Below are 248624 nucleotides of genomic sequence, written 5' to 3' on the forward strand. Positions count from 1 at the left end.
CAGAGGGCCATTCCTTGAGGAGAGAGTCATTGACACGAAGGGTTTCCCTCGTGCCTGTTCTTACATATCAGCCACTTTCATGCAAGCAGGAGAGACATGTTTATCGGTAGGCAGGAAATGAGGCTCCAGACCCCCTCTTGAGACAGTCATTCTAGCCCATGCCTTTCTCACGATCTCTGACCCTTTGGGTCAGCCATTGTAGGAAGCAGCAGGACCTCAGGCTGGAAGTCAGGACCTGGAGGTCATCCTGTGAGCACCTGGGGGCACCACTTCCAACTCTGAGTCATCTCTCTGGTATTGGCCTTGGCTGGGTCACAGTCATGTGTCCTGCCCTGGATTGAAAGAGGGGATCTGACCTCCCTGTAGCAAGTGAAGAAGGGGGCAGGGCAGGAAATGGACTTCCATCCAAAAGGGGAGTCACTTTTCCTTGTATTAAAGGAAAGCTATTTTATCATGATCCTTGTGATTGATTCACCAAGATAGACTCTGCCTCATTTCATTCCTAGAAGACCACTTTTATCCCTGTTATTTTCTTTAGCTCACCTCACTCTCCCTACAAATGTGCTTTCCACTGAATGCCACGAGAGTCAGCCCTGTTTCTTCTCATGGGTCATGAACGAAATGGGGCTTGACTACAGAGCCCAGCAAAGAAAGAGTGGACCAAAGAAACAAAAGACAGCTGGTCTTTCTCGGATCTGTCCACGTGGATCTTCAGAATAAACTCTACCCATAAACTTCATATCCTTGATGATGCGAGCTACCCCAGGGAATCCAGCTCCCTGATTTCCTTTGTATATTTCCTGGCTTCTGAACGCCTTGCCTAGACAAAGGTACTTCTGTCTTTCTCTCCCTAGCACTAGTGCAATCTTGAGCACTTTCTGGGTCTTTGCCTTCCACAAAGCAATCCTTTCTTGGATTCAGATTTCCTCTAAGCCATTGCCATTTGTAGCAGTTCATTTCCAAGGGAAACCTAGCTACAGCCTTCCTCACCATCACATCCTCCCTGCCAGGACTAGCATACCCAAGGCTGTGTACAGGGAGCACCTGGGACAACATAAGTTAAGAGAAAGATGCCAGGTAAAGACTGAAAGCTGCCTCTTATCTGGTCAGTATCGTGGGGAACCAAAGGAGCAGAGATCATGTGGTGTGATGACCTAATGGTCAGGGAAACATTAGCCTTTTGTCAGGCTTTACACTTGCTGTGTGACCTTGGACCAGTCATTTAATCCAGTGGATCTCTGCTTCCTCAGCTTCTAAAAGAAACCTTGGCTCAATTAATCTCTAAAGATCTTCTCAGATTCCATGATTCTTAGCTGAACACCGAGAGCCAAGAACAGTATCTTACTTTTGTCCTTTGGAGATTATTTCCATAATCCAAGAGGATAAGCCCACCCCCTGCAACCATGCTACTCTTCTGTTGAATTTCTTTTCCTGGAGGATGCTACTGAAGGATGCTACAGATGTTCCTGGCATCAGATCCCACCCAATACCTCCCAGGCCAGGGCTGGTACTAGATAGCGACAAAATTATCCTACAGTTTGGGGACCATTTCTCAAAGAATCAAAAACCCAAGAGCCGAGAGACTGGAAGAGAGACACAGAGCAGAAGAGAGTAATTTCCTTTCGGTTCTCCAGGCAGGACCTGAATGAGACCTGAACAACTAGAACAGTCTGTCAAAACTGTTTCCAGAGCGCCAGAGGCAGGTGGGAAACTGGGGGACAAAAGGGGTGAATGAGTTTAGTGGCTCTTGACAATCCCTCCAGATGTCTGTTCTGAGAATCATGGTCTGGCCAGGCAGGCTTCCTCAGGCTACGATTGTGGCTTCTGGGTTCAGCATGAGTCGTAACCCTAAACCCACAAAAAAGGCTGAGGCTCTGCTTCTCAAGAAGGAACTGACCTCAGGCGCCATCTCTGTTACCAAACTAGAGTGGGTGAGAATCACTAGTTCCCACCAGGAAATGGGAATCACTTTCTCCTAGGTCATCCTGGATTTACATTACGACAGAGATATTTCCCAGCCAAACAGGCAATAAATAATTCCAATTAGCAAAGACCTCTAGCTTGAGTGAACTCTTAGCATGTTTATTTCAGAAATGGCTGCATTTTTAGGACTCGGCCTTACATACGTGTTTCTTTTCAGATGTAGGAATGTGACTAAGTCTGGCCTCCAAGGGCTTTGATGGTGATCTGAAGGTCCCTTGGTAACAGTCGGAGCTGACAGGGAACAACCCTGTCAGTCACAGCTCAAATAAGTACCTGAACGGATGCCACCAAGAAATGAGAAGGAACCAGCTCTAGGTGATCCTTAAGCCCAGAGCATCAAAAAGGAGAGGTCTTCAGAAACTAATGAAATGGACTCAAATCCTTCTGAGCAACCCTACTACTCCCAGACTTGCGTCCCAGGTTTCAGAACATGAAAGTCTCAGTCTTGACCCCAGACTGCTGTGTGTGTGTAGGGCGGAGGCGGGGAGAAAGCGGGTAGATGGGTGGGGGTTGTCTCGGCCTGGTTCAACGGGCATAGCCCTCACGCAACTTTCTGAGAGCTGAGGCCTGGCTGCGGGTATCCTGTCGAAAGGGAAGGAATGCCGCAGAAACGCAACAAGGCGACAGACATAAAGAACCGCGGACACGGATTTGATCCAAGTTCTATGAGGAGTGAACAACTACAACAACCAACAAACGAAACAACGAAACGAAAGATAAGAAAGAAAGGAAAAAGATAGCCCTTTGTGGTAAAGGGCATGCTGGGAAGGCGAGGGCCAGAGCCGCCTCCCCAGAGCATGCTGGGAGACGGGCACCCGCACATCTCCAAGGACCGCACTTCCCCCACCCCGACCCCGTCACCCACCCCCAACCCGGAGACGAGAGGAGAGTTTGTCCAACGATGGCTGCGGAGGAGGATGGCTGCGGCGGAGGGGTACGCTGTGGTGTTCTCTGCAGGTTCCCCCACACTGTGGGGGGTTGTTGAGTCAGCAGTTGGGGAAAACAGTCAAGATGAGGAGACGGAAAAACGGAGGCGGGAGAGAAACGGGATGGACAGAGGCGGCGGGGGGCCGGTGTGTTGGCGGAGGCCCAGGGGAGAGTGGGGCACAGCGCCCCGTGGCCGCTAGCCCGAGGCGTTGATGTACAGCTGGCTCTTGAGAATGTAGTCGATGACTGGCTGGGACAGGTAATCCACGACGTGGCCATCCCCGTGCTGCAGAGCCAGCCTGGTTGAGAAGAGATGCTAATCAGCGGGCATCCTTTCCCGAAAGCAAGGCCAGAGGACTGGCCAGCCCATTCCCTTTTGAGGAAAGGGTTTACCCAACACCCATTACCAGTCCTTGCCTAGGCTAAGTGCGTGGCGTTCCTATCAGAAAAAAACCCTTTTCCCCTCTAATTCCTCCTCCATCCTGACTGTGCCACTTCCTAACTGAAGAACCTCTGGCAAGTTGTTTAAACCCATCCATTCTTCCGTTTCCTCCTCTGTAACACAGGGGTAATACTGGGGCCTGGGGCTGAGCTCAGCTATCAGAATGATTAAATGTCATACAGGTAGCACTTAGAAAAGCTCAAGCACATAGTAGGCATTTCAAGGTGTTAGCTATTCTTACGTCATTTCTTTGTGTTTCTCTGCACCAAGGTCTCAGGAAAAGGAATATCATGATCGATTCCTTCTTTTCCTTCCTAAGGAAGCCCTGAGGGAGAAGAAGCAGCCCTCCTTCAGGAGGCTCTTCTCACAAGCCCTGGTGAGGGGAAGCACTACCATGAACAGAAGAACTCTCGTCATACACTTCACTTTCAGCACAGTTTTGTTCCAGTCTTGGCCTGGCTGCTTCCCATTCTCTATGCACATGGTGGTCTTGGGAATGTCAGGCCCCAAGGAGCCATTCGTAAGAATTCACGCACTCCTCTGGACACCTAGATTCTAAAATGCATCTGTGCCTTGCGCTGTGAGACCTCCCCAAAGGCTGCCTCAGGGCCTTTGCAATGCACACAGTGTCCTGACCGTCAGCAAACTAGATCCCCAAGTGCCTCCCCACACAGTTTACGGGGAGGCTTCTTGAAAAAGTGGTTTACATCTGTGGTTTCCAAATGCCAATCCCAATTTCACGAGAATCATCCAGAAAGCAGCTCCCCAGAGACCCAACCCCCTGAAATTCTGATTCAGTGGGAATGAATGGGACACTGAAATTTGTGTTGCCATTCAAGTTGTCACAGTAATTTTATTATGCAGCCATGGTTGGAGCCACACTCTTCCCCTCTTCCCTCGTTGCCCACTGCCACTTCTGCTCTCACCTCATAGTTGATGCTACTGTTTCAAGGGTCTGCATAATCCCCTTCCAGGGAAGAAGTCCAGTGGACCTTCTCAAACGCTGGGCTCACTTGATTTCTTTGAAACATATGACGCAGATGACGAATGACAGTGTTCTCTCTCTCTACCCTCTGCTGCTTTTGTTCCAGGGCCACCAATGCTAGTGGTTTCTGACTGCTTCTTAGTCTTCTATTTATTTTTTTATTACTTTTTAAATTGGAGTATAGCTGATTCACAGTGTTGCGTTAGCTTCAGGTGTACAGTAAAGTGATCCAGTCATACATATACAGCTATAATTCTTTTTCAGGTTCTTTTCCTTTGTAGACGCTTACAAAATATTGAGTAGAGTTCCCTGTGCTATACAGTAGGTCTTTGTTGGTTATCTATTTCATATATAGTAGTGTGTACATATTAATATATAGTAATGTGTGAAGTGAAGTCACTCAGTCGTGTCTGACTCTTTGCGACCCCATGGACTGTAGCCCACCAGGCTCCTTGGTCCATGGGATTTTCCAGGCATGAATACTGGAGTGGGTTGCCATTCCCTTCTCCAGGGGATCTTCCCAACCCAGGGATCGAACCCAGGTCTCCCGCATTGTAAGCAGATGCTTTACCGTTTGAGCTATTAGCTAGTTATATATTAATATATATACACACTACTGTATATAGTACTGTATATATATTAATCCCAAACTTCTAATTGACCCCTCAGCCTTCCTTTAAATAGATGTTAATATGTTTTAAATGTTCCCATAGCCTTCTTTGCTCTTACTGACTCTCCCTGTGAACTCAGCCATACCCTTAAACTTTAATTTACACTTAGGTGCTCATGGCTTTCAGTTTTATTATACTTCCAGACCTCTGCATTCCACATGTCTTATCCTTCCAGTGGATATTTCCACTTGGAGGTTATGGTGGAAACTGTTAACTGCCCCCTAGTATCCAGTCTCTCTTTCTTATCCTGAGTAATAGACCCTCCCAAGCTTTAGCTGGACATAGGGTTGCCAAGCCTCAAAGTCTACTCCCAGCCTGTCTGGAGGCTAGACATGGACACATGACTGATGCTGAGCCAGGGAGACGAAAGGGAAGTGATGGGTGAAACTTTGGGTCGTCTTCTAAAGGACAGAGCTCTTTGCCCCTCCCCACTGGCCGAAAAGAGAAGTCATTGCGGCAGCCATGGACTCAGAGAGGGAGGCTTCGTGTTGAACAGAGATTCAATCCCTTTTGACACTGAATAACAATGAATAGCATTTCTCATTTAAAATTCTAACTATTTAGGGTTTTTTGTTATGGCTGTTAACCTAAACCCTTACTAATTCTGTCGGTACCTCAGAGTGGAAATGGAAGTGTTAGTCGCTCAGTCATGTCTGACTCTGCGACCTCATGGGCTGTAGCCCATCAGGCTCCTCTGTCCATGGAACTCTCGAGGCAAGAGTACCGGAGTGGGTTGCCATTCCCTTCTCCAGGAGATCTTCCTCACCTCAAACTAGAGTCCAAACTAAAACTAACTTCTCACCCACCTGAAGTCACCTAAAACTAACAGCCTGTCCCCCTTTTAAAAATCAAGGACTAGCGACAAATAAATGAGGTCTAAAAAGAAGGCTACATATTGGGGTAGCCGGTGTCGACCAACCTAACAGTCAGCCTGGACTGAGGAGAGCTGTATGGGAACCTGTAAGCCGGTTTGACCAAGGTCTCTCTGGTCGTTTGTCAAACGTACCTGCTCTTGGTTGAGCTGACGACAGACATGGGATGGTTGATGTCATCCTTCACCACCATGATGTTGTTCTGCAGACAGAGCAGAGAGAGTAGGTTGCCAGTCCCTCACACTAAACTCTTGTGTCCTCATGCCTCCAGCCCCCAGGCTTCTCAGAGAAGGGCCACGTCACATGACTACACAGCAGGGAGCTGGAGGACTCACTTTGTATTTGCGGAGTATTGAGGAGTGGTTCATGATTCGGTCTGTGTCGGCTGCGTCCCGGGGGACCACCACGATCCCAAAGTCCCCAACGATCACCTCCATCTGAAGAAACCGAAGGAGGGGGGGAGAGAGAGAGAGAGGAAGTAGCCTTTGGTGAGACCTTGACTCCAAACCCCTACCAAGCAACTAGCTAGCAAGGTGGAGCTACCTCCTGTTGGAACCCTAAGCTTTAGTCCCAAACTTGCCTTCTCAGCCCCATCAGTCAGCTCCTTCAAGTAACAACCTGTAACTGTGTTCGTGGAATGAGTGGGAACTTCACCTGGCACACTTAATAAATACCTGTAGTCTGAATTAATAATGCGCTCCTGCATGTCTGGGCAAGATCTCTTCAATTCCTGAGTCTCCCGTTGAGCTCATAATGTTGAAGGGCAGCATAAAACATGGTCCTTACCTGGTAAGTATCCTCTTGGGTGACACAGATCCCGTTGCTCAGCAACCAGACCCAAGCCCCTGGTTGGTTTATTGAGAGGGGCTGGGAGGCTCTCTGAGCTCACCTATGTCAAAAATGCTGTGGGACTCAAGGTGGTGAAAAGAGGGGAAGGGCTTGGAAAGCCCAAGTGTGTGCACAAGCAGTGACAGGGGAGGATTACTATGGGGTCACTTCTGAAATTAGCCTCTGATAGAAGCCTGCTGCTATCATGAGAAATGACACCTTGTCATTTAAAAATTAACCCTCCCCCTCCATCCCAATTATAGATACAATAGAAGCTTGGGAAACTGAGAAAAAGAAAAAAAAAAAAAGAAATCAATCACAACCACACAGTCCAGTTAACCATTGTTAAATTAACATCTTAGTATTTCTGTCCAGGGTTTGCTTCTCTATGGGTGTATGTCCACAATTGGACTGAACTGCAAAATTAATCATTTTATTAAATACCTATATATATTTTTCATTTAGCATTATATTGTGAGCATTCTCTCATACAGTTAAAAATATTTGAAAGTGTGTTTTCTCCAGTCTGTGTATTTCATTGCCTGACTATACTGTGATATAGCATGACATAGTAAGCCAAATTTGTATTCTAGAAAATATAGAGCCACTTCTGATCTTTGCAGTTATAATAGCACTTTGTTGAAGATCTGTATACATAAATCTTTTACCACATCTCTTGATTATTTCCTTAGGATAGGAAGTAGAATAATTGGATGAAAGGATATGAACTGGACATATTTCAAGCTCTTGAGACATATTACCAAGCTGCTTTCTGGAAAGTCGTGCCAATTCTTATTTTCAAAGAGCCTACAAATTGTAGCATTTAATAGACTTGGATCTAGTCTGGGCATATTACTGTCTAGATCTTGCCAATTAAGGATCCCAGATGGAGGGAGAAGTGGGGAGAGGCAGGTTTCTTCTAAGCATGCAGTTTATTGGGCAAGACCTAATTTCTTTGGGGCAAAGAAATCAGGTTTTTCCTTGTAATTCTCCAGCCAAGTGCCACAAAAACAGACATTATAGAGCACTATGGCTACTTCTTCTCTATAGAGGATTTCTTTTTTAAAAACTTTATTTTTTAACTGAAGGATAATTGCTTTACAGAATTTTGTTGTTGAGGTTTTTTAGAGGATTTCTGTATCAGCAGAATTCCCCTTCTAAGCCTGATTCACTGGTTCTGCATGTGTGTGCCCGCACAGTGTGCACGTGTGTGCCCGTGGCTATTTGCAGCCACCTTCACCCTACTTCTCCCTTTGCTTACAGCTGGAGCTAGAGCTGCAATTAAAGATTGACTGAAGGCGCCCCAGGAGGGCGTCTGTGGATGTACCATGTCTGAGCCCCCACTGGATCATGCCATTTGGAAGATACAGAGCATTACACAACATGCTGCCTCTATTGGTGGTATTCAGATGAGGTACTAGCCCTAAGTCTTTGTCCTAGGAACCAGGAATGTTAGGGAGGGGCAGGGCAGGGAGTGGAGGTGGATCCAACGCCTCCTGCCATAGTATTTAGAATATTGTACCACTACTTAGAAGGTAATCGAAGACACTGGCTCATAAATTTGGCTGAACATCAGAATCACGTGAGGAGCTTAAAAAAAACCTCAAAGCCCAGCTCATACCCAAGATCAATTAAATCAGAATCTCTGGGAATGGAGCCCAAGCATTAGTATTTTTTTTTACTCCCTAGATTTTAATTTTAATATGTAACCAAGCTTAAGAACCAGTGATCTAAGTAGTGAATTAAAACTCCAGGGAGATTATTACCATAGAGAAAGAGAGAGAAAAGAGAAGGGATGGAAAGAGAATGGGATGGGAAGGAAAGGTTAGAGAAGAGAATCCATCCAGCTGGTATACGTGGAGATTCCTCAACTGCCTTGCTATGCAGGTGTTTTGAGATATTTGGTGAAAGAAATGATGCTAAAACTGAAACTCCAGTACTTTGGCCACCTCATGAGAAGAGTTGACTCATTGGAAAAAACTCTGATGCTGGGAGGGATTGGGGGCAGGAGAAGGGGACGACCGAGGATGAGATGGCTGCATCACGGACTCGATGGACATGAGTCTGAGTGAACTCCGGGAGATGGTGATGGACAGGGAGGCCTGGCGTGCTGCGATTCATGGGGTCGCAAAGAGTCGGACACGACTGAGCGACTGAACCGAACTCAACTGAATTATAGGATCTGAATTCAGTTTGATTCTGAGAATCTGATGGATGTTTCATGTGTGATGTATGAAATAGTGGGTCTATTTAAAGTGAGCATTCCAGGAATTTCCCTGGTGGTTGGTCCAGGGATGTGGTTAAGGATCTGCCTGCCAATGCAGAGGACACTGGTTCACTCCCCGGTGTGGGGAGATCCCACATGCTGAGGAGCAGCTAAGCCCAAGTGCCACAACTGCTGAAGCCTGCATGCCCTAGAGCCCGTGCTCTGCAATGAGAGAAGCCACCACAATGAGAAACCCACATACCACAACTAGAGAGTAGACCCCAGCGTGTCGCAACTAGAGAAGGGCCCACACACAACAATGAAGACTCGCCACAGCCTAAGATAAATAAATAAAAATGTTAAAAACCTAAAAAAAGGTAAGCCTTCTAGTTTAAAGCATGAAAACAATGTCTCAGAATGGCAGTCAGGCCTCACGGGGACGGCCCTCTGGGTGACATTAGTGCAGCTGCTGCTTTCTACTCAGAAATTGATGACCTGAGCACCTAATCAATAACCACACAGGCTGCTCAGTGGGTGGCAAGCAGATGGAGGCCTCACTGATTGAGATGGATTCCTTACTGATTGAGATGGATTCCTTTTCCAGAAACAGGTGACAGATGTGCCCCCTGGGAACAGATGTGGTGGAGGAGACGGGTCTACCAGACAGGACACAGCTTTACCACCTCCCAGCAGCATCTCTGCAGGCGTCTGGATCAGACTGCAGACCTGTTCTGCTCCTTTGGCCACACTGGAGGTCACAGGCTTGATTTTCATGCTGGAAGGTGTATGTGGGTGTCTGTTTTAGGGTAATAGGAGGTGCCGGGTGCTAGAGCTGGTGAGGTTGCCCTTATCCCATGGGTGCCCATCTCCCTCCAGAGGCTTAGCTGCCCTGCCCACCCCCACCCTCATCCCTACCCCCGTCTTCATGTGGCCTCCAGGATCCACCCTCTCCTGCGTCCTCCTACCTCACTGGTTGCTCTTTCGGAGTTTCTCCTTGTACTGTTTCTTCTTTTTTTTTTTTTTTTCTTCCAACTGCTCATCATGTGGGATCTTAGTTCCCCAACCAGGGATCAGATCCGCACGCTGTGCACTGGATACGTGGAGTCTTAACTGCTGGGCCACCAGGGAGGTCCCTGTGCTGTCCCTTCTTATCTCCCTGATCTTGAATGGCTGGAGTCCCCCAGGATCAGTCCTTGGACCTCTTTTCTATCTACACTTGCACTTTTAATGATTTCATTCCATTTCAAAGTTTTAAAGACATACAGAAGGCTCTCAAATTTATATCTCCAGCATAGACTTCTTTCCTGAACTTTAGACTTATATATCCAGTGGGCTCTCCAACAGGCCCACTTGGATGAGGTGTCTCAAGAGTAATATTCCATAAGCCCCTGAATTCTCTGACATCAGTCAGTCCCCTCCACTGCCATCCCACACACACCAAAATGCTATTCCTTTCTCATTTCAGTAAATGGAAACTCTTTCTACAACTGCTCAGGCCAAAACCTTGGTATTATCCTTGATTCCTCTCTTTCTCTCATATCCCACATTTAGTCCATAAAGCAACTCAGCTGACTTGGTCTTCAAAAGAAATCCAAGAACCTGCTCATTCCTCATCATTTCCATCACTTCTAGCTTCAAGCCTCTTCTCGTGGGTTAAATAACAGGCCCCCCAAACACCCAGGTCCTAATCTCTGGAATCTCTGAATGTTACAAGATGTGGTTAAACTAAGGGTCTTGAAATCGTCCTGGATGATCTAGGTGGGCCCTTATATAATAATGAGGGTCCTTACAAGAAGAAGGAGAGGGAGATTTAACTCAAGAGAGAGAAGATGATATGAAGATGGAGCAGAGAAGATGCTACACTGTTAGCCTTGAAGATGGAAGAAGAGGCCATGGCGTGCAACAAGTGCAGCTCAAGAAGTTGGAAAAGGAAAGTAAACAGATTCTCCCTGAGGGCCTGAGGAGGGACTACAGCTCTTGACCACGACTTAGCTTTGGCCCAGTGAAACCCATTTCAGGATTCTGGCTTCCAGAAATGAAAGAAAATAAATGTGTGTAGTTTTAAGCCACCAAGTTTGCAGCCACAGAAATTGTCCATCTCCATCAGCTCCCACTTGGATTGCTCTGGTCTGTTTTTCTCTTGCCTTTTTCCAGTCTATTCCCAACAGCCAGACCAATAAGGTGAAATATCAGTCAAATTATGTGGTTCCTTGGCTCAAAACCCTTCACTTAAATACCACCTTCTGACAGAGACTTCCACTTGCCACACTATTTCAACCTCCAACCCTTTGCATAGAGACCCTCACCCTCCCCACAACCCTCTCAGTCCCCACGTCCTAACTCTTCTTCATTTCCCCATTGCATATGTCTCTATCTGACACCTTGTATATTTTCTTGGTTTAACCTTACCTTTGCTCTTTCTCTCTCCCCTATGAAGGTAACCTTCATGAAGGTAGGGAATTTTGTGTTTCATTCATTGCCATGTTCCCGGGTGAAGAGGATCATACATGCTCAATATATACTGTTGAGGAAGAGGATTCCTGCAGAGTCCTCTCTAGGAGCTAGTTAGCTGATCTATTCTTCCACTTTAGGATGTGGAAGGCAGCCCCAGTGTACCTAATGGAAACTCTGAGAGACTCCAGGAAGTGACTCTAGAGAGACTTTCAAGTCTCCATGAAAAGCATGGGTAATTTTACTTCTGAAGGTTCCCAAACTTCATCTGATTGGTCAGTGGAATCACCTGGGGAAGATTTACAAACAATAACAGGCCCAGGGATTTTGATACAACGTGTCTATAATCGTCGCAAGCCTCTGTCTTTACAAAGCTCCCTAATCCTCCCAAGGTGCACCCACTTTGGGATTATTGTCACTTTTAACAATATAAACAGGGACTTCCCTGGTGGTGCAGGGGATGGAAGAGCTTCTCTGGTAGCTCAGCTGGTAAAGAATCCACATGCAATGCAGGAGACCCCAGTTCAATTCCCGGGTCAGAAAGATCCCCTGGAGAAGGGATAGGCGACTCACTTCAGTATTCTTGGGCTTCCCTGGTGGCTCAGATGGTAAAGAATCTGCCTGCAATGCAGGAGACCTGGGTTCGATTCCTGAGTCAGAAGAAGAAAATGGCATCCCACTCCAGTATTCTTGCCTGGGAAAGGCCATGGACAGAGCAGCTTGGCTACAGTTCATGGGGTCACAAAGAGTTGGACACAACTGAGTGACTCAGCACAGCACAGAGGATGGGAAGCCACCTACCAATATAGGGGACATGGGTTCGATCCCTGGTGCAGGAGGATTCCACCTGCCTCAGGGTGGCTAAGCCTGCGTACCACGACTACTGAAGCCCGCCTGCTGCAACCGCTGAAGCCCACTTGCCCTACAGCCAGTGCTCCCCAACAAGAGAAGCCACTGCAATGAGAAGCCCCATGCACCTCGACCAAGAGTAGCCCCCGCTCGCCACAACTAGAAAAAGCCGTTGTGCAGCAATGATGACCCAATGCAACCAAAAATAAATAAATGAACACAAATTTACAAAACAATATAGGCAACTGCCTAAGCTGCTAATACCCTGGCTTAGTGTAGGATGAGACTTCCCTGGTGGCTCAGACGGTAAAGCATCTGTCTACAATGCAGGAGACCCGGGTTCGAGCCCTGGGTTGGGAAAATCCCCTGGAGAAGGAAATGGCAACCTACTCCAGTACTATTGCCTGGAAAATCCCATGGACAGAGGAGCCTGGTAGGCTACCGTCTATGGGGTCGCAAAGAGTCGGACACGACTGAGGGAGCCTGAGAGTGTAGGATGAAGTCAAAATGAGATAGCTGTGGGATGGGCACTCTGGGAATTCCAGCAAAAATGAGGACATTCCCCTACCCCCACGCCCTAGAGAGATGAGGGCAGACATCTGACCCTAGGAAATGGAGAGTTTCTCAAGCTCTCCCTGCCCATGGAGCCCTGGGATGGCGCTTCTGTTCCAGCTCGAGTGGCCCAATGCCTCCTGTGTCTTCACGGAGACGTCTCTGCTGGTCTTGGTCTTGCCTGGGGGACGGGAGGTGGGTGGGCAGAGGCATTCTGATTGGCAAGTCCCTCTCCTGACGTGACTGCTGTGACCTCATTCTGCCACCCCGCGGTGAGCAGGATCGGGGTACAGTCTTCTCCTCCGCCTGCAGCAGATAGTGGTCTCTCAGGGCGGCTCTGGCCTGTCCTGTCTCAGAGGTGGGGGTCTGTGCCATTCATCCTGCTTCAACTTCCGGCTCACAGGCTCAGCTTTGATCACATCTTTTCGTCTTCCGGGGCAAAGGCTCCCTGGGGGCAGCAGGGGTAGGGCTGGGGAGAGGAAGTGGGAGGGGCAGACTCTCTGCTTCCCCTCCTCACGGGGAATCTGAGGAAAGGGTATGACACGTGTTGGGGCAGGAAGCAGCGTGGCCTTGGGAGGGAGAACACTCAGGGCAACTGGGCAGCAGATCTCTTAGAAGGAATGCGGAATTTACCGTCTTCCCTCAGGAGGCAGAATTTCCAGCCCTGCCCTACTGGGTTCCACGGATACCTGACCAGGAAGATGCCCTGTGGACTTACTTAGCTGGGAGCTTCCCAGCACCCCAGGGCTGAGCACGACAGATATGGCTTCACCTCTTGGCTCAAATCACTATCTAGTGGGAGACATTAAACAAATAATGAATGTTTTCAACTGTACTGCTCTAAAAGATAAGGTGGGTTACTATTAAGTGGTACTACTATTAAAATCTTGTAGTGGCTAATTATCTTCTGGGTAACTGACAAAAGTTTGGGCCACATCCCACTGTGGAGGCTAAACTCCTCCAACCAAGCTGTTTCCAGGTACTCTTACATTCTTTCATTCAAAAACTTCTATTGAGTGTATATGGTGAACTGGGCACCATCCCAGTGTTGCCCAATAAGACGGACAAGTTTAGTGTGTCCATAGAACTCACCTACAGTCAGGAGAGATTATAAACAAATAAATATGTGAATAAGAAACATCAGGTGGAGCTAAGTACAATGTTGAATATAAAACAAAATGACCTTGAAGCCCAAACCTAAATGGCAAGAAGGAGCCAGGCATAGGAATACCTGGGAAAAGAACATTCCCCGTGAGGCCACAGCTAGTGCAAAGGCCCTGAGGTGGGAAAAACTATTCAAACAAGGAAATCAAGTGTAACTGGAGCACAGAGAGGTAGGGGAAGTACAGAAGAATCAGATCATGATACAGATGGGATTTCATTCCAAATGCAAAGAGAAAGCATTAGAGCATTTTAAACCGAGGGCTTGACTTCCTTTAGCAGCAGAATCCAATTTACATTGACTTGCCCAGGCAAGTCTAACTGGTAAGACCCTCTGTGGAATCATTCTGAGATCAGAGTTCGAAATCCTGACCATCTCCCCAGACAGTTCTTTGTTCTCAAGGGAGAGGACCTGAGTCTCTTGGGCTCACTTGTACTTGTTCTCCAGATGAGAATATTCAGGGATGAACAGGGGACTACCAGCAGGAAGGGGAAGCAACATTTATCAGGGTACCTGTATGCACCAGGCATAGTACGGGGAGATTTATTTATTAATTCAATTAATCCTTACAACAACCATTTTCTGAGATTTGTGCTTCAGTTTCCACTTTATAGACAGGGAAACCAAGACTCAGTGAGATATAGTAGCTAGTCCAAGCTGCACAGCTAGTAAGTGAATTTGAATCCACTCTTGTCTGCTTTAAAGGCTCTTTTTTACCACATCATGCCTAATTTAGATCCATTAAAATAAGTTTTATGTTGTATTGGGGTATAGACAATTAACAATGTTGTGATAGTTTTCAGGTGAACCGCGAAGGGACTCAGCCATACATAAACATGGATCCCTTCCCCTCCAAGTTCCCGTACCATCCAGGCTGCCACATGACATTGGGCAGAGATCCATGTGTTCCAGTAGGTCCTTGTTGTTTATCTGTTTTAAATATAGCAGTGTGTACATGCCTATCCCAAACTCCCTAACTATCCCTTCTCTCCATCCTTCCACTCCTCCTTTCACCTCACTCTGGGCAACCATAAGCTCGTTCTCGAAGTCTGTGAGTCTGTTTCTGTTTTGTAAATAAATTCTAGATCCATTTTAAGACTTGCAGTTTAGGGACTTGAAATTTTTTGGTTTGAAAATATAATCTATCTTTATTTTTTTTCTCCAGGCTTATAGTGAGCTATATCCTCAGTTCATTACTCCACATCGCCCCCTAGGGTATGTAATTTTGTGTACTTCTGAGTAGGTTAAACCAGATGTGAGAGCATCCAGCAGAAGCCACGCAATAGGTGAGGGGCATCTGAAACATGCTCCTCCCATTTCAGGCAAGAATCCTCCACCCTTGTTCTGCACCCGGCTTCTCTCTGGAGGGAGGGCTGAGCAGAGGCTAGTGAGGGAATGCATTTTCAGGATGGCTTCCTTAGTGCAAATAAATGAATGACCCTTCCAGGGGATTTCCCAGAGGAACCCCACACCCATTTCCAATCTGCTTGGGGGTGTGGGAAGGCAAGGGATTCCAGCCTCAGTCAAAAGCCTGAAAACCAAAGCAACAGCGCCTTTCACACGAGAACCCTGTCTCCCAGGGTAGGGGGTAAGCTGCCTTTCCCTGGGCTGGAAACACGGCATCAGGCTTATCAGTGTGGGGGCCTAATCCCCGGGGTGGAAGTGTCCATCGGGCTTCCTGGCTGGGGCGGGACTGTCTGATAAAAACCATCTGAGCCTGAAAAGCCAAATGTTTGTCTTTGCTCCATTTGTCCTGGAGCCCTGGGATTTCTTCTGGAGTGGCCAGTGCCCCAGGCTCTTCCTCTGTTTATTTTCTTTGGTTGTTTTCCCATAGCTGGTGGCTGTAGGAAGCAGTTAGCCCATGCCTGGTTGGCTGGAAAAATGTAGAACACAGCCAATTAGAGCCAGCCTGTGGAATGCTGGGCTTTGAAAAGTGCAAAAAGAAAGAAAAAGAAAAAAATAAAATAAGAAACTTCCTCATTAGCCCATCTCTGGTGCCTGATGTTCCACCTCCAGGTGTTCATTCCTTTGAGCTAAATATTGACCCTTGCTCATTTAAAATGCAAATACCATTTTCAAGTGGCAAATACATGTAATCATTAAACTGAAATGATTTTGTCTGCTTGCTGAAAAGTCAGAAGCTTCCCAGGCAAAGACCAAGATAAACCTTCTGTTTTCAGCCAAGGAGAACCATCTCCCCAAAAGGTCTTATTCCTACCACCGGATCTTTGGCAGATTTCTCTCAACCCCTAAAGCCCTTCTCTTTGCACTCACTTAAATCCAGTCCTGCCCATCATTCAAACCCCAGCTCAAGCTGCTGAAAGAAAGTGAAAGTGAAGTCACTCAGTCATGTCCGACTCTTTGCGACCCCATGGACTACAGCCTACCAGGCTCCTCTGTCCATGGGATTTTCCAGGCAAGAGTACTGGAGTGGGTTGCCATGTCCTTCTCCAGAGGATCTTCCCAACCCAGGGATCAACCCAGGTCTCCCACATTTTGTAGGCAGACACTTTACTGTCTGAGCCATCAGGGAAGCTGGGCTGCTATGAACTACATGTCATTCTTCCCACTTGTCTGTCTTACCTGCATTGAACATGTGCAAAGTCGTGCTCTGCTGTTAATAGCTAACAGGTCTTGGACAAGTCTGGTTTCCCAGGTGGTGCAGTGGTAAGGAATCCGCCTGCCAATGCAGGAAATGAGGGTTCAATCCCTGGGGTCGGGAAGATCCCTTGGAGGAAGAAATGGCAACCAACTCCAGTATTCCTGCCTGGGAAAGCCCACGGACAGAGGAAGCTTGGCGGACTGCAGTCTATGGGGTCGCAAAGAGACGGATACCACTGAGCATGCACACGCGCGCGCACGCTCGGACAAGTCCAGTCCACGTGAACCCGGGTTTCCATATCTGTAAACGGACTCCACTTTCAGGAGGGCTCCGGGGGTTAACTGAGATAAGCCATGAGAAACAAGAAGAGTGTTTATTGTCTGTCTCCCCCATAGAAGGCAAAGCACGTGGTCGGAAACTTGATGCATTCTGTTTTCTTTGTTCTTTCAGCCCTAGAACAGTGTCTGGCACATGACAGGTACTCAATAAATATTTTAAAACCAATGAATAAATAACAGCCAACATTTATTGACTGCTTCCTAAGTTCAAGAACTCTTTGAAACTTTCTGTATGTTTCATTTCATGTACTATAATGAGCTAATAGAATAAAAACTGTAAGATATTTTTAGCACGTGCTGCCAGGACAAATAAAGTACTTACATTCATACTGGACACTCAGGATTAGCTGAAAGATTGATGGAAGGAAAGAACGCCTGAATCAGAATTAATTTGCCAGATTGCCTTCCATTATACTGTAATGGAAAAAGCAGCTGGCAGCATAAGATCACTAGACGATGGGCTTTGTTTGAGGCAGGGGAGGAGGATAAGCGTTTCCTGTCTCACAAATCTGTCATGACTTGACCCTTTAGGCTTTGGCCTTGCCTTCTCACAGATCCTGGTCCAGGCCTGGGTACCTGCTCCCCTGCTGGTGTCAGGATGTGTGTCTGCTGTGTGCTTAGTTGCTCAGCGACTCTTTGTGACTTTGTCGTCTGCAGCCCACCAGGCTCCTCTGTGCATGGGATTCTCCAGGCAAGAATACTGAAGTGGGTAGCCATTCCCTTCTCCAGGGGCTCTTCCTGACCAGGGATCGAACCTGGGTCTCCTGCATTGCAGGTGGATTCTTTACCACCTGACCCACCAGGGAAGCCCAGCCTCAGGATGCAACACAGCAAAGATCAGGTCTCCTGGGGGGACTATTCTGATAAGATCAGGTCTCCTGGGGGAGACTATTCTGATAAGATCAGGTCTCCTGGGGGAGACTATTCTGATTAAAAGCTTGGGAATGGGATGGGCTGGGGGGGACTGGGGTCCCCACCTCCAAAAGCGGGTCCAGGAAACTGGATCTTGCTTTCTCTGGGGAATCAAGAATGAAAATGCCAAGTGCCAGACCATGCAGAAGCAACTCTTCTGTGTTCCATGGAGAGAAATGTGATGAATATGTATGGCATTTTCTCTCCATGGAATGTAAGGGGAAGGGGTGTGTCACTGGTCAGAGAAGGTCAGAATTCACTATGGGGTAATGGATCTTTGTGTCTATTGGGAAATGCCCAAGGGATGTGCTTGGGTTGGGGTGCATGGTTGTGTAATTACATTTCTGGATGGAGAGCATAGGTTCAAGCATCCAAATCAAAAGAACGAGCAAGACTGACTCAATGGAGAGTCTGTGAGTCTGCCGAGAGAGGCCTTGGCAGCCCTGTTGTGGGAACAGACTGTTCCAGCTGCTTCGGACTGGATGGGGACACTGCTGCCCTGTGGCCTCTGGTGAGTGCTCTTTACAGAGGGCAGAGAGGCTCCTATGTTCCCCCCAGACCTGTTTGAATAGTGGCTTCTCCCCTGTTTTGTTTCTGAGGATTCTGGAGATGACATGGGAAGCTGGAATGTGGAGCAAGGACCTAGGACTTTTCCAAGAAACCTGGCTCTCTTCCCCACCTTTCTGCCCCATCATTGGCAGATTCAGAGCCTCAGGCTCATGGTCACTGAGCACAGGTCTGCAGCCATCAAGTATCACTCAGGATACCGGGTAATGAAAAGAAATGTGTTCTGATAAAGGGTGGACTAAATGAATGAAACTGGGAGCTGAAGTGGGTCTCACATACCTCACTCCAGGTAATCTCATAGTTAGGAACAGAGATCCCTAAAACAAGCTGCTTCCAGGCAAACTCTGGAGGGTAGAACAGAGGCAGCAGGTAGATGGAGCATGCCCCCACCCCACCACCACCCACCAGGGAAAGCAACTGGAATTCACTCCCCGTGGACAGAAACTCTGAAACATCAGTAGCAGTACAATCAAGAGAGGAGGCTGAGCGCTGCCTGGAGAAGAGATAAGAGACTACACATTTCTCATTCTCGAAGTCAAGGAAACCCTCCCAACTAGAAATCTCCTTAAGAGGTCAAAAGTGGAGTGACGCCAACTACCCACAGGCCTCTTGGGTGAAATCCATCTCGGCTGAGAGATGTGCATAGACATGGAAGGCTCCTGAGATATACCAAATACATAACCAGAACCAGACAGATCGAAATGATTGGCCAAAGGAAACCTGGAAGAAACATCTCATAAAAGTGAATCAAACTATCACAAGGGCGCAGCTCTCTGAGTCTGCCCATGTGTCTATCCACACGTACCGTGTTCTCCTCCTCCTAATAAACACTTCACTTGTTACACTCCTTGCTGTCTTTGTGGGAATTCTTTTCTGCAGAGTTGAAGAGCTAGGGTCTTGTCTCGGACCGCTGGTCTAGCGGCTAGGATTTGGTGCTCTCATCTCCGAGACCCAGTCTCAGTCTCTTGGCAGGAACCGAAACCCTGTTTCAAGCCACTGCAGGCTGAGGCCACCTGAGATCAGAGCTTCCTATTGGAATCACCAGGGCTCACCCTGGACCAGTCTTGAAAGAAAGACCTTTCATTCCTAGACTGTGAGCTCCAACCTTCCCCCAGTAGGGACAGTGGGATAAACCATTGAGCTGCTAGCTAGTTTCATGCTCCCCGTGTCCACCTTTGTCCAATCCCCACCCTATTTTATCAGAGAACCAGAGCCTTTACGAAAGGAATTTGCAGGGCAGAAAGCAGAACGTTTTGAAGTCACTGGCTTTAAACACACTGACGACATGTTCCTTGAGGTCCTGGAGGGAAGAGACAATAGGGGCGCTATCTTCCGAGGAGAAAGAAGAGGTTCCACTGCCCCCTGCTCCTTCCACACTAGAAAGAAGCTAGAGATCTGTGAAACCCAATCCCTGCCCTAAGGGCAAAGCCTCCGAAGAAGACAGGGGCAGGGTTATAGGTGGGTGGGGTCCAGCACGGGGCTTCCAGACTCAGTCAGGAGTCCCATTCCCCAGGTGGGCAGAGGGGAGGGCCACCCACCTCAAGGTCCTGAGAGGGAAGATGTGTGTGGCAACCCTGATGAAGAGATGCTCGTGTTCGGAGCCCACGAGAGCCTCTCAGGTTCTGCTGGTCAGCAATGACTGAGACCTATTTCCCATCATCCCTGGGGATAGTGATTTGGAGTTGAATTTTCATTAGGTATGAATAAATTACATGTGATATTTCTGGCACACCTCTGTTGTGGCCTGAGAGTCACACTCATTATGTAAGGAAACAGCTCCATGTTTTTTTCTGTTCAGATGGCATGATTCTAAGGATCCCACAGAGTTTCGTGGGTGCTTGAGGGTGGGGAGGTTAGCATTCCAGGCTCTAGAAAATCCTCTGGAGTGAGCCCTGAGGGTCTGCTTCATCCAATCGCCCTTCTGCTCGTGCTGCGGATGGGCATTCTCAGCCCCTTCAGCTGCACAGACGTGGGGTCCCCACTTGGTCTGGATCTGCTGCACCTCTGGGAGTAGCCAGGCTGGGTGCTCCGATCCCCAGGGTGCCGGTCAGGTGGGAAGATGACTGAATCAATGAGCGTCAAGTCCACCCCCACTGCCACAGCCCCAGTACATCAACAGCTTTCGGTTTCTCAATTTTTCTCTTTTAACCAACACATTCCCTTTCTGGTTGGTCCCACTTCAGTATCAGGGACCGACCGGAAGAGGAGTGACCTGGGGCTCTTTTCCCTGGCCTCTATAAGTCGGACCTGACAAGGTCAGGAGCAGCCATTTGGGAAAGAAGCTAGAGGCCCTGCAGTCAGAGGGGCTGGCTGTGCTTTAAGGGCCCCCAGTTGTGTCCGTTTCAGGCTCCAGAAAGCCTGTGTCTGCCCTTGAGAGGCACACATTACAAGTCACATGTAGCAAGGAGGCCCCTGAGACGTCCTGCTCACGTGCTGGCCCTTCAGGCTGCTGCCCTGTCACTTTATCCCTGTAAATCCCCTCCCTGGCTGCCAGGGCCTCCCCGTGGGAAGGGGCCTCAGGCTACTGCCCGGATTTGCCTGGATTCTTGAAAGAGCTTTGCTGAAATCTCGTACAGAACTTCGCCTGCATTACTTTTTCCTTTCAAAGCAGCTTGCAAAGTAGAGAGGAAAGTAAAAGTTAATTAAGCCACTTAATCCCGAATTGAAAAGAGGTTTAAAATTTCACCTGCAAGAAATTGTTCAGGCGTGGAGAGGAAAGGGCTTACACAGTATAACTCGTTTCCCCTGAAGCTCTCCCTCCTTGCTTGGTCATCCCACAGCGTGTTAGCATTTATGCCCTTCACCTTGAACGTCTCTGTGTTTATCGATGTGTCTATTTAGGTAGATTCACTTATTAACAGTTGTTGTATGTCAGTGTGTGTCAGCTGCTAGGCTGGGCACTTTACATGGACAATCTCATTTAATTCTTCCCAAACCCTATGAAAGGGTTACTATTACGATGGCCATTTTTGAGATGGAAAAGCTGATGCTTGTAATATATCTTGTCACGAGCTGTGCTGGAGCAGAACTAAGATCTTGAGTTTCACCCTGAAGGTTGTCTCTTTCTCTTCAGAGACATAAAGTGAAAGTGAAAGTGAAGTCGCTCAGTCGTGTCTGACTCTTTGCGACCCCATGGACTGTAGCTTATCAGTCTCCTCCATCCATGGGATTTTCCAGGCAAGAGTGCTGGAGTGGATTGCCATTTCCTCCTCCAGGGGATCTTCCCGACCCAGGAATCAAACCTGGGTCTCCTGCATTGCAGGCAGACGCTTTACCGTCTGAGCCACCAGGGAAGCCTCAGAGACATATATGTACATGAAAAAATTTCATAAGCTGACATCTCGCCACCTAATACTTCCGGGCAGAGACTGTATTGTATATTGCTTTTAAAATCGCAGAATGCTACAGATAACATTCTTTAGGTTTAAAAAAACAACCAAGGCTCAAAGGAGTTGAGTGATTTGCATGGGGTCACACAGTAAGTAATCAAAGAAAATGTACTAGGCCTACAATATCTGCCACGAGAAACCCACTTTCAAAGGGCCATAGGCTTGGGAGCGAGCATGAGGTCTGACTATCAGATGAATGAATTCGTGAAAGAACAAAGATGAATGTATGTCTAAAGGGTGAGGAACTTATGAATTAGCTAGTTTAAGACCATCTCAGCCAGGTCTGGTAACAACTTGTCCACTGAGCTTCTAAATGGTATAAGTTTCAATTCCCGGTTCCCTAAATCCCAAGTCAATTGCCAGAAGGATCCTACTGACCTTTTATCATTAACTTCTCCCCTCTTGACCCCTTTTCTCTTGTTAAGGAAATTCTAGGGTGGTATTTACCACCTCTTCAAAAAGAATCAAAGGAAAACAAAGCACATAATAATTTCAAAAGGGCGAAGGCTTTTTTTTTTTTTTTTAAAGAACTCTCTCCCCCACCTCTCCCCCCCACCTCTCCCCACCAGCACACATACTCTAAGTGCTGTTTGGCGAAGGTATTCTATGACTCAGATTGCTTTTTTCCCAGGGGCTTTCCAGGAGCAAGCATGAGGGGGAGTAAGTGTAAAAATACAGGAGGAGATAAAGCTTGAGGGTAGTGAGAAATTTTTTCCATCATGATGTGAACGGATTGCCCTCCTGGGAGCTCACGGGAGATGGGAGACTCAAGCTGGGGAGGGAGGCTGGGTGGGGAGGGAAGACCAGGGGTCAGAGTCGAGTGCTCTCCCCATCCTGCCCCACACCAGCTGTGCGCAGGCCATAACCCTGCTACTCACATCTGCCTCGTTCCACAGTCCTGGGATGCAGAAGGACTCCAGAAGGTCACTGCCACACAGCAGCAAGATCCGCAGCTCTAAGGAGGGGGGACAAAGTTAGCAAAAAGAGAGGGAAACGCTCAAATCTCAGCCTTCTTCCTCCGACCAGCACAGAAGCTCCAGAGCCCACTTCTAGCAGGCACCACGCTGCTGCTGCCCTGAAACCTCTGCTCACCCCTCCCCCAGGCTCATTTACAGACCACTCTCACTCCCTGCAGGAGGAACCTCTCTCCTACGGAATGGAGCAGAGAGTAACTGTCCTGGTTTGCTGGGACTGAAGGATTTCCAGGATGGGTTTCATGCTAAACCAGGATGGCTGGTCACCCACGGTCTAAGGCAGCTACACGCCTTGTGCGAGGTCTAAGAGGCTCTCTTTTTTGCTCTATATCAAACCAAAGTGCCCGTGGAGTTTGGCTTCTCTGCTGCTGGGCATCCTCTGGGGTTTGTCTTCCATCACAAGCGAGGCGTGATGGGGGCAGGGGACATGGCGTGCACCCTCAATTCACCAGCTGGCTCAGCTCATCACATGTCTTCCCTGTATGTGGCCACTGTCCTCAGCAAAGGGCTTGAGAAGTGAGGCTGCCCCCACCTTCCCAACTCCCAGGCACATTTCCAGCTTATCACTTGTTTTTCTTCCCTCATTAAACCCAGTCTGAATTTATCCCAACGAGGCCACTGTCGCTTAAAACAGGCAGCAAACTGACTCAGGCATGAAAACTGAGCAACGGGGGTGAAAAAGAATCCTGGGATTCTCAGAATCACGTGGGGAGAGACCTCCACCTGGATTGAGATTCAGGTGATGTGTTTGGTTCCCAGGTACTTTCCCCAGGCTCTTTCATCAGGTGCTGTGCTTAGCTGCTCAGTCGTGTCTGACTCTTTGCGACCCCATGGACTGTTGCCCACCAGGCTCCTCTGTCCATGGGATTCTCCAGGCAAGAATACTGGAGTGGGTTGCCATGCTCTCCTCCAGGGAATCTTTGCCAACCCAGGGATCAAACCCAGGTCTCCCTCATTGCAGGAGGATTCTTTACGGTCTGAGCCACCAAGCTCTATCATCAAGGCCTGTGACTGTGGGCATCCTGTCGGAACCAGTGATACAGCCCTAGTCTGAGCCTCCAGAGATCGCTGCCACCCTGGCCCCAGCTCTGCCCTCCTCAGACCCTGTAGCTAGCCCAGGGACCTGCCGAGGACTTTCAGGTGGTGAGCTCGCCCTGGGTGCAGGCTCAGTGGGAGACTGCTGGGCTGAAGAAAGACAGGGTCAACATCTCAGTCCCGGGTCGGCACAGCTCCTCCTCAGGAAGTCCCCTGCAGCACCGGGGTCTTAACACCTAAATATTCCTGCAGCCTCCCACCTCCCCCTCCCCTGTCACACTGTCATCTAATGTTCTGTTTACATCCAGGGACCTTAATAGATCTTTATATACCCAGGGCCTAGCAGAGTGACCTACGCACAGTAGGTGCTCAGGATGTGTTGAATGATCGAACGACAGAGAGGCTGGCCACAGAGGCCAAGCGGGCAGGCTGTCTCAGAGCCTTCTGGGTACCCCAGGATGGCAGGGCCAGATGGTGACTGTGGCCTCGGCTCTGGCAGCATGGAGGCCCTGGTCATGGTCCGCCTCCAGCCTCGGGATGGCTGAGAGGAGCCAGACCGGGCTGACTCTGGGGTTCCTGATGTTCCCTGTCCCCTGCTCGGAGCCACCCAAAGTTCCAGGTCAGCTCTGTTGAAAGGCTGCAGCTCTATAACCGTGGGCCTAAACCTCTGGTTTGGAGGCCACGTCCAGGAGACATGCTGGCCCTCAGCTTTTTCTACATCAGTGGTTCTCAACCGGGGGCAATTCTGCCTCCAGAGTTTGGCACGGTCAGGAGACGTTTTTTTGGTCGTCAAGGCTGGAGAGAGAGGTGTGCTACCGGCACCTAGTGCTGGGAAGGCAGGAACGCTGCTCAAAAGTCCACACGGCACACAGCCAGCCCCCACACCTCAGGGTTACGCCTGTTTCCTATGACAACGGTGGTGTGGTTGAGAAACCCGGCTCTGCGGCCAGGGAAATGAATTTCTTTTCAATTCCGGATCCAGAGACTCACTTTCTCACTCGAGTATAACGTAAGATTATTTTTAAAGCCAAAGCAGAGCAAGTTAAAGCGTGGGGGGCTGGGGGGGGGGGGTGGTGGGTGGGCGGTTCACCTTTGCTTGCAGCATCGGAACGGATGGATTTGTCACAGACCAGAGGCCCCGGCAGGGCTTGGGAATCCCATGTGTGGCCGCTGGAGGGCAGCAGTGGATTCCCCGGTTTACCCTAGCTCACGTTCTCAGCCTGCAAGTCTGGGGCAGGCCTGGTTAACAAAGTGGAAATGGCACCATGGATGCTAACTGAGCTAGGAGAAATGGCTTTTTCCTTCTCGTGAAGCGTGCAAGGGGATTTCAGAAAGAGGAGGTGTGAGCCAAAGGGCCTCACAGGACAGTGGTCTGGGGGCCAGGCTGCTCCTCTGGGTCCCACTTCCTTCCCCAATTCAGGATTCAGGGAGCCAGAGTCAGCCCTCCTCTGTCACACTCTCCTCCCAGGAATCCTGCTTCTGTGAAGTCCCAGGCCCCGAGGCCCTTTCCAGCTCCCATCACACCCCGAGGCAGCCGCTACCTCTACCACGCCAGGCCACGAATCCATCCACACAGCTGTGGCCACTCAGCTTTCCTTTCTCTGAGAGAGGGGGTCAGATGGGGCCAAGCTTCACAAGGAATGCTAGGAGCACGGCCACTGCGTTGCCTTTCTGTCCAAGGGGGGACTCCCCAGGCCGCAACCTGATACACGGACCCTGGGTGCTGGGGAGGTGAACGAGGTCCCAGGTGAAGCTGGCTCACAATACATTCTTCCCGGAACAAGGTATGGGAGGAAAATACACACTGGAATACAGTTGAAAGTTTGAAGACTGCTCTGAGCGCGGCTGGTCAAGAAGACTTTGTCCCGAGACGATAGTTCCTGGCCAGGTGTGGAGCTGCCAGGCAGGGGGAGAACAAGGCTTTTGGGTGTTTGTGGCTGTGGAACCTGGGGGTGAATGCTCCTGCTGGCTTTGGGGAGCCCCCAGAAGTACTCTTTCCTGTGGCCTTCAGACAGCCATGTGCTGGTAAATAAAAACTATTAAAACTTAAGGAATCGAGGAGTTTTTGAGTACTTATCACCTCTGTTTTTAATACAAGGTATTTAACTGCTATGCTTAGCCACTCAGTCATGTCTGACTCTTTGGGACCCCATGAACTGCAGCCAGCCAGGTTCCTCTGTCCATGGAGATTCTCCAGGTAAGAATACTGGAATGGGTTGCCATGCCCTCCACCAGGGGATCTTCTCAACCCAGGGATAGAACCCAGGTCTCCTGCATTGCAGGTAGATTCTTTACTGTCTGAGCCATCAGGGAAGCCCAAGAATACTGGAGTGGGTAGCCTATCTCTTCTCCAGGGGAACCACCTGATCTAGGAATTGAGGGGGTCTCCTGCATTGCAGGCGGTTTCTTTACCAGCTAAGCTACCCAGGAAGCCCATTTAACTGCTAAATAGTATAATTTAATTTTTTTGACTGAGTTTAACAACCAACTGGTAAAATTTCTGAAAATTTTCAAATGGTTCTAGCAGGTCAGTATGAGTCAACTCAGGTGCATCACTCCCGGGGATCAGAGAACAAGACCCAGAAAAGTTCGTAGAAATGATGTCACATCTGCTGGGCCTCCTGGGAGAACCCAGTGCCCAGGGTGCAGCCCTGCCCCTCCCTCCCTAGGAGGGGAGCCTGGAGTATCTTTGCAGCTGGAAGTTGAAGATTGAGCATGCCCGCTGGACACCCAGCTGCCCCCCATCCTAGCACCATGGAGATGACACCCTGGCCCCCTGCCTCCCTTCCTCCTCGACGATCCCATTGGTTCAAGGTTGGAAATTGGAAACCTGAGAAACGGCAGTGTGTGTGTTAGTCGCTCAGTCATGTCTGACTCTTCGCAACCCCGTGGATTGTAGCCCACCAGGCTCCTCTGTCCATGGGATTCTCCAGGCAAGAGTACCGGAGTGGTTTGCCATTTCCTTCTCCAAAATGGCAATAGTCGGCCCCAGAGTCAAAAGAACAAGGGCTAGGCCTTCAGCTCTCCTGCAGAGTTGAATTTGGGTTTGTAGGAGAGAGAGACCCAAAGATAGATATTCTCATCCATGCTGAGTCCTTTGGGGACTTCCAGCTGTCACTGACCCTCCTTGTCACCTGAGACCTGCAGCAGCTCGAGCTCCATTCTTGTCTGTCTGTGCTTTTCCGGCTTCAGACACTTCTGTCTCGAAGCTACTCTGGAACCTTGGGAAAATGTGCTTCCTGGCTTGTTTCCTAGGGCTGCTCAGCACTCATCTCATTTCTAGGGGAGTCACTGCCTTCCAATCCTGACAGCTCCGTGTAACCACCCTCCACCTGCTCTGGCCTGGGGCCTTTACTGCCTTCACACAGTCAGGGTCTTAGTGTCCACCCAAGGCTGTGGGGGAGATGGCAGACATGGCTCCTCCGCTGAGGGAGGTAGGGGATCTTCTGTGGGCACGGTGTTGCGGGCGAGAGAAGAATCTCTGGCTGGCAATGAACTGAACTTCCATGTCTTTTGAATGCGATGAAGACGCTCTAAAGGGGAAACTGCCCACGGACCCCATCCTACCTCCAGGGAACCTGCCGGAGTCCAGCTGGGAGATGGTACAGGTGAGATAACTAAGAACATGCTCTTAACTTGAAAGCAATTAATTACCCTTCCAAGAGCAGACCCTGCTGCAAACACCCCCCAGGGGTTGCAACCCTCCCCCTCCCCCACTGTACCCTTTGGAGGCAGGAGGCCCCGAACGTTCCCGCTTTTCCAGCCCCACTCACCGATCTCCTCGTACCGCATCACCGTGCCCAGGTTGGCATTCTCATCTAGGGAGGCAAAAGGGAATGCAGAAGCATCAGGGAAACAGCTTCCTGGTACCTGACTCTCAATCTGCCTGAGGGGCTTCTCAGAGGGAGAACACGGGCTCGGATGGGTGGGTGCAAGTAGGGACATCTGAGTAGCATAAATGGAGAGCACGGTCCAGCTTGAAACGGAGAGGGAACACTTCCTCAGGCTCCAGGGCAGGAGTCACTGTTCTGGGAATTCAGAACTAGACCGCCTGGCTGGGTAGCCAGTGATGGACACACACGCACTCACGCCGAGTGCCTTCTGTTTCCTTTTGTATTGGAGTGGGAGGAGGCTGGCCACAAGACCAGTATCCTCAAACCTAGGGAGGCAGTTGGCAGAGTCACAAGGAGGTGGCCCTCTCTTGTTCATGGTTACCTGGTTCAGAGAACAAGCAAAACTGAGTAGGCTGAGATTTTTCATATGGCAGAAAGCAAAGCCCCAGGAAGATGTCAAAGAGACAGAGGCTTTGCCATGGGCGCTGAAGGGGCGCCCCGCATGGGGCCCACGGTATGCACAGCACCACAGAGGTGACACCCTGGCCCCCTGCCTCCCTTCCTCCTCGACCATCTCTGTTGGTTCAAGGTTGCAAGTTGGAAACCTGAGAAACGGCAGTAGTTGGCCCCAGAGTCAAAAGAATGAGGGCTAGCTAGACCTTCAGCTCTCCTGCAGAGTCAAATTCGGGTTTGTAGGAGAAAGAGACCTAAAGGTGGGTATTCTCATCCATGCTGAGTCATCCACTTTTTTTTCTCCAAAAAAAATGGAGAAAATGAAGAAAAGGGCGTGTATGTTCTTAGCCTCTCAGCAGAAGTGCTGGGATGGGCAGAGCCGGGAGGGCCTGAGAGGGGCCACTGGGCCCCTGGAAACTCTCAGAGAGGTGGACACACTCCATGGACGAGGGACCAGCACTGCCCAGAGAAGGAAGGCGAATGCAGGAGATCTCCGGGAGCCTCAGGCCAGGACGGTCGCATCCCCTGGCTCCCGTCACAGATGGGCTCTGCAGGCCCAGTGACGTCTTCCATTCTCTCTCAATCATTGCGCTATAAGCGCTTCAGGCACAGCATGTGCTAGGGGTGTCTGCTGCATGAAAGAAGGAGGAGGAGAAAAAGAGGAGGGCTGCTCCCTTACCCACAAAGGTGAAACGCTCCACTGGCGGGCGGACACAGCAGATCCGGCTCAGGCTTTCTCCCACCTTTCCCAGGATCTTGGCTACAGGAGAGAGCAAGACAGACAGGGGCAGACAGGGAGGACCACTCATAACTCACAGTCTCATCAGCCCCGCCTTGGGGCCCTGGAAACTATGGGGCTGCGTGGAGGGGTGGGGATTGGGTCATGGGGGGCAGAAGGAGGGTGGAGAGAAAGAACAGAAAGGTGATGGCCCCATTCCTGCTTCTCATTTCCAGTCCAAGGAACAAGCAATCTGAGCCCTAGATCAGAATCTATTTTCTGGTGGTGTTTATGACAGTGTTGAAAAATTGGAAAATATAGAAGAATGAATATTAAAAGGAAAAGAAGTATCCATAATTCTACCGCTAGTGATAACTGCCACTGAAGTAGTCATATATTATTTATTTTCTTCCATTTTTATTATGCATACTACGCAGGTTTATCTTGTTGTTGTTTAGTCACTAAGTCATGTCCGGCTCTTGCAACTCCACGGACTGAAGCCCACCAGGCTCCTCTGTCCATGGGATTCTCCAGGCAAGAATACTGGCATGGGTGGCCATGCTCCACCCCAGGGGATCTTCCTGACCCAGGGATCGAACCTGAGTCTCCTGCAGCTCCGGCATTGTAGGTGGATTCTTTGCCGATGAGCCACGGGGGAAAGACCTTGGAGCTGTGTAACCTCTGGCAAATCACTTACCTTCTCTGGAACTGTTTTCTTTTTGCAAGTGGGAATGTAATATCTATATCACAGAATTAGTGCATTAAATGAGAATCTGTGTACTGCACGGAGCACTGTGCAAGCAGGCACTACTAAGTGCTGGGTAAGTGCTGGGGGCCCTTGAAGGGATGACTGAAGCTGGCTGGGGCCTGGGGGTAGGGGCTGGCAGCAGACTGCCTGGGTTTGACTTCTGTCCCTGCTACTTCCTACAGTGTGACCTTGGCAGGATGCGCAACCTCCTTAGAAAAGGCAGAGGAAAATGTTCCCTTTGGTACCTCTAATTCCCAGTTAAGGCAGTCATATTTATGTTAAAATACATACCATCAACCCCTGTCTCTCTGTCCCCGAATCTGTCTCTATCACTGTGACTATTTCTCTCTGATGCTGTTTCTTACGGGTTCTCAAAGCATGGTCCCTGGACCATCGACTTTTAAAAAATGCAAATTCTCTTCCTTCTCCCAGACCTACTGAATCAAGTTCTGGGACAGTGCTTAGTGATCTGAGTTTGAACAAGAACTCCAGGCGATTCTGAAGTTCGAGAGCCTCTGCTCTACACCAGCGTTTCCCTACCTGCGGTGGGCTTGCTGGGCGCGTTGTTGTTCTGGTAGATGGGTTGGGAGGTCTCATTTCGGGGCTGTCCGATCACAGGTGTCATGGAGGGTGTGTTGACGTTGGAGAGGATGCAGCCAGTCACCCGCTGCGGGGAGGAAGAAGGGCACAGTCAGTGAAGTCTTTTCCAGTTATCCCCAAACACTCATCTGCTTGGCCATCAGGGTGGGGTGTCCCAGAGCTGAGACAGTGGACTGGGGGAGGGCTCTCGACCCTAGCTGTGCCCTAGACTACACTAGGCTGGTAAGAGGAGAGATGACTCCCTGGGAAATGCCCTGGATGTGTTGTTGAACAGACTTGGGTTCAAGTTTGAGTTCTGTCCCCTTCTGGCTGCGTGACCTTGGATAGTTAACTTACCTGGTCTTGAACCTCAGCTCGAATGCCTCACTGACAGCGCAACAGGAGCCATCTCTCTGGGTTGTGGCGGGCTTACACGAGCGACCATACATGGAGCGCCTTTAGAACATCTGGCACATGGCAGAAACTGAGCATGTTGTGACTTTCCGTAGAATGCATGTGCCTTTCCCGCCTGCTTCATGGGACTCAAAATGAGGTCATGTCTGCAGAAGGGCTGTGCAAGCTCGGGAAAGGTCACACAAACACCAGGCGCTATCACCACCTGCTGCCTCTCCAGGCCAGAGATGCCAGTGACAGGGCCAGGCCGGGGAGCGGTGCCAGGCCAGAGATGCCAGCGACAGGGCCAGGCTAGGGAGCGGTGCTGGGCGGAGCAGGATGTCTGCACTGCAGGAAGGGGGAGGCGGGGCTCTGGGAACTCTGCGCCTGCTCAGAGTGTAAATACACATTCCAGAGCCAAACGGAAATGCTCTGTGTATTATCCATTGTGCTGTGTTATCTGGCCTGCTGCTTCCCTTAGTGCCACAGCAAACACAGAGCTGATAACACAGCATTCTTCACAGCTGACCCAGAAACAACCCCCCACCCGCCCCTAGCCTTGGCCCGTGGAGGGTGGAAGAGCAGCTTCTGGGCCACAGAAAAACAAAGGATGAATTTTCAATCTGCTGAGCTTCACAGGGCTGTTGCTTATTCAAAGTCCCTTCCCTGAGAGCCAGCTTCCCCTCATCCCTGGCCCACCACCCTTTCTGGATTACTGAGTCCCTCTGGCTCAAGGGTAAAGAATCCACCTGCCAAGAAGGAGATGCAGGTTTGACCCCTGGGTTGGGAAGATCCTCTGGAGGAGGAAATGGCAACCCACTCCAGCATTCTTGCCTGGGACATCCCATGGACAGAGGAGCCTGGCGGGCTGTTACAGTCCACGGGGTCGGAACGAGTCAGACATGACTGAGCACACAGGCTGCCAAGGGACCCCCAGGTCCCAGGGCTGGGGTGACCCTCCAAAGGCATCTTCCACATGCCACCCTGGAGGCAGAGCGGCACTTGAGTCTTTCTGAGCCCTGGAAGAGCAGGCGTTGATCTTGTGGGCTGACTTGTCACTTCTGCAATGGAAGACGGACACGACAGCATCCTGCTCCATCTGGGAGCCAGCCGAGGTTGGGGATCACGGGATCATCTCAGCCTGCTTTGTGGGATTCTCTGGCCGGCTGTGGCTGGTCGAGTGGAAGGGATAGCTTGCCTTCCTTTTATTATGATTTCACCTCCAGAAAAGAAAAATGCCACCTTCTCAGTCTGGGAGCCAAGGAATGTCTTGCTCTTGCGGCACGCATCATTAGTCCCATTCAACTTGTTCGGCGCTGGAGAAGAAATGTCCTGGCCACCTGCCCCACTCTGCCCTCCAGAGGCTCCCACATTCTCACAGCCTTGCCTTGCCTATTAAGCCCCGTGTCTATCTCTCTGACAGGCCCACTTTCCATGCCAGGAACCCTGGCCTGATGCTGGGACCGGGGAGACTGAGATTTACCAGCAGCTCCAAGCTCCCACTCCTGCTCCAAGGTGGGGGGCCATCAGAACTGACATTCTCTGCTGGCTTGTAACCATCACTCAACAGCTGTGGCTCCTGGCCAAGCATCTCAGGCCCAGACTGATGCCTCTGGGCATGAGTAACAGAGGAAGGGTTCGGGAAGCCCAGACTTTTAGACAGCAGAACAGCAGCCAGGGTTTCTGGCTGGGCAGAGCCAGGGCTCAGGAATGCCTGCAGGGTCCCTGATTCCTCAGCCTGAGGCTCCCGGTGACTGAAAGGAGTGCAGCCCCCCAGCAGTGCCCCCAGCTGACCCATAGTGTGAGAAATAAGCTTCTGTGAAGCCACTGAGATCTGAAGGATATTTGTGTATCTTAGCCTGCCCTGACGGATACATCCTTATACAGTAAGACAGGATGTCTTTTATTACTGCTGTTGTTGAGACCAGCCCAGAGGAGCAGGACCACCTTGTCCTGTCGAGGGGACTCAGGATGTCTTAGAAGGGTTCTCAAAGCAGAGAGAAGGGGGTTCGGTTTTCTTCAGCTTAATAGATGAAGCACCAGCCAGCCTGTCCTTTCTACTCCTCTCGCTCTTAACTCCCTGGATGGTCTGGAGTCCCAGGTCCACGTCTGTTCAAATAAAGTGGGTAGAGTCGGGGTAGGGGGATGGTTGAGGCCGCTGAGAGCTCCCCAAGGAGAAGATTCTGACAGGCCTCTGATCGTGAACACAGATGGAGCGGGGCGCTCCCTGTGTCAGGATGATCCACTCTGATCACAGTTTGGGGCGGGGGGAGGGCCCTGCATCAGGACCAGTGGAGGCGAGCAGGGAGCCCTGCGTCTTGTCTCCGTGGGCCGGGCTTCTTGCCATCAATGGCACTGCTTTTCACCCTGTCACGGTAGAGCTGATGGGTTGGCATCCATCTGTGAAGGGTACTTTCTGCACATGCCGACTGGTGCTGTTGGCTGGCGTGGAACCTGTGCTTACCTAGCAACCAGCTCTTCGGTCGCTGCACCCGGCCATAAGCCCTGGGCAGCTGTCAGGGTGGGCGAGGCAGTCACTGTGGGTCCTAAGATACCCTGGTTCACCTCTCTGCGCTTCCTGGTTGTTGTTGTTTGGGCACTAAGTCGTGTTCAACTCTTTGTGACCCTATGGACTGTCATCCCCCAGGATCCTCTGGTGGGTTCATGGGATTCCCCAGGCAAGCATATTGGACTGGTTTGCCATTTCCTCCTCCAGGGGATCTTCCCCACCCAGAGATCGAACCCCCGTCTCTTGCATTGGCAGGCAGATTCTTTAGCACTGAGCCAAGACGGAAGCCCATGCTTCCTTTTACCCACAAATAAATCAGAGGTGAGAACACACTGTCTGTGCGTGGACTCCTGTGAGAAGGAAAGAGTGTGCCTGATGTACAACGCCTGTAGGAATGCAGTACTGCAGCCCTGGCAAGCACGAGGCAAAGGGACTGCCGGGTCCTCTAGAGGTGCGGTGGGAGGACCTGGCCCCTTGTGCCCCTACCCAGCGCTCCTTTCTCCTCCTTCTCTTATCACTTTGTGAAGTTTCCCAGCTGCAGGGTTTCTGAATCCGGCCTTGAACTTGCTGCCGGGAGATGAAAGCTGCCCCCAGTCATATTCAGGAGGAGTTCAAGGCAGGGAGCAGGCTCTGGGGCTGTTCTGGGTTCCCAGTCTCACTGCCCTCCTGGATGCTGCTCAGAGCTGGTCTCCCCACGGCTGGCGGAGAAGCTGGGAACACCTGGGGCAGTCCGCCTTTCCCAGGCTGCCTGGCCTCTGCGGGCCCCCGGCCCAGAGCCCGGCCCAGCTCACCTTCATGAGGTCCCGATGGTGTTCGAGGACGCTGCAGGTCGTCTGCCAGGTGTCCTGGTAGCACTCCCACGGGTCCACCCTGACGATCGGAAAGACAAACTTCCCTTGGCTTCCATTCTCACACTCTTCGCTTACAGGTTCCTTCCAAAGGCAGAGCTCAAAAAGCTTACACAGAGTTGGTCATATCGTGTACTCAGATCGCAAATCAAATAAAACATGAGCTTGAAATACCTTCCTGAGCCTCAGTTTCCCCTCTGTAAAATGAGAGGAAAATGCTACAGGCTTACATGAACTGATGCTGGCACTGGTCTGGCCGGGTTTAATACCAGCACCAGACCCTCCCAACTGTGGGGCTTTGCGTAAGTTATGTGATTTTGGGTGCTCACTTTCCCCATTTGTAAAATGAGAATAACAATAATAACTCTCCTGTGGAGTAATTAAAAGGGGTCAGTGAGTTGTACATGCAGAGTGCTTAGAATAGCATCTTGCTCCCATTCTGGGGAATTCTCTTCTGGACCTTATAGGATTCTGATAAGAATGAAACTAGCCACGCCCTTATCAAGTGGTGACTGCAGGTACCTGAACTGGGGAAACTGCCCGTGTTGGCTCCTGCGTGTGGTGGGGTGGGTGATGGGCATGGAGGTGGGTGCGGCAGCCACAGTGGAAGGCACAGTCCCCAGACCGGCCACTCCTGCTTCACCCGGGACGTGAAGTGAGCCAGGACCCAGGCCCAGAGGGAGGCAGCGCTCGGGCTTCATTACCAACTTAACGAGCTGCTAAACTGGGACGTTTCTCAAACACGTTCTCAGCAGTTGAGCATTCCGTCACCTCCCACCAGGCAGCACAACTAGGGTTCCCAGAGACAGACCTCACGAACTGAAAATGCTCAGAGCACCTGGCTTGCCCTGAGCCTGACCCTCTCAGATCCCTGACCTGAGACAGGCCTCCTCTCTGAGCTGGGTAGACCCCGGACCTGGCTGAACAGGTTCCTCGGTGCCCAGGGGCTTTTCAGGCCCAGGCCCCATCTTCAGAGCTAGCTTCAACCTCTCTGGTGATCTCAATTCTCAAAATTCTGATGTTCCCAGCCCCTGGAGCCGTGCACTACGTGCTCAGTAAATATGTGTTGAAGGAAAGGGGGAATTATTTCAGAATCTTCTAATCACAGACAAGCGGGAACCATCTCCTGTCCCACTGGACACTTCTTTCCCCTGAGATCATGATGGGCAGAGCTAAGAGGCTTCACTTCTACCCAGACTTGACCACAGATGTGCTTCCTTCACAAGCTCCTTGACTTCTCCTAAGCCGTCTCCCGACCTCACCTCTATCTCAGGGCGGTGGTGGGTGGGTGGGGGGGGGGGATGAGAAAGTCTATAAAGGGCATGCGCTGCTCCCACAAATCACTGCACACAAATGGCACGGATCACCGTTTAATTATCATCTTTGCTTCCCTTCACTGCTCTCATTTCCGCCCACCCCATCTCTCCCCTGCTAACTCTCTGCAGCCCTCATTCTGAGGTCAGCGGCCCTTCATTTCCTTCCTTTCATGGAAACCTCTAGGTGCTGCTTATTCTTTCATGAGGGGGAATTACGGGACACATGGTGTGTCGTTATTTTTTTTAAATCATCATCTTCTCATGCAAATTATAACTGTAGGAGCTGTGGGGAGCGTAATTAGCATAATTAGTGGAAGCCTGCGTTAATTACACAGCCAGCTCAGCGGATAATGGTGTCTGCCATCTTAGCAAGGGGACCATCCAGGGACCCTCTGAGGGAAAGGCTGTGTGCACTCATACCCACCTCCCCACCAGCCCCCGACACACACCTCTGTCCCGCCCTCAGCACGGGGCCCTAGGGAGCCTGAACAGGAATGGAAAATAGCCAAGGCCGGGAACCTTCCCTGAGAGGTAGTGAAGAGCTCATGGAAGTGAGTGGGGATGGAAGCGGAGAGGCATTTTGAGTTTTCTGGCCCTGCTCCACCCCAATCCCCATGATATTTTTGGAAACTCTGAGCAGACTCTTAAGTCCACAGGTGCCAGAGCAGATGAAACACTGAAAGCTCCCTCTTTAGTTTCACGGGCTCCATGACTTGGTTAAAAAAATGAGTCACCAGTTAGGCCACCCCACAATGTTTACATGATTATCGCCTGCATGGGGCTAATATCTCCCCCATGCTCCCCACTCCTGTGGGTTCCAAGCTGCTGTGGGACCCTTCCTGTTTCCCACCCAGCCCCAGGGAGTCCCAGGGCCGCCCACTCTGGCATCCTCAGGCCCACCCTACCTGATCCAGTCGGAATTCTGGACGGCCAGCTGACACATGATGAGACGGTGCCGGCTCGACACAAGACCCTGGGAAGCAACAGAGCGACCGCTGAGAGGCCGGCCCTGCTCCCCACAGCCTCCCCAAGATGCCATCCCAAGCCAGCCCATTATAAAAGTGCACCATTTTTCAGGGCTGACAGAGAATGAGAGTGGGAGCCCTCCACATGTCTGGCTGCCACACACAGCCATGGAGCAGACGTGCCAAGCGGGGAGAAGAGAAAGGAGGGTGTGAGTGGTGCGCGCCCCTCCCCATCAGAGTCAGAGCCTCCGCCGACCAGGGCAGCCAGGGCGTGCCCAGCACAGGGATGAGACAACATGGCAAGTGCCACCTGGTCTCCCGGCTCCATCGGGCTGGGTGACTTCCCCGGAGCCCACCAGGTTGTATCTGGGGGAGGAGGTGAAGGACTTTGACAGCGTCCAGATTTCCTGAGATGTGTGGCAGGGAGGGAAGGAAAGGGAACATGAATTGTAAATCAGATTATAAGAGGCAGAGGCCTTTTCTCCTAAAATCCCAGGAAAGATTGCCCGGCCCATAACCAGCCACCAGTCTGGCATCCTTGGCCCTCAGCAGGGGGGCCAGCTCCGCTCCTAGCGCATTCTGACTGGGGCTGGGCATGGGCAGCTGTTTCTCCCAGCTGCTGCCCAACTCCCACTGGCTCAGGTCTGACTGTGGTCCAGAGACGGGAAGCAGGACACCTGCTACTGGGGGTTTTGCATCTCTAAGAATCGCAGCAGAGATGGCAGTGGGGCAGTTTTATGCCAGTGGCATCATCAGGTCAGGAACAGGGGTTAGGGAGGATGGAGACAAAGGAGAAACCCACCTGTTTTCCATAGGAGTCGTGGACAGGAGAGACGATCCCGCCAATGACAATAAACCTTCCAGTTTTGTGCAGATAATCCCTGGCTCTTTCTAATTAAGAGAAGAAAACCTCATATTATAAAGAAGAAAGGTGTAAGTTAAAGGGGATCGTTGAAATCAATACCTTCAGCTCTGTAAGGCTTATTCCCCATCTTTCTTGCCATTTAAATGGAAAGTGCCAACTTTCAAAGCAAACGTGGGTGATTCAAAAGGTGCTGGAACCAGATTTCAGTTCCCAAAGCAAAATGATTTAGAACTCAAGGGGATTAATCCAGGTTTAAAGGTCCAGTGTTGGAAGAGTTTAGAGAGATTTAAAACAAGCACCTGCCTCAAATCAACTGATTGGAATTTACCACTACGATCACTAGCAGAAATTATTCCAAAGCGGAGGAGTCATTTTTAAAAAAGAAAAAAGAAGAACCTTCTTATAATATGAAAGGTGGGCTGATTGCTTCATCTAGTTATTCAGAAGAGGAAATCCATCAAAACAAATTTCAAGGGCCTTCTACGTAATTAGGGAGAATTAACAATCAGACCAGAAAACTGTCATTACAGTTGGTTGAGAAAAGTTCAGCCAAAGAAAATCTCCCCCTTTTTTTTCTGCTGAAAATAATCTGTGATGTTGCTTTTTCAAATTTACCAGACAAGCCCAATTTCATTTTCATGAGCCAATACAGCTAATTAAGAAGGGGTGAAGGGCTTTGGTTCCATCTTTCTTCTAGGGCAGCTCATTGTGCAAATCCAATAGCACTGAGCATCTAGAGCTGAGGGAAGGTGGCATGGATTTACTGAATAGGCGAGGGAGTCTGTAAGGGACCAGGGCCTTGGGCAGCAGAACTGTCTGTGTCGTTTACAAGCAAGGTTCTGGGATTACCTTGCTGGCCCTCTTGTAACTTAAAAATAAGCTGTCTCATCAGCCCGCGTGCTGCAACGACTGAGCTGTGCACTCTAGAGACTACACTCTGCAACCAGAGAAGTCTACACACTGCAATGAAGAAGAGCCGGCACAGCCCCGCCCTCCTCAACCCCAAAAAACAAATTGTATCTTCTCTGTGGTTTCTTTAAAAAAAAAAAAAATAATAATAATAAATAAGTCTCATCACATTTGCCTTTTCCTTCTTTCAGTGTGAAATCCTGGAGTTTTTTTTTTTTTAAAGAGATCTTAAAAAAAATAATAGTAAACTTTATTTTTTGGCATAGTTTTAGATGTACAGAATAATTGGGCAGATAGTACACAGAGTTCTATGTATTCAATCCCCCATCTTTTGACCTCCCCCACACTCCATTTCCCCTATTATACCCCTATACAACCTTGCACTTGTGTGGTATAATTGTTACATTTGATGGGCCTGTGTTGACCCAGTATTATTAACTACAGGCCACAGTTTACGTTGAGATTCACTCTTTGTGTTGTAAGGTTCTATGGCTTTTGACAAATGCATAATGACACGTGTCCATATTACAGTTTCGTAGAGAATAGTTTCTCCCCTTGAAAATCCACTGTGCCGTGCCTATTCATCTCTCTCCCTCCCCACTGCTGCTGGTAACCACTGATCTTTTTACTCTCTCTGTATTTTTTCCTTTTCCAAAATGCCAAATAGCTGGAACCATACACCATGTAGCCTCTTTAGACAGACTTCTTTCACTTAGCGATTTGTATTTAAGGTTCCTTCCTCCAGGTCTTTCCCTGGTTTGAGAACTCATTTCTTTTTATTGCTGAATAATAATCCATTGTCTGGACAGACCAGTTTGTTTATTCATTTACTAACTGAAGATCTTCTTGGCTGCTTTCAGTTTTCACGGATTATGAACAAAGCTGATGTTACAATCACGTGTAGATTTTTGAGTGAACATACATTTCAACTCAGGTAAATATTTAGAAGCATGATTGTGGGAACATATGGTAAAAGTATGTCTAATTTTGTAAGAAACTGCCAAATTGTCTTCCAAAGCGGGTGTGCAATTTAGCATTCCCGCCAGCAATGAATGAGCGTTCCTGTTGCTCCACCAGCATTCAGTATTACCAGTTTTGTTTTCCTATTTGAACCATTCTAACAAGTGTGCCACTTTTGCCTTTTAAAAGATGACTGATACTATTTCACTAACTTCCAAATTTAACTTTGAGGTCAAGGATTAACTGAAGACCCTGTAACAAAAAGTTTTTGAAATCTGAATAAATTCTTTAGCCTCCCCTCTTCCCTTTGCCCTTTATACCCCAGGCTTCCTCAGGATCATTTTCATATGGCCTTTGGCTCTCACAGATCCCGTGCCGCAATAAGCCAGACCTTCCTTCCTCTCCCTGTCTTACAGAGAGCGTCCTCTCTTTATTCTCCACTTTCCCAAGTTCTGTGTTTGAAGCTCAGCTCTACCCCATGTCCGGCATGCCTGCCCTGGCAACATCTCCTTTTGCTAGACTTACTGACCTACTAGCTCCCTGATCACCCTGTTCAAGGGATCTGGTCCAGAAATTATTTCTGAAAGTGTATGTCTTTGCTCCTCTTCTGTACAGAATTCTTCAAAGCCAGGGGACTTTGCTGTAGAGAAGAGGTCCCAAACTCATAAGAAGATGTGCAATTAACATACACGTGAGAACAAGCTGAGAATAAGATGATTTACATTCAAACAACAACCTTGGCTTGTTCAATTGCCACTGTGCAGGCTTAAGAAAACATATCCATGTTCCAAAAGTCGCTCAGTTCGTCTCCCATGCCAAAGACTTCTTAGGCTCTTAAGCACTCGGTATAGTGACTTGTTCATTGAGCAATACATGTTCAACAAGTGCTCATACCTAGAAGACTCATGTAGCCACCTTCCCTTAGGGGTTCTTTCCACTGGGCTACGTTGATCCAGAGAGCCAAGCTCTGTTCCTCAGGCTACACACAGGGATTTCCAAAAGAAATAGGTTGCACCAAGCAACCTCACTGCCTTAGAAAACACTACCCTTTTCCTCTGGCCAATATGAGCAGTCACTTCCCCTGGCAACGCTCCACTGCTCACTGCCTCACAAAGAAGCAATTTCTGAAACGAACAGCCCCAACCCTAACCCTGAAAAAAGGATTCTTGATCTGAAGTAGTTAAACCCAGAAAAGTCACGATGGTGATCATGCAGGCAATTCAATTCATTTAACATTTACTGAGCACAAAATACCATGCTGGATGGCAAAGGGATAAGAGTGGCTTTATTTATTATTCTCCACAGGTTCACAATAATGGAGAAACAGAATGCTATACTGATGGCTCTAATGAGAGACAAATCGGGTGAGTGCTATAGCCACGGCTTTCAATGTTGTTCTCGGTGGTAGTGTTTTACTATAATCCACAGTAAGAAACACATTTTATATCCTGACGCAATACATACATATGTATGTTTATGCATAATTAATGGAAACAACTGTTAAAATATTGTCTAGTGTATTTTATTCTGGTAGTCATAAATTTAAGTAAAAAGCTGCTCACAACCTAGGCATGTGTGGCACCCTACTGCTTGAACAAGTCTATGAGACACTAGAGCAAAGGGGAGAAGGGACAGGAGAGATAATTTTGTCTTTCCAAGGAGAGCAAGAAGTCCAGCAAATACCCAGAAATTTCACAATGTAAAAAGAGCTCATCCACTAGTTTAGTCTTAGTCACGAGGGTTAGGCTGTCGGGGGCTGGTAGGGGTGGGGTGAGGGTAAGGGAGGGATACTGTTGGCTAGGCAAGTGGGCATCAGACTTGTGAGGGCCCTGAAAGCCAGGCCAAGGGGTGTGACCTCTGTGTCACTGGTCAACATGCATTTTGTGGACCACTTGGTCGGAATCACCAGGGAGAGACTATTAAAATGCAGGGTTTTAGGTCCTGCTCAAGTTCTGAGTCAAAATATCTGGGATTGAGACTTAGTCTAGGGTTTCCCTGACAGCTCAGTTGGTAAAGAATCCACCTGCAATGCAGGAGACCCCAGTTCGATTCCTGGGTCGGGAAGATCTGCTGGAGAAGGGATGGCCTAACCACTCCAGTATTCTTGGGCTTTCCTTGTGACTCAGCTGGTAAAGAATCCACCTGCAATGAAGGAGACCTGGGTTCGATCCCTGGGTTGGGAAGATCCCTTGGAGAAGGGAAGGGCTACCTACACCAGTATTCTGACCTGGAAAATTCCATGGACTGTATAGTCCATGGGGTTGCAAAGAGTCAGACATGACTGAGTGACTTTCACTTTCACTTTTACAATTAGTATCCCTAGGTGATGTTTCGGAGAAGGCAATGGCACCCCACTCCAGTACTCTTGCCTGGAAAATCCCAAGGATGGAGAAGCCTGGTAGGCTGCAGTCCATGGGGTCGCTGAGGGTCGGACACGACTGAGCGACTTCACTTTGACTTTTCACTTTCATGCATTGGAGAAGGAAATGGCAACCCACTCCAGTGTTCTTGCCTGGAGAATCCCAGGGGCGGGAGAGCTTGGTGCGCTGCCGTCTAGGGGGTCGCACAGAGTCGGACATGACTGAAGTGACTTAGCAGTAGCAGCAGGTGATGTTTCTGATCGCTGAAGTTTGAAAACAACAGACGTACACTGACAATAACCATAAGGTTGAGAAGTAGAGATAGTAAGGAATCACTGAAGGCTGTTTAACACGAGGAATGATATGCTCTGAACTAGAAGAGAAACTCACAGAACAGATAGTGAAGTGGTGAAAAATCCTACCTTAAAGGAGACAGTCATTCCTGGCAGGAACTTTTGGGCCAGGTGGTGAGGAATAAAGGCAGAAATGCGTGTGTGCCTGCTTAGTCGCTCAGTCCTGTCCGACTCTTTGTGACCCCATGGATTGCAGCCCACCAGGCTCTTCTGTCCATGGGATTCTCCAGGCAAGAATACTGGAGTGGGTTTCCATTTTCTTCTCCAGGGGATCTTCCTGACCCTGGGATCAAACCCAGGTTTCCTGCATTGCAGATGGATTCTTTACTGCCTGAACCACGAGGGAAACCCAAAGGAAGAAGACCCATCGAAAACTTCCCAGGGAACGTTGCGGGACCATGGATTTCCTCCTCTCTCTAGACGTCTTGTTTGCTTTGCCTCTGGGTCTCCTCAGTTGGATGTGTCAATGCCACGTAATCAGTCTTTCAGACCAGACATGTACTAATAGCACTAGGTTTTAAAGTCCGCAATTCACTTGTTGCCTTCAGTTCAGTTCAGTTCAGTTCAGTTCAGTCGCTCAGTCGTGTCCGACTCTTTGCGACCCTATGAATCGCAGCACGCCAGGCCTCCCTGTCCATCACCAACTCCCGGAGTTCACTTAGATTCATGTCCATCGAGTCAGTGATGCCATCCAGCCATCTCATCCTCTGTCATCCCCTTCTCCTCCTGCCCCCAATCCCTCCCAGCATCAGAGTCTTTTCCAGGGAGTCAACTCTTCGCATGAGGTGGCCAAAGTACTGGAGTTTCAGCTTTAGCATCATTCCCTCCAAAGAAATCCCAGGGCTGATCTCCTTCAGAATGGACTGGGTTGGATCTCCTTGCAGTCCAAGGGACTCTCAAGAGTCTTCTCCAACACCACAGTTCAAAAGCATCAATTCTTCGGCGCTCAGCCTTCTTCACAGTCCAACTCTCACATCCATACATGACTACTGGAAAAACCACGGCCTTGACTAGATGGACCTTAGTCAGCAAAGCAATGTCTCTGCTTTTGAATATGCTATCTAGGTTGGTCATAACTTTTATTATCCTTTAATTTTAATGGAATGTCAGGCAAGAAAAAAACTGGAACCCAGCTAAACAAAAATGGCCAGGAGCAGATACAATTACATTCATTTTTTTTTCCCCATAGAGATTTTATCGGAGAAGGTAATGGCAACCCACTCCAGTACTCTTGCCTGGAAAATCCCATGGACAGAAGAGCCTGGTAGACTGCAGTCCATGGGGTCACGAAGAGTCAGACATGACTGAGCGACTTCACTTTCAATTTTTACTTTTATGCATTGGAGAAGGAAATAGCAACCCACTCCAGTGTTCTTGCCTGGAGAATCCCAGGGATGGGGGTGGGTTGCCATCTATTTGGTTGCACAGAGTCAGACACGACTGAAGCAACTTAGTAGCACTAGCAGCAGAGATTTTATATGGGGGAAAAGTCTATGTAGTAGTATCCATTAGTAACTCGGAACTACAATACTGTAGAAACAACACTGAACTTGGGTTCATAAGATTTCTGGATCTTGGATAAGTCACTGAATTTCTCTGAGCCTTAAGTTTTCATATTTGTAAAATGCCTTTTTTGCAAGGTTGTTATGAAGATCAAGTCAAATTCTAAATATAAAAAATGCATAATGCCCATGTGGTTTCATTAGAGAAGTCCAGCAAACATTTAAAGAATTAAAACCAATGCTACTGGGACTTGCCTAGTGGCCCAGCGTTTAAGAATCTGCCTGCTAATGCAGTGGACACTGGTTCAATCCCTGACCCAGGGTTACAATTAGTTGTAACTACCTTAGTAGCAATCCACCTTACAATTAGAGTAAGCCTGTGCACAGCAACAAAGTCTGAGGGCAGCCAGAAAAACAAATGAACAAACCAAAAACCCTAATGCTACAGAAGGATCTAATGTAAAGCATGGCGATAACTGATTGATAAGTAAACTGATTCTAGGGCTTCCCTGGTAGCTCAGCTGATAAAGAATCCACCTCCAATGGGGGAGACCTGGCTTCAATCCCTGAGTTGGAAAGATTCCCCAGAGAAGGGAAAGGCTACCCACATCAGTATTCAACTCAATTCTGACACCATCAACCTGGAGATAGCATCAGATCCCACAGGTTAAGGGTTCAGTCTTACAAGACTGCCTCCTCCCTTTCAGATACCAAATTCCAAGTTCACATGTTACTATGCTTCTGACCAACCAAAGGGCTACAAACTGGAGTCACCCATGACATAGTTCTTGGACTTCACATGCCAGTCACAAGTCAAGGTTGTTAACTTGTATTTCTGACCAACTGGGTATAAATTAGAGGCTCCCATGATGGCCTCCTTTATTTGATTAACTTACTAGAGCAACTCATAGAACTCAGGAAATCTGTTTACTCTCTAGATTACCAATTTATTACAAAGGATATTAAAAGATACCAGTCAACAGCCATATGAAGAGATACATGTGGTGAGGTCCAGAACAAAGGAGCCTCTGTCCTCATGGAGTTTAGGGTCTCATGGAATTTGGGACATGGCACAGTGGTATGTGGAAGCATTGTTTCCCCAACCTAGAAGATCTGTGAACCCTTGGCTTCTTGGGTTTTTAACGGAGACTTCATTATTTAGGCATGATTGGTTAAATCATTGGCTACTGATGATTGATTCAGCCTCCAATCCCCATCTCTTCCCCAGAAATCAGAGGGTGGAACTGAAAGTCCCTGCCTTCTATTATCAGTTGCTTTACAAAAGTCACCTCATCAATAGCAGCCTAGTTGTGGCAGAAAGGAACTGAGGAAAGAGACCAAGTATTAAAATAAAATATGCTCCCGTTGCTTTTATCACTCAGGAAAGTCCAAGAGTTTGGGGAGCTGTAAGAAAGAGACTGTGCACAAAGAGCAAATATATATAAAAAATGTATATGTGGACATCTAATGACCACATATATTTTTCTTATAAATCACTGCACATTGCAATCACTGCATGGCAGTAACACTGTATTATATAATTTAAATTTGCTTAAGAGTGTAGAACTTAAATGTTCTCATCAAAAAATAAACATGTGAGGTGACTGACAGATATGTTAATTAACTAGATGAGAGGAATCTTTTGACAATGTGTACTTAAATCACCACAATGCACACTTTATCTAAAAATTATATATGTCAATTATACCTTAATAAAGCTGAAATTTTTTAAAAAAATCCTAGCATTTCTCTAGAAAATAGAAAAAGGAACTCTTTCCAACTGATTTTATGAAGCCAGTATTGCTCTGATATAAAAATCAGGCAAAGAGAGTATAAAATATGCAAAAATCACTAGCAAAGTATTAGCAAATAGAATCCAGTTGTATATAGAAAGAATTATATACCATGACTAAGTGTCATGTAATCCAGAGACAGAAGGCTGTTTCAATATTTGAAAAATCGTTCCGTGTAATTCATCACATTAACAGGCTAAAGAAGAAAAACCACATGATTATATCAACTGATGCAGAAAAAGCAGCTGACAAAACTCAACATTCGTTCTTGATAAAAACTCAGAGAAGTAGGAATAGAAGGAACTTCTTCATCATGATAAAGAACATCATCATACTTAGAGCAAACATCATACTTAAAGACGAAAGACTGAATGCTTTCTTCCTAAGATCAAGAACAAGGAAAAGATGGTTACTCTTACCACTGCTATTCAACATGGTGCTGGAAGTTCTAGCTGGCTCAGTAAAGAAAGAAAAAGAACTGAAAGACTACGAGATCAAAAAGGAAAATATCTGTCTCTGTTGCATATGGCATGAAAGTCTCACTTAGAAATCCTGAGAGAGCAATAAGAAAATTCTAAGAAGTAATTAGTGAGTTCTATAAGATGATAAGGTAAAAGATCAACATAAGAAGGCTTGGGAAAGAACATCAAGAAAAAAAGAAGAGATGGAGAAAAGCTTTTGTATACATACATATAAATAATATGTATAATATATACATTTTAGAAAACTTATGAACTTTTGCCTAGCTTAAAAATTTATGACATTTTGGACTCTACTTGTCTGACTTAGTATGAATAGAATTTGAGGCATTTCTAATTAAAAAAAAAAAATATATATATATGCAACAAGCAACAAAGGTTTACTGTATAGCAAGGGAACTACAGTCAATATCTTATAATAACTTACAATTGAAAATAATCTCAAAAATAATATATGTGTATATGTAAAACTGAATCACCTTGCTATACACCTGAAACACTGTAAGTCAACTATGCTTCAATCAAATACACATATTAAGAAAAAATCAATATAAGAAAATCAATTGCATTTCTATATGCTAGCAAAAAGTACATGGAAATTGAAATTTAAAGTACAAGATGGCTGGGACTTCCCTGGTGGTCCAGTGGTTAAGAATCCACCTTCCAATGCAGGGCATGCAGGTTCAATCCCCGGTTGGGAAACTGAGATCCCACATGCCTTGGGGCAACTAAGTCTGCGGGATACAACTGCTGAGCCCGGGTGCTCCAGAGCCCAGGTGCCACAACTAGAGAGAAGCCTGCTTGCTGCAACAAAGATCCCGTGAACCACAACCGAGACCCAACACAGCCAAATAAATAAATGAAAAAAAATACAAGATGACATAACCATTCAAAAATAAAATACTTAGGAATAATGTAATAAAACATATGTGGGATTCTGAAAGACACATGTACCCCAGTGTTCACTGCAGCAATATTTACGGTAGACAGGACATGGAAGCAACCTAGATGTCCATCGACAGATGAATGGGTAAAAAAGTTGTGGTACATTTATACAGTGGACTATTACTCAGCCATAAAAAGAATGAATTTGAGTCAATTGTAGGGAGGTGGATGAACCTAGAGCCTCTTATACAGAGTGAAGTAAGTCAGAAAGAGAAAGACAAGTATCATATATTAACAAATATATACGGAATCTAGAAAAATGGTACTGATGAACTTAGTAGAGAGCAGACTTGTGGACACAGTGGGAGACGGTGAGGATGGGATGAACGGAGAAAGTAGCACTAACACATGTACATATCATGAGTAAAACGATAGATAGTGGGAAGCTACTGAATAACACAGGGAGCCAGCCTGGTGCTCGGTGATGACCTAGAGGGGTCATACATATATAATTACCACTGATTCACATTGTTGTATGGTAGAAACCACTACAAAATTGGAGAGAAATTATCCACCAATTAAAAATTAAACAAAATTTAAAAACGACATAGAACTTGTATGCTAAAAACTACAAAATGCTGATGAAAGAATCCCAGAAGATTTAAATAAATGTTGAGTCATACAACAGAAAATGACAAACTACTCTGAAAAAATAGTTTATGGATTAAAAGACTCAACATAGCAAAGATATTAATTCCCAAAATTTACATATAAATTTGATGCATTTCCTATCAAAATCTCAGCAAGGATTTCTTTTTGCATAAATGAAGAGAAAATAATTCTAAAATGTATATGGAAAGGTAAAGGAGCTAAATAGTTAATACCTTAAAAAAAAAGAATAATGAAGTGGGAAAAATCAATCTGTCCAAATTTTAAATACTATTATATAACTATGGAAATCAAGTGGGAGGTATTGGCAGAGAGTTAGACACAAAGGTCAATGAAATAGAACAGAGAATCTAAAAATAGCCCCATACAAGGAAGGCCAAGTGAATTCTGAAAAAGCGCAAAAACAATTCAATGGAGATAGGACTATCTTTTCAATAAATGGTGCTGAAGCAACAGGACTACTGCCGGGGTCCAGCCCCGGTGGATCCAGGGTGATTCGAAGGTGGGGGGACGGAGTCGGCGTCTTTGGAAAAATACATATTTAATCACAGATATAGAGAGATTAGAAATGGATAGTGTAGTAGGAATATTAGTGGAGAAAAAGAGGCTGAATAACTTGGATTACGTGGAATAGCATCCATGCTCCAGAAGGGAATTCAGCCAGAAAAAACGGGAGCAAGAAAGAAGCGACATGGGGGAATCAGTCTTTCCGGAAACTGATCCGATTTCTTTATTTTTGGGTTTGCTTATATACCTTTTGTTACACATAGGGATGAATACAGAGTCACGCGGGGGTCAGCAGTCCTGACCTTTATCATAATCAGGTGCTTCACATAAATGTATAAAAAAAGGTACATCATCTTCTGGCCATGAGTGAGACCTGCTGACATTTTATGATCCTTTCTTTCTGATAACCAAAAAACTTATTTTTTCCAAGTGTTTTTTCTTAAACCAGGCACCACCCTCCAAATAAAGTTGCATTCCTATAGGGTGAGGGTGTAGTGAGTTACAATCAAGAAAGGAATTTATTTAACCCAAGGTTAACATGATTAGTCTTAAAGGTTAATACTTATTTCTTCTTATATGCTTAAAGGTTAATACTTATTTCTTCCTATATGCTAGTTATATTCATTATAAGGGTAGGGAACATGAAGATTTAGCAGCAAACATCAGCCCAACAAATGAAAATCCTTTCACCAATGCTCCTCTTAAGATCTGTTTAGTCTTAAGATATGATAAAGTTACATTCTTACATAGCAAGGACACAGTGATTTATAACAAAGTACAGTGATCTATTACAAAAGAGAAAATCCATTAACTCAAAAAGTCTAGTACTGCTAACATCAAAAACTACTATATTTCCTTTGCTATATTCCAAATACATTGATTAATATATTCCCAGGTGCCTAAGGATATAGAGGCCTGGCGGCAATCATTGACTCAACAAGAAGAAAAAGCCCTATGCTAATTAAGACTCTCAAAATACTCCAAAACTCTCTGTGCTGTTTACGGTTGAGAGGTAGTAAACAATCATGTGCCTAGTGGCAGCAGTATGGATAATCCTGTCACACAAGCTAGTCTGTCAGCAGAGAGGTTTGACCTGAGACATCCTTGTCCCACCCAGAGCAGGGAATTAGCAGCAATTATTGACACAACAAATGAAGAACCCTTCACCAATATAATTCCTAACCAACCCATTATACTAATAATTTCTAACTCCCCAAAATAATTTGCCTTTAGTAAGTCTAAAACATCTCGTGCCTCTCAGATTGGGAGGCTGTAAATCACATGCGGCCGGACTAACCTATACAGGTGGGCTAGATAACCTTCAGAGGAGTCCGTAAACTGAAACACTTTTGTCACACCCAGGAATTTTTATTGCCTTGGAGCTGCATCTCCGAGAGAAACGGTTATGGGGGAGAGCCCCCCGTAAAGTCAGAGGTGTAGGTGAGAGCATAAAACAGACTCTGGTTTTGGGGTTAGATGCTCGGGAACAGGGGGTTTCCTGAGGCTTGATCACGCCTTTGCGTATGCCAAGCCTCCTTCCTCATGACCTTTGCCATGGGTGGAGTTCCTCACGCTGGCCCCCGGCAGACAACCACAGACCAAAAGCAAAATAAAAACAAACTGAACTTGACCTAAATCTCATATACAAAAGTTAATTCAGAATGGATTATACAATATTGTAATTAGCCTCGAATTAAAATAAATAAATTAAGTTTTTTAAAAAACAAAATGGATCACAGATTTAAATCATGTGAAATGAAAAACTATAAAACTTCTAGATGAACATGTGGGAGAAAATCTTTGGGTCCAGGGCTTGGTGAAGACTCAACAAGACACCTAAAACAGGATGCATAAAAGGAAAATAACCCACAGTAAACTGGACTTTAATAAAATAAACTTTTTTTCTATGAAAGACCTTATTAAGAGGATGAAAATACAAGGTATAGGCTGGGAGAAAACGTTTGCATCCACATGTCTTAAGAGTCCTATTTAGAACATAGAAAGGACTCAAAACTTAGCAGTGGAAAAACAATCCAACTAGAAAACGGGTAACGGACAAGAAAAGACATTCCACTGACTAGGACAAGTGGATGGTGAAGAAACACAGGAAATGGTGTTTAATATCCCTAAGCATTAAGAAACGTAAATTAAGACCAGGAGGAGATACCCCTATTCACGAATAGAACGGCTAAAAGAAGAAAGAATGACAAGGCCAAATGCTGGCAAGGATGTGGAGAAACTGGGTTCCTGATACATTGCTGGTGGAAATGTAAAATGGCAAACTACTCTAAAAAATAGTTTGGCAGTTTCTTAAAGAACTAAATATCCACTTACCATATGACTCAGCAATTGCACACCTGGGTATTCACCCCAAAGAAATGAAAACATGTCTACACAAAAACCTATATACGATTGCTCACATCAGCTTTACTTATAATAACCAAATGCAGTAAACAAGTAAAATAAACACTTTAGGTAAACAGTTAGACTGTGGTACATCCATACCATGCAATAGCACATAGCAACACAAAGGAACAAATTGATCTGAAACAAACAAAAAAAATTGTAAATGCCACAATTGAAATAGCTCAACAGCTTATCACATTGAGTGAAAAAAAAAAAGGCCTATCTCAAAAGGTTCCATACTGTATGATTCCATTTATATAATATTCTCAGAAATTATATAGATTAGTGGTTGCTAATGGTTAGGCGTGAGGGTACAGAAAAGGGAGGTGGGAGTGACTATGAAGCTATAGCTCCAGGCCAGGGAGATGTTTGTGGGGATGGATGAGTTCTGTATTTTAACTGTGTTGGTTACATGAATCTACACATGTGATAAAATCACAAATAACTTTATAATACATACACTTTATACCAATGTCAATTTCCTCTTCACAAAATGCAAGCATTTCAGGAAACTGGGCAGAGGGCACCTCTCCATACTATCTTTGCAACTTCCTATGAATCTATAATTGTTTCAAAATAAAATGTCTTTAAAGAGGTCAGGCTAAACCACAAACCACTGTATAATTTTAAGGTGGCAGTGTGCAAATCCAGGCGAATGGCAAGCAAACTCAGGGGTTAGATGCTTCTGGAAATTTATCTCCTCATCTCTTTCCAGTTTTGTTACTATCTGGATTCTAAGATTTGGGGTTGTTGTGGCCAGGCAGATGTTGAAAGCAGTGCTTCTCAAGCTAATGTCCACGTGAAGCCTCTGGGGATCTTGTTAGAAAGCAGATTCTGATTCCAAGGGTTGGGATGGGACCTGAGATCAGGGCCAGAATTAGGGAGAGGTGAGAGGGGGAGGATCATTCAAGTGTGAGGTCAGATCCTGTCTTCATTTCAAATTATGATATTATCCCTCATCATGGATTTTTGCATTAATTTTTATTTTTAAAAAACATTATTCATTTTGATTACTCTGTTTGGGGGTGGCCCCTTAAATTTTGCACTGGAGGGGGCCATCCTCCTCGGTCTCATCCTATTCCAGGCCCTGCCTGAGATGCAGTGTTTCTAATAAGCTTCCAAATGAGACCAATGCTGCTGATCTGTGGACTATATTTTGAATAGCAAGGGACCTGGTGCAGGAGTAAAGAATCCACTTGCCAATGCAGAAGACACAAGGGGTCACAAAGAGTCAGACATGAATGAACATCTGAGCATGCACACACACACACACACACACACACACACACACACACAGATAGAGCAGTCCTTCAGTGGTAGGACCCACTATAATCCTTCCTCCTTCTTCTACTCCACCGCTATATCCACTTTGCATGACAAGGGCATTTCTGGACATTGGCAGGTAGCCTACTGGCAAAGCTGTAGCTAGGGCCCTGGAATTTAATTTCATGCCAAACTACCCAAGATGTGGTCTATTTTTGTCCATCAGCTCCGTCCCAGGGACAAAGCCAAATCACTCTCAGATTTTACACTCAGGTCTGACCCGCCCTCCATTTGATCCACCTTTCTTGCCCCTATCCTCCCAGAGGAGGAGCCGAGGCTGCCAGTAGGATTGTCGTGTCCTGTCCTTGGTACCCAAGGATCAACTGTCTCCCCACTCATTCCAGGCCACTCGGGACCAGGTAAATCTCCCCTCCTGACAGGTTGTGCTGGACCCACGAGACGAGGACAGACACAACACGGATGATTTGCCCATTAATAATAATTCATGAGACAGACATGTCTCACCTGCCTCCTGGCTGCTCAGCGAGCCTGGATGGTGTGTAATCTACTCTCCTCTTGTGGGAAGTTAACAGAGGAAACACTGCGGTCAGGATATCTACGCTAACCTGATTTTTCCTTTTCCGCTGCAAGCAGAAATGACCCCTTCTGAGCTGTATTCACAGTTGAAGCTGCGGGCATTTGCCTTGTTTGTGAATTTCACAGAGGCAGTCTGGGTTTGTAAACATTCTAAATCTTAGAAAGCTTTGGCTAATAAAGGAAGAAACCAAAAGAGTGAATCCCTTTAGGCAGAGTTATTCCTGATCAGAGGTTAAAAAAATGTAATTTTTAAAGGAACCATCCTTGTGGCCTAGCAAACTGAACCTTAGGCATTCCCTAACAAAAATGTAATGAAGTGTTTATTACGTTCAAGGCTCTGTACCAGGTGCTGTACAGGACATAGAGAAGTAAAAGACACAATCCCCACCTCCGGGGAGCTTAGGTTTCCAATACACACAACATCCTTTGCTTAATCAATACCAAAATGAACAGCAGAGACCTTAAGTGTTATAGGACTTCGGGGCAGGGGAGAATCCCTATTGGGACCTCGGACCCTTCCCTGCAGCGTTGCAATGCTTGCACCTGGCTCAGACGGTAAAGGATCCACCTGCAATGCAGGAGACCTGGGTTCAGTCCCTGGGTTGGGAAGATCCCCTGGAGAAGGGAATGGCTACCTACTCCAGTATTCTTGCCTGGAGAATTCTGTGGACAGAGGAGCCTGGAGACCTACAGTCCCATGCGGTCGCAAGGAGTTGGACATGACTGAGCGACTAACACTACTACTATTAGACTTCTCACGGAGCAAAAAAAAAAAAAAAACAAGGAAATTATATGGGACTAAAAATAACTGCCTGCAAGCTTCTGGATGCAAAAGATATAAAGTGATCAAAAAACCCAACTGGCACTTTTGAAGAGCCTGGAGCAAAAACATGGTGTTGAGAGCAAAAGCCGGGTACTATGCATGCCCTCTACACATAACACCATCTAATGAGTGGGCACACCACCAAAGTCACCCCTTGGTCTTTCTCCTCACACCCCCCTATATGGGATACCATATAAGTTCACCCCCCACCTTGGAGAGACAGCAGCAAGGGAAACTGTTGTTTGTTCTTGCTCCCTGCAGCTGCGGCAGAGGCCCCAGAAAAGCCATGGCTGAATTTCTTGTCTGGCCTCTGATCAATTTCTATTGATTGGGGAAGGCCAAGAATCCTGGTTAGTTAACAGCCTGGGAACTTTCCTAGAACAGATGAGACTTGAGCTGGGTGCTGACAGCAGAGAAGAGGATTATTCATTGTTTATTTTCTGTTTTCTGATGCTTTAACATCTGTGGCCTTGCTGACCTTGGAAGGGCCACCCTTCAAGAGTTCATTAATTCTTAGAGATAATAAACAACTTATCCTAGAGATAGAAAACTCTAGATTGCGCCCATCCTCTACCCACTCCTCCATCTGGTTCTTACACTCAGGGGCACTATTCCCTTCCCCTAATCACCCCAAGGGCTTCCGAGGGGGATCAATGGTAAAGAATCTGCCTGCAATGTAGGAGATGTGGGTTTGATCTCTGGGTCAGGAAGATCCCCTGCAGAAGGACATGGCAACCTACTTCAGTATTCTTGCCTGCGAAATCCCATGGACAGAGGAGCCTGGTGGGCTACAGTCTACGAGGTCGCAAAGAGTCAGACACGACTGAGTGACTATCACACACACACAGTCAATCCTAAGCCTGCTTACCCAGCTCCCCGCCCCCACCATTTCTTCCTACAGAAACCACAGTAAAGGCTCTTACCGGTGTTCCCCCATCTCTCTGCCTCCTGACTGGCCCTGGTGTTTCCCTGAGTGGCCCCCACCCCTCAGCATGTCATGTTCACTCCTCTTGGGATCTTTTCAATGGTTGCTGCTGCTGCTAAGTCGCTTTAGTCGTGTCCGACTCTGTGTGACCCCGTAGATGGCAGCCCACCAGACTCCCCCGTCCCTGGGATTCTCCAGGCAAGAATACTGGAGTGGGTTGCCATTTCCTTCTCCAATGCGTGAAAGTGAAAAGTGAAAGTGAAGTCTCTCAGTCATGTCCAACTCTTCACAACCCCATGGATTGCAGCCTACCAGGCTCCTCCACCCATGGTTTTCTCCAGGCAGGAGTACTGGAGTGGGGTGCCATTGCCTTCTCCACTTTTCAATGGCAATCATCTCCTAATCTGTAGGTCTTGCCACATCTAAATAGTAGTGAAGCCTACATTTTGAAACAGAAGGAAGGCACTCATTCCAGGGGCACAAGGCAATGTGAGCAGGTGAACTGAGCCAGGAATGGAGTCTCCAGGCTCTATGGCTTGGCTTCTTTGAAAAGACACGATACCCCTTTCATTCACACTAAGTGTGTCTGATCATCCCTCAGCCTGGGCATCTTTCTGGATCTTCCTCTAGTCCCAAATCCTCCAGTCTCAATCCATCTGGGAAGCACGGGCTGGGTGATCACATTCCCCAGGCTGAGTGAGACAGTCAATCATACCAGCTCCTCTCTGAGCCGTGAGACAGCTGTCAAGTGAGATTCCTACTTGAGTCTGAAATGAGTATGAAAGGGTGGCATTGTCTCTGACGCTGACCCATGGGTGGGACCATGGGAGCCCACTGTGCCATCCCTTGGACATCATTAGTTGAATGGGTTGAGAGCCCCCTATAATAATTGCAGACTAGTTATAGACTGACCTCCTGCAGGGAGCAATTAGCTTCAGTTCAGTTCAGTTCAGTCAGTCAGTCATGTCTGACTCTTCACGACCCCATGAATCGCAGCACACCAGGCCTCCCTGTCTATCACCAGCTCCCGGAGTTCACTCAGACTCATGTCCATCGAGTCAGTGATGCCATCCAGCCATCTCATCCTCTGTCTCTTCTTAAATCAGCCCTGCCCTCGTCGCCATCTACAAATGCTTGCCATCACGCCTCAGCAGAACCAGGGGAGAGGATGTGGATTTCCCAGGACAGGGGTCTCTCCCTTCCTTCATGCCCTTTACCTGCAACTCTAGAAGCAATGAAATATGAAGGTCCTGAGGTCATGAGAGCATAGATTTTTCCTCACAGTGAAAGACAGTGTCTTCATCCTGCCACTCTGACTCAGGAAGGCACGTGATGGAAACTGACTCGATGGACATGAGTCTGAGTGAACTCTGGGAGTTGGTGATGGACAAGGAGGCCTGGCGTGCTGCGATTCATGGGGTCGCAAAGAGTCGGACATGACTGAGCGACTGAACTGAACTGAACTGAAGCTAATTGCTCCCTGCAGGAGGGGATGGTAGAGGGCCAGATCCAATGCATTCTTCTGCTTGGTGTCTGGCCAGCAGAAGGGGTGGTCTGAGCTTGGATGCACATGGGGATAAAGCTGAGCTCCCTGAGCAGGCTCATGTGTGGCACTGCCCTGCAAACCTTGAGAAGCTCCCCTGGACATAAGAGTCTCCTGGTGACCATCTGTCAACTCCCACCAGCTGCCCCCACCCCCATTGAGAATGCATCAGGTTGAACTGACCAAGGAACGCCACCAGTGCTTCCCAGAAGCCCTTGCATGCCTGGCTTTCCTCTAGTCCCTGGCTTTCCATCCATTCATCTGGCTTTTGCGTCCCTGAACTTGTCGTTGGGGAGAAACGGAGTAGCACAGGCACCCTCTCATTCCCACTCATCTGATTGGCTCCACTGCCTCTAGCTTGGGAGGATTTTTGTCCCTTTGTCTTCACAGCTGGGAAATGATTTACGATCCTCACTTCTTCAACTGTCACTTCTGATGGACCATGCGGGGTGACCCTCTCATACTCCCCAAGTGCCATGTGCCACCCCAGGGCTCTCCATTCAAATCCTTTCCGCTGGAAACCACCCCCTCCCCTCCCAGATCGCCATCCGTCACCCTTCTCAACTCGGGCTACAAGCTTCTTGGAATTCACCTATTATTGAAAAAGACTCATTTCTATTTATTTCCTCAGAAGCAGAGAGCTAAATATATACATAAAAATATGGCATGAACCGGCAGCCTCCCCTTCAGTGAGACTCATAAACACACGAGAGAATAATTTCAGAAACCCACAGACTGTAACACTAAATATAACTGGGTGGGTGGGTTGGGGCGGGGGAGGGTGAGTAGACTGGAAGGTGAAGGGGAAGGAAAAAAAGCAGGAAGAGGACAGATGATGTAGAAAACCCGCTGTGGCTTCATACCCAGGTGACGAGTCTGTCATTCGCATGGAATCAGGCTCTATTTTTAACTAGAAGTCTGTTACTCCACACTGTATGAACCATTAACCTTTTTGAATGTAAGTTCGCCATACAGGCTTCCTATTTAAGGATAATCCAGGCTTTGCAGTGGAGTTTGTTGGGGAAATAGCTTTGCCTTTATCAGGTAGAACTACCGGAGGGGACTTCCCTGGTGATCCAGGGGCTAGGGCTCCATGCTCCCAATGCGGGGGGGCCCAGATTCAACTCCTGGCTGGGGCGCTGGATCCCACACACCACAACTAAGATCCAGTGCAGCCCAAAAAACAACCAAGTGGAGAACATCTTGTCTGTAAGGATGTGGTCCTGCTGAGGTTGTAGGGCAGGGTGAGATTTCTTAAAGGTTGATTTTGTCCTAAAGAATGTTACTGCAAAAACACTGTTATGTTTACAGCTTATCTATGTTCATCTTCCCTCTCCACTTCCCCAAGAGTTAGTAGAAATACCTTCTGCAACCAAGGGCGTGCTTAGCTAAGGGCAACTGGCTGCCCAGTTGTGCCCAAAACTTTCCTGATTTTAGCACTAAAACTTCTATCATTGGGAAGACCATTCGGTCCCCAGCAAATTGCGATGGTTGGTGTGCAATGCTAAATCAGGGCCTTCCAAAGATGTCCACGTCCTAATCCCCAGAGCCTGAAAATATGTTACCTTATTGTGGCAAAAGGGATTCTGCAGATGTGACTTGAATTAAGAATCTTGAGATAGGGAGATTATCTTGGATTATCCAAGTGAGTCCAGTGAAATCACAGAGGGAAGGCAGCAGGGTCAGACTCAGAGGAGATGTGACAACAGAAGCAGACAGCAGAAAGAGATTTGAAGATGGAGGAAGGAACCATGAGGCCAGAAGTGCAGACAGCCTCTGGAAGCTGGAAAAGGCAAGGGGGCTGATCTCCCCCAGAGCATCCAGGAAGAACACACCTTAATTTTAGGACTTCCAGACTATCAGGTAATAAATTCGTGTTTCTTTAAGCCTATAAGTTCAAGATAATTGATTACAGTAACAGCAGTGAATCAGTACAGTTGTCACCCTGCCCCTGCAATGACCAGGGTGCCTGGTGAACCACTGAACCATGCCATCTTGTTCCTTTTATATACACAGGCCAAAGAATAAGTATCAGCTCCCACAGATGTAGAGAAAAGAAATTGGCTCCAAAAAATGTACGTGTTGGACTTTTCCAGGGTCACAGAAAGGACACACTGTTACAGCAATTCCACTGTTATTTTGAATTTTCTCTTTAAAAACACTTACAAGTAAAGAACGGAGAAGGCAATGGCACCCCACTCCAGTACTCTTGCCTGGAAAATCCCATGGATGGAGGAGCCTGGTAGGCTGTAGTCCATGGGATAGCGAAGAGTCAGACACAACTGAGTGACTTCACTTTCACTTTTCACTTTCATGCATTGGAGAAGGAAATGGCAACCCACTCCAGTGTTCTTGCCTGGAGAATCCCAGGGACGGGGGAGCCTGGAGAGCTGCCATCTATGGCATCGCATGGAGTCGGACACGACTGAAGTGACGCAGCAGTAGCAGCAAGAAATTACAAGGATTTTAGGAGCTCTGTGCCAGGAATGGGGGGCACAGACCAATATACATATTTTCTATTATCTCACACTTTCCTCCCCAGAGGAATTGTTCGGCTTCTCCAGGCAACAAAAGCGTGGCCACTGTTTCCTGATACTGGTGCTCTCCTGAGCTCTCTGCACCTATTGTCTAACAACCCCATGAGCTGGATAATGCTATTATATTCCGCTTAGAGATGAGTCAGTAGCCAGAGCAGTTGAGTAACTCACCCAAGATCACCCAGCTAGTAATGCCTGGAGTGGGATTTGAACCTAGAGCTTATAAACTTGTGCTCTATTGCCTCCTAGGTGGGCTCTGTATCTTACTTTAGGGAATTATAAAGGCTTTATTTGGGGGTGTTTATAAGTTATTGTACATTTCTTTACTTATGCTGCTGCTGCTGCTGCTGCTAAGTCACTTCAGTCGTGTCCGACTCTGTGCGACCCCTTAGACGGCAGCCCACCAGGCTCCCCCATCTCTGGGATTCTCCAGGCAAGAACACTGGAGTGGGTTGCCATTTCCTTCTCCAGTGCATGAAAGTGAAAAGTGAAAGTGAAGTCCCTCAGTCATGTCTGACTTTTTAGAGACCCCATGGACTGCAGCCCACCAGGCTCCTCTGTCCATGGGATTTTCCAGGCAAGAGTACTGGAGTGGGGTGCTGTTGCCTTCTCCCTGAGATTTCTTAAGTGATGAGAAAACTAGGAGCATCTATGGTGCTATTCAGTTCAGTTCAGTTCAGTCTCTCAGTCGTGTCTGACTCTTTGTGACCCCATGAATCGCAGCATGCCAGGCCTCCCTGTCCATCACCAACTCCCAGAGTTCACTCAGACTCACGTCCATCGAGTCAGTGATGCCATCCAGCCATCCCATCCTCTGTCGTCCCCTTCTCCTCCTGCCCCCAATCCCTCCCAGCATCAGAGTCTTTTCCAATGAGTTAACTCTGCATGGTGCTATTGGGTTGGCCAAAACGTTGGTTTGCATTTTTTGTAAGCTCTTTGTCCTTGACCCTGTCCCTGACACTGGGCTCTTAAAACCCTTGTAAATTCCTAAGCAATAAGAGCACAAGTAACATCTTCTGTTCTCCACCCCCACCCCACACGGACTTCTTTAGCTGTGGTGTGCGGGCTCTAGAGTGTGGGGGCTCAGTGGCTGCAGTGAGTGGGCTTAGTTGCCCCTACTTGAGATCTTAGTTCCCTAACCAGGGATCAAACCCACGTGCCCTGCATTGCAAGGCAGATTCTTAGCCACTGGACCACCAGGAAAGTCCCCATCTTTTGTTCCAATGAGGTGACTCTAGTCCAGGTGAGTTCCCAGATGACTCCTGCTTTGGGGCTGATTACCAGAAAGACCAAGCCAAGATTAAAAGCTTAGAAGGTTCAGTTCCACCCCAACCCTATCCTCCAGAGAGGGGATAGGGGCTGGAAACGGAGTTAATAATTGATTGTGCCCTGGTGGCTCAGATGATAAAGCATCTGCCCCCAATGCAGGAGACCTGGGTTCAATCCCTGGCTCAGGAAAATCCTCTGGAGAAGGAAATGGCAATCCACTCCAATACTCTTGCCTGGAAAATCCCATGGACAGAGGATCCCAGTAGGTTACAGTCCATGGGGTCGCTAAAGAGTTGGACATGACTGAGCAACTTCACTTTCACTTTCACTTTAAGTGAAGAAGCCGCCATAAAAATTGCAACAGTAGGGGGTTCGGAGAACTTCCAAGCCAGAACACATCACTGGGAGGGTGTCGCACCCCAACTCCACGGAGACAGAAGATCCTTCGCTCAGGACTGTCCCTGATCTCACCCAATGTATCTCTTCCCCTGGCTGTTCATCTGTATCCTTTGTCGTATTCTTTAATAAGCTGGCAAACATTAAGTAAGCGCTTCCTTGAGCTCTGTGAGCCACTCTAGCAAATTAATCGAAACTAAGGAGGGAGTTTTTAGAACCTCCCATCTGCAGAGTTTGGTCAAAAGCACCTGAGCTTTCTACTGGTGTTTGAAGTAAGTGGGATGTTGGGGAGGGTCTGGGCTTGCAGGGAGGGGACACTCTGGTGGGACAGAGCCATTCACCTGTGGGATCTGCTCTCTCAGGACAGGTAGCATCAGAAGTGAGATACATTGTAAGATACCAGGCTGGTGTGGCAGGAACTGCTGGTTGTGGAGAAAAACCTGCAGACATTTGGTCATCAGAAGTGGCAGAAGTGTGTTTTGTATGAGGAGTAAAGGAGACATACAAGGAAGGAAGGAGTGGTCTCACAGCAGAGAAGAAACGGATTTTTCCCTATATAGGAAGGTGGAAAACTGAGATTTTTCCTTATAGCCAAAGTGAAGCCAGGACAAGAAAAATTCAAAAACTCTGAAAATACTTGCCAATGTGGGAGTAAGAAGTCTAAGAAGTCTTCCTTTTGACCTGCAGTGCTTGTCGGTGCCCCCCGTTAGATGATTTTCTTGGTGCTCACCACCTCTCTTGGGCAGATTTTCACTCACTGTAGAGCATTAGCTGAGTTGCCGGGTATGTTCGGATGATGGATGGGAGAGGGAGCTGCGTGCAGGAAATGTCAGGCTGGCCCACTGCTCTCCAGGTTATTGATTGAGCCCTGCCAGCAGGGAGGACAGAGGCTTCTGGTGCGATGGATGAGACTGTTCTAAAAGGTTCAGAGCTCACAGAGATTTTTGCTGCTTCTCCCTGAGCTGACTTGGAGGCATGAATCCAGGGGACACCAGCATGAAGCAATCTGAAAATGGCTGTTAGGATTCTGATGTGAAATAAGACACCATTGCTGTATGTCCCTCAAGGCAATTAAAAAAAAATGATACTAATTCGTGTCAGGGAGGATGAAGGGAGGTATGCATTCTAACACACTGTTAGTGGGAGGATAATTTAATAAAGCCTTTTAGGAAAGCAATATGGCAGTCAGCATCTGTCAAAAGGACAAATGGGCATAACCTTTGACCTGACAATTCTACCTCTAAGAACCCATACTATGGAAAAAACTTGCACATGTGCACAGAGATTTGTTCAAAAAGATGTTCCACTTTAGCATTATTTGCAACAGTAAAAAATCAGAAATCTGTATGGAAGGTGTCAGACAAATTGTGGTGGGGGGGGTACAGTAAAAGGAATACTATGCAGCCATTTAAAGAATGAGGTTGGCCTATCCAGTCTGACATGGAAGCCCTCTAAGACACATTGTTGGGGGTGGGGAAACTGAGGCACAGAACGATCCCTAGAGTGTGGTGACATTTGAATAAGACTCTAGGAGTGTAAGCGAAATTCAGCCAACGATAAGGAGGGAAGGGAAGAAGACGAAACAGAGAGCGTATGGTGCAGGGCAGCTTCTCTGCAGAAGTAACAATGGGGCAGAGAAGTGGATGCCAAGGCATCCGCCACACAAAGATCTGGAAGGAATGTGTGGCAGAGCAGAGAGAGCAGCCGGTACAAAGCCCTGGAAATGGAATAGCCAGGCTGACGCTGAAGTCAGAGAGGGGTGAGGGAGACCCACGGGGAAGGGCCTTGTAAGTCGGGAAGACATTTGGGCTTTTATGCTAAGTGCTTGGAGGCCTGTTGGCTGGAGGCCTGTGGGCAGGAGAACAATCTGAGTCACATTTTTGAAAGTTCACGATCGGCTGTTGGGTGGAAAATGAATAGTGAGGGGGCAAGAGTGGGGTCAGTGAGACCAATTAAGGGACAGCCACAGGAGTCCAGGTGAGAAACAGACGTGAGCCCGCCAATCACCAGGGTTCCTGTCATGTACTTCTGGAAGAGATGTTCTTCTGCACCTTACAAGGCTGTTGGTAACTATGATAGTGTTTTTAAAAGTGAAAAGACCTGTGTTAAGTGCAGAGAAATATTATAGGAGAATTACAGTAATAATTATAGGAAAATATTATAGAAGAATTAAATTTTGTTAATCAATTATGCGGATTATTTTGTTAGGACCCTATCTTGATCTGGTCAAATCCCTTCCCTAGAACACAGCAATTTAGTCAACAACCTGATATTATGTTGTTAGTTTATGAAATGGGTAGCAGGACTGTTCCCCTAAACCAAGAGTCAAAAGGGACCCCAGGGGACTTCCCTGGGGATCTAGTGGCTAGGACTCTATTCTCCCAACATAGGGGCCCGGGTTTGATTCCTGGTCAGGGAACTAGATCTCACATGTTGCAACTAAGACCTGGTGAAGCCAAATAAACAAATATTAAAGACAAAACAAAAACAAAAGGGGACCCAGGAATTAGGAAAACATGCACAAAATTCCCAAGTCCCACACTCATGCTCCTGACTGCATGCACTCTGTATGAGCTTAAGCATACTTCTCTGGCTTCTGTTCCTGTTTTTAGCTAAAGTTACAGTATGCCCTAGAAGGCCAGACTTTTTTTTTAATCCTAATTTTAAGCATAGCCAATATTTTCTCTTGGATGAACCATCTCAGCACTTTTCTGAAAATATAAATGGGACACTTGAAGAATCATAGAAATTCACCCCGGGTGGCCCATAGCTCTGTTGTTGGAATGTAAAAGATGAGTTTCGCGACCTTCCACAGAGAAGGCAGCTCTAATTAGAGAGGAAAGAGCCCATCAGAATCAGGTAAATCTGCAATCAACCAAATGGGTTTCAGATGGACTCTCCCAAACATTCTTAAGATGCCATATTTCTGATTATTCAAAACCCTTGACCTGGCACTCTGAATCTCAGAATGTCTAAGTCAGCTTCCCATACTGCCCTGCTCCCAGGACCTCTTTCCAACACTGTGTGAGCACAGAATATGATGCAGCCCTAATGCTTTAGAACCAGGACTCAGTGTCATACAGCGAACCCCGACTTCCAGAATACCTCTGATACCAAGTCACAGCTATTCCTCTCCCCCACATTAGCCCAACCTTGAATCAGATTCCTTCCAATTTGCTCCCGTCCCTTGCCTGTCCCCAGTGGTTTCCCAAGAAGGTCAGAAAGACCCCGATTCTTATGGAAGTTTCTAGATTAGTTGTTCACAACTGGGGTTGATTTTGCTCCCAGGAGACATTTGTTGATCATCACACCTAGAAGGTGTGATATAGCTAAAGCTGTGGTTTCTTCCAGTAGTCATGTACAGATGTGAGAGTTGCACCGTAAAGAAGGCTGAGCACTGAAGAATTGATACTTTCGAACTGTGGTGCTGGAGAAGGCTCTTGAGAGTCCCTTGGAGAGCAAGGAGATCAAACCTGTCAATCCTAAAGGAAATCCACCTTGAATATTCATTAGACAGACTGATGCTGAAGCTGAAGCTCCAACACTTTGGCCATCTGATATGAAGAGTTGGTTCCTGAAAAATACCCTGATACTGGGAAAGACTGAAGGCAGGAGGAGAACAGGGTGACAAAAGATGAGACGGTTGGATGGCATCATCAACCCAATGGACATGAGTCTGAGCAAACTCTGGGAGCAGTGAAGGACAGGGAAGCCTGGCGTGCTGCAGTCCATGGGGTCGCAAAGAGTTGAACGTGACTGAGCGACTGAACAACAACACTGGGAAAGAGGGGACCTTTGGCTTTTAGTTGGTAGCGGCCAAGGGAGCTGCTAAACATCCTTCAATGCACAGGATCGCCTCCTACAACAAAGAATGATCTGGTCCAATATATCAATAGTACCAAGGTTGAGAAACCCTGTTCTAGATAAACAAAACAAGGCCTCTGTTTTGGTAAAGTAGAAACTAACAACAGTAACCCAGGTGGAAGAATTACAACCCCAAGAGGCGAAAAAAAACAGGCGATGGGATTTCAGAGTCTGCCTTTCTGCTGGTTTTAGCACAAGGGACTGTTACTGGAAAAAACAACCAAGTCAAATACCATTATGACAAAATCCTGCGTGACAAAGGGATTTCCAAGCCATTCAGGAGGGTTTTGTGTGATTAGGCCTAAGATTCCTGCTCACCCCAAGAGGCTGCACATGGAGATTCGTCCCTGCTAGAGTGAAGGACAGTGATCTGGGACACTCTTTGTTCTGTTTACCTGCCTTCTTCCTCTCTATTAGCTCCATCCCCTTTGCCCTCATAAACTGAATTCCTCTAGGGAGTCCTGTATCTCAGCTTCAAATATCCCCCTGAGCTGACAGATGAATGGCTTCTGTGCGCAGTAGTTAAAGGGCACAGGATTTTGGAACAAGTAAAGATTTAGGGACTCCTGGCTAGAGATGAAGGGAGAGAGACCCTTTCTCCTTGCAAGTCTTAATTCATTAATTGGTTCTTTATGAAAAGTTGTGAGGGAATAGTTCAGACAAGCAGCATCGAAAGGAATTTTCAGCAACCTATTTTCTAGATGGAAAATAATATTATATAATCATCAGGCTAAACGAATTGCACTATTTCCTAGCACACTTCTGGTAACGAATTTTTCTTTTGAAAGTTCAAATGACAATGAACCTCTTTGCACCCTCTTGGCAGGAGTGGACAAAGAGGCCTGTCCCTAGGGAGGCTCCCTGGAAGGACCTGCTTACTGCCTCTCAGGTTGGAGGACAGAAGGGGCTGCTTTATAACCTGATGACTAATAGCCGTGAAATGTAGTTATGACTTTTCTTTTGTCACATGGACCCCAAGAAGTGGGCTGCTGCCCAGATCAGAGTAAGCAGTTGTATGATACATCTTCGACTTCAGGCCCTCTACGTGCACACCTCACCATCATCACCACCATCATCACCAGCACCATTATCATCTTGGTGTTCTGCCCAGTTCAACCAAACACATTTAGAAATCCACGAGCATTTTTTAAAACAGAAAAAGACAGAATTATTTTTTCTAGGCATGTTAGTCACAGGCTTTTGTTGTTTTGGTGTAGTTCTTGAAAATCGTAATTTCAGATTTAGAAATAAGTTGTAGGAATAGTACAATGAACTCCATACACCATTCACCCAGATTCCTTATTTGTTAATATCTTACCACGTTTGCTTTGTCATTTTTTCTTTCTGTATATTCATAGTATTGTTGTTCAGTTGCTAAGTCGTGTCTAACTCTTTGCAACCCTATAGACTACGGCATGCCAGGCTTCGCTATCTCCCAGAGTTTGCTCAAACTCATGTCCATTGAGTCAATGATGCCATCCAACCATTTCATCCTCTGTCATCCCCTTCTCCTCCTGCCTTCATTCTTTCCCAGCATCAGTGTCTTTTCTAACGAGTTGGCTCTTTGCATCAGGTGGCCAAAGTAGTGCAGCTTCAGCTTCAGTTCTTCCAATGAATATTCAGGGTTTATTTCGTTTAATCTTGCAATCCAAAGAACTCTTAAGAGACTTCTCCAGCACCACAGTTCAAAAGCATCCATTCTTTGGCACTCAGCCTCCTTATGGTTCAACTCTCACATCCGTACATGACTGCTGGAAAAACCATACTTTAATTGTACGGACCTTTGTCAGCAAAGTGATGTCTCCGCTTTTTAATATGCTGTTGAGGTTTGTCATAGCTTTTCTTCCAAGGAGCAAGCATAGTATTATTACTTTTTAAACTTTTTGATAGTAAGTTGCCTTTTTGCTTTCCTAAATACATTGATGACTATTTCCCAACAAAAAGGACATTTTAGTGACAATTAATTAAACTCCTACTTTTCCTGTTGAAGGAAGGCTGAATGTGGTTTCAAAGACTGAACCTGCAAAACAGTCTTTTCCAAGGACCTCCTGGAATATCTAGGTCTAAATCCTGGCTTTACTACTCTTCAGGAATGTGACTACTTTCTGAAGCCTCAGTTTCTTTATCTGTAAAATGGAGACAGTGCCGGCCTCTCTTTCACAGGTTGCTGTGAGCATGAAATGAACTAAGTCACAAAATAGGCCTATAGTGGACAGGCTGGGCATGCAAATATTATTGAGAAATAATCTATTTTAAAGTGACACAATGCTCAATAACAATAGTGCTTTTGCTTGTAATTATTCAGGATGGTTACTTGCCAACATTTCTCCAACCAGGGTCCTTTCCTATGAAACCCAATCCCACAGTTTTCATGGATGTCACTGGCAACAAATGTATAACCACCCTAATTTCTCCCTCTCCACTGCCATGACACTCCCCCAACACACACACACACACACCCATCAGTGCTCTGTTCAATTAAACCATGACAAATTTAGAAATTTATGAGCATACTATAGAATAGAAAAGAACAAAACTCGTTTCTTGTAAAGTTATAAAAATACTGTGCTTTAAAGTGGGACAGCCACAGAGATTCAAGTATGTCTTTGATCACATTTCTTAAGGAGCAATAGACAGAAATTTGAGTAATTACCACCAAAGAGACTGAGATACCTGGTTTCTGGATATTTGGGTAACTAGCGGTACTGTCTTTCTCTAGGCATGGATAACTGGGTATTTGGTTAGCAAGGGAAAAAGAAAACTAATGTTCAAAATATGGGGCTTCCCATATGGCGCAGTGGTAAACAACCCGCCTACAAAGGCAAAAGACGCAGGAGAGGAGGGTTCAATCTTTGGGTCAAGAAGATCCTCTGGAGAAGGAAATGGCAACCCACTCCAGTATTCTTGCCTGGGAAATTCCATGGACAGAGGATCCGGGCAGGCTATAGTCCATGGGGTCACAAAGAATCAGACATGACTGAGTGCATACACACACTCACACACACACACACAATGTTCAAAACACTGTGTTCCTGCCATTTTCACAAGATACTTAGATATTTCTATTTTCAAGCATCTCCTTTTGAGAAATATACCCCTTAAAATCCAACAACAATCACATATGAATTAATCACTAATTATTACCAACGACAGCCCCAAAGGGCAAGGCTGGAAGAAACGCCTTGAATCAGAGAGCTATGGTTTGGCGCCAGCCACGGCTGGGTTTTCTCTCCAGGGCCCTGCTGGGTGAGTAGCTATGGGGAACGGGTGGTTTGTGCTGAGCTACAGCTCTGGGCCTTCTGTTTATGAGGCGGACCCTGCCAGCAGCGATCTGGGCTGAAAGTCAGAAGCTGCCTGCAGGGTGTCCCATGTGGAACCTTCTTACAGTCTCCAGGGTCACCCAGTCAGCCTCCAGTATGCCTTCAAACTTTTCACAACTTGCCTGCAGGATGAGGCCCAGACTCCCAAGCTGAGCGTATCTGGCCCTTAAATCTGAACCCTCCTCCTCCTCTTCTGCTGCAGCCTCAGGCATGCCCTCGTCCCCAGCGACGTGGATCCGTGAACACACCCCCTTCACCCCTGTGTTCCTTCTGCCTCAGATGTCCTTCCCCTGCTGGTAACACCTGCCCACCCTTCAAAGTCCAATTCACCTCGCCACGTCCCTGGGCCTTTAGTAGCAAAATTCATTCTTTCCACAGCTCTGTGTATATCACCAATAACAAGTCTGATCCCATTTTCTTTGGTGCAACTGTAGTTTAGGGCTATGGTTTACTTCTTTTCACATCCCTATGTACCTGGCCCCTCCTTACCAAATGAAACACTTGATAATACTCTTAGATACTCATCATATACACAGCTCTGAGCTGAACTGCAACACAGATATAGATAAAAGTGCAAGCACCTAAAAACTAGAATTTCCAGTCTGATAGTGAAAATTACCAAAGTTCTATACTTTGTACATGATAGTTTTGAGAATTTAAGATCCTAATATCACCTCATACAGATTTTAAGAGATTAAAAACTATAGTAATTCGGTCAAAAGTTTAAATTAACACTCTATCTTAATATTCTATCCAAGGGTTTTCTCTTGTTATCTAGAACATTCGCCTACCTCAACAAAAAGATGCTGCTTATGATTTTAAAAGAATAGAAGAGCATATTTAGTGGGCTGTCCTTCATACTGTGATGACCATCTGCGCCTGGCTGAAATCACTCGGGGCAGACAGAAAGACAGAAATCAAATGCTTTTGCACATGCTTCTCAAAGGGTCCATTTATATTTCAACTGTTTTTTTTTTTTAATATAAATGCATTTATTTCAACTGTTTTAACAAAATAAAGGATAAGCACCAAGTTCCCCATTGACACAGCATCTCCATGTGACCATGTACATGCATCATGCGTGTCTGGCAGCATGCGTGTCCTGCATTCCTTTAGTGGGTGCTATACCACTGAGGACAGCTACTGTGGGGGTGTGTGTGCATTTAACTCAAGGCGAATTAAAGACATCACATCCTAATAGCTTTTAATATATGAGAGGAGCCTATGAACTGAGCGAACCACCAAATTCAGAGTAACGAGAGCCTTTAATCTTTGACACGTGGAGGTTTCTAATTCAGTGATTAGTGAAAGAAGGCCCACTCTGGGGGGAGGATTCAGCCTGTTTTTCTCTTCCTGGGCTCATTTTCCGCCCATCCTGACACCATCTGCAGGTGGGGGGCTGGAGGCAGCTTTCCTTGGGAATGTTGGTGACATCACAGGCCCAGGGTCCCCTCTGACACCATGTGCTCGGGTTCCCAGGGACATCCCCCTTGGAATCTGGAACTCATTATGACACAGGTCAGGGAGAGCCATGTGAACAGTGAGGAGGCAGTGGGCGCGGGCTGAGCGTCTGTCTCCCTGACTCCTCCCTGAGACCAGCAGCCCCACTGTGGAATGGGAGCCGAGGGGAGCAGGGAGCGGGGCCGGCCCCTTCTCTCCTGCAGGCTCTCCAGCTTGAAAAGGGAGTGTGAATCCTCCAAGCGCATTCCTCCTGACCCATTTTTCTCTTTTGTGTCTGTGAAGATCATGTGCTGAGCCAAACAACAGCCCCGGATTTCTTCCCAGGCTGCTGTTAATATCAGCCGCAGACCCAGGGCAGGCCAGCTCCACCAGGCATCCTGGGCCTTGGAGCTGGTCGGCCATGGGTCTCCGATGGACTGTCCAGGACTGCTGACACTGCACTTGTGCTCTGGAGGGCAGGACTGGATCTCATCGGGCTCGCCACCTTGCCCACCCACCCCCAGCCCTCAGCAGATCATCTTCAGTATTGACACCCAACACTAAGGGTGGGGGGAGGGAGGGAATAAACTCAGGAGACGAAAGAGATGCAGGTTCAGTCCCTGGGTCGGGAAGATCCCCTGGAGGAGGGCAAGGAGAATACCACGGACACAGGAGCCTGGTGAGCTACAGTCCATGGGGTCACAAAGAGTCAGATATGACTGAGCAACTTAGCACGCACGCACTCCATGGGGATAGAGTATACTGTGTGTGTGTGTGTGTGTGTGTGTGTGTGTGTGTGTGTGTGTGTGCACGCACACTCAGTCGTGTCTGACTCTGTGACCCCGTGGACTGCAGCCCGCCAGGCTTCCCCATCCATGGAATTCTCCAGGCAAGTATACTGGAGTGGGTTGCCATTTCCTCCTCCAGAGGCTCTTCCCAACCCAGGGATTGAACCTGCATCTCCTGCCTTGCCCACATCGACAGGTGGGTTCTCACCACTGTGCTACCTGGGAAGCCAGTATATTGTATACTAGGCAGCATTTGTTGGAAATAGTGCCCTCTCTGATCCTCTTTCCTCCCGCCTGAGGAAACTGAGGTTTTTCACAGTAGCACCAGCTTCTCACGCTGGGCCCTGGCTCTGCAATGTTGGAATTTCATTCACCTCCTTGGGTGGGCGCCATGATCCAGACCTCAGAGCCTCCCTCCAGCCCTGGCTAGCGGTCACCCAGGATTCTAGAACTGCTGATCACTAGACAGGTGTGGATTTCATAAATGTTACCCAATCCATCTGTAACAAATATATTTTGACAAGAGCCCTCAGGTGTCTCTCTCTAGAAAAATGACTCTAAAATGGGAAATTCAGGAACCTGTGTCAAGTTGGGGCAGCTCTCTCTAGAAATTGGGGCCTTTGGGTCATGTCTCAAAAGTGGCAGCCACAGGACTGTGTGGCCAGGCTGGTCAGCCCTTTAACTACACACAGTCGTCCCAGCTTCACCCTGTATCTCTCAGCCCCATATCCCCAACCCCAGCGTTAGCCTGACCCCTGGTTTTCTAAAAACTGAATCCCCAGCCCTTACCACCTGCAATCAACTCACCTTCAGGCAGTCTCTGGAAGCAGAGAAGCCCTGCTAGGGTTGACTCAGTTTCCCTAACTTTCATTAACCCCAGAAATTTTGTCACTCGTCAAGGGACAGGCCTCTGCCCAAGTCAATGCTAAGAGAGTTATTCAGAGTCTTGACTAGTGTCCCAGAATAATTTAATTACTATCAACTGTGAGCTGGATATTCTGCTAAGCGCAAGAGACACAGAGCACCCAGTGTGGGCGAGAGATACATAACAGCCAAGCGCAGTAAGGGTTGTAAGAGTCAAGACAACAGGCCAGGTTTCCGAGTGTTGAATATGTGCCCAGCGCTGCCCGACAGGCTTTACAATTATTAAATTAATGACAGAGGTGAGCTCCTGGAGCTATGGGAGCTGAGTTCCACTGACAGTGGGGAATTGAGCCTCTAATAACCCTGTTGCTGCCTCACCTACCCTGCAGGCCCCGGGATCCCAGCCCTGGATCCCAAGAGCTCCCCTCACTCTGATTTTCTTGGGCATTCTGGTCCCCCATCGTGAAGCTCTCCTATCTATCTGCAGACGCTAGCCCGGTCTGTGAGAGAAAAGCCTGGGTCAGATGGAGAGTCAGGGCGTCTTTGGAGCTGGCTTCTTACTTGGTGGGGGTCGGGGGTGGCGTGCAGAGGCGATGCCCACAGGAAAGGAGCATTTGCGTTGAGTTCTGTGTTTAGAAGACAGGTCAGCTCTGGCAGATTTATTCCCGCTTGATTTTGGAATTCCAAAACCGGAGCGAGGTCATCTTGCTTTCCTTGAGAAAGGAAATCCCCCAAAGAGGGTGGAGGGGGAGGAATTTCTGAGGGCTGGGCGGCTCCTGAACAGGGAAGGGAGGGTTGGGGAAAGAGAGGGCCGCAAAACACAGTCCAGCCTCCTCCCCCTGGGAAAAGGCCTAAGTCTGTCTTGCCTTGGGTGAGCCAGAGGCCGCGGGCTCCATCTGCCGAGGCCATGTAGATACACACAGCACCGGACCAGCCCCAAGCTGCCAATCTCTACTTTTACCTTCACTGGACTTCCTAAAATCAGATGCAGGAACAGAGGGTGTTGGTGATCCAGACACAGAACACAGGTGTTCTGGGGTCCAGGTGCCTGGGGCAGGAAGGAGGGAAGGGCCAAGAAGTGAAAAGCTAAGGATTTTTTTTTTCCCATAATTTTTTTTGGCTACACTGTGTCTTCATTGCTTTGCACGGGCTTTCTCTAGTCATAGTGAGCAAGGGCTGCTCTTCATTGCAGTGTGTGGGCTCTGGGGCACACAGGCTTCAGTAGCTGCACATGGGCTCAGGAGTTGTGATGCACGGGCTTAGTTTCTCCGAGGCATATGGAACCTTCCCAGACCAAGGATCAAACCCATGTCCCCTGCATTGGCAGGCATATTCTTAGCTACTGCGCCACCAGGGGAAGTCCAAGATTTTTAAAATATTTATTTTTACTTATTTGGCTGTGCCAGGTTTTTGTTGCAGCACACAGGATCTCTTAGCTGTGGCATGCAGGATTTAATTCCCTGACTGGGGATCGAACCTGGGGCCCCTTACATTGGCAGTCTTAGCCAACGGACCATCAGGGAAGTCCTCTGCTAAGGATTTTTAAAAGCACCTTCTTGTTGTTACTGTTTATTTTATCATCACATCTGCTCTACTGGGACAGGTATCATTAAGCACAGTTTACAAATGAGAAGCTAAGGACTTGCTTTAAGTGTCAGAGTCAGGAATCACACCAAGTCTGGACTCAGAAGCCTGAGCACTGGGACACAGGTGTATACACACCTCTGCATGATATGACCCAGCCTGAAACTGGTTGGTGGCTCTGGATTTTAGTTGACTCACTTAAAAAATATTTGCTCTGCTTACTTTCATTCCACCAGCATGGAGCATCTACTATTCTGTGCCAGTGGGCTAGGCTGAGTGCCAGGAATGCAATGATCTACAAAATCGAGTCCTGCCAAGAGTAGTTTATATACCAGCGTGGAAGAAAGACTCATCCACAGATGATCTCACTGCAATGTCTACACAATGCCCAGGTGGTACTAAAGTTTAGATGAGAAGACACATGCAAGTGTTGAGCAAAGCCAAGGGTTACCCTGATTTCCCCGAGGCTGAGCCAGCTCTCTTACGAGCAGAAGGAGAAACAACAGGATGGGAAACTCTTCTAGAGAATCTCAAGGCAGTTCTTCCCTCTCAGCAGTGCCTCCATCCACCTAGGACGGTGACAGGGCCATCCTTTTCTTCCCTTTTTCTCCTTCCTCCCTTCCTTTCTTTCTTTCCTTCGTTCTTCCACTATTCTATGCGTGTCCAGAGAGGTCCTTGGTGGAGGGACCCATCCGACAAGAGTAAGCAACTGGGGAACTTTTCAGCTGGGGAACTGAGGATGATATACAACCTAGAAAGACCTCAGAGGGAGTTTTCCACCATCTGCTCTGTCTTTGAGTGTCTGCGATGTGAAGGAGTTCCCATGCTCTCTCATTTTCCTGGCTATGTCCCAATGTGATAGGAAAATCATTACTTGTCTCTAATAACAGCCTCTCCTCTTCTCTGCCTATCATGGAGAATTCTGGGACAAAAGTGCATTCTCTGCTGAATTGGGGTAAAGGGAAAGGAGGGAATTTAGAGAAACCAGACTGGGTAGATTGATTTCCTCTGGAAAGTAACTCTCTGTGTTACTAGTGGAAGAGAAATAAAAAGATCCTGAGAGTGAGATGAGAAGAAAAGAAAAATGCGACTATTTGGGCTTAGGGAGAATTTTAGGAGTGTGGAGAGTGGTGATGGTTCTTGAGAGAGAGAGAGTTGTATTTGTTTTTTTTTTTTTCCTTTGTTTTATCTATTTATTTTTTACTTTACATGAGTTGTATTTGAAATGTACATGGTGAGACAGATTTTTTTTTCAAGTGTTGCTCTGTCTTGAGCTGAATGCAGTTTTGGTATTCTTTGAGGGATTTCAGCTGAGACTAAGATTTCTTTGTGAATTACTTTTTGTCTATCTGACAGTTGTTTCCCTGAGTACATCACCGTGTCAGGACTGGGTCACGAGGCAGCCTTGCTTTCTGTGACTTACACCAGTGTTCACAGAATTCAATCCAAAGTCATCACTTCTAAGCTCTTCATTTTATTACAAATAAAGATGCAGAGAAACGCCAGATAGATCCCAGTTCCTTGTTTCACACCTAATTTCCTAACAAGGCAGTGAAGCTGCCCCTTCTGCTACTGAGAAAGAATGAGGGGAGAGTGGCAAGCAGAGAAGAAAGGGGAGAACAGAGAGAGAGAAACTATCTCCCGCCATTTCTTTCATTGGTACATCCCACATCTGAGCCACCTTCATGCTGGCAGGCAGTGCGAGTCCTCTCTCTCTGCCATTTTTAAAGCTATGTGGCTTTGGGAAAGTCATATCCTATCTGAGCCTTAGTTTGAAATTGGATTGGATTAATAAGAACAACTAACCTTCAGGGTAGCTGGGAATTTCGAATGAGAGCACGTAAGTGCAATTTGACCTGTAAGCTACAAGTCATGGTGTGATGAAACAAACATGTCCATCCCTTCATCCCACCAAACAGAATCCTTTCATGTCAGCCTAATTCCACAAACCTCTTTCTCCATGCTAAAAAAAATGATGCATTCTTTCCTCCTAGAAGAGAGGTCAAATCATAATAAAAGGTTGAGAGAGAGGGGAAAGTTCAGAGGCTGGGGTAGAAGAGTTTATCTAAGGGAGAGGCTTGAAAATGGTGCCAGAGCAGCTTTAGGGTGAAAACTATCTGAATAGAAAAAGATATAAAATTTGAATTAATCTTGCTGGGACCATACATTTGATTGCCTTTAACATGCCAGACTCTTGAGAGTCCCCTGGACTGCAAGGAGATCAAACCAGTCAATCCTAAAAGAAACCAACCCTGAATGTTCACTGGAAGGACTGATGCTGAAGCTGAAACTCCAATACTTTGGCCACCTGATGAGAACAGCCCACTCATTGGAAAAGACCCTGATTCTGGAAAAGCTTGAAGGAAGGAGAAGAAGGTGACGACAGAGGATGAGATGGTTGGATGGCATCACTGACTCAGTGGACATGAGTTTGAACAAGCTCCGGAAGATAATGAAGGACAGGGAAGCCATGGTTTGCGATCCATGGGGTCGCAAAGAGTCGGACATGCCTTAGCGACCGAACAACAACAACATCCTTGATGATAAAGATGGAATTTCTTTTAAGTTATAAGTAAATGTGGAACTGAGTTTTCTGCCTATGATGGCCCTCTGAGATTGTACTGTCTGGGTTTACGCAGGGTATGAACATGAAATATGCCTGAGAGACCTTTGAGGGAAGAGCATGTCCCAGCGTGTGGTCCCAGGTCTCCTTAGACCTGAGTCCAGTGGGCCTTGACCTCTGCTCCACCACCACCACCATCTAGGGTGAGGTTGCTCCTTCTCATCTAGAAAGATCCCCTCCACCCCCTCCCTCCAGCTGGGCAGACCATTCCCTCCTCCTGCCCTTATTCCTCATGAGCTGGATGTGTCCCAAGTACTGTCCCCAGCCAGCAGCTCTCACCTGTCAGCAGACTAAGGAGAGTCTATAGCGGGAGCAGCAGCAGCCGGCAGGGGATCACGGAACCACCGCCTGGGGCCGCGGAGCAGCCACCTGGAGACGAAACTCCTCTTATCCAAATCACGGGATGAAATGTCAGGACCACACAGCGAAGTCTAAGCCCTCCCTGAGCACTTGAGACTATTTAGTGTCCATTCTCACGATTTTCGCTTCCCTGGTGGCTCAGCGGTAAAGAATCCGCCTGCAACGCAGGAGACCGGGGTTCTATTCCTGGCTTGGGAAGATCCACTGGGGAAGGCAAGGGCAACCCACTCCAGTATTCTTGCCTGGAAAGTCCCATGGACAGAGGAGCCTGGTGCGCTACAGTCCATGGGGTTGCACAGAGCTGGACACGACTTAGCGACGAAACCACCAGCACACTCACAATCTTAAGAACCGTCTGTCTGCTGACACCTCCCAAATATGTATCACTTTTCAGACTTTGCCTCTGAGCTCTAATCTCAGAAATCTAATTATCTGCTTGACATCTCTCCCTTCTCTGTGTCTCACAAACATCTCACACTTGAGATGCATACAACAGTAGGTTCTTCGTAGCCATTCTCAAATCTGAGCCACCACCACTCCCCACCTGCTCCCTCCCTGCAACAATGACACTGCCCAGGACCTAGATGCTGAAGCCAGAAACCAGGGAGGTAGCTTTGGTTCCTCCCTCTCCCTTAATTCCCATATCTGATCCATCGACAGCCTCTAAAACCCACCAGGATCTTTCCATCTCCATTGCCCCCACCACACTCCAAGTGACCCTTCTCTCCTGTCTGTATGACTGGGGCATGGAGCTTAGCAGAGAAGGGGGTTGAAAGGAGGTACTTTATTTTTTTAATTAATTTTTATTGGAATATAATTGCTTTATAAAGTTTTGTTTGTTTCTACTGTACAGCAAAATGAATCAGTCATTCGTATATCTCCTCGCTTTTGGACTTCGTCCCCATTCAGGTCACCATGGTGCATTAAATGAGTTCCCTGTACTCTCTATCATGTTCTCATTAGTTATCTATTTTGGGCTCAGTTGCTCAGTCATGTCGGACTCTTTGTGGCCCCATGGACTGTAGCCCACCAGGCTCCTCTGCCATGGAGTTTTCCAGGCAAGAATACTGGAGTGGGGTGCCATTTTCTACTCCAGGGGATTTTCCTGGAGTAGAATCTTCCAGGGATTGAACCTGTGTCTCCTGCACTGGCAGGCAGATTCTTTACCACTAGTGCCACCTGGTAAGCCCTATCTATTTTGTACATAGTATTAATACTGGATATGTGTCAATCTCAGTCTCTACATTCATCCCTTGGTATCCACACATCTGTTCTCTATGTATATGTTTCTATTTCTGCTTTGTAAATAAGGACCCTCTATACCATTTTGCTAGATTTCACATACATGCATCAATATATGGTATTTGTTTTTCTCTTTCCGACTTACTTCACTCTGTATGACATTCTCTAGGTCCATCCATGTCTCTACAAACGACCCAATTTCTTTTTTATGGCTGAGTAATACTCCACTGGAAAGGGGGCACTTTAAACACAAGGATAGAGCCTTGCTCCCTCTGCCGCACCCCTCAGTACTGGTGTGTGAGGTCAAAATTGGAAGTTTGAAAAATCTGAGAATGGAAAGAACTTGGCTCTACTGCCCTCTGCAACCTGGGAGGGAGACAGAGATTCCAGCACCGACAAGGGGTGCCCTGTTAATGCAGATGAGCAGGTCTAGGCAGAGAGAGGGCCTGAGATACTACCTTCCCCACAGATTTCCTCCTGCCCCACTCTGTTATCTTGGCTTCCTAGAAGATGGGGAGTAGATCTGGTAAACCCCTGTGTACAAAGTAGGACAAAGGTTATCTAGGAATCGAGAGCTTAGGGGCCTGATGGGGGATCATCAAAAAGGGGGCAAGGGGCTCCAATGTGGGAAGCTTCAGGGTGGATGACCAAACTGGAAACGAAGGACGGGGCACAGTGTTAAGAGCTGAGATGAGGGCAGATTCCTCAGCAGCCACTTCCTGTTGCCTGGGGCAAGGGAACAAATGACAAGGGACATGAAAACAGCAGATACCAGCCAATGTGGGTCAGAGGCTCCTCCTTCAACATCGGGAAACATACAAGCCCCTTGGGATTTTGAGCAAATTCAGAGAGAAAGGGAGAAGGAAAAGGAGGGAAAGATTCTCTCCTTTTTTAAAATTTACTTTTTTATTTACTTTTGGCTGTGCTGGGTCTTCGTTGCTGTGTGTGGGGTGTCTCTAGTTTCCACTAGTGGGGGCTACTCTCTAGTTGAGGTCGGGGGGCTTCTCATTGACTTCTCTTGTTGCGGAGCACAGGCTCTATATACCAGCGACTCAGTTGTTGCACCTCATGAGCGTAGTTGCTCCGTAACATGTGGGATCTTAGTTCCTGGACCAGGGATCTAACCTGTGTCCCCTGCATCGGCAGGTGGATAATTAACCACTGGACCACCAGGCAAATCTGAGGGGAAGAATTCTGAAACCGCTGAAAGAGTGTTCAAAAGAGAGTCTCAGAACTTACTGTCCCTGCACAAGGAGGTCGTGGACTCTCAGTAGCTGAATTTCATCACAGGAAAATAAACAAAATTAAGTGTTTGCAGTGGAAAGTTTTACACTGGTGAAATGTGGGTCCAATCACAGTTTCCTTTACTTAAAATAATCCAGCCCCCTTGCTTTGAGCCCTAAAGTCCTGCATGGCCTGGCTTCTACCCTCTTACCAGCCTTATTTCAAACTTCTCTTCCTGGACCACTAAATGCCAGCTGCCCTGGCTTTCTTTGAATTCCTCCAATGCTCTGTCTAAGCCTTTTCCTGCCTTTGGATGTGTGCTCCATCGCTCCGCCTCTTTTTTGATCCTTCAAAAAGACAGCACCTTCTCAGGGACATCTCTGGCTACTTTCTAAATGATTTTCCTTATGTCATTCTCTGGCTCTGCACTGGGTTCCACATTCTTCACATAGTGCTTCTTTCATCCTTTCTTTCTTTGTCTGTTTCGTTTTTGTTTTTGAATTTTGGCTGTGCTGGGTTCCACATTCCTCACATAGTGCCTCTTTTCATCCTTTCTTTCTTTGTCTATTCCGTTCTTGCTTTTGAATTCTGGCTGTGCTGCGTCTTCAATTGCAGTGTGCAGGCTTCTCCAGCTGCCATGCACCTGGACGTCTCTAGCTGCAGTTCATGGATGTGGGCTTGGTGGCCCAGCAGTATGTGCGATTTTAGTTCCCCAACCAGGGATAGAACCAGCATCCCCAGCACTGCAAGATGGATTCTTAACCACTGGACCACCACAGAAGTCCCCTCTTTCTTTCTCTCTTGAGTTGTAATTAACATACAATATTTTATTACTTTCAAGTGTATAACATAGTCATTCAATATTTTTATCTATTATGAAATGATTACTATAATATGACCACTTACCGCCTGTCACCATACAATGTTACTCCAGTGTTACTGACAGCATTCCCCATGTTGTACATTATATCCTCATGACTTATCTATGGCTGGAAATTTGTAACTCTTGATCCCCTTTCACCTACCCGTCCCCTCTAGCAACCAGCAGTGTGTTCTCTGTATCTGTGTCTGTTTCTATTTTGTTTGGTTTGGTTTTAGGATTCCACACTGAAGTGAAATAATGGTATTTGTCTTTCTCTATCTGAATTAACCTAATCCAACCAGTCCACTCTGAAGGAGATCAGCCCTGGGATTTCTTTGGAAGGAATGATGCTAAAGCTGAAACTCCAGTACTTTGGCCACCTCATGCGAAGAGCTGACTCATCGGAAAAGTGTCTGATGCTGGGAAGGATTGGGGGCAGGAGGAGAAGGGGACGACAGAGGATGAGATGGCTGGGTGGCATCACTGACTCGATGGACATGAGTCTGAGTGAACTCCGGGAGTTGGTGATAGACAGGGAGGCCTGGCGGGCTGCAATTCATGGGGTTGCAAAGAGTCAGACACGACTGAGCGACTGAACTGAACTGAACTGAACTGAACTGAACACACTACCCTCCAGGTCCATCCATGTTATATCAAATGGCAAGATTTCATTAGGCTGAAAAATGTGAATATTCCAGATATTGTATTTATATGTGTATATATATATTCTTTGCCAGTTCATCTGTTGATGGACATTTGGATTGTTTCCATATCTTGGCTATTGTGAATAATGCTGCTATACACATAGGAGTGCATATTTCTTTTCAAGTTAGTGTTTCCAAATTTTCTTTGGCTAAATACACAAAAGTGAATTGCTGGATCATGTGGCAATTATATTTTTTGAGGCTCCTCCATACTGTTTTCCATTGTAACTGCACCAATTTACACTCCCACCAACAGTGTAGGAGGGTTCACTTTTCTCCACCTCCTCACCAACACTTTTTTCTGCGCCACTGTCTTTCTTTCTGGCTTGCTGCCTTTCTCCCTGCTAGGGAAAGTCTCAGCCTAGAGTCTCTGCACCTGCCGCCCTCCACTAGAACTCCCCAAAGTCAGAGACTTAGACATTCCTTCCATCATCATTTGTACAAAGCCCCTGGCACTGCGTGTAGTAGGTACTTAATAAATCTCTGTTGACTGAATGACTCTCTGAGCCCCTAGAACACACCCAGTAGAGTGTGTAATGCAGGGTAAATGTGGGTTCAGTGACTGTGGTCCAACCGAGCCGTCCCTGAGGTTACTCAGGAATCATAAGTCATACCACGCCCCTCTCTGGATACAGAGTATGTGACTACGGGCGCCTGGCACAGGGTTTCCCATCTCACCATCATTCATCTGGATCTACTGGAGGGAACACCTAACTGACTTTCCAAGTGAGAAACTTGGGGCCCATTGAGATGACTGACTCTCCAGCTACTTCATGGTGGAACTGGACTCAGTGTCTGAGCCTCTGACTCCTAGTCAGTGCTGTTTCTCCCACATCAGACAGCTTTAGCCTAAATTCAATTTCTTCCTCAGTGTAAGTAAAGGAATTTTATTCCCTCTCCTTCAATAAAATGCCAACATGGCCAACTTGTAAAGAGACTAAAATTCATGAATACTCTGGAGAGATACATACATTTATCTGCATGAAAAAAAGGAAAATTGTCATGTTCTTTAAGAGACTCAGGGAAATCTTTAAGGTTTTCTTTAAACTACTTTAATGGTTTGATGGTTTGAAGAAAGCATATCGGAAATCTCTGGAGAAAATGGCTAAATGGGCCTAAAGGTATTATACCTGGGCTGGAGCTGCTTTAAATAAAAACTTCTTTCACCTCATATTGTTTCCTGAGTAGAGCAAAATAGATAAGCCTATTGTTACTATTTTTATTTTTTTAATGTAATTTCAACATGCTTTGGATATTAACAGAGCCATCACCTTTACTTCCCTCACCCTCAAATAATAGTTAAATCATGGGTGTTATGAACATCAGTTCTACCTGGGCAGTCTGTTTTATTTCTTCACTATCTGCCCAGCATATATTACAATTCTTCACATGTAGCAGGTGCTCAAAACAGACGTGGATAAAAATTTATTGACCATCTGCTATAGCCTGGGCACCTAGCCTGAGTGCTGAGGGTCAGAGGTGGACCAAAGACACATGTCCCTGCCCGCATGGAGCCTGGAGAAGGGAGACAGACAAGACAGGTCTTTATTTTAAAGCATACACACAAACACACAAAGAAATACACATTGAGGAAAAGTCGCGAACATAATGAACAGACTGCAGTAATCAGGCAGACACGAAACAGGCAGACAAAGCTACTTAGATACGGTTGTCCGGGAAGGTATATTGGAGAAAACAATTTTTCTCTGAGGCATGAATGAAGAGAAGGGGCAGGGGCAGAGACTCAGAGGTTTAGCACTCCAAGCGGAGGTCCAGCAGGTACAAAGACTCTAGGATGAAGTTCAATGTGCTCTAGACCATGAGGAGTCTGGCGTCATTGCAGTTGTTCGGCAGGCGGCATGTCACGTTGGGTGTACTCTAAGGGAAATGTGAAGCCACTGATGGGATTTAAGAAAAGAAGGGACATGGTCTCACTTATGTTATCAGAAAAGCACTCTGGGCTATGAGGAGAAAGGATTAAGAAGCTAGAGGACCAGTACTGCAACGGATGAGGTGGAAGTGGGTAAGGGAGATATTAATAGATGGATAGGAGACAATGGGCTCAAGGTACACATTGGAGGAAAAATGACCCGGTTAGCTGAAAATGTGGCTCTGGGGGTTAGGGAAGGGTGGGGATTGCCAGGTGGATGGGAAAAGACTCCGGAAGGACCAAGATAAGGAGAAGAACAGAATCAGGCTGCAAACGTATTCAACAGGGCTTCCCTGCTGGCTCTGTGGTAAAGAATCCGCCCGCAGTGGGGGAGACCTGGGTTCGATGGCTGGGTTGGGAAGATCCCCTGGAGAAGGGAAAGGTTACCCACTCCAGTATTCTGGCCTGGAGAATTCCATGGATTGTATATAGTCCATGCAGTTGCCAAGAGTTGGACACAACTGAGCAACTTTCACTTTCATATTCAATAAGGAATATTGAATGGCCTGGAACTGACTGCTACGCTTACCATTTCCCAATAGTATTCATAGCTTTATCTCTTCCATAATAGGAAAACAGAGACAAAAATCAGTGAGATTTCAGTTCACACGTGCATTATGAAGATGGGTTGGCACAAGAATGACCCATCTAGCTAACCTAATAAACCATATTTCCCTGCAGTTCTTCTTATTGGCTGAGTTGATAGTTCCTAGTATATCAGGGCCTCGCACGGTCGGTGTTCCAACAGCTCTTCCCAGTTTGAATGAGTGCACGAGGCACAGACTAGTATTTCCCGGAATCGTTCAGCATGGAGTGGGTGGCAGGGTTAGTGGCAAAGAAGAGAGGGATGTTCATTTGGCAGCACAGAGCTCTCTGTGCCCCCAAACCAGGTGATTTCTTGGTGCACAAGGACATTCATGAGTCACTTGGGCAGACCTCTTGGGAGTAGTGCCTGAAGAGTGGAAAATAAAAATAGTGCTTTTGGCTGTTGGTTTTCTTCTCTTGTCCTGGGAGGCCCCTGCTTTCCCTGGCTGCTCCTCCCCGCCACCATCTGCTCCCTGGCTCCCCCAGCTTTCAGAGGAGGTGGTACTGGACACTAACTACCCTTTCTCACTTGACATCTTCTCCTGCAGAGCAAGCTACTTTCTTGCCAAATCTCTAGGTCGGTGGCTCATCGGATGTCAGCTGCCCCGGTGGCTTCCAGGGCGAGCAGGGAGGGTGCCGCAGTCAGTGCTCAGGGCCAGAGAGGAAGGTGTCACATGAGGGCTCATCCCCTGGTCCTAGAACTGAAGACCGCAGAGCTCTGCGCTGGACCCCAGCCACTCAGACCAAGCTGGCAGGCCCCTGAAGAAGGTGAGGGGCCAGAAACACCACAGGACAGGGACCCTGGCTTCCTCCCCACCCAGCTGCCCCATCCTGACTCCCCTCCAAAAACTGGAGGGGCTGTGCTTTCTTTGGACATAGTCTGAGGCTGATATCAGCAAAATCTGGACCCTTCGACAGTATTCCAGAAAGAGCCTCTGCTGTGCTGACCTAAAGGCTAACGAGCCTTTCTAGGAGGTCCTCTTCTCCGATTCACCAGCTCTGCCTCTCTGCCACTCTGATGTCCTTGGGCAATGGCCCTTTGTCCTGGAGCCTTTCTCAGAAAGAAGGAGATCAGTGCCAAGCCCCGGGCAGCCCTCGCAGTGAGCCGGCATGGCCAGATCTGGGCAATCCTCAGTTTATTTTCAGAGCTAGCCGATCTCCCAGATCTGGCCTAGGTGACTTGTCTCCAGGTGCCCTGCCCACTGTCCTTCCCAGTCCCAACACTTAGTGCTGTTGGCAAGATCTTCTGCAGTAGCCTGCAGAAGTCTGCCTCCTGCAAGGGAGATCTTAAGGAACGTCTACCCAATTCATACTGACCCAAGGACCCCCAGGGACAGGAAGCTGGCTGCTGTCTTGTGAAATGGGACCCTACACTCTGACTCTACTCACGGTTGATTGGACGAGAAGGGCCAATGGGAATCTTTACCCTGTTATTAGGATTAGAGGCGAGAGAGACAGAAAAACACAGAGACAGAGAGATTTGTCCTTCCATGAAGCTGTGGTTGGCCTTTCTCTGCTGTGACTCTTGAGATGTAGAGGCAGCAAGTCAGCAGAAAGAATGAACAATGAGTCAGATACACAGAAAGAGGCAAAGATGAGAGATAAAAATATTTCAAAGATTCCCCACAGCATTCCAGATTTGGGTTTCTAGCCTCCCTGAGGCTCATTCTTGCCCACAGGGGTTCATGACTATTCAAATAAAGTCCCTCTTCTTCCTAAAGTGATTTCTCTCCCCCCCATCAACATAGACTGAAGCAATAATAATGCTATTATATTTCTTTAATTCTACCACACACCATCAATTTGAATAATGTTTGTGTGTCTGTCTATTTATGTATGTGTGTGTTGGGGGAGAAACACAACATTAAAAATAAATATTGTCTGTATGACTTATTTCAATTTCAAAAATGTTCAACATGAAAAGCATGCATCTTAACATTGAGGAAATAGGACACTTCACTTATAGTCTCTGGTCCTGACTCTTAATTAGGTAAAATGGTCCATTTAAATGCAATTAAATTGTGTATGTCTCCAAGTCATTAAGGAGTAGCTGGAATCTATGTGTTATGATTTACACGAGAGCCACTTGGATTAGTGTTTAGCTGGTCAGGAACAGCCTTAGGCAGCTTCCTACAGGCCCTGCTGTGGGAATCACAACCATGACCATAACTGTGGGACTCATTATGGGTCATAATCGTAAGAGGATTTCCCTGTTAAGAGCATTATCCAAGCTCTTATTGTCGCTTTCATGGAGGGATACAGTCAGAGAGCCACATTAAGTTGTCCATTGTTTCCAGGGAGGCTGCCCACCCACTGCCTGTCTGCTGACTGTGCTCACTTTCCTCCCTGCCTCCAACTTCCTCTGGCGACCCCCAAGATGAGGTCCAGATGAAGGCAGGAATGGGTCGGCCCAAGCATAACTGAGCACTCTACGGAGGCCTTGCAAACACTCAATCTTAGAGTGATTTGGAAGCCATCGAATCACCTGCCTCCTCTGCCAGATGCAGAACTGCGGCTCAGAGAGTTTGAGCAAGTTGCATGGGGTCACTTGGCCAGATGGCGGCACAACCCAGACTAGAGCCAGGTCCATCGACCTCCCATGCTGGGGTCCACTCACTCTTATCACCACACTATACATGTGTGCTAAGTCGCTGCAGTCGTGTCCAACTCTGTGCAACCCCATGGACTGTAGCCCGCCAGGCTCCTCTGACCATGGGTTTCTCCAGGCAAGAATACTGGAGTGGGTGGCCATTTCCTTCTCCAGAGGATCTTCCCAACCCAGGGATCAAACCCACGGCTCTTATGTCTCCTGCATTGGCAAGCAGGGTTGTTTACCACTAGCACCACCTGGCAAGCCCTACCACTGCCACTCCTTTTCCCCCACAAAGCAGGGAGGCTGGGCCTCCAGCATGGGTACATGAGATGGAGTCTGACAAATGATTAAGAGCATGGAGCTGGAGCCAGAGTGCCCAGGTTCAAATCCCAGCTCCACCACTCCCCAGCTGCCTGCACTGAGCCTGCGTTAGAGCTACCTAACAGCTCTATGCCTCAGTCATCCTATCTGTAAAATGGAGATAAAAACAGTATCTATTGCATAAGAGCGTTGTAGCATTATTAAGTTAATGAGTAAAGCATTTTGACCACTGCCTGGCACGTGGTACACTCTATATGTATGTTTGCTAAATAAAGTCAAGCAGCCTCTGATGCCCCGGGATCTGAGGAGTTGTCTGGCGGTAGAGCCATCCCAGGCCATCTGGTGGACAGAGTCTCTCAGCCCCAGGCTGAGGGGCTGTGTTGCAAAAGCGGCCAGGAGCAGAGCTGAGGAAAGAAGGAATAGGGCAGGCGCTGCAGCTTGGGTAACCTCAGCGGACGCCCCATCCCCATTCCTCCCAGAAACCTCCATGTCCTTTCTAAGCACACCTTAGCTAGTGGTGTCCCCAAGAGCACTGCTGGTGGCAGTGAGGCCACCTGCTGAGTGGCCAGTTCCCTCCACCTCCTGCAGCTGGGCTTGGGAGAGGAGAAGGTTCCAGAGACTCCTGCTGAGGAGGCGGTGAGAGCTTCCAGAAGTCTGGGTCCACCTGCTGAAAGCTCTTAAAGTGTGGGGCAGGGTTCCAAAAGGAACTCCTAAAAGAGGAAGCATTTCTTATTGGGTTTTTTTGGTTTGTTTTTACCAACTTGCATCTTTAAGGGTTAATTCAAACAGGAACAGTGAGGTGAATTCCATTCCAACTGGCAGTTCTTCTCCCCTCAGAGTCCTCTCAGAGGCTCGTGGGAAATATGCAGGGCTTGGAGCTCCTCATCCCTGGCTTCATGATCCTAACATCCCCTTCAGATCTTCACGCAACCTCTCAGAAATGTGGGGAAAATCTTCTCTTGTTTTTTTCCTGAGCATGCTCTCTCTCTCCCCACCCCCTTTCTTCCTTTCTTCCCTCTCCTCTCACTTCCCCAGGTTTATTCAAGGTCCAGGCTTGACGTTCAGGCAGAGACACCATCTGAGACTCAGCTGGGGTCCCCTCCAACCTGAACCGCTCCCGGTAATTCCAGGGAGATGACAGAGGACGGTGGAATCGGGGAGAGGGCCAGTGGTGCGCTGCACACTCGCTCTCTCGGTGGAAAAGGCAGCCATCAGTCACAGCTGCTTTCATAAAATACACCTCGAAGCCAGAGGAGGGGGCTGCCTCAGGCTGCCAGGCCTGTATTCCAGCTCACAGCTGGGGACTTGAAGAGAAGGAGTGTTGATGGGGAAGCCTGAAGGGAAGAGAAGGGGTCTGGAACGGGAGGAGCCAGGGGACCCTGCTGGACAGGCAAGAGGAAAGGAAAGGAGATACCGAGGGGCTGAGTGACTGAGCGAAGAGGCAGCCTGGTCCAGCAGTGGGCCAAGGGAATTCAGGAGCCAGCCGGGAAGGTAGACCCCTGCTTGCTTCTAATAGAAAGCCACCAGGCTTCCTTTGAGAACCGCCTTCCTCTCTGGAAGCCTCTGCTGCTCTCTCTATTGGCCCTCCTGCTGTAGCTTCAGGCCTGAGTCCTTCAGAGAGTGAGACACACAAAGCTGGTAATTCAGGGCTCCTCCCCAGGGGGGACACAATCGCCCCCCAACCCCCACCCCCACCCCTCCAGGCAACCCTCTCACTCAGCATGCCCATTTTAATCCTCCAAACTGAACCAGTGTCCTCAGATAAGAGCTCTGCCAAGGCACCACACTTACCTCTCAGGCCCAGCTTTCTGTTAGAGAATTGCTTATGTTAGCAAACAAAGGGCCAGTGGGCCTTTTCTAGAATTTGTATGCAGGGCCCAGGTTCACACAGTTAAACCGACTTCTGTGTTTTCTGATCTCACCAACATGGGATATTTTTTTTTTTTCAGACAATTTTATCTTATCTGTCTTTTGGGGATGTAATAACCCAAGATACACTGCAGATTTAAATGGTAAGAGGCAGGATGTGATATTAATCACTGAGAATACTCAGCTTTAAAAGCACCTAATGCTGAATAAATTAAAGCACTCAGTCATGCAGACCAGACCAAAGGGAGGGGAAACGGAGGGCAACTACAATGGAGACAAGACTTAAAAGGACCTTTGGGATCTGCCTGAGCACATGAATAGAACTGAGATGCAAGCAGATACTGCCACCAGCCAGCCCTGCACTGAGTGGAGAAAAGGGATTCTAAAATGGCAAAAGGACGGCCTTTGAGTCTGAGCAACAGTGTACTAGCTAAGCCCACGAGGTCCCATCCCAGGATCACTCTTAAATTATTCTGGACCAGAAGGAAATTCCACAACTTGCTTGGATCTCACCGTTTCTCTGGGGATGCAAACTCACCATGGAAAATTCCCAGCCTCACCCAGGTCTGGGCACCCTGCCCTGCTTCTCTCCCTACTGGTTTCTGGGCCTTGAAAACCTCCGCACATTTTCCCTCATCTTGCTGGCAGCAGTGACAACTATCCACTTGTTGGGAACCAGAAGTGGTGGCAAACTTGGAGACGATGATCAAAGGAAGGCGCCGCCAGACCTATGGTGTCAGCATCACCAGGCAGGGCAGTCTGTCCCGGCGCAGAGCTGGGATGCTGGCTCCCACGGTGGAGACCCCAGAGAGAAGGGCTCCACCCATCTGTCCAAATTCCTTTTGGGAGGAAGGAACAAAACCCAGGAGGAGGCCAGTGCCCAGAGAACCCTCCAGGGGATACTCAGAGTCAGTAAAATAAGTTCTGGCTATCCCAGCACTCAGAGGTGGTACTGAACACTTCTAGATAAACTCAGAGGAAAATTCAAACTGCAGGTGGGTTGAGAAGGTCACCTCTGCTGTGGAGGCAGAATATCAGCCCCCTCAAATGCTGACATCCTATTTCCCAGAACCTGGGCATGTGTACCTTGAATGGCAAAAAGGACTTTGCAGATGCGATTAAGTTAAGGATCTCAGCATGGGGAGATTATCCTTGATTATTCCGGTAGATCCAGAGTCATATCCAGGTCCCTCCAAGAGGGAGACAAGAGGGCCAGAGTCAAAAAGAAGATGTGACAAGGAAAGCAAAGGTCGAGCGGGTTCCATTCCTGGTCCGGGAAGACTCCACGTGCCTTGGGGTAACTAAGTTGGTGCACCACAACTGCTGAAGCCCGTGTTCCCTAGAGCCCATGCTCTGCAACAAGAGAAGCCACTGCAGTGAGAAGCCCGCAACTAGAGAGCAGCCTCCTCTCTCTGCAACCAGAGAAAGCCAGCACACAGCAATGAAGACCCAGCTCGGTCATAAATTTAAAAAAAAATTTTTTTTTTAAAAGGAAAGATGGAATGGGCAAAGAAACATATTCCCCCACAAGGTCTAAAAGAGGAAGTAGCCCACCCGACCCATTTTAGACCTCTGGCCTTCAGAAGTGTAAGGTGATGCATGTACGTTGATTTAAACCACTAAGTGTGTGGTAATTCATTATAGCAGCGAGAGGAAACTAATACTCTTATAAGCTACTTGACTTCTCCATGACCCAAACCACTTCTGGGTGAGCCTGAAACATGGCGCGCCTCTTGCCTCTCTCCCCAGATGACCTTTGCCTGGTGCTCCCCTCTCCTGACTTATTAATGCTGCCCTTCATCCTCTCATTTCCAGCTATGAAAAAATTTGTTCTCCTCAGCTATCTGAAGGACCCACCAGTGCCATCTCATCATTCCCAGTAAGAAAGCTGCAAGGAGAAACATGAGTCCACGGGCTTCGAGGAAGGCGCATGGTGCCTTTTCCTCGCTGACTGAAGAAGACACTGGGAAGGGTCCCTCTGGCAGAAGAGTCAGTCATAGGTCTCCCCACTTGCCCTCCCAGACACACCCAGAACGATGTACTGCATGTCTGTGTCATGTAGACTGCAGCTGTCACAGGATGCCATCCTTGGGGATGGCCGGGGCCCTGGGCCTCCCCTAGAGGTGTGCTGGAAGGCCCCAGATTATGTGCCCGCCCCCACCCTCCCACCCACCCCCGCCCCAGCTGCCATCTGGGTAATCTCTTCAGACAAATATCCAAGCAAAACTTTCTTGGCCTTCTATACAGCCTCCTCCAGGGAGAGGGGTTTGTCTCTACTCCCCGCTGCACAGACACAAGCCCATTGCAAGATCCTCTGAGCCCCAGTTGGCACAAGCCACTCTCTTCTGCTCCAACTTTCACACCACAGGCAGCAGCTCACAGGCTTGAGGGCCCCGCCAACCTTTGATGCAAATTCTGTTCCATTTCAGCACACTCTGTGCTTCCCCTGAAAGCCACATTCAACTGAATTTATTTCACCCCAGAGTCTGTCTGGGCCTTACTGGATAGGTACTGTGGTGGGCATAAGAACACCCTACCCAGTCTTTCTGGCCCCAACTCAGATGCCCATGGACATGCCCACACCAGCTGAGCACTGGTGTGTGGGAAGCTCCTAGGGTGCCCTAGGAAGACGGCTCTGGGCCCACTTGCTGTCTCTGGTCAATGAGTCAGAAACAGGTCACACATTAGGTGGAGAGAATCGAGGAACGAGAACACAGTTTGGGATTAAGTTATCACATCTCCCAACTCCTCACCATGTTGATTAATAGTGATTATCCTGTGTAACTTCCCAGGCACTTTAGAGATGCCTTCTCATCCAATTCACTCTACTCCATGATTCTACTGGGCTTCTGTGAAAAGTCACCAGCTTCAACCAAAATAACAACAAGCCCCACCCAGGAGTTTTCCTCCCCCTTCTTACTCCTTAGATCCTGTCTCTGTTAACGCCAGCACATCCATTCAGACGCCTACACAGAAATATCTGGTAGAAACCACAGGGTCTCATCCTATTCTACGTGTGCCTAATCCATCTCCAAGTCCTGGAAAACCGACATCTCTGGCTGTGGATGCAGGTGGGAAGGAGACAGCCCTTCAGGCGTAAATGTAAAACAAGAATGAAACACCAAACGGCCATCCACTACCCACCCCTGAGGCGGATGGTTAGGAGTGAAGGGGTTCTTTTTCTGATCCCTGGTGGCTTTCATGGCAGTGGGCTTGAAGCTGTTTCTGCTCAGGTCATCTCCAGTTACAGCTTGGCTTTGTTTCCTCGGGCTGAACGTTTCTCCCATCTAATATGATGCCTTCCTGAAGCTTAAGGAGAAATACAACTTCCCAGAAGGGACACATCCGTTCCTCTGGACACCTTCTCTGTGACCCAGGGTGAAGTAGATCAGCCTCTCTCTGTGCTCACATGTTAACACGTGCATGCCTCTTTTTGCAATTTTCCCAAGTACTGCCATTTATTTAATTGCATCCGTTTCTATATATGGTTCTTCAACTAGACTGTAGGCTCTTGGAAGTCAGGATCAGGTTTATCTTCTAATCTTCACCCTAATTAGTGCCTGGCACATTACAGATGCTCATCAATGTTTGTTGGACAATCTCTGAATGTAAGAGGCTGGCCTATCCTTTGTGCACAGGATGTTCTTAGGAGATGAAGAGGTTTACAAGAAGAGTAGGAAGCAGAGACCTTTAATGGCAGGAGTTCTGAACTCTATGAAATTCGTTCCTGGGAAGAACTAAAGCCAAATCAGAAATTACTCTCTGAATTTATGTGATTTCCTCTAATACCAACTTTATTCCCTGGCAACAGACTTTCATGGCTTCCTATTTCAGCACAGCGAAACCTAGCTTGTTGGTTTTTAACCAGAATCTGCCCTATTGTGTCACTAGAGTAGCACCATGATCAAATGTAAGCCTAACAGAGTAGATTAGGAACGAAGCTAGGAGGATGAGGTTAAACTTGACAACTGTTAATATCATGAGTTATTGTCTCCTCCGCTTCTCTTTGAATCCTTACATCAGGCTTCTGTTACACATGGCAGACAGAATACATGCATTTATTGCCACTCTCTTGAAACCCCACTAAAATGACGTTACAGGAATAAAAAGGTAAAATCGTCAAGGACAGAGAAACTGGGAGGGGAGACAAAAGATGCCTACACATTTTTTGGAAGGTCAAAATACATGCGTGAGTGGTAACTGACATGGCAGAGTGGAGGAAGCCAAAGCTTCAACATCTGGAGCTAATTTGCACTGTTGAACCTAAGAATGACTCAGGGTCTGAGACGCCATTATCTTAGAAAGCATGGAGCAGAACAGAGAATGAGTGAAAACTGATGTCACGGGCTGTCACACCTGCACAGCCCCGGCCTCTGTGGAGCAGATTTGCTGCCCCTCCTTGACCCTGGCGGGAAATGAGAATGTTATTCTCTGGAACAAATGATCCTAAAGGTTCTAGACTCTGGGAAACTGGACACAGTGAAGGGCAGAAGCAATGTGCTTTCTGGAACACAAGGGGATTAAGACGAAGTCTCCATGCTAAAGCGTGATATCCACAGTTCCCTTTCTTATGAGGCTCCCAGAACTCTGGGGGACTGGTTCATGTTCCTCGAGCAGAAGACTGAGGACTCTTCTTTTTTAAAAAAAAATTTTTTTTATTACCTTTTAATGTTTATTTATTTATTTTTGACTGTGCTGGGTCTTCCCTGCTGCATGGGTCTTTCTGTAGTTTTGGCAAGCAGGACTATATAGTTGCAGCTCGCAGACTCTAGAGCACAGGCTTAGTTTACTTGCAGAATGTGGCTTCTTCCTGCATCAGGGATCGAACCTGTGTCTCCTGCATTGGCAAGTGGATTCTTTACCACTGAGCCACCAGGGAAGCCCAGAAGACTGAGAACTCTTCTTTAGAGAAGCTGATGGGCTCAAGAGAAACATGGATTGATACTGATGGAACCACCAGTGCATATTCCTAAAGCCCACTAGTCAACAGGCTCCAACTGGGACTCAACAAGGCCTGGCTTATGAATGGGCAGTCAAGGATCATCAGTTATTTGAGGAAAGCATTCTATATAAAGGCAGAAGATCAAAATAAACAACAGAGGAAATGCAGAAAATAGGGAAAAAAATTAAAGATGTAATGTCCTCGGAGAGATATAAGATCTTGCTTTCATGAAATGAGAGGAAAATTCTGTACCAAATATTCATTCATTAGATATTTACTGTTCTAATTTCTGCATGGCACTATTCTAGGTGCTAGAAACACAGAAATAGCATTAATAGAGAAAACATTTAAACATCCCTGCCCTCATAGAGCTTTCATTTCAGTGAGAAAGACAATAAAAAAAAATATAGTATGTCTTACTATGATCTATACTATGGAAGAAAAAAAAATAGTGGGAAAGAAGTTAGGAAGAGCTAGCAGAAAGGGATTATATACATTTAACCATGATCATTGGGGAAGACCTGAAGGAGGAGGTGAAAGACATTTGAACAAAGAAATGAAGGAGGCTAGGTAGCAAATATGAGAAAGACTCTTGCCAATTAAAAATATTATGACCAAAATTTGAAATTCTAAGAAAAGTTAAAAGATTAGATTGAAGAAATCACATAACGTAAAACATAAAGACAAACAGCAATAGGAGAGAGGGAAAAAAAAGTAGAAGGTAAAAGATGAACCTAGGCAGTTCAATCTGACTAAAAGGTTTCCCAGAGACACACACATTTATAGTGTACTAATTCGCAATAAAAGCAAAGGAATGGGGTAAGAAACATCTTTACAACAACAACAATTGGTGCTGAAACTACTAGACAAATGTGTAGGGAAAAAAGAACTTCAACTCCTATCTAAACATTCATAAAACGTTAATCTGACATAAAGTTTAGCATATTTGCCTAAATATACAAGCTTAAAACCATAAAGCTTCAAGAAGAAAATTTAAGATAATAAATTTGTAATTTTGCAATAGTCAAAAATTTATCAGGATAGGAAAAGTACTAACTATAACAGAAAAGATGATAAATTGAACTTCTGACAGGTCTTAAAACTTCTGCTCATCAATAGATACTTTTAAGAAAATGAATAGGTAAGCTGACCAACTGGAGAAAATATCTGTAGTATATATTACCAAGGACTTCTATATAAAATATATAAAGAACTCCTACAACTCAATAATAAAAAGACGAATGAAAAGAACATGTATGAAAACCTGAATATATATTGAATACATATTTTTAAACCTTTTTTCTTTTGAAAATAATTATAGATTCATAGGAAGTTTCATAGAGAGTACAGAAAGGTCCCACGTACTCTTCACTGACTATCCCCCATTCGTTATATTTTATGTCACTTTGTAACATTTTGAAGATCTACAATTTAAAAGATTGACAATGCCAAATATTGGTGATGTGGGAAAACTGGAACCTTCATGAATTGTTGATGAGACTGCAAAATGACTATAAATTTAACCATGATGATTGATTAAATTTATATAAATTATATATAAATTTATATCACTTTGGAAAACAATATTGATAGTTCTTTATAAAGTAAATAGATACATTATCATGTAACTCAGACATTCTATTCTTAAGTACTTACCAAGGAGAAACAAAATCATGTGTCCACAGAATTACTTCTACAAGAATGTTTATAGCAAGTGTCTTCACAATAGCCCCAAACCAGAAGCAACCCAAATGTTAATCAACAGATTATATAGTATTCATATAATGGAATAGTTCAGTTCAGTCGCTCAGTTGTGTCTGACTCTTTGCGACCCCATGAATTGCAGCACGCCAGGCCTCCCTGTCCATCACAAACTCCTGGAGTTCACTCAAACTCACGTCCATCAAGTCAGTGATGCCATCCAGCCATCTCATCCTCTGTCGTCCCCCTTCTCCAGTGGTAAAAAAGGATAAACTGTGCTACTCTCAAGAACACAGAGAAATCTCAATAACATTATGCTGAGCAAAGAAAGCCAAATGCAAAACTATATACACAGTATAATTCCATTTACATGAAGTTCAGGAATGCAAAACTAAAATCTGATGATAGAAATCAGAATGATGGCTTTGTATTGAGCATAAGGATTGCCTGGAAGGGGGCATGAGGAAACTTTCTGGGGAGATGGAAATTGTCTGTATCTTGACTGGGGAGTTAGTTACACAGGTGTATCTATTTATCAGAATTCACTGGATTGTACATTTAAACTTGTCACTCTATGTAAACTTTACGTCTATTTTCAAAAGTGAAAAGAATGAGGGGAAAAAAGATTTCCACAATGAGAAAAAGACTGAGATAATGAATGGAAGGAAATAAGGGGAAAAAACACAAATTAGGTTTTTAATTTTTAAATCCTCATATCATTTTTTGATATATTATTTACTGTTATTACTACAACATTGATGGTATAAATAAAAACCTAAGACATAAAGAAGTAATTTACTAAAAAAAGTCCTGGATCTAGGTTTTCTTACTACCAATAAACTTAACCACCTCCCCTCTGTGGCAAGAAAAATACCATATGTTTGAGAAGCATCTATAATTGAGAGCTGCCATCAGTCTGTGGGCTATTATAATTATCCCTTCAAGAGTAATGGACCGAGGATTCAGATGAAGCCTCTCTGTTGGCAACAATCATTTCCTGCTCCATTTTTAAATTCTTAATCACTTAGATACCTTAAGCCATCAATATTCTCTATCCATTTGCACTATTACTGCCATTCTCCAAAGATCTAAACGCCTTGTGGATGATACTGGAAGATGTCACAAACCAGGCTTCTCTACCGAGAGAGCAGCTGTGCTGTGCTCAGAGCTTTCACACCCAAGGAATGGGACGGCTGCAGAATGCACACACTGATTCTTTATTTGCTCTCCAAATCTAAGGAATAAACTGGCAGTTCTCTTACTACTGATTTCATCTAGGTCCCCCTCCTGTAGAAAGGGTATATACTGCTATATTTAAAATAGATAACCAACAAGGACCTACTGTATAGCACAGGGAATTCTGCTCAATGTTCCTAACAACCTAAATGGGCGAAGAGTTGGAGAAAGAATAAATATGTGTATGTGTATCACCGAATCACTTTGCTGTGTACCTGAAGCTAACGCAACATTGTTAATTAACTATACTCCAATATAAGATAAAAAAATGTAAAAAGAAAGTGTATACTGTGAACTACAGAAAATGAAATGCTACAGGATACAGACAGAAGACTAGGAATACATCTGAATGCTCATAACCCTGATACAAGTATCAGAACCCTGAGTTCGTCAAATGAATAACGATTCATTAGAAAACTGACAGCTAAGAGCGTTCTCAGAGATCATTTATTCCAAACACCCTCTCTTTACACATGAAAAAAAATGAGGTTCATTTTGTGTGTGTGTGAAGGTGGGGACAGGGGAAAAGAGAGACAAAGGGAGAGAGGGAGAAGGAGGTGACAACATGGAAATAGCATTGAAATCTCAATTAGGAAACCTTGGTTTCACATCCTGGTTTTCACTTGGAAGCACAGTCTTGGCCAAGTGCTTAATTGAACCTCTGGTTCTCTCCGTACAATGACCATAAGAGAATCTGTCCTGATTACTCGCCTGTTCATATGAGAATCAAATAAATAGGTCTGAGAAGCTGTTTTGTCAAGCCTGTATTAATGCTTGTTACTACTATTGCCCAAGTTGGCAAACGGGAAAATTACAACTAGAAGTCAGGTCTCCAGAGTGCACTCCATTCATCTGGAAACCGCCCCTCAACTCCTCAGCTGACCTCAGGGAGCTCGGTGTGATTAACCTCATGGCTTAGCAGGGAGCATCGGGCTTCAGGAGGTTGTGGGGGAGGAGAAGTGGCAGCTGACCGCTAGTGAGACAGTGTGGGCTTGGGAGAGAGCAGGAAGTAACTAGAAACTGTCCCATGTCTGAGGATTTGGCCAGGCAACCTTTTGGAGACTGCCCTGCCCCGTCTCAGGCAAAGAAGACCAATGGGGAGGGCAGAACTGTGAAGACAGAAGGAAATGTCTGTGAGGATCAGGACCAAGGGCCTCCAGGGCCTCTCGTTCCCTGCTGGTTGAGTTTGAAGGGTCCTGCGATGGAAGTGACTTAGCAGCAGCAGTCAGTTACCCCTTCTCCCCCAGCCCTCTGCCAAGGTCCCACGAAAGGCAGGTGCAGCAGCTCCCGGAAATCGCCACTTTAAATCTTCAGGGATTGATGTCCAGAGAATGTGCTTGGAGAGCATTGCTGAATCCCTTTTGGCATTTTTGAAAAGAGTTTAGAGTTAACAGCTTTCCTGTGGGAAGAAGCCCAGCTCAGAGTAACTCTGGATGCAAATCCTGAGCCATCATTCACAAGCTGAAAGTCCCTGGGTAACAGATTCGCCTTGTCTGAACTCTAATGTCCTTTTACTTACAGTTGGGATAAAAACAATACCTTCTTCTTCTGTTCAATTTTTCTTTATTTATTTGATTTTAAAAATCTTTTTGGCCATGCCGCAAAGCATGTGGGATCTTAATTCCCTGACCAGGGATCAAACCCACCACCTCTCCCCACACTGGAAGCGTGGAGTCTTAACCCACTGGACCGCCAGGGAAGTCCCAACAATACCTTCTTCATAGAATTATTGTGAGGAAGGTAATGATAATGGTTAATGCTAATTGAACTACGTGCTGTGCATTGTTCTAAGCTCTCGACATGGATTATCTCAGTTGTCACACAGTGTGTTTTTGATAACTTCTGGCACCTGGGAGCTACCATGCTCACAAGTAAAATGAAGCTCCTTTTGAGTGAGCATCTTCGTCTCTGTCTCCTAGGGAGCCGGTGAGAGGCTGGGAAGGGGATGTGCCTGCCTTAGGGAGAGGGTAGAAGCATTCATTAATGCCTGAACTCACTGACACATCCTGGGAAGTGAGGCCGTTATTTTCATTAAAAATCAAGACCCTGTAAGCACAAACACATGAAAGGAGAGTGGTCCTTTGAACATCAAGAGAGCCAGCTGGACTGAACAGAATGATTACAGTGAGTAGGAAGTCTGGCCGTTCCCTCCATCTTCCTTAGGGTCCACTGCCAATCAGCCTTGCAAGGGGCTTCAGCCCAGTGAATCAGACTCTGGCTTCCTCTGTCCTGGGTGCTGTGTCCCTGTAGGGAGTGCCAAAGAGCAACAGCTGTGCTAGCAAGCCAGCCTCTCACATGGCTACCACTGGAGACGTATCCTCAAGTACACACAGTTGACTGACTGGTATCCAGGAGGTGGAGCAGCTAGCTGGTGCAATGGCTGTTTGGATCCTGACGCTGTTTCCTCTGGTTAGCTGCTTCTTGAGAAGAGCCGGACTGGGGAGTCTTTCCAAACGCCTGGAGACTTAGGTGTGAACATTCGGATGCTGGCAGGATTTATCCACCAGGCCTGCCAAGCTGGGTTGAGGTAGATTAACCCAAGGATGACCTGCCAGGTTGCTGTTTAATTACCACACCCAGAAAGTGCCCTAATGGTGAGGGAGGAAAATGATCATGACCCAGAAGCCCCACCTAACAACATGAATCTATCCTAAGGGTGGGTCATGGTTATTAGAGTATTATCTTTAGCTGAGGTGGGCTGGAGTTCACCAAGGCTGCAAATGGGTTATTACATTAGATCCTGATGACAAGCTATGAGCTAAAGCAAGATATGTCTTTATTTTACCGACAAAGAAACTGAGGTTCTCTGCCCGGCTAAGGGACATGGCCCAAGGTCATACAGTTAATGGGCAGCTGAGAGCTGGCACTTAGTAGGTGCTTTAAGAATGAGAAAAGACTGGATTAAGGTAGGTTTTCTCGGCCTCGGCACTGTTGGCACGTTGGACCAGATGGTTCTTTGAGACGGGAACTGTCCCGTACGTTGTAAGATGTTTAGCCGCATCCCTGGCCTCTATTAGTAGATGCCGGCAGCTCCCTGTCCCATTCAAATGTGGGCCTTCCCCGGTGGCCCAGTGGTTAGGGTTCCATGCTGAGACTGCAGGGGAGAACAGATGCTATTCCTGGTTGGGAAACTAAGATCTTGCATGCCACATAGCAAGGCCTAAAAAAGAAAAAAAAAAAGTTCCCCAGAAAAGAAAACTGCCCCAGACTGAGAACCAGGGAGTTAGGGTAGTAGTAAGTGAAAGTCAGCCGAGAGCCCAATCCCAGGACTTCATCTGACTCTGCAGCCCAAATTGTGAGCCACCCGGGATCAGGTGAGGACTAGCTTCTGACTGTGACCATGAGATCAAAACAGATATCATCAGTTCAGTTCCGTCGCTCAGTCGTGTCCGACTCTTTGCGACCCCATGAATCACAGCACGCCAGGCCTCCCTGTCCATCACCATCTCCCGGAGTTCACCCAGACCCACGTCCATCGAGTCCGTGATGCCATCCAGCCATCTCATCCTTTGTCGTCCCCTTCTCCTCCTGCCCCCAATCCCTCCCAACATCAGAGGCTTTTCCAATGAGTCAACTCTTCGCATGAGGTGGCCAAAGTACTGGAGTTTCAGCTTTAGCATCATTCCTTCCAAAGAAATCCCAGGGTTGATCTCCTTCAGAATGGACTGGTTGGATCTCCTTGCAGTCCAAAGGACTCTCAAGAGTCTTCTCCAACACCACATTTCAAAAGCATCAATTCTTCGGCGCTCAGCCTTCTTCACAGTCCAACTCTCACATCCATACATGACCACAGGAAACACCATAGCCTTGACTAGACGGACCTTAGTCGTCAAAGTAATGTCTCTGCTTTTGAATATACTATCTAGGTTGGTCATAACTTTTCTTCCAAGGAGTAAGCGTCTTTTAATTTCATGGCTGCAGTCACCATCTGCAGTGATTTTGGAGCCCAGAAAAATAAAGTCTGACACTGTTTCCACTGTTTCCCCATCTATTTCCCATGAAGTGATGGGACCAGATGCCATGATCTTCATTTTCTGAATGTTGAGCTTTAAGCCAACTTTCTCACTCTCCTCTTTCACTTTCATCAAGAGGCTTTTTAGCTCCTCTTCACTTTCTGCCATAAGGGTGGTGTCATCTGCATATCTGAGGTTATTGATATTTCTCCCGGCAATCTTGATTCCAGCTTGTGTTTCTTCCAGTCCAGCGTTTCTCATGATGTACTCTGCATATAAGTTAAATAAGCAGGGTGACAGTATACAGCCTTGACGTACTCCTTTTCCTATTTGGAACCAGTCTGTTGTTCCATGCCCAGTTCTAACTGTTGCTTCCTGACTTGCATACAGATTTCTCAAGAGGCAGGTTAGGTAGTCTGGTATTCCCATCTCTCTAAGAATTTTCCACAGTTGATTGTGATCCACACAAAGGCTTTGGCAGTCAAAAAAGCAGAAATAGATGTTTTTCTGGAACGCCCTTGCTTTTTCCATGATCCAGCGGATGTTGGCAATTTGATCTCTGGTTCCTCTGCCTTTTCGAAAACCAGCTTGAACATCAGGGAGTTCATGGTTCACATATTGCTGAAGCCTGGCTTGGAGAATTTTGAGCATTACTTTACTAGCATGTGAGATGAGTACAATTGTGTGGTAGTTTGAGCATTCTTTTGTATTGCCTTTCTTTGGGATTGGAATGAAAACTGACCTTTTCCAGTCCTGTGGCCACTGCTGAGTTTTCCAAACTTGCTGGCATATTGAGTGCAGCACTTTCACAGCATCATCTTTCAGGATTTGAAACAGCTCCACTGGAATTCCATCACCTCCACTAGCTTTGTTTGTAGTGACGCTTTCTAAGGCCCACTTGACTTCACATTCCAAGATGTCTGGCTCTAGATGAGTGATCACATCATCATGATCATCTGGGTCATGAAGATCTTTTTTGTACAGTTCTTCTGTGTATTCTTGCCACCTCTTCTTAATATCTTCTGCTTCTGTTAGGTCCAGACCATTTCTGTCCTTTATCGAGCCCATCTTTGCATGAAATGCTCCCTTGGCATCTCTCATTTTCTTGAAGAGATCTCTAGTCTTCCCCATTCTGTTGTTTTCCTCTATTTCTTTGCATTGATCACTGAAGAAGGCTTTCTTATCTCTTCTTGCTATTCTTTGGAACTCTGCATTCAGATGCTTATATCTTTGCTTTTCTCCTTTGCTTTTCGCCTCTCTTCTTTTCACAGCTATTTGTAAGGCGTCCCCAGACAGCCATTTTGTTTTTTTGCATTTCTTTTCCATGGGGATGGTCTTGATCCCTGTCTCCTGTACAATGTCACGAACCTCATTCCATAGTTCATCAGGCACTCTATCTATCAGATCTAGGCCCTTAAATCTATTTGTCATTTCCACTGTATAATCATAAGGGATTTGATTTAGGTCATACTTGAATGGTCTAGCGGTTTTCCCTACCTTCTTCAATTTAAGTCTGAATTTGGCAATAAGGAGTTCATGGTCTGAGCCACAGTCAGCTCCCAGTCTTGTTTTTGCTGACTGTATAGAGCTTCTCCATCTTTGGCTGCAAAGAATATAATCAATCTGATTTCGGTGTTGACCATCTGGTGATGTCCATGTGTAGAGTCTTCTCTTGTGTTTTTGGAAGAGGGTGTTTGCTATGACCAGTGCATTTTCTTGGCAAAACTCTATTAGTCTTTGCCCTGCTTCATTTCATATTCCAAGGCCAAATTTGCCTGTTACTCCAGGTGTTTCTTGACTTCCTACTTTTGCATTCCAGTCCCGTATAATGGAAAAGACATCTTTTTTGGGTGTTAGTTCTAAAAGATCTTGTAGGTCTTCATAAAACCATTCAACTTCAGTTTCTTCAGCGTTACTGGTTGGGGCATAGACTTGGAGAACTGTGATATTTAATGGTTTGCCTTGGAGATGAACAGAGATCATTCTCTCATGACAGATCTCATAGTTAGGAAGTAATTCTCTCCTGCATACCAGTCCTAATGAAAATGGAATGGATCTCATTTCCCTTACAATTCTACTGCTACCTCCATTAGTAAAACGAAACCTCACTTTCATCTGGCCCTCTTATTCCTGAAGGAATCCATCAGGGCTGGAGATGGAACTCCTTTACTCTACTCAGACTTCCTTTTGAGAGAAGAGAAAACATAAATAAGCTCTGGAAACACTTCCTGATGATACAGAATAAAATATTCAGAATATTTAGTAAAGTAAATGTCGATCAGTCGTGTCCGACTCTTTGCGACCCCATGGACTGTAGCCTACCAGGTTCCTCCGTCCATGGGATTTTCTAGGCAAGAATACTGGAGTGGGTGGCTATTTCCTCACTAGATACCAGGCACTGTACTTAGCACTTTATATGCTGTCTCATTTAAACTTTATTTTCTAGATATGGAAACTGAAGCTGAGAAAGTCAAAGTATCTTTCCCAGGACCACGGAGCTAGCAATGACGAAGCTAAGGTTTGAGCTCAGGCCTGACCCAGGCAGCACTTCCATCCTAGGGCCACTGGAACTCCCCCAAGTTCTTACAGGTCTGCTCTCAGTTGGTTCAGAACCCCAGAATGGAGAAGGAACGTGAGAGCTGTCAAGCAATCCCATCCTCCCTCCCAAGGCCCATCTCCTGATTCCATATGGTGGAAACCTTCCCCTAGATAAAAATGAAATTGTGAAAGTGTCACTCAGTTGTGTCTAATTCTTGTGACCCCCAAGGACTGTAGCCACCAGGCTCCTCTGTTCCTAGGGATTCTCCAGGCAAGAATACTGGAGTGGGTTGCCATTTCCTTCTCCAGGGGAGCTTCTCAACCCAGAGATCGAAACTGTGTCTCCTGCATTGTAGGCAGATTATTTACCATCTGAGCGAGTGGGGAAGCCCTCCATTGGACAGCCTATGGTCAATTAAAATTACTCTCCTAATACACCATCTCATCCTCTCCCCACTCCCACCCCCACCATCCACCCTCCTCCTGACTGACTTGTCTCCATCAATAAAATCTCTCAATTTACCAAGTTATTAAGCCTTTGAAATCATCTTTGACTCTTCCCATTCACTCCCTTCTCCCTCACATCCAATCATTCACCATGTCTTATACCTGTCCCGATTCCCAGTCCCAATTCTATCTCTAGACTCAGTTCTCTTTGCCTCTCACCTGGACTTTTCTCTTTTGGGGGGCTGTCCTGCGCAGTTTGTGGAATCTTGGTTCCCAACCAGGGACTGAACTGGCATCTTTGGCAGTGAAATTGAGGCGTCCAAACCTCTTGACTGCCAGAGAATTTCCCTACCTGGACCGTCAATGGCCTCTCACTGTGATCCCTTCCAGGCCTTTAAGCTTCAATCCCACTGTACCCACTGCCTCCAGACTAAACATCAGCAGCTAACTCTGATCTTGACCTTTAGTGGCTCCCAAGGTCAACATGGTTGAATCCAGACTCCAGATGTGCCTGACTTGGCCCTCCTCTACTTATCCGGCCTCTGTCCCACTGTTCCCCAGACAAATGAACATCTTGTCACCCACAGTGTTCGGCAACCTCTGTGTTTCTGCCTACTGTCCTGTCTGGAACAATCCTGCAACCCCACACTCACCCCTGGGATAGTCATTTCTTTCTCCTTTTCTTCTTGTGACAAAGCAGAGTCAAACATATGGAAACCCTCTCTACCCTTTAAGACCAAGCTCAGATGCTACCTCCTCCATGAAGCCTTCCTTGATTTTCCCAGTTGGAAGTGATCTTTCCTACCTATTAATATATATACACATATATAATACATATGTAATGTAGCATATATGTATTATATATATAATACAATATAATTCTATTATATTGATGTTTTCCAATTGCGGTGCTGGAGAAGACTCTCGAGAGCCCCTTGGACAGCAAGGAGATCAAACCAGGCAATCCTAAAGGAAATCAACTCTGAATATTCATTGGAAGGACTGATGCTCAAGCTGAAGTTCCAATACTTTGGCCACCTGCTGCAAAGAGCTGACACATTGCAAAAGACCCTGATGCTCAGAAAGACTGAAGACAAAAGGTGAAGAGGGCGGCAGAGGATGAGATGGTTAGGTAGAATCACCGATTCAATGGATATGAGTTTCAGCAAACTCTGGGAGATAAGGAAGGACAGGGAAGCCTGGTGTGCTGCACTCGATGGGGTCACAGAGAGTCAGACATGACTGAGGGACTGAACAACAAATATGACATACTACAAACTACCATAATACATCCCTTGTATCTTTTCCTCTGGCATTTTATCACTACCTCTGTGAGTGTTCCCTCCTTACTGCACAGAAAAACTCCTGATTCATAATCTGTAAAACGGGGATGATAATAATGGAAACTCTCTCATGGAACTGTTGAAAGGATTAAATTAGATAGAAGAAATTATTACATGGAAAACGCTTAGGAAATTTATTACACGTTAAGCATTCTAAGAATGCTTGCTATTATTATCTTCATGTCTTTGAGGCACTTAGTGGACATAGGAATTATTAAAAAATATTTTTGAACATACGAATGACTGTAATATCACTGTTCTTTGAAGATGCAGCACAGCTGATCAGCATGAAGCCGGGGCTCCAGGTACATCCCAGATTTGAACGGAAGCGATTCTTTTCTTGAGTGCTGCCATTCTCCTCATGGTAGATGGACCCTGAAACATCCTTTCCTTTTAGACCAGTTGACTTGAACCCTTTTCCTTCCCCCCATGCCAGTGCCCTGAGAGACAGCATAGTTCACTTTACTAGCAAACTCAGACCAGGAGGAGTAAGTGAGGAGGTGTACACTGAAAATCATCCCCAAGGGAATTCCTGATACACCTCCCTCCATCTCCTGTTGTGAAACATCTGTCCTCATCTGCTTTTCTTGAAGATAGGACTTATAAAGAAAATACCTGTTCCTTCATTTTCCCAACAGGGTGATACATTTTCTCCTCTTCAATTCAGCCTGTTTCATTAAAACAGTAGCAACCCAGCAAAGACATCTTTTAGAGCAGGGGTCCCCAACTTCCAGGATCGAATTCCTGATGACCTGAGGTGGAGCTCATGTAATAATAATAGAAATAGGGTGCACAATAAATGTAATGCCCTTGTGTCATCATGAAACCATCCCCTCCCCCTACTCCGATTCGTGGAAAAATTGTCTTCCATGAAATTGGTCTCTGGTGCCAAAAAGGTGGCACTGTAGAGGTTTCTCAGTCCTTTGAAATAATAAGCAATATGGCTTGTTTGGCCCTAATCTGCGTGTGCTCACGTGTACTCACATGCATGAGTACGCGAGTGCACATACAGGCAACAGAGGGGATGGAAATAATTTATTCTGGAAATAATTTATTCTGGCGATGCCGAGTGAGTTACTGTTAACCATTTCCATCTTCCCTCACCATCAGTGTCCATCCATGTGATCCCCTGTGGACAAGCAGCTGAGCCCAGCACAGAAAATATTAAAGTCACAAAGATATTTATGTTCTTTGCCCCTAAGACCTTTGTATTGATATGAGTATAACAGAATAAATAAAAGAAGGAGATGAGTAGAGGGGTGAAAGAGAAAATGTAAATGTTTTTGCATAATACCTCACACCAGCCTTGCAGCCCAGATGATTTGGAGATTAGCTGGAACAAAGGGTCGTTCATGGTACATGTAAATAAGGGGCGTTTCAGCAAGATTCTTTTGCTTTAAAAAAACAAAACCCCAAATCCCTCTCCTTCATAGCTCCTGCTCGCAGATATATCTAAGGAAGATATGCTTTCTGAAATGCCTTGGATTTTGGTGAGATCGTGATGCTTGACTTATTGAATTCACTGTTTGAGCCCTGATCCTTTCATCAGCTCATCAGCATAACTTTTCCTTGCAACGACAGCTTCAGCAGAGCACCAGGAAGCAGATCTGTGGAAGCCGCTGGAGTTTCTTCTCACGTCATGCGTAGGAGAGCCTGCGACACGGGTCAGGTCCTTGCCAGGAGAAAGGAACACTGACGTGAACACAGCGAGGACGCGTGCTGCCCGTAGTACATCTGCTGCAAAGACCGAGGCAGGCAGTGAGAGCAACGTGCATGAATCCCCTGCCGGTGGCTCCTGACCCACCGGGCCTGGCTCACCTGCTTTCTGACCTACACTGTCCTGGGCGCTGGTTTCTGGTGTTCAAAAATAGCCCACATGAAATCTGTCATACGGGTTATATTTCTCCCAAAGGACGGAGCTCTGCTGGTTTGCAATCCTGAATCATCATCTCAATGACACCTTTCTGCATGGTAGAGTTGGAAGCAGGCTTGGAAATGTTTGCTGCCAAGTTCAGGTGCCTCTGCTCCTTCGGGCAGTCTGGGAGGAGCCTGGAAGAAGGGTCCACGGTCAGGGTCAACATCTCAAACTCCTGGCCTGCTCACAAAAGACCAGTCATCCTTAAATGGTCACATAGATAGAGAAGGGGCAGGGCAACTCTCAGGCAGCTCTGATGCTGAAGGCAAGGGAAGAAAGAGAAAGAAATGGAAAGACTTTAAAAGCATTCTCTTTCCAGCCCCCGCTGAGAATTTTAAATGCGTTCTACCCTGACATGTTTGAAGTCTGCATTTTATTGTCTGTTTAACTTACCCAGCAAGCTTCTGGGGAGGGTGAGAGCGGTGTGGTTGTTATGTTTGTATCTATAACTGAGGATCCTGATGACACTCAGAGCAGCAGAAAATAATGATACGGCCAAATCCACCACAGCAGTGGGTAGCCTGGGCCCAGAAGGTAAGAGCTAAAAGAGAAATCAACTATCTAGATGGTGTGAAGAGGGCATGAGATTTCCGAAACTGCAAATGCAAACCCCAGGGATGGAAAGAAATATCAAATATTGGGTTGGCCTAAAAGTTCATTTGGATTTGTCTGTAGCATCTTATGGCAAAACCCAAACAAACTTTTGGGCCAGTCTTATACATACTGAATTCCTGCTGAAAATTACCTTGAACTTGCTGCCTGGGAACCTGGCAGAGAGAACTGGGAGGCTATCCTTCTAGGGAAGAGGGTATAGAAACCATCCCTCCTTAGAAGAGGCGTGTGCTAAGTCGCTTCTGTCGTGTCCGACTCTTTGCGACTCTGTGGACTATAGCCCATCAGGCTCCTCTGTCCATAGGATTCTCCAGGCAAGGATACTGGAGTGGGTTGCCATGCCCTCCTTCAGGGGATCTTTCCAACCGAAGAACTGAACTCTCATCTCTTATGTCTCTTGCATTAGCAGGTTGGGTTTTTTTTTTTTTTTTTTTTTACCACTAGTGATACCTAGGAAGCCCCAGAAGAGGCATGACTCAGTCCAAAACAGCAGGCCCCCTTGCTGGGCCTGGCAGAGTGTAGTCGGAGGTTCCTAAGCACAGCTCTTTCAAGATTTGCCTTGTGACCTCAGCCCACTAGCCCACAATCACACACATCCATGCACTCATTTGCCTGCCTATGCACCAGGCATGGTGCAAATACCCGAGCACATAAAGGTACACAGAATATGCACAACTCCGGCATGGAGCTTGCTTTCTGAGCAGGACAACTACAGAGGATGATAAGTGCTATGAAGAAATAAATGGAAGAACAAGACAGCTGGGGTCCTCCTGCTTGTCCGCTCCCTCACACAGCAGGCAAGGGACATGACCCAGAGCATCCAGGAAGACAAGGGGTTCCCTGTTCTCACCCACCAACTGAGACCAGGAAACTATCGTGGTCAGCCTTGGTCAGTTTGGGAGGGAAAACTGAGATAAACTCAATACCCTGTAGGCTGGAGGCCTTGATGATAAAGGAAGGAAGGAAAAGAGAAGGAAGACAGAAGGAAAGAAAAGGACCCTCTTTCTATTCCCACAGCTTTGTAACTTGAAGTACATGTTAATAAAGTGTCTTTAGTAAGAAATATACATGTCTGACTTGCTCTATCGAGAGATTCTTGAGAATGAACCACCCTGTAGACTGGTTATAAAGACTGGTTTCTTTTCTTTTCAATTTAGGTAAACTTAACTATTGGCCTTTACAAAAAATTAAAAAGCAAATCATTAAAAACAGAAAGAAGAGAGAAATATGCACATCTGACTTTCAAAGCCCAATGCTAACGTGTCAGAATTCACTGGTGTTACTAGGCTTGATCACAATTCAGCTCCTGGAATAGAGTGAACAATTTAAAATCTAGATAAAGACCCTTGGGAGTGGAGTAGAAGGAATTCTTGATGGACACATTAGAGGGAGCAGCTATAGGAAATGAAAGGAGAAAGGATAATTTCCTTTGATTGCGTGTCTACCACATGCCACACAGTACATGTAATTTCATTTAATCTTCACAAATAGTATGTATTATCTTCTCTTTCTTACAGCAGAGTGAACTAAGGCTTAGGGAAATTAAATACCTTACTTAAGATCACAAAGCTATTAAGTGGTACAGCTGGGATTTGAACCGTAAGTGAGCTCGCTCAAGATGCATCGGGAGGGAAAACTCACTTCTAGAACTGTGTCAGCAAAAATGGCAATGAAATCTCCCCATGGAATCCTGTGCTGAGGGTTGGGGAGAGGAATGTTCTTGGGAGCCAAGTTCCATCATTATTACCAGCTGACCTACCATCACGTAAAATTTCTCTTCTTGTTAGAACAGTGTGTCATACTCCAGATCAGTGCTCCAGCACCTGGCCTCATTTGCTTTGGGTCTTGCTCTTTGCTCAGCCACTTATGTCTTTATCTGCCACAGATTTCATTAAAAATGACTTGCATTATAATAGAAGCTTTCGGAGACAATACTATAACATGGTGGGATTTTTGGGCATTCTGACAGCCTCATGGGGCCCTGCATGCTAAGTCACTTCAGTCGGACTTTACGTAATGCTATGGTAGCCTGCCAGGCCCCTCTGTCCATGGGATTCTCCAGGCAAGAATACTGGAGTGGGTTGCCATACTCTCCTCCAGGGGATCTTGCTGACCCAGGGATCGAAATTGTGTCTCTTACGTCTCCTGCATTGGCAGGTGGGTTCTTTGTCACTAACGCCACCAGGGAAACCCCATGGAGCCCTGCTGCTAAGTCACTTCAGTCATGTCCGACTCTGTGCGACCCCATAGACGGCAGCCCACCAGACTCCCCTGTCCCTGGGATTCTCAAGGCAAGAACACTGGAGTGGGTTGCCATTTCCTTCTCCAATGCATGTAAGGGAAAAGTGAAAGTGAAGTCGCTCAGTCCTGTCCAACTCTGTGCGACCCCATGGACTGCAGCCCACCAGGCTCCCCCGTCCATGGGATTCTCCAGGCGAGAGTCCTGGAGTGGGGTGCCGTTGGAGCCCTGCTAGGAGACTAGTCTCTCCACGATAGGCCCAGCCTCGCTCTCACGACTCTTCACATAGGCCACGCGGTTCAGCTCTTTTCATCAATGTAGCAAGCTCTCAGAACCTTGGATGGACAGAAATTGGTGACTGAACAAGCTCCAAGGATGCTGAGGATACAAAGGGCCGAATGTGTGAAAGTCTGAGCCTCCCTCCCCCGCAGAGCTTTAGAAACAACCAGCCACGCATTCCTTTTTCTTTCTTTGGCTGCGCTGGGTCATCGTTGCCAGTCTTGGGCTTTCTCTAGCTGTGACACACTGACTCTCTATGCCCTGGGGCATGTGGGATCTTAGTTCTCAGACCAGGGATTGAACCCACATCCCCTGCTTTGGAAGGTGGATTCTTAACCACTGGACCACCAGCGAAGACCCCAGCTACCCATTCCTGAGCTTACTTCTTCTCTCATATCCCCTGCAGCACCCAGGGAAAAAAAAAAAAAAACCTTACCCACTGGTCAGGTGCTAGACACACAAGTACACGGATAATATCTTCTGCTTGGTTTAGCCCTTTCAGCCTAGGGTCTTGGTTGAAAGGATTGAGCCCCCAGAAGCTGGTGACTTCCCCATTCTTGGCAGCATTCAAGCCAAGGAGGGCTGGGATAGGGCAGTGGGAACTCATGTTCCAAAGTGTTGGGCTAGAAGAGCTGCTGGTCCTTCTGCAGTTCTGCAGGAGGCCTGAGTGTGCTCAGTCACTCAGTCGTGTCCGACTCTGCAATCCCATGGACTGCAGCCTTAAAGTCCACCATTCTCTGTGAATAGTGCAGTGGACAATGGGGAAAGACACATTATGAGATGGTGCTTCCAGGGCTTCAACTCCAAAACCATATCACTGTCTGGAAAATCATCTGAAACTCTCTCAAATGCCCAGGAACCATGGTATCACAGGCATTTCCAATATGAGACATGAAAATGAATACAACAAGTTTTCAAAGCAGTAGTTGACTCACCCCCATATTGCTGGGTTACTGATCTCAAAAAAGAGGTGGCATTACCATTGCTATGGGAACTTCCAGTTTCACTCATTGGTATTCAGGCCTCCAGCTGGGGACATCCTGTTCCGGTCCCTAATTGCAGCTCATGACCTACTTCTACTTGCTTGAGCGAGAGGCCCTGGTGAGGCACCTTGGAGTCAGGATGCCCCAAACGCTCACTCTGGAATTGGCTTCTCTGCCTCCCCCCGGCAGAGAGCAAGACACATTATTCCATCGTTCAGTGTTGTCACAGTGAAATAAGGATGACAGTGTCAAGCTTTCTCTGGTAAATGTTTCAAGAGTTTTAACAGCTAAAGCTTGAGAGGATAGAGCACGTGGCTGTGTGGACAGTTTCTTCCCACTAGGTTTGTCAAGCTGGGAACCCAAGCTTCATCAAACTTGCCAGAGCCTTGCCCTCACCTTCAAATAGCCTACTGTCCCAACACATAGCTTAACTAGAAGAGATGGATGGCTGTAGACTGGCTTGAAGACAGGGTTGTGAGAGGGAAAAGCGGGGAGGAAGGCTGAGGGGAGTAAAGTTAAACAACTGTCCGCTGGTGTGAACACAAAACTTGCATCCCTTTCTCAGGAAGATCATCAGAACCATCCCACTGCTCTTTCATCCCGCTTAACCTCTGATCATCCTTAACATTTTCCTCTTCTCCTCTCTCGCCCATCTCCAGTCCTTCACCAAATGCTATCGATTCTACTTCCAAACAATATCCCTGATATACCTACTCCTCTTCACACAGCGGTAATAAGTTACATTTTAAAACCATGAATCAGAACGTATCATTTTTCCATTCAACAAAGGCTTCCTACTGTCCTTAGCACATAACCTACAACCTTTCTGCTCATCCACCAGGCCCTGATAACCTCTCTTGGCTCCTGCCCCTTTGGCTTTGCCTCAACAGCTCTTGTACCACCCACCATGCCCCAGCCACACTGGCCTCCCTGTTCCGACTACCATGCACCATTCCTCCTCATGGCCCTTCCCTTTCCTCAACCTCCAACTCTTTCCTTCCTGTTCACCTTCAGATTTCAGTTTAAATGCCCTTTTCTCAGAGAGGACTTCTAAGACTCTTCCAATCTGAGTGAAGACCCTCTACTAGATTCTCCCAGAACTCCCAATATTTCTCCCCCAGAGAAAGTATCACACTTTGTCATTATGTACTAGTGGTTCTCTAAATGGAGTTTCTAGGGGCTTTCCTTGTGGTCCAATGGCTAAGATTCTACACTCCCAAAGCAGGGGCACAGGTTTGATCCCTGGTCAGAGAACTAGATTCCACATGCTGCAACAAAATATCCCACATTCCACAACAAAGATAGATTGCTTGTGCTACAACTAAGACCTAGCGAATAAACCAGACACAGCCAGATAAAAAGCAAACAAAAACCAACTATAGCTTCTAGACCGACAGTATCAGCATTACCTGGAAACTCATTAGAAAATGCAAATGATTGGGCCCCACTCCAGACCTACTGAATCAGAAACTGAGGGTGGGCCTCGAATCTGTGTTCTACCAAACCTCTGCAGGAGTCTAATGCACACTAAGGTTTGAGGGCCAGAACTTATTGCTATTCCCGTTACAAGCTGATTGACATCTGTCTCCCCTACTTGACTGAAAACCCCATGAGCTCAGTGCCTGGCACAGAGCAGGTACTTAATACAACTTTGGTGAATGAATGAATTCATAAATGAGTGTTATATGGATTGGCTGGGAGGGATGCCAAGGAAGCCCAGATCAAAAATGTAGCCCTGCCCTGGGCTCCCACAGCTTGCTCTGTTCACAGATCTCAATGGCGAACTCACCAGCCAGTGCATGTCTGGCTCACGGAGTGTGTTTCGGGACCCATCGAGGTTACAGTGTTCTAACCCATGGCGTCCCTGCTGTAGACACAACACATCGGCTGGCCTTCTTCCGGTCTCAGGTACTTGAAAAGGCTTTGGACAACATTTTTCTCTATACATTAAAAAAAAATTTTTTTTTAGTTTATATTGGCATATAGCCAGTTAATGTGATGGTTGCAGGTGGAGAGCAAAGGGGCTCAGCCACACACACACACGTATCTGGGCTCCCTCAAGCTCCCCTCCCAGCCAGGCTGCCACATAATATTACGTGGCAGCAGCTCCCATTCACTATACATTTTAAATCCTTCTTTTGGACACCTCAGAGCTCCCCTGAGGGTAGAGTGGGTTGAGCTTAGTCTTTTGAGAGCACTGCTTCCTGCCTAAAAGGCAGAACCAACAAAGAACTGCTTCCAGAGAGGCTAAGTATCTATTACGAAGCACATGGGATAGTCAACTTCCAAGAGCTGGCATGCGCCAAGCACTCACTACGTGTCCAACACTATCAAGAGATGCACAATTCCATACGATCCTCAGAACAATGCTGTGAAGTGGGCTATTACTCCACTTTACTGATTTTTAATGAACCTTAATGAGATTAAATATCTTGTTTTACATCACTCCTTTAGCAGTGGTAGAGCCAGAACTTTAACCTAATTCTGTCCAAACACTCCTCATTCTTAACCCATTACATTACACAATTCCCCGTCAGTCAAAGAGAGAGCCACAGACTCTTAGAGCCACTTCTGGTGAACAACCAACATGTCGAGTGCATTTCATTGGCTCCCAGTTAGTAATACTAGGGAGTGCCCCAGGGTGCCAGGGTACCACCCAGCCAGTGTGTAGTTTAGCATGTACCTGCTAAATTACAGAGTACAGAACTGTCTCATCATCACCATGGGTATTTGACCCAGATCTCAAATATTTTGATTAAATTTGTGCTCAGACCAGACTCCCATTAGACTACAGACCCCGCTACACCCATGCCAGAGACAAGACCCGCTGGATCAACCTTGAGCCTGAAACAACTGGGGAAGACTATCTGTATACACACAAGCAGAGTTAACCAGCAAGGAGGTGAGAAATGTTCACCTTGGGATGGTGCTAAAATTCCTTCAAGCTGCCAGGGGGCTATTTATGGCAGTCGAAGATGGCATTTTCTAGATTAAACTGGACGTGTCTGAAAAGTGGCCTCTAAAACCCAAGCAACTTTTCACTAACAAAAATCAGGTCTATGGTTACAATTCATAGCCAATATTCTATTCAGTTTTAGTGGTCTGGGTCTCTGCCACGTGCTATTGATAATATAAAAATGAATAAGACACATACCTGCCCTCATAAAGTTTATGATTGATGACACATGATGTTTATGGGGGCAGCGGGCAGAGCAGAGAGTGGAGGACGTTGCTGAGGATGGAACAAGTGCGCTGAAATAATCGAGGTGCCAGAGCCTCGGTGCCCAGGCCGTGTGCTTGGGTGGCCAAGGGAGGAGAGGCAGCAAGTGCAATAGAACGTTGCAGGGGAGCCCTCGTCAAGAACGTGACTTTCTGAGCTGGGCTTTGAAGGAAGAAAGAGGAAAAGGCTCAAGCCAAGCACGAAGGCGAAGACACTGCCGACATACTCTGCAAGATCTTGAGCTGAGGGTCCTGACTGAGAACAGAGAACTGGAGAGCAAGCCAGAGGAGGGGAGAGAGAGAGAACAGCGGGGAGCACCTGCCCTGTCGCTCCCTGCCCCCATCACTTGGTCTGAGATTTCAGTTTCCTAAACATGCTGGGTCTAAACTGTTTCTAGAATCTTCCAACATGCTAAGAATGCACAGCTTTCTTCTTTTTCTGCTGTCTCATGGTCCTATCCTCCATTCTGGATGGCAGCAAATTGAAAGATTAAGGGAACAACACTCAAGCTCATGCATACCCCCTGACAAACCCCTGCTAACTCACGCAGGCGTGAATGAGCCAAAGGCAGCAGCATCCAACGATGCAGGGGACGGGAAGGGAGCGGACGTGACATCGGCTGTCTCGGCCACTAGCTCTGTGGAACCCTGGGCAAATGACCTAACCTCAGTTTCATCGATTGTAACAAGAGGGTTAGATCAAGTGATTGTGGAGGTCTTTGCCCATTATGAGATTTTTCTGGCTCCTTCCATTTTATCATTTGCAGTCTTTTTAAGGAGGACCAATACCTTCTTCCTGAAGTGAATTATCACATAATCAAAACAAGATTAATAGCATAAATAAAACGCCCAAGGGTTGGAAATAGAAGGGAGGAGCTCAAATGACTTGAATATCATAGTGGCGGGTCAGTCCATCATTGAAGGAATGTACGTGCATCGTAATACGGAACTATGCAAGTGTCAATACGAACAGAGATTGGGCAAGCAGGCTGGCAGAAAACAGCTGGGCAGAGATGGCACGATTAAAGTGGCATTGTTGGTTGAGTTATTCAAATATAGAATTTTCTTTCTAACTTGATTTTTCTTTTAAAACGTTATGCCTGTTGCAGAATAGTCTTGGGGTTGCCAAGGGGAAGGGGAGGAGGGAGAAGGGGGACTGGGAGTTTGGGGTTAGTAGATGCAAACTGTTACATTTAGAATAGATAAACAGCAAGGTCCTACTGTATAGCACAGAGATTTATACCCAAATCTCCTGGGATAAACCATAAAATGGAAAAACAGTATTAAAAGAGAATGTTTATTTGTGTATAAGTGAGTCACTGCTGTACAGCAAAAATTAGCACAACACTGTAAATCAACAATACTTCAATAAAAAATAAAAACAAAACAAAAATGTATGACTATTAATGGGCTTCCCAGGTGGCTCGGTGGTAAAGAATCTGCCTGTGATCCAGGAGACATGGGTTTGATTCCTGGGTTGGGAAGATCCCCTGAAGGAGGAAATGGCAACCCACTCCAGTATTCTTGTCTGGAGAATTCCATGGATAGAGGGGCCTGGTGGGCTACCGTCCATGGGGTCTCAAAGAGTTGGACACGACTGAGCATGCCCTCACACACACGCGCGCGCGCGCACACACACACACACACACACACGATTATTAATACCAATTATAGATTATATGAAACTGATTTTATCACGCAGTTCATTTTATTATATAACTTTAATAACTCTATAACATCTCCCCAGAAGGCCCTTTGTTTTGGAAGTGGGAGGCAGGGCATATCCTGGGTCCCTCCAGGCCTCTCCAACATCATATTTACCAACACACTACGTTAGTAAACTGAGAACTTCTTCATAACCCACACACAGGGCCACCATTCAGAACCTTTCCATAAGAAATTGCAGAACTCTCCGGAACTGGAAATCCCTTTTTCCCCATCACCCACCCAACAGACAGGAAAGAGAAGAAGACACAGTGGTATGTGAACCAGCAGATTCGTTCGTCAGCGGGAACGACACCTCAGCTCACTGCCCTGCCTGCGTGCTGTAAGGTGAGGACAGAAGAAGGCCCTGCAGGTGCCACTCGTCTTTGTCTCTTCATTTCTTGGATCAGTTTATATCTTGAACCATGTGAGTTCTGAACTCTGCCCTTCCCCTGTGAGAGGCTGCGCTGGCCTTGGGTGAAGCTTTTTTCAAGCAGAGGCGAGCACAGACAGAAGGCATCTGTGCCGTGTGTGAGGGATATGTGACATGGAGCCAGCTCAGAGCTGGTGGGAACTTCCTCCCTCCTGCCCCTTGCCAACATCTGGCTCAGCAGTGGGAGAGGAGAAATGGAGAAATGCGTGACCCAGAGGCCAGCTTAGGTGGTGGGACACGGGTGTGGTTTACAGGCAGGAAGCGCTGGGAGGCATTTGTTCTCACAACTTTGGCTTAGATACGAACATCTCCTGGTTATTCTTCCCTGCAGAGAAATCTGCAAGATAAAGAGTGGGTTTTTAAAATATATATTTATTTATTTGGCTGTGCCAAGTCTTAGCTGTGGCATGTGGGATCTAGTTTCCTGATCAGGGATCAAACCCTGGCCCCCTGTACTGGGAGTGCAAAGTCTTAAGCCACTGGACCACCAGAGAATCCAAAGACACTGGTTCTGCTGATAACACTGAGGCAGCTTTCTTCTTGTGCCCTTGTTGTCGGCCCAAGCAGACCCTTGTCCTTATATAAAGTTACGTGTAAAACACTGAAGTTTTGCTGACTTTGGACTCTTCTCTGACGGGCTGTTAAGTCTAAATGAATTAAGTACCTTCACACACTCCTGGGTTCTTCCGCACACAGAGATGGGTCACCCTGCTGTACCTTGTCTTTATTTCTCTGTCAAATTTCACACTTTGTTTCCCAGAAGCCTGTATGATACATTTCAGGTCAAAGCTAATTAGATCTCCCCAAATCCTTGCAACAGGGGAAATATGAAACCCATTTCAGAGATGAGAAAGCCAAACAAATCTCAGCTAAGGAAACGAACCTTGTAAGACTTGATGGGGAAAACTGGGACAGACAGATCCCCGCCGCACCCCAGCCCTGGGTGAGATGGTGGAGACACCTTGTCTTTTCCCATCTGGAAGAAAGCTGGCTGCTCACGTCTTCCTTTCTTTCCTCAGCCCCAGGTTCCACCTGTTATCAAAATTCTCAGACTCCTATGTCCACAAGTCCCCCCATCACCCTTAAATCTCCTAGAGGAAAGACCTGCTTGTAGACTCCTGTAAATATCACCAATCTAAGGATACCCAGCAGGCAGGAATCTGAGCAATGCCCTTGGCAGAGCTGAGGTGTAAAAAAGCTTGCCAGGTCATCTATCAAGATCAAATTACCAGCAAATTTGCCCCTAATGAAAAACAGGCTGAAGGAGCAAGGTGAGTGAGTGTAAAACTGGCGCTGTGCCTGCCCCTCACTGCAAAGACTCCGGGTTGTGGGCTGCATATAGAAGACCAACTTTGGGTTTCTGGAGAATTCAAATAAACACAGATGCCCCAGGTTTTGATCTGTGTTTTTCCCCCAAGTACAAGTGCTCTTTTCTTGGGGGAAGCACTTTTATCTGCTGTGTTTTCTTTTATTTTTTAAAAAGTAATGCATGATTGTAAAGAATTCAAACATAAAAATAATGGAGAGTGAAAACATCCTTCCTCTTTCTTTACACAACCCACTCCCCAGAGATAATCACCACATCCACTGTAAATCTTGGAGAAGATTTTCTGCCCTTTTGGTGACAGTCCCTAACCTCACAGCCATGACCACCTGCACGAGTGCAGAAGAGGCAATAATGATAAAATACGCTCTGCACATTGAGAGTTCACTCTGTGCCATGAACTGTTGGAAGCATTTCGGCAAGCACAGCTTATCCAATCTGCATGACACCTCCCCAGGCTGGCAGAGGCAAGATTCAAACTCAGGCATCTGAATCCAGGATCTGGGCTGGACAGAACTCACTCCACCACTGCATGTATCAATCCTTGTGATGTCCAAGCTTAGGCAGCCACTGCTTGGTCTTGACTCTTCAGTCCAACCCTTAGCTTTGGAGTCAGACAAATCTTGGTACATCTGTCTCTACCACTCACTAGCTCTGTGACTCTGGGCAGATCTTTCAACCTCTACGTGCCTCAGTTTTCTCATCTGTAAAACAGGGAGACTTGTCTGTGAGGGAAGAAAGGTAAGAAATGCTAACACCATTAACAAAATACCTAGTACACTCTCTTGTTGTGTGCCAAGTTGCTTCAGTTGTGTCCAGCTCTTTGCGACCCCATGGACTGGGACCCACAACGTTCCTCTGTCCATGGGATTCTCCAGGCAAGAATACTGGAGTGGGTTGTCATTTCCTCCTCCAGGGGATCTTCCCAACCCAGGGATCGAATCCGCGCCTTTTACGTCTCCTGCATTGGCAGGCGGGCTCTTTATCACTAGCGCCACCTGGGAGGTTGTACACGCTACATTCTGCTGCTGCTAAGTCGCTTCAGTCGTGTCCGACTCTGTGCGACCCCATAGACGGCAACCCACCAGGCTCCCCCGTCCCTGGGAGTCTCCAGGCAAGAACACTGGAGTGGGTTGCCATTTCCTTTTCCAATGCAGGAAGTGAAAAGTGAAAGTGAAGTCGCTCAGTCGTGTCCTACCCTTACCGACCCCATGGACTGCAGCCCACCAGGCTCCCCGTCCCTGGGATCTCCAGGCAAGAGCACTGGAGTGGGCTGCCATCACCTTCTCCGGATCCTCTCACTAGGTTTACTTTTATTATACTATCCTGTTGATATTATAAATAATAGGCTATCGTCTCCTATTGACACTACACTCCTTGCATCTTTATCTCTGTGAGAGATATTAAGATTATTTGTATTGAGTGATGTATCTCATACCAGAGCCAAAAGAGACGTTCTTTTCGTTACAGTTACTGTTAACTTTTTTTTTTTTACTGGAATACAGCTGATTTACAGTATTGTGTTAGTTTCAGGTGTATAGCAAAGTGAATCAGCTATACATAAACATACATCCACTCTTTTCTTCTTTTTTTAGATTCTTTCCCCATATAGGCCATTAAGGAGTACTGAGTAGAGTTCCCTGTGCTATCCAATAGGTCTTTACTAGTTACCTGTTTTATATCTAGTAGTGTGTACAGATCAATCCCACTCTCCCAGTTTATCCTCCCCTCCCTACTCCCTGGCAACCAGAATTTTGCTTTCTGTGACCATTTACATTCTGTGACCATTTTGATGTTTCTGTTTACACCTGTGACCATTCTTTATTTTTTGGCTATTTATCAAGAATTTCATTTGCAAGCATGTCACATATGGACACTCCCAGCAAGTGTCCTATCGGTCATTTTATTGTTAAATCCTAAATCTTGGCAGCATGTGCCCAATGAGTTAGGGTTTTTCCTAAGTATGGTACCTGACACTTGCTTAAGCCAATCTGGCCTCGGATATATATATTTGCAACAACTTTATTGATATATAACTTGCTTATCATGAAATTCACTCTTAATTTTAAAGAGTTCAAATCAGGGGGTTTAGTGTACTCACAAAATTGGGCACCCATCACCACTATCTAATTCTAGAAGCTTTTCATCACTGGAAAAAAAAAAAATCCCATACTCCTAAGCAGTCACTCTCCATTCCTCCTGCCTGCTAAGCCCTGGCATCATTCATCTACTTTTGGTCTCTGTGGATCTGCCCATTCTGGACACTTCATATGAAGGGAATCGTGCAATATGCAGCCTTTTGTGACTGGCTTCTTTCACTCAGCATAACGTTTTTGAGGTTCCTTTATGATGCAGCATATAGTAGTACGGCATTTCTTTTATGGCTGAATAACATTCCATTATATAGCATAATGCCTTTATTTATACATTTATCAGTTCAGTTCAGTAGCCCAGTCATGTCCAACTCTTTGCAACCCCATGGACTGTAGCACGTCAGGCTTCCCTGTCCATCACCAACTCCCCAAGCTTGCTCAAACTCATGTTCATTGAGTCTGTGATGCCATCCAACCATCTCATCCTCTGCTGTCCCCTTCTCTTCTTGTCTTCATTTTTTCCCAGCATCAGGGTCTTTTCTAATGAGTCAGTTCTTTGCCTCAGGTGGCCAAAGTATTGGAGCTTCAGTTTCACCATCAGTCCTTCCAATGAGTATTTAGGACTGATTTCCTTTAGAATTAACTGGTTTGATCTCCTTGCAGCCCAAGGGATTCTCAAGAGTCTTCTCCAACACACAGTTCAAAGCATCAATTCTTTGGCGCTCAGGCTTCTTTATGGTCCAACTGTCACATCCATACATGACTACTGGAAAAACCATACCTTTGACTAGATGGACCTTTGTCGGCAAAGTAATGTCTCTGCTTTATAATATGCCGTCTAGGTTTATCATAGTTTTTCCTCCAAGGAGCAAGCGTCTTTTATTTTAGCCATTCTAGTGAGTGTGAAATGGGATCTCACTGTGGTTTTGACTTGCATTTTCCAAATAACTAGTAATGTTGAGCATATTTTATGAGCTAAATGGCCATTTGCATATCTTTGGGAAAATGTCTATTCAAACATTTTAAAATGTGGGTTATTTGTTGGCCTCAGGTATTTTTGTAACAGCTGTTGCATGTATGCAAGGATCACAGGTTTACCTGTGTCTGACCTATACTTGATTCTGACTCCATCGTTTGCATATGTGACCTCAAGCAAGATTATTTCATCCCTTTGACGTGTTAGTTGCTCAGTCGTGTCTGACTCTTTGCAACTCCATGGACTGTAGCCCGTCCATGGAATTCCCCAGGCAAGAATACTTGAGTAGCTTGCCATTTCCTACTCCATTCATTTCTTTCAACCTTAGCTTAATTGTCCATAAGAAAGGGGTCCACACTTCTCTCCCAAGACTGTTTTGAGGAGCAAACGAGACATAGAAGCATCAAGCACAGATTGGGGTACCCAATCGACACTCAAAACTTTGTTAGACCCTTTTATCACTCCACCTGCATCTTAGACATGTTTTCCCTTTGGAAGATAGCATTTGCCCCTGACGGAGTTTGAGAAAGCTCTGGGAGTTGGTGATGGACAAGGGAAGCCTGGCATGCTGCAGTCCATGGTGTCTCAAGGAGTCAGGCGTGACTGAGCGACTGAACTGCACTGAACTGAACTGGACCAAATTCAACATGGCCAATGGAGTGGCCTGAAGTCTAAAAGGCAGGGCCTCCCGCTGGAAAAGGCCAGTGAGTTTTCTATGAGTTTCCTATGTGTTTTCAACACATCCAACAATGTCTCCACTTTGGGGTGAGCGGTGTCATGGCCTTGCTGACCTCTGCATGAGATAATCTGAACAAATAGAAGCCATCTCAGTAACCTAAAAAATAAGACAGAGACAGTTATAAAAGGGATTATAACCCCTTCTGTCAGCACTAGTATTCTGTAAAATCATCGTAGTTTTGAATAGTAAGAGTTTAAGAATGAGCGGCTTGAGAGCTTTGGGTAACATGACATTCAGAGTCTGCCTTTTCATAAGAGCGGGTCTGCCTCTTGCTTATTAGCAGTCTGGTAATGCACAAGGCCTGTCATTTGTTCTTTCGCTAATGAATGGATAGACTGTTTAATTTCCTGATAGGCAACCTAGTAATTTTAGTCTCGCGCACCAAGCCTTTGTCTGGCTTGTTCCATGTGCATAAAAACAACCTTCTTCCTCTTGCTATCATGTGCTGTTTTCCTTCCCATTATAGCTCAGCTCAAAGGGCATTTCCTCCAAGTAGTCTTCTCTATTAGGGGAGTATAAGCCCTGAAGGAGTGGTCAGGCTGATAAGTGCACTCTGTTATTAATCCTGTAATCATTGATTGAGCATGTATTATGGGTAAGACATTGTGCTGTGTCCTGGGAAAGGAATATGACATAGTCTGTGCCTTCAAAGGCTCACAATGTGTTGGATAAATTGGATGTATAAACAGATATCTACAAATAACTTCATGTTTCAATGATGGCCACACAGTGATTTTTATCACCACAGCGTAGGGAGTAGAGTTTGCAAGAACAGTAGACTCTAAAGTTTCATCTTTGTTCAGATGTCCTTTGGGCAACCCTTTCATTTACATACAATCACTAAAAGGGAAGATAAAAACATATACATTTTTTTCATTTTTTCTGTGTCAAAGCACACTTTGGAGAAGGGAACCAGCAGAGAAGAAACAAAACAAAATAGATTTTAGATATTATTTCTCTAAATAGAAAAATAAAAAGAGAAATCACAGGAAAGTATTACAATCAATGTATGGTATTGTTTTGTTATGTTTAAGTAAAAGCTGCAGGGAGAAATTTAGGCAAGGAGGGGACAATGTCATTTTCAACATCCCCTAGAACCTGACAGAGGTTTTCCTGTAACCCCATGTACAGGGTCCTCAGCATTCTCTAGACTTCCTTCTGCTCATATTTAAAATGAAGAGGTTGAACCAGCAGGTCTTGACAATTCCTGATGGTTCTGAGAGCCTATGAATCAGAGAGGGCAGTCTATTCATGGGTTTATTTTTAGCTGTGAGAAAGGAAGAAAATATGAATAGCAGGAAAAATGGAGGTGTCTTAATGTTTATTTGGACATAGAGGGCAGTGAAGGAGGAAGAATGACACTGTTCATTCCTTTTCTTCCTCGGTGGTGGGTCAGAACCACAGAACCGGGACACAGAGCCTGATGGAAACAGAGAGGAAGCTCAGGAAGACCAGGAACTGAAGAAGACAGCCATCGGGCCCAGGCAGCATCATTTGTCTAGATTAGGAAACGTTCAACCAAGTGTAGTAACCAGGCTCTAATGTGATAGAAAAGATGTGGGCATCAAGAACAGTTTTTTCTAAGACAAAGGACAATGGCAGGTGGCCAGCAGCCCCCGAAAGATGTCCAGGACAATGTGCTATATAAATCCCGGGAAGCAGCTCCCTGGGGGACGCTGGTCACGATGTTTGTGTAGCAAGGGCTGGATGAGGCAGGATGCCAATAGCACTCTGCAGGCACAGACTGAAGACAAGCCACCCCTGACTCATATCTCCAGCTGAAAGAACAGCTTGGGCCAGCCAAGCCTTTCCCTCTCCACCGAGAATGTTTCATCCTCTTATTTCTTTTGATCACATCTATCAGATTCCTATTCTCTCTGCTGCATCACCACACCTGGGTCAAAGCACAACTGTCAAAACAATTGGTGTCCTCTCAGAGAGAGCCTCAAGAAATACCTCCCAGTCTAACAACTACACACGTGGCACACAGTATCATTATATGCCCTAACCCAGCCTTCTGGCCTCATTGATTTATTCTCCCATGTAAATTTTCATTCATTTATTCATTCAGTACTGAGCTCCTAAAATTGGGGACCTTGGGCAAGTCACTTAACCTCTCTGTACCCCTAGCTTTTCATCTGCAAATGGAATCATGGTAGCTATATTACAGCTGTTAGAATTAAGTGAGTTATTATATGAGCAGTGCTTAGAACAGTGCTTGGCATATACTAAGCACCATATAAGCATTAGATTTTATCATTGTTATTACTCATTCATCTTACTACTATGCAACAGGCTAGCTGAGCACTGTGTTAGGTTAGCGACTCCAAGATGTGCCTTCAAAGAGCACGCTGTGGCCCAAAATAATAGCCTTGTAAAGTATTATCATTATTAATATTGAAAGGAAAAGTACTCTACACATGACCAGGAGAGAGAACTGAATGGAGAGTAACAGAGGAGATGTCGGAGGGGAGAGACTGATGTGGGCGCAGGGATAGATGAGAGCGCCATTGATACACGCAGTGTGAGTTGATGGAGAGACACTCGAGTCAGATGCATTCCCAGATTCTGTGCTGAGAGGCCTGGAATAAAGACCTCATTTTGGGAGTCGCTGAAAGGTAAACGACAGCAGGAGGGAATGAGAGACAGCAAGAGGAGAGAACCCAAGATGGAACCCGGGGAGGGATATCTTCATGAAAAGATAAGTGGAGAAAGAGAAACGTTCAGAGGACACTGAGATGAAACAGAGTAAGTAGGAGGAAAACCGGAAGAGTGACAGCAAAGAGATCTCTGGAGAGGGGAGTTCCAACGAGAAGCGTGTGATCGGTAGTGTCAAGAAGACTGAAAAGTCCACGGGATTTAGCACCAAGAGGCCATTACGAGCCTTCCACCTTCGGGGAAGGTGGAGGGACCACATCCATTTCTGCATGAGTCCAGATGTGGATGAAGGTGAAGTGGCTCCAACGAGGTACGACTCTCCTAGAACCTGGCAGCTCAGGTAGGGAGGAAAAGGAGTGAGCAGCTGGAGAGGGAGGCAGGCAAGAGGAGTCTCACCTCCCACCTCTCCTCTCTTCCCTCCTTACAGCTCAGGGTCCAGCCAGTGAAGTGCAGAAAACGCCATGCTCTGAACATGCTGTGTCATTTGTAACTTCATGCATTTTTCAAAGCATTGTGGTAAAATATATATAACATAAGAGTTACCATTTTGACCATTTTTAAGTGTGTACAGTTCAGTGGCATTAAGACCATTCAGATCACTATGCAACCATCACCACCACTCATCTCCAGAATGTTTTCACCCTCCCCAGCTGAAACTCCATGCCCATTAAACAGGAACTCCCCATTCCCCTCTGCCCCAGCCCCTGATAACTACCAATCTACTATTTGTCTGTAGTTTTGACTACTCTAGGCACCTCATATATGGGCTTCTCTGGTGGCGCAGACAGTAAAGGAACTGCCTGCAATGTGGGAGACCTGGGTTCCCTCCCTGGGTTGGGGAGATCCCTTGGCATCTCATATGGAGTGGAATCATACAACATCTGTCCTTCTGTGACTGGTTTATTTCACCATGTCTTCAGTGTTCATCCATGCTGTAGCATATGTCTGAATGTCTTTTTAAGGCTGAATAATATTCCATTGTATGTATGTATACACCACAATTTGTCCACTAATGGGCATGTTGATTGCTTCCACCTTTTTGGTCTTGAAAATGCTTCTCTAAACATGGGTGTAAAGAGCACCATTCCTTCTTCCTTTTCCTTTTATAGCTCTCCCTGTGATCCGCCACTGGAAGGAACTTACAACCCCGGAAATTAAGCTTCTCACACGGTTATTTTTCTTATGTTCTTAAATTATAGCTGTTTATACTCTTAGTACAAAGGGTCTAGTATTTGTTCTCGTTAAAAAAAAAATGGGTGTACAAATACCTGTTTGAGTTCCTGCTTTAGCTCCTTTGGGTTCACACCTACAAGTGGAATCGTACCATTTTCTGTAGCGGCTGCACCATTTTACACTCCCACTGACAGTGCAATTTCAAAAAGCGATCCAATTTCTCTATATCCTCAACAACACTTGTTATTTTCTGTTGCTTTTTAAAAAAATAATAGCCATCTGAACAGGCATGAAGACCTTTGTCCCTTTTTGTGTGTTAATTTTAGCCAAAATATCCTGCCTCCTCCTGTGATCCATGCGAAGTCTAGTTATTCACCAGAAACTTCTCAGTGCCTTTGAGTGGATTCTGAGATCCACTCCCAACAGAGTTAACCTCTCTTTAAAAATTTTATTTATTTATTTATTTGTCTGTGCCAGGTCTTTTAGTTGTGGCATGCTAATTCTTAGCTGTGGCATGTGGGATCTAATTCCCTGACCAGGGATCGAACCTGGGCCCCCCTCCACTGGAAGTGCAGAGTCTTAGCCACTGAACCACCAGAGAAGTCCCTTCACAGCAATTTAACTAGGGACATTCACGTCTGTTGGACATCCAAATTTTACAAGTGGCCTTGTATTGTGTACTCTTTCTTTCTTATTTCACTTGTCTAATGCATTATTCACTTATTAAATACATTTACCTTTATTGTATTTTATAAACAATGGATTGGAAATTAAAAACAAAACATAAACCTGGCCTTTCACTACAGAGAGCTTGGGAAGCACTAGAACAGATGGGAAACCTTAGGGCCCTGCGCTGAAGGCCCTCTGCAGAGAGCTGTCTGTGCAGGGCTCAGAACTCGGGGAGCAGGGTGGCTGCACTGGACTAGGAAGGGGCCCTCGTCTCCTGATGGCTCCCTGCCCTGGCCTGGGTTGTCTGCTCCTTCTTGCGCTCCCAGAGGCCTCTGTACACCACACAACAAACCTTACTGTTCTGAAGTGACCTGGGATGTCTGGGGAGAGTCACAGGTGAGGAGTCTGAAGGGATGCCCGTCCCCAGATCCAGCAGGACGCGGGGTCCAGGGTGCGTCTGCTCTCCCTCCTCTGCTCCACGACGCGCCACTCTGCTGTTCTCTGCTCTGAGCGCTCTGCATTCTCCCTTCACTATGAACACTCCATAAATATTTGTGGGCAAGCCCAGTGAAAACATTAAAACACCATTCTCTTCTCAGACATACTGTGTTGATGCCATTTAATTGAATGTTTTCATCCCTGGGTTCGTAATTCTTTTGTTCTAACTCAACTATCAAATTTAGCTTCGCGTCAGAGCCCGCAGCTCCTGGCGTGAGTCTGTGTAAAATGGGGCAATTTAGTAAGCAGTGTTCCATTTATAATCCTGGTGTTTGGCCTGGGCAGTGAGGGCTCTTCCGTTAACAGGTGAAGTCACCAGCCCCTGTCCTGAACCACAAACTGCTCCAGACACGGGGTGTGAGATCCCCTTCTCACCACAATCCTGAGCCAGGTCACAGGCGTGTGCTTGCAAGGTTCTGCCCTTGGCTCCGCAGACCTCCCCGGAAAAGGCCAGGGCTGGGGCATGTAAGAGCTCCCGTTCATGAGGCATTTACTATATGGGCTCTGTTCTAAGTGCTAAACAAGCACCAGCTCATTCAGTTTCCCCCCAGATCCTTCGAGGAAGGTACCTTTTTTTTTTTTAATGGTAAAATATACGTAACATAAAACTTAATCATTGTAACCATTTTCAGTTCAGCGAGATTTAGTATACATTCACATTGTTGTGCGACTATCCTCACCACCCATCTCTAGCACTTTTTCATCTTCCCAAACTGAAACCCTATATCCAGTAAACAGCAACTCCCCACTCCCCTCCTTCCTCCACTCCCTGGCAAAAATTATTGTACCTTCTGTCTCTACGAATTTGACACCTCTAGAAATGAGGACAGTATTTTTATTATTACCCCCTTTACAGAAAAGGAAACTAAAGCACAGACAGTGTAAGTCACTTGCCCAAGGTAACAGCTGGCAAACGGAAGAGCAGGCAGCCTGGCTCTGGAGCCCATTAAGCTCCACGTGAAAGTGAATAGAAGTCCCTCTGGGGAGACAGCCAGATACCTCATTTCTCAACGTCCCAGTCGTCCATGACACATGGCTGTACCCTGATCAGAAGAAGAGCAGCAAGATACTCTTCAGGTTCAAGACTCAAGGTGGGAGAAAAAGAAACTGGGATGATTCTTATCGTTCAATTTATCCTCTCCCAGTCCATTCTACCACACACATGTGCACACACGCACACACACATACATGTACACACAACACACACACACACACACAGAAGCTGTAGTGGCAAGAATCTGACTTTTGGATTCAAACAGATCTGGGTTCCAGGAACAGTTCTGTGATGTATTAAATATCTGCTTTTGGACAACCTGTCTGACCTTTTCTGAATTTCCATTTCTTCTTCATTAATGTGGGAATGACACTATCTACCTTATAGGTAGACTGAGAATAAGGGTTAAAGGAAATGAATTTAGAAAACCATCAGGCACAGAATCTGACACAGACAGGAAGCTCAGTCATTGTAACTTCTGTCCGCCTTTCTTCACCACTTCACCCTTCCTTGAAAAGAAAACTGGAAAAGCCTCTATGAGTGCGCTGGAGTCTGGCCAGTCTTTGGCTGTTCGAGTTACCAAGGGCACGGGGAAGAGAAGAGTGAGGAAGAGGAAGAGGTGTGGTTGAGGGGAAGGAAAGGTTGGTACTTGTTCATCCTGGAGGGGGGAATGAAATGAAGTCCCCAGAAAAAATGTGCCGCCTCTTTCATCTCAAATATTGGCAAGAAAGTTGGAACAATGGGACTGGTGGGCTCACAATAAAACTGATGCTGTAAAGACCAAATCCTTGCCTGAACTCCCATCTCCCTGGCCAGCAGGCAGGCTGGACAGCTCCTGCAGGGCCCAGTGTACTCCCCACTGGCTCCCCAGAGCCCCCCAGCGTGCCAGACACACAGGAGTGTGCAGGAAACACCCACTGAATCAGTGAGTGAGACAATACCTGTCACTTGACCACAGACTCTAGAGTGCGTTTTTACTTAGGAAGAGCAAACTGCCTGGACAAATATTTCAGGGTGGATTCCTCAATGCCCTCCACAAGAAAAAAAGTAAAGTTTGGAGAGAGGGTTGACTGATGGCTTTCAGTCACCTGAGGCAGGAGACAAACTTCCTGAAACAGTAAATCTAACTAGTTTAAAAGGTCTGAAACTCTGGGGCGATCTAAATTCTGCTGAGATTGCCTGTAGCTGGAGGGCAAGGAAAGGGGGAGCTGCTGTGCCCCCCAAATTCCTTCTCTTCTTTGCAATGATCCATGCTATTAAAGAAACAAAAAGTGAGCCATGGGGACCTTCCTGGTGGTCCAGTGGTGGAGAGCCCGCCTTGCAATGCAGGGGACACAGGTTCAATCCCTGATCGGGGAACTGGGATCCCACAACCATGGAACAACTAGGCCCATGCACCACATCCACTGAGCCCGTGTGCCACAACTAGAGAGCCCGCGTACCGCAACTAGGACCCCACGCAGCCAAATAAGTAAATATGTTTTTTTTTTTTAAAAAAAAAAAAAAGAACCAATGAGATGGCTCTTTTAAAAAATTATCTTAAAAAAAAATGAGCTCCACATGCTATGCCTGCTTCTTTGGAGAAACAAGGGGCGGCTTCAGGAGACCATCTAAAACAGCCAAGGGGTTCCAGAAACAAAGGTAATGTTTCTCAAGGAACTGGGTGCTAGGCATTGGTTAGTGGGGGAAAAAAAATTAGGAGAGAGATAGTTAGCAAACCAGAAACACAGAGACACAGAAAAGAAAGAGGGCAGCAATGGAAACAATGATGATAGAGAAATAAACTCCACACTAGGGAAAGCCACAGAAGAAAGTCAAGGAGAAGGGAACAGCGAGGTCGGGGTGGAGGAGACTAAACGAGGGAGTGAAGAGGAGACTCCAGGACAGAGCTGGGAAAGGGAGACAGGACAAAGCTCGGCCTGCAGCTACAGAAAATGAAACATTGTCTGCGTGGAGCCACCTGTGCGAAACAGCAGATGGAAAGCCAGGTTCTTCCTGTGCCTCCAAACAGACTTTTTAGTAAGACTAAAATTCAGTAACTCGCTGCAAAATTGCTTGGTCCCTTGTCCTCTTCTTCAGTGTTTTGCTTCTGCCAACAAAACAGTAAAAATGCCCCCATCCTTTAACAGCTAGATACTTTCCGAGGAGATTTTGGAAATGAAAATCCCAAAGTGTGATCCTGAAAAGTGACCATGCAGAAGAGCTGGGTTTAAAGGGATGTTGTTATAAGGATAAGACACACTGTCACAGCAGTCCTCAGCCTTTTAGGCATCAGGGACCAGTTTCATGGAAGACACTTTTTTCATGGACCCGGAGTCGGGGCGGGGGAGGGGATGGTTTCGGGATGATTCAAGGGCACAACCTTTATTGTGCACTTAGTTTCTAATTTAATGCTGCTGCTGATCTGACATTTTATCCCTAATCTAATGCTGCCACTGATCTGATCAGGAGGTACCAGTATGCGGCCTGGAGGTTGGGGACCCCTGCTCGACGACTTCTAAAAAAATCTGGCCCTGATGCCGTCTGAGCAGCTCAGCCTAGGAAATGGGGCAGAAGTGAGTATCAAAGTTTAATCCCGCAGGTTCCAGAGGTGGGAGAGACCCTCCAGGGATTCATTCTCCTTGTGAACCAGGGAGTACAAATGCCTTTCATTTTTGGGGTTCGATGATGAACCCCAGGGAGGAACCCCAGTCCAGGCCCAGATGTCCCATCCCTGGAGCTGACAGGCTCTAAACAGAGCTACAGGGCCAAAGTGCCCAGGATGCTTCCTGAGGCACTGGGCTCTAGGTTGGATGAGGGGAGCCTGGGCATCCCCTTCAGCCAAGATGGCTTCTCTGCTCACCTCACTATGCCCTTCAAATGGTCACTTCCAGGAACGCTTGAAAGGAAAAGTTCAAACACTGCCAAATGAAACGTCTGCCTCTCTTTAAAAATCAGTACTGTCTCTGGGGAAGGCACCTGCAGTCCCATCTGTGGGGCCGAATTGCAAACGACCTCTTCAGGTGGGCTTAGAAGGCGATGGCACCCCACTCCAGTACTCTTGCCTGGAAAATCCCATGGACGGAGGAGCCTGGTAGGCTGCAGTCCACGGGGTTGCAAAGAGTCGGACATGACTGAGCGACTTCACTTTCACTTTTTCCTTTCATGCACTGGAGAAGGAAATGGCAACCCACTCCAGCGTTCTTGCCTGGAGAATCCCAGGGACGGGGGAGCCTGTGGGCTGCCGTCTATGGAGTCACACAGAGTCAGACACGACTGAAGCGACTTAGCAGCAGCAACCCACCGCCAGATTCTTCTCCCCTCTCCTCCCTTCAGGAGTGCAGTGGTCAGAGAATGAGCACAGTGGTAACAGGGTGTGACTGTCGTGGGGCAGCCGTCTCTCAGGCCTACCTGGGCCCTCTTGACCCTCTGGGCCTCTTCTGCAACCCCTGGGGGAAAAGCTTTAGAACAGCCATGAAATTCCAGAGTCACCGTGGAAAGAACAAGTATCCTCAAGTGCCTGTGCTTATTCTAAGACTTCCGACTTCTTTGAGATAACTGGACTTTACTCTTTATCAATAATAACTTAAGTGCTCACCACGTGCCCCTTTGCTAAATACATTATATGTATTATATCATATAATCCTGATGCAATACTCCAGGTGTTGGATGTTACTGTCTCCAAATTATAGGGAGGGAAACCAGTTCAAAGAATCTAACACATTATTGACTGGAGACATATTAACACTACAAGTGTTAGTTTCTGCAAAAATCCCCTGGTCAATAATATGTTAACTAACTCCTCCCAAGGACATTTGTATAGGGAGGAGGGTCTGAACCAGTTCTCTCTAACCTTAAGGCCACACTCGGAATCTTATACTATGACACCATTTAAGAATTTTAGGGACTTAACCAGTGTGGTTAAGACTTTGCCTTCTAATGCAGAGAGTGCGGGGTTCAATCCCTGGCCGGGGAACTAAGATCCCACATGCCTTAGTATCAAAAAACCAAAAACTATAAAACAGAAGCAATATTGTAACAAATTCAATAAAGACTTTAAAAGCGGTCCACGTTAAAAAATATTAAAGAAAAATAATTTTAATAAGGTGCTTTAACAAAATTTTAAAAATACAATGATGGGTTCATCAAAAGGAAAAATAGACTCTCTATTCTGTTTTCGTCCCCATATCCCGGCTCCAGGCATCCTCATCCGGACACTTGCACGCTTGGCTCTCTGCCCTTGAGAGGATGTATCCTCAACACTCCTACCTCATGGAGGAGAGCCTCGTTCCCCCAACTTGTCGGGGATCATCTGCTTAAACTAGGCCACAGCCAGAATCATTCATTCCAGAAGGGGCTGTGATTCATGTTTGAGCTTTGGAAAATGGTGTTGGTTTAATTTAAAGGGGAGAAGAAAGCAAAATAAAATGTTCAGATGCTGACAGATTTCTTTGGGGCTTAATTTGCATTCATTTTGTTTCCAGAGCATTTGATTTGTTTTTTTATTTTCAAACTGTGTTGTACCACATGCAAGGAAAATTGATTTACTTAATCTGGATCCTGTGATTTCATTGTTTATTGATGTCAATATGGAACAGACGAGGAGTACGAAAAGAGGAATATCAGATGGTTTTCCATCTTCCCTCTGCAGAGCAAGGACCAGAATCACCAAGCCCAGGACTTCTAGAGGCTTCAACAAACTTCAGGGCTGACAGCCACACTATATGTCTCCTCCCCAGATCCTTCCTGGGAGCCATGTCAACCTTGACACTAGCACAAATAGGAGACCTTATTCCTCTCCTTAGGCATAGGATATGTGTTGATGTTACCAGTGTGTGTTAAAATGTAACCTGAGTGTTGACATTCACTGACCCACAAATATTTCAAAAGAGGGAAGCATTGGAGCCTGGCTTCTTACAGAGTCAGAGAAGCAGGCTTTCCAGGATGATGAGAAGTGGGGGGCAGGGCACAAAGTCCATCATTTAGGAAAATCACTATGGTTTCTTAGATCATGCCCCTGCCCTTGGTTGACCTTGTTCTCCACAGAGCAATCATCATAATACAATTATATCATCTTCTTTTTAAAACTTTACCATTTCTTACCAAAATAAATAAACAAAACAATACCCCATGTCTGATGCTGCCATTTACCTATACAATCATTTGACAATTATTTACTAAGTACTTGCTCTGTGCCAGCATAACCTAATTCTTTTTTCTAATCTTTAAAAAAAACTTAAAAAAATTTTTTAATCTATTTTTGGCTGTGCTGGGTCTTCACTGATTTGCACGGGCTTTCTCTAGTTTTGGCGAGTGGGGGGCTACTCTTCGCTGTGGTGCGCATCCTTCTCACAGAAGTTGCTTCCCTTATTGCCGAGCACAGGCTGTAGACGCTGGCTTCAGTACTTCCGGCTCAGGAGCTCTAGAGCACGGGCTCAGCAGTCCTGGTGCGTGGGCTTAGTTACTCGCCAGCGTGTGGAATCTTCTTATCCACTGCGCCACCAGGGAAGTCCAGCACAAGCTAATTCTTACAGGCTCTCCAGGCATGTCTTCTCCGCCCCTTTCCCTCCACACGCCAGCACATTCCCTCTCTTAAGCCCTCGTCCAGGCTGTTCCCTCCCCCACACCTATACGTCTGAGTTCTACCCAGCCTCAAGGACAACACTTTCATCCCACTTTCTCTAAGAAACCTTCCCATTTCCCCCCTGGGCAGCATTCATCACTTCTCTGACCGCCTGCCACTCCTCCATCCCAGGAAGCAGCAGCTGTTCCCCTCTCCGAGCTCCTGGACCGTCATGCTCTTTCCACACCCCTCTGTTCTTTCTTCCTGACTTGGCAGTATTTCTTCACTACTGTCCATCGAAAGCAAAGTGCATGCTTATCCTCCTCCCTCCACCGTAATATAATCAAGCAGCCATTCAGAATATTCTGAGTAAAGGGCCACAGGAACAATTTCTGCTCAATTCCCACGCCCCCCATACTCATAATTAGGTCATTGATCACACTCTGCTTAATATTATAAATACCTGTGTACATAATAATTATAAACCACTGAAGGCCTTATTTATCTCTTGATTTATTTATCTTTTTATCTCCCACAGCATCCAAAAAGGAACTCCTTTCTCAAAGTGGGTACTCACTAAATGCTACTGAAATGAAAGAAAATAAAAGTAAATTCCTATCCTTCCAGGTGGGGTTAGGGAGATACGGGAAGATGACCTAAATAGTGGTGGTGGTGGGGGGGGGTGCATGCCAGATTGTCAGTTCAATTCAGCTAACATTTATTAGCTACATATATATATGTGCAGTAATATAGTGTGGTATTAATAATTAATTTAATAATTAATATTAATCATTATTATTAGCTGAACACCTATTAAGTGGGCTACATTTGAGGGTCAAGTTAGAAAAACAAAGGTGACTGTGACATGACTCTGCTTTCCAGGAAGTCACAACAGAAATACAGAAGACAGAACTACATGACAAGGCAGCCAGACTCCACAGCAAACCCATGAGTGCTAGACTGAGGGCTTGAGCTGATCCACAACTAAGCATCCCGGGTCTATAATGATAAAGATAAAAAATTAAGTTCACTTTATTGAGTTTTTTAATATGGCTAAATTTACTCCAAATAAAAGGACTGTTCATTACTCCAAGAGTACATTCTGTGGGAAGGGAGTGGACATTAAACATCCTTTCACACTGAAATAATGGGATAGTAAATGGGTGCTATTTGGTCTGAAAAAGAAAAGACTGAGAACCTCATGTTGATCCTCCTAACTATTTTTGTTTTAATTTTGCTGCTTCATGAAATCCATACCTGGGATCCAACATACTGAACTTCATAAAGTTGCAGGTGCGTTTGACTGTGTGGTGCATAGACTGAAGACAAACCATGGAAGACATTCTCCAAGAAATATCACGGCCCTGTCTGCAGGGGCTCCATCAGTCCCCTGCATGCTGGGGCACAGTGATCCTAACTTCAGGCTGAGAACTGTTTGGAAACCTTAACTTTCATAAGAAGAGTCTGATTCTGTTCAGTGGACTGTCAAAAATAAGGCTCTCCTTGCAAACTTTTCCTCCAGGAACCCCGTCAAAGGTTTTCAGCAAAGATCAGGGAGAAAGTTCACCTCATGGTGCTAGTTGGGAGAGAACAGTAGCCAGTGTTAAAATTCCATCTCCCTTCTGCTCTCTAAGGAAGAAAATATTCAGGAAGAAAGAAAATAGAACAATAGTCTGATAGCACTGGTGGAAACTTACTGAAGCTGAAGTAACAGATTAGGGGGAAGAAAAAGAAGAAAAGCTCTACCTGGAATGAAGGGACAGAAATGCATGCTGTTTACAACGCTGCATTTGGAGGGAGGCTAAGAACACTTGAGAAAGCCACATCCTGAGTTCCAGATTGATAGTGCCTGCCTACAGCTGAGACAGAACATAAGAGAACGGCCTCTCCCACACCTATCTTCTCCACACTGCTGCTGCTGCTAAGTCGCTTCAATCATGTCCGACTCTGTGCGACCTCATAGACGGCAGCCCACCAGGCTCCCCCGTCCCTGGGATTCTCCAGGCAAGAACACTGGAGTGGGTTGCCATTTCCTTCTCCAATACTAGCAAGTATCAAGTAAAAACAACACAGACATACAGCTGGGAGGCTGCAAAAGGCAGATTCTCTCTGAGGAGCAGTGGAAATGGAGACGCAAATCCAATCAGAAAGATTAAAAGTGCAGCAGAGAACAGACTTGGACAAAACCTTGTAAATTAGTCTATACCATAAACAGGCTTCCCCGGTGGCTCAGAGGGTAAAGTGCCTGCCCATAATGCGGGAGACCTGGGTTCGATCCCTGGGTTGCCAAGCTCCCCTGGAGAAGGAAATGGCAACCCACTCCAATATTCTTGCCTGGAGAATCCCATGGATGGAAGAGCCTGGTGGGCTACAGTCCATGGGGTCGCAAAGAGTCGGACATGACTGAGTGAGCTCACTTCACTTCATAAACAGAAGTCATCATTAGAGGAATTTGAAGATTTTGGTGCACTAAGGGTAACCACAGCAACAGCAAACTTCAAACACAGCCCAACTGCAACTAGATTAACATCCACTTCCAGCACTAAAGGGCTAAAAGGAAAGGAGTGGTCATCTCCAAATGTTAAAAAATATTTGGACTCATCTCGTTATCTACTGTACTATATACATCTGGCCTTCCACAAAAAAATTATAAGGCATACAAAAAGACAAAGAAAAACAGAGCCTGAGGAGAAAAGCAATCATTAGAACCAGATTCATAAATCATATAGATGTTGGAGCTATCAGATCAGTAATTTAAAATAACTATGATTAACATGCCAAAGGTTCTATTGGAAAAAAGCAAACAACATGGAAAATCAGATAAATAATTTCACTAAAAGGTTGAAAAGTATGAGAAAGAGCTAATGAAAATACAAAAAATCAAAAATGTAGGAGCAGAGATAATGAATGTTATCAATGAGCTAATCAGTAGACTTGACATAGCTGAAGGAAGAATCAGCAAATCAGTAAACCTGAAAATAGGTCAAAAGAAATTATCAAACTGAAACACACAAAAAATGCATAAACAGCAGAAATAAACCCAGCAGAAATAGCTTTCAAAAGTGAGGGAGAAAAAGAGAATTTCTTAGACAAACAAACAAAAAAACTTGGGAAATTCACTATCAGCAGACCTACTCTAAAAGAAATGTTACATCTCCAAGCAGAAGACATATAATATAGTTCTTAAATTTGAATCTACATAAAGAAATGAAGAAGCAAAATAAAATTTTCCGTATTTTTAATTTCCTAAAAGATACCTCACTGTTTAAGGCAAAAAGAGTAGCAAGGTATTATATGTTTGAAGCATAGGTTAAAGTGAAATAATATAACTACAATGGCACAAAGAATGGGAAGAAGGAGTTGGGAATATAGGGATATGAGGGTCTTTACATTTCACTTGAAATGGTATAATGTTATTTTAAGATAGACTCAGATTATTTTTAAATGTGTATTATAACCCTAGGATACTCACTAAAATAAATAATACATCAATAAAGGAGATAAAAGTAGAATGGTAAAAAAAAAATTCTAATTAAACACAGAGAAGGTAGAAAAAGAAAATGTAAGCAAAGAATAATTGGAACAACAAAAATCAAGAAGGAAGATGGTAAGTTTTAGTCCAACCATATAAATAACCACATTAAACACGAATGGTCTAAATACACCAGTTAAAAAGGCAGATATTATCAGACAGGATTTTTTTAAAAAGACCAAATTCTATACTATCTTCCAGAATCCTACTTTTAATATAAAAGCACAGGTTAAAAGTAAAAGGATAGAGAAAGATACACATGCAAACATAACCAAAAGGAAGCTGGAGTCACTATATCAATTTCGCATAAAGTAGACTTCAGATCAAGGGATACTGTCGGATAAAGAGAGACATGACATAATGATAAAGGGGTCATTTCAACAACATAACAAGTATAAATGTGTATGCATCTGGCAACAGACCTTCAAAAACAAAGATCTGTTCTTGATTGGTAACAGAAGTTACTTGCACTCTAGGCTCTGGCCACACATCCTACAGCCTTGAACTCTCAAATATTAATAAGATATATGCATGATATATTCATATCAATTCAAAGAATTTCTTGAAGGATAAGCAGCCTACTCATTTCTATAGCTATTTTAAATTTTATTTCCTAATCTAGTCAAACCATTAGAAAGTTGTGCTCTTGAGAGGCACTATTTTAGTTCCTTATGGAACTGTTTTCTTAATCGTACTTTGATGTTCTGCCAGCAACTTGAACTTAGAGATGTTATAAGAAACGGCCCTATAAAAATCCTTATTGGGTTTAACATAGGGTTATTGTTGAGAAACCTATCCTTTAGAGCACATAGTATTCTCTTCATAGGGTCCCCTGAAAGAGATTTTTTTTAGGTTTAAGAACTAGGAAAAACTCTATTTCTCTGGTCAAAATTCTCTACTTCTTTTGGCTTCTGGGAAATTTGCTCAGAGGCAAATTTAAGCCCATGGAAATTGATAGCATGCTTTTTTGTACTAACTTTACCCCTGAATTTATTTTATTTTCCCATCATCCCAATTTTCCCATCTGTTTATTTTTCTTCTGCTATGCCTTTACTGTACTTATCTTTTAAAATCAAATTTATTGAGGTGTAATCTGCATGTAACAAAATAAACCCATCTTAAGTGTACTGTTCAATGAGTTTTGGCAAGTATTACCATCTTGTTATTGTTAGCCATTTGAAAGCAATTTTGAAATGAGCAAAAGTAAAACTAAATGTCACAAGGCAGTCTGTGCTAAGCATTATCATAGAGATATAATCAAATTATTATGGGAGCATGAGAGAGGATAAAAAATTCTGACTGGAGGGATAGTGGGGTGAAGGATGAGGGATCTTAGAGAAAAAGTCTCATTTTAAAAAGTAGTATCTCACCTTAAAATTTAAAGATGGAATTGAAAGGATCAAAGTACCAGGAAAGGCAATTTGGATAAGAAAATGTCTGAGTAAAAGAATCACGTGAAAGACACAGGCATTGGTTCAGTTTGGCTGGAGTGGAAAGTGAGCAAGAAAGGAGTAAGGGGAAGGAGCCTCTAGCCACGTGGGAGGAAGTTCTGAAAGCCACATGGTGTCTTCTTACATCATTGTGCAGGCGATAGGGAGCCACTGGAGGTATCCAACAGAGAAGAAACACAATGAGATTTATTTCATTTATTTTTAAAATACGTTTATTTTGTGGCCGCACTGGGTCTGAGCTGTAGCACGTGGGATCTAGCTTCCCGACCAGGGAACAAATCTGGGTCCCCTGCATTGGGAGGGTGGAGTTTTCGTCAGTAGGCCACTAGGGAAGTCCCTGAGAAGTGTTTTAGAAAGATCACTTTAGAAGCAGTGTGAGAACTAGATGGGAAGCTTTGATGGGAGGTAGATAGGGCAGTGGGGAGGCAGCTTCTTCCTTGGTCCAGGAGAGAGAGAGAGGACCTGGAGCAATCATTATGAGAGCGAGAGATGGAATGGGGTGCCCTATACTGGGAAGTCTCTAGGAAGGGTCAAAGAATTAGCTGTGAGAATGAGTGAGAGACATTGACTATACCGATGAAGGAGGGACAGGCATTCGCATGACTCCTGCTCCAGAAATACTGCCAGGGCCTGGTGTCTTCCTTCTCCCAACCTCAGCCAGCAGAGAAAGCACAAGTTCCCAGCCCCAAGCTAACCCCTACTTTTCTGGTGGGAGTAAGAGGGATAGCCCAGTCGGGGCTTGTCATGGTAGTCAGTTCCTTTACAGTTAACCAGAGCCAATAGCATATATAATAACAATAGCTAGCTGTTGTTGTTCAGTTGCTAAGTCATGTCTGACTCTTTGTGACCCCATGAACTGCAGCACACCAGGCTTCCCTGTCCTTCACTATCTCCCAGAGTTTGCTCAAACTCATGTCCATTGAGTCAGTGATGCCATCTCATCCTCTGTCACCCCCTTCTCCTCCTGTCCTCAATCTTTCCCAGCATCAGGGTATTTTTCAATGAGTTGGCTCTTTGCATCAGGTGGCCAAAGTATTGGAGCTTCAGCTTCAGCATCAGTCCTTCCAATGAACATTGAGGGTTGCTTTCCTTTAGGATTGACTGGTTTGATTTCCTTGTGGTCCAGGCGACTCTCAAGAGTCTTTTCCAGCACCACAGTTTGAAAGCATCAATTCTTCTGTACTCAGCAGTACTTTACTTCAATTTTTAAAAGTAAAACGATAATAACTAACACTTAAAATAACAGTCTATGTGTGGTACTTCACATAGGTTAACTCATTACTTCCCACAGAATTCCTACGAATAGGAACTATTATATACCCATTTAACAGATGGAAGAATTGAGGCACAGGAAAATAAGAGTCTTGCTTGAAACGCATAGCTGGTAAATGGCAGAGCCAAGAATCAAACCAGGCATGTGATTTCAAAGTTCAGGCTCTGTGTCATTATGTTCTAATCATGATTGCTCTGGACCCTGTAATAATTTCCCAACTCACATCATCACCCAGAGAGTGAAAGCCTCTCACTGCCTTACAGTAGGAGTTGCTGATATTTCTGGCTGAAAGATTAATAAGAATATGAGGAAAAGCATTGAAGGTCAGTATCTACGGTATGTTTGGTGCCCCATCAGTCATCAGGTATGAGCACACAGAGTATTAGGCAAGATGCTATATATGAACGGCAACCAAAACTATTGCAAAATACGGAATAGACATAACAAAAAATACTGCTAAAATCAATGGCCATAGGTATACATGAGTATACGTATTCTTGTGTGTCTGGAAAATGTGTTATTGACAACGGTTGATATTGGCTGAAGCAATGGCCTATCGCTCACAGACACCAGAAATTCCTGGAAAGCCATCCACCAGCTAGTTAATGATTTGAAAGACAGCCTTGGAAGGTTGAAGGTCTAGCTAAACTAAAACAAACTCAAAGCAGATTACCAGTCTTCAGAAATGCTGGACTTGGACATATTCTGTGAAAACATAATGGTGACCCGGAGCCAGCACAAAACCAAAGTCACACAATTTTAAAAAGTAGACTAAGCCTGGATTTTTTTTTTTTCCAGAAAAGCCTCCACATTTAAGCTGTAGGCAATGCCTGTCCTCCTTTTTCATCACCTCATGTATGAGATTTGGCCACCCATACATTTAAGCAACAGATGGGAACTATCTGAATGTGTGCACATAGTTGGAATCAACAAATATTAAAGTCTGCATATGGCATCATTTTAAATTTATACCAACTCTCTAAGATACTGGAATGATTCCTTATCACAGAAGATTGTGTGGTTATTTGTTCATTCATTCCTGCAGGCACTGTGCCAGGAACTGAGGGAGTGAACAAAGCATAATCTAAGAGTCTGCCCTCAGGACACCTAGTGTCGGTAAACAGGTGCATATGAGGCCAGCTGAAGAGGGCCCCAAGGTCGCTGAGAGCACGGAAGGAGGGACACTGAGCTGTTGGGTCAGGGCAGCTCTGGGGAGGAAGGGACTTTAGGAGAACCCATGAAGCCCATTGGGAGAACTGTAGTAGGGAATTAAACTTTTTGTGTTCTTTTCTGTTTGTTTAATTCTGCTATAACATTTTGTTACCTAAAGGACTATCCTTTAAGCAAAAATTATACTCTCCCAGGGCCAAAAAAAAAAGAACAAAAAACTAGGCTGGGAGGAAAGGGATAACAAGACTAGACATTGCCAATGGAAGAGAAGAGATCACATATGTGCAAACATAAGTTGTCCAGAAAAATTCCCTCAGGAAAGAAAGGGCTATCCCATGTATAAACTTTCACAAAATCTCTAATATTTTGAGGGGCCGTTTCAAGTATTTTGAACATTAAAATTGTACTATTGAGGGAGGCTGTGCTGTGTGCTTAGTTGCTCAGTTGCGTCCTGCTCTTTGCAACCCCACGGACTGTAGCCCTCCAGGCTCCTCTGTCCATGGGGATTCTCCAGACAAGAATACTGGAGTGAGTTGCCAGGCCCTCCTCCAGGGGATCTTCCCAACTCAGGGATTAAACCGGGTTCTCCTGTATTGCAGGCAGATTCTTTACCAGCTGAGCTACCAGGGAAGCCCTTGAGGGAGGTTCAGTTCAGTTCAGTCACTCAGTCGTGTTCGACTCTTTGCGACCCCATGGACTGCAGCATGCCAGGCATCCCTGTCCATCACCACCTTCCAGAGTTTACTCAAACTCATGTCCATTGACTTGGTGATGCCATCCAATCATCTCATTCTCTTTCATCCCCATCTTCTCCTGCCTTCAATCTTTCCCAGCATCAGGATCTCTTCCATTGAGTCAGTTCTTCCCATCAGGTGGCCAAAGTTTTGGAGTTTCAGCTTCAACATCAGTCCTTCCAATGAACACCCAGGACTGATCTCCTTTAGGATGGACTGGTTGGATCTCCTTGCAGTCCAAGGGACTCTCAAGAGTCTTCTCCAGCACCACAATTCAAAAGCATCAGTTCTTCGGTGCTCAGCTTTCTATATAGTCCAACTCTCACATCCATATATGACTACTGGAAAAACCATAGCTTTGACTAGGTGGACCTTTGTTGGCAAAGTAATGTCTCTGCTTTTTAATATGCTGTCTAAGTTGGTCATAACTTTCCTTCTAAGGAGCAAGTGTCTTTTAATTTCATGGCTGCAGTCTCCATCTGCAGTGATTTTGGAGCCCCAGAAAAATAAAGTCTGTCACTGTTTCCATTGTTTCCCCATCTATTTGCCATGAAGTGATGGGACCAGATGCCATGCTCTTAGTTTTCTGAATGTTGAGTTTTAAGGCAACTTTTTCACTCTCCTTTTTCATTTTCATCAAGAGGCTTTTTAATTCTTCTTCGTTTTCTGCCATAAGGGTGGTGTCATCTGCATATCTGAGGTTATTGATATTTCTCCCAGCAATCTTGATTCCCTGGCATGCTGCAGTCCATGGGGTTGCAAAGAGTCGAACATGACTGAGTGATGTGCTTCATCCAAACCAGTGTTTCTCATGAAAATAACCACAAACTGGCGGCTCAGATGGTAAAGCATCTGCCTACAATGCGGGAGAGCTGGGTTCAATCCCTGGGTTGGGAAGATCTCCTGGAGAAGGAAATGGCAACCCACTCTAGCATTCTTGCCTGGAAAATCCCATAGATGGAGGAGCCTGGTAGGCTACAGTCCATAGGATTGCAAAGAGTCGGACATGACTGAGTGACTTCACTTACTTCCACTTTCATGCTAAATCTTGGTGTTTATACAATTCATCTGATGAAATTGTGTTGGATGTTGTACATGAAGTTTTTTAAGATCAGTTTTTGAAAGTGACAAAAGGAATTCCCTGGTGGTCTAGTGGTTAAGGTTCTGTGCTCCATGCGGGTCAGGGTTCAATCCCTGGTCAGGGAACTAGATCCCACATGCTACAACTAAGAGTTCATATGCCATAACTAAAAGATCCTGCATGCTGCAACCTAGACCCAGTAGAACCAAATAAATAAATAAATATTTTTAAAAAGTAAAGCAATATAGTTGTTTTGAATATTACTTCTTCATAGGTGAGGTCATACTATATTTACATAATTACATATCCTGCCTTTTTCACTTGATATTACAGTGTCAATATTTTGCACAAAATTCAAAACTCTTTAAAAATTAAGAAACATCCAGGTAATATGTAGTCATTTGTGGAGACCATGAACATCTAGCAATAGAAAAAATGAAAAATCCAAACTGTTCTTATGCAAATAGGCACATAGCTTAGGATAAAATTCTATTATACACACAAGCAAAAAGGGCTTTATATCAAACAACTTAAACAAATGTGAAAATATTATGCTCTGAAAAACTATTAGATGATTCAAAAATTCACTTCAGCAATGACAAAGACATTGATGCTGATATCTGCAATGAGTTAAATAAAACTGATGAAATGTACATGAAGAAAGGCAATATTTATAAACTTATATACTATGCCATAGAATATATACTTTGAATCTTCAAGAGTAAATATAACACGAATTAAACATTACTTTAAATGTCATCTATAGCCCTAAAAGTAAATATATCACTCTCTCTGATGGGAAAACCCTGTTTTTTGGTATCTTCTTATTGAGAAAATATGGAATTCCCTTGATTTGGGATAAATGATTCATTTAGGCTTTCTTGACCAATCCCTGTGGAATATCTAATAAATACAAGTAGTAAAAAAAATTAGTAAACTCAAAAGCTTGCAGTAGCTTTGGCTCATTTAACATTGGGGTAAACAACTCTTACACCTATATACCTACATGATAGCAGAGGACAAAGTTGGATACCTGAAAGTCCACAACAGTTCCCCCTATAGGGTAAATCGAACACCAACAACTTAACATTCACGTGCCTCCACAATTGGTCAACTGATCTTACATGTTTCCACATCTGTCTTTCAGTCTTTGCCTCATCCACTCAATGTCCAGACAAATGAAACCACCCAGCATTTCAGTGCCAGTTCCAAAGGTTCAGCTTCTGTTCTTTTGCTCACGTTGTCCTCTCTGACTATAATGGCTTTCCCCTCCTGCTCCCCACCATTGCCAGATGTCTCCATCTTTTCCCTTTCCAAGGTCCATCTCAAATACCTCTGTATCATTCTACACGTCTTGAATAGAAGGAGGCTTCTTTTCTGTAATCCCAAATCCAGATCCCAAGGGCTCTGCACCAGTGGCCTCTCTGCTTGGTTGGGAGTCGAGAGGTAGATTCTCAGCAGGAGTGGTCTTGAAGGTGAGTGAGGTCAGTCCAGGTAATAATAACAAGCACTTAGATAACACCAGAACGATCATAGCTAACTCTAATACAAAATTTGCTATGCGTTAGGCACTCTATTAATTATTTCCCACAGATAAATTCATTTGATCTTCACAAGAATCTCATGAAGCAGGTACAGTATCATCCATAATTTATGAATGAGGAAACTAAAGCCCAGTGTAAGTAACTTACCCACACTGGCTGGGCTACGAGTAACAGAACTGAGAAAATATGAACTTGACCGTTATGCTTTCCCACCTTTGGACTACTAGAAAAAAAAGAAATCAGTTGTGGGCAGGATGACAGATGGTAACTGGGCGGTATGGAGGCCCGTGCATTTGGCTGGGTGAAGAAAGGGACAAACAATAAGCATGAAGGGAGATAACAAGTGAGGGAACAGAGTGGGATCCATCCAGGGCTTTCTTCCCGCTCTGTACTAATTTCAGGATCCTAAAGAAATAGACTGCTGCCAGCTGTATTGGAAGATGCAGAGCATTTTAGGTACCTCATTACTTTTAAAATTACTAATAAGCCTGTCACATCTCCCCCATTAACCAGATGCTCCTTGAGGATCCATATTCAACTCACTTACTATAGTATCTAACACTATACTTTGCACATGGTAATTAATCAATAAAATATTGTTAAATATCACAAACCATCAGTCCTCAGTTCAACTGGCTCTTTTTAATAAAGTGAACATATGTTAAAAGTATTTTAGGAAGATTTATATCCAACACTTTAAAAATAATTCCTAATTATTTTTCTTTGTTGGATTTTGTTAGTTTTTTTTTTAATTGTTTGTCTTCCCCAAGTAGTATATAAGCTACACAAGGGCAGAGACGTCATTCTTGCTTATCACTGTATTTCTGGCATGCTAGAACAAGGCTTGGCACTTTTAAAAGAACTTGGTAAATACTCATGAATATTTGAAAAAGAATGGACTTTGGAAATGCTCGCCAGATCTTTGTTGGGCAGTTTTTATTCTTGCCAACCAATCCTGACTTCATGTATCAATGCTATTCCATTACCCCTAAAGTGAGCACATGCCATGAAGTACAAGGAGCAGAAAGGGTATGGCTGGAGTGGGTTGGGGGTGGAGGATAGACACAGTCTCACATGGAGCATAGCGTTTTGTCCCTTTTCAAATCTCCATTGCGCATCTCTGTCCACAGGGAGCTCCAGGCCTGACAACTGGTCATCCTGCCACCCTCTCAGGCCGCTACCTCTATCACTGCAGGTTCCCAGGTGTCCTTCCTCCCAGACTCTACCCTGCCACTTGGCCCTGAAAAATTCAGGCTCTCCAGTTTACCTCTTCACACCTGTGGTCCCTCAGGATCCAATATCCTTAGAAGGAAGCATGAGAACTAAAAGAATTTTTCTCTTTTACAAATAGCTTCATTGTTTTTCTGCCACCCACAAAGACCTGAATTTGAATTCAAGTTTTTCCGTTTTATAAGTGCATGCATGCTCAGTCGCTTAGTCGTGTCTGGCTCTTGGCAGCCCCATGGACTGTAACCCACCAGGCTCCCCTGTCCGTGCGATTCTCCAGGAAAGAATACTGGAGTGGGTTGATCTTCCTGACCCAGGGATCGAACTCGTGTCTTGTGCATGTGTGTGTCTCCTGTATTGGCAGGTGGATTCTTTACCACTGTGTCACCTGGGAAGCCCAGTTATTATGAGGTGGCTACAATGCCAAAGAGTGCTCAAACTACTGCACAATTGCACTCATCTCACACGCTAGTAAAGTAATGCTCAAAATTCTCCAAGCCAGGCTTCAGCAACACGTGAACCGTGAACTTCCAGATGTTCAAGCTGGTTTTAGAAAAGGCAGAGGAATCAGAGACCAAATTGCCAACATCTGCTGGATCATCGAAAAAGCAAGACAGTTTCAGAAAAACATCTACTTCTGCTTTACTGACTATGCCAAAGCCTTTGACTGTGTGGATCACAATAAACTGTGGAAAATTCTGAAAGAGATGGGAATACCAGAGCACTTGACCTGCCTCTTGAGAAACCTATATGCAGGTCAGGAAGCAACAGTTAGAACTGGACATGGAACAACAGACTGGTTCCAAATAGGAAAAGGAGTACGTCAAGGCTGTATGTTGTCACACTACTTATTTAACTTATATGCAGAGTACATCATGAGAAACGCTGGGCTGGATGAAGCACAAGCTGGAATCAAGATTGCTGGGAGAAATATCAATAACCTCAGATATGCAGATGACACCACTCTTATGGCAGAAAGTGAAGAGGAACTAAAAAGCCTCTTGATGAAAGTGAAAGTGGAGAGTGAAAAAGTCGGTTTAAAGCTCAACATTCAGAAAACGAAGATCATGGCATCTGGTCCCATCACTTCATGGCAAATAGATGGAGAAACAGTGGAAACAGTGTCAGACTTTATTTTTTGGGGCTCCAAGATCACTGCAGATGGTGACTGCAGCCATGAAATTAAAAGACACTTGCTCCTTAGAAGAAAAGCTATGACAAACCTAGACAGCATATTAAAAAGCAGAGACATTACTTTGCCAACAAAGGTCCATATAGTCAAAGCTAAGGTTTTTCCAGTAGTCATGTATGAATGTGAGAGCTGGACCATAAAGAAAGCTGAGCGCCAAAGAATTGATGCTTTTGAACTGTGGTGCTAGAGAAGACTCTTGAGAGTCCCTTGGACTGCAAGGAGATCCAACCAGTCCATCCTCAAGGAAATCAGTCCTAAATATTCACTGGAAAGACTGATGCTGAAGCTGAAACTCCAATACTTTGGCCACCTGATGTGAAGAACTAACTCAATGGAAAAGACCCTGATGCTGGGAAAGATTGAAGGCAGGAGGAGAAGGGGACGAAAGAGGATGAGATGGTTGGATGGCATCACGGACTCAGTGGACATGAGTTTGAGCAAGTTCAGGGAGTTGGTGATGGACAGGGAAGCCTGGCATGCTGTAGTCCATAGGGTCGCAAAGAGTCAGACGCAACTGAGCGACTGAACTGAACTGAAGTGAGCCTAAGAAAGCATCCCATTCTGCCTTTGTTGGCAGGTTGTTAATGCCGAGTGCATAAGAGCTGTGATAAGAGCACAGGATGATTTTTGGCTAGTCCACCATAATTGCCTCACAAATACTTGTCAGCTGCTTGACTCTCATGGTAGTTATATAAATTATACTTAAAATTGAAGACTCTTGGCTGCTGTCTAAAAGGTAGTCATTCGAGGCAGCTCTTAAGAATTTGCAAAAAAAAAAAGATAACTCAGGCTAGGAATGCCTGGCCAGATAAACCAAAGTCACTTTGGCAGGGAGAAATGTAAAGAAGAGGACATTTATCTAAAACAAAAGAAATAAAGAATTCCTCTCCAAGGCCAAGATGGGCTCCCTAACTAATGATGGGAAAGAGAAATTAAACCATGTGATGCTGCGTATACTTTGGAACATTTGAAAGGTCAGCTTGGATCAGAGCGTAACATTTTTTCTTTTCACTTTTTATGAAGTCAGTTTTTGCAGAGACATGACAGTTCTGATAGCTCCTACAATTGGAATCATTCAAGTGATGCACAGGGAAGTTTTAAGTTTAAAAACTTATGCCTAAGAATCCATTAAAATCTGACTAAGTAATCTTTAAGGAGGGACAGAGACATCTGATATTTGGCACAGAGATAGCACTGATGAAGTTATCTCACACACAAGCGCAGGGCCAGAGTCCATAGAGAAATACCTCTACCACCTCAGTCATGTTCTGTCCCTGCTCCTTTGGCATATTTCTCTTCTCTCAGCACTTCCTTCCCCACCTGACCTTTCTCCCTATTTCACTGAGAAAACAGAAATTCTCAGAAGAGAGCTTCCCACGCTTCCACCCGCACGTCTGTCCACCCACTGGCACAGTGACTCAGTACCCTCCACTTCCTCTCCTCCTCTGATGGGTGGACTTCCGGCGCTCCTAAACAAAGCCAGCTCCCCTGTTTCGCCTTGACCCAACCCCTCTCGCCTATTCAAGGACATCCTTCCAAGACCTCTCTTCTCTTCCTTGCACTAGTTCTTCATATCCATTGGCTGATTCCCATCAGTCTAAAAACATGGTATTATTTCTCCCGTCTTAAAAAGAAACAAATAAAATACAGAGAACTTCTCCTGACCCACGTTCCCCTCCAACCACATACTTTTAGTCTGCTCCCTTTTGGAGTAACACTCCTCAAAAGAGCATCTGAATTTGCTCTGTCCAATTACACTCCTCTTTCTTGCTTATGTTCACTGCAGTCCAGCTGCTGCCTCCACCACTGCTGCAGATCTGCTCTTGTCAAAGTCTCCAGTGGCTTCTGCTTTGTGAGACCAAGCATCAGTCGTGGTGTTCATCTTAGGTGACCTCTCAGCAACATGCGATGTGGTTGATCTTGCCCCCCTTGAAGCACCAACTTCACACGTCTTCCTGCATATCATACTCTCCTGCTTTTTTAAAGTTTACTTTATCTTATTTTTGACAAGGCTGGATCTTTGTTGCCTTGTGAGGTCCTTCTCTAGTTGTGGCTAACGGTGCAGTACACCCGTGTCTCATTGTAGCAGCTTCTCTTGCTGCAGAGCATTGGCTCCAGGCGCGTGGGTCTCGGCAGTGCAGCATGTGGGCTCAGCTGTTGTGGCTCATGGGCTCTAGAATGTAGGCTTGGTTGCTCCAAGGCATGTGGATTCCTCCACGACCAGGGATGGAACCCATGTCTCCTACACTGGCACGTGGATTCCCACCCAATGCACCACTAGGGAAGTCCCAACACACTCTCTGATTGTTGTCTGCCTCATCAGCTGTTTCACAGTCAATGCCTGTTGACTTACGTCCCCCATCTTACCAGTCCCTGAACACTGCAGTGTCCCGAATGTTCAGTCCTTGATCTCTGCTCCATCGACGCTCACTTCCTCAGTGTTCTCAGACAGTCTCTTGGCTCTAAACACCTACTCTAGGCTGATGATTCCCAAGTTATTTTTTTTAATTTTTATCTTTTATTTAGTAACAGTATATGCTTAGTCAACATGCCCATCTGAATGTCCAACCATCCTCCCAGAGGTAACATGCTCAAGACTCAGCTCCTGCTAATCCCTCCTGTTCACCCCACATAAACAGCAATTCCACCTTTCCAGTGCCTCAGGCCAAAAACCTTGGCTCATTCTTGATTCCTTTTCCTTTTTCACCAAAACAGATCCATTAACAAATCCTATTGGTGCTTCCTGCAAAATATATCTAGAATCCTATCACTTCTTGCCACCTCTACCTCCCTGGTCCAAACTGCCATCATTTCTCCTCTGGATTACATGCACCCACCTTCTAAATGGCTTGCCTATTTCTAGTCTCAGTCCCAATGGTCTACTCTTATCATTGCAGTCAGAGTAAGTCACTGGAGGTCAGATCAGGTAGCACTTCTCTTCAGGAGCTTCGAGAGTCTCTCCTTCCTTGAAGTAAAAGTCAGTGTCCTCCGTGGCTCTACACACTGTGTCCGTCATCTCTCTAACCTCACCTGTCACTCCCCCTCTCTCCCTCTATTCCAAACACACTAGTTTCCTTATTTTTGTCTTGGGCCTTTGAGGGAGGTGCTCAGTTTAGGACTTTTGCGGTTGCCATTCCCTCTGCCTGGAATGCTTTCCCCCCAGCATCCATATGGCTAAGTCCTTATCTTCAAGTTTTGCTCAAGTGTCAGCATCTACTGAGGTCTCTCCCAAACACCCTTTAAAACTGCAACCCCCACCTTTGGAACTCCTATTCCTCTTTCTTGTTTTTTTCAAAAACTTCCTCTCTCTCTCTCTCTCGTATTTTTTGGCACTTATAACCCTAACACACTACACAGTTACTTATTGCCTTCCTGCCTCCTATAGGCTGTAAATACCACGAAGGCAGGGATTTTTGTCTGTTTTGTTCTCTGATGTACCTCCAGCAACTGCGCTAGTGCCTACACATAGCAGGCAATTTAGATAAGCATTGGTGGTGGTGGTATTGGTAAGCAGACTCATAAAGAGCATCTCTGGAAAACAAATACTCTCTCGCTGCTCCAGAAATTAATTCATCTCAAGTAGAAGATAAATTCATTCTCTGGCTAAATATACTTTTGCTGTACTGAGATTATACAACATCAATCACAATAACAGCAGTTGTAACTCTCATGTCATGCTTTCCATTTTGCACTGTTCTTTCTCCTATACAGCTGCATTTTATCCTCAGAAAAACTCTGAAATTGAACAGGGCAGAGTGTGTCGATCCCATTTTACAGATGAGGAAGATAAGCCCCAGAGCAGTGAAACGTGCCCCTTAAGGGTTATCCAGGCGATGAGTACAAAACTGGGAGGAAGCCTGGTCTCCTGACTCCAAGATCAGGACTATTGTTGCTATACCAGTCAGCTTCTAAAGAAATAACCGGTCCTTCCCTGAGTATTCAGATGAGTCCTGTTAGGATCTGGGGCCATCACTATCCTAATTTGGGTCTTGATTAATTCAGTAAGTATTAAGTGAGCATTTCTTATGTTCCAGCCTTGTTCTAAACACTGGGCATACAGTACAGGATAACACAGAGCAGGACAGGTTATGCTCTCACAGGGTCTATGTATATTTTAAAAATCTTATTTATTTATTTATAGCTGCACTGGATCTTTTCTTGCTGCATGGGCTGCATGAGCTTTTCTCTAGTTGCAGTGAGCAGGCGCTACTCTCTAGTTGCAATGCACTCGAGTTTCTCATTGTGGTGGCTTCTCTTGTAGCAGAGCATGGGCTCTAGGGCACTCGGGCTGCAATAGTTTCGGCATGGAGACTCAGTGGCTGTGGCTTCCAGGCTCTAGAGCACAAGTTCAGCAGCTCTGGCCCACAGGCTCAGTTGTTCCTCACCCTGCAGGATCTTCCTGGACCAGGGATCAAACCCATGTCTCCTGCACTGGCAGGTGGATTCTTCACCACTGAGCCACCAGGGAAGCCTACAGAGAGATGTCGATAAACAAATAAACATCACCTAAAAGATGTAGGGGTGAGAGTGCTCTGATGAGGAAAGGAATAGAAATCGATGGGGAATGAAGGAGATGAGCTATTTAGAGATGCCCAGTAATAGTTTATTAACAACCCACAAATCCTTCCTCTACCAGTGGGGTGGACAATGCTTCAGACTCTCTGGTGGAAACATGACAAAATGTGTGATTATACATTTGAATAACAAAGATGTTCAAGATTCTCTTTCTAGATGCTAGAAAAGCTAAATAAAATAGCCTAGTGGACCGTTTGAGAAGACGGAATCAGGAGAGACAGCCCTGAGTTACAGAAATACAATTTTGTTGAAGACAGAAGAGCTTTCTAACAAATGAAGTTGCCCAGCAATCAAACAGCCTGGACGTGAGCTCCTTGTCATCAAAAGTATCCAATAAGTGACTGAATGACCTCTGGAGCTTCTTCCAACTGCAAATCTGATTATTCCCTATTCTGTGGAGCCTCTCTCTACCTGAAGTCACCATTAGCTCTGCTGGGCAGTGGGGTGAAGACAGGCATGAAAATCTGGCCCCAAATCATGATTCTCTTGCCAGCCCTCCCAAGGGGACGAGCAGTCACCTGACTGTTGGCCCTAGATCCTTCCAGCAGCAGCTCAAGCTGACTCTCCTGCAGGGAGAGCAGGGGCACATTCTCTTCTAGCTGTATCCTGTAGGACTTACCAAGGACTCACAGCTAAAAGAGGTGCTCTGCCTGGGTTGTTTGTCTTTGCCAGTCTCTCTACACTCACTGACAGTTCAGCCACCAGTGATTACAAAAGGGAGAATTATGTCCCAGACAGGAGGCCTTCCTCTCTGGATGTTCACTTGGCAATGTCCACCCCTACAGGTTTGAGATCCCTACCTGCTAACAACATCCCTGGATGATAGTCACCCACCTTCCTCTGCCTTTCAGTCACTTCCCATTTCCTCCACTAATCCTGGCAACCAGACTTCCAGGGTGACTGCATGCTGGCCCAGGAAAAACATGGGACAGACACTGGCAACAACTACTAATATTACCCCTATTTATCCATCACTTCCTGTGGGCCAGAGTTTGCCAAAAACTCTGTATGTGGCAAGATGGACTATAACCTCTATCTTAGAGCCAAAGAATTCATGCTTTTGAACTGTGGTGCTGGAGAAGACTCTTGAGAGTCCCTTGGACTGCAAGGAGATCCAACCAGTCAATCCTAAAGAAAATCAGTCCTAAATATTCATTGGAAGGACTGATGCTGAAGCTGAAACTCCAATACTTTGGCCACCTGATGGGAAGAACTGACTCATTAGAAAAGACCCTGATGCTGGGAAAGATTGAAAGCAGGAGAAGGGGACAACAGAGGCTGAGATGGTTGGATGGCATCACCAACTCAATGGACATGAGTTTGAGCAAGCTTGGGCAGTTGGTGATGGACAGGAAAGCCTGGCTTGCTGCAGTTCATGGGGTTGAAAAGAGTCAGACACGACTGAGCAACTGAACTGAACTGAACTGAACTGATGTGGCTGGGACATACTTAGAGAACTTCAGCTGGGCAGTCTGACTAGCAGTGGTGGCTTTTGCTTGCTGAGTGGGATATGCCAGCCGCAGGGCCTAGAGAGGTGCTGGAGGGAATAGAGGGGCTAGAGGGGGAGCTGGGCCAGGGAAGCTGAGAAAAGTGAGGGCAGGGGGACCATGGTAGTTTGTAGGGAGGACATGGGGAGGTGGGGAGCAGTTGGTGGAAGAAGAGATATGAACCTGCTGCCATAAGGGGAAGAACCAAATTTCTCCCTAAAGTTGCATGGAACATTTTGGAAATTTTGGTGATTTAGACTGTAATGCCTGCTATCTCTTGGTAAAATGTTTGGTAAAATCTATATCAGTTAGTACCTAGAGACTGTCTGTGATTTTCAGGGGGTACAATTAATGCATCAGGGTTCAAGGTGAGAGTCAAGTGGTCAAAAGAGGTGGTATTACAATATATTCACATTATCTCATTCAGTCAACAGTCCAAAAAGGTAGGCATTATTATACTCATTCTACAGTGAGTGGGAGGAAGAAGATTACTGAATAATTATCTGTAGATGCTCTTGCCAACTACAATGTAAAAGAAGGGAGACAATTTTACACTTATATCTGTCCATTCTGACTCTGTGCCTGTAAGTAAGGAGAATGGTGAGCGGGGATACTTCATTCTGTTTATGGTCATTGCCCAGGTCGTTCTTTTTCCTTTCAATTTTTATTTATTTGGCTGTGCCAGAGTATTAGTTGTGGCATGTGGGAATCCAGTTCCCCAACCAGGAATCGAACCCAGACCCCCTGCATTAGAAGTGTGGAGTCTCAGCCACTGGACCGCCAGGGAAGCCCCAGGCCCTTCTTGATTTGCTCCAGATCTTCCCCTGTTTCCCTCTAGCATCTCCTCATTCTGGGCCAGGTCCTTCTCTTTGCTCCTCACTCTGCCCCGTGGACTGTCCACAGGTCTCCTTGGTGGCCTCCAGAGTCCTCTGGCCTATGTGCACTTGGTGGCCTCAGGCAGGCTCCCCAGCGCAGTGCCAGCCCCCCCTGCAGACAACCCTGGTTCTGGCCCACACAGGAGAAGCAAGTGCTAGCTGTGACCTAGTCCCTGTTTCTGCATTGTCACAACCCCTAACACAGTGCTGAGTGGCCCTTTTCACACAGATGAGCAAGGCAATGTCTTGCCGTTGTTAAAACTGTAATATCCAAAGTCAGAGCACGTGGGTTTAACATTTCTGCCCACCACACCCTTAGAGTGCGACTTGACACAAGTTACCCAACCTCTCTGATCATTAGCTGAATGGGAATGACAATAGGATCGTTGTAAGGATTAAACGAGGTAAGGCAAGGAGAGCCCTCAGTGTCTGGCACAAAGTCCATGCTTGATAAATGGTAGCTCATTTGTTAGTTTGCAGTGATTATTTATTGGAGATGGACAGAGTTGGTCCCAACACAAGTCAGAGTGTCTATCGATGGTATCATTTCCCACAAAGGCCTTTGGGCAAATGCCCTCTGCAGAGAGTTCAAGCAGACAGAAAGGGAATGGAAAAGGAAGCTGAGATCACCTTATTGTCAAATTGGGTTTTTCTTTTTTCTTCCCCATCCCTTTAATTTATAAAGTTCAAACTTTTCCCCACAGCTGTTGTCATACAATAAACAAGAGTCCTCATAAGCAATCTCATTGCTTATTCCTTTTCCCTTTGCCAGCCTTTTCAAACACAATGTGTTTCTGCATTTCTTTAAACAAACAAAAATTTTTATCACAATAGACTGAAATAACCCAGTTTGCATCTAAAAAACAAAAAATGTGTGTGTGTGTAAATGACTATGGGTTGTATTGAGTGGAGGATGGAAGCAAGTGAAGCAAAGCAATGCCAGAAAGACTACATTAAATGTCCATGATGGGTGGCCCGCTCAGGAGATAAGGGCTTCCCAGGTGACGATAGTAGTAAAGAACCCACCTGCCAATGCAGGAGACTTAAGAGACGTGGATTTGGCCTCTGGGGTCAGGAAGATCCCCTGGAGAAGAGCATGGCAACCCATTAGTATTCTTGCCTGGAGAATCCCATGGACAGAGGAGACTGGCAGGGGTCTCAAAGAGTCAAACTCAGCTGAAGCGGCTGAGCACGCACACACTTAGGAGACAGTCTTTACCAGGTCCCCATTATTCCTGCTCCACCCACTGTTAGAGCTCAAAAAAACCGAGAATGAAACCATGAAGAGCCCGTATTAACAAAACAAATGCAGCTGGGAAGAGCAGATTCCATATGGAGAAGTCATTCAAGCCTCTTATATGAATATTCAGAGCCATAAGATTTACTGGGCAAACTGGGATATTAGGCTTAAACATCTCCCCCCAACACTCCCCGCCACCAACACTTAGAGCTTCAGCTGGGAGATCTTTATTCACTGCATTTAAATGCAAATGTAACACAACTGCCTGACAATACACTTTGAAAAGCTGATTTAAAGCAGCGCAAGGGAAGGATTAAGAGACCAATAAGAAGGGTTTTATTTTAATTTTTCTGCAGAGGTTGAAGGCAGACCAAATAGAAGCCCAGAATTCAAAGGCTATAGCAGGAGCCAAACTTGTCCCCAGACAGAATTCATTTAATTATTTTCCTCCTCTTATGAAGAAACGGAAGAGAAAAAAAAAATCACTACTTTTTTTTTTTTCACTCATAGAAAACATTTCTAGCTACCAAGCAGGACTCTTGATCATTATGAGATGAGATGATCTCACCAAACTAACAATAATATTAATACAAGCAGAAGTCCGGAAACTCAATACATAGCCTGTGCCATATTGAGGGTGATTATAAGCTTAAGAGATACTGAAAACAGTCCCCAGATCCTTATTCTGATCTATGAGAAACGCTGGTTGCTCAGAGTCCCCAGGTTTGGAACCACTGATGTGAGAAGGAGCATCTAACACAGACATTCATGGCCCTGAATGACAAGGAATAAAGAGCTGAATGTTGCATGTCATGGAAGAATAGCTCATTGTGCCCAGTGGGAATTCCACTCTGGAGGGGAGCCTTGGAGGCCTTATATGATGTGAGAAAGAAAGGATAGGCCATAAATCCCTTGCAGTAAAAGTAATGCCAATGCTAAAAAGTCACTTACTGATTACTGGGATGAAAGAATTATTATATCTGCTCAAAGATGGAAATTAGACATTGTCCCCATACCAGCCCTGTCTGCAACTGAAACTGTCAAGCAAACAAACAAGAAATGAAGAGGAGAAAGATCCAGTCTGCACACGGAGATCATACAGACAGAGAAGTAATTATGCGTTAGTTGAAAGGACCTCACCTTGAAACAATAGGAGGCCTGGGATTTGCTTCAGAAGAATAGAGGGCAGGGGTAGGGGTAGGGGTATTAATGAATCAAGACTGGCAATGAATCTGTAATTATGGAAGTTGGGTGACAAGTACTCTGCCGGCTTCCCTGGTGGCTCAGTGGATAGGAATCTGCCTGCCAGTGCAGAGGACACGGGCTCAATCGCTGGTCTGCGGAGATCCTACATGCCTTGAAGCAGCTAAGCCCATGAGCTGTTTACTCTTCCATATTTGGAAATTTCCATAAGGAAAATGACTTATTTATTACATATACATATTTTTAAGATTCCATCTGCCCAATTTAAATGTGTCACTGCCCACCTCTGTTGGGACAAAGTCACCACCGCAGGGAACAAGAGCATTTTTTCACTCTCATGGGAGTGCTGGGAATAGGGGAGTGCCAATGGCACAATCATGAGGAGGGGAGCCGGACAAGATAGGGAAAAAGTCAGAGTTCAGTCCCCAAACCAGCACTCTGAAACATGGACAAGAGTTGACTTGGAACTCTCGGTAGAACCCATTGAAAAAGTAAGTAATAGCCCTTACAATGAAATGCTAAGAATCTTGGGACCTCCCTGACCGTCCAGTGGCTAAGTCTCCATCCAACGTGGATCTCACATTCTGCAACTAAGACCTGACACAGCCAAATAAATAAATAAACTTGATACATTAGCAATTTAGAGATGTGTAGTGTTAGCCCTGTCCTGGAACCTGAGAAATTTCTTCCTTATCCTAAAAGGTACATGTGACTCTCAGTGTGTGGCTGACATCTCACACAATCAAGCATGTGCACTGACCTACAAAGTTCCAGAAGATACCCATCTTGCTGCTGTACTAATCAGATTTGTTTTACCAGCCAGACTTTTAAATAAATTGAACTAATTGGACTAAGTCATTTCGTCCACCAAATTGATTGATTATTCAGAGTGTCAGGACATTTCAGCATGAAGCTAACCATAACTTGTCTTACCTGATTCCATTAGAGAGACACAGTGCCACCAATAAGGGGAACATCCCATAAGCTACATTCAATCATAGGTAAGAGAGTTCACCACATCAGAAGGCTGCATCACAAAACTGGCAGGACATTTAAAGAGGGATGTAGGCAATGAAGATATGTTCAAAGAGGATGAACCAGAATGTTATGAAAACTAGAAACAGTAATTGATGTTCAGCTGAAGGAACTTGTTAACCTAAGGAGAAGACTAGTTAGGAGGGCAGAGTAGCTCTCTTCAGCTATCTGAATGTCTCACAAGCAGAGCAAGACAGATTAGACCTGTTGCATGAATCTCAAGGAAAAGAACGAGGGCCAACATATGGAAGTCTCAGGAAGGTCAACGTCAGCCCAATAGAAGGAATAATCTTGAAAAAAGTAAAACCGTGCCAAGAGCTATTTGGCTGCCTCCGAAAAGAGAGCTTTCCTTGGCCCTGGAAGATCTTAAGCCAAAGTCCGGACAAATACTTGTGAAGATGTTTTAAAAGGGATTTTGGGACTGAGTGAGTGGTTTTTGAAATCTTCTCTGAATCGCGATTCTGTGATTTCTGAAACAAAATCTTACAATTGACAAACCAAAGTTTTTTGTTCATTTTGCTTATCTGAACTAAAGTAAATAATGTACAAAGCTCCCCTGTGTCTAGTGCCATGTACATGAAACCCTTCTCAAACCAGGACTAAATAAAATGTAACTCCTCCCTCATCCCCCAGCCTACTTTTGCCTCACTGAGAAACCACTGCTGGATGTACCCAAGCATCTGACTACAGCATCCAGTGGATAGTTTGAGGACTCACCTTCATCCCTGACCCCACATTTTCCATTCCTGCCAAGTCACAAATTTAATAGCTCCCAAACATGACTTGCAGGTTCCCTTGTGAGTGCCTGGAAAGGCTATACTTGACACATGAGCCTTCTTACCTTGAGGCAACAATCCATCTCAGATTTGAAGTCACTAAATGTTTGCTGTTTTCTGACTCTGGCATACATGAAATTCTGTTTTCCTATGTTTCCTGATTTCCAAATTCTTGTCTGATTCCTAATCACCTATTTTGCCTAAAATTTGAGATTCTGAATATTGCCAACCATTCAAGCATTCATTCATTTGCTAAATATTTATAGTACCTTCCATTTGCCTAGAGTACTTTAGGAGATACAAAAAGCCCTATGACATAGGCAAGAGCCTAAATCTGATAGAGAATATGAAACGTGGACTGAAATAGCTACAACGCACAGCACAATGTGCTAAGTGCTATAACAGAGGTACAAACAAGTGCTAGCAGAGTTCAGAAAGAGGTGAGATCCTGCAGAAAACTGAGATGGGACTGTAAGAGCAGCCTGTAAAAGTCCAATGCAATAGACGTGCCAATTTTTTTAAATCCTCAAATATAAAGTATACAAAATATTAGATTGAAAGAAGGAAGTACCTGTGAATCAGGAAGAGGATGTTCTGGGAAAGTATATCAAGTGTTCAGCAGCAGATAAACGTCCGACATTAGCCAGAGGGGCTAATCAATGCCCAGTGTAAACCAAACACCAGAAAATCATCCCCATTGTGAACACAGTCATTTACTCAGTCGGCCAGAAAAATTACAATTATGAAATTGAAACTACATTTGCTGCTTAAATGAGTCCTTTCAGAGATTTAGTTTAGACTGAAAATTGTTCATTAAAGAGTTCCACTGGGTAATGAACTTCAACTGTACTTTATATTTTTAGAACCCTTCATATTCACACCCCATTCCAACCCCCAGAGGTAGGTTACATCAGGGATAGGCAAATTTTCTCTGTAAACAGTCAGAGAGTAGTAAATATTTTAGGCTTTGCAGTCTATAAACAGTTTCCATCACAACTACTCAACTCTACTGTTGTCATATGAAAATAAGCAGAGACAATATTCACGTGCAGGAGTATGGTGGGATGAATGGAGAAAGTAGCATGGAAACATATACATTACTATATGTAAGAGAAACAGCCAGTGGGAATTTGCTGTATAACTTCGGAAGCTTAAACCGGTGCTCTGTGGCAACCTAGAGAGATGGGATGGGGTGGGAGCTTTAAGAGGGAGGGGACGTATGTATACCTATGACTGATTCATGTTGTTGTATGGCAGAAACCAACACAAAATTGCAAAGCAATTATCTTTCAATTAAAAATAAATACATTAAAATTAAAAAAACCACTTTATTTATGAATGCTCATATTTAAATTTCAGAAAATTTTCTTGTGCTTCAAGTATCTTACTTCTCGTATGTTTTCTCCAACATTTTAAAATATAATAGCTATTGTTAGCTTGCACACCACATTTGTCTGGCACGCTGGAGTTTTGCTGACCCCTGACTTATATCAATTACCCTATTTGCAGATGATAAAACAAAGGTTAAAGGAGACTAAATATATTCTAAAATCAATAGCAATTCAGTTTATTATGTTCCGTATGCAGAGAAATAATGAAGCAATAGGAAAAATGGAGACATTTATCTACTCTTTATCCATGTGATTCACAGCGTGGGAAAATCATGTATTATCTATAAACTTTGATTCCCTGGGGCATAACAAGTAAATAATTTTTAAACTGTGCTTAGCAAGATTGGTTCACGGTAAATGAGGCAATTATGTCTTAAATTTATACATATAATACTTTATTGTCTTTCTTAATTTTAATTTATAATGGGTGACAGTCTCTAAGTTGGAAAAAAAAGTTGTCTTATTTTAAAGATATTGTAGTTCTTCTGATAAGCCACATGCTGCTAAGTATTTATCAGCACATAAATGTCTCAAAAAAGATGTAAATAATTGTTGATGTAAGTTAATCTCAGTACTTCATGGAATGAGGATCCCTCTGTGGGTACCAAGATGAAGGCTTGGAAAAATATTCAGGAATAAAGCAATGAGAAACCCACCCCACCCCACACCCCCACATACACACACTGGAATGTCATTTATTTGGGGCTTTAAAATCATATAAATAAATTTAAAAGTCACAAAAACCCATAGCTTTGAGCAAGAACAGATATACAGTATACTTATTCAAGACCTCCTGAAAGCATTACAGCAAAAAAACCAGTGTCAAGGAAAAAGATCTCCAACAGTCCTCACTCTTCAGATAATTAAGCCTAGAGAAAAAGAGATCAGGCACGTGATGCAAATGTTACAAAATCATGGAAAATCACACGAGGGTGATCTGAGGTCACCAAACCTGAAAATACTCTAACAGCAGTGCGGGGACCACCCCACTGAAGTACAGAAGGGTTACCTTTAGAACCTAGGTGAGAACAACTTCTATCAGAGAAGTGATTGATTGTTTATCTGCTTAGGTGGGTTGTACAGCAATATAATTTCCCGCTTATTTATTCCTCAGTAGAATGAACAATGGTTCCATTTCAGAAAACAAAAATTAAAAAGTAAATAAATTTTTTCAATCATGGGAGAAAAAGTACTCCATATTTTTTTTAAATTTCTTAATTTTTTGCTCGCTCCATGTGGCTTTTGGGATTTTAGTTCCCCAACCAAGGATTGAACCCAGGCCCTTAGCAGTGAGGGTGCAGAATCCTAACCACTGGCCCAGCAGGGAATTCCCCTTCCATATTTAGAAGAATGATAAGGAAATAATAACTTTAAAATGTTTATATAAAATCATGGTGTCAGAATCCTAATAAAGACAATATTGACATTTGGAAGGTAGGTCCTGCATCTGCACTGCACTCCTCTGCCTGGGTAAAGTCTAAGCTCGTTGGTGTCCACCCCCTACCCCTGCCCAGACCTGTTTTCTGGCTCTCTCATCTCCTGCCCTTTCCTGTCCCCACCTACACTCCAGTCACCTAGCAAGCTCCCTGGAGGTCCCTTCATGTGTGAAGCTGTTTGGGGCCTTTTCACATACTAGCTCTTGGCCCAGAATGCCATTCTCCATCCGGTCCACTGGACAACTCCTACCTTCACGCTCACTCTCACTACACCTGCCCTGATGGTCTTCCCACCATACCTGGAGGGACCATTTTCCCTCTGCGTTCCCACTTTATGTCATTCTCCCCTCTTTTAAGGTGCTTCGACTTGAATGGCTATGTATAGCTTCTCTCCTCTACAGAAGATGGTGTCCCTGAGGAATAAGAAGGAATGCCTTTAACTGAGGCCTAGCACAGTGCCTGAGACATATTCATAACTCAATAATCATCTGTAGAATGAATCAATGCTCACTGATCCCTTGTAAAGACTTTACCCTCTCTGCCACAGAAAGAATCAAGAACTGAGGTTGGGATAGTAGGTAATTCTACCATTTCATTCATTCACTCATTCAACAGACATTTATTGGGCATTATGGCTAGGCAGTCTTCGAGGAGCCTGAGATACATGAGAGTAAATGAAGATTCCCTACATTTGAAGAGCTCACATGCTAGCTGGGGATACAGACATTAAGCAATAAAGGGTGAAAGATAACATCTATCTTTGTTAAAGCTATCAGAGCTTCCCTGATAGCTCAGTTGGTAAAGAATCCGCCTGCAAAGCAAGAGACCCTGGTTCGATTCCTGGGTCGGGAAGATCCACTGGAGAAGGGATAGGTTACCCCCTCCAGTATTCTTGGGCTTTCCTGTGGCTCAGCTGGTAAAGAATCTGCCTGCAATGCAGGAGACCTGGGTTTGATCCCTGGGGTGGGAAGATCCCCTGGAGAAAGGAAAGGCTACCCACTCCAGTATTCTGGCCTGGAGAATTCCATGGACTGTATGGTCCATGGGGCCGCAAAGAGTCGGACACGACTGAGTGACTTTCACTTCACTTCACTTTGTCTTTGTTAAAAGGGGATAAGAGATAAGAGAAAAAGATATAAGTAGAGTATGATAAAGGGGATTGGGAGTGTATGAGCTGTGATTTTAAATTATGTGATCAGGGAAGCAGGACCTGTCAAGTAGACAGTGAGAGGTTGCATTTGGACAAAGACTTAGAGAGTGAAATAGACATGGGGGTGTATGGGGGAAAGGCATTCTAGGCAGTGAGAACATTCAGTGAAGGCTCTAAGGATAAACCAAGAGGTCAGTGAGGTTGGCTAAAAGTGAGATGGCAAAGAGATGTGCTGATGTAGGGAGACAAGGGGGAAAGGTGGCGGGTCTTGGAGGCCTGGTAAATCATTAAAATGACTTTGACCCTGAACGAAATAGGGAACCGTTGGAGGGTTTTCAGCAGTGGAGCAACATGATCTGACTTACATCTGACTTATATTTTACAAGGATCACTCAGCTATTTTGTTGAGAATTTAATATTGGGCCAAGGGTAGGGGCTAGATTTCACTCCCTCTCCTACTGTCTGGTAAATATTATATGAGGTCAATATGTTTGAGCATAGTTACCCACGTGGAGGCAACCTGATGAAGGGGAAAGAGCAGAAAAAGAACGCAATTTAGCTGCTACCACTTTCCAGGTTAGCCTCTGAATCTTGCTCCTTTTCTACCTCTTCCTCTTATTCCCTTATCACCAAAACTACAAGAATTTCCCTGGTTGGCTCACTTGTTCAGAACAAAAGAGAATTATGCCATAGATTTAGTGGAAAACAGTTTAATGGTAGTAGAGTTTAAAGAGGCTCAAATAAGGTTAACTCCATTATTAAAATGCTCATGGGGAAGACAATGATGCTGGCAGTCTTTATAATACTTGCCTTTGCTGCGGAGTTAGTAGATCATTGAGACACTGCACAAAAGGAGGAGGAAGCCAATGCCAGGAAGATGGCCTTAGTCATACCATGTAAGCCACTGAATGTCTTTTTTAGTCTAAAATATTTCTGAGGCTATCTGCCAAACTGTTTTTTTTTTAAAAAAGCAAATGTGATCCAGGCATTTGAATGCTTATAATTGGAAAACCTAGGACAATGGAAAATTGCATTCTTTGTAAACTGATACTGTTACATATATTGAGATATGGAACACATATCCATAAAGTTGTATAACTCTCTATAAAATGCATTCCTATATCCCAGTTCTCAGTTTGTTAGATCAGATCCTTAAAAATTATTTTTAATGCCTATGTTTAACCAAAATATGGTGTGCTGAGTATTTTTTTAAAACCAGTGTTAAAAAAAATATTTAGGGACTTCCCTAACAGTCCAGTGGTTAAGACTCCACCTTCTAATGCAAGGAGTGTGGGTTTGATCCCTGGTTAGGGAAGTAAGGTCCCACATGCCATGAGGTGTGGCCAAAAATTAAAGATAAAAATTAATGCATTCCTTTGTTCCTTTAGAATCTTTCTTGAGCAATTCAGGATGAGTTGAACACTTTAAAAATGAGTGAGAACTGTACTAGAAAGTGTGTATTTCATAGTATCATTAAATATTGATTAAGTATCCACTACACATACAACACTGTATTAGTAGCTAAGAGGACAATGATATTATAAAATTTAGATTTGAATCTTTCTAAAGAAACACTTGTAAAATGGGGTTTTCGTTCTCTTTCCCGGTCATGCATAGTTTACTTTCACAATTATTGCCTGTCAACAGAAAAATAACAGAAAATAGAGATTATCCACCTAGTTGTGCATTTTCCTCTCATGTCTGAGGATCTCTCTAAAGCAGGGGGAGATCCAGACTGGAGGGCTGACAGGTTATGTTTCCAGTTGAGTTTGCCTCTGCACTTGAGGCTGTTCATTTGACTTGGTCTAAAATTGGAAATTTGTGTAGAAGTGTTTCTCTTGAGACTTGCAACATTTTAAAGGATGTTCCTACTAAGCAGTAATGCAAACTGAAAGTCATAGAAGCCTCTTAATTCTGATGGTTCTAAGCATAATCATTTCGATATGTATAATAAGACCAAGGAAAATGAAAAGAGAAACTTAATATTTTTTCATTTCAAAATTTTTAGCACATCAATCTTCTGGGTTATATCCTGTTCCTTGGTTTGAGACGTGTTCTAGATGGGAGAGTTGCCTATCATAATTAGCATAATTATGTCCACTCGGGGTTCAGTCAATCAGTTCAGCAGGAGAAAGTAAACCTGTTCATGTAGGCAAAAACATATACATTTTTTTTTCAGCATTATTCTCATGTCATGAGCAGGCACTGCTGCTGCTGCTGCTGCTAAGTCGCGTCAGTCGTGTCCGACTCTGTGTGACCCCATAGATGGCAGCCCAACAGGCTCTTCTGTCCCTGGGATTCTCCAGGCAAGAATACTGGAGTGGGTTGCCATTTCCTTCTCCAATGCATGAAAGTGAAAAGTGAAAGTGAAGTCGCTCAGTTGTGTCCGACCCTTAGCGACCCCATGGACTGCAGCCCACCAGGCTCCTCCGTCCATGGGATCTTCCAGGCTAGAGTACTGGAGTGGGGTGCCACTGCCTCCTCTGATGAACAGGCACAGCCCTTGCCAATGAAACTACCATGAGTGATGCATGAGTTTCCATTATTGAACCTTCAACTTACCAGTGAATTAGAATTTCCAAGCATCCACCTAAATGTATTGGGTTGGCCAAAAAGTTTGCTTGGGTTTTTCGTAACATTGTATGAAAAAACCTGAATGAGATTTTGGTCAGCCTTATATTATATTATTGCAGCTCTCATCACAATGATGGGTATTCACAATGGCCTTTTGAACTGCATCAACTGTTTTCGGTTTCACAGCCTCAACATTACAAAAGAGTCAACTTTAGGGTTATAAAAAAGCTAGCAAACTCTTTATCTTTTTATTTCCATAATGTTAATGAATTTCAATATATTTCTTGAATGAAGAGCTTTGAATAATCCAAATGGAACCTACTGGGAGTTTTCATTTGAAGTTTCAGATGTCCCAGGCTACAAAGAACCTTTGAATTTAGGTATTTCCTTCTTTTGCATTAGGCTTCCCTGGTGGCTCAGACAGTATAGAAATCTGCCTACAACACAGATTGTAGGCTCAATCCGTGGGTTAGGAAGACCCTCTGGAGAAGGGAATGGCAACCCAGTCCAGTATTCTTGCCTGGAGATTCCCAGGACAGAGGAGGTTGGCAGGCTACAGTCCACAGGGTTGCAAAGAGTCAGACATGACTGAGTGACTTTCACTTTCTTTGGCATTAGTACTAATACTTGGTTAGAATGCATATTACCAAAATTTTAGAGTAGGAAATATGAATCTTCACTTTCCTCACCAAACCCAAACCTGCTTCTTTTCCAATGTTCTTTATCCATCCATCTTGGATTAAAACCTGCCAATTACACTAGACTATTTTGCCATCACCTACCCATCAAATCACAAAATAAGGATCTTTTACCTTCTAAATATTTTAAAATACACATTCACTCTCCATTCCAAATGCCACCAACCTGGGCAAGGTAATAGTCTTTTCTGACTTGAACTCTGTACTGCTGAAATAGGTTCCTAGCTGGTCACCATATCTCCATCCTTTCCCTTCACCAATTTATATTTAAAATTCAATTAAATCACAATTTCATGAATATGATAATTACATTCCTTTTCTTAAAAAATGCAATATTTGTCATCGTCATTGGCATAAAGTCTAAGCTCTTTACTAGGACTTAAAGTATTCATGATTGATCAGAATTCCACCTAACTTTCCAGTCTTATCTCTTACTCTCCCCCATCTTGAATCCTCCTGAGCTTTCTTTTGTTCTAATATGTCATGGCTCTCTATCTCATCATCCCAGCTCTTCTGCATGCTTGATTCCTCCACCAGGAACAACATTCTACACATTTGTTTATTTTTTTTATTCAACAACTATTATGAAGCAAAGACTTGCTATTTGCAATTGTTATTATATTATACTATTGGGTTGGCCAAAGAGTTTGTTCAGGTTTTTCTGGAACATCATACAAAAACTCAAATGAATTTTCTGGCCAATTCCATATGCAGTTGTGCTGTGCTTAGTTGCTAAGTTGTGTCTGACTCTTTGTGACCCCGTGGACTCTAGCCCTCCAGGCTCCTCTGTCTATGGGGATTCTCCAGGCAAGAATACTGGAGTGGGTCGCCATGCCTTCCTCCAGGGGATCTTCCCAGCCCAGTGATCAAACCCAGGTCTTCCACACTGCAGGTGGATTCTTTATCGTCTGAGTGCCCAGGGAAGCCCAACAATACTGGAGTGGGTAGCCGATTCCTTCTCCAGGGGAACTTCTTGACCCAGGAATTGAACTGGGGTCACCTGTATTGCAGGTGGATTCTTTACCAGCTGAGCTACCAGGGAAGCCCCAACCCCATATTATGGACAGCCTATTCCACGTTAGGTACTAGTAAGTAAATCAATAGTTAAACCAAGCATAGTTTTTGTCTCAGTAAAGGCTATTGTCTAGCATGGGAAATAGTCATGAAACAAAGAATGAGGTTAGAGTTATGACATGGAAAATATAAAGTTATGCAGGATCAAATGTCAGGTAACCACACTTAATACAGGAGTCAGTGTAGGTTCCCCTGCTGAAGCTAAAATCTGAAGGATGAGTAGGAGCTAGTTGTGGTAACAGAAGAGTGGAGAAGGAGGAGAAGTGGTGAAGGAAATGTCCCGGCCACACAGTTAAATGGACAACAAATGGACACAAATACTGAGAAAAGAAATAACTTGTCCGCATTATAAGACTTCCTCGGTGGCTCAGATGGTAAAGAATCCGCCTGCAATGTGGGAGACTTGGGTTGGGAAGATTCCTTGGAGAAGGGAAGAGCCAGTATCCTGGCTTGGAGAATTCCATGGACAGAGGAGCCTGGCAGACTATAGTTCATGGGGTCGCAATGAGTTGAACATGACCGAGACTTTCACTTTCACTTTTCCTTATTATAAGCATAAGATATTGGGAACAGATATCTTTATTGAATATATTTTGTTGGTGGTTTGTGTTACAAAGGTAAACAATTTATAAAGTTCTCATTATCCTTTGTTGATAAGTAAGTTCAATGGCTCCTCTTTTCATAATTGCTGTTGCAATTAAAGGAATAAAAAAGCACCTTTGGTGAGATACAGAATCTGTATATCAGGAAATTGATTCTATTTGACTTCTGTTTTATGATTGTGAACAAATGACTTACACCTGTTCCTCTGCTTTGCTGTTTATAAAAGAGTGATGATAACACTATCCAGTTTAACTTACAGGGTGGTATCAAATAGTGGTGCAAAAGCACCACTTAATGAGCCTCAGTGCTTAATGACCTTTTAAAAAATATGCATTTCAAACACACTAAACAATTTCTTGATTTTAGACTGTTCTCTACATATTGGTAGCAACTCAAATTCATTTTTCTTATGATTCTAGCTGTAGCAATAGGGGCTGCAATTCCAATTTCACAGCAAGTAGAAAGTTGTCTTCATTAGCTTTCAAGAGAAACAGAATTGGATTATGTCTCTTTTCAAAAAACCCAACTGTTCAATTCACAAATATTTTGAAGCAGAAAAACCAGAAAATCCAGTTATTTTGCACTCATCAAATACACAGGACACATTTCTTCTGTGATCAAGTCCCTCAATTCCTTTACTTTTCAAGGAAGTTAATCTGATCAGTCTTTTCTTACTTTTCTGTCTAAACTATCTGATCTCCCACTAGCATTCACGCATGCATGCATGCTCAGTCACTCAGTCATGTCCAACTCTTTGCGACCCCATGGACTGTAGGCTGCCAGGCTCCTCTGTCCATGGGGATTCTCCAGGCAAGAATACTGGAGCGGGTGCCCATTGCCTCCTCCAGGCGATCTTCCTGACCCAGAGATCTCTCCCACTGGCATATTTATTGACAAACATGGCAATACAAATGCAAAGAAAGTTTTACTGAAATATAATCTCTCATGCTTAGTAACTAATAATTTACAGGTTAAAAAGAAAAAGAGAGACTTTCTGGCCTCATGTTATTTTTGTATGTAATAAGGCAGACATGAAATAAGACACCATTGGTTTAGGGGTCTAGTTTGCCAAAACCTTTTTATTCATCCCTGAAAGCATTTTAGTTACAGTTAAGTATATAGGTGTCAAATATCTCTATCACAAATATTGATCTTTTCTTACATGTTTCCATAGTCATAAACAAGAATAATATCAATTCCTCTTTCAGAATCAAAGGACAAGTTCATTCTGAAATATTTTATAAATATTGAGAACTGTACAAATACTACTTTACAGAGATGAAGAGTGAGTTTTTAGTTCTGAATGTCACTTTTTTGTTGTTTGTTTACAGTCTCTTTTCTCTCTGGTGAGCAAAACTGGATTTCAAAATATAGGAGCTCTAATAAAGGTGTCTAATTTCAAAGTCCTATTTGGGTCTTTAATTAAATTTATTTTTTGCTGTTTGTTGTTTAGTTTCTCAGCCATATTTGATTCTTTTGCAACCCCACAGACTGTAGCCCTCTGTCCATGGATTTCCCAGGCAAGAATACTGGAGTGGGTTGCCACGCCCTCCTCCAGGGGATCTTCCTGACCCAGGGATCGAACCCACGGTTCCTGTTGAGGCTCCTGCCACGTCTTGTGTACTACAGGTGGATTTTTTTTTTTTTTTTACCACTGAGCCATGGGGGAATCTTTTTTTATTTGACTGTGGCAGGTCGTATTTGCAGCATATGGGATTTTCGATCTTCACTGGGGCATGCAGGTTCTTTTAGTTGCAGCATGTGAACTCAGCTGTAGTACATGGGATCTAGTTCTCTGACCAGGGATGGAATCCAGGCACCCTGCAAAGGGATGGCAGGGTCTTAGTCACTAGACCACCAGGGATGTCCCTGTTTGGATCTTTTAAAAGTTTTTCTATTACTAATTTCAAGAATCTTTAAAAAGTTTGATCATTTTATTGCATTAATTCTGTATTGTTGGGGAAAATTTTTTAAAGTCATTTAAAAGGAGAAAATAGATCATGGATGATTGGTTTCTTTAGAAATGGGGAAGAGCTCTTAAGGAAATGCATATTTAGGAAACTTACTTAGTTGATGGCAAATTTAATTCTAATCTGTTAGTATATGCTTGAAGAAAAGAGAGTTCATGGAATTATACAGTCAGAAGATTAGTGAGCACTTCTTTCTGCTTTTGGTACAGTGCAAAGGCCTATTCAAGAGGAATCTGAAATGTGGGGCTCAAGTCTCAGTTCTGCCACCCACTCTCCATGTCACTTAAGCTACTTAAATAAGCCACTTGGCCTCTGAACATCAGTTTCTTGTTTGTAAAATGGAGATAATGATGCCTTTCTTATATGCTTCCTACTAGGAATAAGAGACATACACAATGAAAATGCTTTGTAAATCAGAAGCTGCTTTACAAAAATAAATTAACAAAACTTATCACTAGCTCAAAGATTCCCAGAAGAGATTCAACAAAAAATAGCTTAATATGTACTTTGGGTTCTTGTTCCCTTTTCAATGCATATGTGCTAAATCCTTCATTAGGTTATAAGCTCCTTAAAGCCACAGTGGGCACACCATATCCTCTGTCACATTACTCTCTGGACTACACATAATGGACACTCAAAAGGCTTTGTTGACAGATATTCTCTCCTCTTCCTCAGTTCCACTGGCAAGCAAAAATCACTACTGTCAAAAAGTCTAAACCTCTCTACTGTAATCCATATTTATTTCGTTATATTCTCTCCTCTAAAGTCATGGAGAATTGGCAGGTCAGCAGGACTTAACAAAGCCTCAAGGCAAAATCCTTTGTTCTCAATCTAAATCTGCCCCTCTTGCAATACAAAACAAGTGGAATTAAGTACATCCTTGGCTCCAGGAAGAAAGGGAGAGTACCTCCTGGCCCACTAAAGATTTCTAGAGCCACGGAATTCCACAGGAAAGTCCCCCCCCCCCCCAAGTAACTGAGAAGAATAAAGTATAGCAACATAAAATGGTTAGAGGAAAGACTCACAGAGAAGAACAGGAGTGAAGACACCAAAATCAAAAGAAAGTGAAAAGAGTGTTCCCAGGGCGCTGATACTCGCTTAGAAGGCTGATGACATGCTCTGCTCTACCCTCATGCCTGAACAACAGTCTTTAATAGGTAAGTTGGCACCAGCTCCTGACCTAGCGTTTTTAAAAGTGAAGGTACCGCGGTGAGGAAGACATGGCTACCTCAGTCTCCCTCCTAGGATCCTATGAATGTGCCTATCCGATGCGCACTCTGCTCAAAGTATACTCTTTTCATGAGGTTTTTATTAGGGGTGCCCAGTTCAACTCACCTGTTAGTTTAAAAGAGGAATATTTTTCTTCGAAGCTAATTTTCTGTGTCTTTACCAATACATCGTGGCTTTCATTAAACAGCCTTTAGGAGGGCCCACGCATTCCTCAGGCTCGGGGTAAACACGTGTGTCGGCAGGCAGCTCCGGCGCGCCCTGCGTTTCAGCACCACCGTCTCCGGACAGCGCCTCGCTGGCCGGCCGGGTTGAGGCCTTCCGTCCTTCACTCATCCACCCCCGGCCCACTAGCTTTCCTCTTTTCCCTCAGTGCCAGAAAAAAAGCACCCCAAGTTCTAACTTTCCAATCCTTGCTTCTACAATGACCTTCGCGACCCTTCCTCGGAGTCTAAACGCGCACACCCCCGCACCTTCGGGTCCTTCGGCACCAGCACCCGAGCAGCATCGGTGGCCCGAGACCGCCTCCGGGCAAGGATCACCTCTCCCTCGCCACTCCTGAATCCCAACCCAGCAGCCAGGAGCCCCGGCTCGCTCCGTCTCTCTCTTCGCCCCAAAGCCTCTGAAAAAAAACGCGCGACAATGCCCTCTCCCCCCGCCCCAACACACACAACACACACACACACACACACACACACACTCATATACACACTCGCACGCCGCAAGCCTTGCGGGTGCCATCACCGCCCTGGGCAGAGCCTCAGCCAACTTGGGCCCCATCCTTCAACACCGGCTCGCAGAGGGCCGCCCGCAGCGACCGCCCCGCCTCCTCCCCTTCCTAGTCGACTGGTCCCGGCAGCGGAGCCCAGGCCCCCGCCCCCTGTGCCCCCACCTCCACATTCACTAAGCCATCCGCCTCGCGCGGGTAATACACGCTCCACAACCCTCAAACATTTGCCCCGGGCCGCCCCCCAAACCATCAGCCAAACCATAAACGAATCTCCTTGAGCCCAGCCCATTTCCTGGTGTGTTGTGTGTGTGTTTGTGTCTCCAAAGCCTATACATCATTAACTCCTTCGAGCTTTCAGCCCAACCTAAACAAATAGCACGTTATCTCCGACCCCCTTCCCCCTTCTCCGCGCCCCAGCCTCTTCCCCCATCCCACTCGCCAAGTAGCCAAACCAACCACCGCACCCCAGCCCTCAAACCTCGACCTCCCACCCAACCCAAAACAACACTCGCCTCCAGCCCCTCCCATCCCCCACCCCATGGCCCCCCAGCAAGCCGGGTCTGGCCCGAGCGAGTGACGCCTCGAAAGAGCAGCTGGCATCCCCTGCCGGGAGCCCAGGATAGAGGGGCTGACCTCTCACCAGCTGGATCAGCCAGCACACCCGTCCGAATGGGCACTCGCCAAACCGTCACACGCCCTGGAAAACACAGGTGCCGGGGAAAGGAGAGAGGCGGAAGCAGTCTCCGGGGGTGGGCGGGAGGACTCACCGAACATCTGAATGTGCCCTTTGGTTATTGGATTGAAGCTGCCGCAGGCGAGCAAGATAACGTGCGTCTTGGTGGTCTCGGTCATGGCGCGGGCGGGTCCCTCGCGCTGGCCCAGGGGTCGCCTCTCTTTTTGTGTCTCGATGTGTCTGCAGAGGGAGAAAGGAAGGCGAGGCTCCGGTGGTGGATGCTGTGGACTCCGAGGAGCCGCTCCAGACGCAAACAGCGTCACTCCCCGCCTCCCTTTAACGCTTGCAGCTCCGGCAAGATCCGAGGCTGCTTTTGTATATGCTAAGCTCCGTTCTCCTTTCCTTCTAGCTTCTTTCGCGTCTCCCGAGCTGGTCTCCGTCTCCTCCCTTTCTCTGACCCTACCCCACCTCACCCTCTCTTCCTTAGTGTTTACCTACAAATCAAGTTGCGGTACCCAAGCCCAACCCTGAGCACTCCAACAGGCAACGATCAGCATAGTGTGAGCCCTTTCTCTTTTCTCATTTTGAATTAGTTTTCCTCCCCTAATCGAACATTTTTTTTCTGTCGACATCAACTTTCTCTAACATTTCCAGCTCCAAAAGTGTTTGATATTAAGAACTGTTTTCTTTCTCTCCCTCCCAAAATTTTAAGTGAGAAATAACAATTGATCAATTGGGGAGTATTCATTTCTGCCTGTCTTTCCCCCCTTATCTCATGGTTTTGAACTACTGAACTGAGTCCAGAGCTTGACCAAGTGGTTGCCAAGATATAGGAGAAAGCTGAATCCTTCTCCTGGCATACTGCTCCTTTTGTGCGCTGAAGCAATGAGAGCACGGATGTCACAGAGTTACTAAAGCTGTGTTAAAAACTACTGTGATCTTACGTAAGATATCAAAATTCAGACAAAGATCTACCCATTCATAAGTGTTTGAGTGTCCACGATGTGTTAGCCTCTGATATAAACCCTGCTGATAAAGCAAAGTCTCAGTCTTCATCAGGTTTACATTCTACTGGAAAGAGACAGACAATAAACAGAGAAGGAACATATTAGATGGTGATTGTGCCATGCACAGTAAGTGAATGCAATTCACTCTCTGACAGAACAAAGGGTGAATGGAGGAGAGGGGACTGATTGAAATGAAGAAGTTAGGGAAGGCCTCTCTGGGGTGGTGAAATTTAAACTGTGACCTAAATGACAAGGAGCTGCTAGTATAAATATTCTGGGGCAAGGAGGGGTTCATTGTCCTCCTAGAAATGAAGGGCCAGAGTGTATGAATAATGGGGAAAATGCTAAGAGAGAAGATTGGACTGGTGATCAGGATCAAATCAAGGAGGGCTTGTAGGCTAGGGTAGGGTTTGGATGTTTTTCTAAAAGAAATAACTTTGGGAGAAATAACAAAAGGAAACCACTGAAGCTTTTAGGCAGGGAAATGACAAGTAATTTACATTTTTATAAGATCACTCTGGCTTCTTAGTGGAAAATGGGAAGACAAGGAAAGCACTTAGGAAATCCCGCTGGTAGGTTGGCAGGTGGAGTTGTCCTCGGCCTAGGTTTTATAGAGGTAAAGCTGATGAGAAGAAAATGGTCTCGGGATAAGTTTTGTTGGTAAAGTTTATAATCTTTGCAAATGAACTAGATGTGAAGGAAGGGAGAAAGAACAATCTTAAAAAAGTGTCTAGAAATTTGGCTTAAGTAAATGAGTAGACAGAGAATGAAAAAGATGAGGAAAGAAAGTTTCAGGGATGACCAAGTGTTCTAGTCTGATACAAAAACAGAGCTAATAACTCGAGATTTTTTTTAAATGGCATTAAAAAAATGAGATATAATTGATATATCCCATTGTATTAGTTTTAGTTGCATGTAATAACTCTGAACTTAGAGATCCGTAAGTACAACTATTTACCTTTCTTGGGCTTCTAGATTCTTAGGTAAATTTCTACCTCTTTTAATGGGTCATTGTTTCTTATTTAAGAGCATGTATTTGTGGTGTACAGTAAATATTTGTTAAATTATGCTGAACAGCAAATCAATCCTAATACGCATAAAATTTCTAGTTTAAAGACAAGTATCAGAATCAATGTATATTTTAATGGTTTTGTATCTTTCCTGATATGGGGTGCAGACTAGTGTGGTAGACAAGCAGGAGATATTTAGGGGGGCCTGACTTGGGTTTGAAACTCTGATACTTACTAGCTGGACAACAAATATTTATTGAATATCTGCCACGTGCCAGGCACTTGATTTAGGGGCTGTGAGCAAACCAAAGTTCCTGCTTCAATACAGCTCACATTCTAGAGGGCAAAACAGATCATTAAAAAAACAAAAGAAACATGATGGTAATTGATACCATAGGCTTCTCTGGTGGTAAAGAATCTGCCTGTTGATGCAGGAAATGCAGGTTTGATCCCTGGGTCAGGAAGAGCCTCTGGAGAAGGAAATGGCAACCCACTCCAGTATTCTTACCTTGGAAACCCCATGGACAGAGGATCCTGGCGGGCTACAGTCAAAGGGGTCGCAAACTTCGAACACAGCTTAGCAACTGAGGAACAACAATGACGACAGATATCACAATGGGAAGGGAAAAAAAGCTAGGTGAGAAGAAAAAGAAAGGGAAATCCTCCTTTATTTAAGTGGTCCTAGACGGCCTCTCCAGTAAGATGGGATCTGAGCAAAGACCTGAAAGAAGTGAAGGAATGTGTCATTTGAATATCTGGGGAAGAACATAACCTGAAAGAAAGTGAAAGTGAAAGTCGCTCAGTCATGTCCAACTGTTTTGGACCCCATGGACTATATAGTCCATGGAATTCCATGGAAGGGAAGTAACCATTCCCTTCTGCAAGGGATCTTCCCAACCTAGGAATCGAACCCAGGTCTCCCACATTGCAGGTGGAGTCTTTACCAGCTGAGCCACCAGGGAAGCCCGATGCAAAGAGCCTGAGGAGCGAGAGTGTTTGGGAGTCTTCAACAAGCATACCTGTACGGCTGGAGAAAAGAAAGTGAGTGGAAAGTGGTGGGAGACAGATTGGAAAAGTAGGACAGATCAGATAGGGCCTTACAAGCCCTTGTTAGGGCTTGGCTTTTTCAGAGATAAGAAGTCACTGGAGGGTTTTGAATGGAGAAGTGACATGAGATGACTTATATTTGAGAAGTATCATTTTGGCAGGAAATATAAATTTTGGAGTCATCAGTATAGTTTTATATTTAAAACCATAGGAGTAAATGAGGTCACTTTGGGAGTAACAGATATACATAAAACGAAGAAAAAGAGGTGCTCAGATTCAGCTCCAGGATGCACCAAATGAATAGCTAACGTTCACTATCAACAGAAGCCCTGGCACTGTAAGCCATTTACAGATGTTAATTCATTTAACACCAAAATTCTGTGAGTTCAAATAATTTTATCCCATTTTAGAGATGTGCATAAGGGAGAAGACAAAAATGAAATAACTGGTAGGAGTAAGCATGGAGCCAGATTCAATCCCAGGTACTTTTAACTGAAGGCCCTGCTGTTGATCCAAGGCTGTCTCGTCTTGTTTCACTGCTGCGCTGTACAGGCATATCTTGTTTTGTTGAACTTCACAGAGACTGTTTCTTCTTCAGATTGAAAGTTTGTGGTAACCCTGAGTTGAGCATGTGTACCCATACTGTTTTTTCCAACAGCATTTGCTCACTTCGGGTCTCTGTGTCACCGTATTTCAAGCTTTTCCATTGTTATTATATTTATTACAATGCTGTGCAATCAGTTGTGTATGGTAATTGTTTAGGAGCACTATGAACCACACCATGTTAGATGGCAAACTTAAACGATAAATCTGTGTTCTGAATGCTCATCTCCCTCCCTCTCCTCAGGCCTCCTTATTTCCTGAGACACAATAATATTGAAATTAGGCCAATTAATAACCCTCCAGTGGCCTGTAAGTGTTCAGGTGAAAGGAAGGTTTGACTGATGTAGCAAACTCCATTGCTGTCTTATTTCAAAGTTTCCAGAGCCACCCCCACCTCAGCAATCACCACCATGATCAGTCAGCAGCTATCAGCATCCAAGACCCTTAATCAGCAAAAACTTTATGACTTGCTGAAGGTACAGATGATGGCTATCATTTTTTAAGCCAAAAAAAGCATTTTTAAAAATTAAGGCATGTACATTTTTTAAGACAACTCAATTTCAAAGTTAACTGACCATAGTACAGTATAAACATGAATTTTATATGCTTTGAGAAACCAAAAAAAAAAAAAAAATCCCTGTGATCACTTTATTGCCATATTCCTTTATTGTGGTAGTCTAGAACCAAACTTGCAATATCTCTGAGGTATGTCTGGACATTTTTATACATTCATAAAAATAAGGATGACTATACCCACACCATAGGGAAGGCAATGGCAACCCACTCCAGTACTCTTGCCTGGAAAATCTCATGGACGGAGGAGCCTGGTAGGCTGCAGTCCATGGGGTCGCTAAGAGTCGGACACGACTGAAGTGACTTAGCAGCAGCAGCAGCATACCCACACCAAGCCACAGAGTTGGGAAGGTTACCAGTAATGTATGTAGAACACCTAGTATATAGTAGATGGTCAATAAGTGATACCCATTTTATAAATGAGAGAATGGAACTTTGTAACAGAGTTTGAAGAACAGAGAATTGCCTTACCAAGTCTTCAGGCTGTCCCCTCCTCTATAGAGGAAAAATGGAAAAGTAGGCAACAAAACACTTGCTGGAATGACTGGGCACTCACTCTACAAGTTAATTCTAATAAAAAGAAAGAAAACAATGTCTAATTCAATCTTCCCACACAGAATAGTGGTCAATAAATATTCACTGATGAATGAAATACAAAGAGAGTAACAATGCTCAGAGAGTAACAATGAAATGTGAATTTGTAATACAATGCAATAAATATGTTTCAGTCTTGTAGGTTATGTCTTAAGGCATAGTTTAAATTCTATAGATTTGATTAATTGGTTGTGATTCTAATTGACTCTGGTAATTTTCTTTGCTGCTGATCTCTAATTTGTGTATCCCCAAAGAGGGCTCTGGAACTGAAACAGAAAAACACTGAAAACAAATCTTGGTTCTGTCACTTGCCAATTGTTTGGCTTTGGGTCATTTATTGCTAAGCCTGGAGATACAGTGGTCCACCCTCTTCCCTGGTTTCAGCTACTTATGGTCAATGTTGGTCTGAAAATATTAAATGGAAAATTCCAGAGATAAACAATTCATAAGTTTTAAATTACACGCTGTTTTGATTAGCAGGATGAAATGTTGCGCCTTCTGGCTCCATCTTTCTGGGACCCCCAATCACCAACAAAATCTGTTCCTGACATCCAAACGATGATCCAGGATCATCCAAAGCAGACAATCCTTCTTCAGAAAAATCCTCAGAATGTCAATAGTAGCCTAATGCTATGTCATTTGCCTCACTGCATCTCATCAAGTGTTTCATTATGGCACATCATCACAAGAAGGGTAATATAGTACAAGAAGAAAACTTTGAGAGAGGGACCACATTCACATAATTTTTATTACAGTATATTGTTGTAGCTGTTAATTGTTAATTATTGTTAATTATTGTTAATCTCTTACTGTGCCTAATTTATAAATTCAATTTTATCATAGGTATTCACATATAGGGTAAAATATAGTATATATAGGATTCAGTACTATCTTCAGTTTCAGGCATCCACTGGGAGTCTTGGCGTATCCTCCCATTGATAAGGGGGGACTGCTGTACTATAATACATGTCCTGTGTATTTACAGGGCTTCTATATGGTTTAAATAAGACCATGTGAGAATAAATGAGTTTTTTTTTTTCTTTTAAAGCATATCATCAGTTTTAGGCCAAACTCTGTAGTTGTCATATACAAAATACTTATTGTTTTTGAGCATTTAATTATTCTGTTGATGACTTTATCAAGGGTGTTTCTGTGAGTTCCAATCTTACAGGGTAATGACTTTGGAAATGTGCTAATGTGCTAATAGTGTATATATATCTCAACCAATGAAAACAAACACCAAAAAACATACTAACAACAAACTTATTCTCAGGGAAGATTCCAAGGCTGGTTCACAAGATATACAAATATTAATAGGAATGTCAATCCTTGCATAATACATGTACCTTAATATATATCATGATCTATTCTCAGGGGTGTTTATTGTAACTTAGGTAATATAATTTGGTTCAATATTTCAGCTTTCCAACAGCTGGGTAATTGCTTTAGGCTGAAAAAGAACCTGAGTCATTCTCCTACAGCCTAAACCTTGCAATATGCTCCAGCCAGTTCAGTTTCCAAAAGGCTCAAGGCAGAGAGTCCAACCCAGAACGTTCCTGGCAATAAATATCTATTCTGATGGGCAGGCTAAAGTGTCTATTGGGTCTGATTTGAAATGTGCATACGTGAAGTCTAGCAGAGTGGGTATGTATGCTCACTTATCTCCCTGTTTACTTAGTCTGGGTTAATCATCCATGGTGGCTCGGATGATAAAAAATCTGCCTGTGATGCAGGAGACCTGGGTTCAATCCCTGGGTTGGAAAGATCCCTAGAGTATAGGAATGGCAACCCAGTCCAGTATTTTTGCCTAGAGAATTACATGGACAGAGGCAGGCTACAGCCCATGGGGTCTCAAAGAGTTGGACATGACTAACACTTTTTGCTTTTACACACTTACATCACAAGTCAGGGTAAAACAATTCCATGTTTATGAAGCTGGGTTCCTAATATTAGGAATCATCCTTTATCAGAAGTGCACAAAGTCACACACATAAATGTAGCTCCCTAGTTCCTGGGATCGTGTCAGATATTGAATATTTACTTCATGTTTCTTGGTAAAAATATGATTATGAGAAAAAAATATTATTCTGAAAAACCCATGAATCCTTGGGATTCTCTTCACTTCTCTACATTTGTACAGTTCTCTCTGCTTTCTCCACTTCTCTTCAAAATAATCATCTTCGGGGATACAGCTAAAGTGACTGGTTTTATTCTCTCATTTTCCTTACAAGCAAATATTTTTGTGTCTCTGGGGTGAAAAATATCCTAAAAATTAAGATCCCCCTTTCTCCAGCTCTAAATCCCCAGACTCTTACTCAGACTTGAAATTTCTCTAATTATTCTAATCACGTTTCAAAAACAAAAGATGTTGCCAAATTTTAAAACCTGATTATCAATTATAAACATACCAATTCTTCTGGCACCACAGTGAAAGAAAAAATATATACATGGGTCTTTATAACCAATAAGCATTGCATACCATTAAAAATAAAAAAATGTCTTCAACTAGTTCAGAAATTTGCTGCTTCATTTGTCATGGCTTCTTTCAGATGATGGGGTGAGGGGCACGAACGAGTCACTGCTTTCATCTTGAGACCAAAGATTTCACTACTTATTATAAAGTTTTCCCAAGAGAAATGGGAGGTAGGAAAATCAGTTCTAACAGACTTAGCAAGAAGTATAATTGATTACGAAGTAAAATAATTCCCTGAAATGACATCTGAGACTATCTCTGCCTCCCTCCTTTAAGTCACCCAAATGGAAACCACATTTGGCTCAAGGGAGCATTAAATAAAGGATAGAGGACTTAAAATACAAAATATTTTTTCCATTACATCAATACTTCACAATTTGGTTAAGTCAGATAGAACCCAGAATTTCAATCCCATCATTTCTCAAATTTAGGAGATATAGAAAACAAGTGGAAGTTCCACTTCTAATATCCCAAACACCCCAAAATTAAACTTCCCCAGGAAAAACAGGTGTAAGAACTAGACAAGGAATGCCAAAGATGGTGTGGCACGATACTTTTTATTACCTCTGTGATGGCTCTAGAGATGTAGTTCAGATTAAAGATTATCCTGGGATGTGACGAATAGCATGGTAACTATAGTTAACAATAATATATTGCATATTTGAAAGCTGCTGGGAGAGTACATCTCAACAGTTCTCTAGACTTACTGTGATCATTTTGCAATACATACATATAATCAAATCATTATGTTGTACTGCTGAAATGACTATAATGTGTTTTTTTGGTCTGCTGTTGTTTTTACAGGATCTTAGTTCCCCAACCAGGGATCAAACTTGTGCCCCCTGCAGTGGAAGCACAAAGCCCTAACCATTGGACCACCAGGGAAATCCGTAATTTAATGTTATATGTCAATTATATCTCATTATTATTATTATTTTGGATGTACCATGTGACTTGTGGGATCTTAGTTCCCTGACCAGGGGCTGAATCTGGCCCTTGGCAGTGAAAGCATGGAGCCTTAACCACTGCACCGCCAGGGAATTCCCCTCTATAATTTGCTTAAAAAAAAAAAAAAAAAAAAGACTATCCTAACAAGAGAACGGATGGTGATCACTAAACTGTGCTGCAGAATTTGAGGGCCACCAAAGCAAAAGCCAAATGCAAATACAGGCCCCACTCCACCTTTTTTTCCATGCCCTAAATTTTCAATACTAATGTCTCCTATGTTAAATAACTGGCATGGGTTATCTGCACATGGAGACCACTGTTATAGCACTGATCTGTTATCTAAGAAAATAAGTTTGCTAAAGAATTTTTGTTTCTCAATTTGATTTTTTTGATTTGGCTGCGCCCGGTCTGAGCTGCGGCACACGGCATCTTCACTGTTTGCTGCGGCATGTGGGATTTTGTGGTTGTGGTGTATGGGATCTAGTTCCTTGACCAGGGATTGAATCTGGGCTCCCTGCTTTGGGAGCACTCAGTCTTAGCCACTGGATCACCAGGGAAGCCCTTGTTTCTCAATTTAAATGAACAAAGAAATGAATAAAGCAAGACAAAGGAAAATACAAGAAAAAAAACTGCATATCTTACTTTCCAGCCAATTACTTTCTAAATATCTCCAGAATTGTTCCATTTTTCTTTATCTTTCTGCTATTTTTCAGCTTCAGGCCACCTTTCTCTCTCCTTCTCTTTAATTACCAAAGAATTCTGGCTGGACTTCCTGCCAGCAATCTTTCCCTTCCCTAAGCCATCTTTCATATTCCAGTCAAAGGGATATTTCTCTAAAATATAAATCAAACTGTATCACTCTCTAGCTTTTACTTCTTCAGTGGCTTCCCATGGCCCTCAGAATACTATCCAAACTCTTAAGCATCTAACAAGTCCTCTCAGGATCCAGCTCCTAATTGCCCCCTCTCCACACCCTATCTCTTTACTCCAGCCATACGGAACTTCTTTTAGGCTTGAAATGTAGCATGCTCTCGCTTAGCCAGTATATGCAAACTTGAATCTTCTTAATCTACCTCCAGAGCCTTCTGTGAGCCCCACAGGTGTGAGTGAACGCCTCTCCTCACAAGTGCTGTTTTTCTTGTATCACAGCATTATCACTGTGTCCGGCATTGTGACTGCCTTTTGATTTGCTCACCTTCTTCACCAATGTTTATTCAGACCCTACCATGTACCAGACAGTACGCTTAGCACTCTGCATTCATTACACCACTTAATTTTCACAGAATCTCAGTTAAGTAGGTTCTTTGATTATACCTTACAGGTGAGGTAACTGAGACTTACACAAGTAACCGGTCCAAGTTCACACAGCTAATAAGTGGGAGAGGTAGGCTTTGAACCTGGGTAGTCATTCTGATGCTTCTATTATCCAACTTGCCCCAAACTTCCATAAGAACAGGAACAGCTTCTGTCTTGTTCACTGTTACACCCCATTGACCATCACAGTCTGCTACATAGCAAGATTTCATAAGTGTGGGACATTTTGTGCTTATGGCTGGCTCCACTCTGTAGTTAAATTTTAATTCCTACTCTGAGTTGGATCCACACAGTCAAAGGCTTTGGCATAGTCAATAAAGCAGAAATAGATGTTTTTTCTGGAACTCTCTTGCTTTTTTGATGATCCAGTGGATGTTGGCAATTTGATCTCTGGTTCCTCTGCCTTTTCTAAAACCAGCTGGAACATCTGGAAGTTCACAGTTCACATATTGCTGAAGCCTGGCTTGGAGAATTTTGAGCATTACTTTACTAGCATGTGAGATGAGTGCAATTGTGTGGTAGTTTGAGCATTCTTTGGCATTACCTTTGGGATTGAAATGAAAACTGACCTTTTCCAGAACTGTGGCCAATGCTGGGTTTTCCAAATTTGCTGACATATTGAGTGCAGCACTTTCATAGCACCATCTTTTAGGATTTGAACTAGCTCAACTGGAATTTCATCACCTCCACTAGCTTTGTTCATAGTGATGCTTCCTAAGGCCCACTTGGCTTCACATTCCAGGATGTCTGACTCTAGGTGAGTGTGAGTAATCACACCTTCGTGATTATCTGGACCTGACCTGCTTCTTGAGAAATATGTATGCAGGTCAGGAAGCAACAGTTAGAACTGGACATGGAACAAGACTGGTTCCAAATAGGAAAAGGAGTATGTCAAGGCTGTATATTGTCACCCTGCTTATTTAACTTATATGCAGAGTACATCATGAGAAAAGCTGGACTGGAAGAAGCACAAGCTGGAATCAAGATTGCCGGGAGAAATATCAATAACCTCAGATATGCAGATGACACCACCCTTATGGCAGAAAGTGAGGAGGAACTAAAAAGTCCCTTGATGAAAATGAAAGTGGAGAGTGAAAAAGTTGGCTTAAAGCTCAACATTCAGAAAACGAAGATCATGGCATCTGGTCCCATCACTTCATAGGAAATAGATGGGGAAACAGTGGAAACAGTGTCAGACTTTATTTTCCTGGGCTCCAAAATCACTGCAGATGGTGACTGCAGCCAGGAAATTAAAAGACGCTTACTCCTTGGAAGAAAAGTTATGACCAACCTAGATAGCATATTCAAAAGCAGAGACATTACTTTGCCAACAAAGTTCTGTCTAGTCAAGGCTATGGTTTTTCCAGTAGTCATGTATGGATGTGAGAGTTGGACTGTGAAGAAAGCTGAGCACTGAAGAATTGATGCTTTTGAACTGTGGTGTTGGAGAAGACTCTTGAGAGTCCCTTGGACTGCAAGAAGATCCAACCAGTCCATTCTGAAGGAGATCAGCCCTGGGATTTCTCTGGAAGGAATGATGCTAAAGCTGAAACTCCAGTACTTCGGCCACCTCATGTGAAGAGTTGACTCACTGGAAAAGACTCTGATGCTGGGAGGGATTGGGGGCAGGAGGAGAAGGGGACGACTGAGGATGAGATGGCTGGATGGCATCACTGACTCGATGGACGTGAGTCTGAGTGAACTCCAGGAGTTGGTGATGGACAGGGAGGCCTGGTGTGCTGTGACTCATGGGGCTGCAAAGAGTCGGACACGACTGAGCGACTGAACTGAACTGAAGATCTTTTTTGTACAGTTCTTCTGTGTATTCTTGCCACTTCTTCTTAATATCTTCTGCTTCTGTTAGGTCAATACCATTTCTATCCTTTATTGAGCCCATCTTTACATGAAATGTTCCCTTAGTATCTCTAATTTTCTTGAAGAGATCTCTAGTCTTTCCCATTCTATTGTTTTCCTTTATTTCTTTGCATTGATCGCTGAAGAAGGCTTTCTTATTTTCTCCTTTGCTTTTTGCTTCTCTTCTTTTCAGTTGTTTGTAAGGCCTCCTCGGACAGCCATTTTGCTTTTTTGCATTTCTTTTTTTGGGAGGATGGTCTTGCTCCTTGTCTCCTATACAATGTCATGAACCTCCATCCATAGTTCATCAGGCACTCTGTCTATCAGATCTAGTCCCTTAAATCTATTTCTCACCTCCACTGTATAATCATAAGGGATTTGATTTAGGTCATACCTGAATGGTCTAGTGATTTTCCCCACTTTCTTTAATTTGTCTGAATTTGGCAATAAGGAGTTCATGATCTGAGCCACAGTCTGCTCTTGGTCTAGTTTTTGCTGACTGTATAGAGCTTCTCCATCTTTGGCTGCAAAGGATATAATCAATTTGATTTTGGTGTTGACCATCTGGTGATGTCCATGTGTAGAGTCTTCTCTTGTGTTGTTGGAAGAGGGTGTTTGCTATTACCTGCTTTATGGACTATGCCAAAGCCTTTGACTGTGTGGATCACAATAAACTGTGGAAAATTCTGAAAGAGATGGGAATACCAGACCACCAGACCTGCCTCTTGAGAAACCTGTATGCAGGTCAGGAAGCAACAGTTAGAACTGGACATGGAACAACAGACTGGTTCCAAATAGGAAAAGGAGTACATCAAAGCTGTATATTGTCACCCTGCTTATTTAACTTATATGCAGAGTACATCATGAGAAATGCTGGACTGGAAGAAGCACAAGCTGGAATCAAGATTGCCGGGAGAAATACCAATAACCTCAGATATGCAGATGACACCACCCTTATGGCAGAAAGTGAAGAGGAACTAAAGAGACTCTTGATGAAAGTGAAAGAGGAGAGTGAAAAAGTTGGGTAAAAGCTCAACATTCAGAAAACAAAGATCACGGCATCCGGTCCTATCACTCCATGGGAAATAGATGGGGAAACAGTGGAAACAGTGGCTAACTTTATTTTTCTGGGCTCCAAAATCACTGCAGATGGTGACTGCAGCCATGAAATTAAAAGACACTTGCTCCTTGGAAGGAAAGTTATGACCAACCTAGACAACATATTCAAAAGCAGAGATGTTACTTTGCCAACAAAGGTCTGTCTAGTCAAGGCTATTTTTTTTCCAGTGGTCATGTATGGATGTCAGAGTTGGACTATAAAGAAAGCTGAGCGCCAAAGAATTGATGCTTTTGAACTGTGGTGTTGGAGAAGACTCTTGAGAGTTCCTTGGACTGCAAGGAGATCCAACCAGTCCATCCTAAAGGAGATCAGTCCTGGGTGTGCATTGGAGGGACTGATGTTGAAACTGAAACTCCAATACTTTGGCCACCTGATGCAGAGAGCTAACTCATTTGAAAAGACCCTGATGTTGGGAAAGATTGAGGGCAGGAGGAGAAGGGGATGTCAGAGGATGAGATGGTTGGATGGCATCATTGACACAATGGATATAGGTTTGGGTGGACTCCGGGAGTTGGTGATGGACAGGGAGGCCTGGAATGCTGTGGTTTATGGGGTCACAAAGAGTCAGACACAACTGAGAGACTGAACTGTACTGAACTGAGTTGAATGTTTTAAAAACGAAGAAAAGGGTTGCCCCAAATAAATCCAAACAGGTATTTGTAAAGCCTGTTAACTATAAGATCTGTGCACCTTTTCTTCCCCTCTCCTGTCAAGATCTCTTTAGACCATGGTTGTATTGTTCATTCTGGAAAGAATAGAGTCACTCCCCGGGACAGTTTATTGCCAGCTGGAAGTAGAGATCCGTCCTCCAAGCCCTCTATGTAGGTTCCTGAATTTTAGGGCCTGGAAAGAAAGATATAACATTTCTTAGACTCCCTTGCAATAAGACTTTTGGATACAATTACATTCTATCAGGGGGATGTCCTTTGTGGGATTTGGAAGGCACAAGTGATGTGAAAGCCATCTTATTACTGTTCTTGCTGCTAAGCGACAGAGTTGATGTGAACCCACATTCAGTAGTCCGCAAATTCTTGTCACCAAAGTCAAGGGTGTTGAGGGGCAGTTTGGCAGCTTCCTGTGGACTACAGCTGTCATAATGTGCCCTTGAAATCTGGAGTCATGAGATGGCCCCTAACTTCAGCTTCTTTAGCACTCCCAGTGAATTTTGTAAGCACTTAGTCCCTTGTTTTTAATTCCTTTCTGCTTGAACTACCTGTTGTTTCTGTATCCTGAATTGAAACCTACCTGACACATCGCCCTAAATGCCATATCTAACTGTACCCACTTTTTGTGTAGGCAAGAGCAAATTACATATAAATGCAGTTATTTTGGAAGTGTAAATATGCAATGAATAATAAATTGATTGACAGGAATTTGAATAATGGGTGAAACAATTATAGGGTTTGTGTGTGGGTTTCACAAGTCGGGGAAGGGAGATGATGGGAAGGATGAATCAAGCAGAATGAAAGCTGATGACCAGAAAGAGAGAGAGAAAATGAGCAGAGAACCCTAGGGTTCTATGAGGGAAGAGCAGAGCAGAACTCATCAGTTTTTTATGAAGAACCAATAATTGTTTACATGTGTGGAACAATTTACAGCTCACAGTGCTTTTGTGTGTATCATTCTATTTGATTCTTGTAATAAATGATGTTGTGAACTAAGCTTTTGTAGCTTCTGTTATGGATTTTTCATATGAGGAAAGAAAGCAAGGCTCAGGGAGTTTAAGTGACTTCCTCAAGGTTACAGCTAGTAAGTAAGGTCAGAGCCTTGATTCCAAATTCCAGTGTCCTACTTGAGGCTGCTGGCTACAAAAATCACTCTGGCTTAAGAAAGAAGCAGAATTGAGGAATTCAGACTTCAAGGATGATTGGCATACTATTTTAAATCTGAATATAAAAGCTGCAGAGTCCAGTCATAAAGACCTTTGCCTTACTCAGTATTAGGACGTGCCTTTCTTTGTTTTATTCCCAGTCACTAAGCCCTGAGAAGTAGGGCCCCAGTGGCCTGGTAGGGGAGTTGAGGAGCAAAGTGAGCTCAGTTTTCTACGCTGTATAGGTAAAATTTGGTATTTTGTGAATAGTCCTGGCTTAACGGTCCCATACTGTAGTAAAGTCATTCTTGTGCTTAAAAGTCTGACTGAGTTCTCATGACTTATCATAGGGAAAGACACTGGGGCAAAGTAAGAGCAAGTTTTGGTTCTAAGGTCATGTTAAAGACAGGACCCTTGAGTGCTCCAACAAGACTCATGGTGAGTGGGATGCCTTCTTTGCAGGGGCCACTGATGTCTGTATCCACCTTCCACACAGCCCCCCCGCCCCACCCCGCCAGCCCTCATACTTCCTATCATCTCTGTCAGTCCTACTCTAAGGGAAGACAGGCAAGAGGTCTTGTTTGGGGTGCAGAGAGAGCTGTCTCCACTAGGGCAGTGCCACATAAAAAGAGCTACTCAGAAGTGGCAGGGGAGAGGGATGGATGAACAAGCTGTCATTCAGGGGACTCTCAAGGAGCTGTTCTGTTACTTATTCCTTCTGCCCAGAGGACACTTCAGTATCTGGTGAAAGGATGCCCATCCTCAGTCCCCCGGGTAACTGGCATGCATCTGGCCCTGATTTCGGAATTGTGTGGATGAGGGAAGTTTCCTGTAGTTGCTCCCTTGATTAACCACTCCTCCACCCTACACACATAAAAGATGAGCACCTTAAACAGGACTGCAGGGGGAGGACAGAAAAAACATTCTTAAGAAGCTTGGTAAAGCCACAGGGTACAAAGACTACACTTATCCCAGGTGCTTAGCGTTCATTCATTAAATCCTCCTCGGAGGATTAGCTCTTAGCCTCTGGCTAGCCCAGTCCTCACTGAAAAGGTATCATTTAAAGTGATAAGACATTCAAATTACTAAAATTATTCTATATGTTTATATCAAACTATCAGAACCTGCCTGCAGTGCAGGAGACCTGGATTTGATCCCTAGGTCAAGAAGGTCCCCTGGAGAAGGGAATGGCAACCCACTCCAGTATTCTTGCCTGGAGAATCCCCTGGACAGGCTATAGTTCATGGAGTTGCAAAGAGTTGGGTACAATGAGCAACTAACACTAACTCAATTTATCTTCTTTCTAATTAGTCAGAATGAGTGAGATAATATAGAGATTGCAAAGTTGTTTAAGAAAGAAATTCCAGAGTTAAAGAAAAGAGTGGTTGAGACCCTTTTTTTAAAGCTCATCAGACTTGGAGGTTGCCTTTGAAACAGATGGTAGGAAAGATACTTTTCCTTTCATGTGTGTGGCAGACACTGTTGTTTGCCAATTCTCTTCTTCTTTTTTTAGCCTGTCATTCCCAGCTCTCTTGGAAGCTAGTGTGGCTATGTGACCCAGTTCTGGCCAATGATACATGAGGGAAATTAGGCTGGGGTGGGAGGAGCAATTTACTCCTGGGAACGATTTCTATTTCTCATAAAAATAGAGATGGGAGTTCAATACAACTGTATGAAAATGTGATGTTGGAGCTGCAGCAGCAATTTTGTTACCATGAGATGAAAATCTGAGGATGAACATTCAACACTCAAGGATGTCAGAGTAGAAAGATATATATATATACTTTTTTTTTAATTGAGCAGCTTCCCAAACCTGGAACTACCTCCAGATAAATGTGTTAATTGCTTAAGCCAGTCTTTGTCACTTATTCTGTGATTTGCAACAATATGTATCCTGACTGATACAACAGAACTGGCAAAGAAAAGGATTCTTCAAGTAGAGTTGCCATTGCCCCGTCTGACACCTCTGTGTCAATTAGATAAGGAGCTTCTTCCTCTAGATGGATTTCAAGGCCTAATTATTTCCTTTGCCAAGTGCCCTGGTGCCTTATAGATCACCAACTTGCCTCCTTAAGTACATCGTAAGGTTGCCTCTGTTCAAAGGGTTTGGGTGCCAATTCCAAATAAGATGGAGAAGGCAAGGAGAATTCCTTTTGCTTGCTGACTTACTTTACTTTTGAGACTGACTGACTAAAATTTGGGCTGTTGTTATTGTTATTGCCTTTCATTCTAAACAATGAAATTGTTTTTAACTCCAAATAGTACAAAATTTGTTTTTAAGTTTGTACTATCACACTTCTGCCAATAATCTGTTAAGACTGAGCTGACGAAAACTGTATCAGAGGAATATAACTATCTGCAGTATGAAACTGTTATGTGTCGATTATTTAATTCTCTTACTCCTCTGTTAAAACTGCTAAAAGCATTACTTTTGTAAAATTAGCATGACATCATTTATCCTTCACCTGATGCAAATAAGTTTACCTATTAGGTTAGTGGCTACTCATTAGTTGGCACTATGTCATTTTCATCATGTCCAATCAAAGTTTCAAACTATTAACATAAGCCAAAGTATTTTTCTGTGAAAATACCTTTCCAATTAATGTTATCACGACAAAATCTTAGTTTTGCCTACATAACTGATAAAATTAATCAATATGACTACGGTAATATATGCAGAACAATTACTATCACTTTAAGAGATACAAATTAACAGGAATTTGACATGCTTTTCCACTCATTTAATATTATATGCTGTTACTTTAGGTATTCATTAGTGCAAACTCACCCAGAAACAAACATGAGTACTAATATATGACAAGACTGAGAATACTCTTAGATGATCATAAAATATAAACACAACATTTAAAAATTCTCCTTGAACTCCTAGATATGTTTGAAATTCGGGGGATAATGCATTTAATACAATAGAATGATGGCCTGAATAGACAAAACAATCATCATAAGTAGACTCAGATGTTATAACTAAACAGGGTAATATATATATTATAATATATATAACAGGTAGGACTTCCCTGGTGGCTCAGAAGGTAAGGAGTCTGCCTACAATGCGTGAGACCTGGGTTTGATTCCTGGTTCGGGAAGATCCCCTGGAGAAGGAAATGGCAACCCACTCCAGGATTCTTGCCTGGAAAATCCCATGGATGGAGGAGCCCGGCAGGCTACAGTCTATGGGGTCACAAAGAGTCAGACACGACTGAGTGACTTCACTATTCACTATAATGGATATTATACACTGTATATATGCACTTATATATATATCAATTTATAATTTACCATAAAGCTAGAGTAATCAAGACTGTGTGGAACTGGCAAAAGGATACACACACAGATCAACGGAACAGAAGGGGCCAGAAATGATCAACTGATTTTTTTTTTTTTAATTTTAAAATCTTTAATTCTTACATGCGTTCCCAAACATGAACCCCCCTCCCACCTCCCTCCCCATAACATCTCTGTGGGTCATGCCCATGCACCAGCCCCAAGCATGCTGTATCCTGCATCATACATAGACTGGCGATTCAATTCTTACATGATAGTATAAACTGATTTTTAACAATATGCAAAAGCACTTCAATGGAGAAAGCATACTCTTTGTAATAAATGGTGCTGAAGCAACTCAACATACATATGCAAAAGAAATAAAGGGGGAAAAAAGAACCATGTCATAGACGTGATACCTTATGCAAAAATTAACTCAAAATGGACCATATACCCCAATGTAAAATAGAAAAAACAAGTTTCTAGAAGAAAAGTATAGAAATTTTCATCATCTTGGATTTAGTGATAAGTTTTAGATATAACAACAAAAGCATAATCCACAAAAAGAAAAAATTGATAAACTGGACTTATCAAAATTACTGTGTTTAAGCTTTGCAAACAAACAAACAAGAAAACAATCATGGTTAAGAATGACAAGACAAGCTATAGAGCTGGAGGAAATATTTGCAAATCACATGTCAAATAAAGGACTTAAAGTCTGAATATAAAAAACTGTTGTAATTCAACAAGAAAACAACCCCCCAAAAAGCTACTTTTCCAGGGAAATTATACAAATGGCAATATAAATATATGAAAAGATGCCCAAAGTCACTAATCATCAGGAAAATGAGAAAGAAAATCACAGTAAGATACCTCTATTCACCTACTAGAATGTTTAAAAAAAATTTAACTCAGCAGTTCCAAATGCTGGGTAAAATGTGGTGCAATAAGCACTCTTAGTCATTGCTTGTAGAAATACAAAATGGTACTAGTTTGGCAGTTTCTTGACAAAGAAAAATATGCGGTTTAATATGGCCCAGCAATTCCAATTCTAGGTAATTACAAAAGTGAACTGAAAACCTTGAACATATAGGGGTCTGTAAAGTGAAAGTGAAGTCGCTCAGTCGTGTCCGACTCTTTGCAACCCGTGGACTGTAGCCCACCAAGCTCCTCTGTCCATGGGATTCTCCAGGCAAGAATACTGGAGTGGGTTGCCATTTCCTTCTCCAGGGGATCTTCCCGACCCAGGGATTGAATCCAGGTCTCCCACATTGCGTGCAGACACTTTAACCTCTGCACCACCAGCGTCTGTAGTGAATATTTATAGTAGCTCTATTCATAATCACTAAAACTGGATGCAACTGAGATGGCCTCAGAGGTAAACAGATTCACAAATTATAATACATCCATACAATAGAATGTTACTCAGCAGTTTTTACAAAATGAACTCTTAACATTGATGAATCTTAAATACATTTTTTATGAGAAAGAAGCCAGACCTCAAAGACTACCTGCTGTATGGTTCTATTTCACTGGCATTCTGCAAAAGGCAAAACTGTAGAGATAGAAACTACAGATCATTGGTTGCCAGGAGCTGGGAAGAGACTGAGTGTAAAGGGGCTGGCACAGAGCGCATCTTCGGTGTTGGAAATCACTCGATGGCGGATATGTGATCCTATGCGTTTGTCAACACCCACAGAATGTTACACATAGTCTAAGAAGGCTGTAAATCTAAGAGTGAGATTCAATGTATGCAAATTTGCAAAATCAACCAGGGTGGTGGGGGGTGGTAAGGAGGGGAGGGTCCCAGGATGTGAGCCAGACTAACAAATCCAACTGTATTACAAGTACATGACATAACCTAACTGAAATGGATGGGAGAAAATGAGCTGACCAAAGTAAATTTGGAAATGTGTTCTGACTGGCTATCATAAGGCTAAAGTAAATGCAACTGTACATGAATTCCTTATTTCCATTGGTAAATTTGTTTCTCACAGAGGTGTAAGTTAGCAGTTCTGAAACTGCTGGGCACATATACTAGGGTTGAACAAGTAAGGAAATAAACTGTAGCTAATTAAAGCCAGGTTTCTCCCTGTCAAACAAAGAAGTTACAAATAAGCAGAGAAAGCTAGAATGAAACCTATAGTTCTAGATGAAAATTGATTCTAAATGTATGAATTTACATGTGCATACACAGGTAGAAAGATACAGAAATAAATATAAATTTGTGTGTACATATGAGTTAGCAAACATACATACATTTCCCTTTCTGTCTGCTCCAAGGGCCTAGAAGCAATGGCACCCCATTAGCGATGAGTACCCAGATCTTGGTAGAAACCAAGATTATTATCATTCTCCAATAAAGAAACAAAGACTCTGAAGAAATGGTTGATTCTATGTCTTGGACAAGGAAAATACTACAGCTTCCTGTAGTGCCTTAAAGGAAGTGTTAGGAAAAAAAAGGGATAAGGCATGTTGCTTAAGGATAAGGTCTTCGGGGCATCCAAAACCTCTCACGCCTTCTGTGGTATGCTAGAAGGACTTCATAGGACTCAGCATACCATGCACTAATGGCTAAAATTTATTACAATGACAAAGTAAGGTTACATAGCAGATGCTTAAGGGGAAAAGGCACACTGATCAGAGTCCAGAGAAATCCACACACGGGCTTTTTATACTTTTCCCTTCTGGTCCAGAAGACACACTAGGTGTGTTCCCCTTGTGAGCAGTGAAAATGCAGTGGCACGTGTACAATGTTGCTTTTGGGAAGGCTCACTTAAGGCTCACAGTTTAGGGGTTTTATTGGGGACGAGTCATGTAGGCATGCTCTGGCTGGCATCTGCCAAAATCCCAGGCTCTCAGAAGGAAATAGGGACTCAGTGTCTTATGTGAGCAACAAAACCTTACCAATATATAGAATTTTTCACGACAGTGTGGGGAATTTTCACAAGACAAGTTCACACATGCCAGCCAAGGGCAGCCCTGCAAATAGGCCCTTCTAAAGACAGCAGCTCTGGCCTGCTTTTTTAATTCTTTACTGTACAGGACAGATCAAAAGGACACAGGACTCATGGCCAAAATGGGAACAATCTGAACAAAATAAATAATTATAGTACTGGATTTTAATTGAAAGAATAAAACAGATATCTATGAGTATATATAGCTATAAATTAGTGAAACAAATAAATAAATTAGGCGAGGGAACAAACCTTTGTTACTGGAGAATTCCAAATAATAATATAGAAGGAATTAGGAAAATTGAAAATCACCATTAGAGTACCACTACTGCAAGATCCCCTAAAATTAGTAGATGAAACTAAGAAGAAACAGAACATTTGCAGTTTCAAAGTATCTCACCAAAAAAAAAGGAGAGAAAATTAATTATTGTGGTGGTTTATGCATTTGTTCACAAATTCTTTAATAATCAACCTTCTAAAAAGTGAAGCCTAATTCCATTTTCTTTGAGTATGGACTGGACTTATTGACTTTTTCTAGCAAATAGAGTATGGAAAAGGAAAAACAATAACTTTACAGTACAGAAAATGGCAGGCCCCAGCTTAATAATGTGATCAAAGTTAACATCATCAGTTAAAAGTCATGTTGATACCATGTACTCCTGACATGATGTAATCAGAAGGGCACATCATTCTGTGATATCATTTCCCCAAAATGGGTTAAGTTTAGTCATGAGAAAGCATCAGAAAGATCTAAGTTTAGGAATATTCTATAATATATCTAATCAGTCAGTAGTCTCTCAAATTGTCAAGGTCATAAAAAACAAGGAAAGACTGAGAAATTATCACAGATTTAAGGGAATTTAGATGCAATGACTAAGTGTAACATGGACTGGGTCTTGAAAACAAAAAAGGACATTAATTAAAAACATTAATTAAAGGACATTAAAAACCCGTGAAATCAGAATTTAGCTAGTAGTTTAGTTAATAGTATTGTACCAATGTCAACTTCACAGTGTATAACTATGATTATATGACATGTTAACATTAAGGGAAGCTAGCTGAAGAGTATCTATGAACTCTCTGACTATATCTACAACTCTTCTGTAAATCTAAGTGAAGTCGCTCAGTCGTGTCCGACTCTGCGACTCGTGGACTGTAGCCCACCGAGCTCCCCCGTCCATGGGATTCTCCAGGCAAGAATACTGGAGTGGGTTGCCATTTCCTTCTCCAAGGAAGGAAACGTTATTTCCTTTGTTATTTCAAAACAACTCAAAAGAATTTTAAGCACTTAAGCTGGCACGTACTAGCTGCTAACTGATGTTAGTTTCTCTTAGTTAATTTACTTGCTAATCATTCCCAGAATGATGTTGATGGGAAAATTTCTCTTGTTGCCTTGTGTGTGTGTGCTCAGTTGCTCAGTCATGTCTGATGCTTTGAGACCACATGGATTGAACCCCTTCAGGGTCCTCTGTCCATGGGATTTTCAGGCAAGTATACCGGAGTGGGTTGCCATATCCTACTCCAGGGGAATCTTCCCCACCCAGGGACTGAATCGTATCTCTTGCATGTCCTGCTTTGGTAGGCAGATTCTTTACCATTGCATCACCTGGGAAGTCCCTTGTTGTCTTTACTCCAAATAAAAAGTGTATTTCTTCCTTTTTATTCTTTAAATTATGATCGCACAATTTACAGGAGACTTAAAAAAATACACAACAGGGTTATATATAGTTCCACTATATATTACCATTATTTTTTAAGTAGATAAATTAAGATTTTTAGTTGGAGTTTCACTATAAAACTCTCAAAAATTAGTAGAAGGAATAGACAGAAAAGTAGAAGGATAGAGCAGATCTGAAAAGCACTATGAACCAATTCAATGTAATTAAGATTTATATGAATTAAAAAGTGAATTTCTAAGGATGAGTGATTTTAGTGGCATTTATAAGCTTGGAGAATTTCATTGTCCTTTAAAAGAATATCATAACAGAAAACACCAGGCTGACAGTTCTAAATGTTAGCGCATGTGCACGCATGCTCAGTCGTGTCTGACTCTGTGACCCCACAGACTGTAGCCGGCCAGGCTCCTCTGGCAATGGAATTTTCCAGACAAGAATACTGGAGTGGGTTGCCATGTCCTTCTCCAAGGGATATTCCTGACCCAGGGATCGAAACATCTCTTGCACCTCCTGCATTGGCAGGTGGATTCTCTACAACTGAGCCACCTGGGAAGCCCTAAGTGTTACTGCTTTTGGTCAGTTTTTGAGCTGCTGCGGACACCTTGGCTGTGCCGTCCTATCAGTGGAGATTATTGTCCAGAGTGCCAACATGGCTGGAGAATTAGGTCTGGACCTGTGACCACTCAGGGGTAAGACAAACAAGCTACATATACCACTATAGCAGGCCTCAACGCTCCTAGCCCAACTGTTCAAGCTTGCGTGTTTGAGGCTGTTGGAAATGTATGACTCGGGATGCCAGAATCAAACCAACACTGAAGCCAGACATACCTAAAAATGGGACAGTGTGAAAAAAATGTGGCCAACATGGGCCTTACTGCTGGCCCCAAGGGCTCCAGAGAGTACTAACTTCAGTAGTAGTCAGGTAAGAGACTGGTGAAGGATGAAGAGACAGTTTGGGAATACTGTAAGTTGTATTGTGTTCTGACCTGTGCTTCATCTTACATTAAAATGTTTTTCTCCCATTGGAAGAAATGAACTTTGTGGTTCTACCTGCCTAAGCTCTTTCTTGCTCAGTGGCTTTTGTAAAACTACAGTGGGAAATAGTTTTTGCTTATTATTTATGCTCCCACCTACTCTCAAAAAGGATCTAAGATCCCCAAACAATTTTTCTAACCCTCGGCCTTAATTCTCTCCCTGACCATCTGTTCCTTTTCACCATGAAGTCATAGTACTAAATTTGTGACAGTACAATCATTTCCATGGCAACAGGATACGGTCCTCACCACCGAATCCTTATTTCACTCTGACCAAGATCAAGCAGCAGGAAGATCAGGAAGTATATGCTGACATTTTCTATTCTTTTTCAAGTTTTGTTTCTCTCTGAAGAAGTTCTTACTTTTGATTCTAAAATCTTATACTCAGCCTAGATAATGTGTTTTTGCGTAGCTTACATACAAAACATTCTTCCAGTAAATAATCAGATATGCAAGCCAAAAAAGAAGTTGAGAAAAATCACACAAGCCTACACACACACACACACACACACACAGAGTATGATGTATAAACTGGCTTGACAGTGAGATGACTAGTAAATACCTTTCTGGTTTGTACAGAAGAAAAGAGAACACAGAATCCGTTTAAAAGACATGAGACTTTGAAGCCTGAGAAATCTGCTTTGATGACTGTGATAAGCAATGGAAGGCAGCTGACCTAGTTCCTACTCAATGCTTTCCTTATCTTGCTGAGCACAAATAAAACATCAGAGAGTCTTCCCACGTGAGCTCAGGCCATCTGACCAGACGAAGACAGACAGATGTTCAACTTTATTTATAGAGATGACTAATACCTGGGTATTTCGTCCATTTGTTTTAACCACACTCAGCTTAATTACACAATCTTTGGAGAGACTCCCTAGAATACCATTTGCTACACCATGAAACTGAGTGAAGGGCATGAACTCTGAAAAGAGAACTAGTTACTGGAATATCCGAAAATACTTGATTGGGGCATTAAGTTAGCAGTCTTACAGACAGATGGCAAGGTATGTATGTTATAATGAGGTTCTGCTGGACAGTCCAGATAACATTATATTAATATATAACTATATATGTGTAATATGTCATATTATATAATACAAACATTAAATATGTGGGCTTCCCTGGTGGTTCAGATGATAAAGCATCTGCCTGCAATGCAGGAGACCCAGGTTTGATTCCTGGGTCAGGAAGATCCCCTGAAGAAGAGAATGGCCACCCACTCCAGTATTTTTGCCATGGAGAATCCCATGGACAGAGGAGCCAAGTGGGCTACAGTCCATAGTGTCACAAACAGTCAGACACGACTGAGCGACTAAGCATGAAGCACAATTAAATATGTACCATAACATATACATGTGTTATGTGTATTATATGTATATAAGAGAAGAAAAGTGTAACATGTAAGAACTATCTTCTCTTTTCTATTCTTCCCCAGCTTCCATGTAGACAGGGGAAGTGGGGGAAGGGAGTGGGAGAATGGGTGATAAGGGCTAGAAAGAAGAGCTGGAGGAAAAGCTAAAGTGATTTATATTAATCTTTTTTTGGCACTCCATGTGGTTTGTGGGGTCTTGTGGGATCTTAGTTCCATGACCAGGGATTGAACTTGGGCCCTTTGCTGTGAAAGTACGGAGTCCTTACCACTGGACTGCCAGGAAATGCCCCTATATTCATTCTTTAAAAGGTAAAGGAAGGGAGAGGAAGTGGAAGGACACAGTAGACAAGTGAGAGAGAAGGCAAGTGACTGAAAAGCGGAGGAGCGGTATTGTGGCAGCAGCTCCTCTGTGATATAGGTGCTTTGGGGGAAATGGATAGGAAAGCGGATTAACTAAGTTCTGTTTTTGTTATGCGATTTACCACTTTGCTACCTCTCCAAAATTTCAGTGAAGACAAATATTTTTCAGAGCTCGTTATAGATGAATTTGTAATTTTTCTGAATGAGATAAAATGTTCAGATGGACACTAAGGCTGGATTAAGCCCTATCCTAATTTTACAAATATGTACATAACAAGACCCTCTTGAGGAAAATGACCAGCAGGGCCACCATTACTGCTATCTTTCACCCTCGGGAAATATGTCCCACTGCCAAGTCATGTCATATTCGTAGTAGGTACTGACTGGCCAGAGATGGGTGGCATTCTACGATCTGGAGTTTTTAACTCTAACAAAATTCAGTTTTAGCCTTAAAGAATCTAGGAACTTAGATGATCAAACATGGAAGAGTGGGGGGAAACGGCACTATGACTGCTTCAGGGAGGCCTAAGGCCAAGCCCTAAACCTAGCCTTTGAGGACTGAGAGAAGGCAAGACCAGAATCCAGAGAGCACCATGACACCTGAAGGACAGGCCTCACTGACAGTGAGATGTCACATTCAGGCTTGCTCCAATCTGACACTGATCTCTCTGTCTTGTTACAGATAGTGATGGGTTGGAAAATGCAGAATCTCCTGCTGTACTCATGCATAGGATTATGGCAGTGAGTGGTGAGGAAACCTTTGCAGGAAGGTCATCATCACTCTTGATGACATCAACATCTTCTAAGCACAGACATCATGACGGAGAATATGTAATGATTCCGGGGAAGGTAAGGTAAAACAAGATGGAAGAGATCATCAGGATAGAAATGGGAGGCCAGGGCAGGAATAGGAAGGCTCAACTATTCCCTACTCTCCTGTATAACATTAGTTTGTAAGATGAACTGTGATTTTTTTTTAAGGTTCTGTGGAAAGCTAATTTTGGACATTGCATAGATATTTTCCCTTGGGGGAATACATACTCGCATGTGATAGGCTCTGAGACGTCTCACCAAGAAAAAAAAAAAATCTGTTCAACTATTGTTGCCCAAACTTATTTGGTGATGTGCTGTATGTGCCAAGTTATTTCAGTCGTGTCCAATTAATTGCGACCCTATGGACTGTAGCCTGCCAGGTTCCTCTGTCCATGGTATTCTCCAGGCAAGGATACTGGAGTGGGTTGCCATGCCCTCTTCCAGGGGATCTTCCTGATTCAGGGATCGAACCTGGGTCTCTGTAATTTTCAGAGAAGAGTTTTGCTTTACAAAAACTGTGTAGAGTTTATGTTTGTTTTCTCTATAAAGATACATGCTTTCTCCATTTCTCCTAAATGCTCAGTGCCTTTTTAGAAGTTTCTTTATTAATGGCTGCACTGGGTCTTTGTTGCTGCATGTGGGCTTTCTCTAGTTTCCGCAAGTGGGGGCTACCCTTCACTGTGATGTGCAGGTTCCTCATTGTGGTAGATTCTCTTGATGCAAAGCATGGGGCTCTAGGGTGTGGGCTCGGTAGTTGTGACACATTGGCTTAGCTGCCCCGCAGCATGTAGAATCAAACCCAGGGATCAAACCCATGTCCTCTGCATCAGCAGGCAGATTCTTAACCAGTGAACCACCAGGGAAGTCTGCTCACTTTATAATGCCTGTTACTACCTGGGAACTATCATTTGGCAAATCTCTAGGATATTAACTTTTCTTTGTAGAATTGTATGCACCAGAGTTTGTTTTTTTTTTAAACTCCCTCTCACCAAAACCAACTTGATTCCTCAGGAAACTGCTTTCTCCTAGGGAACCACTACAAATGAATCCACTTTGATGTTGCTGTTGTTCAGTCGCTAAGTCATGGTCCAACTCTTTGCAGCCCCATGGATTGTAGCAAGACAGGCTCCTCTGTCCTCCACCATCTCCTGGAGTTTGCTCAGATTTATGTCCCTTGAGTCGGTGATGCTATCTAACCATCTCATTCTCTGCCAAGTTGTTCTCCTTTTGCCTTCAATCTTAGCCAGCATCAGGGTCTTTCCCAATGAGTCAGCTCTTGGCATCAGGTAGCCAAAGTATTAGAGCTTTAGCAACAGTCCTTCCAATAAAGATTCAGGGTTGACTTCTTTTATAATTAACTAGTTTGATCTACTTGAAATCTGAGGGACTCTCAAGAGTTTTCTACAGACCCAGAATTTGAAAGCATCAATTCTTGGCTGCCCAGCCTGCTTTTTGATCCAGCTCTCAGCATCTGTACATGACTACTGGAAAAACCATAGCTTTGACTATACAGACCTTTGTCAGCAAAATAATGTCTCTGCTTTCTAATATGCTGTCTAGGTTTTTCACCAGGTTTAGGTGTGCTGTCTAGGTTTGTCTTGGTTTATCTAGGTAAAAGTAAAGTCTGATGCTGTAAAGAACAATATTGCATAGGAATCTGTAATGCAAGGTCCATGAATCAAGGTAAATTGGATGTGATCAAGCAGGAGATGGCAAGAGTGAATATTGACATCTTAGGAATCAGTGAACTAAAATGGACCAGAATGGGTGAATTTAATTGAGATGACCATTATATCTATTGCTGTGGGCAAGAATCCCTTAAAAGAAATGGAGTACGCCTCATAGCCAACAAAAGAGATAGATGCTAGCATAATATACATCCTGCTGTCTACCTTGATTTTTTTCACATACCAATATATCATATTCTTCCATATTAGTACATGGAAAGCTAGTGCCTTGGTTATTTAATCACTGTGTGGTGTTCACCGAATGCCTGGGTTATTTTATCTCATGATTGTATTGAAAGATATAATGTTGCCAATCTTTCATATTGCTAACAATATTGAATTAATAGACTCACTGAATAAACACCTAGAAATGGAATTTGTGTCCATGGGTATGTACATTTTTACTTTGGAAAGATATTTCCCAATTGCTCTTTATCCCTATATACTCATTAACTACATAGGAGCAGTTACTTCCTTAAATCTGTATTAAATCAGTATTTTATCAAATGTTTTGACCTTTCACAATTTGATTGGGGAAAAACTGTACATATTTTTATAACTTGAGATCCAATGATGGAGAAGTCACACTCAGGATAAGTGTAAAATAAAGGGTATTTACCTATCTTTTCCATTTGTAATTTGAGACAGAATTTCTCATCTTACTGAACTCAAGAATTTGTTCCTAAGCAGAGAGGTATTAGATTAAAATGATTAACTTACCTTAAATCAAAAGTGAAGGTGAAGTCGCTCAGTCGTGTCCGACTCTTTGCGACCCTGTGGACTGTAGCCTACCAGGCTCCTCCATCCATGGGATTCTCCAGGCAAGAATACTGGAGTGGGTTGCCATTTCCTTCTCCAGAGGATCTTCCTGACCCAGGGATCGAACCCAGGTCTCCTGCATTGGAGGCACTTTAACCTCTGAGCCACCAGGGAAGCACTCCAAACACTGCAAAATTTAACAACATACTTCTAAATAATCAAAAGTGATTGATATTTAAGTAGGTTGCCTCAAAAAGTTAGACTTTTTATACTAAGATGCCCTTACATATACATAATGCTGGCCTTGACATTTTGGAGGTGGTGGGAAGGAAGACTACCCTCTCTCCAGGGTTTTCTAATTTCATGACTCTCTGATTTCTGTAACTCTGCAGATACATGAAATATTAAACAATGAGCAGAATATTTTAACCACCAGCCCATTCACAATTACATTCTACAAAATAAAGAGACAACCCTTTCTTTTATACATCACCAAATATAAATCAGAAGAAAAGGAAGGCAATCCCAGCTGTTTCCACCTTCCCTCTCTGAGTCCTATAGTCACACTCAGTTGGAGCCATTCAGCCTCACATACTATAAATTTAACACCTCTCTCCAGAACCACAGCTCCTGGCCTTCCAGTTCCCTCATTCCATTATTCTCGCCACACTTATTCTCTCAATGCATCAGGCCACCTCCCCTGCCTTTCCCAACCCAAGACAACCCACTCTTCTCCTCAACGAGAAATTTATTTACATCACTATCCACCCTTGCTTTCTTCTTTCCTAACATAAAAATGAGCCACTATGGAGAATAATATGGAGATTCCTTTAAAAACTAGGCATAGAAGTACCATATGACCCAGCAATCCCTCTACTGGGCATATACCCTGAGAAAGCCATAATTGAAAGAGATGCAGGTACCCCAGTGTTCGCTGCAGCACTATTTACAACAGTTAGGACATGGAAGCAACCTAAATATCCATCGACAGATGAGTGGATAAAGAAGTTGTGGTATATAGAGACAATGGAATGTTACTCAGCCATCAAAAGAACACATTTGAGTCACTCCTAATGAGGCAGATGGGCTTTCTTGGTGGCTCAGCTGGTAAAGAATCCACCTGCAATGCAGGAGACCTGCGTTTGATCCCTGGGTTGGGAAGATTCCCCTGGAGAAGGGAATGGCTGCCCACTCCAGTATTCTGACCTGGAGAACTCCACGGACAGTACAGTTCATGGGGTTTCAAAGAGTCGGACATAACTGAGTGAATTCCACTTCACTTCACTTCAATGAGGTAGATGAACCTAGAGCCTACTGTACAGAGTGAAGTGAGTCAGAAAGAGAAGAACAAATATCACATATTAACGCATATATATGGAATGTAGATAGATGGCACTGATGAACCTATTGGCAGGGCAGCAACGGAGGTACAGACATAGAGAACAGACATTTGGACACAGTGGGGGAAGAAGAGGGTGGAATGAATTGAGAGTAGCACTGAAACATACACATTACCATATGCAAAATAGAGAGCCAGTGGAAATTTGCTGTATGATGCAGGAAGCTCAAATTAGATGCTCTGTGATAACCGAGAGGAGTGAGATAGGGTGGGAGGTGGGAGGGAGGTTCCAGAGGGAGGGGACATACTGTGTCTATGGCTTATTCAGGTTGATTATGGCAGAGACTAACACAATCTTGTAAAGCAATTATCCTCCAATTAAAAGTAAGTTTTAAAAAAATTCAGCATAAACTCAATGTCTATCCTGACATTGGCAGAAATATAACCTAGGTCAATCTTCTCCCTTTCTCTGGGTTGGATCTAAATTCCAGTTTGGGTGTTGCATTTTATGCTATGAGCTGGGGTCAGGTGTGGACATGGTTTGGGGACCCATGGGATGTAGATGGCAGTCACCGTCTTAATAGCACTGGCAGCCAGTGGATCACCCTTATCTGTCAGTCCATGCTGGGTGCTGCTGGGTCATCAGTTCATTCAAGCTTTTAAGTGCTACTAAAGTCATTCCACTGAAGCATGGGACTGGCTTGGGCCCGTCTTCCTAGACACTGGTCAGTCTTTCTTTGCCCTTCTTCCATGAAAACACATTTTAAAAAGTACATTTGATAAATTCATGGTTGCTGTGGGGAAGGATAGGGGGAAGGAATAGTTAGGGAGTTTGGGACAGACAAGTACACACTGCTGTGTTTTAAATGGTTAACCAATAAGGATCTACTGTACAGCACACTGCTCTAGAGCACTCTGCTCAGTGTTATGGGGCAGCCTGGATGGGGGGGGAGTGGGGGAGAACGGATGCATGTATGACTGAGTATGCATGTATGCATACATGTATGACCGAGTCCCTTCGCTATTCACCTGAAACTATCACATCATTGTTAATCGGCTATGCGGGTGGTGCTAAGAAGCTTCAGTCATATCGGACTCTTTGTGACTCCACGGACTGCAGTCCACCAGGCTCCTCTGTCCATGGGATTCTCCAGGCAAGAATACTGGAGTGGGTTGCCATGCCCTCCTCCAGGGGATCTTCCCAACCCAGGGATCTAACCCGTGTCTCTTATGTCTCCTGCATCAGCAGGTGGGTTCTTTACCACAAGCGCCACCTGGGAAGCCCTGTAAATCAGCTATATCCCAATACAAAATAAAAAAGATTTTTAAAAAAGTACATTCAATAATATAAACCATCCATGCACTTATCATCCAAAATGAACAAATGTCACTCTCTCATATTTCCCTTCAGTAAAGGGGAAGTCCCCTATGTGCCCTTCCCATCTTCACTCCCTATCTCCCTCGTTCCCCAGAGACAACCAGTAACATCAATTTGGCACAAATCTAGTCCATGTTGCTATGCTTTTGCTTGATATATTTATAGCCAAAAACAATATCTGGTATCTGTATTTTAAAAGTTTACAAATAGTATCATACTGAATATAAAATTCTGCAATTTGATATTGCAGAGTATTGTTAAGACTCATTCATGTACTGATACTAGTTATTATAACTTCTGTATAGTATTTCATCAAATGAATATACCCTACTTTGTCTGCACTCAAGCCATTCATCCTTGAGGGTATTTCCAGAGGTTTTTTAATACCAACAATACTGTAGTGACTATCCTTTCCTGCCTCCTTTCACCACCTGCTACTCCTTAATTATTTCTATCTTCCTAAATGGCTTCACCAGGCACATTTGCCAAAAACCTCAGTCGGCCTTGAACCTTCTCCCTCACACCTCAAATCCCCATCACCAAGCTGTCTGCTCTGTATCCTGAATCCAATCGCTTCTCAATACTTCATTTTTGGCTGTGTGGGGTCTTCGTTGCTGTGCAGGCGCTTCTCTAGTTGTGGTGAGCGGGGGCTGCTTGCTAGTCATGGTGCACCGGCTTCTCATTGCACTGGCTTCTCTTGTGGAGCGTGGGTTCTAGGCGTACGGGCTTCAGTAGATGGGGCACAAGGGCTCCGGAGTTGTGGCTCCTGGGCCAGAGGACAGGCTCAATAGCGGTGCTGCACTGGCTTAGCTGCTCCACAGCATGTGGGATCTTCCTGGATCATGGATCCAACCCGTGTCTCCTACACTGGGAGGATTCTCAACCACTGAGCCACCAGGGAAGCCCTCTTGACACTTTCAGACAAGCCACAGCCACCACCGTCTCTCTCCCACTGCTACACTAGTTTTCTACAGAACCCCACACACTAATTCCACTTTACCTCACGGCTTCTTTCTTCCAATATTCCAAATCATTTCTGCTTCAGAGAATTTGTGTTTTCCATGCTTTCCTTCCTGAAATGTACTTTCTCAGACCTTAAACATAGACCTTCTTCCCTCATTTCTCTTTCCTCAAATTCACCTTCTCAGGAAGGTCTTCCCTGTCCATCCTTCCTAAAATAGCACCTCCAGCCCCGACTCTTTCATCCGGCTAAATTTTGCTTCAGAGTACTCAATCCTGTTTGAACTGATACAGACTATTCTATAAAATATAGATATTTTATATTTAATACTTACAAAATATCTATATCTCCATATCTATATCTAGTCTATATATCTCCATAAATGTCAGTTTCACTCAGTTTCTTGAGAGCAGTGTTGTCCACTTTTTTATTCCCAAAGCCTACTATGATTCTGGGTTCAGGCAGGAACTTGATAAATATTTATTCAATCAATGAGTTAATGTTATCTCATGCATTTTTCACCATTTCTTTTAAATTATATATCTGGAGGTGGAGTTTTGGATCATAGGATGTGCACATTTTCAACTGGGCAAGGCATTTCTAAATGGCTCTCCTAAGTGGCCTTACCAATTTACACTTCCACCAGCAGTAGGTAAGATTTCTCACTTCCATATAACTAATAGTCAACACTTGGTATTGTGAAATTTAGAAATAGTTCCCAATCTGATGGACTCTTTAATTTGTTTTTCTCAAATTACTAAGGAGGTTGAGCATATTTTCTTTCCCCATATTTTTCTGTTAGATTGTCTTTCTCTTATTTATATAAGGAATTTATATTGTGTGAATATTAATCCTGTTTCATAGATATGCTACAACTATTTTCACCCAGACTGTGGCTTTCCTTTTAATACTGTGTGTGAGATATTTTGAGCTTCTCTGGTGCCTCAGGTGGTAAAGAATCTGCCTGCAATGCAGGAGACCTGAGTTCAATCCCTGGCTTGGGAAGATCCCCTGGAGAAGGGAATTGGCAACCAATTCCAGTATTCTTGCCTGGAGAAACCCATGGACAGTGGAGCCTGGCAGGCTACAGTTCATGGGGTCACAGTCAGACACAACTGACGACTAACACACATACACACACATGAGATATTTTATCAAACACAAGTATTCAAATTTATAAAGCTTTTCCTTTATTAATTTGTGCTTTTGACTAACACTTAAATCATCCTTTCTTCCCCTGTGGCCATAATGTGTTCACCTATAATTTCTTTCAATAGTTATAAAATTTTAATTTTGTCCCAGTTTTAGATCCTGAATTCATCTGGAGTTTAGTTTATAGCCATGGTTCTCAAACAGTGGTATGGAGATACCCCGAGGTTCCCCAAGACTTTGTTAGGAGACTTGGAAGACCAAAATTTTTTTGTAATAATATTAACACAGTATTTACTTTTTTTCATTCTCATTTTCTCATTGAGCAGGGGAGTTTTCCAGGGGCTACATGACGTGATGATGCCATCACTGCTGGCTAATGGAACGTGTGCTTATCTGTTCATGTGTTTTACACATTTCTTAATTTTGATTTCTAATATAGTGTCTTAGTTGGTTCAGGCTGTTATAATAAAATATCCCAGACTGGGTAGCTCATAAAGAGCAAACATTTATTGCTCACAGTTCTGGAGGCTGGAAATTTGAAGCCAGGGTGCTAACATGACTGCTTGAGGCCCCTCTTTCTGGTCACAGGCTTTTCACTGTATTCTCACACTGAGGAAGGGGCTATATAAAGCTTTGTGGGATCTCTTACAAGAACACTAAATTCATCCAGGAAAGCTCCACCCCCTGACCTAATCACCTCTCATAGGGCCCCACCTACTAAGGCCATCAATTAGGATTTCAACACTGGAATTTTGGGAGGACACAAACATTCAGATCATAGCATATAGTAAATATCAACAGATACAACCCACATAAACAAAAACTCTGACATCTTCAATAATTTTTAACAGTGTAAATGAGTTCTGAGACCAAAAAATTTTAAGAACTGCTGGCATAAGGTATGAGATAGTGATCTAAGCTCCTTTTTTTTCAGTACAGAAAGTCAGTAGCCCTCAAATTCACTAATGTTTCCTCTATCATATGCCAAGGTCCCAGAGGCACTTGTGTCTACTTCAGCGTTCTGCTTCGTATTACAACACTGCTTCATCTACTTACTGTGGCTCTATGAGGAATCTTCCTATCTATCGGGAAAAAAAATCACACTTCCTTGGGCTTCTAGAATTTTCTTGGCTCTTTTTAGACCTTTTCTCTTTATAATTATCTTTAGAATTAGTTTGTCAAATTCCACATAAAGTTTTCTTAGGACTTTGAAATTCCATTTAATTGTGGAGTATCATAATACTTAAGGTACTGATTTTTCTGTGAATTTAGTATAAGTTTTATTAAAATCTTTCTTTTTTTGCCATTTGGCATTTTAGGTATTTTAGCCATAAAGATCTTGCACGTTTTTGTAAGATTTATTCCTGAGCATCTAATTATTTCTATCACAATTGTAAATGGGATGTTTACCACCACCACTACCACTCCACCATTACATAGGTGTATGGATTTTCTATTAGGTATATAGAATTGATATTTATTTTTCACACTGATTGTGATTTAGCAAGGCTGTTAAACACTTAGGCTAAGTTTTTTTTTTTTTTCCTTGAACAGCTTCTTGGAGATTCTACTTAAAAAAATGATATCCGCAAATATTTTGCTCTCTTCCTTGCTAATGAATGCACCTTTTTTTTTCTCCTCTTTAATATAAAGGAGTAGAACTGGTAGTATTATGTTTAATTACAGAGGTTATAGCAGGCGTGTCATGTTCTCAAATTTAATGGGAATACTTTTCTAGTCTCATAATTAAATATGATGTTCGTTATAGACTCGGTATAATATTTTTTGTTATGTAAGAGATTTTGTTTTTATAGTTCTTGACATTTTAATGCTTTTTTGTAGCCACTGAGATGAGCATATGGGCCTTTTCCTTAATCTAATAATAAACAGATTACAGATGCATTTAAAATTATTGTCGTTGTTTAGTCACTAAGTCAGGTCCAAGTCTTTGCGACCCCATGGACTGCAGCCTGTCAGGCTCCTCCGTCTGTGAGATTTCCCAGGCAAGAATCCTGGAGTGGGTTGCCATATCCTTCTCCAGGAGATCTTCCCACCCAGGGATTGAACCTGCATCTCCTGCACTGCAGGCAGATTCTTTACCACTGAGCCACATCTACATTTGAGGTAAACTTTATTTTTGCCTGATGTATTGCTTTGAATACACTTCTGGATTTGATTTTCTAATTACTTTTCATTACAATGTTAAAAAAATGAGATTCATCTATAATTTCCTTTGCTTGCAAAGTTCTTCTATTTTGGTGTTAACAGCTTAGTAGTAACTTCACGAAATAAGCTGGACTATCTTTACTTCTATTGTCTGGAACAGTTATAGAGTATGGGATTGTCTGTTCCATTAAATATGGTAAAACTTACCTATAAAACCATCTGGCATTGTTTATTTGGCAATGGATATAAAGATGGGTTGGGAGACTTTAGACTACTGATCTATTTTGTTGATTATTGATTTATTCAGATTTTCTATTTCTTCTTAAATTTATGCTCTTCTGGTAAATTGTAGGTTTTATCTCAGTTTTCAATTTATTCACATAAAGCTGCTTAGTATTATATATTGTATAGCATAAACAATGATATTCTTAATCTCTACTAAATCTCTAATTATGTCCCCTTTTGAATTTCTTATTCAAAGAATTCTATTATTTGAAAAAATAATATTGTTTATTTATCCTACCTTCTCTTCAGTGTGGCTTGCTAGAAATGTATTTTATTGGTCTTCTCAAAGAATCAAGTTTGGATTCATTGGTCAGTTGTATTTTGGGGAGGCTGACTTTATTCACTTCCCAGGTTCTTGAAGTGGATGCTTAGCTCATTCTTTTGAAATAATTTTTAATAAGTGCATTTAATGCCATAAATTTCCTTCAATTTACCTGTATTACTCAAGTATTTTTTAGACTTTTATTTTTCATTTTATATTATGTTTTATTAACTTCATCTGTAAAAATATTATTATTAGAATACAATTGTTTTTCAATGTTATGTTAGTTTTTGCTGTACAACAAAATGAACCAACCATATGTATACATATATCCCTTCCCTCCTGAGCCTCGCTCCCACCCCCCAAGTCAGGTTAATTTAAAGCAGTTGTTCTCAAGGTGTTGCATTAGCCAAGTTTTACCATGTATTTTTCTTTGCTGTTGTTGTTGTGCTCAGTCACTCAGCTGCATATGACTCTTTGCGACCTTATGGACTGTAGACCATCGGGCTTAACTGTCCATGGGATTTTCCAGGCAAGAATACTGGAGTGGGTTGCCATTTCCTCCTCCAGGGGATCTTCCCAACCTAGGGACTGAACCCACATCTCCTCTGTCTCCTGCATTGCAGGCAGACTCTTTACCACTGAGCCACCAGAAAAGCCCATTTTCTTTGTTATTCTTCCCTAAATGGTGTGTAAATTTTATTTAAATCATGAGTTATTCAGGAATGTGTTTTTAAGTATTCAAACATATGAGAATTTCTAATTTAACTAAATTCTGATCAGAGAATGTGGTCTATACTATAGTAATTCATTAAAATATCTAGCCTGGTCAAATTTTTTAAATATTTTTAAGAGCGTGAATTCTCTATTTGTTAGGTGGAGGGTTTTTATATACGTAGCTATATAATATTATTCTCCAAAGAAGACATACAGATGGCCTCAGTTTAGTTAAGCTGCTCAGTCATGTCCAACTCTTTGTGACCCCCTGAATCGCAGCATGCCAGGCCTCCCTGTCCATCACCAACTCCCGGAGTTCACTCAGACTCACGTCCATCGAGTCAGTGATGCCATCCAGCCATCTCATCCTCGGTCGTCCCCTTCTCCTTCTGCCCCTAATCCCTCCCAGCATCAGAGTCTTTTCCAATGAGTCAACTCTTGGCATGAGGCGGCCAAAGTACTGGAGTTTCAGCTTTAGCATCATTCCTTCCAAAGAAATCCCAGGGCTGATCTTCAGAATGGATTGGTTGGATCTCCTTGCAGTCCAAGGGACTCTCAAGAGTCTTCTCCAACACCACAGTTCAAAAGCATCAATTCTTCGGCGCTCATTCTTCTTCACAGTCCAACTCTCACATCCATACATGACCACTGGAAAAACCATAGCCTTGACTAGATGGACGTTAGTCAGCAAAGTAATGTCTTTGCTTTTGAATATACTGTCTAGGTTGGTCATAACTTTTCTTCCAAGGAGTAAGCGTCTTTTAATTTCATGGCTGCAATCACCATCTGCAATGATTTTGGAGCCCCCAAAAATAAAATCTGACACTGTTTCCACTGTTTCCCCATCTATTTCCCATGAAGTGATGGGACCAGATGCCATGATAGTCGTTTCCTGAATGTTGAGCTTTAGGCCAACTTTTTCACTCTCCACTTTCACTTTCATCAAGGGACTTTTTAGTTCCTCCTCACTTTCTGCCATAAGGGTGGTGTCATCTGCATATCTGAGGTTATTGATATTTCTCCCAGCAATCTTGATTCCAGCTTGTGTTTCTTCCAGTCCAGCGTTTCTCATGATGTACTCTGCATATAAGTTAAATAAGCAGGCTGACAATATACAGCCTTGACGTACTCCTTTTCCTATTTGGAACCAGTCTGTTGTTCCATGTCCAGTTCTAACTGTTGCTTCCTGACCTGCATACAGGTTTCTCAAGAGGCAGGTGAGGTGGTCTGGTATTCCCATCTCTTTCAGAATTTTCAGTTTATTGTGATCCACACAGTCAAAGGCTTTGGCATAGTCAATAAAGCAGAAACAGACGTTTTTTTGGAACTCTTTTGCTTTTTCCATGATCCAGTGGATGTTGGCAATTTGATCTCTGGTTCCTCTGCCTTTTCTAAAACCAGCTTGAACCTCAGGAAGTTCACAGTTCACGTATTGCTGAGGCCTGGCTTGGAGAATTTTGAGCAGGCCCCTATGATATCACTTATATGTGAAATCTTAAAAAATGATACAAATGAACTTATTTACAAAACAGAAATACACTCACAGACACAGAAAACAAGCTTATGGTTACCAAAGGAGAAAGGGGAGGAGGAATAAATTAAGAGTTTGGGATTAACAGATACACACTACTATATATAAAATAGATATACAACAAGGTCCTTACTGTAGAGCATTCAAAATCTTGTAACAACCTATAATGGAAAAAAAATCTGAAAAAAAAAATAAGACAATCATTTTGCTGTACTACTAAGTTGCATCAGTCGTATCCGACTCTGGGTGACCCCATAGAAGGCAGCCCAGCAGGCTCCCCCGTCCCTGGGATTCTCCAGGCAAGAACACTGGAGTGGGTTACCATTTCCTTCTCCAATGCATGAAAGTGGAAAGTGAAAAATGAAAGTTAAGTCACTCAGTCGTGTCTGACTCTTAGCGACCCCATGGGCTGCAGCCCACCAGGCTCCTCCATCCATGGGATTTCCCAGGCAAGAGTACTGGAGTGAGTTGCCATTATACCTGAAACTAACACAACATTGTAAACCGACTATAATTTTTAAAATATTGTTTAAATCTCTGTTCCGTGAAAATGATCCATTTCCACTGGAAAAGAAGTCCATATTGGGAAATAATCTTAAACTGACTTTACAATAAATACATTCAAAGAAATAAAAAATAAAATCTAAAACAAACCCAAAGCTTAAGAGACTAACACAGAAGATGTGAATTAAGTAAAGATGAATATGAAAAATAACTAAACAGAGAAACAAACATTTGATAAAAAAAATATTCAATGAGATAAACTCTAAACTCATCACAGAGAACGAATTTTTTTAGTTTTGTTAGAGCTTTAATTGACAAAATCATAAGACTTTTAATGTGTACATTGTGATGATCTAATATACACACACATTGTAAAGGGATTACTCTCATCCAGTTAATTAAGAAAGAATTACTGAATTGGAAGATTAAGGAATTTGTGCAGAATACAAACCTATTTTGAACTGTATTGTGGTAGTTTAAAACTGCAGCCACAAATTCTTTGATATGCCTTCTATTAAGACGTGGGTCTAGCCCCTGCATTCCTCTCATCTGGGCAGGTTTATTGTATGCTTAGTGGCTCATTCGTTGTCTGACTCTTTGCAACCCCATGAACTGTAGCCTGCCAGGCTCCTCTGACCATGGGGATTCTCCAGGCAAGTATACTGGAGTGGGTTGCCATGCTCTCCTCCAGGGGATCTTCCCAACCCAGGGATCGAACCCACATCTCTTGCATCTCCTGAATTGCAGGCAGATTCTTTACTGTCTGAGTCACCTGGGAAGCCCAAGTAAGGTCGAAGGGATATTATATGATTTCTGAGCCTAGATAATGAAAGTCTTATTATTTAGCTTTTGCCTCATTTTCTGGAACAGTCACTATTGGAGCTCTGAGTTGCCATTAAATAGTATGATTACCATGAGGAAATCATACTACATTGTGAGGAAATTCAAACCTCACAGAGAAGTCATGTGTAGGCATTCCACCTTATAGTTCCAGTAGAGTTCTGCCTTGCTCACGTAGCCTAGATACGTGAACCAAAAAAACCCAGCTATTCAGATGATCACCAGCTGGTCACGTCCTCTCATCTGACACCCTGAACATCATGAAGCAGAGTCTAGCTATCCCTGAAGTACCTATCCAAATTCCTATCACACAGAATCTTGGAGATTAATAAGGTGGTTATTGTTTTATGCCACTGTGTTTTTGGAAAGGTTTGTTTCACAGCAACACACAGAATACATGAAGCATGTATCTAATCAGTAGTTTTAGGATGAGAATAAACAGTATGGTGGAAGTCATATTTGGAGAGACAATATACACTGAGAATTTTCTAAAGTTCTTGAAATAGAAGCAGATGGTAAAGAATCTGCCTATAATGCAGGAGACCTGGGTTCAATCTCTGGGCCGGGAAGATCCCCTGGGGAAGGGAATGACAACCTACTCCAGTATTCTTGCCTGAAGAATCCCATGGACAGAGGAACCTGACGAGCTATGGTCCATGGGGTTGCAAAGAGTTGGACATGGCTAAGCATGCACACACTTCAGTGTAGCCTCCAGGTAGATCTGGAAACCCCTTTGTCCAGAATTAGGTATCTCAGGCCTCCTGACCCTCAGGGATATCAGAGAAGATAGCAGATCTGTCTGTCAGGCAGGAAAGCAAGCAGACAGGGTGCCCTGATTTCTCTTCTTGCTTTCACCACTGCAGACAAGCCGGGGCTTGCTTTGGTTCATTTTTAAAAAACTCTAGGTCAGGGTGGAAACCATTTGGAAGGTTTTCCCAAATCCCAGTTTCACAGTGAGCCTGACTAAGGTGCCATACCCTATACAGGATGCTGTTGATCCCCACTACTCTGAGGAATTCAAACTCCCAGCCAACTTCTACCTGCTTCCAGACCTAGAAGACCATCAGGGCCCCAGCTCTAGGTTCACTAAACTAGTGGTGCTGCTTTTTACTTCTGATACCTAGAGATGATTCTCTTGTGACTGAACCAGAGACATTTTTTAATTTAAAGAAAATGTTTTTGTGGCTGGAGTTCTTGGAGAAGATGCGGACATTCAAAGCATCGCTCACAGTACCATTTTGACTATTTTCCTCTGCCTTTCTGGATGTGAGGAATTCTGTGGTCTTGCTACCTTCTTTGGCTTTATTCAGTAATGGGGACTGAGGTTCCCTCTGTTCTCAAATGTCAAAAACCTATTCAGAATCTCTGTAAGTCTCCTCGGGATTCTGACTTGGGATGAAGGGAGGCAGAGTACAAAGTCCCTTTGTTTCTTGCTCTCCTCTCTGATTTTCTGTATGTATCAATTTGAAGAACTTTTAATATATTCTGATGCTGAAAGCCTTGCCCTTAAATCATCAGTCTTTGTCTTGATTCTTCAGAATCTATGTGATTTTATTACCTGAAGTTTTAAAATCCTAGAGGGCAAGGGATAAAAGAAAATATTGGGGCTGGGGGTAGAAACTCCATAATTTACTATCTCATTATTATTCTATCAGAGAAAAGATTTCCATCTCTGCCTTTGTGTCCTGAAAGTCTCTCTTCCCATTTCTTCAGAAGCCGCATTTCCTATCTCCTGAGCCTCTCTTTTCTCTCTTATTTTTCTATCCTGGATCCTTTCTGCTGAGGGCTCTCACCTCTCTGTAAGACAAAACCTCTCCTAGTTCTCTTAGTTTATAGACAAGCTTTTTGAAACCACTCAAGTATCTTCAGTAACATCTACATGTTGATGACTCCCAAATTTACAACTCTAGTCAGATTTCTTTCAAGTTCTCCGGATCATAAGATCTCTCAACTCCAGACCACTCCAGTTTAACATGTCCATAAAAATCCATTATCTTCATGTCCACACATCACTCCAAACTATTTCTTGTCTTGTGATTTCTATTTTCATCTAGTTTCTCAAGCAGAAACCTGGAGTCTCCTGGATTTCTTCCTCTCCAGTGCTCACATCCAAGAAGTGACCAAGTCCTGTCATTATGTTTCCATTTATGGATTTATAGCCAAGTGTTTATTATGTATCACTAGAACCATAACGGTATAATGAATTAAAGATAAGGTTAAGGTACTAAAATTAAAAAAAAAAATTAAAGTGTCATTGGATTCAAAGTAAAAATTGTTTTGGTAAAGGAAACATGATTAGTATCACCCAATAGGACAGAAAGCTTAAAAGAATGAAAAACTTACAAGAGAGTGTCAGATTTAATTAGAAGGTTCCAAGTGATCTTAAAACCACCTGAGGGGAAAAAGAGGATTTTCAGCAGAGTGTCTAGTAGTTTTAGCAACTGTTTGGACTGCACTACTCTGTACTTACATGGTGCTTTCACCATTACATGCGTTAGAGGTAAAAGAAGGGTAATATTCCACATTGTACCTGCAGGCTAAATTCAAATGATATATTTTGTTTTGGGGAATATCAACTTTAAAAATGGCAATATAAAGTTTCTCATGGTCTGTACCAGCCTCAAAAAGGATCATTAAATGGAAAACATCTTGAACTTGTCAGACAGCAAGAATCAGAGATGTCCCATTCAGCAGATAGAGATCACTGGGTCTGAAAGTCTATTTCAGAGGTTGCCAAGTTCCTTTCTTGTTTTTAATTTGGACTGGGGATCTAGTCATTTCTTAGAGTCTCACAGAAAGTAGATTCTAATAGGTAAGGGTCTAACAACTATTACTACTACCAGGTAATGTGGTTCTTTGCTCATCCATCTCTTCTTTTGCTTCCTCCAGACTTTATAATTTCCCTTTTCTCTTTCCGTGTTCTTGCTTCTTTCTCAATTCAGTTTTCCTCCCTATCTTTCTCTTTCTCACTAGGAAAAAAAAGAGCAAAGCAAATGTTGAGTTTCCTGACTGGTCACATTCCAGAGAAATGAGGAAATGCAAGTTGTTATACAACTGGGAGGGGTCAGGTGTGACCTAAAGTTGAGGGATGAGAAGAGAATTCTAAAGAGAAGAGAAGGCAAAAATGTTCAGTAAAGGTTTAATGTTAGACTTTTGTTATATAAAATGATCCTTTGTGAATCCCATCTAGGCCATTTCATCCTTCTCAGGCTGTGATGGTTCCCAGTAGATCCAGAATTGCCAAAGGTCAGCAATGATGTATTCAAAGATGATCACCCGTGTCAACTTTTGTACAAAAGTGTCAGCACCTGATATTGTGTTACAGTGAGCCTTAGGACATGTCTTTGGGAATGGCCTCTAATAAGGTTTTTTTTTTTTTTTTAAATCACCAGTATGCAAAAAGCTATTACATTTATTTTTAATCTATCTCCTATTCAGTTTCCACATTACTCTAAGGCTTCCGTAACTTGGCAGAGTCCAGACATTCTTTAAAAACAATGACAAACAATGAAACTCCTAGCAACAATAACAACCACCACAACAATAAAAAATCTACTTTACTTTTTGGTTGGTGGGAGATCAATAAAAGCCTCCCATAAATAATTTGCCTCACAGAAATAACTGCTCTTAGTATTGTGTTTTTGGCCATTTTCCGTGCAAGTCTACGTCACAGTTAGACTTTACACCTACTATAGTATATAACTTATGTAAGCCGTATTAACCTAAACGTAACTGTGACATAGAATTACAAAGGTTGCATCCTGCAGCCACATTTTAGCCTAGAATACTTTTAGCTGTGGTTTGCCATCACTTGTCTGGTAGGTGAATTGTAAATATTCCTTTTCCTTCAGGGAAATAGAATTTGAAAAAGTTAACTCTGCAAAACCTCATTCTGAAAGACTTTGAAGCTGACTGGAACACTTAAGGACCATCTGATTGCATGTCTGTCTGCACGTGATCTCAAGATGGACTGTTCCAAAGACCTCGAAAAGTTTTCTCACTCTGTACTACAACTGCCCCATAATTCTCCTCTAAGCTTTAAACCCTTGAGAGCAAGACTGTATTGTTCACATTTGCACCCCAGTGACTAGCATATGACCCAACACAGAGAAAATTCTCAATATGCTTTTGAGGACTGAGTGAATGAAAAAACTGAATAAATAATTAAACACTAAAATTTGAGAGGATCCATAACTCATTAAGCTTTCTCCTTAGTATTAAATACACCCAGATTAAAGTTCTGAGAAGTAAAAGATTGGTTGACATTTGTCTTCAAAGAGCGAGAAAGATAGGAATGGATCATCAGTTGAACATGCCCTGTGGACTCTAATGTCTTTATCTAAAATTCCTATCGCACTATAATGCTACAATTTAGCTGTCCAAAAAATACTTACAGAAAAAAGGACTTCAACTTCACCTTCTACAAGCTGATTATCTTCTGTAACATCTAGGCCACTGCTGCCTACATTTTGGAAATGTTGGTATTCCAAGAGTTGGCATGCCTTATAAGTTTACCACAGGGTTATTTTTCAAGAAGAACTAAACCCTTGAACATCTTCTTGGACAAAGGGTCGGATCACTTTGGATACCATAAAGGAAAGATCACAGCCACTGGCTGAGAGAGAGCAAGACAATGGGAGAGTGAGCCAGCGAGTCTTCCAGAAATGTCAGTTTGAAAGAGGGCAGGGAAAGCACAAACAGGTGGCTTTGCTCCTTCTAAGCCTCCTTATCCTCTTCAGTTTTGGCAGATCTTGGACCTCATCTCATTCAAATATAAAACTCCTAATGAACTGAGACATCCACTGTAGGTAGATGAAAGCTGTTTTCTCTCTTGGCAGTTTAGACTTGGTCACATGATACAGCTGGTCACAGAGTTTTAAGGCAGCATGCTGTATACCTCTCTCTCTCCAAATGCAATTTTACAACATTATTTTTTTTTAAAATCTATGTTATTTAGAATGTGAAGTTGAGTATGTGTAACAAGAGCAGCACCGCCTGCTGAGCACCCACCAAGTGCCTGACGTTGCTAGGCGCATCATCTAGTTATTAGGTCACTAGCTGTTTAGTCACTAAGTTGTTTCCAACTCTTCTGAGACCCTATGGACTGTGGCCCACAAGGCTTCTCTGTCTATGGGATTTTTGTTGCAAAAATACCAGAGTGGGTTGCCATTTCCTTCTCCAGGGATCTCCTTGACCCAGGGATCAAACCTGCATCTCCTGCATTGTAGGCAGATTCTTTACCACTGAGCCACCATGAACTCAGATAACATGCCTGTCTCTAGAAATATAACTTAAATATAAATATCTCATTTACTTTGAAATGGCATATGACCCTCTCCTTAGGAAACATACATTAAATTTATTTAGCCCTATCCTATTACAGGAGAAAAAAATAACAATAATAATGCCAGAATTTAGAAACATCTTTCCAGTGAGCAATACAAAGACCACTGAGTTTTCTGTTCCATACTCTGACTCAATTTTCTTTCTGATTTTTTACATCTAAATTTTCTATCCTGTTTCCAATCTAGCTGATTGCCTGTCTTCTCTCTTGCCATCTTCCCCAGAAGTGTGCTTTTCTTTTGCCACATGATAAGAGGATTAACTGGATCCCCTATCCCTAAAGTAGAAAATATAAAAGTTAAATAAAAGTAATTTGGACACCAAAGACCTTTTTCCTACATTGAAGTATGAGACTTTGCTGTTAGATAATTGATGAGTTATCCATAAATCTTATCAGTGTGCTCTTTACTGGCTGCCTAAGTAAATTACATCTAATAATTTCAATTTCTCAGGCTGAAGGCCCAGAAAATTTCTTCTCTTATTGCTTAGTAATGTTTCTCATATTGCTTAGACGTCAATATTCCATAGAAAGGTGGTCAGGAATTTTAAGCATTTATAGGAAAAGTCAGGGTCCAAATTTCACAATTTTCCCAAGATTGATTGATTCTACAAACATTTATGAGCATCCTTGTATTAGGCAACCTGCTGGGGGAGTGATAAACAGCAGCAAGCAAAAAACAGGTAGTGTCTGCACTTACAGAGTTTATAGCCAACTGGAGGCAACAGACATTGAATAAAGAATTAAAATATGACAAATGCCGCGAAGAAGATGGGCAGGGTGCTACGGGAGTATGTAGCAGGTGTAGCTAACCTAGCTTGATGGGGTGTGGGGCAGGGAAGACTTCTCCAAAGATGTTCCAGTTTAGGCTTGAAGCATAAGAAGGGAGAAAAGTTATATACATAAGGAAACAGCTGGTGTAAAGGCTCTGAGTAGAAAAGAATACCACTCATTTAAGGACCTAAAGGAAGATCCCTGTGGCTAAAGTGCTGACTTCAGGAAATGTTAGAGAAAAGGCAGGCAAGGCCCAGATCATGTAGGTCATCCTAAGGACTGGGGACTTTATTCTAAGAGCGATGGAAAGCCAATGGAAAATTCAAGCCAAGAATTTAAAACAAAAACTTTAAAGATTAACATGGCTAAAATATAGACTATAAGAATATATTAATTCACTAATTTCTTCTGGGACATGCTCTCATATCTTGTAATCCAATGATATTAAGAAATTTTATAAATACGAGACAAACTACCTCGGTTTATAACATGTAGAATTTTTGTGTGAACAGAAAACATCCTAGGATAGTTAAGCAAAGCAGAATAGTACTTGGGTACCTATCCATAGTAAGCCTTGAAGTAACAAATGCATATCGTGAGCTGCTCTGCTTTTCATCTATATCAGATTTTAACTTCAACTGAAAATGGAAGTGGCAAAATAATAGAGGCAGGGAAAAGAGGACTGTGTGCATGTGTGTACGAGCATGTATGCACACGTGTGGTTTCCTATGGTTCTGAAGAAGAGGAGATTATGACAGGATCAGTTTCACATTCTCCATGCTCAAAAATAGTTGACTATGCTCCAGATACAAGGAAAGAGGTGACTATAAAATAGTGAAAAAAATTGTTTTCCTTTTATTTGGGTGTTTTAAGAAAAAAAAAAAAGGCAGCTTCTGGGTAATACAACATATTTTGACATGAAATACATTGATTTTAGACTAGGGACCCCATGCTGGTTTCCATAGTACTGTTCTTGGAGTAGTAAAGAAATCCATGAACATAAAGGCCTTTGGACAACGTAAAGTATAAGAGGCCAAGGTTTTAATCTTCTTTTTTGATACTCTTCAGTCTTCCCTATGGGCATTTCTTCCTGTCTTCTCCAGATGGTCTACATCCATGAAAACAGCAGATAGGATTTTAAGGTGTAGTTCTTTAGCAGAAGTGTTTTCTTATGGGAGTTAAGAGGAACTCTTGAAGATTAATAGGGTTTCCTCTAGAAATTATTAGGAGAGTGAAGGAGAGAGCAAGCTCTGACTACTGCTGCCATCTCACTGTCTCCCAAACCAGAAGTTTCTCCTCTTAAATCTTGAACTGCAATGCTTCCTGACTGTTCTGGAGGCTCAGTGACTCCTTCTTGGAAATGAATGAATAAATTTACAGTGTTTGAGAAATAAATGAACTGTTTGTTTGAGAAAGGCTGCGAGTGAGTTCAATCAACTTGTATCCGACTCACTATTTGAAGAGAACGAATTACTCACTTGATTGAATCACTTAGTTGCATGTCTGAGGTGTGGTACTGAAGAGAACCCGGGCCAGCTTCCTATACGTTGTGTCCTTGAGTACTGCAATTGACAAATCATTTTCATCAAAATAGAAACACATTTATGAAGTATCTATTGTACACAAGATTTGTAAACAATCAGAATATGTAGGTTAATTATCAAAATAAATTAGTACCTGTTAAGGGTTCATGGTATAGGTGAGATGTGTATTATTAGTAAAAGGGAGGAGGCTTGCTATATATTAATTATCAGATTACCAAAGCTCTGAGTAAATTCAATAGGAATGTTAAGAGTAGCTTCTTAATCGAATCGTCAGTCTATGTCCGATGCAGGATACAGCATGCTTGGGGCTGGTGCACGGGGATGACCCAGAGAGATGTTATGGGGTGGGAGGTGGGAGGGGGGTTCATGTTTGGGAATGCATGTACACCCGTGGTGGATTCATGTCAATGTATAGCAAAACCAATACAGAATTGTAAAGTAAGATAAAGTAAAAAGAAAAAGAAAAAAAGAAAAAGAGTAGCTTCTTAGCAAGTACTTGGTGTCTGGTTGAAAACTGGCCGCTCTATTTACTTGGGCAGAAGCGTGGTTATATTAAGCTGTTTTTAATGATAAAAGGTTGTTTTTTTTGTTTTTTTTTTTTTAAGTTTCAACCCTCTGGAATGTGACTCACAATGTCCTGATACTGTATTCTTTTCTGTAATCAGAGTCTAGGACAAAGAAATCTATCTTCTAGCACTGAATGAGAATAAATTTGGGTGTGTGGCCAGATTTATGAGTATTACAGACAAAGACTGGATAACCTATTTTTTAAAAAAATAATTTTATGCTGCAGTAGTTCTATATTAGTAGTTTTAGCTTGATAAAAGAGCAACAGGTCAAAAACATTAATCAAATGCCAGTGTTGTACGTCAGGCACTCATATATTCATGAGAGTAAAAAGTGAAAGTCACTCAGTTGTGTTCAACTCTTTGTGACCCCATGAACTATGCAGTCTATGGGATTCTCCAGGCCAGAATACTGGCGTGGGCAGCTGTTCCTTTCATCAGAGGATCTTCCCAACCCAGGGATTGAACCCAGGTTTCCCACATTGCAGGTGGATTCTTTACCAGCTGCTGCTGCTGCTAAGTCGCTTCAGTTGTGTCCAATTCTGTGCGACCCCAGGTGAGCCACCATATATGCATACAGTTATCATTAAAGTTTACAGAAAGCCTCTATAGGTAATGTTTCCTTTAATCAAGGAAAAAACTGAAGTTCAGAGACTGAGATGGCAGACTTGGGATGCACTCAAATCTGCTAGCTTATGATTTTTCCATAAAATCACTTAGGCATAAAGTGAAAAATTTAAGATTAGGTAGGATGAAACAAAATGAAACAGCTTGTCTTCTATAATTTCTTTTAGTTTCAATGTAACCTTTTCTGGCAGGGGGGAACAAGGTGAATAATATTGCAGGAAGATGCTTGTATTCTACAAACCTGTTGATGGGGGCTAGTAGAAAGAGATGAAATTGGAAAATGTACATTAAGCAATATATAAACTTGGATCATAATCTTTCTGAATCCTATTGACTTTTAAAGTTACTTTCAAGATGGGTATCAATGTTCTATAATCTGTAAAGTGTAAATGTTACTATTCTATCTGGTTTGTTGAGACACTAAAGCTACTGAAGAGTCTTGAAAAATTCTTAGGAAAGCTGCTATAAAATACAAAGATGGCTTATATGTCTGAACTTCATCAGCACACTTAAAGCACTTTCTTCTTACCTTAACTGCCGCACTCATAATATTGCATCCAAATCACATCTCTATTCTCTGGTATCTCTACCAAAAGGTGGGTTCCTCCCAGACAGGGAACATGTCTCTTCCACAGTGGTATCCATGGTAACCTGGACAGTGTCTGAAATATAATAAATGCTCAGTAATGTTTATTAAACAAACAACACAACAAAAAGATGCATTTTTCCGATCCCAGTTTTCAAAATGAGAAGATACTAGTATTTTTCTAGATTGCTTGTTATGTGCCCATATACTGTTGACTGGACATAGGAGCCACAGACGTAAAAGGTGCTATTATGACAATTACTAAGGGAGTGGTTATTTTACATAATAAAAATTTTTTATTCTGGCTAAGATCTTTTAAAAAATCTAACCAATAAATTTCAGAAAGGAAATCTATGGTATTTTAGGTACTGTGTACCTACATGCTCAGTCGCTTCAGACTCTGCGACCTATGGACTGTAGACCGCCAGGCTCCTCTGTCCATGGTATTCTCCCGGCAAGAATACTAGAGTGGGTTGCTATTCCCTCCTCCAGGAGATCTTCCCGACCCTGGGATCGAAGCCATGTCTCTTAAGTCTCCTGCATTGGCAGGCAGATTCTTTACCGCTGAGCCACCGAGGAAACCCATTTTCGGTACTATGTAGCAGTAATCTCCAACCTTGGGCTCGCAGGTTGAAGAAAAGTCGGATTCTAAACCAGAGAGGAGAACAATCTTTCGCTAGGTGTCTCTCTTTCCCATGAGTGGGCGGCCTCTCGGGGGGAGGAGGGACGATAGGGGGCATTGTACAGCTGCAATCAAACCGCGTGTGGCACCACATCACAGTAGACGCTTGCAGCACAAGGGGGCATAGTTCAGTTTCTATTTCGTTAATGATAATCTCTCCTTGGGATTTAACTTCAAGCAGCTTACACTTTCATTTCCTCCAAACGTACACATAGACATTGGTCCAGTCTTTTCATAGGATTTTGACAGTGGCTCTTAACCCAGCATGAAAGGATCAGGTATCCCAAGTCTAAAGAAAATAGCCCCTTAAAATTCTGATTTTAACCATGAAATGAGGCCGGCATTCCTAGAGGGGTTTACCCGTTACACATCCTAAAGTACTTTGGGACAGCTCCATAATACCAATGGAAAATATAATTTGTAAAATGCTAAATAATTCTTTCAAATCACTAGGATAACAACTTCTCCAGGTACTTCCACACTCCATATTATGAAGAACCCATTCGTTGCTGTTTTTTTTCTTTTTTGCCTCAAACCTGAGATAAAATACACATAATAACCATTCAAAAAGATTGGGTCTAAGAATGCAAATTCATTTCCTAGAAACCTTTCATTGGAACTTCACGCAAGTATCTGTTTTTCTTGATACTATCTTACCCAATGCGTTCCTCTGCAACCCAAAAGATACATAGTGACGAGTTCTAAAACACTGCAGACACGCGACAGAAGGAAATTTGAAGAGGAGAAAGGAAATGGGACGTCTGCTTTTGATAAGCAAGGGGGACTCCCACTGGCGGGAGGGGTGCCTCTCCGAGGGATGGTGGCCCTGAACTTCGCACCGTGTCCCCTGCCCTAAGTGCTGGAAAAACCACTTGTCAGCCTTCCAAGATGAGTTCCCACCCCCACTCCGGCCTCCTCGTGGCAGGAGATGGCTCGTGAAGGCCGCGCGGGGAACTCCCGAGGAGGCTCCGTGGCCGAGTGCGATTGTGGGGTGGGGTCTGGGGGATTTCTGTGAGGGGCCGACCGCTGGGGAAAGTCGGATGTCCCAGTAGGCAGAAAAGGGATCTCGGCGGTCGTGTGCCGTTCTCCTCCCTCAGGGACCCCGTCCTGGCGGGACCCCGCCTCCCAGAACTCTCCCTGTGATGGGGAAACCCCTGGCCAGCCTCGCAGCCTAGCGCCGCCGCCTCGCCCAGTCGGCTCCAGCCCACCGCCCACCAGCCTTCAGGCCCGGCATCTTTTTCGTAGGCCCGGCCCTCCCCGCGTCCGTCTTGGAGAGGAAAACTATGGAGGCGGTTCCCGCCCGCAGGCGGGTGGAAAAGCCCATGGTGAATGCCTCGGGATCTCCCCCATCGCTGCGGGAAAGGGAAAGGGAGAACATGAACCTCACTGCTCTGGAGAACTACCCGATTCCCAACCTGGGGGAGGCCTTTAAGATGGAAGGGAAGCCGAGGGGAAACCCTAGGCACTTTTCGGGGAATCCACTAAGTCAAGGGAGGGTCATTCAGCCTGCACACATTGGTTTCTATGACAATACAGCTACAGCCTCCAGTTGCCTTGGCAGCTGCTTATCCAATCCGATTGGTTTCTTTTCTCTCCATCCCTGAGCTCCACCCTAACCCCTCCAACTGTGTCCCTGCGTGCAGAGGGAGGGGCCCCAGAAAAGAGGAGGGGGTCCTTAGCGTCACTTTAGGGCGCGAGGCCGGACCGGAGACGAGGGACTGGGGGCCGGAACTGTAAGAGGAAGAGGCGGCGTTTCCGGTCGGGAAGAGTGGAGGAAAGGAAAAAAGGAAGAGCGAAATCGGACGGAGTGGAAAGACGGGGGAAGACTTTGAGTGTAACTCCCGATTGATTTGGGCTCGATGTTCCCGCTGAGGCTGGGGTTGCCCCCTCGCGCGGGAGGAGAGGGGTGGGTTGGCCGGAAGCCGCCAAGCGCCTCCACTGGGCCACTCAGCAGCCGCACAGGCGCCTCACGGCTAACTGATCCCAAGAGGGAGCGCTACAGAGAGGCGGAAATCGCCCGGAGGGACCGGCGCCGCTGAAATCTCGCGAGAGACCCCCCCACTTCCTTCCTCTGCTGTCCCTCTTTCCCCCGCCCCCATCCCTTCTCCCTTTCCCTCCCCCCTTCCCGGGTCGGAGTGTCCCTGCGCCCCAAGGGCCGGAGCAGCAGCGAGAGCAGCTTTCCCCGCTCCCTCCCCCCTCGCCTCACTCACCCCCACCCCCCCGCCGAGCGAGGAGGAGCCGGAGGAGAGGAAGATGGCGGCGGCCGCCAGCACCCGTGGTGCCGCGGGGCCGCTCCGAGGAGCCTGAGAGACGCGCAGAGGCTTCGCGGGAGGACGCGGCGGCGGAGGATGAGCCTGCAGAGCGCGCAGTATCTCCGGTGAGTGTGGGGGCCGGCCCAGTACGGAGCGGGGGAGCGGGCCGAAGGTTGGGGGCACGGAGCAACAGACAGAGAGGTGGTACGTCCGGGGTGGCGGGGGAGTTGCTGTGTTCTCTCTTTTCCCGGTTGGGAGGCGGGGGCTGCGAGAGGCTCGGCGGGAGGGGGCGGAGCGGGCACACACTTGGGTACCTATCCCCCTCCGCGGGCAGGGCTGAGTTCCCGCGGAGCTGGCTGGTCTCGGTGCGGGGAAGGAGGTTAGGGAAGCGTGAGAACGTGTGTGTGTGCGCGCGCGCCCGGGGCTCGCTGGCGAGTCGGGGCGCGGAGGCGCCCGGGGAGGCGCCCGGGGAGGCGGCGGCGACCCCGAATAGAGGTGGGTGTGGAGGAGTCTGATCCCTGCGGTGGGGAAACGTGGTGTGGTTGTGGGGCTGGAGCGATGGCTGGGGAGAAGGCCAGGTGGAAGTCTGCACACCTGGGGTGTGGGGGGAGGGCTAAAGGAGGGGGACGCCGCCGGAAACTGGAGTTTGTTCATCGTTCTGGGGTTGGATGTACTGAGAAATAATGTCATCTGTAGTTAGTTGGTGGGGTGAGGGTAGGGGGCATAAAGAAGGGAATGGATGAGGAACTGAAGAAAAAGGGAGGTACTACAGCCGGGGTTGGATCCCCCAGAAGAAACTGGGTTAGAATCCGTCGGAAGATACCATTTGGAGAGTCGTGTAGATCCATTAAGAGTAGTGTAAAGAACTTGTATGTCGAGGTAGAGTGACGCATGGGTGCAGAGTGTGAGAGAGTGTGATGTGTATCAGGGGAGGTTAAGGGGGCGATTAATACACACTAGAGAAGAAAGATGCAGATTGGAACCAAGTACATCGTGGCGAGAGCGTATTGCACCAGCTATTGTGCAGCTTGGAAGGTTCCATGGAAGCAGAATAAGAGCTTGAAGGTAGAGATAAACGGGGGTCAAGATCCTGATGGCACAGGAAAATGAGATTGTTAAGATCCTAAGACTTAAGTGGGGAGTTGCCACTGCTTAGAAAAGGGGAAGGGAGATCCTGAAACAGGTCTTTTTGTCTTTTAGTAGCAAAACTAAGAATGGCAAGCTTATGGTAAAATGATTTAAAAAGTGGTTTCATACCTTGTGGAGGAGGGAATTGGATAGGGTAGTAGTCTGAAATGAGCAGAAAAGTCATTTTAGCCATTTAGTGAAGTGAAAGTATTGGTGTGTGAGTGGATCCCTGCAAGAAAAGGTTTGTAGTTAAGTGCTACATGAGGGTAGCTATTCTGCTTTTGAAAGTAGTCATCGTTTTATTAAGTAGAGTGTGTAGAGAAGGATGAGATCTTTCAAGTATGGTGGAATGCCTGAGTTTAACTGACAGCATGTATGCCCAATGACTGCATGGTAGGTAGGTGGAATTATAGGGTATTTCAAGGTCCTTTTTCTCCTTTATTATCCCTTTGTTGTTTAACATATCAGATAAGCTTAATAAATCCAACCATGGTGAAGATGTATGAAAAGTGCTGTAGAGATATGGAAACTGTCAGGACAGTCCTTAATTTTAAGGAATTTGCAGGTTAGTATATATTAGGCAAGTAAACTATGGTAAGGATCATAAAAGATACCAAGTGTCATGAGTCCAAAGGCAGAGTATGGGAGCAATTGGGGTGAATCAGGAAAAGCTTCCTTTGTTTATTTCCTCATTCATACACATGATTCATCAGTCATTTTGGTGATAACCTATATGGGAGGCATTGTACTAACTACTAAGAGTACAAAACTCCACCCTTCTCTTAGAGAGTTTGCAGTTTGCTAGGATTCAAGGAGAAAACAGCACTTAAATTGGACCTTAAGGATAAACAGTATTCTGAGAAGTGTGGATTGTGCAGGAGGAATCCATATGAAGGAAACTGAGCAGAGATACATAGAAAGGAGGATTGGGCTCTGGGGGAAGTATTCAGTCCACTTAAACACAAGTATAAGGTGATGCAGCAGGAAAAACTTAACAGTTTCATAGATTAAGTTTGACCCCTTCTTTTTTACAGATGAAGAGAGCATAGCCCCCAAAAGTTAAAATTATTGAGGCTCATATAATTGGTTTGTGGAAGCTAAAACTCAAATATAGGTCTTCTGACTCCAGACCAGCTATGCTGTGTGCAGCATGTCTGAATTCACCCATTCTTTCCACAGGTATGTCTTGAGAGGTTGCTATATTCTAGGCACTGAGGATTCAGTGGTGAATGATTAACAGTGAACATGGGAAAATATTTTCTAATGGAAGGATGCAGCAAATAAACATAGGAACAGATAAATATGTTCATCACATGGTGATAAGTACTAGCAAGAAAAATAAAGTAAGACAGGGATGTGCTGTTTTATACAGACAGGGTGGTAAGGGAAAGTATTTGATTGAGTGCCCACAGAGAAAAAATCTTGAATACTTTGACCTGTAGTGTATCGTTAAAATGAGTGGACAATGGAGACTGAGACGGTTTGTTTAGAAGGGAAATCACATGTTCATAGCTTTGTATTAGGAAGGTGTATCTGTGTGGTGGGCAGTTAAGGACCAGAAATAAGGTGGTGTCAGTGAGACTAGAAAGGTATGGTGAAAAGCAGATTGGGAGAGTGGTGGTATTTTTTTTAAATGATGATGAATGATGATTGAAAAGCCCAGTTTTTAAAAATATTTATTTATTTGGCTGCACTTGGTCTTTGTTGCGATCTTGTTCCCTGACCAGCCTTCTAATCCAGGCTCCCTGCAGTGGGAGCTTGGAGTCTTAGCCTCTGGACCACCAAGGAAGTTCCATGGTGGTATTTTTAATGGGAAGATCAGTTGGCTTTGAGAGGCTTCTATGTTAATGTATCTTGTGTTTTTAAAGTTAGCATGGTAAGGAAGACTTATCCTTGGGTTGTGGAATCAATAGTAGACACCTGGCAATGAATTTAGTTTTTTAAAGAAGGGAGAAAATAAGAGTGAACACATGTTTAAATAGCCTAAATTTCCCAGCTAAAGTTGAACAGGCAAAATTGAATAGGTGTAGGACCTGAAATCACATAAAGATTCCTGAAAGCCAATCTTTTCTCAGTCTTGCTCATTTGTCTTAAGTAAATAAAAGCAAATCTTAGGGCCAGTAGTCGACAGAAATGGGAAGAGGTGATAAAATAAGACGTGCACCAGCCAGAATTTACTTCTTTCTCTTCTTTAGATACTCACTCCATTTGAAGTGTGCTGGTAACTAGTGGTTACCAGTGGGGACGGAGTGGGATGCAGTATAGGGGTGGAAGAGTGGGAGGTATGAACTATTGGGTGAAAGAGAGACTCAAAGATGTATTGCACAACACGGGAAATGTAGCCATTATTTTATAATTACTGTAAATGGGCAGTAACCTTTAAACATTGTATTAAAAATTAAAAATAAAATCTGCTGTGAGAGTCTAGAGAATGTCTTCAGGGAAGCATTATGTTCACTTTCTTTCCTTTGATGAATATGGAACCATTGGTTTTTATAGACAACTTGGGGAGGATGCTGAATGAGTGTGGTTGTGGGTATAGCAGTTATTCTTTGTGACTTTCATTTTAGGAAGAGTGTTGTCTACCTTTGTCAGTGGTGTAAGACCGTGACTGGGCAGTCTTTATACAGCTACAGATCTTCCTCATGTAGATGAAAATTAGTTCTGTCTCAGCTGAGTTAATTTGTCAGAGTAAATGAGCTGGTGTTGAAATGGTGGGGTAGTGGCAAATCAGGGGATAAGGTGGCAGTTTCGAAAGAGTGAGAAGTGAGGATATGAGGTAAGAAGCCTCAGTATGACAAAGAGAGGGAAGTCAGCATCACAGGGACTGAATTACTCTTGAGTTGTAGAAATAGTGTGCAGATGAAAGGAAAGATAAGCCTATCCTCTGTATGGGTGATGTTCTGGGCAAGACAGAATGATGACTCTTTTATTGTTAAAAGGGGAAGGGAGTATCACTTTTTAAAATAGACCAATTAGAGTCCTATCTAAATGATTAAGTTGAGAATACATTTTTATATTTTATAAAAATAAATGGTCTTAAATATGGGGCTTTTAGACTGAAAACACTGGAAATTTAATACTCAAAGAATTCAGTGCTTTCTTTTTTGATTTATGACAAAATGGAAAGATTTTTAAAGACTTTGCCATCTTTGTTGAATAAAAGAAAAAGGTGTATTGAATATAGTTCATTTGAGAAGGGTAGGCAAGGGTGGGAATAGGCCATAGAGGAGACAGTAGGTGAGGTATAATATCATGCTTTGAAAGAATAGAAATATGGAAATTAACATGTCAAGGTTGGAAAAATGGACCTGGGTAAGTATTAAAGTACCAGACAGGGAGGACATCTTTGAAGTTGTTTGGAAGATGAGTACATAGAATAATCATAGCCATAGGGAATATAAGGTCACATCTGGTTGTAAAAGGTGGCCGCTGATGCTTCTGAATGACACCTACTGTGGTTGTGGGAGGCAGCTGTTCATACTCCCCTCCGTCTTTCCTTCAATAGTCTCCTTTTTTATTTTTTTGTCTTTAATTTCTTTTTATGCTGAAGGTTTTCCAGTGGGATCCACTTGAAGTTGATCCCTGGTGTTAGACCACTTCACAGGAAAGAACTACAACTTACCTGTTTTGTAGAAGTTTTCTGAATAATACTTCTGTGGGTGGAGAGGTGCATTCCAGTAGCATATTCTTTGTCAGAAACTTTGTTTCCAGAAGGAGAGATCTACAGCAGCCACAGGTTTTTTTCCTGAGATAGCAGAAAAATTAGTGTCATTTAAATACTAATTAAACATCCAGTATGTTGTAAGATCAACTTTGTCACTTTAAACCTTGAGACAGAGAGAGATAAAGGGAAGGGATGAGACTGGATAAAGTAGCAAGCAGAGTCTTTTTCTAGCCTGGAGAGGAGAACTAGGTCATGGGATCGTTTGGGGGAAATACGAACACTAAATAGGGTGGGCTCCAGATTCTGGAAGAATCTGGTAATGCAAGACTGGATATTCACTGTTCTGGAAGGCTCAAGAAGTCCTCTAGCATGTATTGATGCTAATTCACATGGTCAAGAAGCCTTCCCCTTACCCATTCACCCACCTCCCCACTCTCATGCTGAAGATTTAAAATAGCATTGGTCCCAGAAATACAGCCAAATGTGGCTGATTTACCAAATGTGGTTAAATTGTTTGAAAAAAATTACCCTCTCTTGCGGCTTATAAGTCTATTTTTTGTTGGAGTAGTGTTAACAGCATTTTACCTACTTGGGTATTAACTGGCTAAATTATTTTAGCAGTTAATTTCTGCTTCACTTGTGGTTTCAGTTGGACTCAAAATGTATACTTCCTGTTCCATCCTGTGTTCCATTGCTTTCTAACAGCTGCTGGTTTTACCTCCATGGTTGATGAAGCACTTGCCGAGTTTTTGTTTTGTATTTTAAGATATGTTACATCAAGATCTGGACCCTCTAGTGTAGCAAGTTTGTCATGAGGCAATTTTGTGATGCATGAGAGTTCAGACTTAAAAAGGGCGGTTTTGTTGTATGGTGGAGAAGTACCATTTGCAGCCCACAACTACATCTCTAACCCTGGCTAGCCTTTCAGACTTTTGTTACTGGTAGCATGAATAAGTACCTGAAAGTTTAGGTGGGTTTGTTTAACTGATCTTTTTCAGAGAATAGACTGTTAAGCAAATGTCTTCTGGACAGTGGATTGTTCATCTGTATGTGGGTATTTTGGCAGGTGGTTATCACACATTGCCATTTAAATTTTGTAAAGGAGCTGTATTTGAATTGTTGTGAATAGACCTGTCAGTGGCCTGAGAAGTTACAACTTAGAAGGACTTGATCAATGGTTACAGAAAAATACCGTGGTGGCATTTTCGCCAACATATCACACGGTAAGGGAGAAGTAACCAGCTCCTTTCTTGTTAACAAGTAAGCAGAGCAACAGGTTGTTTTCACCTTCCCTGAGGCCCAGTTTTTAAGTGTAGGTGACTGTGTTAAGAAAAACATGATTCTCTGGTAGACTAGGTAACAGTTTTGCTCAGGGTTTGTGCTGTAGCTAATTCCTTGTTGTGGGGAGCAATTCTGTGCATCATGGGATGTTTAACAGCATCCTTGGCCTCTCCGCACTAGATGCCAGTATCATTCAACCCCATTTGTGACAACCGGAAATGTTTCAGCACATTGCCAAAGTTCCCTGTGGGTGCAGATTGACTTAGGTTTATTTTTTCCCACCTCCTTCAAACTGCAGGTTACAAATAAGGCTAAGGCTTCTCTTAGCAGTTTGGTTTTCAGTAGTAATAGGCTAGTTACCATGTTTAGAGTTTACGTATATAAACCTGTACAAGTTTTAAATGTATTTATTTAAAAATTGTGTTTTATTTTATTGGCAATTACTGAATACTAATGTGCAGATCTCAATTATACAGGCTTTGCCTCTGGGAAATTCAAAGACACTAGAGAAAGGTTATTAGTGAGTGAATTGATAAACAAGTACTGTGCAAGTTTAAGGGAAAGGAACTTTATTCTAATAGAGTTGAGATGAGGAAGGTATCTTGAAGGTGAGATTTGGTCTGGGTTTTTAAATATGGTTGGGACTTTTAAAAGTAGATGTTGGTTAAATTGACGTTTCAGGCAAGAAGAACATCTTATGTCTCCTTTATTCCAAATACATTTTTAAAAATTTTATTAACTCATTCAATGTATAACATCAGAATTCTAGCCAGGCCTTTCTAATTTTCTGTTATGGACAGAGAATTAGACATATGTGAAGTGTTAGTTCTGAAGACTTGGTGGCTGGTAGAGGTCTTGAAAAGGGAAAAGCCATTTGGCAGTGGGGTCCTGCAGAATTCCTTCCTTGACTCTGTTCTTGATTATGTATTACTCCCTCTAGAACCCTATTTCAGATGTGCTGTGTTCCTTCGTTTAATCTTTTTAATCACTGCCTTTACTAGTTTTCTGTTTTGTGGACCAAACTCAGCTTTCTCTTAAAAGTTCTTGCCTGTTCCCATTTTCCCTTTAAGCTCTGTCCGTCCTTGCTTTTCTTTAATCTAACAATTTCAAGTTTGCCCTATACTATGTTTTTCCTTTTATTTACCACCTTCTTTACCATAATCCCTTGTAATACAGCTATTTTTCCTTAGCACTTTGTTGGATTTGACCTTTCCAAAGGTGCCAGAGACCTAATGGCCAGATTCATCCATTGGTTGTTCTCTCTCACTCAGACTTTTGCTTTCCTTTTCCTCAGTCTTTCTGTGTTCTTCTCATATCCGTCCATCCATCCCATCAGTAAACATACAGTTTGGACCAAGATATATCCCAGATCTCTGGAGGATGAAATGAGAGTATACTCCTAAGTAGTTTTATCAGGCCGCATAGGGGCTTCCTGGGTAGCGCTAGTGGTAAAGGACCCACCTGCCAGGGCAGGAGACGCCAGAGGCGTGGGTTCAGTCCCTGCGTCGAGAAGGACGCCTGGAGGAGGCATGGCAACCCACTGCAGTACTCCTTCCGGGAGAGTCCCATGGGTTCAGGAGCCTGGTGGGCTCCTGCATAATGCTGCAAAGAGCCAGACGCGACTGGCTGAAGCGACTTAGCACACGCACGCACCAGACCCACAGGTAAGTACATAACTCCACATAGTTCATAGCTACTATGATGCACACTCTGGGGCCTTACGGGAACTTGGTGAGCTCTGTGGGTTTTAGTGCTGAGATTATGATTATCCTACCTCTTATTTTACTTTCCTGGTCCGCCTCACCCCACCTGGGACAAAATGAAAGGCATAGCCCTACTCCTCTGTTTCCTTTCAACGTTCTTTTCCCCCTCAGAAATCGCAGTACTTTGGTGTCTTCCATCATCATTGTTTAAAACCTATCAAGCACTTACTTAGTATACTCCTATGTCCTCTGGAGACAGATTGGTGAAAGAGACCACACCCGCCGATCAGAGAGCTTATAAACTGATGCAACAGGCATAAATGCAAAATAATACAGAACAAAGTGCAGTTGGGTACAGTGGTTGAGTGTGGGCTCTGGGACACAACTGCCTGTTTTTGGAGCACGGGTCTACCACTTACAGCTGTGCTGCCTTGGGCAACCTGCTGAAGTTTTCTTTATCTCATTTTCCACATCTAAAAAGTGAGGATGGTTAACAGCATCTATCCCTTGGAGTTATAAAGGTCAAATGAGTTCACGTGTAAAGTGCTTGGGATAGTTCTGGCATACAGTAAGCATATAAGTTTTAGCTATGTATGATGCCTGAAAATTAGCCCCCGGCACTGACTAATCTGATAATTTTTCGCCGCTGCCTTCTGGCCATTCCTCATTTCAGAAGTCTTTCTGTCATAGCAAACTGAACACTCTTAAAGGTAAACTCTTGCTCCTTACCCTTCCTCCCCCCACCCCCCATGCTTTCTCATTCTTCGCCATTCATGCTGCTACTCCCCATCTTCCCATTCAGGTTTAAAACCTGGCAGTCATCTTTGAGTTCTCCCAGTTTTCCTCACCCTCTTCCCCACATAAACCACTTTGGAAAATGTTGCCTTCCTGTTGTCTTTTCTTTCTTTCTTCATTTCCAGCACTGTCAGTTTATATGCATACTCTTGAAACAGTCTTCATTTGATACCTAGGCCTGCAGTTCTCACAAGTAGCAAGAAGAAAGCGCTGACTTCGGGTTTTTAAGCAGTGCCCACTACTTTCCGTTTTTGAACTAACAGCATCTCTTGGGTGTTGATTTCTTTGTCTTTAAACTGGACATTGATCTCATAAAATTGTGGTCAGTGTTTTTAAAAAGCAGATTTATGTATGTTTACTAAATTATGGTTCTCCTTCAGGCCCTACCACCTGTCCCCTTGCCAGTTAATCTTTTGCATTGCTTCTGTGTTGTTATTCCTGAAAAGCATTTGTATGTGGCTTTCCCTTGCTGCAGCTCCTAGTTCAGCATTCTTGGCCTTCCATAAAGTGACTCTCGTCTAATTCTGCCACATGGTATCTCCTTACTTTTTGAAAAGAATCAGCCACCCCAAGCCAGAGTAATCTACTCATTGTCTTCTAAACATCATTTATCCACTCCTGCTTTAGTCTGTCTTCAAAGCCATTTCACTTGTAGGAGGTACTATCCTCCACTCTCAAGTTTCACCTTCTCTGTGAAAATTTCTTATCCACCCTGGTGATTTCTGCAGTCATTGACTTTTTGTAGCATTTCATGTCTTTCAGTCATCTGGCACATACAATTTCTTAAATATGTAAAGACTTTTTTTTTTAATATAAGTGAATTGTCTCTGTGGTTAGACATAGATGGATAGGGATCGTGTCTTAGCAGTTTTTGAATGCGCATTGTACATAACAGATTTTTAATAGAGTTTTTATGCTTCTGTTTCATTTTTGCAAAACATTTATGGAATACTTATGAATGCCAGTGCTAGGCTCTAAGAATATAAAAGCAAATAAACTGAATTTTGATCTTGAGGCTAGTGGTCTCCTGGGAGAGGATGTTGCACAGGTATTTCAGTTTACAGTTGGTCCTCTGTACCTGTGGGTTCCCCACTGGCAGATACAGCCCACTGTGGATGGAAAATATGGGGGGACGGAATTTCAGAAAGTTCAGAAAGCAAAATGTGAGTTTGCCAAGCACAAGCAACTGTGTACATAGTATTTACATTGTATTAATAGCTATTTACATAGCATTTGGACTTCCCTGGTGGCTCAGTGGTAAAGAGTCCGCCTGCCTGCCGAGCAGGAGACACAGCTTCAGTCCCTGGGTCCGAAAGATCCCTTGGGGAAGGAAATGGCAACCCACTCGAGAATTCTTGGCTGGCAAATCCCATGGACACGGGAGCCTGGTGGGCTACAGTTCATGGGGTCACAAAGAGTCAGACATGATTTAGCGACTAGACAACATAGCATTTACGTTGGATTAAGTATTCTAAGTAATCTAAAGATGATTTGAAATATACAAGAGGATGAGGATGATGTGCAAAAGCTGTATGCAAACACTATACCATTTTATTAATATATAAGTGACTTGAGCATTTGGGGATCATTCCCCTCTGATACTGAGGGGTATTTACATGTGGTAAATACCAAGATAAATGTTTTCAGGGGATGCCGTGAGTATACTGAAAGTGAAAGTGAAGTTGCTCAGTTGTGTCTGACTCCTTGCGACCCCATGGACTGTAGCCTATGAGGTTGCTCCGTCCATGGGATTTTCCAGGCAAGAATACTGGAGTGGGTTGCCATGCTGAGGGAGGTGGAACTTTTACAACCTGGGAGTTCAGAGAAAGCTTCTGGAGTTGAGCCCTTGAGCTCAGTCTTAAAGGTTGAGTAGGGTTAGTCAGGTGAAGAAAGGATGGTAGAGTGCAGCAGGCAGAGGAGCAGAATGAGTACATGCTTGGGAACAGTGTGTCGTAGGAACTCTAAATCTCATTCTGCGTTTCCTTTGGGAGTTTGCCGTTCTCGTTCAATAAACTTGGTCATTAGTCTTGCAGGAGTAATTTATATTTAGGTGGCTGGTGTTTGTTGTATATGTTTCTACCATAATATGAAGACAAAAGAGAAATTTTTGTTATGCTTCTAGTACTTCCTTTGATATACGTAAAGATTTAAATTTCCTTTCCATGTTTTTGAAAGTAGTCTCATCTTAGGCAAAAATTAGTTATGTGGAACATCATAAAATTACTATGTAGGGGGAAGTTTTAGTGAATACGTATAATTCTGAAAATAACTTTGGGTGGATAGGACTTACATTATCGACTCCTCACCTGTTGAGGTCAGGCATGGAGTGGAAGTGAAGGAGAGGGAAAGAGTTCTGCAGCATTGGCAGGAGGGGGGTGCGGGCAGAGATCGGAATATTAAGTACAGTATCTTTGGATTTAACTTTTTCAAGTCTGTCTTTAGAAAAATAAGGTAGACCCTTTTTCATGATTAACACCTTGTTCTCACTGTTCTTGATGGCATTTCCCTTCTGTAGTGTCTGTCTTAAGTGAGAAGCATCATTCTAAAATCCATTGCATTTAAAGAATTGCTGTATTGCATTAATATTCTCAGTCTGTTTCCAAAAACTCCATGGGCTCACTGACTGCACTGAGTCCTTTTCCCATCTCTTCTCTTTCCAAAGGCCTAGTATTTCAGTGCTTAGTTGGAATACAGTATATTAGAATGTGTTTTGCTACTACTCCCTCTTAATTATTTCATTTTTCATCAGGCAACAACTTAACCAGCTTTTCTTTGAGATACTTTGTGGTGATGAAATGTAAGATAATCAGTAAAGTGCAATTGGAAGATGATATTCCAAGAAAAAATGAGTTAGAGGTATGCTTCAAAGGAAAAGTGAGTTAGAGGTATGCTTACTTGAAGACTTATTTGTTGGTGGTGGAAAAAGATAAAAAGCGTAGTGTTAAGAGAACCACCATAAGATGAATTTGGGTATAAAACGTTTCTTAGGGTGTAAGTTTCGCACTTCAACACACATACACAGTTTGAGTTCTTGTGTTGCAGGCATACAGTCACCCTACCATGCAGGGTTGTATAGCCTTTCAGTTTATTTGTATATTAACCTTCATATACTTGTATATATGTATGTATGTATATAGTTTTAACAACAGAGATTGGGCTAAACCATATAGTTTTATAATTTTTTTCACTGAACATTGTATCAAAGACATGTTCATAATTATATGTCTGTAACATCATTGAAAACCTCAGCATGCTGAAAATTATAGGAGTGCCATAATTTTCTAAGCTGATTTCCTAACAATGAAAATGTATGTTGTTTCCAGTACTTTATTATTATTTAAAAAAATACTGTAATGAGCATCCTGGTACACACATACGAATGACAGGGTGTGCATGTTTAAAATATTTTAAGTGTGGTAGGCAGAATAATGAGCCTCCCAAAAGACATCTGCATCCTGATCCCCCAAACCTGTAGAATGTTATGGGGGCAGGGGCGGGATTGAGATTGCTAATCAGCTAATTCTAAAATAAGGAGATTATCATGGATTATTTGGTGGGCCCAGTATAATCACAAGAACCCTTTAACTGTGGAAGAAAGATGCAGAAGAGTCAGAACCAGAGAGAGAGAGCATCCTGTTGGAATGAAGCAGGTCACACACCAAAGATTGCAGGTGGTCTCAAGAACCAGGAAGAAGCCCAAACTCAGGTTCTTCCCTAGAACCTCCAAAAAGCCGCATAGCCATGGTTATACCTTGATTTTGCTTTACTGAGACTCACTTAGGCTTCCAACTTTCAGATGTTATATAAGAGAATAAAATTTGTGTTGTTTTGAGCCACTAATTTTGTGCTAATACGTTACAGCAGTGGTAGGGAGACAATACATGGTGGATAGTACCAGAAAGGTTTGTATAGTTTGTGTCTCTGTGCTCAGTCATGCCCCACTCTTTGCAACCCGGTGGACTGTAGCCCACCAGGCTTCTCTGTCCGTGCAAGTCTCTAGGCAAGAAGACTGGAGCAGGTTGCCATTTCCTTCTCCAGGGGATCTTCCGGACCCAGAGATCGAACCATAGTCTCTTGCATAGCCTGCGTTGGTAGGTGGCTTCTTTACCACTGTGCCACCTGGGAAGCAGTACAGTTTATTCTGGCCCCAGGTAACTTTTTCTGTATGTGCTCACCAGTATTGAAGATTTCACATGTTGATATTTCACCTTTTTTTGAAGCAGATTCTTTGATGTCTTTATACATAGAAAGGGCTTCCCTGGTGGCTCAGACAGTGAAGAATCTGCTTGCAGTGTAGGAGATCTGGGTTCAATCCCTGGGTTGGGAAGATCCCCTAGACGAGGGCATGGCAATCCACTCCAGTATTCTTGCCTAGAGAATCCCCAGGGACAAAGGAACCTGGCGGGCTAGAGTCCATGGGGTGGCAAAGAGTCAGACATGACTGAGTGACTAAGCACACACATAGACAAGCCTATCCGGTACTCCAGCATTTCCCAGAGTGTGTTCTGCTGAATGTGGCCAATTCACATGTGTTAGGAGTCTCAGTATTTCCAAGGCAAAATAAGAATACAGAATTAAACTGGATTCTTTATTTAGGACTTCTCATAGCTTATAATATGCTAATATGTATTATGAACCTTCAAGAGGGAGATAGAGATTTGTGTTTCCAAAGCTATGTCACGTCTCGTAGGACTGGCGTTTTCTTGGAACACTCATTTAAGACGCAGCAGTCCTTTTCCTGTTCTTTGATCTCTTATTTCTCTTTAACATGGTAACCTTCATGTATGCCCATATCGTACCTCAGACTTTGTTATTCTTCAGGACTCTTGTACTTCTAAAGTCCTACATTCGCCCATTTCACTTCGACCACATCCTGACCTGCTCTAATCCAGCTGCTTCTGTTCAGGACTTCCAGTGTAGATTCCAAACTTACTCGCTGTTAGTCACTTCCTGGTTTTTTCTTTCCTTTCTCCTCTTGTTTTTCTCTTCTGCCCTTTTATAGATACTACTTTAACTGTCTTACCAGTGTCCTCAGTCTCCTCGTTCTCCCAGTCTAGGAAAATTCACTCTGAATGATTCTGAAAATAAACTTCTTTGGGTATAATTGATAGCGTTGCTGGGGAAAACAAAATTACAGACTGGCCAATTGTTGAAATGCATAGACTACCACTTTAATATCTATTGTTTTTTCCCTCTGTTTTGCTAGTTTCTTCCCAGTACTTTTAATTTAAACTTCTAGTATTTTTTTCTTGAAGTTTTACAACTTTTAGCAGATGGCCTCTATGTGGACATAACAACAAAAGCCTTCTGGTGGGATGGATCTGCTTCCTATTCCTTCTGCTAGTTCTTGCTTCTGTCCCTCTTAGAAAGGGAAAGGTTCTCATCCTCCTTATTAAGGTGGGCTTTTTTGTGTGTGTGCTTTGGGTCTCATCCTTGTTTTTATGTCCAGCCCTTTCCCTCTTTACTGGGACTCTGTTTTGCTGTAAGCATCTGCGCAGGCTTCCCTCACCCTGTCCTTCCCTAGCGTTCACTCTGCCATCCACCTTCCCCATTCATCATCTGAAACCACGGTCTGTGCTGAGTTCTCAACCCAGTGCTCTCTGGCCTCTACCTCTGCCTTTCCACTGAAAATGTGCTTGGTCAGGTCACCAAAGGCTTCTCTGCTTTTAACTCCGTAGACTCTCATTTACTTATTTTTTTAATTGAGCTCAGGGACTGTTTGACTAGTAATTGTATCCCTAAGGCCTCCACGGTCCCTGACACATAGTGGGATCTTTGCATGTTTGATGAATGTTCATTGGATGAATGCATGAATGCACTTCAGTTTACTCCCGTCTGTTATGACTCTTTGCTCTGGCCTTGTTTCTGTCTCTGTGTTTCCGCGGCTTTGTTTTGTTTTTTAACTCTGTTTGGATTTGGTTTTTTTCTGCTTTTTCTTGTTAAGTAAAGACTGATTCTTATATTGAAAAATTGTATCCTATCAGTGTGTTACTTTACTTTTAAAATGGAGCTGTATTATCAAAAAGTTTAGCCTGATACTCCAGATATGAGCATTAGCCACTTAACGGTATGGTGATTTAAGAGCAAGGCCTTTACTTTCTGGCAGCCCTGGGTTTGAAAACTGGTTGTATGATCTTGGGTAAGTTATCTGTTGTTTTGATTCCAGTTTCCTCAGTGGTGGAGTGGATATAATATGTTTCCTAGGGTTTGAAAAGAAAGAAATTAGATAACGTAGTAAAAGTTCTTAGCATGGTGCCTTCTACCTGGGTTAAGAAAAGAAGCGGTAAATTGACTTATTAATTATTAGTAGTAGCAGTGCATTATTTGTTATATAAAAACCTCACATTCTTATGGAGTTGTCCTAAATTATTTTTAATGAATTTCATTAGTTTTTTTTTTTTTTTTCCCCTTTATTTGAACTTACCTATACCAAGTTGTGGGCTTCCCTGGTAACTCAGCTGGTGAAAAATCCACCTGCAATGCAGGAGACCCCGGTTTGATTCCTTGGTTGGGAAGTTCCCTTGGAGAAGGGATACTTGCTCCAGTATTCTTGCCTGGAGGATCCCCATGGGCAGAGGAGCCTGGTGGAGTATAGTCCATGGATCACAAAGAGTCAGACATGGCAGAGCAACTAAGCACAGCACATACTAAGTTCTGGAGCTATAGTAGATCACTGGATCAGGGACAGTTCTGTGAATACAAGTGCATTGGACTTATGGCCATTTTATAATTTTATTATTTAATCTATTTATTTGTTTACTTTTTTTTTTTTGTCTGTGCCATGAGGCTTACACCTAGTCTCGGACGAGGGATTGAACCCACTGCTCTTGGCAGTAAAAGCTCTGAGTCCTCACTTGGATCACCAGGGAATTCTGGCCATTTTAATCTCAGAGAACTAGGAACAGAACTTAATTGTAGCAGTTTATTTAAATGATTGGTTTTAAGGAAATAGGGTTACTGAGGATACTATGATGGGTGTTATAAACTGTTATGTGGGGAAAATTCCAAGAGCCTTGAAGACTATTCATAGGATCATTTCCAATGAAAGGTACATTTTTGCAAAGGTATTGTGACCTACACACTAATGTGAGGGGTGTATGTGGAGGAATGGCAGGACACAGGCTAGAGAGGTGGTCAGATGGGAGATGATTATGAGTTACTTTTTAAAAATTTTAGACCTGAGTGTGGACATAATTTCTTTCAAGAGATTTTTATTTCTTTATTTAAGGCTGCACTGGGTCTTCGTTTGCTGCACCTGGTCCATCTTGTGCCGAGCAGGGGCTACTCTCTAGTTGCAGTGCGGGGGTTTCTCATTACGGTGGCTTCTGTTGCTGCGGAGCACAGGCGCTGGGGCACACAGGCTTCAGTAGTTGAGCTCACGGGCTTAGTTGCTCTGAGGCTTGTGGGGTCTCCCCAGACCAGGGATCGAACCTGTGGTCCCCTGCATTGGCAGGTGGATTCTTAACCACTGGGCCATCAGGGAAGTCCCATAATTGCTTCCTTTATGTTAGTTATTTCAGATATCCAGATTCCCAAGTGAGGTAAAACGAAATGAGAGGAACATTTAGAATCTGCGAATGACAGCCCCGTACTATGAAAGGAGTTTGAAAATGTTACAATGCAATACCAAGCTAATAAAATCTGCAAGTTTCCTGCTTTCCTATACCTGTTACTCCACTGCTCTTTCATACCTAAGATGACTTTCTTTCCTCTCCACTATTTTTGGCAGCTGCTGTGATGCTACAAGTGATGAAAGTGCTCAGAAGTTTATTACCATAAATATTTCTCTCACTTTAAATGATAACAGGGAATTGCTTTCTTTTGTGTGAGGATTTACTTGTGTTTGTGTTGTACTAATATTTAGGAAATATGTACAGTCTATCCTGATTTTTGTGGCTATATACATATACCCTTTATTGTTTTTGTTTGTGATTTTATAAAAAGTTTTTAGGAATCATTTTGATCTGTTTATTGTTTTTGAAGGGCATCTTAATGATTATGCAGGCTTCCTGATGGCTCAGTGGATAAAGAATCTGCCTACAGTTCAGGAGACATAGGAGACAGGTGTTTAGTCCCTGGGCCAGGATGATCCCCTGGAGAAGGAAATGGCAACTGTCTCCAGAAAATGCTATGGAGAGAGGAGCCTGGTGGGCTACAGTCCGTGGGGTCACAAAGAGTTGGACACGACTTAGTGTCAGAGGTTAATGATGATGCCCTAGACACTCTGCCTTATGGGTTCTGGACTAACTTCCAGTCACCTGTAATCTGGCAATGCTAATGTACTTTTTGTTTCTTCACCTTTAATATTGAAGCTTTCATAGAGTAGCAGTAAGGTGTGATAACTTTATAGAGAGAGGCTGTTGATTTGTGCTTTTGACCTGATTAATAAGCCAACAGTTTTATTTTTGTTATTTACTATTCCAAACATTCTTCAGTTGTGAATCCTCACAGCAACCCTATGAGGTATATATTAGTAGCTTCATTTTATAGCAAATCAAAGAGAGAGGCAGAATAGTTAAGTCCAAGGTCATATATAGAGTAGCAGAACCATGATTTGAACCCAGGAATCAGGCTTTAGAATCCACGTTTTTAACTCTGTATCATATAGACTCTACTTCTATAGTTTTATTTTCCTGTTTGCCTGAGATTGTAGGATTTTGCTTTTTTGTTTTATTTATGTTTATTATTATATGCTTACATAAAATATGTGTATTTTAAATATGAATATATAGTCTGAACAAACTGATCTCATCAGTCTCAAGCTTCCTAATGCATTTTTTGTGTGTGAAATATAAGAAAGAGGGCAGGTTAATTTCTCAGAGTGCTTACTAAGGGGAACTAGGGAAGATTGTTTTTCTTCTGTATTTGAAATTAGTTTATTAATAAACTAATGAACCAGGACTGACTAGTTGGTCTGCCACTCTTCTCTCAGTTATAGCTGTTCTTTCTTCAGTTTTCCTCTTCAGTATTGCTGCTTAAATACAGTATTTCCCAGGACTTTGGGGATACTGAGAACCAGCTATTATTGGTAAAAATAGTTCTAACCCACCTGAGCTAATCAGACAAGTGGAAAATGACTTGCCAGTTTTGGCAGCTTAAGTAAAGAAAACTGGAGTTGCCTTTTCCTTATTGACTTTATATTGTTGTTACATAGACATATTCAGATGTTAGCTTCTGATACTAAGGAACATAGTTTTGCATGTACAAAATTCAAACCGTGGATAAGTTACTTTAAAAGGAAAATTCAGTGTGGCTTTTAAAAACAGTAACATTACTGAAGGTTTCATATGTGGCCTGACATCTTTGAATTAACTATTTTTCTTCTTCTTAAACACATAGTCACCTGAAAGTGAGTAAGACTAGTTGACTCAAGAAAAAGGGCAACCTTCCTCTATTAACTCACAGTCTGAACTTTTTCTTTCATGTTACTTCACATTGTCCTTGAAAAGTCCCTCGCGGAAAATCTTTGAGTCATCATAGAATTTTGTCAGATAAATAACAAGATGTTTCTTTTTATTCTCAGTCTCTTTCATTGATCAGATTACTTTATGTTTGTTCACCATTCCCTGATATCATTTGAGGGAAGGGCTTTCTCTTAATTGTCCTGGTACAACTTTAGAGCAATACCAACACTCAGTAGATGTTGACTAGTAACATATGAGATCCTGCTTATTACCAACATTTAATTTTTTTATTGAGGTGTTCAGTTCAGTTCAGTTCAGTTGCTCAGTCGTGTCCGACTCTCTGCGACCCCATGAATCGCAGCACACCAGGCCTGTCCATCACCAACTCCCGGGGTTCACTCAGACTCGTGTCCATCAAGTCAGTAATGCCATCTAGCCATCTCATCCTCTGTCGTCCCCTTCCCCTCCAGCCCCCAATCCCTCCCAGCATCAGAGTCTTTTCCAATGAGTCAACTCTTTGCATGAGGTGGCCAAAGTACTGGAGTTACAGCTTTAGCATCATTCCTTCCAAAGAAATCCCAGGGTTGATCTTCAGAATGGACTGGTTGGATCTCCTTGCAGTCCAAGGGACTCTCAAGAGTCTTCTCCAACACCACAGTTCCAAAGCATCAATTCGTCGGCACTCAGCCTTCTTCACAGTCCAACTCTCACATCCATACATGACCACAGGAAAAACCATGGCCTTGACTAGACGGACCTTAGTCGGCAAAGTAATGTATTTATCTTTTCAAACTAGAGTTTTTGCTCTGTTGGGAAATTTACCCAGGAGTGGGATTGCTGGATCCTGTGGTAGCTCTATTTTTAACTTTTTGAAGAACTTCCGCGTTGTTTTCCACAGTGGCTGTACCAGTTTACATTCCCACCAGAAATGGGGATATAAATTCCCACATCCTCACCAGCCTTTATTATTTGAGGTCTTTCTAATGAGAGCCATTCTGACAGATATTAGGTGATTTCTCATTGTGGTTTTGATTTGCATTTCTTTGATGATTAGCAGTGTTGTTCGAGCCTTTTTTCATGTGACTGTTGGCTAGCCATATCTCTTCTTTGCAAAAATGTCTATTCAAGTTTTATGTCCGTTTTTTAGGTTTTTGTTTTTGTTTTTGATATTGAGTTGTATGAGCTGTTTGTATATTTTGAAAATTAACTTCTTGTGAGTCACATCATTTGCAAATATTTTCTCCCAATTTGTCTGTTGCCTTTTCATTTTGTTGATGGTTTCCCTTGCTGTGCAAAAGCTTTTAACACATTGTTGACCAGGGGATTTTTGCAGAAGCTAACGCCTGTAGCTGGTGAATATTGAAACACTCCAATAAGTGATATTTGGGTAACAAAAAATGTATTCTGTCTCTGGTCAGTAATGTGTTAAATTTAATTAGATTCCATTTTACTTATTTTTGTTTCCTTTACCTTAGGAGGCACATCTAACAAAATATTGCCATAATTTGTGTCAAAGTGTTCTGCCTATGTTTTCTTCTAAGCATTTTCTGATTTCCAGTCTTAACATTTAGGTCTTTAGTCCATTTTGAGTTTATTTTTGTGTGTGGCATGAGGAAATGTTCTACTTTTATTCTTCTACATGTAGCTGTCCAATTTTTCCAGCACAACTTTTCCAGCTGTCCAATTTTTCTTGTTGGTTAATTGACCGTAAGTGTGTGAGCTTGTTATTGGGCTCTCTATTCTGTTCCATTGACCTGTGTGACTCTTTTTATGCCAATTCCATACTGTTTTGATTACTGTGGCTTTGTCATATAGTTGAAGTCAGGGTGCATGATACCTCCAGCTCTGTTCTTTCTCAAGATTGCTTTGGCTTTTCAGGGTATTACATGTTTCTGTACAAATTTTTAAGTGATTTGTTCTAGTCTTGTGAAAAATGCCATTGGTATTTTGATAGGGATTGCATTATATCTGTAGCTTGCCTTGAATTGTGTGGTCATTTTAACAATACTAATTCTTTCCATCTGTTTATGTCGTCTTCAGTTTCTTTAGTTTTTCAGTTTTCCAAGTACAAGTCCTTTTCCTTCTTGGGTAGGCTTATTCCTAGGTATTTTATTCTCTTGATGCAATTGTAAATGAAATTTTTTCCTTAATTTCACTTTCTTATAATTCATTGTTAGTGTCTAGAAGTGCAACAGATTTTTGTATATTAATTTTGTGTCCTGCAACTTTATGGAATTCATTGATGGGCTCTAGTGGTTTTTTTTGGTGGTTTCCTTAATGTTTTTTATGTATAATATCATGCATGTTACCTGCACAGTTTTACTTCTTCCTTTCCAGTTTGGGTTCCTTTCATTTCTTTTTCTTGTCTGATTGCTGCAGCTGGGACTTTCAGTACTGGGTTGAATAAAAGTAATGAGAGTGCTTTTAGCTTTTCATTGTGTGTGATGTTAGATATGGGAAGGAATTATAGAAGTATAAGGGTATTAGGGTTAGACACTTAGGGAATAGGTGCCAAGTGATAATAAAGCTTAACTTTCATTCTTAATGATTTTGTTTATCTAGATGGGTGGAAGCAGAAAGAGGCAAGAAATGATCTATCCAAAAGGTAGGAAGGATCAGGAAACTGTGAAGAATGGTCAGCTAAGTGTGCAGAAAGCTTTAATGAAGGCTTACGCTAATAGAGTAGTTCTCAAAAAGTGGTCTCCAGATTAGGAGCACTCATCATTGGTCTCCAGATTAGGAGCACTCATCATTACCTAGGAACTTATTAGAAATACAAATTCTTGTGTCCTGTCTCAGACTCACTGAATCAGAAATTTTGAGCATAAGGTCCAGCAATTATTTTATGAATCTCTTAGTGATTTTGATGTGGGCTAAAGTTTGAAAGAATGCTGATACAATATAGTATTGAGAAATACTGCAGAGTTCAGGAAACACGAGGACTGAGAAAAGGCCCTTAGATCGGGCAAAGTCATTGTTAACTCTTATGAGAAATTTGTTACGGTGGTACAGATGGACACCTAATTGAAAGTTTAAAAGTGATGGGATAATGGGAAAGTGAACTCAATACTTACATACTGTCTTTTAACAAAGTTTAGAGGCAAGGATTAGGGTGGATGCTTGAGGGGAATAGCAGGATCAAAGGAAATTTAGATTGGAAGAAATGAAGTACTTTTAAACTTAATGGGAAAGGATATTTATTTATTAGAAATTATTTTAGTCTGACTAGTGAAAGCTTTCTATGCAGAAAGCATTCTAACCTTAAAATATTTAATAATTGGCTTATTAGGACATTGATATATTTAGTAGTCATTTATTGTTGTAAAGGTATTATACATTGAGTAAAATTAAAATGTTACAATAAAAACCTGTAATATTAAATTGCCACCAGCACTGTTCACACTGTCCAATCTTTTTTTATGAATATATGATATGCATTTTATGCATATACAGGTAATGAATTTAATCAGATTATGATCATGTGTATACTGTTTTAAATCACATTAATTGAGGTACTCATTATATATAATGATAATACACTCATTTCAAGTACACAGTCATGAATTTTGATGAACATATACCTCTAACCACTGCCCTAGCTAAGGTATGGAACATTTCCAAATCCTAAAATAAGTTCACCCAGGCCCCTTTGTAGTCAGTCCTACCCCTACCCCTACTTGTTTCTCTGTGTCTCAGGCAATCATTATTTTAACCTTTATCACAAAAGATTACTTTCGCTTGTTCCAGAACTTCATAAATGAAATAGTAACAGTACATACTCTTGTGTCCAAATTCTTTTGACGTAATATTTTTGAGAATAATCCTCTTTGTTGCATGAATCAATAGTTTGTTCCTATTTATTGTTGAGAAGCACAAGCTGGAATCAAGATTGCTGGGAGAAATATCAATAACCTCAGATATGCAGATGATACCACCCTTACAGCAGAAAGCAAAGAGGAACTAAAAAAGCCTCTTGGTGAAGGTGAAAGAAGAGTGTGAAAAAGCTGGCTTAAAAAACTAAGGTCATGGCACACTTCATGGCAAATAGATGGGGAAACAGTGAAAACAGTGACAAACTTTATTTTGGGGCCTCCAAAATCACTGCAGATGGTGACTGCAGCCTATGCTTGCTCCTTGGAAGAAAATCTGTGAGCAACCTAGACAGCATGTTAAAAAGCAGAGGCATTACTTTGCCGACAAAGGTCCATCTAGTCAAAGCTGTGGTTTCTCCAGTAGTCATGTATGGATGTGAGAGTTGGACCATAAGGAAAGCTGAGCGTTGAAGAACTGATGCTTTTGAACTGTGGTGTTGGAGAGGATTCGTGAGAGTCCCTTGGACAGGAAGGAGGTCTAACCAGTCCTTCCTAAAGGAAGTCAGTCCTGAATATTCATTGAAGGGACTGATGCTGAAGCTGAAACTCCAATACTTGGGCCACTTGCTGTGAAGAACTGACTCATTTGAAAAGACCCTGATGCTGGGAAAGATTGAAGGCAGGAGGAAAAGGGGAAGACAGAGATGAGATGGTTGGATGGCACCACTGACTCAATGGACTTGAGTTTGAGCAAGCTCCCAGAGATGGTGATGGATAGAGAAGCCTGATGTGCTATAGTCAATGGGGTTGCAAAGAGGCAGACGTGACTGAGTGGCTGAACAACAACTATTTCATCATATGACTGCCACAGTTTATCCATTCACCTTTTAATGAGCCTTTGGCTTGTGTCTACTTTTCTGCTACTGTGAATGAAGCTTTAGGAATGTAATATAAAAGTCTTTTCATGGACATGTTTTCACTTCTTTTGGTAAACACCTAGGAGTGAAATTGCTAGGTCATATAGTAAGTACATGTACCACTTTATGAAAATTACCAAACTGTTTCCCAACACGATTATAACATTCTTTCGTAGCAGTGTTATAACCCACTCCAGTGTTCTTGCCTGGGGAATCCCAGGGATGGCAGAGCCTGGTGGGCTGCCACCTATGGGGTCACACAGAGTTGGACACGACTGAAGCGACTTAGCAGCACCAGCAGTAGTATTATAAGGGTTCTAATTATTCCATATCCTTTCCTTCAATATTTGGTATTGATAATCTCTTTGATATTCACCATTCTAATGCACATGCATTGGTATCTTGTAGACTTGCATTTTCAGATGACTGAATATTTTGAGCACCTTTTCATGTGATTATTGGCCATTTGCGTATCTTCTTTTGTAGTATCTAAATCATTAGCCCATTTTTCAAATTGGATTGTCTTATTACTGCTGCTGCTGCTGCTGGTGCTAAGTCACTTCAGTTGTGTCCGACTCTGTGCGATCCCATAGACCGCAGCCCAGCAGGCTCCCCCGTCCCTGGGATTCTCCAGGCAAGAACACTGGAGTGGGTTGCCATTTCCTTCTCCAGTCTTATTACTGAGTTCTCTTTAATATGTTTTGAGTGTAAAGCCTTTGTATGTGTTTATGTATACACATACACATTAGCTTGCTTTCTCACTTTTTTTAAATGGTCTATGTTGAATAGTAGAAGCTTTAAAAATTACAGCTTTTGAAAAGGCAAACTCTGAATAAAATCATAAGCAATAATATATTCACAATGTAACTCTGAATATGTGAATTTTTGAAAATTGAGGTCTGTATTGTATTATGGAATGATGAATAAGTGAAGTTTAGGTTATCAGATAGGCAGATGATACCACTCTTAATGGCAGAAAGAGGAACTAAAGAGCCTCCTGATGAGGGTGAAAGAGGAGAGGGAAAAAACTGGCTTGAAACTTAACATTAAAAAAGACTAAGGTCATGGCATCTGGTCTCATCACTTCATGGCAAATAGAAGGGCAAAATGTGGAAGCAGTGACAGATTTTATTTTCTTGGGCTCCAAAACCACTGTGGGCAGTTACTGAAGCCATGAAATTAAAAGATGCTTGTTCCTAGGAAGGAAACCTGTGTCAAACCTAGACGGTGTATTAAAAAGCTTTGCCAACAAAGGTATGTATAGTCAAAGCTATGGTTTTTCCAGTAGTCATACATGGATGTGAGAGTTGAACCATAAAGAAGTCTGAATGCTGAAGAATTGATGCTTTCAGAGTGTGGTGCTGGAGAAGACTCTAGTGCTTAAGAGTTCCTTGAACTGCAAGGAGGTTAAACAAGTAAATCCTAAAGCATTTTGCCAACATCCATTGGATCATCAAAAAAAGCAAGATGAGTTCCAGAAAAATATCTACTACTGCTTTATTGACTATGCCAAAGCCTTTGACTGTGTGGATCGCAACAGACTGTGGAAAGTTCTTCAAGAGATGGGAATACCAGACCACCTTACCTGCCTCCTAAAAAATCTGTATGCAGGTCTAGAAGCAACAGTTAGAACCAGACATGAACAACAGACTGGTTCCAAATCAGGAAAGGAGTATCTCAAGGCTGTATATTGTCACCCTACTTATTTAACTTGCTTGCAGAATACATCATGCAAAATGCCGGGCTGGATGAAGCACAAGCTGGAATCACATTTGCTGGAAGAAATATCAATAACCTCAGATACGCAGATTACACCACCCTTATGGCAGCAAGTCTCTTGATGAAAGTGAAAGAGGAGAGTGAAAAAGTTGGCTTAAAATTCAACATTCAAAAAACTTGGCATCTGGTCCCATCATTTCATGGCAAATAGATGGGGAAACAGTGGGAACAGTGGCAAACTTTATTTTAAGGGGCTCCAAAATCACTGCAGATGGTGACTGCAGCCATGAAATTAAAATATGCTTGCTCCTTGGAAGAAAAGCTATGACCAACCTAGACAGCATATTAGAAAGCAGAGATGTTACTTTGCTGACAGAGATCCATCTAGTCAAAGCTATGGTTTTTCCAGTAGTTATATATGGATGTGAGAGGTGAACTATAAAGAAAGCTGTGTGCTAAAGAACTGATGCTTTTGAACTGTGGTGTTGGAGAAGACCTTTTGAGAGCCCCTTGGACTGCAAGGAGGTCAAACCAGTCCATCCTAAAGGAAATCAGTCCTGAATATTCATTGGAAGGACTGATGCTGAAGCTGAAACTCCAATACTTTGGCCACCTGCTGTGAAGAATGGACTCATTAGAAAAGACCCTGATGCTGGAAAAGATTGAAGGAAGAAGGAGAAGGGGATGACAGAGGATGAGATGGTTGGATGGCATCAGTGACTTGATGAACATGAGTTTCAGCAAGCTCTGGGAATTGGTGATGGACAGGAAAGCCTGGCGTGCCGCAGTCCATGGGGTCTCAAAGAGTTGGACATGACTGAGCAATGAACTGAACTGAATCCTAAAGTAAGTCAACCTTGGATATTCATTGGAAGGACTCAAGCTGAAGCTCCAATACTTTGGCCACCTGATGTGAAGAGCTGACTCTTTGGAAAAGACCCTGATACTGGGAAATATTGAAAGCAAAAGATGAAATGGTTAGATAGCATCACCAACTCAAATGGATATGAATTTGAGCAAACTCTGTGGAGGACAGAGGAGACTGGCATGCTGCAGTCCACGGGGTCACAAAGAGTTGGACACGACTTAGCGACTGAATAGCAACAGCAAGGTTCTGGAATTCTGATACACTTGGATTTGAACTTCAGTCCTAGTATTTACTACCTTTGTGATCTTGGGGAAGTTTCCTAAAATCTCTGAGTCTTTGTTTCTTTGTAAAACTGAGAAAATAGTAGTTACTTCAGGTTGCTATGAAAGTTAAATTGAGAATGATTTATGTAATCCAGTCCCTGTCCTGAAGTTACTCAGGCCTCCTAGAGGCCCCTCCAGAGAAGGCAATGACAACCCACTCCAGTACTCTTGCCTGGAAAACCCCATGGACAGAGGAGCCTGGTAGGCTGCGGTCCGTGGGGTCGCTAAGAGTCGGGCATGACTTAGCGACTTCACTTTGACTTCATGTAATCCACTTGCCATTTACCCTAGTCACTGATTATTAGTTGTCTTTCTGTATATAATTCACTTCAAGTTTTATTCTTTCATTCAGGGGTCTTTTTGCCTTTTTTTTTTTTGGATTATATTTAAACAAACTCGTATAACCCCCTGTGGCATTGCTGAGACTTTGTTTTCAGCCGTTTTTTTTTTTTTTTCTCCATTGACTCCTCCTCTTGTTATTTGTCCTATTCCATCCCATAAAAGAACATATATTCCATCTTAAAAACTTGTGACCCTCACTCTGTTGCCTCTCCTGCCTAGAAAAAGGCATCTAAACTCAATTTTAGTCTCTGTTCCTTTCCTCCTATTTTCCATTAATGTCAGTCCATGGGCTGACGCTCCCACTTCACTGCCCACATGGTTCCTAACGAGATCGGCAGTGACTTCCACATACTGAATCCAGTAGTCAGTTGTCAGGCCTCATTTTACTTGCTGCTTGAGCAGCACTTACTGATTCTCCCTTGTTTTCTTGAAGCTCTTTCTTCATTTGGCTTCCACTACACCACAGAACTTCAGCAAGTTTCCCTCCTTTCTCTGTGGTCATTAATTGTTTTTTTATTATTCCCTTGTCATTTCTTGCCTTGTGCTGATGACTCCCAAGATGGATTTCTGTGGTTACATATCTTTCCTTTAAATGTCAGATTCTTTAATAACTGCTAGTATACATTCACATGGATGTATAATGTCTTAAAGTTATCATCATCGTAAAAAACAATAGCAGGTGGTTTATATAACACCATGTGCCAAGCATTGTCCAAAATGAACTCTTTACCCTGTTTTTATCTTTAGCTAGTAAATGACAAATCCTCATGAATCATTTTTGATTCCTGCCTCTCTCTCTCTGTTTAAAATTTCACTCAGCAAACCCTGTTGGTCAAAGTCCAGTCACATTTTATTCTCTCCATTGCTGCCTACTGGTTCAAGCCAGTAAATTCTTGACATAGTGGCTCAGTGGAACATGTTAAAATCGAGGTTAGGTCATGGAGGTTCTTTGCTCAGAATGTCCAAAGGTGTCCCCTCTCTCAGACTATCTAGGTGAAGTTGGATGACTGGTCATCCAGTGGCTCAGTGTCCTGAATAGTCCAAGATGGCCTCACTCAAATGGCAGAACTGTCAACTGGGATGCCTGTGATAGCTGGGAAAATGGGGTCTCCTCTTTCCAAGTCGTCTGTCTCCTCTGCTTCGTAACATTGTGAAGGCGTTACAGAAGGGCAAGCCCAGATGCACAGGGGCTTGTCAAGCTTTCGTTTGTGTCTCACTTCTGAAGTATTGGCCAGAGTAAGTCACATGGCCAACCCCAAGGTCACTGTGTGAAGAGAGTTCACAATGGTGCAGATGCCAGGAGGGGTATGATTCATGTCTGCTGTAGGCCCTCTATGATTTGTATCAGATTTGTTAGATTATTTGATTATAATGCATCACCCCTTTCTTTAGACAAATAGGTAAATAATAAAGAAAAAAGGAACCTGACTAGATAAACTGATGTCTGGAAATACAGGTTAAATAATGGTTCTTGGGTGGAAAAGTCAGATTTGACTTTTTTATATATCTCTTAAATTTCGGACACCACAGAAGTAGAAATTTCTAGATATACCATAATAATGTACAGATTATTTTATTCAGTTAAATCAGACAGTATCTTAATACTGTTGCTGGCTGGGTTAATTAAGTTGTCCATATCCCATGTTATATTCCAGATTGGGAAGTTGTACTTTACTTTTCCCTAACCTAAATTTATATGGTGTTTTACATAAAGAACTGTTACTGTTTCTTTTTCCAACATTATATTAGTTTCCTGCTTACCTATTAAGGGATATAGTCACACCCTTATTTTCTTCAGGTCAGCTCTTTATACTTTGTCTTGTCATGCTGTCCCCATGTCAGGTTATTTTTCTCTTTGCATTTCCAGTAAATTTGATTGGCTGTTACTTACATTGAAACTCATTTTAATTCTAATGTCTACTCAGATTTTTACTTTCATTTCCCTGTCTTTGGAATTCTGTTAACCTTCTCTTAAAAGTATATATAGGAAGTCCTAGTGGTCCAGTGATTAAGACTTCGCACTTTCACTGCCATCGACCTGGCTTCAGTCTCTGGTTTGGGAGACTGAGATACCACAAGCCACATGTTATGTACAAGCATTGATAACTTCATTATTTCTTAAAGAATAGTCTTACCTGACCATTTGTTTATTGTGATACTGGTATTATTAAAAATTTCTATTTTTCCTTGTAGAAGGCATTTAGTTATTCATTTTAATGTGTTAAATAAATAGTTTATATCATCTTGTATTTTATTTCAGGAAGATAAAAGCATTGTTGCAAAGAATGTCTTTTTTTTTAAAGTGTTGAATCCAATAGTGTTGAAAACCACGTTCCTGGCCTACATCATCTAATAGAATAAATAATCTCTAGTGCAGGAAATGTGTGAATGAATAACTTCATCATAGTGCTGTGAGTGCTGTTATAGAAGTGGGCATTAAGATTCACTGGGAATGCTTGGCCAAGCCAAGTCCCTCTTACACGAGTTGCTGAGTCTTAAAATACAAAAAGGGGTTAACCAGACAAAGAAGGAAGGGGAAAGGCATTTCAGGTTGAGTGAAAGCATGAATCAAGATGCAGTGGGGCAAAATACCAGGGAACTAAAAGTAATTTGGTTTTATTGGGTCCTAACATATATAGTTGGAAGCTATGAGACTTAACATGCTGTACCAGTGAACTTAGGTTTTGTCATGAGGTATTTTCTCCTAGCCTTTTCCACTAAAGTACAACTAAAGTAACAGGTGATTAAATATATGTGTTGGAAGTATGGAGCCAGAGTCTGTATAGCCTCCTGCATGTTTGAGATTTCTCTTAATAATTGATGTTTTATTGTTTAAAATTATGAATAACTTTGTTTTCTATTCTAGAATCAATTAATTGCATTCTTAGCTTCAATTTCCTAATTTTAAAATGAAGATAATAATAGCAATTACATCTTAGGATTGTTGGGAAGATTAATAATACCTATAATGATAATAATGACAATAATAACAGTTTTTGAGGGCTTATATAACAAGGAACAATCCTAGAGGTTTTATTTCTGTTACCTCATTTAATCCTCAGAACATCTCACTGAAGTGGGTACTTTTATTATCTCCTTCTTACTGCTGATAAAATTAAGGTATAGAGAAGTAATTTTCCTAAAGTTACACAGCTAGTAAATAGCAGAGTGAGGTTTGAACCCAGGCAGTCTGAATATGATACTTAACTATGACATTTTATTTCCCCATTCTGTGAGATCAATGTGTAAAGCATTTAGTATAGAATCTGCCACATAATAATTTTAAATGTAAGCAGTTATCAGTATTTAATAATAATTACTCAATTTATTTTGCCCAAATCTTTAAGTTAAATTGGTGTCTGAAAGAAAT

At 43.9% G+C, this 248624-nt stretch overlaps 1 protein-coding gene across 1 annotated transcript; it reads right to left on the minus strand.

The window, feature by feature from the left end:
* Positions 1 to 2903: 2903 nt before the first annotated feature.
* NMNAT2 (nicotinamide nucleotide adenylyltransferase 2) lies at positions 2904 to 217788 on the minus strand. The gene is made up of 14 exons (XM_068986288.1): positions 217701 to 217788; positions 216305 to 216437; positions 214517 to 214600; positions 167547 to 167692; positions 36910 to 36998; positions 36048 to 36115; positions 33770 to 33848; positions 30038 to 30164; positions 28711 to 28791; positions 27519 to 27563; positions 22615 to 22691; positions 6216 to 6317; positions 6015 to 6082; positions 2904 to 3209 (listed from the first exon to the last, which is right to left on the minus strand). Exons 3-14 carry the CDS (start codon positions 214537 to 214539, stop codon positions 3107 to 3109), a joined length of 1008 nt encoding a protein of 335 aa, XP_068842389.1. The 5' UTR covers positions 214540 to 214600; positions 216305 to 216437; positions 217701 to 217788; the 3' UTR covers positions 2904 to 3106.
* Between the last annotated feature and the right edge of the window lie 30836 nt (positions 217789 to 248624).

The sequence above is a fragment of the Capricornis sumatraensis genome, chromosome 14 (assembly GCF_032405125.1).
Source record: "Capricornis sumatraensis isolate serow.1 chromosome 14, serow.2, whole genome shotgun sequence".
NCBI classification, from domain to species: Eukaryota; Metazoa; Chordata; class Mammalia; order Artiodactyla; family Bovidae; genus Capricornis; species Capricornis sumatraensis.

Excerpts from the sequence above, each read along its gene's own strand:
- NMNAT2 (XM_068986288.1), bottom strand. The coding sequence starts at position 214,539 with ATGCAACTAAGTGATTCAATCAA. Across the intron at positions 33,849-36,047 it reads CAGAATTCCGACTGGATCAG|GGTGGACCCGTGGGAGTGCT; the intron begins GTAGGGTGGGCC and ends TCCGATCGTCAG. Across the intron at positions 28,792-30,037 it reads GCCCAGCAAGCCCACCGCAG|CCAAGATCCTGGGAAAGGTG; the intron begins GTAGGGAAACGC and ends TCTCTCCTGTAG.